The 285,546-nt window shown below is 42.5% G+C and overlaps 8 protein-coding genes across 19 annotated transcripts in view; 2 read left to right on the top strand and 6 right to left on the bottom strand.

The window, feature by feature from the left end:
• Window positions 1–45,800, bottom strand: part of OLA1 (Obg like ATPase 1) — an 84,469-nt gene extending 38,669 nt beyond the window's left edge. The window contains exons 1-5 of the mRNA XM_072341744.1: window positions 45,669–45,800; window positions 45,367–45,467; window positions 44,808–44,951; window positions 40,273–40,400; window positions 10,550–10,725 (exon numbers count right to left, since the gene is read on the bottom strand). Coding sequence (XP_072197845.1) covers window positions 10,550–10,725; window positions 40,273–40,400; window positions 44,808–44,951; window positions 45,367–45,467 — 549 coding nt within the window. The 5' untranslated portion in view covers window positions 45,669–45,800. The remainder of the gene's footprint in view (window positions 1–10,549; window positions 10,726–40,272; window positions 40,401–44,807; window positions 44,952–45,366; window positions 45,468–45,668) is intronic.
• Window positions 45,801–65,388: 19,588 nt separating this feature from the next.
• Window positions 65,389–67,956, top strand: SP9 (Sp9 transcription factor). The gene is made up of 2 exons (XM_072341960.1): window positions 65,389–65,522; window positions 66,008–67,956. Exons 1-2 carry the CDS (start codon window positions 65,502–65,504, stop codon window positions 67,361–67,363), a joined length of 1,377 nt encoding a protein of 458 aa, XP_072198061.1. The 5' UTR covers window positions 65,389–65,501; the 3' UTR covers window positions 67,364–67,956.
• A 3,704-nt stretch (window positions 67,957–71,660) lies between these two features.
• Window positions 71,661–92,068, bottom strand: CIR1 (corepressor interacting with RBPJ, CIR1). 2 transcript variants are annotated; one of them, XM_072341843.1, is made up of 10 exons: window positions 91,911–92,068; window positions 91,397–91,491; window positions 90,645–90,718; window positions 88,911–88,924; window positions 88,764–88,819; window positions 88,346–88,394; window positions 88,015–88,132; window positions 77,279–77,385; window positions 75,095–75,180; window positions 71,661–73,221 (listed from the first exon to the last, which is right to left on the bottom strand). In XM_072341843.1, exons 1-10 carry the CDS (start codon window positions 91,980–91,982, stop codon window positions 72,513–72,515), a joined length of 1,380 nt encoding a protein of 459 aa, XP_072197944.1. In that variant the 5' UTR covers window positions 91,983–92,068; the 3' UTR covers window positions 71,661–72,512. The 2 variants fall into 2 exon arrangements, with proteins under 2 accessions (XP_072197944.1, XP_072197945.1); XM_072341844.1 differs by lacking the exon at window positions 88,911–88,924 and having other exon boundaries at window positions 90,637–90,718.
• Window position 92,069: 1 nt separating this feature from the next.
• On the top strand, window positions 92,070–99,223 carry SCRN3 (secernin 3). The gene is made up of 7 exons (XM_072341845.1): window positions 92,070–92,275; window positions 92,453–92,634; window positions 93,118–93,317; window positions 93,711–93,923; window positions 96,136–96,298; window positions 96,645–96,825; window positions 97,968–99,223. Exons 1-7 carry the CDS (start codon window positions 92,108–92,110, stop codon window positions 98,121–98,123), a joined length of 1,263 nt encoding a protein of 420 aa, XP_072197946.1. The 5' UTR covers window positions 92,070–92,107; the 3' UTR covers window positions 98,124–99,223.
• A 1,546-nt stretch (window positions 99,224–100,769) lies between these two features.
• On the bottom strand, window positions 100,770–125,338 carry GPR155 (G protein-coupled receptor 155). Of its 2 annotated transcripts, none has more exons than XM_072342252.1 (16): window positions 125,176–125,338; window positions 120,572–121,077; window positions 118,411–118,810; window positions 117,471–117,636; window positions 116,167–116,322; window positions 115,209–115,292; window positions 113,780–113,900; window positions 112,642–112,726; window positions 112,470–112,560; window positions 110,872–111,112; window positions 110,123–110,224; window positions 107,633–107,766; window positions 106,313–106,408; window positions 105,290–105,354; window positions 104,456–104,593; window positions 100,770–102,738 (listed from the first exon to the last, which is right to left on the bottom strand). In XM_072342252.1, the coding sequence occupies exons 2-16, from the start codon at window positions 121,029–121,031 to the stop codon at window positions 102,516–102,518; spliced, it is 2,562 nt and encodes an 853-aa protein (XP_072198353.1). In that variant the 5' UTR covers window positions 121,032–121,077; window positions 125,176–125,338; the 3' UTR covers window positions 100,770–102,515. The 2 variants fall into 2 exon arrangements, with proteins under 2 accessions (XP_072198353.1, XP_072198354.1); XM_072342253.1 differs by having other exon boundaries at window positions 100,770–102,791.
• Window positions 125,339–134,187: 8,849 nt separating this feature from the next.
• WIPF1 (WAS/WASL interacting protein family member 1) lies at window positions 134,188–183,366 on the bottom strand. Of its 4 annotated transcripts, none has more exons than XM_072342302.1 (10): window positions 183,282–183,366; window positions 182,824–183,122; window positions 164,191–164,304; window positions 148,668–148,756; window positions 147,223–147,352; window positions 144,920–145,096; window positions 142,931–143,692; window positions 141,139–141,351; window positions 140,119–140,232; window positions 134,188–138,832 (listed from the first exon to the last, which is right to left on the bottom strand). In XM_072342302.1, the coding sequence occupies exons 4-10, from the start codon at window positions 148,716–148,718 to the stop codon at window positions 138,777–138,779; spliced, it is 1,503 nt and encodes a 500-aa protein (XP_072198403.1). In that variant the 5' UTR covers window positions 148,719–148,756; window positions 164,191–164,304; window positions 182,824–183,122; window positions 183,282–183,366; the 3' UTR covers window positions 134,188–138,776. The 4 variants fall into 4 exon arrangements, with proteins under 4 accessions (XP_072198403.1, XP_072198402.1, XP_072198401.1 ...); XM_072342301.1 differs by lacking the exon at window positions 182,824–183,122 and adding an exon at window positions 177,245–177,400 and having other exon boundaries at window positions 183,282–183,337; XM_072342300.1 differs by lacking the exons at window positions 182,824–183,122; window positions 183,282–183,366 and adding exons at window positions 177,245–177,400; window positions 183,204–183,224.
• A 5,894-nt stretch (window positions 183,367–189,260) lies between these two features.
• Window positions 189,261–195,856, bottom strand: CHRNA1 (cholinergic receptor nicotinic alpha 1 subunit). Its single transcript, XM_072341931.1, has 9 exons — window positions 195,815–195,856; window positions 195,009–195,154; window positions 194,842–194,886; window positions 194,349–194,458; window positions 194,035–194,230; window positions 193,177–193,414; window positions 191,913–192,136; window positions 190,784–191,023; window positions 189,261–189,392 (listed from the first exon to the last, which is right to left on the bottom strand). The coding sequence occupies exons 1-9, from the start codon at window positions 195,852–195,854 to the stop codon at window positions 189,261–189,263; spliced, it is 1,371 nt and encodes a 456-aa protein (XP_072198032.1). The 5' UTR covers window positions 195,855–195,856.
• A 4,453-nt stretch (window positions 195,857–200,309) lies between these two features.
• On the bottom strand, window positions 200,310–283,158 carry CHN1 (chimerin 1). 7 transcript variants are annotated; one of them, XM_072341210.1, is made up of 14 exons: window positions 283,030–283,158; window positions 282,030–282,172; window positions 264,590–264,628; window positions 262,392–262,451; window positions 256,731–256,758; window positions 255,652–255,765; window positions 241,339–241,627; window positions 224,011–224,088; window positions 214,887–214,971; window positions 205,528–205,701; window positions 204,758–204,835; window positions 203,505–203,642; window positions 202,441–202,546; window positions 200,310–201,242 (listed from the first exon to the last, which is right to left on the bottom strand). In XM_072341210.1, exons 2-14 carry the CDS (start codon window positions 282,052–282,054, stop codon window positions 201,071–201,073), a joined length of 1,386 nt encoding a protein of 461 aa, XP_072197311.1. In that variant the 5' UTR covers window positions 282,055–282,172; window positions 283,030–283,158; the 3' UTR covers window positions 200,310–201,070. The 7 variants fall into 7 exon arrangements, with proteins under 7 accessions (XP_072197311.1, XP_072197316.1, XP_072197313.1 ...); XM_072341215.1 differs by lacking the exons at window positions 282,030–282,172; window positions 283,030–283,158 and adding an exon at window positions 280,165–280,431; XM_072341212.1 differs by lacking the exons at window positions 282,030–282,172; window positions 283,030–283,158 and adding an exon at window positions 279,801–280,114.
• Between the last annotated feature and the right edge of the window lie 2,388 nt (window positions 283,159–285,546).

A 285,546-nucleotide genomic window follows, 5' to 3' on the forward strand; every position in this document is an offset into this window, starting at 1 on the left:
AATTAAAAAAAAAAAATAAAAAAAAATCAACACAATCTCAAAGACTCCTGGTCAGCAGTGAAGGAATTCTGACTGCACAACATTTCAGGTTTTACCATAATGCTATAGGTACCCACCATGTGGTTTTCAGCATTATAATTCCCCCCCAAACAGCAACACATTATTGCACATAAACTACAGTTGATAAAAGATTTACAGAAGAAAACATTATAGCAATAGTCGTTAAAGACAATCTTTTAAGCTCGAGCAGCAGTAAAATGTTTTCTTTTTAATTACACTGTAAGGGGTGCAATGCATTGTGGACCCTACAGAAAATTCAGGAATCAATGCAGCAAACAATATTTGCTCTTTCTAAAGCACATTTAAGCACAGAGATATAAATCAGAGCTTCCCTTCTACATTCTGCTTCCTACAGCAACATATCTAAGCCAATTTTGACACAAATTTAACTTAATCTAACTTTTCAGAGTTAAGCTAAAGGTACCCAACTTCACACGGTTTGCAGATGTTGTTCAAGAGGAACAATTCCATGGGTAACTTGAACAGAGAAGGCTGACCAGCCCAAGGTAATGCGCAGAGCCAGCAGCTGTCTGAGCGCAGGACTGCTTCAGTTTTACACAGAAACAAGCAAAGCATTAGAAAGGTCTATTTAGAGAAAGAACAGAAGTTTGAAGGAAACAGAAAATCTATGTTTGTAGCAAGAAGATGTAAAGAAGAAAATTAAGAATGAATCATTCCTAAAGGAATTTTTTCTGATGGAATATGTAGGCAGCTACAACAGGTAGAACATAAGCCAGAATCCACAGCTAAAATGAAATGAGTGATAGAGGAACTCAATTTCTCCTGCACCAATGGTGGTGTCACATTCAAATGAGATTTAATACAATCCCTTAACAACAAATCTGCTACATGCTTGTGACAATATGAAGAAAGGCAACCATTCCCATATACGTCTTGTTCACTTGGCTGCCCCAGTACACCAAACAAACACGCAAAAAGCACATTTTGAAGTTTTAATTCATTAAGCACCATTTTTAGTTTTATTAATTGCTTCTGTTTAGGCCCGATGAAAGAATATGAACTGACCTTTTTATCTTCACTATCATTGTAACAGTCATTTAGACACATTTAGTCATTACTCTAGTTAACACCAAGATGCTTAATAACAGAACATGGAACAATGATCTGCTTGGTTTCATTAGGGCTGGCCTCCCCAGTTGTGCACTTCGAGGTCAGCCTGCCACCAGCAGAACAATCCACTTCTCACTAGTGACAAGAGTACTCTCTTATTTTTCAGCTAGTAGCATTATAGTACACGTCACTTAAAACATCATCAAAAAAGCTCCCAAAACCCAACTTACTTTCAATTGTAAACATATGAAATACAGCAAACATCAAATGCCACAGTTTTAAACATCAATTCATTTCTGACTATTTCCTTGGCAATACATTTAGTGCACATGAATACTTGGTGTAATATGCAATACTGACTTTGTCCTGTCTCATTTTTCACAGATGATGAGCAGTCAACGCAGAAATGTTAAGCAGGACTTTCACAATACGTACTTATTTATAGTATTTTATAAAGTTGGGACATTCAAATTGCATCTAGGAGATTTATCAAGATGTGCTCAAGAGACACTACTGTGTAGAAAAATGTGCATACATTAACAAACTCTCTGGATGGATGATAGTAATAATGTGTGCCTATGCCAAATTCTTCTTGCAGCATGAGGGACTAAACTGAAGCTTGGAAAACTCACTTGCCTACTTGGCATCAGAGAATTGTGAGGCTTTTGTTGGAAATTAGCAGGGCATGTAATTAACTTCCGCAAATTTAATAAAGAAGTAAGCAGTCGTGAGGATTATCACTTCACACTTCAAAGTGCAAGTGAACTCTCCATGATTCTGCAGGCAGTGCAAAAGCCTCTGCTACTATGGAGAGTGACTGTGAATATGACGTTCTTCTCTTCCCCAGAGGAAGGTATTTCTGAGGGAAACGTGGAGTGCTTCCTAGTGCCTTATTTGTTTGCTTCAGGACTTCCAAGATACAGTAACTGACCGGCCACCTGCCAGCACTTGAAAAGCAGACAAACGTGTGTTATTAAAGTATTTCAGTTTAGGCAACACTATACCAAAGTAGCAACTTGGCAAATGAGGTGTAATTGTCCACGTTTTATCAACTTCACAGCTCTGTTCCTCTCACAAACTGTAAGAACTACCTAAAACATTTCCTGTATTTCATAGACCTTGCATTTCATACACAAGTCACAGCAAACCAGCAATGAAGGTAATAGTGTAAAGTGAACACATTTGGACTTCTCCCAAGAATCAGTCTGGGCCACATAGAAGTGTTTAACTAAAAAACAAACACTGCATATGCTAAATGGATTCAATACTACCTAAACCAGTAGTCCTAGAATGTAACTGTCGATCAACAACTCCTTGACTTTCTGATGACGCTCCAAATAAATTGTTTGCATATTGCTAGCTATCTCTTGTCAACACCCCAAAAAAGACCATTTTGTTGACAGATGATGAGCGTAAATGACTATGAGGAGCATGAATCATACAAATAGTGAGCAGAACTGTCAGAGAGATTTAGTGAAAGCAAACAATGCACTTCAGTACAATAACTTCAAGCTCATGAGAGTACTGGATGGAGGGTAAGTATGGGCATGGTATTTACCAAGCAGAGTACATGTTCTTTGCTAGAATAACTGAGAGTTGAATGTTACAAGCAAATGAAATGTACGCTAACTAAAAAGACTAACACAACACTTGAGTATATAAGTACTAATGTCAAATGCTTCTACATCTTTCTGATTAAATACTAAACAATAAAAGGTTAGAGAAAAGGCATAGAAGGTTTTGAACAAGTACTTATACATGAAGACCTAGTTGTGCTTAAATCTTACTTTCCTATATTCACTGCATTTTATATATATAAATAATTAACAAAAGCCTCAAAAAGCACCAACACTGAAAACATGTGGCTGAAAAGTTGAAGCTTGACAAATACAGAATAAAAGCATATTTTAAAACATGTTTTATTTATCAACATTAAAGACAAACCAGATCGTTACTATGATTCCATCTTTCAAAATAGCCAAGGTGTTTTTTCAGACACATAGACAAATTATACATGTCTGCAGAGAGTAAAGAGTATTCCTAGCTAGTTAAGCTGTGCTGCTCCAAAAACAATTTATTGCACCCACACCACTCAACATTTAACATTTCCTCATTAACACAATGATATAACCACAGTCAGGTAACCACAGTCCTTCTGTTCACGGCTTTCCTGGGGAAACCTCTTTCAGCTCTACCTGGCATAACCTTATCTCAGTACTTTCCTCAGAGTCTTTCCAGTAATGTACAAGAGAGACTAAAGTGATAAAATAAGAATTTATGATGAAAGCAGTTTTGAAACAGCTGTACTTCTAAAGGACAATTACAACAAAATTTCAAGTTTATAAGACAAGATCACATTTTCCAAGTGTGTTAAGCTGTTAAATAAGCTGTAGCAGCTGGGTGCAAGGAATAAAACAAGTCAGATACTGCATCAACTGGAGCTCCTCTGAGGTACAAAACAATGTCTAATCTCTTAGAATTCCCTTGCTCACTGACTTTAATAAAAACACAATGGGAGAAGTAATGGATTTAGGACAAGTGTATTATCCTTTCTTCTATTCAATATATCCTAACAGAGCCAGTACAAGCTGTACATGGTATAAGTTTTACTCAGAGCTAGGTGTCAGAAATGTTTGTGAACCACTGCAGGTACTTACACTAAAAACATTCTAAAAGCATTCCAGACAACATAACTCATGTTAATAAACCTCAAATTCTCCTGCGTTGGCCAGCTTTACAGGTTTAAATGCATAATACACTAACAAAAAAAACGAAACAACAAAAAGATATATTCAGTCCTAGATTCTAGAAGAAAATTAAGCATACATGAATACAAAAAATAGTTCATCTTCAAGTGATTATTTCTCTCAGTTTAGAAACTCAGAAAAGGAACGTGAACTGAAAATCAAAATGATACATCTTTGACACAAATTGACTAAGCATTTCTTAACTGCATTTGTCTACACATATCCTCATTTCCAAGGAATTCTGTGTGAGAATACTTGTCCAAGAAGTAAATAAAGCCAACTGAGAAAGGCATATTTTTCAGAATACGATTATTCAGATGAAGAGATGTTTTGCCATATGTACTGTCTATTTAAAGACTATAGCTGTAGCTTGATCTGGACATACCCAGAGAGACACTCTTTGCAAAAGTAATTATTCTATTCACTGTTCAAATCTACATAGGAAAGATCAGCCGTGATAGAAAGTAAGCGGTGACTTCCCTTTGTCTACTGATAATTCCCAAAGAAATCCAAACATGTATTTACACATTATGTGATTCTACCTCAGGCTTTACTACCAATTAATTCACAAACATCTGCCATGAATATATTCCTGTTACATTCATAATGTTCTTCAGAATGAACTTTAATTTCCTCTAAATACCACATTAAGCACAGCAAATGGTCCACTGAAGATTTTAGGCATAATTACATGCATTAAGAATATAAATATTTTCTCGATTCCCAATGATTTAACATTTAAGTTACTAATTGTAACAAGTCATTGGCAAAAAAGTGTGTCAATAATGTACAAGTACAATCTTCCTTTCCTTCTTTTTCCAGTGGAACAAACTGACCTCTCAAACTTCCCTCACAAAAGGAGACGAAAGCAACTGACAAAAAGAAATCCAATTCACCACTGTATTTATCTTCAACTTGGAATGAAAGAAAGGTGAAAATTCCCAACTGACATCATCAGTTAGATGAAATAAGAGTTCATCCATCCGTGAGAACTCTGGTAAGCGCTGGCAGTACGAGGTCAGCAAATTCTGCTCAGCACAATCCCATTCATCAGAACATTGAAGGAAGGGAAGACTTAAACCCTGTTTTCATCTAGTATATCGGTAATGAGAAGCAACAGAATCTACCATCCCTCTACTGTTTGTGATTCATCTCCCAGGTACTATTAGTAATTTTAAATGAACGAAACCGTCTTTGGAACTGCTCCTGTATTATAAGGACGAGACCAAGATATTAAATGGAAAGGAGGAGGGAAGGAAAGGTCATAGATTACATAGATACATATGTGCTTATGGATATTTCCACACTGTGGTTATGGTCATCGCACCAATTAATTCATCATCTACTGCAATAACAAAGCAAAGCTTGATGCAGTTCTTCTGCATTAAATGGTACTGATATAATGACATAGAAACCCATCTTTATTTTCATAACTGCAATTACTGGTCTTAAAAATTGCATTCAGTTTGGAAAACTAACCTGATTTTCAAGTTGACACACTTCAGCAACAGAATTCAGACGTCTTGCAGAACTTACAAAAGCATCCTTTGAACTGAAAACTGGAAGTTCAAATGCAGCAGACATTGATACTGACCTATTGTAAAAGCTGCCTTTCAACTGAAAATTGGAAGCTCAAACACTGCAGGCACTGATACTGACCTAAAGATTTTGCCTTCGTATCACTGAAGTCAACAGTCTGTGTGAACTGAACTATAAATAATATTCTTGTGGTCAGATATATAAATCACAATACCATTACCACTACAAATTATTCTGAGCTGGAATTCAAGATTTGGAGCACTAACAAAGGGATGAATGAATAGCTATCAATTGCAGTGGGTCAATCTCTAAGGACTAGAATTGAATCATGCAGGAAGGGTAATGGAAGAGAATCCTGTAATAATGTTCACTTAACTGTATTATATTGTATTAACTTAAAGATCTCCATCTCCAGGACTGAAAATCCCATAAATCATATATATACACATATATAAATATATATTTAAAATGAGATCTATAAATATAAAAGATACCTCAATTTTCCTTTGAAATCTCCTGATACCCAAAATGACAGATGAATAAGCTAACAACAATGAAGTTTAATTCAACTTTTCTCATCTCTCTGCAGATACCAGTACCAAAAAGATAAAATCAAAGCTACTCATTGCTTTCTGAAGTTATATTCATGCTACAGTAGTACACACATATCAGGGATATTTTTGTTCTACAACATCTTGTTAGAAGGTCATAGTCAAAATATTACATAAAGATACATTGAGTCTGAAAGAACAGTATTCTTAGTAAAAGCAGGCAATCATTTCTGAGTAGACTGAGAACACTTGCAAAACACAAAAAATGTGATACTTCCGTGACAGTGTAAAGGAAACTATTCCAAGCCCGTGTCAACAGTACATGTTGCTGATCTTGGACCATATTGTGTCATTGATTTTTAAGTAGAACTTGAAAATGATTTCATTGATGGCTCCTTAACAGCAGTTGGCTACTTTATTTCTGCTGACAGGGGATTGAGAAATCAATTCCGTGAGAGACAGCGCTAGCAGTTAACACTGTATTCAATAGCAAAGCCAGGTCATCGCACAAAGGTGAACTTACCAGCTGCATGTAACATGGGCTTACGTGAAGAAAAAATGATAATTAACAAGTCTGAGCACAGGTGTTAGAAAGCAGGTAATCAAACAAAAATCTGATATAAGAATTCCTGGCCGATACAGACAGACAAGTGCTTTGTGTTTTTGTTTTCCTCCCTGTAGCTTTTACAGATTTCAAACTATGGAGTTACAGCTGTGGAGGCTTACTGATAAAACAGACAATTCATATTTATGACATAAAAAGAACAACTTCTACTTCCAATTAAGTTTTACGAAGCATATACTGAAATCCCCTTCAATGGCAGCAATAAGTTTACATAGGTCACATGGAGATTACAGTCTCTAAAATCAGTAACATTTCCACAGCTTTCATATTATGCTTATTGTTACATTCAGCAAACAACTACAGGAAAAAAAAGCTCAACTAAGATCAATGCTATTTCTTTTCTTCCCTCACCTTCTTTCCCTAATTTTATACAGTGTTTTTTCCTCAATAGATCTCAGTGTGTTCTAAAAAAGCGAATAGAAATGAAAAATACAAATCAAGTGCTAGATGTTTCTGTTCAACTGGGGTAAGAAAGCAAGTAGAGGGTCTGAAAGCGATACAATTAAGAAAGCTTTCAGTGTTTTTATTTCAATGAAACAGAACTTTCAAAACACCCCTCAGTTAAAACTCTGAAGAAATTCTCATTTCCATTCTTTCCTAATTTAAGGAGGCAAACTGTTAGAAAAAAAGCCCTTAATCCACTCTACACTGCTGTCTCAATTACTTTTCTGCCCTAGAAAGAGGAAGCACAAAATACACAAGTTGGAAAAGACCTTCCAGATCATCAAGTCCAACCATAAACCTCAGCTACCAAGTTCTGCCACTAAAATCACGTCCCACAGTGCCATGTCTACACTTCTCTTCTACATCACCAGGGATAGGGACTCCACCACTACCATAGGCAGTCCTTGCCATAAATAAATTCTTCCTAATCTCAGAATCACACAGAATCACAGAATGACCCAGGTTGGAAGGGACCTCAAGGATCATGTAGTTCCAACCCTCCTGCCTAGCAGGGCCACTAAACATACACATTTACTAGATCAGGTTGCCCAGGGTCCCATCCAACCTGGCCTTGAACACCTCCAAGGACGGGGCATCCACAATATTCCAATCTAAATCTCCCCTGGCACAAATTCAGACCACTTCCTTGTGTCATATCCGCTGTCACCTGAGAAAAGTGACAGACACCTTTCCTTGCTGTAACCTCCTTTCTGATACTTGCAAAGACCTTACACTGGGTTATTTGCTGCAGAGAGGCGTAATCTTTAACTGTTTTGCCTGTTATAGGTGTTTTCTTTTTTTCCCCACCAATCACACAAATAGTGAGAAGAAACCACAAGGACGTCATTAACTGCAGTTAGTTCTTCAGGACAGTATATAAGCGTAAGCACAGGCCTTCTCTGCAGTGCAAAACAGTAAAGGAAAAAAAGACAAGAAAAGCTGTAGAAGAGCTAATCACAACCCAGTAACTGAAAATCTAAGTGAACTCATCCAGTAGATGCAAAAGTCAGAGACATGCTGTTATAATCTTACAACTGCACAAGTCTATTGGTGGAAAATGCATGATCAGGCCTAAGGATTGATCTATCAGAAAAAGAAAATCAACCAAGCAGATCTTTCACAGACTTTTACCCTAAAAACGTCCATTTTACTAAGGTCTACTGCCCACCTTACAATTCAAGAATCTAAGTCACAAAGGAAGCCGAAGGAGGAGATCCAAGATCAGCAGGACTCAAAAGACCTGATGCTCCATGGCACTTCCCTGGGAAGATTCTCTGGTGACTCTAGAGAGCAGAGTTCCTACTTGCAGCCTTTGTCTTCACAGAAGCATTTTATTTGCGCCTCTCCCTTCTGTTCAGCCACCCATTTCCATGAAACAAAAGAATTTAATACCTTTGAAACCTCTATTGTTGTTGACAAACTCAGCTGAAACTGGCCAAGTGTAACAGCTGTTACTGAGGTTAGAACTGGCAGAGCAATGCAACTTCAAAACCTTGCGTTTTCTGTGCTTGTGTTCACAAAGAAAGACTAAACCCCCCCAAGGAATGACAGGAAGTCTAAATTACAAACACAAGACGACAAAGTCACTTTGACAGCTGAACTACGAATTAAATAATGGTTAGGAGATTGAAGGGAGAGGCAAAGAAAAGGGTAAGAAACAAAAACTAAGTAGAGATCAACTAAATAATGGAGATGTTACAGTTCTAATTGATTTAAATTGCATTTCTAGATTTGAGATTTTCATTTACTGTCTATCTTCATTTTAGAAAAATCTGTTGTTTTCTGTTTTCAAGCACACGCCAACTTCCTGTAGCTATAAAATGAGTAAAAATAGGAGTCTGCTATGCAGCAGTAACTGTACCTATCCACTACGGTTACACGATAAAATTCTTAATGGTCAAATGCACTTTGATTACTTCTTCCTGCCATCAAAAAAAAAACAAAACCCGTTGAATTCTTCCTTAGCATAGAAAGAATTATTCAGAAAAGCACACTTAAAATCTAGACCAAAATGTTTCCATTGTGAGAAACAGGCTTTTTCCAGAGGTGACTGCACAAGGAAGTAAGCAAGGAGCTCACCGACTTGGACAGAACAGCATTATGCCTACCTTATTTTCATCTTCTCATCCTAAAGCAAAATACAGCCGCTGTTCAAACTTGGAATTTGCAGTGGACAAGATTTTTGCTTGTCTCTAAGATGAATTTAAAAACACAAGATGCTATTTGAAACTGTAGGCATAAGCTGCACTCTTCCTCTAAGCAGATGCAACCGTATATGAAAGACAAAAATCACTACCCATGCACTGGGTTGATGTGTCAGGTGACACAAAGGGATTCTCTCTCTGGGCTTTTATGCTAGATTTCAAATTGTCCAATGTTAGCTGTTCTTTCTCGCTTACACTAATCAAGGAGTAGAATACTTCTAAAGCCAGACAAAGACTAGTTTTTCCACCAACAGAAACTACCAAGGAAGTGCTTTTGATCGCTGCAACATAGAGAGGGATATTCGAGTTCAGATCCTACCCTATGCTCAACACTAGCTAGGGCAAAAATAAATAAATAAATAAAATATATATAATGCACTGCAATATTAATAAACTAAAATACCAACACAGTGATGTGACAATTTTTTTGTTGTTGTTAATTGCTATCTAAAAAGATACAGGATAAACCAGTATTTTTTATTTCATAATTACCAAGCATAAATAGCGTGTTCTCCTATTGATATGCTGTTGTAGTAATTAGAGAACATGCTTTACATGCCACCAGAAATATCTTTAGAAGATTCATGAAATAAAGTAAAATTAATAACTAGACTACTGACAAATTGTAGCTGACTAAAAAGTCAAGTGGCAGAAAAATAATCATTTGCAAAAATATACTTGAAGCTGATAATTATTATATATTCCTAACCTACAAAGAAAAAAACCACCACTGTTACCCTGTGATAATTGAGCTCATTTAAATAGCTTTCTGAAACTACATTCAAAAATGAACTTCAACTAGCAGTCTTCATTTAACACGCACAAAAAACACAAAACACAACCAGATCAAGAAGGTATATTCACTTGGTAGTGACACCAGAAATATTGGTACCAGCCATGTTACTTAATAGTAAGAGTAATTTGGAAGTGACTGCTGGACTTTGAATTATGACTGAACCCCTGATCTAAGTTTGATGAAGCACTGGCAACTCTAATATAATAAACCTGTCAGCAAGAAAATTACAGTTAATTTTTAAAATGACAAACCTTCCTTCCCCATGTCATCCCATCTTTGCAGGGGGCTTGCTTTAAGGTCCCTTCCAACCTTAGCCATTTTCTTCTATTCCAGTGACTTTTCTAATTGGAATCTTAAGCTTTCAAGAAAATTCAATACTTACTTACACTAAAAGACACAAAAATAGCAGTAGAGTTCTGTATTATGCATGTGGGAAATCATTAGCAAAATCCAACAACACAAAAATTTGAATTCAGTGCAGACAGTAATAAATTATCTACTTTTGTACTCACGTATTCGGGTTTCAACTTTTTGTCTCCTCCTCTCACAGCTACTTTTTCTAGCTTGTCTATACTCTGAGTGATCAGTTCTTCATCTTTAAGTCTAAGTTCCTCGTGTATTATTTCAATGTCTCGAACAGGATCTACACTTCCTTCCACATGAGTGATATCATCATCTTCAAATGCTCCTAAAACAGGAGAAAATATAAATACATACTAAGCCAACAAGAGACAATTTAAAATAGGCCATCAAGAATCACAAGAGTTTGCGACGTAAGTCAAGCCAGCAGTCTGTTTTAGTGACATTATAGGCAATATTTTATATCATACAGTTTTAGATTGCTGATTTATGCATAAACTCCCAAATGCAAAGATTTATACACATAGATACAAAGCACAGCATTTTGCCATTTCAGGAGAGCACTTATGGACTGGCTGGATGGGGCTCTGGGCAGCCTCATCTAGTGGCTGGCAATGCTGCCCACAGCAGGGGAGTTGGAACTACATTATCTTTAAGTTCCCTTTCAACCTAAGCCATTCTAGGAGTCTATGATTAAGCCATCTTTAAGATTTTTTTCTAATATGAACAGATTAAAGCACTTTTTTGAAAACTGGTATCACTGTATCTAATGGTATCTTACCTACCAGTAACAAACACAGAAGCCAAATTCAAAATTGTAGAACATTTTAGCATGTACAGTAAATGGCTGGTGGAGAGAAAACCTTACAAATCATCCTGGCAGCCCTCACTGGCTAACCAATTTAATGCATTAGGAAAAAAAGAAGTTCTAGACAAAGAATTCTGAAGTTCTGAATGACTCTTAGTGTTTCCAAGGGAAACGGGGTTTGGTGGAGGAAAAAAAAAAAAAAAAAAAAAAAGGCCTGAAATCATCTGGCAGACCTCTTCCCTGTTTCAATCTACTTTATCACTGTGGTTCTGACGGTGATTAGATAATGAACCACTCAGACACACAATTTACACAGCAGCTAATTTCATCGGCCTGATTTGAGGGTATGGTTTTTAGGGGGCCATCAAAGAAGCAGATGAAGGTGCATTTGTCATATATGAGTGACAACCATTCACACTATCTGAACAAAATGGTGCTGGCCCTTATTAGAAACACATGCTATTATCACATATTTAAAGTGCAGTTGAAGCCATAATTTCAAATTGCCAACTGGAAACATAAGGGTAAAACAACCAGATATTACTGAAGCATGTGTGCTGACTTCATGCCCTTCTGAAGACAACGTGGCAACATAATTCAACTAGGGTTTAAATTATCGGATAAAAAGCATGAAAAAACAGCAATAAATATTTTTAAAATAAAAATATGAACAGTTATTACTCATTCCTTGAACTATTTTCAGAGTATTTGTGCACCTAACCCATAACATTAAATATGTCTCAGAAATAAGTCATTACGAGAACTTTAAGTATTACCAAATGAAAATAAACAGTTTTTCTGAAAAGAAAAAAAAAAAGCAATTTTTGTACTAACTATAAGATAGGAAAAAAAGCTAAACTACAAACAACTTCTTAACTGACAGGCAGCTGAGATTCTTCATTGTCACACACATCTTAAACTTTGATTTTCTTTCCAACTTAGTGAAAGCAGTGGTTTTAGCAACAGCAAAACAGACGATACACAGGTTTAAAACGTTGCTGGCAGTCAAACATCAAAATCATTTTCAGACAAATACACAAAAAGCCTTTAAAACAGCAGTGAGGGGAAGCTCCCTCCTTGCCCATCAGCTGTCACTCTCCTAGAATGATCCCAGAGTACCCTGGTACAAAGAAAAGCACCTCTGCAACAGATGCAATCCTGAGGCTGGCTGTGATGGGAGAACAGGCTGCTCTGTCAAATGAAAGCCTGTCACACTAACTCATACCAGTACAAAGCAGCTAAGAAAAAAGCACATAATAGTCATCTTCCATAAACCCTATTTGTGCACAGAAGTCAGCAACAGGACATGGGATGTCTGGGTGCACAAACAGAAGAAAACATCATTCTACAGATCTGTTTAGATTTACAAGGAAATTACTGAATAAAAAAAGCTAAATAAGATGTAATCGTACAGATAAAGAGCTCTTCTACCAGCCCAGCTTTCTCAACAGATAAAGTGTATCTAGCTGGCTAAAAAAGGTAAAAGTTTACCTTTCATCCTTGTATTAAGAAAAAAGTCTACACTGCCATCTAAATAACACATTTTCAAGTTGTTCACATCTTCCTACTGCATTTAGTGGTTTAAAATAAATAAATAAATAAATAAATCCCACTCTGTTCAAGTTAGGAGAAAAGCTCTATGCCTCAAGATTCCATATTTTAAACATAAAAATAAAAGGCAGATGGATTATTTAGGTTTTATGGGAGCTGCTTTCCAAAGCAAAAAACAGCAGCTAGGAATATAAATCTGCTTCAAACAGTTTTATGCTCTCTGGGAAATGCCAGTACTGTCTTCCACAAAGAAAAGGAATCCATTTACCTTAGAGGTAGGAAAAAGTAAGTGCATAAAACAGGTTTGCTCAAGAAAGTTCCAAAAGAAACATCTCAGACAAAAACTAAAAGCCCTGATTGAAACCTTTGAGAGGAAGAAAACTAACAATCCCAAAATGACAATGATCTTGTTCTCCAGTGCATTCACAATGAGAAGGGCAGAGTGGGCAGCGTGGGAGGAAGCAATTCTGGAAAGTCTGAACTATGTGAGTAAGAACAGGGTATTGATTAAAGCTAAGCATACAGCCACATAGGAAGGTACATGGGAAACCATAATCAGTAATTTGTGGAACAGATTATGAGCTCTCCAGTGTCTAATGTGTACCACCAGAAGTGTATTTTTATTAAAGGTTTACCAGCCTTTCAAATAAAGTTGAAGATACTCGCCTCTTTCTCCAGTTATCCTAGCAAGCAGCCGTTTTGCAATTTATCCCCAGAAAATACCAATGGATTTGTGTTTGAGCTTGAAAGGCAGACCCCTTCCACTTCCTTTGGTGTGAAAGAACAAGGCCCATAGAGTTGAAAACATGAAGCTTGCTGTAAGCAAGTCTCCTGTGATAAATGCCCATAATATTTTAGCAGCACACAGAAACCGCTACCCAAACAATGCAAGGATTTTACACAGGACTATATTAAGCTTAACTACAAAGTTACTAGAAGTGGAGAGCTTGGAAATCCCCTCTGAGTAAAGGATTCCTCAGTTGCAGGGATTTATCCCCAGCTGTTTTATTTGGGCTGACTGGCCCACAATGCCATCAAGAAGTGCAAACCCTTTCCTAACAGCCAAGGAGCTTTGCATGGGCAGGCCTCTTTGGAGTATGCAGTTAGTGATGACACCTATTTACAGGTGTTCAGATGTACGACTATTTTTTCCCTCCTAGTATTAAAGACGTGTTAAAGAAGTAACGCAGTGACAGTTGATTTCGTGCTTTGGTTCCAAGTGACAAAGAACAATTAAGGCTGGGAAAACAGGATGACTGCCTGGAGATATGGAAGCCAGACTGGTTTTGTACTGGCAAGGCATAGGGTCCGACTATCTGCCAGGTACTGGCAGCAGTGAGGCCCCAGGCTGCACCATCTCTTCTTCACATGCAAAAGTAATAACAGATAAATATGTATACATCTCAGAAGTAATAACAGTCACATTTTCAACAGCATCATCTAATGGCATGCACGATTTTTTCCATTTCTTTCAAGAATCAGCTTCAAAATTCTTTGACAAAATTTACCTCTCAGCCTCCCAAGATTTTTGCATTGCTTATGTTATACCTGTCAAGATCTGATGACTGTATGTTATGTATTCATCTGAACAGAACCACTACACTTAGTTACAGGCTATCATCAACCAATTCATTCTCTTGCTAAAATCAAGTCATCCAATTACTCCTTGACTAATCAAGGCTGTTTTGGCTTTTTCTTTTTTCAAAAGGTACTCAACAGCATAAACAGCTCACTTACAAGAAATGGAAAGGGGCTAATCAGCAGAATTATTGTTTTGCTGCCACAATTTGCAGTATTTAAATGTAGTTGCTGATTGGACTGAAAGTTTTATGATATAGCATATATCAAACTAGTTTGACGCAAAAACGAAGCTGCCCATGGTCTGAACTTTGTTGTTCCTATCTGCCGCAAGCTGCTAAAGTGCAAATCAAAATGATACAAGACAGATCCGATTCCAGCCCTAATTGCAATTATGGAAATTAATTAATATCTCCAAGATTAATTTATACTTGATATGTCAGTTGCTTCATTTATTTAATTACTCTCATCCTTAAAACAAAATATTTGGCGAATATTAAGCTCCACATAACAGCATTTTGGTGTCTCCTATTCATCTGTGAAAGGCAGGTAACTGCATTGGTTTATGCTATGTTATAATTAAGAGGGATATTTATAACTTGGTCAGAATCTGAACTGCATCACAAGCTGAAACTCCCATCAGCATTTAGGGTAACAGCCAGCTTTTTTTTTTTTCCTCCAGTAAGCTATAAAAGAATGTTTAATAACACCACCAAAAACCAGATCGAGAGAATAATTGATACTTGCCCTTCCTTGCAAATATACATTCAATGACTATTATCAAAAAGAGTTGCTCATCACAGAGCATACATCACAATATGGATATGTACCCTGTTATAAGCCCTGAAATAAATGAGCAGTGATACCTATTGGCCATTCACTGGGGTAGGAATTGTGGAGCGAACAAAATGAAACAAAACAGAATACCTTGAGTGGAGGCTTAGAAGCAGAATATTTGTTTGAGCTATCAAACAAAACAAGATCACAAATGTCAAAAACAAAGTTGTAAACAACAACTCTACTTAATCTTGTCTGGCATTATCCTTGATGGTATGAAGATTTAAATGGTTAAAACAACAAAAAAAAAACAAAAACATTTCTAGCCAAGGTATATTTAACATTTTTAAATATTGTTGATGATACATTTTACCCTGCGTACTCACAATTACAAGGGCAAAAGAACACTGTCAGAGTCAACACAATTTACGGATTCTTAAATGCAACAAGCATTAATAAAGAACCAACAAATAAAGTAGGTTTAGCATGTTTTCCCTTGCAAGCTAATTTCAAGTAAAATTAATCACCTGTAACACAAACCCAATATTCCTTATGCAGGGCAATTTTCAGTTGAAGAAGATGCACCTGCCTACGTCGTCAACATAAGCAAAATCAACTACAAAAAAAAACATTAAATAAAAAGCTGTAGTAAACCTTGACTTCTGAAGAAAGAATTTTTTCAGACATCTTTTGTGGCTTTGTTTTGCACCACAGCGCTTTAAGTTTTGTCTTCATAAAGCCCTAACTAGTTGTAATCACTCACAGACTAATTGTGGACATTTATCTGCTTTTCTTATGCATAGAACATAGCTATTAAAGCTGAATGGTGATGGTGTGAAGTATAGGTTAAATTGGGTGAAATTAAAGCAAATTACTCTGGGATGTGGAACTCTGAAAATAGAAACCACCAATGATTTGCAACCCTCTTGATGATCAGCTTCACAGAACCCTAAATGACAAGAAAACTTACATATTTTAAAGTTAACTAGATTTTTGTAAAAAATAATATGTATAAATGTATTTAAAATGCAAGCAGTCACTGTAGCAATAATTATTTTGTTTTACCTGCATTGCAGAAAAACAAGAATAGGTTTTAATTCCCATTAAAAACACTTGTTTTTATTCTCAAGTTTAGATGATTTCCAGTAAGAGAAAAACAGTTCAGAATATTAGTCATAGCATTAATTACTTTGAACACGGGGTTATATTTTATGCACACCATATGTCTGTACAGACATGGGATGGTAAAAGCAGCTGCTTTGGACTCTCTCGGCTGGTGCAGTATTAGGACTTAAATTCACTACTTACCCTTACAAAAGACGAGTTGCTACATTTCCCCTGTTGAGCCCTAATACTACACCAGTCAAGGAGGTGCTAAGCTAGACGCCCTCCCCAAAAGTCTGAAAGCACAGTTGAATAGCAAACCTTTCAGTATCAAGTCTATCGGGAGTATCTAACAAAAAAAGGCAAGTCTATTCCTGCACAGACACACACACACACACACAATGAAAGCGTGTAGCAGCAACACAGGATTATAAATGACTGTAGTATCAACTTCTTGAGCACACAAAGCATTTATATTTGCATAAAAAGTACTTGTCAAGTAGGTACTTCACCAAATCATGGATGAGAATTACAACCTCCAGAGGAAAACCTGAAGCAAAGCAATTCACTTAAGAATATGTAAGTTAACAGAGGAAACCACAATTTGGTTCCTAGTGGAAGCAACTTTAACAGGGAAAAGTTGTTACCAAGAAAGTAGTTCCACTGAGCTTATCTATAAAAACTGTTCCAGAGGCCATATCCTTGGAAACCTGCAACAAATATTAGTGATTTATTTCTGATGTAAAATGTGTTTACCTGCCATTGCTCTTTCATCCTGGCACCACTGGGATGTAGTCAACACTCCACAGGCAAAACCTTCTACCTGCTGAGATTTGCTATCAACTTGGCCACACTGGGTAAAGAACATTATTTGAAAGCTGAAGGAATAATCTTTGAGCCCTTTGTGCCTCCATTTGCAGAGGGCTCGCTCTTATTGCCCTTGATCACATATTTGAAATACAATTCACTGCACTGTCCACCAAGTAGTGTTTGGGACAAACAACTTGCAAGATACTTTGTTCAGGATCGCATCAAGCAGTAATTTGCATGGATTCATTGCCATAAGATTCTACGAAGGGCAGCGCTCGAAGTAAAACTGTGAGATAGATGTTACACCACACAAATTTAGAGGATTCCATAGGAAAAAATAGACTCAGTTCACATTTTTTCAAAACACAACTGTGTTAATTGGAACAACAAGGGAAGCCTGGAATCCAGCCTGGATCACTGCAAAATTTCCAAAAACCAGAAAGACTGAAGAATGCTAATGTTTGCTGAGTGCTCTTGTCATCCTGAGTTCAGCAACATTTCATTTTTTACATTCTAATGATTGACAAATTTCTCTGTGAGTTAGTCTTGAAAAGAAATAAACAGCAACAAGGGAGAGTCTCCACAGCATTACCATCCCTACTCAGCATTCCCACAATACAAACCTTCGGACAGCTTCTTATACACCTCTGGGAGCCACATTTCCAGACATTTCACAGAAGACAATGTTTCTACTCTAGAACAGACTGCAATTCACATATTTGTGATTTGATGGCATCTACAGTGTACAGAAAATGGTTCCTAAGTGCACATTCATATTACCCTCACCACCATCACCTCCATGATACATTTTATGCACTTTTTCTGACTGAAGGTCAGCCTCTTAGGACTTCTCTGTATGAATGTGCCAATCTCTAGAGAGTCAGGCTGAACTGGAATTCCTGGGAGTCACCGTAACAAAATCTAATTACTAACAATTGCACATTTAAGACAACGTTATTTGGAAAGTCACTAACACCAACTAGCAACCATCAGCAGAAACCCACAGGACAACACTTTGTTACCCTCAAATGACCAGACATATATTCTGCTTACACACAGGCAGTTCATTTGGGTCACAGACTGTTTTTTTTTTTTCTTTTTTAACTAATCATGCAGATACCTAAAAACACTCAAGCCTTCAAGTTCCTCTTGTGTCTGGTACAGCACTGCATAGCTGTTACCACGACTCCTACTGAAGCACTTTGGATCCTTAACAGAGCAAAGTCCAGGCAGTTCTGCAGTCCTCAACATGTTGGAGTGTTATTACTTTTTGTAACATAATGAATAGAGAATTATCAGCTCAGTTCAGCACAGAACATGAAATTACAAACCTCCTGGAACCCACGGTGAAAAGTATAAAGAATTACTGAAAAATTATTTCAAATGAAGCAACTTCGCTTCTAAAATGTTTGAAGTAACCTTAAGTTACATAAATACCCAGACGAAACTCAGTAAGGCAAAATTTTCAGCCATGAGAGCTTAGTTATCTAAGCAGTTCCCAAACAATCCAAAACTTAAAATTATACTGTTGTTACATTAAAACAAGAGTACTACAAAAGCATCAAACTTTCATGCAGGGCCTTACAAAATGCTATCAAAAAATTACAGTTTAGCACAGTGAAACAGGCAACCTGTAGGCAAACAACGACTCGTCTATAAACAGAGTAGCTGTTTGTTTGTTTTTTAAGAACAGTATTCATAAGGAGTTACAATCTCAATTTATGACATGCTGACATAAAGCCTTGCTCTATGTATCTGGATCTTTATCCTTTGAGGATCTCTGTCTGTACACAGTGGAAGGAAAGACGAATAAACATAACCTGTGGAAAGGCCAATTAAATTATAACAAAAGTGACAGCTGATGAAGACTTAAGCAAGCAAAAATTGTTTGACCAGTGCCATTCAAAAAACAAAAAGTTTATCAGTAAGTTTACTATACAAAAATGTGCTTTATCATACAACCTCCCTTCTGGTCATTCCAGTCCACATTCAGAACATAATACACAACGTAACCTTCATTCAAATTTCTCTACTGTAAAGCAATTTAAATCTTCAGAGTTCTGCTCACCTACTTTGTATTAACAGAATTGAAAACAACAACAACAAAAAAAAATATGTATTAGCTGTTTCAGAGACTCTTTGTTCTTCATATAGTATTTTTCATGTGCAGTGATTACTTTTCACCAAAACTAAGCATGCTACTTGTATAGACTTAATCCATGGAAAGTGAAGAACTCACTTTTTTATACGTTATTTCTGAGAAGAAATCCTGAACACTCAAGGATTTGCTTTTCTTCCTAGCAAGCCTTTATTTCAATGACATCTACGTTGTGGAACATTTCAGTTGTTCTGTAACTATCTGGCACCATCTAGTAGCCAGTGGCATTGCCTTTACAGAATTCCATTAAGAGAACCTATGACAAGAGATGATACTGAACAGATCTGCAATGAACAAAATAGAAATTTCTCTTACTACCTGAATCTCATATAGTCAAACATATTTTACATAGAATGAGGTACTTATAACTCTAGACAGTAATTACTTGTACACTGAGCACATCCTTTTGCCTTTCTTGAAAAAGCACTTTAAATACTTGTGTACTTTTAAGTTGTTTGGTAATTTAAGAACCAGCTCACAGATTTTAGCAATGGTTCGCTATTACATTGCTCTATTCATGTATATGGCAAGTAGTTTATGTTCATTTCTTTATACTATCCTGAAGAGCCTCACGTAAGTTAAAAACTATGAAGGAAAACATATGCTTTGATTAATTTTAATTCTGGACATAGGGGGTGCCACTTCTTTTCTGCAGATGTTTAAGCAGAACTGTTGATAGGCCCGAAAACAGGACAGGAGAAATATCAGCATATTGAGGCTACTTCATTACGCTCCTGAGGTGCAAACTGGTAGAAATCTCCCCTTTCCAACAGTACTGTTTCTTTAATGTGCAAACAAACACAAGTACACAGCCCCACCATTCTGTTCCCTGCAAAATAAATATATAAACGTGGTACTTCTGCAACATCTAACTACCGCTTTTTAAGCTGAAATGCTTCTTCTCCTTTTACTTCAAATGTCAAACCCATCAGAGGAAAAAATGTTGTTTTTAAAAGACTTCCTCAACGAAGCAGTTCATTTCTCTGCCATTTAGCTCACTGTATTTTTACAAGCACCAGGCTGAGCAAACTATGATTGAGAGAAGCCATCTTATGCACATTGCTGTTGTCCCACATCATTCAGAACAAACCTTTTTAGATCGTTAACTACCACAGGAGTGCTGATTACACAGGCACCAGCAATTTCCTAACCAATGACCACCTGAACAATGATGTGTTCAGCTTCTCAGACCCTGAAGCCTTTCAGAGGTGAATCATTTCACAGTTTGGAACTAGATCTCCATAGCAACTTCCCTTTGAGGGTTTTAGAATCACCATCCCGTAATTCTATGATCATCAAGCTCAACCATTCCCAATGGTTCTTTTCACAGCAGATGGAAAAGGAAGCCTTGAAATTTTACAGTCTATTTCAAGCAATTCATCTGGCAGCCTATTAGAATTCAAAATATTTCGACCTTCAATCACAAAGCATGTTATCTGAAGCTGTGGTGATCTCAAGTCAAGACAAGCAGACGTTTTAGTCTAATCATCCATGATGAGAAGAGACTGACAAAAACTCTTAATTCAACCACCATCAAAATGCTTATTTTAACTGCATGAAAGTCTTTCAACAGGCAATGAAAACACACCATGTACCATTTTATCACAACCTTCCATTCAAGGGAAATATGAATTCTGAATATTGGCATGGATCTTTGCACTCCCCGACTGCTTTTGAACAAATATCTGCTTCCTAAAGTCACTATAACTCCAATCTTATCACATTATTTTCAACAGCTGTCACAAAAAATGATGGAAGCAAACTGCAATTAAACTTCTCACGACTGAGTACAATAACGCTGTAAGTTACTTATTGATGGATCCAGTTTGTTACAGACACCTTCTAACAAAATCAAATCAGCTAAGTCTGAGAAAATAAATATCAATTAAATTATGAAAGCATAGCTTCAGTTAAGATCTTGAAACAAAGCTCAGTTTGATAATCATAATCAGAGGATGATAGAAAGTTTATTTTTTCCCCTCCCTGTTCCCAATTCCCAAACCCAATTCCCTCTGTTCAAAGAAACATTTTCTGTCACTTAAATGTTTCAGTCGGTCACTGAAATAATCAAGTGCTATTAGGGATACAGCAGCTTTAAATCTTTTCACTTGAAGTCCGGTCTTATTCACTTATATTTTTTTAAATCAACCTTAGATCGGAAGCAAAACCAAATGTTTTAAAATCTCAGTTATACTCCATCATCTTAGTAACAGCAGTTTCTAAAATTTCTTTCTTTTCGTTATGATAAAAGATGCTCTGTCCCACCCCCTAAAGCAACCCTGTAAAGTTAACTCTAGAAATACCTTATTCTTGCAACTACATTGTCAGCAAAGTACACAGTATTAAAATGCTTAAAACTGAAAAAAAAAAATAAATAAAAATCACTAAATACCCAGACAGAAGATATCTAGTGGCTACAGAATTCAAGAGACTTACAGCTTTCCATATTAGAACTGTCACCAATAGTATTTAAAAAGATCTGCAGTAAGTTTAGTTGGTAAACAATAATATATAGATAGATTTTAATCACTATTTAATGGCTTGACAGTGAGACTTAAGACAACAACTATGGAAATGAGTGTCACTCTTAAAATAAGTAGCATAAGGACTCACTTATATAATAGACCACTAGAGCTTCGATAAACAGTAAAATAAAGTCTAACATAGTTGTTAATTTCCCTTACAGTATTTGTGGAGGTAAGAACACTTAATTCTATTATTTTCTAAGATCAAATAAGTGCAAATTCAGAGTTCCTAAGCAGTTAGTTAGCTGAGACAGCATCCACAACTCCTATCCTTTCTTACAGCACTAAAAATGCCACATTTTATTAGGCTGAAGGGATGTTAACATAAGCACAAAATCTGACTAGGAATAAAGTAAAATTTCAGATATAGAGAAGAAAATGAAGAAGTCAGACATCAGCTAAAACTGTAGGCTGCTTATTCTGTGTACAATTAATGGAAACAACTACTGATTCTATTCTTGCAATGTGAGAAAGAAATGAGGGGGGAAAAGCTCTGAGTATTTAAAACACCTCTGTCTGCAAAGAGCAGAGATTAAAGCACGCGAAAAATATTACACATGAACAACACTGAAATTCATAGTGGTTTTCAGAATTGGATGAGTTATAGAAATTAAATATAGAAATTAAATAACTTCCTACAGGAGATAAAGTAGTTATAGAACAAATTTAACAATACTAAAAATTCTGCTCAAAAACTGTTTTTCAGCTTCTTCATTTTAATATGTAAAAAACTCAAACGTACCTTATCAGAAGCTTTAACACATCTATAAAGTTTTGTTATTTTTAATAATAACTGTTGAACAAACATCCCAATATTTAAGTACAGGCTTCACTGTTCTATCAGAAACTGAATGTAAAACCGCCTAGGAACACAAAGTTGTTTAAAAATTTACGCATTAAAAAGTACAGCTATCACTGCAGTGCTACTCAGATGCACTGTCAGAAGTACACATCCGTAATTCATCCACTTGTAATGTACCTATTACTAAACATAATCTAACAGGAGCATTTTAACAAAATTCTTAAGTGATGGTAAATGATAAGTATCTTGGATTGTACAATTAGACTGTCAGAAAAGGATGCCTATTAGTAACACACGCGTAAATCAACCAAGAGTTACCTCTTTACAATCTTTCTTATGATTATGCACAATTATGATTCAAAGTATTTTACCAGATATTTCTTGTAAATAGTAATTTTAAAATTGAGGAGGCAATTCTTAAAATTGTCTACAAATACTCAAGAATGAGGCTGCATTTCTCCAGCTACTCCTCCTCCCAATATCCCTACCGCCATACCCAAAAAACCTCACCTTAAGCACAGTAGTTCCATATTAGCTCACCATTTAACAATCTAGGATAACCTTAAGTTTATTTCATAACATATAATCAAGCAACATACGGTAATTAAAGCACACCGAAAACAGCAGTTACTAGCTAATTAACATTACAGAAACACTTTTCTTAATGATAGAAAAAGACAAAGATGTTATAAAGTACAGCAGCATAAAAAACAGTTTGCTACAAACCTTTTTGTCGACAATGTTAAAAACCTCAACTAAGCATTCTGAAATTGCAGTATTTTGTCGATTAAAAATACCCAGCTAAGGGATGTATGGTTAGGTAAGTGGTTTAGGCACCTCCCTTTCACCACACGGTTCACGTAGGACAAGTACTGCTACTGCAGATAGTTGCACCCCTAAACAGGGCTCAGCATTTGCAAACATCTAACCTCTTACATTATATCCTCATTTATGCAGAGGTTCAGCAGGAACTTCTGCTATTATCATGGCATTGAGACATATTCAGCCACCACCAGCATGTGCTGGGCTCCTGGCAGGCCAAGCAGCAGAGCACAGGCCTAGCTGCAGCCGTGCCATCATGGGCTTCAGCAAGGAGACAGCTGCCAAGACACATGCCGTGTCCTCCTGAGTGCTCTGCTTGGCAGTGAGCATCACCTCAGCTGCACACTTTGTCAGATAATTGTTTTATGTTTTGCAGTTAAATCACAATTCAAAAACAGCAGAAATTCCCTTTCCTTGCTCTTTTTAAACCCAACTCCTATTTATTACATCCTATCTCATAGTACATGTTAACAGTAGCACTTAAAAAAAAAAAAAAACAACTAAAAATGCACGCATTGGTACTTTCACATGATAATCCCTTCTGATTTTTAACTTTCTATTTGCATCCTACCACTATTCAACTGTTTCTATGTATACTTGTCTCATTATTTTTCTTTTTTATTTAACATTAAAATCTTTCCAATTACAGGACATATAAAGGTGCATTAACTTCCACTGTAACTTCATGATTACTAAATGGATATACATTGAACCGTGAATTCGTTGATGGTTAGTAATAAAAGGGTCAGGCATTCCATAAAGTTTGGCACACAGCCACCGGCATTTGGGGGCTGCCAGACAGAAGCAGGACAGTGCATAGGCCCCAAGACATGGGCACCACCCGATAGACAGCAGAGCCCCCATCTCACCAGCATTCTTAATAGCTATAAGCCAGCCAACGGTATGCACATCCATCTACAGGTTTTAGTTTTGAAAGCCAAAAGCAGTACTTACATGAAGGATTGTTCAAAATCCTTAAGGCCTGCAGGTCTCTACATGCAGATGTCATGTCTGTATTGTGCAACAATAAAGTTAGGCAGTACAACAGAAACTGTCCTTTTGCACAAGGAAGCACATACCTGAAAACACTGCCTATCTGATTAAAAAAAGATGCACCTGAAATCTAAACATTTCAGAACGAGAAATAATCAATACCAGTATGTTCTTCTTCACCTGAACACTGCTAAAACATCACCCCTACCAACTTTTTTTTGTTTTTCTTCTTTTAAAAACAGGCTATGACATAAACTCCTAAAGTCCATCAGAAAAGGCACTGAAGAATACTGTGTTGGTTGCTAGCTCCAGCGTGCAGCATCTTTCGTTCGAGGTCTGGCTTGATACTAGTTTTATTCTCTTGATAAAATAAACCTAAAAATTACCTTGGGCAGAATGAAAATTCTCTGTCTCTAAACAATCTGGCTTTGTAATAAATTCTCCAAAAGTAAAGCTCCACACTGATCACCACACTCAAACTTCGAGCAGTCCTTTCTTATTCTGCAATTTCTAGGATGTCCTCTTTCATCAACACTTAAATCTACACTAAAATCTTCATCCAATTACTTTAACAAGGTTCCTTGCTTTTTCTTGTTTTTCCCCTTCACAAGCTAAATGCTATCATGTACAATTTAGTTTGGATGTGGGCAATATGTAGTCGAGCTTTAGGGTTTCTAACTCGTAGACTCTCTAAACAGAAACTGCTGAATTACAGCACTGATTTTTCTTTACATTAGATGAAAACAAGCTGACAAAAAAAGCAAACAAATGCCAGCCAAAAGATATGAGGAAGGCATACAGAACATTTAAGAACACGCACAACCACTTCTGACACTACTGCTACCGGCAGCCCCAGCACTGTTTCAAACACCACTGTCAGCTCATGGGTTTTGTGCCCCTTGTTGCCTGTGTTCTTAACTATGGCAAAGAGAGCCCTCTTTGGAGTAAGGAGCGAGCCACAGGGCAGGTAACTGTCCTGTCCTAGCAGACTACATCACCACGCCACTTCACTTGATAGATAGAAGAACCTGATGGAAAAGATCTCTTACATGTCCAATGTTTCAGCAACCTTACAACTTCTAACCAGTTTAACTTTGGCACAAAGATGAACCTCACTGCTTATTTTTTTCCATGATTTCCAATCCTGACAAAGAATACCATACCTACATTACATAATGAAACATTCTATCCTAAATTTGATGAGGAATAAAAAACATTTGGTATCACCTAATACAACGTAATACAGAAAGTAAATGTTACCCATCTTGGATTCTTTCACTTTTGCTTGGCAGGAAAACCCTGAAGTTCTTAGCTTACAAAAATCTCAGAGAAACTTCAAGGTTAGAAATCCACTATAAATCAACAGAAGACTTTCCCACATAAAAAAAAGGGAGGGGGGAAGTATAGCTGCTGCAATGGTATGAAAAGAGGCCACGTTTCATCACCAACAAGCTAGTGTTTACTCAACACTGATTTTTCAAGTACTTTGCTTCTATGAAATCATTTTCTGAAGCTTTAAGAGACATTCACTGCAAAAAACAGCAACTCCCAGAGTGCTGTAAGACTGTTAAGCTTCTATTCCATCATTTATTTACTAGTACATACAAATATAAACTCCTTTGCTTTACAGAATCTGATAGGCAGTACATTTAAGAAAAAGCAGGTTGAGTGAAGCAAAGATGGATTAGCTTTGACTGGGCTTTTGATTCTGATGAAAAAAAAAAAAAATCAGAACCCTATTAACAACATAATTTTCTTTGTCATTTGTCAATTATTAACCTTAAAGATGTTTTCTGAGTTACTAAAATTGTCTGTTTCTTCACAATGTGCTTTCAGTTACTGGTTTTCAGCTCTCAGCACTACTTGGCTGGTAATATTACGTACAATATCCCCTCCTAGGAGGGGCCTTTAGAGCCATTTACATTCCAGGGAAATGCTGCCTCGCTCCCCATCTGCATTCCTCCTCACGCTGACATGCACATGTCCTGCTTCCTTGTCTGCTCACTCCATCACGAAATCAAAACTAGGGGCATACTGTACATATGAGACTGATTTATGCATTCAAACTGCATCACGGGAGTAATTTTTCCCTTACCAAAGGCTTCCAAAAGGCTCTTTCTTTTTAAACATGCTGAATATTTCATTCTAGTTACATGGAAATATTTCCATGCAGCACTCGCATAATGCAGAAATAATGAACTTCTACATAATTACACTCATTCTAAAACAAAGAACAGCCATTTGTTCCAAAACCTAAGCTTAAAACAGAAATAAATAAATAAACCTGCACTGGTTTTCAAGTGAGATGAGAAGTTTTTCTGTGCTAAACTGGGGATCAAAGTATTAAATTCCACCAAATTTGACATTTCTGTTTCTCAAAGCAGCAGCAGTCAAAAAGAAACCTTTCCAGTAAAGAGGTCTTTACATCTCTAACCAAGTTTGCAAACAAACTGCCGCATTTTCCTTACTCTAGAATAAAATACTAACACCACCCTAGGAAATAACACTGCTGATATACAAAATCCTGTCCAGACCCCACTGACTGTCACCATGCTCCTGGACCAGGCTGGTTGCCCTCATTCAACACAGAGCACGAACATTTCCCACTACAGCAAGCCTACGAGTAGCTGTGAAATATTTCTGGCCGCACAGCCTGTCAGTCAGGAAGGTCAGAACAATGATGCACCTATCTTCTGAAGCGCCTGCCAGAAGGTTTCATTAAAACCATATTATAACATAACTTTGGATGTTCTTTCCTTGTGCTAATAACTAAAATCCTGCTGAGGATCAGCAAGCAAGATGCTTGACAAGCTGCCTGGCACACTGTGCTGGAGGGGCACCTGCACCCCACCACGCACTCACACAGTCCTTTCCAGCTCCTGTGAATAACAGTGAGATGTTAAAAGCTTCTGTATAAAAGAAAATATACACACGTAACAAACGTCTCCAATTATTTACTCACAGAACGCAATTGCATGCCATTAATACTCAAAACCACTCAAAGTGAAAACACAGAGAAGAAAAACAATTTGATTTAAGCAAGTATAGAGGTGTTATTTTGTTTCAGTACAGGACAAATCAACTACCAGGAAACATTCTCTCTTTTCACACAACAAGAATGTGTATTTGTAAATGATGAATTAAATTACTCCTTTTCTATGGCACAGGTATTGAAGTCATTCAGTAATCAATAAGGGAAAGGGGAGGTTGTCTGTTTTTTGTTTTTATAAACACAATACTGATCACTTTAGGCTCAGACCTAGCCATCTTTATTCCCAATGAGCAGAACTTGAATGCAATTCACTGAATTTCAATCACAAATATCATATGACAAAATAAAAGAATCACATCCTTGGAAAGGACATGACGGGACTTTAAAAAGAAAAAGTCACTTTTGTTCCCTCCTCATGCTTGCTTACACATATATTCCAAGAACAACAAGTGGAAAACATGAGAAAAGATCGGAGCATAAATCAGTTATCTAGCTAGCAGCTTAAAATGAAGATGCAAGAAATCTCACCTCAGTAAAATTATTGTTAAAGATTTATCAGTTTAAACATAATGATGAAATGCAAACATTGAAATAATCACATCCATTTCAGAGCCACCAATTGGGAAAAGAAAACCTATTACAGCATAGTTGCATTTCTTATGTGCTCAGCTAGGCTTCAGGTTGTGTATACAACTTTCTTGTGTCCCACCATGGGAGTTATTGCTGGAACAGTCCTGTAATTGTTACTCAGCTGTATGCTACTTTCATTTTTGTTTGTAGATTGAGAGATGATCTCAAAATACCATTGTGTCTCTTTCCCCAGTCTATCAGTAAGAGCTTTAATGAGTAAAACAGGAAGCCAGCCCAAATCACACTATCTCATTTTAAGAAACTCAACATCAAGTATCAGAGACTTTTTCCTATTTGTAACCAGTACAGACTCCTTGCACCAAGAACAAGACAGGCATATTAGAAAAACTAGCATATAAAAATCTACACTAACTTCACCCAACTATTAAATAACAAAAAATTTATTTGAAAATTAAAATATAGTTTTAAAAATTACTTCTTACTTGAGCCCACAGACTTCGAGGAGGACACAGTACCTTCCCATGTATTTCTACAGCACTGAATATCTGCTTCACAACACGGAAAACAGCTTAAAATGAGGAAATCATAAACCTAAGCACACACAAATTCTTCCTTTTCAGTTCTAGATACAAAGACATGTAAAAGAAAAAAAAATACAGAGGAATAGATGTCACAGATGAGGTATCTTCAGTGAAAGGTTGTTTAGTAATTATCTGTACAGTCATTAGTACAGTGGAGGCACAAGGGGAAAAAGGCATATTACCAAAATTGAGGTTTGATTTGGGATTTTATTTTAAAGCATGCAAACAATAACTACTCTAATAATGACAAAAAGCGTTCCTATGGAACTAAATATCTCCTGCAGTCCAGATCAGTCACAATATCACTACGTACCATTCATATGCTACCTATATATATATATAATATATATTTATACACACACACATACACTGAAGCCTAATACATATTGATATCTACTTGTTTAGAAAAAAATGCATGCGAAAAGCCTTCCAAAATGGAGAAGAGAAAGGGAATGGAGAGGGTGGCAGACAAGAACAGGACACAAAAAAAACACCTTTTCCAAAGATTGTTCAAGGCGAAAGGGACATGTCATGTTAAACAGTAGTCAATAGCTGCATACAATCAGTAAACAAATTCAGCTCTATGAAAAAAGAACTACATCACCATTTAGTGGTTGCAATTTAGATTATTCTAGCGTGTAATACTTTAATTGTATAAAACAAAGCTGATGTCACAAACACAAAAGAACTTCTTGCAAAGCAAGCACCACAAGTAATTTCTATGCTGCCACTGATGGCTGACAAGTGATGAGCACTTTGTTCGAATTTATGTACTTATGCATCTAAGGCAACAGGTGGCTTATAAAAAGAAAACAGAGCTCTTTTTAACTCTTCTCTAGCAAAATTTGTATTCCACTTTTTATCATAATGACTAAACGTAATCGCTACAAATAAAAGCTCAACATACTAACTACAAAGATGAATCATGTCTTGGGGAAAATTACTTATTATTTTGATAAAACCAAAAAGTGAGCTAAGGCTAGATCCCATCACTTGGGCATTCGGCATGTACTCAGTGTTTTCTAGCTGCACAAAGCACTCCATATTTAAGCACTACTTTGTTACATATAAATTACATCAATTTAATGTAAGACTACTTTTTTTTTCCCCCCATCTTTTATATTCCATCTCAAACAGGAATGAAATATTGCAAAGTAACTGAAGGAAATTCTTCACTTTCAAGTCTCTAACCAACTGACACAGCCACGTGCTTCAGCTCTTGCTGCCATTTTGGACCATGAGAAGCACTACAGAAACATGGGTGTGTTTTTTTCCCTTAAACATGGCACAGTCCAATAGAGTTTTATTATTATTTATAACACAAATTGATAATAAAAAAAATAATTACAACATCCACATTGAGTAATGCAAGATAAACTTCTCACTTGAACTTAAGCACAAAAGTATCCCAAGCAAAAAGACACTATAAGGACGCAGTTAATTCAGATTAAAATAGAGGTGGAGTGGTATTGACTGGCTCAGCTATGTTAGAACATCTTGAAAGACAAACTGAGAAGGCAAAAAATGCAATAAGCAGACTGAAACAATCTTTATAGTCTGCCTTGTAATTAAACTGTGAAATAACTGTCTGCTTATCATTAAAACACTTAAGCACTTGCTCTTGTGGGCAGATTAAATGCACATACCAAGATATTAGACTTTTCCTCTGCATGGCAATTTTGCCATACCATCCCTACCAATTAAAAAACATGACACATCAATATTTTTATCTTGCATACAAAATATATATATATACACGCAATTTCTATGGTGGTGCTCGCTCCATCTTTCTGTGCTACAACACTTCAGAGCTCAGCCTGCAGCCTCACACGGCCTATCTTCCCATATTTCCCCCAAAAGCAAGCAACCCCTCCCACGTAGTGCACATTCTTCTTGCTATGCACTTTCTCCTTGTTTGCAACTCTTTCACACACTTGACTTCTCGTTCCTACTGCTATTTAGTTTTCGAACATGAAATTTCACATCAAATTACCAAAGCTTGGTACATAAAGATATTCAGTAAGCCTAAAGTAACTGTTATCTCTTGAACAGCTATCTCAATAAGTACTGAAATGCAAACCTATGTTCAAACAAGTTTTATACTTTAACTAGAAAATTGAGTTTGAGGCACAGGAGCATATCTGCTATTGTCATAACTGGAAGAAAAACCTGCCTGACAGTACTTTGAGTCCTTTGGGGAAGAAGCGGGGGGTAAGAGAATAGGAGGAAGAGGGCTGGGAAAAAAAAAGGAACATTGATAGAAGATGGGCAGTGGTTGATTTCATCAAGTTTTTTAAACTACCTTTAGCAGGGATTAAATTAACCACATAATGCTTGAATTCTCTGAAAATAAATTCCATATCAAAGAGGTTCTGAAAATCTTGTACAAATACCAAAGCTTACCTTTAACTGCAAAGCCCAAACTAACAACCAAAAGTAGCATTTCTGACGTATTCCACAACAACAGATGGTCACTTGTGGGTTATTATTTTAATGTGTTTGCTAATTGCCTGCAAGCAACGAGACATCAGGGTGTTATCTGAGGCTAGAGAATCCCCTTGGCATCAATATGAAAACAACAGCTTTCAAAGCTGCTCAAGCAACTGCTGCTAACATGCAACACTTAAATCCAGCCCAATGCTTGTTGTGTTCTTCCACACAGGATTACAGGATAAAAATACATTCTGAAATAAAAATCTACTCAGAAATACACTAAGAAATAATTGCAGGAAACCTGACACTGCAAGACAGACAACTTCCAAAGCAGGAGAGGAGGAGGTAAAAATCAATTCACCAGAATCTCTGCTGATATACCATAGAGAATCATAGAATAATAGAATTACCCAGGTTGGAAAAGACCTTGAAGATCATCAAGTCCAACCGCAGCCTAAACAGTACCCCATCTCTAAAAAAACCTCTGCTAAATCATATCCCTGAGTACCACATCCAAACGGCTCTTAAACACATCCAGGGATGGGTGCCTGGTAATGGAGGACACTGAGAAAGCAGTTACTGAACTCCTTTGCTTCAGTCTTTACTGCTAGGACTGCCCCTTGGGAATCCCTACCCTGGATGTATGAGAGAGAGCCTGGAAAAAGCTTAATGCTTCAGGGAAGGAAAAAAAAAAATAAATCCCAGAAGTATGCAATTTGCATCAGGGATTTCCCATAGTTGACTTTTTAGGGGCATTTTTTCAACTCAACAAATGAGCTTAATGCTCCCTCAGCCAGAACAGAACGACAGTTCACTGAGTTACACTTTAAATCTGATTAGAAAAGTGATCTATGTTTAAAATAACCCACCAGAAACAATATGGTTATTTTTTAAGACCAAATTGTTTTTCAAAGCCATGTTACTGTGTGGTTCTGCAATCAGGTCCACCAGCACACAAGAAAGTGGCAGCATACAGATAAGAAAAGGTATTTGAATATGGAGCTGTTAACACTACCAAAAGACAGACTTATCAAGTTGTGTAAGTTAGGCACAAAGTAGGGCAGGCACTTGTTTTTCTGGAAGTGGCATTTTGGTCACTGTAGGAATCAGGACTGCTCCAATAAACAGAAATTCTGAAAGAAAACTTAGGCAAAGGTTTTTCTGTCAGCTTATTAAACAGCCTCAGACTGAAAATAAAAGGCTGCATACAAACTGGATTACCGTGGAGAGATTTTGTTTGGATACACCTCCTAAGGCTTTACCTTTGGTAAGAATAAATGTGTTGTTTGACTTTATAATGTGCAGTAACTGTTGTCAGTGACTTTCAAGCACTCACAGAAACAAAGGCAAAGAAAAAGGAAGCATTACATTGACATTACAGTTAGGCAAATCTGTCTGAGGTTTTGTGTACTTCAATTAAGACTTGCAATTACATATGCCAACTAAGACCGTAACCCCATTTTAGTTTGTCTAAGACATGCAACTTCTAGCCAGAACAATAAACACATCCAGTTATTTCCTGAGCTTCATTTAGAGGATTTTTTCCCCCACCATTCAGTTCAAAGCAATCTCACAGTTCTACACCAGGGAAATACTGCTTGACTTCACCTGCATAAAGATAAAATATCAGGAAGAAATTGAGGTGAGCAAGTTGGAGAAGTCTGAAAACAGTTATGCACACAGGTATAGCTGCAGACAACAGAACATGCATAAGATAGTAACATTGCAGGTAATATACCACATATTGGGTGTACCAGCAAGTACAGACAACTCAGAGAATTCACTTTTTGAGGACAAGATGATGTAGCAAAACATTAACTGTACTCACAGCATAACTTGTAAGCATAAATCTTATTCAAATGTAAATACAATGAACCTATGTCCAATGATGAACACATGTTTCAAGAATATGAACCAAACATGAGCCCATGACATGGCAAAGTTATTTTATGTAAAATACAACAGTTCAGCCCAAGAGAGTGTTCACAGTGCTTACCAATGCCCTTCTTCACAAATACTTCAAATATATTTTGTCTTCTTCAGCTAAACTACTGCCGTTCCAGGTGTTTTTTTCTGACTTAAAAATCTTACATTTTAGTGCTTATTTGAGTAGAGGAAGATAAAAGAGGCACCAAGGCACAAAAAAATCCACACACAGTGCGTGTAGATCTATCAGGAGCTAATACATTAGTTTCTCCCACCTAGAGGCCACTGCTCCCACAGATGATGCAGTATGGTCTCTTTCACAATTGCTCCTTGTCCGCTTACTGAAGACACCTAATTTCACAGCAGCCTCAGCAATAACTAAACCAACTCATTTGATACTGGCATACTTGCATACTCCCTTGCCATAGTGACAAGGTATAGTGATGAGCCATGTTCTGCTCTTTTCAGAACAAACACAGACCTACGTCCTCAGATGGGTTAGGGAACACGGCCATCCTTTCTTTCTGGGAAGGATGTACATTTCCACAAATGTATTAGGAAACAAGAAGTGCTTCCAAAAATTAAATGCAAAGTTCTAATGAAAACTTAACTTGTTTAAAAAGAGAAAAAAGAATCAGCTTGTGAGAAAGCAACTTATTGGATGTTAAACTACAACGTTCTCAGTATACCAACTACTTGCCTTTCTGACACAGCTGCTGTACCTAACAAAGTGATGCTTATCAACATCCAGCTAGTTATCTATTCCCAATTTTTTGCAAGGAATTCTTGATTTTATTTTTTCCATCATGTCATTCCTCCAACCAAAGAAAAACAGGTTTTCACATTTCATAGTATAGCAAGAACTTGCTACTTTCAAGCAAGTCCACAGCAAAGCAAAGAAATAATTTACAAAATGCTAAACCATACGTAAGGCCAAGATACCTTACTCCAACAATAACAACATCCAGTTAAGGAGATAAACATTTGAGTGTGTTTAGGTGACTGTTTTTGAACACACTGTCACATCCTGATAATTTCTTTAAGACATTACAGGGAAAAACATAAGTTCCACCTGTACTGCCTAAATAGCAATTATATACTGCCACATGACACACAGATCTATAACAAAAGTAGTTGTAGGTCAAATAATAGCAATGACTCAGTCAAGATAACCTGCCTGGTCTTTATTCTCAGGGGAGGGAAGGTTTACTGGTCAAGTACTTTATGACTCACAGTGCAGTATATTAGAAATTTTTCTATGTATTCTTTAGAATTGAGAGATTGCCCTTGTAGCTCAGTAGGTAGCTCTCCTGCTTCTGGCCTATAAGGTCATAGCTTTAAGTCCCTGCTGAGGAAATTTAACAGGTTCCATCTACAAATAGAACAGCATTAGATGCTACTACACCAACAAGGGTGGTGGCCTTTAGATAAGAAATTTTTACGTTTTCATCTGTTCTGATGAGAAAAAGACATTGGATGCAGAGAGGCACAATGTATTAGGCTAAAGATGAATGGCAAAACGGGCTCCAAAATCCTTTGTAACTTCAAGTACCAGACTTAGAATTCTAGCATTATCAAACTGTAATAAAGGCTAGAAAAGAACTCAAGCACAATACATTTCCTTCTCAATGAGCATATATAATTAACTAAATCTGCAAAATTTACCATACCTGAGACTGAAAAGTACTCCTCCCTAGGCACATTACAATCAAAACTTAACTTGGGACAGCAAGAGGCAACCTCAGTACAAAAGGAACTGTGGATTTTTTTGAAAAGTAATAAAAATATGTGAATGGTCACAGCTCCCATTCTATGTCTGAAGAAAGGAAGTCTCTCTGAGATTTGTTTAATCATCACGGTTTAAAAGCACGCTACTCAGCAATGCAAAATTTTTGCTCCCTAACCCAGGCTTATCCAGCTCTCAAAGAACAACTACTTGTGCCAAAATTTAAGAATAAAGACCTTACCTGAGTTTGTTTCTGTTTTGAACCACAGTTACCTGGGCTTAGAGCTTACAGCTCAGCTGTCACTTTCACTCAGCCTGGTGACACATTATTCACTAAAGACCAAGAATAAGTCATTATAGCACTGACAAAGTTGCAGTACCATTTCCACAGCCCTCACCCATGTGCCCAGAGGCTCATTCTTCTGTGGAAGACAAAGCAGTAGAGCATACAGCAAACAGTTCTAAGGTACAAATGTGAATTTTATACATACTTGATCACCAAAATGAAAGAAAGATAAGTCATAACACTGGAGATGAAGTTGACTTCCTTGACCCATGAGACTAGTACTGTTCTTAAAGTTAATGGTAGACAGGTCTTGAAAAATTCTTCTGCAATGGCTTCAGACATGTTACTCCTCTGCTGTCCATCTTTAACTTAAGAGATTGCAGACCTTCCAGTATTAATTTTATTCATCTAAGTGAAAAGTTTGGGAAGTTTAAGAAGTTTTCCACAGCTGGCCAAACTGCAGGATCAACAGGGTTACACAGGCCAGATGTGGTTGTTACCCACATACTCCAGTTCTGCTTGCAGATACAGAATCACAGTAAGGTAGAGAGAAGAAATCTAGCACACCCACTCATATCACCCATACAAAAAAAAAAAAAAAGTCTGGAATAAAATAAAAGTAATAATACTCTGGAAAAAATATCCTCCTCTCCAACATCACAAACAGTTTATTTTTATGTGAGAAAGAACCAATGATAAGCAAGCTTGTACATATCAGTAGGAAAGGAACCCTGAAAACATTAGGAGCTGTACAGGGCTGTATAACATCCAGAATAGTCAATAACTGAATGAGAATGGTGTAGCAGGGACGTAACTGACACCTGCTATTTCCTCAATGAAGTATAAGCTAAGGGCAATTCTTAAATTTGCACTTCTACTACAGCTGCCATTTTTAATCCACCATTCACAGAAAAGTCATTTTCTTTTCTACAAGTACCTGTGACAGATCTGCCATAAAAGTTTAAAGCAGTTAGGGCCATATAACTGGGGAAGAAACACCACGACAGCCCACCCCAGCCTGCCTCATGCCACCATGAAAACATTCCTGCCACAGTTAAAACTATAAATCCACCTGAAACTTCGACAACAGAACCAACAGAATGATTTCCAACCAAGCAACGAAACTCAACAAATGGAACAGGCCTTAACCAGTCCAGGGCACACACCAGGTTACTTTGGTAATAATGTTGTATGTGCTATTATCCAGGACAGGAAAAAGAGAAATTGAATTCCCCATTCATTCAGCCAATAATAAGTGAGTAAAGCAAGTATACCTGTTTGGACCAATGTTATCACACTTGGATTTGGCCAGAAATAAAATTTTCTCCTTTTTCTCCAGAGATAATCTCTGAAATCAGAATAAATGTATTGAGATCAACTCGTTTACCTCAAAGTAATTTAATTTCAGTTTGTGCTCTTAACCAGAAAAAAACAACTGTAAGAAATATTAAACAAAAATATATACAGCTCTCCTCTTGATGCCTCATTTGCTGAACTAAGAGAATCCCCTTCATACTGTTACTAATCACAGAAATACAGCCATGCTCTAACAGGTCAGCTTCTACTTATTCACTTACTCTACCACCCGTTTGTTGCTGTTTCATTGTAGATAAAGTGTAGCTAAAACATGGAAACATTGTTTTCCTTGATTTAAACAAACACTATGTTTCAGTGAAAGGTAACAGTGTATCTAGGATATGGACATTTGAAGACTGAAAACCCAGGACCATTCCAAGGCCCACAGCGTACTTGCCCGTATTAAAATGAAGTAAGGAAACTTAAGAATTAGAGAAATCTCATTTCACCCAACTTCACACTATGTAAGAAACAACACAGGTAAACACCATGCACAGCTTCCACAGTTTCAAGAGAAAGGTAATTGTAATTATTGCAGAGGGTATCACAGCTGCAGCTGTCAAGCCTGAATGCCTGGTGGTAGACAAACTGATACACAACAACTTTCTTTGAAAACCTCAGGGGAAACACCAGGGAATGCTGTTATGGGAGCTAACGGCTATGGACAAACCTCCTGTTTTAAGGAAGGCAAAAATATATTATAGATATATATTTGCAATATATTCCCAGTGAATAAAGAAAAACAGGACCCAAACCATTACGCTAGGACTTCAGTGAGATGCCTGAAGTTTGTCTCGTTACATCACCTATTATGCAAGTAAATTAAAAGGAAAAATAATTCAGTGCAAAGGACAATCCTCCTGAATGGGGTTCATCAATACAAAGATAAAATGAGCCTAGTAAGATCTGCATAAAAAGCTATTTATAAACATGGGATATCTGGTTTTTCTTTTCAGAATTAACACATTTTTCCAGGTAAAGAAAGCTACATTTGCTACAAATTCAAGGACACACAAAAAGTCATATCTCAAAATACCTGTGATGCTTAATCAAAGAAATATGGCAATCAAACAGGAACTTCAGCAATATAACTCCTAACATCTTTTCAAGTCTATTTGTCTAGAGTAAACCTATGCTGCCTGGGAAATGCAAAACACTACCTAAAGAAAACAATTATTTTTCCACCAATCCCGTTCCCATGGTGTCTGGTAATATAAATCCAGTCTTTTGAGAAGCTGATAAGCCTTTTTTTTTTCCCAGAATTTTTTTTTCTGCTTCTCCTCTCACTGTTCTCCACAACTGCATGGCTGGGTAAGGATATATTTCTGCAGCAAAGTCACACCCACCTACTTACTCTTGGAGAAATTAGATTATTATGCTGATAATGGCCAGTTAGTTTCCTAAAACCCAAACCCATCTGGGCTACCACATTTTTCAGTTGCAGGATGATGTTCCCACCAGTTTGCCTAACAAGCCTTTCCTCAAGATATGCATGCCTGAATATACTGAAGACCCCACAGTGACCCACTTTTGACCTTCTGCCTGCCATGCAAAGAGAAGAAAAGGCCAATTCTCTGACAGGCTCTGCTGCACATGCTAGCCATTAACACATGCAGCAGTGATGCGTGACACAACAGGATAAGGACTGGGAGCAATGGTTTCAGTGCTCCGAGGTGAAAATTTGTTCCAGATCAACTGAGAGCACAAGTGAAGGCAAACACTAAATTTTTCACGCTTTGAAAAGTGATGACCTAACAATCTCTTTCCATTTTTAAGTAATCTCCCTGTTGACGACTGGTTTGTTCTGATTTTTACCTGACAATGCCATGCAATAGCCCAGCAGCTTTTTAGTCATTCCTGCTTATTTCCCCAGATCACTTTTTAGTGCATCTCTCCCCAAAAGCATTTCTGTTACCATCATTTCTCCATCTTCAGTAACACCTACATCCCTTCCTCCCTTGACCAGTCCACAGCCTTCTCCCTGTAACAGAAGCAATCTGTTTGGATTGCTGTCAAGTCATCTTCTGTACCGCTACAGAAACCCAGTGCCTATGAGCTGGGCTCAGAACTGATAGCTGCTCCCAGGACACTGGTTCCTTACAGCAGATAGTCCATTAAGAATGTGGACTGAGCTCCAATAAAAGGCAACAAAGAAGCTTCCTTCTCTCAGGACCTGTAAAGTTTAAGGATTCACAAAAACAGTTTGTGTGGTTTCTAAACTCTGACAGAAATAGTGCATGTACCAGACGTGCCACAGACGCATAAGAAAGGATTTTAAAATTGGAAATAATTTTGAAAGCTGGGAAAGAGCAAAAAACATTCCAACATATAGAAAAGGTTTATATATTTTTATACTTTGGCATGGTATGTAAAAAAATTTGACTCAGTTAACAATTTTAACATGAGTTTGTGCTGTGTAAATAGTAGATACTTGTTTTTAATTTGCTAGAGAGGCTACTCATGGCTTTTACTGTCATATCTTTACTTTCACAGTTCTGTGGGAAAAGACAAGCAGAAATAATATGATTTTCAGGAAGAAGAAAAAAGGGGGGAAAGTGCCATTGTACACATCTTAATTAGACTACTTTGCATTATTTTGGTTGGTTTTTTGTTTGTTTGTTCTTACTAACTCTATTAACAACTCCAAATAACACTTAGCGAGACCTTCGTGCTTATTGGGCAATTAACAGAAATTTTACAATACCTCACAACTAGCTTGCATTTTAGCTACAACACATTTAGCAAGAGCAGAGAAAGACTAAGATTTCAAAAAGAGAGAAAGGAAAAAGCAGTATTTAACAAGCATTCCGGCATCTCTTTTGATCCCAATGACCAAAGAAGAATGATCATTTCACAACCAGTACATTTCAGAACCCATGAAATCCCTGAAACATATGACAAGTACATGAAAGACTAAATTAAGAGACAGATCTAAACTCAGAGAACAGAAAGCAAATACCTGAATGGTCTGAAACCCCACAAAAACAGTCTTGTTGCTTTTTCAAACCCCAAAAATGATGACAAATGACATTAACCTTTTTAATAGCTACCTGAAACAGACACATAGGATTATTCTATATGCATATATATATATAAGCATTTTCTGTATTGGATATTATATAGACTTGTTCCTTTGCAAGCATCAAATATGAAAGAGAGCAAGTCTAAACAGTTCATCACTTGGTCTCAACTTACATCAGACAAAACGGTAATTAAAAACCCAGTACGACAATTGAGATCCTGATTTCCCCTTTTTTCTAACAATACTGTAGTAACGGTTCTCAGATATCAGAACATGAACAACACACAAATGTATTAGTACAGCCTTCACATGTGGAACTACTTCCTAATGCAATACAGAAGATCAAAGGACTTGCTTCACTCTATCCAACTGAAGATCTGTCCTCACCTTCTCACAACATTTTAAATAACGTTAAGTGCATGGCTGCAATCAGTGTGCCATGATTTTCTATTCTATTCAAAGTATACGCTCACAGGAGCAACGGTTCTAACCATCTAAATCACTACCGTAATATTCCATGCCTTTATGTTTTGTGTTGGCCTAAATGAAAAGTACTCAGAAGTCACAGGGTTTCAGGAAAAGCCACAGAAAAATTAGCACAAGGACAGACGTGAGGCTTCACCTTAAGAACAAAATTCTAGAATTTGCTTCTAACCCAGTATTTTCTTTTTCTACCAACCATTTCTATGTATGTTGCTCCAAAAGCAGTGCCTCCTATTTATTTCCACAGAAGCCTTTATTAATTTTTCCAAAAATTCAGATTACTTTTAAGTCTTCAGCACAATGAGCATATACAAAGATATACTCACTATTTAGCAGAAGTTGATGTTCTTTAGTTATTTTCAGTTTGTTGTAGTGTTTTGGGGCTTTTTGGGGGGAGAGAGTGAGTAGGGAGAACCCCAAACTTGATGACTTCGGGTTGACAAGTAAAAACAGTTATATTTTATTGGCTATTTGTTCAACAGTTATTAGTTAAAGTACAGCAATGCTATCCTTAAGCTATAGAGTTGACTTAAAAAATGGAGTTTACGTACGCATCAGGTGAAAGATCCCATCACAGGCGTTAATATGAGACAAAAAGGAATTTCCTAAGCCTTGGCCGGTATGAGCTCCTTTCACAAGGCCAGCAATATCCACTACATTCAGAAAGGCTGGAATTTTGCTGGAAGATAAAAGTTGAAAGTCTCCTTATTGAAGTGCATTGGTCAAAACGTTCAACACAAATAAATACAAAGTATGAAAATAGTTTTTTTCCCCACGACAAGCTGAACATAATATCTTTATAACTCTATACCCATGTTATAAAGCACCAAGATTTCCCACCCCTTCTTTAAGTAAAGCTGGTTCTTTCAAACAACCTCAGAATGCTGAAATAATATACTTATCACCAAGAAGTTTTTAAAGCACCAAAGGGATGAAACACTCAAGTGTTCATCAGTGCTGTCTTCCCCTCTGCTGTCAGTTCAGTAAGTGAAGCAACTTTGTCAGAAGGGCATATTTTAGGCAGCACTGATTAAAACAGGTAGCATTAACTAGTAGTAGTGGTGGTCAGGGCTATGTAAACAATTGGAAAGAAAGCAGCAAACAAGTCTAGTTGAAGATGACATTTTAAAGGATACAAAGCAGTGATACTTAACACCAACTGCATTCAAACAAAAATTACTTCTCAAAAATCACTTCTCAAAAATCCATCTGAGGAAAAGCATCCACCAAAACTGTGATAAAACACCGACCAAGAGCACCTTCACATGATCTACACAGATGACCATACAACCCTTAACAGTGGCAGAGAGAATCCTGCTGAAATGGTGCCTATTCCCCATTGGAAAAACTACAAAAAGCAAGCCTTAGGCATCAGGACCTCCAACCCAGGGGCTTCAAAACACACATCAACAAAAGGTACAGTACTTAATTTTCATCAAACAACTTAAATTGTCACCCTTATATTTCATAAGTACCATGCTAAGATAAATACAATAGTTCACCGTCTTATCAACCACAGATGAAACAGAAGGTGTCCAAATCCACAGCCTTCATAATGCTGATGAAAAGGTGTGACTGAAGCTATGAAGCCTCTCATTTTTGCCTTCAACATTCCTCTAACACTCCACAAGAAAAATGATTTCTTCGGGTAATAAACTGACCTCATAGTACAGGATCTGGATAAAATCATAATCTTCACTAAGGTGAAGTTCAAAGCACCACTAAACCTGCCAGGTTAGGCAGGAACTTAATGATATGTTTTATACCATTCGTAACTTCGTGATGTGATTAGAAACCAGCAACAACACAGCGCAATACTCAAAACAGTGAGGTTAGAAAATACAGAAGAAAATATTTACAACATAGCTTACGAGAAAGAATTTAAATACCTTTTGAAGCAAATAAACTGTCCCACTACAGTTAGCAAATTCCATTTTGTTTTTTAATAAATTACCAGTACATAAGCTCAGATGGAAACAGCAATCAGTGACCATTAAAGTGCTACCAAAGGTAACACATGTTCTGAAGGCAGAAACCAATAACCCCATAAATGCATTAACACAGTAATTCCTTTCACCTGATAGAAATACAGAGCTAATAAAACCCTCACTACAAATAGCAGCAACTTCTCCATCAGAATTATCAGAATTCCTTGCTTTCTGGCATAACTTAACAGCAAGGTACAGAAACACCACTTTGTAGAGCACTTCTCCATCACAATTTTAAACTATTTTAAGAAAAACAAAGGTGATGTTAGGAATGTTTTCCTTCCTCTACCCATTCTGTAGGATTAGCTTCCTGGCCAGCCATGAGAAGAACTCACACTTTCACTACAAAGATGGTACATGAGAGCAAAACAGCCTTCTTCATACATAGATAGACCGCTATCACCAGAATCAACTGCATTTGTCAGACAATGGTAGCCAAACATCAGCACATTAATTTCACAACTGACTAATAGAAAAGAGACCTCTGAAGATAGAATATCCAGGTCCCCAGGGTGGTTTCTCCACCTCAAAACTAACACCCTAAGCAAAGCAAAACATCACCGCTCCCAGCAGCCCACTACCTAAACCTGAATCTCTATTTCATCACAGATAAACACAGAGAAAAAGGCAGGAACTATTCACACTTGCCTATGCTCTGAATGACAGCAAACATTGTGAAATTAAGCAAATAAATGCTACAAAAAAGGGGGAGAAAGTGCCACATGTATCAAGCACTTCAAGACTTTTCAAAGAAGAAAAACTTCTAGATTTTTTTTTTCCACCCTTCTCTAAACAGATTAATTTCCATTTCTTAAGATTTGTTAGCCAGCATTAGATGAATGTCGCTGAGCTTCACATGACCACCAGGAACAGGTGGCACCAACAGATCATTTGCACACATCAGTGCAACGCTGATCTACCACGAAGCATGTCACAGTGATTTGTAACATGAAACACCGCAGCATCCAGAAGTGCCTCTATATTTTAAGCACACACAATCTTGGAGCAAGGATTTTTATTTATTAACCTCACTCAGAAATCCAGCAACAGTGCCAGCACACCACCCTCACTGTACAAGGCACACTATAGCAAAGACTGCAACAGTCGCTGGGGCAAAGGAGGTGCAGCTTTGTAATTCGATGGTCATTGTATTACATCAAGAACAGAGTGATGCACCCAAAGGCTTATTCATTTTTTAAAAGAAAAAAGCATCTTGCTTACCAATTTGTTTCAAGTTTCTACTAAAAACTGAGTTATTTTAAAAGGCAATGTCTGTTTCTCAAGCAGTGGTGGTTTAAGAGTTTCTTGGATCTTAAGTGTGCTTTATTTTCCAGCCCAAGGTATAAGAAGATCCCAGGTAACAAACACCACTTTCTTCTCTTGCTTTTTTAGACAGACACATGCACACAGTCTGCAATGTTGTACAAACATATTTCTGCCAAAATGTGAGAGAATGGAAGGCATACATTTATTTCCTAAGCTTCCATGAGCAATCATTTGGTACGACTAGTTATGCAGTTGTGAGACTTTGCAGGCATCATGCACCTAAGGCTTTGACTTGACATTGAAGCATCACAGCCAAAAAGCTCTATTTTCATTTCTATTCTGTATTTCCAGCCTTTCTTCTCCAACACCACCCCAACGATTTCCCTGTAGTAAGTACAGCGTAATGAAACCTCACACACACCAGAAGACCCCAAAAAGACACGTGAAAGGTCCAACTAAGCTCATAATGCAGCACTTTTCCAACACGCCTGCTTGAAAATTCTCTTAGCTCTTGTTTTGTGCTCATTTCTCAAATAGCTCAATAAATTTATCTACCATTTCCAGTACTACCTGTTACACTCTGACACAGCAACAGAACAGACTAATCAGCATCAGGGTAAAAGGCCCAACTCTTTTCTCTTTGTTAAAAACAGATGTTACTCATCTCCTGGTTCCAGTACAGCCTCTTCTGCCTTTAAAAACTTTATGTCATATCTGTTTGAGAAAGAGCAACTTCCCAAGCATTTGTAAGCTCTAAGCAAGAGTCACCCTTTTAGGACTTGACAAGTCAAATACATAGAAGTAGCAACAGAAAATATCTACAACACGAGAACTTCTTAGAAAGCCAATTCTGGCTTGTTTCCTGACAGAGCAAAGCAGCACAACATCCATCCTGACTACTGGAGGCTATACTCACCATTACTGCTTCTGTAAGTAACTGAACCCAGAGAAACTACCCACTAACCCCCACGCTCATTTATTTTAAGTAACAAACACACTCTTTTTAAAATAAAAGCCTAAATACTATTCAAGTGAAAGTAGATTTACTTCTTGTATCCAACTTACTATCCAGTGACAACATTCAGTGATATTACAGATTGTTTTGTGGTGCTTACGTGTTTATTTTCTTTTACCCCCAGAGAGGGAGGCCATGAATTCCTTTAGGATGGCAACAGGAAGGAAGCAGGAATAGCTACTTATCTCTTGGTCACTTCACTGATTTATAAGTAGCTGATGACAGCTAAACAAGAAGAGTGTTCATCTAGCCAAGCAGTAATAATACCATAATTTATAACTCTGTCTTTAACAAACAAGCTTAATACTCACTTGGGACTGAAAACTAAGTTACAACAACTTGCTTAAGTAATCAGCTCCATGTCAATGTAATTTTTCAATAATAAAAAAGTACACAGGAATTATAGATGGAAGTAGTTTGCTTGAACCTGAAAATTAAGCTAACAAATGTACTCCTGGTCAATGATGGATCAATCATTTTTAGATATCCATGAGACCAGACTCAAAAAACTAAGGCCCAACTACTGAACTACAGCAGACACACATGCTAATTTGCACTACGATATACATACATTCGTTCTTATACATCTGCATGTTTGCACAAGGTGGAATTAGTAAGTAACAAGCATCTATCTTAGCTTCTGAGGTCCAATAGCAACTTACATTTTCATTTCCAAACAAGAATCCACTTTCCACACCTACTGAAGGAGATGCCAGTAAAAACAAAAGTGCTGTATATACATCTATGAAAAGTTTGTTTTCAGTAGCGCTACTTCCACTGCTTAAGCAAGAAAGAACAAACTTAGAACTCGAGTTACCTTGGAGGCTTGTGGTACTGGCACAGGAAGTCAAACCTGTCATCGGGCACAGGAACTCGACTCTCATTTGGGTCAATAGTGCAGAAAGGAAAATTCTCTGCTGCCGCTTGGCTCTTTGTTAACACATTGAAAAACGTGGATTTCCTGTAAGAAATTTTGTTCAACAAATTCAAATTAGCAGAATTTACAAGGGCCGGGTAGAAACACATCTTTCCTCAAAACACGCTCAGTCCTGAACTATAACTGTAGCCCCTCTACTTCAGCAGCAGGGCCCATTGCACCGCCCCTAGTAAAATACGCACGCTTACAACTCCGGAGCACAGCCCACGGCTGGCTGACCGGCAGCGAAGCCACGCACCGCGGCCCATCTTCCACCACGTCTCCCACACCCCCACTTCAAACACGAGTTTTGTCCTCACCAGCTCTCCGCAAGTTTCTAGAGGGGCAGCCCTCTTTGCTGCCGCTACCAGAGCCACTCACCCCTCCTCCCCATACGCAAACAACCCGGCGGGCACACGCGCACGGCGCGGCCGGCAGGAAGCGGCAGGCGGGCACCTACCCAACGTTGGGCAGCCCGACGATCCCGATCTTCAGGGACGTCCCGAACCTGCCGATAATCGGATGAGCCTTCACCCCATCGCCTGCCTTCTTCGGGGCCATCTGAGGACGCAGAGCAGCGCTCGGTGAGGGACCCGCACCTCCCCTGCCGACTCCCCCCCGAGGTTCCCGGCAGTCCCCGGCCGTGCGGCCTGCTGCTGCCGGGCCTGCCGCGCCGCGACGGGAGAGAAACGGAAGGGAGGGGAAAGAGAGGAGGGGGACCCGCCCCGCCGCGCCCCGCGAGAGGCAGGCGAGCGGGCTCACCTCGCGGGACGGGACGAGGGGGCGGCTGGGGCCCACCGGAGCGGAACGGCAATCCTGGCACGCGGAGGCGGACACGCCGGCCCTGCAGCTGCCGGCGGCGGAACAGGCGGGGCCGCTTCGCCCATTGGCCGGGCCCACGCGAGGGGAAAGGTCGGCGGCGGGAGGCGGGCGGAGCGGGGCGGCTTCCCAGCGCTGACAGGCCGGGCTGGTCGCAGCTCGTTGAGCTCTCACGCCCAGCTCCGCGCCCCGCAGCTTCTACAGCCGGCTGCCAGGCTGCCCGTGGTTCTCTGCCTAATGGTGCACCGCAATGAAAGGACGCTCCCGGAGCTTTGGGGTTTGACAGCTAGTTCCACGCCACATCCAGTAACTTCTCCGAAGCCGTGCACAGACATAGACATCCTTAGTCCAATGCAATGCCTAATGTTGATGAGCGCAGAAGTCCATCATTATCAAAGTGCATAATACTATTTAAATGCATTACAATCAAACGTAATTTCATTTGCTTAATAGTATACACATATGTAGCAGCAGCAACTCATTTACTATAAATCAACCCAGCCAAAGTACATATACCCATTCAATAAAAAGCAGATGTTGATGAGCCTTACCCATCTACAGACAGCTGTGTGCCACGAAACACCCCAAAATTCCATTGAGGAATGGTCCAGGGCTCCCTATATCACAGCACCAACCACCCAAGGGTTCCCCTCCTGGGAGAATGAAACAGTCATCCTCCTCCCAAAGAACTCAGCAAAGAGTCAAAGAAATGGGCTGGTTAACAAATAAAAATAAAAAACGACCTTGGTTTCACACAACAGGCAGCCCAAGCCTGAGGAATCAGAGGCTCAGTGGGAGGTGAGGGAAGAGCCTGCAGCCGGATGCAGCAGGTGTGCAGGCCACAGCCCTACCTTCCTGCAATGGAGCATTGAGCCCTGAGTGGTTCTGTACAGCACAGTCTGCCAAAATGAGCTGGGCAAGGCAGAAGGAAGCAAAAGGGATGTGCAAGACGTTACAGTTGTGCTAGAAAAATTACCTCCACGCGGGGGTCCCATTTAACCTGTAAACAGGAGTTTAGTCTATAATGAGTGATCATTAGTATAATAACCCGCATCTTTGCTGCTTCAGCAACGACTCTACAGAATCAGCTCCACTGTTCCTATGAAGGAGAATGCAGGAACACAGAGCCCCTTCAACCTCCAGATGCGGGACTGGATGCAACCCTCTGCTCAGTTCTGGGAAGAAGAGGATGGCTTTATAAGTCAGTACTTCTACAGGGTTTGAGGCAACACAGCCTGGATACTTCATTCTTACAACTGCCAGAGTAGCTCCAAAGAATTTTTCCATTTTCTCTTTCAAAGAAGCAAATATATAATTTTCATCTGAAAATGCACTGAAGGTGGTTAACTACCTACAAGAGACATTAAGACCACTAATTCCCCAATCAAATTACTTTGATTGCATCATTTTCTGAGCATAAAAAAAAAAAAAAAAATAATGAAGATTTGAAAATGATTCCATAATGATTAGACTCAGGCTGCATTATATGCCCAGATCGTTATTTTCTTGTGTCATACGTCTTTGTTCATGTTATCTTCAGACACTTAGAGGAATGCAAATATTTACCTTAGCTGCATGCATAGCTTGTTTTAGTGGGTTTTTAAAACTATTTTAACCAAAGAACAACTCATTTTTCATCTAACTTCATCTAATTTCTGTTAAAACAGCATGCCAAAAATAAATAAATCAGCAAGAAAACAACAGTTCTCTCAGCCTCAATTGGCTCTGTCAAAAGATGTCATGCTATTATTTAGAATATCCTCCCACAGAGGCTTCTTTGTCGAATGTGATCTCCGAAAGCTTTCTGGGGTGATTACTGCTTGTAAGCAAACGGTGAGCAAGACCCTTCTGGAAATAATGTAAGTGAAAGGGAAACATCGAGGAGCAAAGAGAAATCCTGTTCATTGCAAGTAGAGGCGGGGGTTCACATTTCCTGGTTGTCTTCTTCCTGACCCAACAATCCTGCACTGGAGAAGGCAATGGAAAGGTAGAACACCCAGCATCCAGGGATATGCAGCACACATGGACATTCCTTTTGGATGGAAGGAGCACTGGAAAACACGCATACTGATACAATTTTGTTTGTGCTTATTTACATTAAGAAAGGTGGCAAATGCTCAAGAGGAGCCCAACAAGAACACACGAGGATTTATTTAAAGCTATTCACATGGCAACTTAATAAATAAGATAACCCTCTTCAGAGTACTCATCTGGCAATGCAGCAGAGAATTCAAGGGGGAAAAAAAAATGAGGGTTCATTTAGAAACCATTAAAAATAAATAAATTAATTGTGGAAAGTCACAGAAGTCAGACCAAGGCTTTGAAATTAAAGACATTTTTCTTGAACTCAGACTCTCTGTTCCTCTGAACCATTACAGTCAGACACCATCAAGTGTTTGCCTGCTAAGAAAATTGAAGGAGAGAAGACAGTAAAAACTGTTCTTACAACACGTCCTATTTTAAGTCCACAAGATTAAATTCTCAGAACTTGGAAAACACCAGAGTGAAGGAGTCAAGGTGAGAGTATCATCAGATTATATATCATCTAGGTCACAATAAGAGGAACATGAGAAAGAACAGTAAGAAAGGAGACTGTTTCCCTGTTTTCATACATAATGTAGAATTACATACCAAAAATAAATTTTAAAAAGTTACAACTTATTTCCTTTCTGATTGACAAAAGATTTTGTTACACAGTGATTGACAAGAAGACTATTGCATCCATTCAGAGCTTTCCTATTAGTATAATGATAATCACCAATAGACTGTTCTTGCTGGTAACACGCCTTCACATCCACAAATAAAACTCTTTGGTAAGCAAAATTAGCATTTTTTTTTCAGCATGGAATAAATACATCTTGGTTTTCCACCCTTCTAAAGATCTAGATAGTGCTCTCTTCCCATACTACTCTGTGTCCTGAAAGTGGGGTCATGCAAAGCAATTTCATTGCAAAAAATAAGGATTGAATTCACCTAGCTTGAGTTAGGACCACAAACATCCTGAAAGGCTCCATTGGATAAACATTTCCATTAATTACATTTCCTCACCCTCCTAATGTTTTGTCAGTCAATTTTGCTGTCTATCCTTTTAATTTAGGCATATCTGTCAAAAGATAAACATTTTGACCATCTCCTTAAAAATAATTTACTTAGGTGAATATTTGTGTGTGACAAGAAAGTTGCTATTTACCTAGTAGCCAGTTAAGTTTAACTTTTATTCTTCTCACAAGCACAATACAGGTATCAGCAGTTTGCTATGTGAAGGAATGTATTTAGAATATGTAAATAATTTATATGTGTATATATATACACATATATAAAAATAGAGCCTGCAGCATGTGTAATTCTGATTTTAGATATCTGAGAAAACAGCTGAAATCTGGAAGAGGAAAACAATATTAAGATCTTGATCACTTCTGCTCCTCCTACTCCAGTGTGTTTAACACAGGACAAAAGTCAGTGCTGTGCACACAAGAGCTGTGCAAGATTTAATATAGTTTAACTTATTCTCTTCATACCTCATCATGCAATTAACTGTAACAATGCCTGCTATTCATCTCAGCTTCTGCAGCTAATTTACCATTAGGCATGGCCACTTCGCTACAGGTAAAGGATTTTAAAGCATTTTATTCCATCCACTAGAAACCTTCTCTTGGCAATGTAAAACTTCACCCTACATATCTTTATTTTTGAGTTGCACCTGGAGTCACGGTTTGCATTACTTGGTTGAATGTTTTTATCCAGATCTATCACAAAGGTGAAAAATCTCACTTCAAACTGGCCAACATAGCTTATACCATAATGACTCTAACTGATACTTGAAAGGTATTCTGTAAGTTTAACGGAAAAAAACACCTAGAATGCAATTATGTCAGCTTAACTCTCCAACACAAATGTACTGCCAAAATATAGCTTACTGTACAGCCTGAATGTGTGCAGAAGTCGAACAGCCCTAGAGCAACTCTACCCGATTAAAAACAATATTTAAGGCAGAGTAATAAAACAAACACCTTGTGGTTTGTGCCACCAACATACTCTTTGCTTTCTTCTTCCCAGAACATATATTTACTGCAAAGTCACCGTTAACTGCAAAAAATAAGTGGTTTTGGAGAACTGAAGGAATAAACACAGAGCCCTTGATCCTCGCTGTGCCTGGGCAATGTTCAGCGCAACCCAGGGGGTTAGAAGAACAAAGTTGCTTTTGCACATCAGCAACCCAGGGTTGCCTGGGTCCTTGCCACTGGGAGGCAACAGGACAGCCCTGAAAAGAAATGCTGCCCAAGGGCACAGTTAAACTAAACGCTGTTCTGCAGAATTTAAGGGCTCTCATCATCCACCTGAACAGTACTTTTATACAACATTTTAAAACACTAAGCTTGGTAGGATTCAATAGGTTGTTGTTGCTTTGTTTTTGTTTTTTTTAAACTGTAGATTCATCCGAGTCCATAGAGAATCTAGCCTTATACCATCTTTCATATTCACAAATTTATACTATACTTTGCAATTTATATTTATTCATTTTCACTCTTGCTTAAGAAATGGTAGAAGGTAGGAGATAGTCAGCAATGTTAGCATTGCTCCACAGCTGGTCACTGTGGTGGCAGAAAGTACCTCTTTCCACTTTCTGCAATGCCCCAGACTTAAATGTCTCAGAAGCATAAGTCTGATCCACCACATTAACATTTTAGTCCTAAACTATGAGTCTGGATATTTCAGCCAAATTTTGTAACTTCGGCATGGATGATGTGGCTAACAGGTATAAGTACTGAGATTTCCATGCTGAGAAGAGCAAAAGACAGATTTGATCCCAAACAGAGCCAAGAGAAGTACTGCGGTAGGAGAAATTACTGGGGAAATCTTGAAATTTTAGTTCAAAAAATGACTGGTCTGCTCAGGAATTTCCAGGAGCCTCACAAAGCAGCAGCGTAAAAGCAAGTACCAACCTAAAATAAAAACACTTCTGTGATTTCTACTACTAAAAACAGAGAAAGGTACTTTAAATTTGGACTGATCATGGAGTAGGCTCTAAGAGACTTTTTCCAGGCTTTACGGATTCTAGGACCATCCTAGCATAACCCTTTTTTTCCCCTCTTTTCTTTCTACAAATGAAACCCTAAGATGTGAAAAGACTGCTAGAAGGAAAGATATGGTAGTGACCTACAAGAAAGCTTAGACCTCATGTTACTTAGTGCTGGGGGTGGCAGCACTGAAAAGTGAACTGTACTCAAAAGTTGAACTATGGAACATATCACAAACATTCTTACGCCCTAGAACAGGAACAGAAAATGTCTTTGCAAACTGGCCTAACTCTGCTCTCATTGAATGGACTTAGCTGCAAGCAGTTAAGAAACCAGACTAAATGCCAAAGATGATATTGGCTTTGGTTACTATGCTGTGATGTCTGATTCATACCTCACCCAAAAAGTCAAGTTTAGAGACAAGTTGTAGAGAAAAAAGATAACATTCTCTACAGTACAAAAATGTTCTGACAGATCTGGATTATTGAACTCAATGTCTTATCACATTTAAGTGTGCATGCTTGCATACAGGTTTCACAAAGTATTTTATGCCTTAAAGACTGCAGAGAGATTTTCGGCTAGAGTTTAGCTATGGTCTGTTGCTTGCAGTGCCTTCACACCAAAGAAAAATAAGAGCACAGCCTTCCACAAAGCTCTGTTCTTTTGCCAAATCTGATCTATGTCTTTATATGCATTTATACCAATGTTTTACTCACCCATTTCATTTTAAAGGGAAACTTTGCCTTACAAAGTAGCTTTATTGCTTCACTCAGATAATCAATCAAGTCTTTACTACAGAGTAACAAAGGTCTGCATATTCACAGCCAGGGCAGTACAAGCCTTGGAGTGGAAGCCACAGCTGCTGTGGGGCTAAAGGAAGGCACCGAGATAACACCAATAACCTGCTATGAGAGGAAGGGAAAGTGTGCGGCCACTTCTGTGTCAGATGCAAAACCTTTAGCAGGTTGATTTGTTATATAAGTGAAACAGCCAAATTGACTGGGTCTCTGTGATGCTGAGAGTCGCCTCGGACATGGAGTGCCTCAGGAAGAACAGTGTTTGTCAGGAGAGGCACTCGCCTGCTCTGCTCCTAGCTAAGGGAGATCCTATGCTTGACATGTGGTTACAGTTTACAGAGATGGATACCTGGATATACATGAGATTCATTTAAGGCATAAATTGATAATTAGATATAAAAAACACTCATGTTCCTATTTTAAACATCTTGTCTATAAACTACGGATTAAACATATATATGCAGTTGTAATTAATCTCAGTACAGATCATCTGTAAGTTATATGCTGTGATTGTTTATTGCGTTTCTTGTAATAATGCCTTTTGTGAATTCCCTTCATATTTATGAAGGTCTTGTGATCCAATCTCCAACCTATTTAAAAGAAAATGCTTTCCGTGCCATTTTGCACTCATGGTCATTTGGAGTTCTATTTCAGCTTCATTAATATTGATGCAGCTTGTCTCTCTATTCGTTCTCGGCAGATTCTTCAAAATTAATCTTTAGCATTTGTTGTGATTTGTTTCTATTTTTCACTACATCCCTGAGTCCAGCTCTCCTCTAGTTAATTTTGTTTTCTTTATTTTTACCCACTTGCTATGACTGTTCTACTACTTGTGCCACTGTGGCACGTCAGTCCTTTATGGGATCCCCGTTTCGTCTCTGCCTTTCACTGTGATTTTCCATCATTATGGTCCTCTTGAATAAAAATGTAGCCCTTGTTTCTGACAAAGTCCATGTTCCTTTTCTTTTCTTTCTGTGTGATTTTCCATCATTACAGTTCTTAAATTTCTTGAATAATGATATATACTATGAACAAATGGATGGAGCAGTAATGGCTTCATCAGTGTTTTCTAAAATGTATCTGCAGCTTTTAGAGCATATGGTGCTACAGCAGAAGCTGTGCCATATTTGTAAAAGCACTATTTTTTAAAGTGTATTTTGTAGTCTATTGATGACTATGCCATGCTGCATTCATAATTTGCCTTCTTTCTAATATTAGCTGATTCTTAGGATAGCGGTTCCAAAATGATCTTGGAGTTGAGCAGCAAATATTAGCTCTGAACATCTTGAATAAAATGATGAAAACATAATCACTCGGTGATGTCTACAGTAATATCACCGCTTTACAGAAACAGCAGTATTCTTTCTAGACTTTTTTTTAACATGCATTAATAGACTTCAGACTTCTTGTTGAAATAAGTCAAGGTTCTAATTTGAAGCAGTGCAGCATCATAATGAACAAATGATCATAATAAATGCTCGAAAAATCTATCTGCAAAAATACAAGTGATAAATGAAGTGTTATACTGGGTACTTTGGTACTGATCAGCTTCATTTGAGTAACGGCAAATCTCTAATGGAAACTTTAAAAAAATTAAAAAAAAATAAAAATAAAAAGGTCAACAATAGAAATCTTTAATATGCCATGATGTAAATGGGGGTAAAAACAGGGATCTAAACATGAAAAAGTATTTTTTCCACTTTGATACAAGTGGCATGGTAACCTCGTCCACTGAGTTCCCCGGTGATTGTGAAGGGCTAAAGAGGTTACATACAAAATGCCAACCAAGTATGTTGGTGATATTGGTGCTCCATTTTTATTTATTTATTTATTTTTTACATCATCTGTTAAATGATACCCACTGGTGCTTTGCTTGGCATGACAGACCTAAGTCAAAGAACTAGGAAAGATTTGGAGTGGCTTGCAAGAAGAGCAAAGCAGGTTTGGTGACACTAACCAGGAGTTGCCAAAAGTCCAGAAATTGCCAGAAAACTCCATAGCTATAAAGCAGAACTGCAGTGCATGCCAGCAGACCCCAGAGCAGTTTAGCCCAAAACGTACAGCTAAGAACACTCATATGCCTCTCTCATCTTATCTGCCAAAGAATCTGCCCTAATTCCTCTTTGTTTCAGAGATGCACTGGCAAAACTAGTATTTGAAAAAACACAAAAGAAAAAGGCTCACAGTATACATTAAAAAAAAATGCAGCTAAAAAAATTAAGAAAATGAAAGTCTAAGAATTTTGCATCAGTGCCCATTATAGGCTCACACATTTGTTGCTTATTTCACTGGAAAAACCCATAGATACAGATGACTTCCAAGGAAAATCTTAGCTAATGTAAACCATCTCCACAACAGGTATCTGAGATTTTCTTCATGTTGACTCATGCCTTCTGCACTACCCCAGAAATAGTACAGGCTACTTTATAAAGGCATCCAACAATCAAGAAAGATGTCCAGCCACAGAAAGTCCACCCCAACACAATCAATCAACACTTACCCTCTCTTAGCATTTTCTTGTAGGACACCAGCAATGATATTCTGCACGTATCTTCTGCATATTTCTGAGTTGAAATTGTGAAACAACACAGGAAATCTCTCAGTTCACTTCTGATCTCATGGGCCATGTGTTCAAGGGAACCAAACTCGGGCCAGTGTTGACTCAGGCCAGGGGTGATCTTCAGTTCTGTCATTCTTTCATTTCTGTTTTTTTCATTTAGCACTTGGTATATTGCCAGCATCAGACAAGACTGAAACGCTGTTTGCCTCAGGGTTCATTGAGCTTAAGATTCACACTTCCCTTAAGAGGTATACCATCAAGCACAAAATGCCTAGGAAGAGCATTCAGCAAGGAAGGAATGACGGTCAGCAGTTCTAGCATTATCCTCACTGCTTCAATAACGAGGAGCTAGATAACCTCTGCAACACTGCAACTGAAGAACAGGTACGTGCCCTGCCAAAACACCAGCTGTACTACCCACAAAAATAATATCCTTAATGACCAGAGCTGGTAAAGCACTTGATAAGAAACACATTAAGCATCTGTATAGATAACTCTCAGCCATCTCCACAACCTGTACCTGTTAGGATGAATGACAGAGCAGTCAGTATAAAGCATTAGGTGCCCAAGCCTGGAAGAGGAATAAGGTAATTAAGGACATGACCTAACCTCTCATCTACACTTGTTATACTTAACACTTCCTTAAATGTCTTCTACCCAGCTGAGAAGCATCAAGCTGCTTTAGAAACACCCCTAGCAAGGGCTTCTGAGGAACAAATAATGCTTAAGGACTTTTTAGTACCTTCAGGCCTTGAAAAAGAAAGATCTGGGAAGCTTCTCTAGTGTTTCAGAAAGCTGCACAATGACTTAAAAGCATCTAATTGTATAATTAGAGGTGATGTTCTGTGGATGAATATAGTTTCTCAGGTGTCCTTATCAGATTTCTTCAGAAACAATCCAAAGACCCCAAAAGACTGTGAATCAAAACCACTGCCTCAGATCTCATGTGTAAGAGAGCAGAGCGAGCAAATGTAATCAATATGGAGACAAATTTACAAAGTAAACATTTTCTGGTCGTTTTCAAAGATCAATTTCATACCAGTATTACCTGGAACACCATGTGATATGAGATGTTATAAGCAGAGATTTCCTATAAGGCAATTCCAAAAGTGGAATCATAGAGTATCCTGAGTTGGAAGACACCCATAAGGATTATTGATTCCTGGTCCTGGCTCCAAACAGGACCACCCAAAAATCAGACTGTATGTCTGAGACCACTGCCCAGACACTACTTGAACTCTGGACAGCTTGATGCCACAACCACTTTCCTGGGGAGCTTGTCCCAGTGCCCAGCCACCCTCTGGAGAAGAAACTTCCTCCTGATATCCAACCTGAACCTTCCCTGTCACTATTTCTTTTATTCTTTCTGCTTGTGATCCATTAACTGTGTACGTACCCAATGTTCAACCACAATACTACTCAAAAATTCATGAGTCATGAATACAACTTGAAAATAAGAGCACATAGTATTTGGAAAGCATGAAGAAAAGTAAAACTTTCTGATTTTTGAATCCCCAAAGGATGCTGATAACTCCTCCTTAAGACTTTTGGCCTTAATCACATTTATAAAAAACATCTGGGTACAGTTCTGAGTGGGACAAGGAAGATGCATGATGCTAAAGTTGCACCCCTACCATGGAAACCAGGGCATACATAAATCATGCTGGGAGGATTGCAATAATCCCCTGCTATGGGATAGGCTTCTGGAAGCGTGAGCTACTCTCAGCAGAGAACTCCACTAACACTGCAAGCTTCCCAAAGCAGCCTGAGACATGCAAAATATTTAAATGTGGGGAGAACACAAACAACAGTGTCTCCAGAGCGCAAACGTGATCTGCTTTTGTTTTTAATTGCTAACTGTACAATCAACAAACATACAGTTAGAGAGGTATGGCATTTTACAGGCGCCATAGTTAGAAAGATTATCCTGACAGAAAGAGACAATCAAAAATAAATGAAATACTCATCTGTTTCCTAGGCTCGCAGTAAAAAACTCCAAATGGATGAATCTTCAACCAGAAACCATTCCCTAGTGACAGTCAGCCCTTAAATGAGGTCTAGGAGAGGTGCAGCCAGGCTCCACTCCTTCCCATCACACAGCAGAACTGCCTTCACCTGTGCTCCTGTGGCTGACTCAGCCTTTGCCTCAGGTGATCAATCAGTGGTTCAGGCTGTGATTCAACAGTACACATACACTAACAAAGCATCCAGGGTGACAAGCATACAAATCACTAAACCTGAACTTGCCTGGACCCAGCTGTGTGAGTCCCACACTGAAAGAAGGGTTTGGTTGGGAAGCCTTGCCGGTTCGGTCAATGAGCCATCAGAGGAAAAAATGATGCTGGAATGAGGCCATCTCAGGCTCTGATCCTCCTTCCTGCACCTGATCTGCCCACATGCACAAGTAAAAAGTTATCTGCACAACTTAAATATTGCACCTGAAATAAAATGTCCTGATTTAGAAATACTATTTCTTGTGGATATTCACTAAAATCATCTGTGATTAAGAAGCTTGAGGGACTCATGCTGAGATTAAAAATAGTGATCTGAAGTATCAAAACACGTAAAAGTCACATTTCTGCTCATAAAATCTTCTGTGAAATTCTTCATAAGATTATCTCTGTGATGGGGTGAATGACTTCTGAAAAGGAAGTTCTGTTACTAAGCCTGAAGTCAGACTCCAGTCGGTAGACAATAATTCCATTACACATCAGGACATTTGCTTACAAGGCCTTTATTTATCACATACCTTTTGTTTTCACATCATCCAGCTTCAGCTCTTCTGACAGAGACTAAATGCAGACTATTTTAAATTTTGTTACCAGCAACTGCAAAATAATCCTCACAATTCAGTAATACCAGCCCAGGAATACTCACAATTAAACAATTTGCAAATGTGGGCTAGATATAATTAGTGCGGCTTGATGAATGAGCTCTTCTCTTTGCATTTCTAACAGTCAGTGCTATTGCTATGTTGATCTGACAACAGAATTGTTTTAACATCAATGTCCATTTTAGACTGTACAGCACAGCTGAAAGCATGTTCATATTTTACCCAGTATGCCCTCTGTTAGATCTCGCATCACTAATACAGAACTGCGTTTGGAAGGGTTTTCTTTAAATTGATAGATCAAAGGTGAAAATACTCAGAAAGATCATCCTAGAGCTAACAGAAAAAGCTAGTCTATGATTACTACGAGACTAGATGTGATCCTAACACAATAGTAATCAGGGTGTAACGGAGGTGGGATTCTCAAACAAACCCCTAAGTGCAGGCCAGCTCACTATTTCTTCATGTCAGCAAAAGCCCTTTCATTACAAAGACACCAAGCACAGCAGTATTTTACTGCCTTACACAGTAAGTCTTCTTTTGACCACATAAAGCTTCTTTTGTCAATAAAGTTTCAACACTGAAGATTGTCAAACTGTAGGAACTTCTTGGTTCTGAGGCCCCGTGACTGATGTCCGTGTGAGCACTGCATTCCACGATGCTATATCCAACCAGTTTCCCCAGGTTTTGGTAGGATCACTCCCACAGCACTGCACTGGCGCATCGGGCTGATCCCTACAAACTGCTGTGTGCGGGGTACACTCATGAACCACAGGCAGGGCTCCACAACATGTGGATTCCTGCAGAATGAAGCACTGCTGAAGGAGCACCCGTACAGCCACAGCATCAGAGGAAAGGCTTTGGCACAAGCAAAGACAACAGCTGAACAGATTTCTGCAGGAGGGTTTAACTGACTTCGTATAACTCTTTCCCCGCAGCTCAGACACTGGTGTGCTTCCATTCCTGCCCTCCTAGCCATGTGGAACTCATACTCTTCTGCCACATGTTAGATTTCATACTTCATATTATTTAAATACCACAGCACTGTGTGTTATTAATCAAAATCTAAATATTTCGGAGCTGTTTGTTAAACAGTTTTCTAGCATCAAAACCTGACAAAATCACACTCTGAGACACAGAGCTGCCTTGAAGCTCTTCAGGGAGAACTTCAAAGAGTAACCCCTCCGCAGAGGTCACCTCACCAGAGTCAGCCCTATAAACACAACGGAACTCTTTTTTGTTTCAAAAGTTAGCAAGAACAAAATGCTACGTAATTGTTCTAAATTGTCAGACTATTTAATAAGTCACGTTAAGATAGTCAAGTTCTATGACGAGACTTGTCTTATAACTTTTGACATGCGTAAGCTATAAAGCATGTCTATTATTAATTTCAGAAATCGTTTTGGATACCTACACTGAATTAAACTGTCACATTTGAAGTAATTATTAAGCAAGATTATAGGCCCTGCTCTGGAGTTCAAATAATGCCCATTTTGAAAGTTCCCTGGGTAGTTAAGAACAACCTACAATGACTTTGTCATACTGGACCATGTTATGAAAGCTCTTTTTGTTTCAAGCTTGTCTTCTCAATCCCCCTTGCAGCAGGGGGGTGCGAAAGCAAGAGATGGCTGCTGTTGATGCATTTAATACATCTCATCAACATTTTTCACATGGACACGCAAACAACATGGGATGTAATAAAGGCACGTGTAGTACCTCACACCCCATTTACAAACTGCAGATGTGTTGTCTTCATGAAACAACATCAGACTGAACAACCTGGCTGTAGCAAAGGAAATCCAACAGGCAGCTGTGGGGATGAACATCATCCACATCACCCATCGCATTGCAAAAGGCTGTAGCACCGCTTCAGCCTTTTTGTGTGTAGGATCAAGGATCAATATATATATTTCCCAAACAGGAAAAAAGAAAAAAAAAAAAAAAAAAAAAAGAATATGTTATGTTGTTATGGCAACAGCTATTTGAAAAATACTGTAACAAAGGGCAACTGAGTACCAAACTACCAAGCTGCTAGTTTGACGTTTGACTATTTGGTTTTCCTCTCAAGCAGCTAATTTGTAGAGATTCCCTCCCTCTTCCTTTTGCAGCCACAAGCACACATGCACAGGTAAGAGCCCATCTGTAAACAGTTTGTATCCACAGCATTTCAGCCTTGGAGCTGCACAGCTCCAGGTTTGCCACATTCCTACATTTGACTGGAAGAACATCCAGCATTAAATGGGCTGAGTGACTCACTCACGTAGCAATAAAACCACATTTTGTAGCATTTCCAGCCTGTGTTTTTGGCACACAGCAGTATTCTGGGACTTCTGCTACTTTGCAGGACCCTGCTGGTCTCCCTGCAGGTGTCGCATCTCCTCCTTGGATCAGAGTGGTGTCACTTCCATGCCCTCTAGGAACCAGCACCTCCTCAGCTGCTGTCAAAACTGGGACCCAAAACACCCAGGGGCTTGGCCAAATTTCCTCCCAGCTGCATGATATACACTGTAAGTACCACACAGGTATTGTGAACATCACATTTCTTAACACAGAGGTGTGAACTCGCCTTTCATTTCACTGCTTTTAGTCATTCTGAAGTGCTCAACAGCCCGCCTTTGCACTGACTGCCATTCTAATGAGATTAGCCAAGACGTTTTATCTAACAGGATTACAAACCAGGGGGCAGGACAACAAAGATGTTGGCTTCCAGCTGTTTTGCTGTAACTGAGAATTTTGGAGATGCGGTCTTTTTAAAACAGACAACAGTTTGTCAGCATCAACACTGAAAAACAATCACGTTCATGTGCAATAAAAGCCCTGAGAAATATTAAAATTAGCAAAAAAAAAACCCAAAAACCCATGACTTACCTTGTGTCTGTTTCCTGCAACCATTCAAACTCACAAATAATGCACTATACAGCTCCTGCTGACACTCATACATCTCTAAGGGACTGAGTTTGGAAACGGAACACATTTTCAAACCCACCCAAATATCCCTTGAGTATTTCAGACATTCCAGTCAAAGCAGTTCTTTAATGTGGGACCTACTTACCACATTTGTTTTACATTAGAAGATGCTGTATAGGTTGTTTACATTTGGAAAAGTCAGTGGAGAGAAATTTCAGTAAGTGTTCTGAGAGAAAGATTGCACCGTTACTGTAGCGAGGACAATTATGGACAGACACAAGTAATAGCTGTTTTGAAAATGTTAGGAGCATTACTGTGAATAATAGACATCCTTTTCTTATCATTGCCCTTCCTGGAGTTTCATTTCCATTGGTGCTGTCTGCCTAGATTGCTTAAGACAGTGTAGTCTTCTCATTTACGTTACAGTAACAAAAAGTTGACTGCCAGGCTGTCCCAGACAGAGTTCATCCGTACAAAGGTCTGAAACTGTGAGAGATACCTAAAATATCAGATATGTCCAATAACTGGTGCTGTGGCAAATTATCGCCTCTTCCAGGTCAGAAAGGCCAAAATAATTTCCAGCTCTATTTTCCTAAAAGCCACTTTCATTTAATCTGTTCTTTACAAATGGTAAATTTAATGAGAACTTCAGGAATAACTCGAACTAAAATTAAGAAAACCCTTGATATATATGTATTCAATCCAAATGTATTTCAGTAAGCAACAACCTGGCCACTATTGAAATACTTCTCAAGGACTATTGAAATAATAGGCATGTTCGCAAAGGAAACCTGCTTCCTTTTAAAGTGACTGTATGCATTATTTCAGCTTCTTCTGATAATAGCGCATTTAATGCCGAGGCCAAGATGCAGTCAATCTTTTTCACTGGAAGAAAGTGTTGTATGGTACCCGCAGGCTTGTGTTCACCTGGCGGCTCCAATCTGTGCAGCACCCCAGGTCCAGCCTCTCCATTCTGTTCCTGTCTGCTCGGGGCTGCCAGCACAGGAGGTGGCAGTGGGGCAAGGGGACTCTGCAGCTCTGGCTCTGAAGAGACACAGAGCTGTGCTAGACTCAGTGGCTGATGTCCTCCACAATTACACGCACACTGTATCCTTCACAGTTGGCTTAAGTGACTGAGGAATGCATCTGTGTTGCCCTCTTTATTGATTAAAAAACAGCACCCAGCAACCCACTCCTAGAGGCCTTCCCCGGGTGCAGCTCGCTGCCTCCTGGTGGGTGGCACAGGTAGCCCTAAGGCCCACAGGTGCTCCAGTGATGCCGTTTGGGGTCATGGTCTCTGGATACCGAGGAGGCCATGCTGCTCCCTTAGCTCTGCACGTGGGTACGTCCCAGTTTAGCCCTGCACTTTGTCAAACAAATGGGTAACGTGCTGCTTTCCTCCCTGCATCACGGACTAGGGCTCATTCGGGCAGCAGAAGGAACGCCCTTACTGCCTTCATTCCCTCGGGTACGAGATGAATTCATCTCCCAGGAAAACAGACACCTCCCCCGCCCCCGTGCCCGAAACATCGAGACGCATCCCCCGGCCAGCTGAGAACACGGTGTGGGCACCTCTCAGGCCGGAGATGCTGAGGCTGTCTCCGTGAGCACAAGTTTTCTAAACAAATCGCTTTTGTTGCTCAAAGCAGTGATGAATGGACGCGCAGGGCCAGGTTGGTCGCCTGAGCAGTACAATGGATGTAAAAAGGTTTTTTTCTTTACCATATAAATCACTCACATTGTTTAAGGTACATTGATCAATCTAATGGCTTGTAATAGGCTCCTAATTGCCACTAGGAAAGTACCGCAAGCTCGCATCTGAACGTGAAATGGTTCGTGAGCAGCGCTGGATTCACCTAAAGTTGCAGCGCAGTGATTGCGGCCGGGACGGAGCACGACGAGAGCCTTCCCCGGCCGCATCCCGGGACAGGGACGGGAGCGCGGGGAGCCGCGCAGGGGGACCCGTCCCCAGCAGCCATTCATTAGCGAGCGAAGCCAGCGCCGGGATTTATTGGTCATCGCGGACCGAGGAGAACTTTGCAGCGTCAATCATCCTGTCTATTACGCGCCCGCATATCTCTATCTGCAGATAGACAGCTCGCTTAATCACCATCAACACTCTGAGTCACGCCTCGCTAAAAACGCCGCGGAAGGAAGCCGGGACGGAGCGAGGAGCAGGAGGGCGGCGGGGACGCGGGCAGGGGCCGCACCGCGGGGCGGGTGCCCGTCGCGCCGTGACCCAGCGGCGCAGCCCGCGGCGGGCGGCCCGAGAGGCGCGTTCCCGAGGCGCGCTCCCGGCGGGCAGGGCTCGCCCAGCAGCGGCCGCGGAGCCCTCGGAGCTGCTGCGGCGGGCGCGGGGGAAAAGGTGGTTCCGCGCTCCGGGAGCGCGGGGGCCGAGAGCGCACTAAGGACGCTCCAGCTACTTAGAAACGCATTCATTAAAAGGACGCTCCGTGAGCGCTGGCGCCGGCTGCGTTTCAAAGCCGCCGCAGCCCGAGCCCGTCGCGTCTAAACGACTTATCGCAACGGCACCGCGAAGCGTGAGGAGCGGGAGAGAGAATCCGCGCGGCTCTCCCCGTGCGGCGCTCCTCAGACTTCCCCACCAAGGCGGAAAAACAAACCCGTGATGCCGCTGAATAATCTGCCAGTAATTGCAGTAATTAAAATCATCCCACAGTCTGCAGTCACCTTCCCTCCCCTGACACAGCCTTCCCTTCAATTGTCACCGCGTCTCGGCGGAGACGAGCGGAGCGGGAGAGGCTCGGCACGCACGGCCCAAACGCGCCGAGCAGAGCGGCACGGGGCGGGCGGGCGTGGCCGTGGCAGCGCCGGGAGCACGCGGGGCTGCGGGCGGCGGTGCGGGAGGCAGCGCGGTGCGGGAGGCCCGTCCTGGGCTGCACGCCGCGTAACGAGCAGCGCCGGCAAGAATCGTGGCGGTGCCTTAATTTTCGTTTAATTGCCGTGATCCGTTCGATCCCGGCGCCCTTTCCCCTTTCATTAGCTAGGAAAGATTTCTTTCTGTCTATAAAGCCGCTCTTCATCTCTACCCACAAATGAAAAACTCAACGGAGGAAAGAATGCGGTGGGCTCAACAGGCGCCGGGTCCGTATTCCAGCACCGTCCCTACATCCCTTCGCTCTCCCCGCTCTGGCAGCCTCTCCCGAGCCCAAGTTATTAATTTGAGGCCGGGTCCCCCCGCGCGTGGCTCTGACAATGAGCGGCCGTGCCCGGCCCAAGGAACGCGGAGTGTCATTGAGGGAGGGGGAGAGAGGGAGGGGGAGAGGTGCTTAGAAAAGAGAAGAAGGGGGAAAAAAAAGGCAGGACTCAATTATGTGCCTGAGCGACGAGCACTTCGCCTTTCCCCTGCCCACGGCCCGGCACAGGTTAAGCAGCTCCCTTCCACCTGGGAGGGCTCAGCCCTCGCCCGACCTCTGCACCCCGCGTGAAGCCGCGGTTCCCTCCCGGGCACCCGTACGGCCGCAGAGCGCCCAGCCGCAGGGAAATCGATGCCTTTCGAACTATTTGGCGACCCTTTTCCGGGCGCTGCGTTTTGAGCCGCCGCATCTGACGCTTTCCGATGTGAGCCCGGATCCTTCCAATCAGCGCTACTCAACGAATTGTTCCCGGCCTCAGCCCGGCGCACGGAACCCGAGCGGGGAGACGAGGCAGCGGGCAGCGCCGGGCCGGGTACCGCCGTGTTCGGTGGGAGCTGCTCTATCAGCACGCACGGCCAGGGCTGCGGTTTGGTCGTTGCTTTCTTTTTTTTTTCCCCTTCTTTCTTTTTTCTTTCTTTCTTTTTCTTTTTTTAAGATTTCTGTTGATTCCAACACCATGTATTTATGATGTAAATATATTCCGAAATGGAAACGTCACGGATCAATTGTGAAGGACCCGGATACATCATTTGAAAAAATCAGTTCCAGTTTAGATGAGGTTCTCACCCCACTTTCGCTTCTTAGTCAGATTTGTTTATGCAGAATCGACATTTAATAGTGCTAATTGCACTCCAGTTAAATTGCCCTGATTGCAGAAAGGGAAGCAATTTTCGTGCTCTCCGTCTGGGTTTGGAAGAAATTGTTTTATATTCACCTCTTTATAAAGAAGTGGAGATAAGGCACGGAGCCTTCGCGCAAATTGCACTTAGGGGCTGACTGGCAGCATTCAGGCGCTATAATAGAGCATTATTTGGCCGTTTTGAATAATGTAAAGCGTTTGCTGAAAGCCATTCTCCTGAAAATTGCTTTAACTTTTCAAAGGGTGATGATTCACTCTGAACCGGGCCTTTGTTACGTTGTCATTATCCCCCCAAATGTTTTAACAGTCGGCTCGACACTCGAGCATAACACGCCGATCTTTGTTTAAAAACTCCATTTTTTGGAGCGCGGCACAAAACCCGTCGGAGCGCACTTGACCCCCGAAAGCCTTTTAGCGGCCTCCCCCCCCCGTTCCCCGGCCCTCCGTCCCGGCCGGGCGCGGAAGCGCGGGGCGTCCGCGGATGCCTTCAGTGCGGGCCGGCGGGGCCCCGCTCCACGGGTGAGCACCTGTTGGCCGCCCCCGGGGCCGCCCCCCCCCTCCTCCCGCGCCCCTCCGCGGCCCCGGGTTGAGCCCCGCCACGGCCGGGGAGACGGGCGGCCCCGGAGAGCGGAGAGCGGAAAGCGGCCTCGGGCGCCGGGGGCGAACCGCCCCCGGGGAGCCCTCGGTGCGGCGTGCGGTGCCGCAGCTGGGCTCCGCGAGGCACGGAAAGGAAACGACTGAAACCGAGTAGAGAAAAGCGAACCGCCTCGATCGGCCGCGTTCTCCGACTTGCCCTCGGAGCACCTGCTGCGGGGCTCGGCGCTAGGGCGGAATCGAGGAGACGATTAGCGGCCGTCGCGCGGGTACACGGCGGCACGGCCGCCACGGAAAGAAAAAGTTGCCCCCGTCCCTCCGGGAGCCCGCGGGTTCCGGGACGCCGTCGGCGGGACGCCCCGCAGCTCCGCCGTAACGCACGGCTCGGGGCTGCCCGCTCCCGCGGCGGCCGAGCTCAGCGGGGCTCACAGCGGGGCCGCCCGCCGGAGCGCCGAGCCCGGAGGGCCGTGGGAACGCGGCGCCCGCCCGGGGCTCGCGGGGTCTGACATAACGGAACGGCGTCCCTCGCTCCTCTCGCACCGACAGGAACGAACGCGCCGCGCCCGCCCGTCTCTCCCTCGCCAAAGCGGACGAACTCAGGCGATCCCGCGCAACGTCACCGAGCCGTCCCGCCGCCCGCACCGACGCGGACCCCGTCGCTCAAAGCGACGCGGCGGCGCTCCGCCGGCTCCCGCGCCCGGCCCCGCTCTTGCCGCCGCGTCCCGGGGAGGGCGGCGCGGCGCGGCGCTAATTGCGGAGCGTTCCCGCGGCCCGGTGCGCAGCGCTCTCCCCGCGCTCTGACTGGCACGCGCCCCGCGCCCCGGCGCCGGCACCTCCGCGCGCCTGATTGGCTGCGGGGCCGCTCCGGCCCGCTCCGCCCGCGCCCTCATTGGGCGAGCGCGGCAGCCAGCGGTACTTCAAAGCGGGCGCGCCCCGCACTTAGGCAGAGTTTAGCCCCGCCGAGCCGGAGTGTCCTTGGCGCTGCCGGGGCGGCGCGGGCGCGCACCGAACCCCGTTCCCCCTCCCGTTCCGCCGCAGCCCGCCCAGGGACGTGCTATGGCTACGTCGATCCTCGGGGTAAGTCGGGGCGGCGCGTTTCCTCGCGGCCGCTACCTCCGGAAACCTCTCCGCAGCCTCGGCCGCCGTCGTGCGGGGCCGCCGCCGAGTTACCCGTCGGGCCGCTCCGTCCGCAGCCTTGCGGGGCCGGACGGAAGCCGCGGCTCTTCCTCGCTTTACTTCTACGGCTCGTAACGGCACCGACCGAGCCGAGACGCGTCGCGCTCCGTTTCGGGACCGTTTTTGCCCCGCTCAACTCGGCGCCGTTCCCGCATCCCTGCCCCGCGCCTTCCTGCCGCCGCGTTTCCGCCCCACGTCGGGCGCTGCTTCGCCGTGCCGGCCCCGGCGGGTGCCCGACGTGCGCCGGCTCGGCCGGGCTGCGGCCTCCGGGTGCGCGTCGGCGAAGCGAGGCGGGGCGGGCGCCTTCCCCCCCCCCCCCCATCCTCTCCCGGGTCGACGGCCGGTGCGCGGGGTGGAGGCTGACGGCGGCTTTGTCTCTGTCCTAGGAGGAGCCGCGGTTCGGAACGACCCCCCTGGCCATGCTGGCCGCCACCTGCAACAAGATCGGCAACACCAGCCCGCTGACCACGCTGCCCGAGTCCAGCGCCTTCGCCAAGGGGGGCTTCCACCCCTGGAAACGCTCGGCGTCCAGCTGCAACCTGGGCTCCGGCCTGTCGGGCTTCGCGGTGGCCACGAGCAGGGGCTCCGGCGGACTGGGCGGCGGCACGGGCACGGCCAACAGCGCCTTCTGCTTGGCCTCCACCTCGCCCACCTCCTCGGCCTTCAGCAGCGACTACGGAGGGCTCTTCTCCAACTCGGCGGCGGCGGCGGCGGGCGTGTCCCCGCAGGAGCCGGCCGGGCAGTCGGCCTTCATCTCCAAGGTGCACGGCGCGGCGGCCGACGGGCTGTACCCGCGGGTGGGCATGGCGCACCCCTACGAATCCTGGTACAAGTCGGGCTTCCACTCCACGCTGTCGGCCGGCGAGGTGGCCAACGGCGCGGCCTCGCCGTGGTGGGACGTGCACGCCAACCCGGGCTCGTGGCTGGAGGTGCAGAACCCGGCGGGGGGGCTGCAGAGCTCGCTGCACTCGGGCGCCCCCCAGGCCTCGCTGCACTCCCAGCTGGGCACCTACAACCCCGACTTCAGCTCGCTCACCCACTCCGCCTTCAGTTCCACCGGCCTGGGCTCCACGGCCGCCTCGCACCTGCTCTCCACCGGCCAGCACCTGCTCGCTCAGGAGGGCTTCAAGCCCGTGCTGCCCTCCTACACGGACTCCAGCGCGGCGGTGGCGGCGGCCAGCGCCATGATCTCGGGGGCGGCCGCGGCGGCGGCGGGGGGCGGCTCGGCGCGCTCTGCCCGCCGCTACTCGGGCCGCGCCACCTGCGACTGCCCCAACTGCCAGGAGGCCGAGCGGCTGGGGCCGGCCGGGGCCAGCCTGCGGCGCAAGGGGCTGCACAGCTGCCACATCCCGGGCTGCGGCAAGGTGTACGGCAAGACCTCGCACCTGAAGGCGCACCTGCGCTGGCACACGGGCGAGCGGCCCTTCGTCTGCAACTGGCTCTTCTGCGGGAAGCGCTTCACGCGCTCCGACGAGCTGCAGCGGCACCTGCGGACTCACACGGGCGAGAAGCGCTTCGCCTGCCCCGTCTGCAACAAGCGCTTCATGCGCAGCGACCACCTGAGCAAACACATCAAAACGCACAACGGGGGCGGCGGGGGCAAAAAGGGCAGCGACAGCGACACGGACGCCAGCAACCTGGAGACGCCGCGCTCCGAGTCCCCCGACCTCCTCCTGCACGACGGGGCGGCCGCCGCCCGCGGCCCGGGCAAGGAACCCCCGGGCGGACCCGGCGACTCCTAGGGATCGCCGCCCGCAGCGCGGCCCGGCCCGGCCCGGGAGGGACGGCGGCCACCCGACCCCCCGCCCCGAGGGACGCTTCTGCGAGTTTTCGTTTCGTTTCTTTTTCCTGTTGCGGTTTTTCTTCCCCCCCGTTTCCTTTTTCCCTCTTCTTTCTGTTGAAAGGAAAGCATCCTGGGAGGCTGAAGGTGAGAGAAACTAAGGCGGCAGGCCGAGACGGTTCCTCTGTATCTCATAACCAGCTGTATAAATAGGGGTCGGAGACGAAACAAAACCCAACCCGAGTGTGGTCGCTTATTTTTTCCTGTAAATGTGGATCTGATAAGGGGGGTCGGGCGGTTCCTTTTAATTTTATCGGTGAATTCCTGAAATTCAGGGAGCTTTTGGGGGCTTCAGTTACTTTTTTTTTCTTTCTTTTTTTTAATATAAATATATATAATTATTTTATTTGAAATTTCTGATGCACTTTGTGGAAGTCAGTATATATGTAAAAGATATTTAAAACGTTGAGTTCACATTTCACTCCAACACACGTAAGTTAAGGTCGCTTAAAGAAATTAAATGCGTTTATCTGTATGGGAAACAAACAAAACAAGAATCAAATCTCGACATATTTTCATTTTGGTATTATTAAAGGACTCGGAACCATCCGCTCGCGGCTCTGTCCTTATTGGTGCCCAGGCCGGCGGTGGGGCAGGGGCCGGGGCGGCCCTGGGCTCGCTCGGGGCTGCGGGGCTGGGCTGGCGGCCGGCTCTCGGCGCCCGGCTGCGGGCTGCTGGGGAGAGCCGCCGTGCGGAGCGGGGCCGCTGCTCGGGTGGCGCTGCCGTTACTGCGGGGGGGAACCTCGGGGGAATCGAGCGCTCGAGTCAATACTCCGGAAAAGACATTTCATGCCTAAATGAAAATCTTGTTAAATGTTATTAATTTTGACTTAGAGCGCGCAGCAGCCCCCTGTGCCTTGTATTCCCTTATTAGGGATTCATGTCTTATCAAATATCTAATTAATCTCCCAGACATCATTTGTTCTGGCCAACTTTATCTCCGCCGGTCCGCGGGGAAAAGCCGGGATACGCTCGGTGACAAAGCTCCCTTGAAGCTCCTTTTAATTGTCCAAATTAACTGCGCCGAATTTGCATGTCAAACGGTAAAGGGCAACCTGAGATAAAATGTAAACGTTTTAAAAGCCCCAAACCGAGCACTCGATTTGATAACGAGGCTTTTTAATGTCCGGGAAGACAACTGCTCCTTTCCTTTTCAAAGCCGGTCGATCTATGCAAATAGCGAATTGGAAATGCTTATGTCCCCATGCAGTCAAATGGTCCTTGCGCGGTATTTGAATATCAGTGGCTCTGCTATTGAAAAGGTTCAAGGATGCTCTCTGACTTCTTTGTGATTACTCAGTGCAGCGTCTTATGCCGAAGAAAAAAAACTCGGGAATAATTAAAGGCCGGGCTAAGGCCTGGGAACACATTTGGGACAGGAATCTCATTTAGGCAGCCTCTTTCAAAATAAGGCACAGTTAAATTGACCAGAAGGCAATTATTGAAATGAAAATTATTTGCACTCCCTTTGTCTCCTGCCCACCAACCCAACAGCCGCGGGATTTCTTCTGCTGCTCTTTTTTGTTTCTCTTAAAGGCAAATTGTTAAATGAGATAATCGCGCGATTAGAAAGGAAAGAAAAAGAGGGGAGAGCAGAAAAAAAAAGAAAAAGGGGGGGGGAAGTTAATTTAATCCGCCCGCTACAGATCGGAGGGACGGCGATATTTTAACCCGCCATAAAATAGGGAACGCTGACAACACGGGGAAACGGATTCTGCTGTCGGCCACCGACCGGAATAAAGACGTCGCCTTAAAGAGAACACGGCGGAGCTGCCGGCTGAGCCCCGCTCCTCCGGACCGAGCGGTGCGGGAGGGCTGCGGGTCGGGGCGGCCGGACTGCCCGGGAATGCGGCGGGTGCGGGGCGGGAGGCGGTTTTGTTTTCTATTTATAATAAAACACATCAAAGGGAACCATCCGGGTCCGGTTTCTGACAGGCCGGGGTTACAATTCTCAGCTCACTGATCAAGGAGCTCTTCGCGTTGCCTTTTGCCCCTTCGGGTCAGAAAACGTCCATCACGGCCGGGCTGCCCCGAAACGAAAGAAGGGAAAAGCTCCGGGCCGCAGCGCCGGTTCGTTTAACCGGGAAAATAGAAAGCATGTCACCTTTCTCTGAATAAACGACGCCATTCTTTCGTACATGTCGGCGATAATTATATGGTCTGGGGAACTTTCACACAAAGAAAAACGAAACAAAACCAACTAAAGGTGCGAAGAGAGCGGAATAAATCTCGTTTCCCTTCTTCCAACCTCAGCTCCGAAGCACCCGGCGCCCGGAGGGGAGCGGAACGAAGGGAGGCGGCTCCGCGCAGCCCATCGCCGCGGGGTTGCTTGGGTTGGGGTGGCGGAAAGCAGAGAACGCGACGAGCCCCGTTCACCCTAACTGCGCCTTAAGCCGCTCGAACGGAAAGTTTCTCCTCGCTCCGCTCGCAGCCGCCTCCCCCGCCCCTCCGAGTGTTTATCGGTAGCACCGAAATCCCCCTCGAAGGATAACGTTCTTAACACGTCGGAAAGAGGGGAGAAGAAATAATAATAATAATACGAACGACAACCGAGGGGGGGGTGAAAACTCCCGGCTTCGCCTTCCCGACGGCGGCAGCCTAAACCCCGTTGCGGCGGCTCTCGGGCGCCACCTAGCGGCGAAAGTCGAGAGCTGCGGGGCGAGGTCGGGGGTCGCCTTGGGCGGCGCGGCTACGCCCGGTGCCCGCCGGCGGGGTCCCCCGCCGGCGGGCACCGGGCGTAACCGCGCCGCCCTCCCGCCTCTGCTTCGTTGTCTCAGCCGGCGTGAGAGCGTTACCGGTGAGATGGGCTAATTGCTACGTGGCTGGCGGGGAGCGGAGTCCCTGTCCGCTCGGGGAAGAGACAAAAGTAGAACATTTGAAACTGCCTTTCCGAGCCGAAAGCTGCCTTACCTGAACGTCATAATTACAGTAATTATGTACACCCAAATTACATGCTAATTCAATTAGAATCAAATCGTTCTAAATCGGAATCAAATGAGGGAGCGGGAATTAATCAATGACAACATAAATAGAGAGCTTCCTTCGGGGGGAACTCGAGGTGGCCCCGTCACCTCTGACCTCATCCCGTGTTTTTTTTAATAATAATAATAATGATGATAATAAAAAGACGCTCTTACCGTCATCCGTGAAGCGACAGCACCTCCTACAGGGCTCCGCTGAGAGGCCGCGCCACGCACCCGGCGCCCTGCGCGCTGTCCTCGCTGCGAGGGGTCCCGGTGGGGCTTCGCCCCGAGCCTGCGCACAGCGGCCGCTCTCCCACCGCCCCCGCTGCCCGCCCCGCTGGGACTGCTGTGGGCCGCCCGGACCTTCAGCGGGGAGAGCCGTCCGGCTGGCGGTCTCTGAGGGGATGCATCACCCAACACGGCACTCTCCGTGCTGTAACTTGCAGTCGCAGAGGCCTCACGTTGAACCCACGGCACTTCCCGGCATTCCCGTGGAAGGAGGCCAGGTGTGCCCAGCATGCACCTCAGTGCTCACACACGTGGCCGGGCCCAGCGAGGTGCCCACAGCTGCAGGCATCAGTTCCCCCTCCCAGGAGGGCACCAGAACCCTGCCACACGCAGCACCCTGCCTTGGGAACACACATCCCATTGCTTGTTACCCTTAAATTTTCCTGCTGCGTGTAACATGAAGTTTGCCACAAAACCAGCCCTTTTTCCCTAACACACTGGCCACCCCAGAGGGACAGACAGCACGTTCTTCACAAGGCAACATTCGGTTTCTTTGTATGGGCATTCTCAGCAGCCTCCCGTTCCTTCTCGCTCACAGCTCTCACACACACATTACCATAGGGCTTGACTGCCGGATTGTGCACATCTTTAATCCTGGCCACTTCATTATGAACACTCCCAGCAACCTCACGCCAAAGCATTCAGAAGAAGGTGACATCTCTTAATGGCTCACCCTTTCAAACTCATTCACACGTGCTTAAAAGATGAGCCAGGTCACTTCCACCATATATTATACTCTGCGGATACTGAAAAATGGCATGGCAGTTTGAAGAAGTAGAAGTGGACTGGTAATAAAGTGCTGTTTGCCCTGGCAGCGAGGAGGGGAAGAAAGCTCCCAGTCAGCTCAGCAGCACCTTCACCTGCCCACTGAGGTATCTCCACCTGAAACAGAAAGCAAAACGTCTGCCTTGTGCATTTGAAGGGACTCAGAACACACCGGAGAAGAAGGCAGTTCTCGCTGCTTTTAAATAATAAGGTATTTTATTACCGGAGTTCACAGTGGTGTGTGAACACACAACAGTCACCAAGAAAAAGAAGTCTGTTCCACAAAAAACAAGAGGATGGATATTTACATGAGCTTCCTACTACAAACAATGAAACACCCGCAGCAGTTGAGGCAGTAAATATTCTTTTCATGTCTTGAGAGCTTATCGAACAATAACTTGACATTGTACTGACACTTACCAACGGGGGCTCGAGATGTTTAGATAGCCCTGACCAAGCTGTACGCCGCAGGAGGTCAAAAAACGTTGGCTACACACTTATGTGAACTATGTCTCTCTGTTGTTTTAACTCATGAAATTGATCTCTTGCAGGGATCTTTAGGGAAAAAATGGTGCAGTATAAAACAGCAACAACAACAACAAGAAGCCCTCTACAACATCACGTTTTGAAGTTGGAAGCAGGGGTTTTACCCACAGCTATCTCAAACATCTGTGACCGTTTCACATACCCCAGGATTCTTCCCTATCGCTTCCCCTCACTGCTGCATCAAAACAGAAATCGCCACCGACAAAACTCAGGAGTATCAAACGCCGCTCTGGAATAGTTTAAAACTCAGGTGTAGGAATTACTGCATGTGCTCATAGGATACCTGCCAACGGGAATATTTATACAGTAAGAAAAATACCGCGACATTTGTCCTAATTTACAGATATTGTAACATCACAGACATGACGCTGTTGGCTTTGTTTAGGAAACGCTAGATACAAAGGTTGGAAAACAAAGAGCAACGTGGAACCCAGCCCTTATTAAAGGTATTCATCGAGGAGACATTTTTGTTTGCACCTGTCCCCCACACTATCTCTTTTTTTTCCTCTCTCGGCTTCTGCTTCTACTCCGTCTGCTCCTTTCTCTGTATTCCACTTTACTGCACTTGTCGCCATCGCTCTCCCTGTATTTCTTCTCCTTTTTGTCTGTGCTGGGGCTCCTGGTTTCATTCCTCCTGTGACGCTCTCCACCAGGGCTCTGACTCGGGCTTTTTCTTCTTTGCCTTTGCCTGTGACTGCTGTGACTTGCGCAGGGGCTTCTCCCTCTCCTCTCATCCGCGCTCCGGCTCCTGCTATCCCTCTCCTTTCTTTCAGTCTCTCTCTGGTATCTGCTTTTGGACTTTCTTTCCCCCTCACAGGAGCTCCATTTGCTGTTCTCCGCAGAACTATCTTGCTTTAAAAGTCTATACTTCTCCCTATCTTTGTCCTTGTTACCGTGACTACTGGAGAGATCTTCATAAAGTTTTTCCTTCCTAGTCTTCGCTTTTCCTTCTGAATCGCTGCTGCTGGCCTCTGAAAACTTGTCTTTTTTTCTTTTCTTAGAATACATCTTCTTTTGTGCCGCTTTATCTCTGCCGTCGGTCTCGCTGCCGCTGCTGCTTCCTGAAGTCTCACTGGAGGATGAGGAAGAAGAGGAGCTCATCTTATGTTTCTTGTGTTTACTTTTGCCTTTTTTCTTTTGCTGCTTTTTCTTCTTCCTGTCTTTCTTTTTCTTTTTCTTCTCCAGACGATCCAATTTCCTTTCATTTTCAAAACAAGAGAGTAGCGCAATCAGACTTGTTAACATGCTCTAAATTACAGTCATTGTCTTTTAAAGTTGACGACTTCACTCGTCCTACACAGCAAATACACTATTTTCCATAAAAGCGCATTAAATCCCAATCCTCATCCAGCAAAGCATGTTAAAGCATGTTAAGCTGCTAACCTTGAGCTAGGCGTACTCAGAAGATCGTTTCTCAATCCCTTCCTTTTAAGAAATAGAGAACTACAGTGTGGCCTTACCAGCAGGAACACAGGTAATTAATTGTAGTGCTTCCTTATTGTCAGCCTGCTGGAGACAGTTTGGAACATCACTGCTGCTTTTATTAGTGCATGCTTAGAAGAGATTTTGAAAAGGGAAAAAAAAGCAATTAGCCTTCACTGCCCGTTAATGATGGAAATTGAGATTTTAAAGCCTACGTCTCAGAGTTCCCCAGGCAAATAACGCTGGTATTTTCACTAGTGCCTTTTGTCACAAGCAGGAACATCGACACCCCAGCCACAATTACACCACCCTGTCACACACGCGCACTGGCTTCCATTTAACTGCTTCTGCAGAGGTTTCCATTACTAAATGCTTGCTGTGCTTACGTGTCTCAGAAAATCAGTGACTGAACGCTGACATTACCTGCAGCCTATTGAAAATATCCCTTCAGACTCTTAAAATCTAAAGGACCCAAACGTTTACTGAAAACATGAACTCCTGTGATCGGTTGTGTTGGGCCAGCAGAAGTTCAAACAAAACACTGTTTCAAATCACTCAAACTACAGACACATTCCTTACTTCAAATAAACATAGCATGTGCCCAATCTTTTCAGTGGATGGTTGGTTACATACGCAGGTACCATATGAACCTACCTACTCAGTTACCTGCTTTGCAATTTACCTTTCTCCCCTTCTGCTCTCCACGGTCACAGCATGTGGGGTTTTTAATTTAGCCCTGAAAGCTGACTGCAGTTTTAACCATCGATACCTGCATGGGATCCATCTGGCAGTAGCTCTTACACACTTTCATGTTACTTCAAGATAATGTTGCAAACGAACAGAGGAAAATACTGCGAGTCACCTGACTGATGAAATCAGTAGGATAGAAGCAAATAACGAAAACCCCGTTAACTTGCTATTAGAAGGACAAAAATACGAGGAGCTCCCTCTACTGGCTTAGCTGAAGCAGCAATCTATAAATGCTTGACCATAAGAGTCACCGTCCCTGGATGTGTCTAAGAGCTGTTTGGACTTGGTGCTCGGAGATATCATTTAGCAGAGGGTTGTTAGAGTTATGGTACTATGGTTAGGCCGAGGTTGGACTTGATGATCTTTGATGTCTTTTCCAATCTGAGTAATTCTATGATTCTATGACTCTATGATTCTAAAGCACATCAGCAAACCAACAACAGGGTGCAAGGTGAGGTCCACTTCAACTGCGTGGAATAAAACAGTAAACTTGGCCAAGTTGTAAACCAGTAAACAAACTTATATAATATTTAATTCTGGAAGAAGATACTGTCAGCAATGGAGTACAAAACAATATTTTAAAACAGGATTTGGAATCATCCTCAATGAGCAAATTATTATTTCAGAACCCCGGTTAGATGAGAAACAGGGCACAACGCAAAGGCACCCCAATCAGATTAGAACAGAGCGATTAAAGCAAAAAAAGCTGTACAAAACAAACAAGCTGCATAGTGATATTTGGGGCCAAGTGTATGTTAAACGAAATTCATGTTCTTCCATAGCAATGATGCTAAGCTCCTTGATGACGTGGAAGAGGTAGAGGGACAAGAGAGCACAAGGCAGCTATGGAATCAGATCTACTGCAGACACAGATCCCTTCCACATCGTATTGCACTTACCTTAGAAGTTTCTGTTTCTGTTTGGTTGACAGTGATTTTAAAAACTCAACTTCTGGATCATCATCTCCTTCACTTGCAACAAATTCCTACAAGAAAATAGTACGACACTGAGTCCCTGGATAAAGGTAACCTCCCCATTCAGATTGCTGCATTTAAAGTGATGCATCTGTGCATGCCTTCTTTTCGCACAGGCACAAATGTGCTTGCATCACCAAGTCAACTGAAGACTCTTTGGGAAAAGCAATGTACTTGCTGCAAGGAAAAAAACACCCACCCACATTCTGTCTCCAAGCTGAGTAGGTGCTGTAACGTGGGGTTATACAACAGAAGTTATTAGTAACATATGAAAAATCACCGCTAGGGAAAGAAACATTTCTGAAACAGTTAATAAAAATGAGCCTATTTTGGAGCCCACACGATTCCCTAGGATAAGTGACCTCATTTTTGTCATGCTTGGATGAATAGGTACGATGCCAGTCCTGCTCAAACCCGGAGTAATTTAAGCAAATTACTTTTCTGTCTCAGTTTTGTCATTAGGAAAATGGGTATTAACATATCTACCTTACTGTTGTGCTATTAGCGCTTAAATGCTCATACAGTGTTCTAGCAATGCAAAATACAGTAATCATACAATCTGCATACAGTATTGCAATCAACACAGCATAGCTACTTCATGACCCTCGGTTCTTCAAATTATGTACATCTGGTACACTACAGTGCTCCACCGCAATGGTTTTTATTTCAGCCACACTTAGGAGGGGAAATAAAGATTAAAAAGCTCTTCCAAAAAATAAAATAACATAAAGAAGAAGGGAAAAAAAACAACCAAAACCCAAGAGATATCACACCTAACGTAAGGCTAAAGTACTGGTATCACCGTGCTCCACGTAACAGTGCCCAGATGCTACATTTTTTTTCTACAGTACACAGCTGTTTAAAATGCAGTTACAAAGTCTGCTCCAGAAATACTGCCTTCTATTTTATTATGGTGGCCCATGATGTCAGAGGCAGATGTGGGTGGCGTGGCAGTAGAGGCTGAACCTTCCCACCAACAGCCCATCATATGTTGCCGCCGTGTGACAGATGGCAGCAGAGGGGCAGTATGACAGAATGGGGCCTGACATGGAAGTGTGCACTGAGCAAAGGTGTGTCACTGAACCCCACCATGCAGAAAAAAACCTGCATCTTGTAACATTCACCGACGCTTGCTCAATGTTTATGGAGATCAAACAGCAGATGTGAGCACAGTGAGCTGTTGGGTGGCGTGTTTCAGCAGTGATGACAGCAACATGAAAGACAAGTCATGTTCCAGATGGCCATGCACAGCTGTCACACCACAACATGAAGAGCATCTCACTCAGTTCATCTGTGTGAATCAGCTAATGGTGCTGACCACGTTGAAAAACAAGTGTTTTGTAGCTGAGAATTTGCTTTCTTAAATAGCGTTACCATGCTCTTTGTATTTGTTGTTGTTTCAATGGAAATAAATAGCAAGCATTACTTTTGGAGCAACCTACATACATCCAATTGTGGAGACAGAAGGAATTACTGATTGACTCTGGTGTTTCAAGACCAGCTGAGGGCTGTTGTCTTGTCTCTAGTTGAAACCTGGTGTCGTGGCATTTTGACTATCCTCCCATAGCAACAAAGGTTATTGCATAGCATCTCACTCAAGTAACGCGTGCAAATTTTTCACTTTACATTATTATCAAATTGCCTCTATTTTTAATATACCTTGTGCAGTCTAAGTGATGACAATTAAATATTTTCTCCCTCAGAAACAACGGACACAACAATATTCAGTTAACCAAGAACATCTTCAGCTATAGCAGTCCTGGCAACACTCGGGCATGCCTCCTCAAACATTCATGAGGAGGCCACCATTGCACCACCTCTAAGTGCCAAAACCCACAGCCACTCCTTTATGAAAAAATTAATTTCTAGTCACCCAAAGGAGGCATTTAATTTTTTACAGATAGATTTAAAAAAAAAAAGGCAACTTATGATTCATCGTTGTGACTAAAACAGAGCCGGAAAACACAGTAAGTTTCTGGAGATATTCCACTGGTGCAGCTATTCAGCTTTCCTATGGATATGCATATTGGAAAACATTAAGTAGCAATTCACAAGCAATCACATTTAGATTTATAGACATTTTCAGCTTACTGGTAAAAAGATCATTACCTGTGATGGATCATTTGCGGTCAAGTTTCTCCCCAGTACATTTTGTTTCAGTGCAAACCCACTGTTTCTCATCTCCGCTATTAGCTCCGAGGGGTGCATTGATGGCCCTGTTCACAAAAATCACAGTTTGAATGTATCATTTATATCTCTCTACCTTTTTTGGACTCCACAGTAGGAATTCAGCTGAAGCTTTGTTAAGTAAAATCACAGCTAAATCAACTCAATAATCTTCTGCTGAGCAAATAATCAGATATGATTTTCTAAAACAGCAGTCTGGAGATTCAGAATAGAAAATAATTGCATTTTTCTTTAAGTACAAGGGGATTCTCTTATGTAACTTTGTCATGTTGAAAACAATATATTTAGGTAAGTGTATTTCTGCTATAGCACAAAAAGCACAGAAAACCAAAAGAAAAAACATAAAACAAGACTTTTAAGAGCCTCTTCTCCCCTAACACAAGGGGAAAACACATTGCTACTATGCTACTAATAAGGTGTTTTTCATAATTCTTCACACATTTTTGAACTTAAACATAGAAAGTAACCATCATCAGAAACATGGTATGCAGACAGAAAATAAATACATGGAAAAATCATTTATGTCCTTCCTCATTCTAGGGCCCCCTAGACGTGCTGGCTCTCTGCGCCGTTACTCTAAGTCTACTCACAGCTTTCAGCTTCAAAAGCATGCAGTGCCTCACATTACTGTAGGTGCTTGGGATTAGGCTCAGCAGCTTTGTCTGCATCGTGCTGGCTTTGCTGTAACTTACATACCCCACACCTGGCTCTTTGGCTTTAACTGAATGCTACGATTATCGATATATCACATCATTCCCTGAACAGGCATTTTCTCTTCACCCTAAACACAGCTGCTTTCGGTAGATCCCCTTTGGTAAACCTCCACAGCACTTCATTCACCAGCCTTCCAGTCAATGACTGTAAGGCAAATGGAGAAGGCAAGCTAAGGTAAAATTCAGAGGCATATTATACAGCGTACGGAGCAACTTGTAGTACTTACTAAACTACGTGTAAATCATAAGATCTGTTTACTCTTATGGAACATATTGAACCTGCTTTGTGGTTTTAAGAGTTTCTGGGTTGTGGAGAACTCTTTTTTTTTTGTATACATGGGAAAGTACAGAAAGTGGCATTATTATGGAAAACATAAAATAGCACTTTCTCAAACAACAACAACAGCAACAACACAAGCCATCAGCTTTGACCTTTCCTGGCTTTTCCTGTACACAGGAACAAACAGGTCGATACATTAAGGAAGAATGAAGAAGAGAAAACTTCGGAAATGTTTTGGGATCCCTTGCACTTTTTCCACATCAAAAGCCAATCACGAAAGCACAACATTACTGGTTTTGGTGCAGCTGCCCAGCTGATTGCAGTTGCGCTGTAAAGCACTGACCAATGCAAGCAAAGAGGTGGCCTGCCAAAGTGCCTGCTCTCGCCAGGATCAGCACAGCCAAACACATAATAGATATGCTTAAAAGGAACACAAACAAGGCTAAAGCAAATGTACAGAAGCCTTGCACCCATATTAATGACATCAAGGAGATGCATTTGTAGCTCCAACTGCAATGCTTCAGATACAACATGGTACTATGTAACAAGGACAGCTGCCATCACTGTTACTCCTGTCTGGTGGACATGGAAAAGTTACACCAAACATACAACAAGACCTTCAGATTAAAGCTATTTATGAATTCAGATGTTTCTAATTTAGTTTCCCTTTAAAGCTGTACATTAAGGACTGATGGTAAGCTTGGGCCAAGAAGCTCTCAGTCAGCTATGATCTTGGGAATAGATGCTACCTAAGTATTCCACGGGTGGCATCCATCAATTTTCAATCACACCCTCATCAGAAAAGAAACATACTTTGTGCTGTACAAATGGATGGCCCCTGTCCTGGTTTTACCAGTAGTCCGTATCATGACACCACGTGGCAGGCTTTGGGTGCAGAGGCACAGTGTGCTGTGCAGCACTGTTATCTTGTTATCTCTCCTTATCTTAACTGAGAGGTTTTCCTTTCCTTCTCCTCAAAAGGGGCCCCATTTCCCTTCTGTACTTCAAAACCACAACATGCTCATACAAGCATTCCTTTGGGACTCGTGAGACTGCCCGTGAAGAAGCCAGCTTAGTCACCTCATGCAGGTGAAACGGACCAGAGAGGACATTTATCACAAGTTAATAGCAAGCTAGATGCAGGAATTCTGTACAACCAGCAGACTACTAGGAATCCTAACATTAGTCTCCCAGCATTCCTCCATCGGCTAACTAAAAATAAGCTCCAAGTTACACTGTCTCATCATCTGCTTCTTATTCTTCCTGAAACAAGTCAAATAGAGTACCTTGCTATTTTTAAGTAGCAATTTCTCAATCTGCCAAGCTTATTTTCTTGAATTTACATTTTCATTTTTCACAATTTTTATCTTTTTCACAGCCTTAAGAAATACTGTTTTCAAGCAAATATTTCTCCCTGCTTCTCAGAGTTTTCAATGCCTTCACCCTATTTTGTTTAAGGTAGGTTTTAAGGAAGGAAAACAAATATTTGGCTTGGTTACCTCCGGGTTGGGACATTAAACCTGAAAACTCAAACCGCTCAGTGAAGTGTGGAAAGAAAGATTTTAGTCTCCACAAAGTACAACCTGAGCGCAACCTTAGTTTAGACAGCTATTGGTGCACCTCCATCATGTTCACGCAATGAAATAAACAGAAGAGCTGTAAGTAGAATTTTTCTGAAGCCCACGTGAGCATCAATTATACTGGATTTCACAAGGATATCATGCGAAGACTTATACGACATATTGCCAGTTTGTTTCTATAACAAAGGGCTCTCCAATTTCTTACTGCACTTTACTGAGATCAATTTAACAGAATCAATTCTGCTTCTATTAAACAACCAGGGGGCAATATAATTCTGGATTTCAATTACTGACCGACTAGCTTACAGTAGGCTCTCCTATCCCACATTATTACCCCCGCTCTCAGCCCAGAAACAAGAGCTACCTATAGCCAAAACTGTCTTTTTCCATTCTGTCTGTACTTTTCACAAAGCCACAAACGCAAAGAGCGCGTGTAATGCTTTGTTGTTGCCAGAATGTTTCCTCTAATGAGCATGGGCAAAGGACTCCTCCTTGGGAGAACAATGCTAGCTGTAACACGCCATCCAGCAGACCTCCATTAAAATGTCTAAAGCACATTTTTCAAATTATCCAATATTAGCGAACAGGACGTTAAAACCTTTCTTCATAACAACTGTGATTAAATACCACTTTTTCTACGAGGGTTTCAGTGACAGTAAGGACAGACCATAATACTGTGATTGCCACTATCACCAAGATAGCACTTTTCAGTCTCTCTGCTTGTGTTACATACCTTCGACAGCGTCAGCTCAACTTCCTGATAAAAGCTTTCCCTACTGTCACCAGTACAGATAAACAAACCCATTTATCCTTTGCAATCGATGATGTTCCTATCTAGATTTTTATTACAGAATACATATGAAAAGCAAAGAGGCAAGAAGCAGTAACGTTATAACCATCATTCCAACCTATGGCGGGGGAAATCATCCTAGCCAGTACATAGCAGATGCAGTTACACATTGTTACAAACTGCAACATGCCAGTCCATATAACAACAAAAGAAACCAAACCCAAAAAAACACTGAAAAAAGCATTATGTCACAGTAAATCAATCACATTGGCAACTCCCACTCCTTATTAGTGATCTCTAAGCAAAACAAATGGGAATTTATTGAATCACCTACTGAAGATGAACAGTGCACCGTAAGCTCACAAGCAATACAACACTACTGTCTGAGGACAGCATAGCTGCATGCTACAGTTTCCATACAGGAATATAAAGGAAACAAACAATGCCCAGTTCCGTTGTGTCTGCAGGCGGAGTACCACAGACCTGCATACACCAGCAAGTTTGCAAACAGCTCTTTCACCTTAAATAACTGCTGTAAAACCACACTGCTGGTTGCCTTAGCAAATGATCTCAAGAAGGGTGAATATAGGCTGAAATTAGAATGCGACTTTGCACAGTGGCAGGGAGTACCATTTAGACACAAGGCTTTTTGGGTTTTTGCTTTTAAAAGACAGCCTAACTTCAAAATTATAAGAGACGGGTTTGTCAATAATATACCCATCTACTTTTTGTGCTCTCCACGCAGTTTTGTAGGTTCTTTTTTAGATGGCTTAAAAGGAAATTTAACAAAAATGGGAAAGAATTACAGGCTGAGCCTAATCACACCATATCTTCTGTCAAGTTTCACCGCAGTTGTGGCAGAGATGAGTAGACACTTCTCATTTATCTAAAGGACAAAGAGCTATTATCATAATTATGTGATCGTGACCCTGGTCGTGAAGAACCCAGCAAGTTTATGCAGCCTCCACTAATTCAGAACTGATCATTTTTCACTGATAATTTTTCCATCTCTTTTGGGGATGACTACATTCAGACCATATTTACACTTCAAAGCAACTGCTGCAGTTGGCATTGAGAGAAACCAACGAATACAAAACCTCTGGCTTTTAATTAGCTTTTCTTCAGAGCGTCTGCAGTTTAAGTGAATGTAACACATTGCCGTGCTTTTGTCGCAGGCTATTTCAGAGACTCTTGAATTTTTAAGAAGTAAAAAACATTTAAATCTGATATCAAACTGCTACAGGAATCCATATTTATTACTCAAATGCCATTCACACCAAATACAGAGGCTTCTGAAGCGTAAATGGAGGATTATTCTGAAATGAGATAGTTCTTGAACTACATGAAGGTTCTGTTAGGGCTCCTACTGCTCACTATCAAAGGTCTCAGCTGCAGACCGCAAAGGAAAGTTCCATACGCGCTGCATTTCTGCAGATGGCCATTTATACAAATGGTCGCAGTCAGCATATTCAAATACCTCTCTTTTGTTAATACAGATTCAAGAGAACACTTAAATCCATTCCTGCATTCCCAATACAATGCACTTCTTATCTGTGGGAAAACAAAATGGTACCATACCTGTTGCTGGAAAACTTGCAGGGAGATTCTACTCATAATACAGATATAGATCTCATTTTTCTTGTCTTAGCGTGGTTGACGATTTCAATGATCTCTAAGGCAAAGGATTTCACACCCCAAAGAAGTTGAAGATCAGTGAGTGACAGACAAGCACAGTGAGTGTGGGGACACTCAGGTAACACAAAGAGGTGGCACAAGCTTTAGGAGGTGCCGATGAACCTTTAGAAGGCTGCATTTACACTGACACACCAAGTGCTTTCTCATCTTGGTAGAAGGTCAGATACTAGGTACACGTGCATGTCACTCAGCCACGTTTTGACTTTTATTTGCATCAATTTTCTGTAAATACGTAAATTATTTTGCAGAATTGCTTCTTCACTGGAAAAAAAAATATATGAAGCCGGTTGACTGTAACATGTTGAAAGCAGTGCACAACAGAGAATGATGCCCAGCACTATCCAGCCTAGGTTTAACAAGCCAAGAGCATCAGATTGGATTGATTTATCTGACCACTGCACTTACAGGCAATGTCAAAGTGAATTAAAAAAATTACATCAAAAGTTTTTGCATGTAAAACCCATGAGCCTGTGTTCTAATAATGTCAAACAAACAAAAAGCATGGAAAAACACCAAAACCAACAGCTGTTGCTGGTTAACAATTAAAATACGGGATTATACAGGCAAACTTTTAGATGCTAGTGACGCTTTTCTGCTCCCTATATCACATACTCTGTATGTGCACATGCACACATATATGCGCGGCTGCATGTAGAGTCAGAACCACAAGAGATACTTTCATCTTGCCTGAACTTTGAAAGTTAGGATTTTACCAGTAAAAAAAAAAAAAAGGTAAAGCAGTTTAGCCCAAAGCAGCATTTTGATTGCCTAATTTAACTTTGTAAAGGAGAAGTAAATCTTATAAGTTGGTCTCTGTATGTGTCACAGCTGGAGCATTCTAACACTACTTCGCAGTTTCCAGTGATCAAAGTAAGTTACTTGATATCTAAAACTAAGAATTTCATAATGGAAATAATGCAACATCAGGGGGTGCAGTTATCATGAAATAATTACACTCCTGGGAGATTACAGACAAGGCTGTACCCCAGGGGTGTGATTATCCCATGCTATCCACATCCACTGAAATTGCCTTATTGCAGAAATAATCTCTATTCACCGGTGAGATATTATTCAAAAGGCGCTTTTTTAATGGTAAGATTATTATTTTTTTTTCTAGTATGAATTACCTGCTAGATTAGTAAAATAGTCCCAGAAGCAAAATAACCAAGCCTAAACTAAGGGACTGATTGTAATTATTTTGCTGTTTGCTGGTGCTCTGCAGTGTATTTTAGATCTTGAAAGATAGAGGTCTTCACTCAAACAGAATGGAGATCTGTGCCAAGCACGCTGCAGCCCTGCATTGGCTCCACCTGAGCGAAGCAGAGTCAGCAACTGGTCTCTGTGTGAGATACTCAACACTGAAACTGCTGTTCGGGATGACATGCAGAAAAGAAGATGACAATGCAGCCATCACATGAGATAAATGCAAAGGCCAGTACTTTTCTGCTGAATTAAGAGAACTGCTCCTCTCTCCTCAAAGAGAAACAGAGCAGAACTTCAGAGCAGAACTTCAGATAACACAACTAAATCCAACAAAGTTTTGTTTTCATTCATTTCAAATTAAACATTTCCCCTGAGGCTGAAAAGCTTGAGTCCAAATAAGGTACTTTACTCCACTCTCTTCCTGAAGGACAAAGTTAGAACAGAACACCTACTGCACCTGCACTAAGCGCTATTCAATGTTTTCTCTGTGTGTTGAAATGCATCATTTATAGTGTATCAAAGGAAATAATATAGGCAATTAAAAGTGAAATGTGCATTTTTCATACCTGTAGCAGAAGGTCTTCCTAAGAACAGTCCAGACTACTTTGAAAGACTTCAGGCAATAAAGCACCAAGAAACGCAAGAATGTCAGGACGAACTAACTGTGCATTTTAAGTTTTTGGAGGAGGAAAAGGCAAGACAGGGATGGGCTGCTCCACGACATCCTGCTTCCCGATGGCTCTCTGATTCAGTCACAGGACCTGCTGCAGGGGCTGGGACAGACCCAGAAGACCCCATTTTCTTCTTTTTGAGGGTACAGAATAGTGTTGAACAGTGTTTGACAGGCACAGGCCAGGCCCCAGCACAGTGCAGCGAGCTCTAACTCTTTCTTATTGCCAGGATCAGGGCACACCTTTTTAAAACATTCTGTCAGCTTTTTAGGCTTCTGCACTTGATAAGGGGTGAATTCCAAACCATTCAGAGATTGCGATAGATACCCACCCTTCTCCTCCCACACACCTTGCCACACACAGCTACCCTGCCTCAGGGCGCATCTCTGGCTGATGTTCTGCAATGGTTGTTTAACCACAGATAAAACCACGAAGAAGACACAGCAATAGGACTGTGCCAATTTGAACATCCCAACTGCATTCAAAAATTTCAAAACCTATTTTAACTTGCCTGAAGTGAAGAGCTTGTTAATAGCTTTCACAGTAAGGTTCCCAAATTGCTAGGATGATGGCAGTACTGAGTACAAATACCACATTAAGTTCATTGTTGATGTAATGTGAGTGTGTGCTATCTACAAACTGGAAAATCCATGTGCAACCTTAGGCCAGCCCCCAGCAATGATAAACAAGGAAGGAACTAAGAAACCATGAAAGCAAATAAAACCACACTGGGAGTGAAAGAATCAATACCACGACCAGCAACTCCTATGCTACTATGAAGCTTGTAACAATTTTAACATGCTCTGGTCAGATCCATCATTATCTCAACCCTTCAAGCCCAATGTTGGCCACCAAAAAGGACTGCTGTGGTCTAACCTGGCAGTCAGTTCAACACCACACAGCCATTCACTCTCTCCCTCCTCCCAGTGGGAAGGGAAAGAGAATCAGGAAAAAAAAAAGGGTTGAGAAGAAGACAATTTGCTAAGACAGAAAAGGAAACTGATGCACAATGCCATTGCTCACCACCCTCCAGCCAATGCCCAGCTGGTCCCCAAGCTGTGGCCGTCCCCAGCCAACTCCCCAAGTTTTACAGTTCTGCATGATGCCACACAGCATGGAACAGCCCTTTGGCCAGTTAAGGTCATCTGTGCCAGTTCTGTCCCCTCCCAGCTCCCTATACTCCCAACCCCTCACTGCCAGGGCGGAATGAAAAGCTGAGACATCCTTGGCTCTGTGCAGCAACAGCTACAACATTGGTGTGGGATCAACACATAATTAGTAATGAATATAATTGCTGATAAAGAGAAGCAGGAAGAAGCAGAGCTCAGAGAGCCGTGTTTTATAGAGGGAGACAAGAACATTCACAGAGGTGCAGTTTGGTTCAGCATTAAGGGTCATAAAAAGCATTGGGTAGATTTAATGAAAGGAAACGGCAATGAGGAGAAATGGTCAGAGAGATTATACTGTGTAAGTAAGGGGGAGAGGGATGTTGATCAGAACATGAAAGATTTTGGCTTTTTTACTGCAATGCCCTGTCAGGAAATGTAAAAACACTGTTCTGACAAACTGACTTAACCCTCAGCTATGGCTAAGTTTACAGAGCTGACTGCAGATCTGCACGTGGTAACACCTGGGCAGGGCTCTCAGCGGCACAAAGCCAAGGACTTAATCCCCCATCCCATACAACATAGGAGTGTTTCAGGGTTTAGTTAAAAAAAATTGTATGTATATGAGATGTAAGCTTCACCTAATGTATGCATGAATCATGAGTCTTAAGAGAATTACCGAATTAAGTAATCTGTGTTCTCACTTAACTGTATTCTTCATTCACAGTCATGGAAACTCCAGCAGTCCTCAAAGGAGCATAACTTAGCTGGTTATTAAATCAGATGAAGATTTAGAAAAGCTGATGAGAGGATTGCATGCCTGAGGTTAGAAAAAGCAGACAACCTTTTTACTGCTGATCTAATTAACCATATTACTGGTTCTTATAAACCTCTTATCTGCTATTAAATGAAGAACTTACAATTGTTTTAAATTTTACCACAGTTTTCTTGAAAGAAAGAATGAGAAGGCAGTAGTATCATTACAGCTGACTATTCAAACCCAAGATCACAGTGCCTTACAAATTATATATACAAACCCTGATCTGTCACCCGCCCCTACTTGCTGAACTCCTTCCTCTCAGCCTGCTAAAGACTGTGCTCAGCACAGCACACTGTCTTCCAACTTGAAAATGTGAGGTCATTTGCACAGTCTGAATACATATAAACAGTTCTACAGCTTTTTTCTAAGCACAAAATTCATCCTGTGCATTAAATCCCTCTCTTAGGCTTAGCATGACTGTTTGGAAAGCAGCCCGGAGAGAATCTCTCTCCATAGGAAACATGCAGCATTCCAACTTTCCTGCATCTAGATAATTAGTTCAGCTGGGTTGGAAGCAAGCAGTTAGCCTTACACTGACACTGCAAAGTGCCTGCATTAGAAATAACGTGTCCACTTTCAAGCTGGTGCAAGCATGCACCAAATATTTTCAGATTTCCCAGCCAAGCACTCCTAAAAATTACCCACATCATTTGAACTGGAAGAAAAAAAAAAGTTCTGCAGCATGAAAGCACATCTGACGTGTAACAGTTGCACCGTATAATTCTACCCCCACCACACGCTCCAAGCACAGTTTTGTCTAAGGTAGGAATGAGGTAAGGAAGTGATTTAATGTTATAACCTATTGAATGTAAAGGCTGAGAATGTCAACTGCGGGATTGCTAACACAATGGTGCAATCATCAGACAATGCCTAGAAGCAGAGGAGCACAAGAGGCATTGTTTCCTTCAACTTAAGTCTTCTATGCCTCATCCCAGAGAAATGAAGTATCTGCGTGGTATAATTCTGAAAGGCAAGACTGTCGGTAGGCCCAATGTGAAATAAAACTAAGAGCTACTACATAAAACAGGTATCCTGAGCAGAAACAGAAGAATAGGTGTTAAGAAGCGTGCAGTCATAGTGATATCCCTGCAAAACCAACCTTGAAGTGCAGCAGCAAGTCAGAAGACTCACCCACGTTACCAGGTGTCTCTTAGCAGACCAAGATTTTGAACATACTAAAAGCATTACAAACTTGAGGCAACATACAGCACTCTAGGCAAACAGCATTTAATCTGAACGCTTACATCCACTTCTTTACTATAACCTAATTTAAAATAAATAAATAAATAAAATAATTCACAAAGCAACCAGAAACCAGCTAAAAGGAAAGGAAACCAGGCCTTGAAAAGCTCGGTCTCAGTTACTCATCCATTATATATATATTTTAAAAAACCTCATTTTTTTCCAAATGATGAACAAAACCATATTGACACACTATAGATCTTCAGAGCAGTTTGCCTGAACCTGAACTGGGACAGTCTTTGACAATGCATTACATATTTATTTGCTAACGGGTATTCTCACCCTGATGTAAACAATTTCACTGCAGCTTCTGAACTTTTGTCACAGGAAGAATCAACAGCAACAGCCTTTACAGTTCCTTCTAACAATGAGTTACTAACCAGAAAATGAGATCCCTAGCATTTGAAATGATCTGAAACGTTGGATAGAGCATACGAAATAAGAAGCCTTCCCCCCATTTCATCAACCTTGTGAAAGAAGATAAAATTTGCAAAATTAAACCTGAGAAGTTTTCCCCACATTTTTATCCAGACCCTCAGAAAGGCTTTTGCTGCTTACCTGAACCATCACTGGACACTGAGCTCGCGTTGATTCCAGAAAGGCCAAATAAAGGACATTCTCGATCAGTGTTTACGTGGCCCCACTTGTGGCACTTAATGCATCTCACGTTTCGCACCTAGCAGGTAATAAAAGAAGGCAAACAACACTGGCTTAAGTCAGTTAACAATACAACTTATCATTACCAGAAACATTTGTGTTATTAGGCAGAAGAAATGCTTTTAGACTCACTGAGAAACACAACAAAATTAAGTCCATGTGGTTGCTCTGCAGTTAGATAATATTTGCAATACACCCAAGACCTCCACAGAGTGAAATGTACGTGACTTGCCTGGATGCCAAACGGCTGGTCTCTGATATTCATGTCATCCTTTGCGTACCTGTTACACAAAAACAAAAAGCAAACACACCATAAATTCACTTAGTTTTTTAAACCAGCACACACCAAACTACTTTGAGACTACTCACTGTTAAAGAGGACTCATTTCTCAGCTACACTTTTGCTAAGCACTCGTTTTAATAGTATACATTAGTTTTGATATATTTTCAAATCTGGATATGAAATTCAAACCAAAACTGAGCTGATCAAGGAAATGGTTCCAGGTTTACAGCTTTTACTAATTAACTGCATGGGCATGAATGAAAACACAAATGACACACTAAAAAATGAAACTGAAAGGAAACAAGAAAAGGTTATGGAAGGTAAACTAAAGAATATATCCTCTGTTGATAAAATCCAGACATCTTACTTTTCTCGAGGGGCAACTTTTTGCCATTCAAATTTGTATTCAGTCTCTCCTTCTTGCTACAAAACACAAAACACGGCAAGTTTGAGCTTTTTCAATACACTTCCACTTTCTGGGTAGAAAACACAATGAAATGACGTAATGAGATACCTCTTTAGCTTCCTCTTCCAATTTTCAGAAATCATGGAAAGAAAAGAAACAATAGATTAATTATACACATAAAATGCAGCCGATGCCCAATCTGGAAACAAAACATGTTGAAGTATATACTAATGCAACAGTACCTTAATTAAAATAGAGAACACAAATAACCAGCTTCTAGTATACGCTAACCTGTATATGCTTCTAGTATATAATAACCTGCTCATCTGTTAAAATTACATTGCTGTGATGTACAAGCACAAAAACTTGCAAATCCTAGCCACTGGAACTCTGCAATAGCTTGGGGTTGGACAGCAATGCTGCAAAGTTCTCTTTGGTTTCCAGAGAGAGAAATTCTGTTTCCTAGTCAGTGTGTCTATCATAGCAGTTATAGAGGGACTCGCCCTGCCAGATTGTTATTATTAACTTTATTAAGATGCAAATTCAGAATTAATGGAGGAAGTCCAGTTACATTTCCTATTCATATTTCTCAATATACGTGCTTCCTAGATTACAATACTGTTAAAATCTGTTCCTTTGCTACCTAATTCATAAAACATAAATTGCAATTTATGAATGGTTTTCCTCTCACAAGGTTTGAATGTAATTCCTAACAGGCACTGGTTTACTGCAGAGCAAGTTCCATTTATATTAAACTTAATGCTTTGGTTACCAGGAACTCAAAAAATACCCTAAAAGCGGAGATGAGATTTTTGGGCTTGCAAGAAGCAAACAGAGTCCGAGCCTCCTCCAGAGTGTCATTCAGCCTGAATCAGCCGTGGTGAGCCTCCTCAGGCCCACTGGCTGGGCAGCATGCCTGGACCACACGCTGGCTTTAGTGAGTCCTCCTGTCTCAGCAGGTCAGCACAACAGCTACAGGACAACCTGTTTTTCACCTTTTAACCAAACCAGTCAACCGTACTTTGTGGTAAAATCTGAACAAAAGATATTTTAGCAAAAGTCATCAGTTTAAAATTACATTTGCTCTGAGCCTAAGGGATTGCTTCAAGTATTCTTCAAGTTTAATAACTGCAAAATCTGCTCTACAATGAGCCCATGCAAGCATTGCCAAGGGTTTTAGTTAAAACAGGAAAAACGTATTCTTACAAATGATGTATTCTTACTCCTGCATCTATCAGTCACCAAAACTTAACAGTGTCAATGTGACCACCAGGCATTCAGGAACTCCTGCTCGTGAATGTATTAAATAGAGTCACAGCCAGATCCACCAGAGTTGGGTAATACGGCATTTATTATTCAGAAGACAGCAGCTAATTAACTTCTTGCTTTGCAGACTCCCATGCCTCAGGTGGATCAAGCTGAATTCCAAGCAGAAGTTTTAAGCAAAAGCCACCTCACTATTTCTAAAAAGGAGAGCTGGCCAAAACAGTTTGTGCTGCTGGAATCAATGTGCTGGCAAGGCCTGGTCTTCCTTGCCCAGTGCCTTATAATGCCTTAAAGAAACACATTTGGCCAAGCACAGAACCTTTGATGCTGCTGAATCTTCCTTTCACACTGAACTGTTGTTTAAATATTCCTCAGTTTGAGTGAAATCAAAGCACTGTACGATCAAAATTATTAAATATGATCCATCTCTGCATATTTCTAGTGGGAAAACAAAAACCAACACCTAGCATTACCCTCTATGACCATACTGCTGTAACATCTAAACCACTGTAGTTATTTGTTCAGAGCGACGTTAGCTCTGTAGCGCTGCCTGCCCACATGCAGACACCCCAGTACCTTTCTTGGCTCCAGGTGGGGCCTCGTACATGAAGTTAAGACCATTCTTCACACGCTCATCTCCCATAAGCAACCTAAAAGGAAAGGACAGAGTTCGGAGTGTGAAACACAAAGCATTCGCATAGGTTTTAGTTAATGAAAAAAACAGAAATTCTCCATCTGCTAATCAGCTGAATATCAAAAAATCCAAGGGTCCAGTCAATGCTTTTGCATGTTCCACTGTGTACCAACGATCACACATTTCAGTCACAGCTGAAATGCAGTTCAACATCACAGTGTCACAATACCAGGCCACCAACTGTCCTGTTCTTCGTAGCACCGACTGAGGGGGAACCTGATTAATGTTGATAAATATCTAAAGGGAAATGGGAGGCAAATGGATGAGTCCAGGCTCTTCTCAGTCACATGTACTGATGGGACAAGGAGCAATTGCCTAAAACTTGTGCATAGGAAGCTCCATACAAACATGCAGAAGAAATTCCCTATGACAAGGGTGATGAAGCACTGGAACAGGCTGCCCACAGAGGCTGCGGAGTCTCTTTCCATGGAGACATTCAAGACCCATGTGTAGCCTACCTGTGCAACCTATGTACCTGCTTTAGTGAGGGTTGGACTCAGTGACCTCTTGAGGTCCCTTCCAATCCCTGCAATTCTGTGGTTCTGAAAGCAGTTTGTCAGTTTTGCTCAATCAGACGCCAGCTTTCCAGTCACTGTCCTCATCTACTGCCACAGTGAGAAACAGCGGCTCTCACCTGTTATCATAGGACTCCTGCTCTTTAAGATACTGTTGCATTAATTCTTCTTGTTTCTTCTTATCATAGGATATCTTCTGTTCCGCCATCCATACCTAGTTAAAACAAGGAGGTTTCTGCTTCAAGCGGACAAGAACCTACTGTCAAACACACCCACGTGTGAACACTTCATTTATTTAGCGTGCTGAAACTCAGCTTTCATCAGAGTATAATTCTGATGATCTATAACTTTAACAACGTTAGAGCACAAGCACGGGTAAGCTCAGTAACGCAGAGGGAAAACGAAGCCCAGACAACAGGCAGGGCACGCCGCCCCGCTGCCCGCACCGACACTCGCCCTCCGCGGGTAACAGGAGCTGCGGGGAGCGCCCTGCGGGCAGGAACGGAAGGCAGCGACTGGCGGCGTGAGGCAACGCCGCGCCAGGTAGGGATGGCAGCAGGGCCGCTGGAGCCCGGGGGTCTGCGCTGCGGCGCCGTACAGCACGCGGCCGGGATACGCTGGAGAGCCGCTCACCTTTTTGATGTTGGACTTGGAGGCGGGATGGAAGTCCTTCTTGCACATGAAGTTGGCGAACGACTTCCCCATGGCTGCGGCGAGGAGCGACCCGCCGGCTGAGCGGATGGGCTGTACCGCTCGCTGCGGGCCTTCCGGGCCGGCGGGCGGGCCTTCCTGCGGGGCGCGGCGTCGTTCCGCTCCTCCCCGCCGCCAGCATGGCCGCCCGCGAGCCGCCCCGCTCCTGTGACACCTTCGTGGCGCTGCCGCCCGCCGCCGCCGGGGGCCGGGTGGTGTTCGGGAAGAACTCGGACCGGCCGTCGGACGAGGTGCAGGAGGTGCTGTACGTCCCGGCCGCCTCGCACCCGGCCGGCGCCCAGCTGCAGGTGAGCTGCGGCGGGACGGGCCGCGATCACGGAAGCGCCCCCGGGGGGTCGTCCCTGGGAGCGGCCCCGGCAGCCCGCCCGGGGCTCCGCGCAGCCAGTCGGGGGCGAGAACGGAGGGGGGGATGTCCTCGGGAACGGCGGTGTTAAAGGCGACGTCTTTGCCGCGGCTCGTTGCAGTGCACCTACATCACGATCGAGCAAGTGGAGCAAACCTACGCCGTGGTCCTGAGCCGCCCGTCCTGGCTGTGGGGCGCAGAGATGGGCGCCAACGAGCACGGGGTGTGCATCGGGAACGAGGCCGTGTGGGGCCGCGAGGAGGTGTGCGATGCCGAGGCGCTCCTGGGCATGGATCTCGTAAGGTCTGCACACGCTGCTTTGGTAAATGGGATTGGATTTAGAACTCGATTTCAAAACGTTTGCATTATATGGGTAAATAGATGCCTATGCACGCAGGAAGCACGTCTGCCTCTCCTGCCGTCCTTGCCGTGGTTAAAAATAAATATTTACTGGCACAGCAGTTAGCTGGTTCCTTTCTGCCAGGAGCTGGAGATGGGAGAGGTGTCACACACCGAAATAGAGTCTAACAAGGTCATCAAGCACGTTCATTCCCTACAAAACTGATCTGAAACAAGGCCCATAACAAGAGCACAGCTACACTTCAGGTCCCAGTGCACAAGCCTTTCCTAAGGTCTGGGTTCACTTCCTATTTTCCCCCTCTCATGCATACCTAGCCACACATCTCCACATAAATAATGACAACTACTTGTTCAATCCGAGTACTCATGCTGAATAGTTATGGTCAAGCTTGTAATTCCAAAGATAACACCTTCCTTCTGTTGTAGGCTTGGACTTGAGAGAGCGGACACAGCCGAAAAGGCTCTTACTGTCATAGTTGATTTGCTAGAAAAATATGGCCAGGGAGGAAACTGCATGGAGAGCCACATGGCCTTTACGTACCATAACAGCTTTCTGATAGCTGACAGAAAGGAAGCGTGGGTGCTGGAGACATCAGGAAAACATTGGGCAGCAGAAAAAGTAGAAGGTATGGCTGATGCTCTATGAAACTAACCTCGGGATATGGATGTGTGCTCGTAGGCACTGGGAGTCACGTCTTAGCGTAGCAGGTTCTCAGAAGGCCTTTTCAGAGTCAGAGATGACCACTTTGCCCTTGGAGAACAGAGAACAGCAAGCAGGTCAGGATGAGAACAGCAGTACATACAGTCTTAAGGATGGTAGTAATCAATTCAGTTTGGTAACAGATCAGTGTGCCCTGAAGTGTTGAGCTATACGTCTTTTGAGGTCTGAGAACGTAAAAATGGGAACAGTCAGGACAGAGCTTGAAACGTGATGGTAGCAGTGGAATTAAATGTAAACAGTGGGACAGAAACAAAGTATTCACTGTATTCAAATGACTTTTTCTTTACCTTCCAAATAGGAGGCGTGCGGAATATTTCCAACCAGCTCTCTATCACAACCAAGATTGACAGAGAACATCCAGAGCTGAAGGAATATGCCAAAAGCAAGGGCTGGTGGGATGGGGAAAAGGAGTTTGATTTTGCTGCCACTTATTCTTATGTAAATACTGCCAGAATGACTACATCCAGAAGCCGCTATTGTGAAGGCTACAAACTTCTAAACAAACACAAAGGTATCATTTGTTGTATTTTTTAAGATTGCATGGTGAGCTACTACATTAATTTAAATCATAAATGATTAAACCTCTGACATGGGCATTCTGTCACATGATCTGATGAACCAGATCTTCTCAGAAACGTTTTTCCTAAAGGAAAAATGCTGAACTTTGGAGGCTTTTGTCCATTTTTTGCCTATTTGGTGATGAGGAAGAAAATAAACCAAACGTCCTGTATCAAATGTCCAGCTACAGTAACAATACTGAGACCATACTGCTAAAGAGTCCATAGGACCTCACTCAGAGTCGTTCTGGTATCCTGTATATTACTACTGGACCTGGAACTAAAAGCAGGGGCTAAAACAGAGTCCCAAGGGTCGGCAACCATAAAGAATCCTATGCACATCTTGAATCTGACCCCATTCACCAGCACAGTGCTCACAGACATAATCTGGTGTTTATTTTTGAGATAGTTTTTTAACCTTCTGCAGCCTAATGAAACTCTGAAAGCAGAATAAAAGAATTTTCTGTACTCTAAGCAGGTGCTTCTAATCACCAACTTATTTATTTTCAGACCTCTCTGGAGAGAAGCTATTACTTCAAACTGCATCCGCCTGGCAGCTTTTTCATACATCTGCCTTCACTTTCTCACTTGAAGTAATTAATTTGAACTCCAATAACCCTGCACCCCAGCGTTTTTTACTTATTTGGCTGAGCTCCGTCAGACCAAGTTCAGCAGTTAGTTCAGTTCATGCATCAGAATGAATTACTTTTTGCTTTCCTGCTTTAGTAAATCCTGCATTCATTTTGGGAATTGCAGGTTCTGAATACTGAAAGCATTTTCATAATACCTGTATTTACCTGTATGATAACAATGCTGGGATTCTATCCGTGTCTTCATTCTAAATCCCCATTTTCAGGCATTACCTGAGCCATTTTAACAATCACACCAGGTGTTCGGGTTATCAGCTTCACGTGGCTTCAGTTCTGTTTAGATTTATTTTAAATAGATGTCCTAACTAGAAGCTATTTGGTTTAAATCACCAGTAAAACCACTGGTTTCTTAATCCATCCTTCCCAGCTTTTTCCTTCCATGGCATTACATCCTTTTTCTTCCCCATGCTTCCTACCACGTGAAGACCACTTTTAGATAAATGCTATTCACATTTCAAATAAGGAATGTATTTTAGGAATATAAGGTAATTGTAAAAAAAAAAAGTCTAGTGGAAAATAGACAACACTGTTTCTGCTCGACAGGTTGCCAGCTCACAAGCCGACTGCTGCTTAGTGTCTTTGATTTGTCTGGCTTGCTGATTGTTATTGTCCAACTTGCCCAGGTTGCTGAGGGAATACTAAGAAGAGATTATTTTCCTACAGACAATTTGTACTGCCTTTTGTTTTTACAGGCACATCTGACTTAGCAGTCATGTATTTTAAGAGCAAACAGTGAGACAGTTTAAAATACATATCTTTATGCAGCCAGAATTTCACTGAGGCAACCAGAAGGAGACTAAATATGGATGGTCCTTCCTCATTGAGAAGAAAGAACTATTGTCATAGAGACATTTAGTACCATACCTCTCAAAGGCCGCCAGCACTTCTTGAAAGATGGATTTACTATTGTAGGTTCTGTTGATTCTGTGTATAAAATCAGTTACTGAAATTCATCGTTCCAGTCGGCAACTTGAAGCTTTTGTGCTTTGGAAGGTCAGATGTTAGCACACCAAAAAAGTCTCAGGGCTTCCTTTCAAAGGCAAACAAAGTTCATGCACAGTTACTTTTTACATTTCAAAGCACCCTCATAGCATTATCTGTGTACAGACCACAACCACCAATATGACTGTTTGTCTTCTTGACTCAAGCACAGTACTTAGAAAGTTCAGCCTTTAATCCAAGCTACTAATTTTCACGTGAAAAGTTACCGTGTGGATGACCATTTGCAAGCCATATGCACCTCACCTCTCTGGGAAACATCATCCTCCCTCCTCCTTTTTGAAGTCATAAATATTGTAGCTCATTATCACTTCGCTCTTTGGAATAAATACTTGGGGGAAAACAGCCATATTTTGTAATGTTTCATATTAAAGTATGGTTTGGCTTTTTAAATTCTTTTTGCCAATACAGCCAAAGTAAGGCTGGCATTGCCTACTTTTCAGCCAGTTGCAGAAAACTTACCAGTTGGCAGTATAAATAGCACTGTGTGTAAATGACTGTTTTGTATCTGAAATAGGCGCTATCACTTCTGAAACAATGATGGAAATTCTTCGTGACAAAGAGAGTGGCATTAATATGGAAGGTGGTTTTATGACAACTGGAAGCATGGTGTCCGTGTTGCCTCAGGACCCTAATCTGCCATGCATTCACTTCTTTACGGGAACTCCAGACCCTGCAAGGTGATGCAGCAGCAAGTCATGACAATAAAAAGCTGTAAATACTTTAATGAAAAGTGTGTCAGTTTGTCTAACTATAGATTCCTTTTTGTTTCATTTTCCAAAGAACCCACAATCAAATAGCAGGGGGAATGTAATGCTTGTTATGTACATTAATACTCTCTACCAGCTTATTTAGTGAAACATGCTGCTGTCACATTGACTTAAAAACATGTTAGGAGAATTTTTTGCTTTAGTTTTTTAAACTTCTTCCTTGAGAGAAGGAAGTATGGGGAAAACACAGCAATCTATGACTCCTTTTAAACACAACTATATCAGTAAAAATCTATGTTCTCTTTTCTCTTCCTAGGTCTGTGTTCAAGCCTTTCATTTTTGTGCCTGGAATTACTGAGTTATTGAAAACTAGCTCCCCTACATTTGGTCCTGATGATCCAGTCAAGAAGCAACCACGTTTTCAGAGTAAGCCAGATCGAAGACATGAGCTCTATAAAAAACATGAAAGTGCTGCTGTAGTTATGGAAACTATGAAGGTATGTTGATTAAATTAGATTTCAGTCCAAGCAGGTGGTTTATATAAGCTTCTTGCTCACATTTTGTTAATGTGATATCATTAAATGCCCTTAGATGAATGGTGAAGAAGATAGTGCTCCAAAAGCCAGTCATCTTGGAATCTGGCATGCACATGTTTCTAACACTAAGAACTGAAACTAGCTATACCACTATACATAGCCCCAGAGAAGTGCTGCTTATCTTGCAAAGAAACAGGCCATACATATGCCTGTACTACTCAGACAACAGGGAGATGGTTGAGCAGCTGCAGGCAAATATACAGCTCCTGAGACAAGTACATAAAACTCTTCAGGGCCCCGGTCTCTACCAGCAAGGAAGTCATGCCTTCATACCTTTTACCATCGCTTGGTATGAACAGACTCTTCTTATGCATGTTATGTCAGCCTTAGGAACCAAAACTCAGTTTGAATAATTCAGCTTCGTTTTCCTCTTAACTCTCCTGCTTCCCCCAGAGCTCTTTTCTCCACAGAATTAGCATCTCACTGACAGTCATGGCAACACTGTTACTAGTACGTCTTCTCAGGATACTGGCAGTAACAAGTTGTACCAAACGCTGAAACCAGATAGATTTTAGCAGCATGTTCACAACAGGTAAATTGTAGGTAGCTCTGGACTCAGCAGTTACATGGAGCCTAATTTTGCTGATCTAAATGGCAGCATGGACGTAGCAAGCACTATAGAAATATCTGAAATACACAGAAGTTATTCTGAAGCAGCCAAAATAGCATAGCATTAAGCAGTATATATAGAGGAATTTTCCTGGACATCAGGGAAGAAAACAAGATCACAAAGATAGTTGGGCACAGAGGTAAAGCAGGAAGGCAGGTACTTCTAACAGTAGTAGTTCTCCTGTTTACACAGTTAATGTGCTCTAAAAAGTTTTGCTGGCTTCAATTCCTGGAGCAGCTCCCCTCCCAGGGACATTAGTCAAAGGATGGAAGGGAAGTGGGGAGAGTTCTAGGTATTAGAAAAGATCTAAGAAAATTTGCCACAGTGCTAACTTCTACCAACTGTAGGGTTAAATAAGGACAGTACAACAGCATTCTATGAACACTACTAAGTTGTATAGCTGCTAGTGAAACACAGATACTTCTTTTTGCAGGGCAAAGGTAAAGAAATGCTGGAAGAGATACAAACACTGGAGAAAAGGAAGATGAGTGAAATGGAATCAATCCTGCAAAATGGATGTCCTGACATTAACCAACTAGTTAACCTCTTTTCACAGTGTGTAGATGAAGAACTCAAAATATATAGTTAAAATTACTGTTTGAATGGATTGCTTTTATATTTACCTCTTCTCATGGAGTGGCTCTATAGATTACCTCCTATTTTCAATATACCAGTTATCTAGTACGGAAAGTTTTAAAGATGCAGATTTCTATTCAGGCCAAACAGCTTTTGGTTGTAGGAAGCAATGCAGAAAAGCCTCTCTAGAGCTAGACAGTACCTTTGTATCTCACAAAAAGCTGTCAAGATATGCCAACAAATGGATGCAATTAGAATCCAGTAGCTTGACTGAGTTGCAGAACAGCCCCATGTTATGCATATATAACTTTTACAGTCAAAATAACAATTGCAGCAGAATTTCTCCTTGCCTGAATTTAGATGGCTGGGCTGGAAGACTTGCTAAAGTGTAGGAAGTATTGCTTTCACTGAATAAAAAGGAAAGTGGAATGCAGGGTAAGAAAGATTGATGTTCAGCTCTTTGATAAATACTCTCTAAGGTGCATTTCCCGTGTTCCCGTCTACTCCTTTAACACAGGGTGAGGCTAAGAACTTAAAACTATACTGAATCTAGATCGTAACTTTATCATGATTTGTTGTGAAATCTGATTACTTGAAATTCAACATCTTGCAAGTTACCACACCACTTTCACTTCCCTATTTTTCCCACCGATACCAAAAAATAATTTATTTACACACAATAGAATTATTTTAAATTAATTTTGCTGGTCAAGCTGTGACACTACTTTTACTAACCATAGTGAGGGATAAAGAGAGGAAAAAAAGGAGGAAGGTTCTGCCTTTGCTAAATGATCAAGGAGGATGAGAATTACAAGCCAAAGGAAAAAAAGCTCAGTACTTCAGAAATTAACACATAAAATGAAATGGAGCTTTGAAACTACAATGGTAGTAGGTGACAAGATGCAGTATCCTCCAATGATCTCCTATTCTGGAGATCATATATTGACTGAGTGGCAGTAACAAGACTGTCGAAGAAAGTAAGCTTGAGTCAACTGTGAACCTTTTGTGCATGTTTTAACCATCATCATTTCTTAGAAATTCAATAGTACAGTAGACGCTTCTGAACTAGATGGTATATTCAATAAAAATATGCTGTATTTACCTGTTTTCCTCATGAATGTCTGTATCTGACAATTAATTTGTATCCGTGTCCTATTTGGGATCATCAGCTTTTCCACACTATCTCCATGATAACTTCAAAGAAGCAATAAGTGCCAGGTAAAACTGTGCAGGAAACCAAGGTAAGAGCCAAGTTCACCAGCAGCATAGCAACATGAGATATGCTACACTGCAAGCATAGGAAAGTTACAAAACAATTAAAGGAGCGAAGGTGGTTGCATAGGTCTTTAAGCAAATTTCTTGGCCGCTTAGTCTCAGGACAGCAGTTAACCAGGTTATCAAGGTAAATACACATTGGTCAGACTGTAATATATGCAGATACAGGACAGCTGTTCTTCTAGTTTCTGTGTTGTCTTTCAGTTATTTGTTTAGAGAATACTCAGTAAAAACGTTATGATGTGTTCAGATGAATCAAGTCATGGCCAGCAGAGTAGGAGATACTGTGACACCTTTCCTCCTGGGATCTCAGCTTCCTAGTAATCATGTGGTACAAAACACAAGTTGAGAGCAGAAAGAAAAAGTAGCACTCCCCCCTACAACTGTATTTAAACAATATATATACATCAGAATGTCCGCTAGAGGGCAATCTTAGCACGTATTTCACCTAGAAATGCCTTACAGGCTTTTTTTTTCTTTTTTTTTTTTTTTTAAATTTAGAACTTAATTAAGGATCATTAATTAAAAACTAATAATTAAAAAAATACATCTTCCAAGTTAACTGATATCTATCCTCAGCTAATCAACCTTCAAAACAAAAGAACTCATTGCATCACTGACCAAGTCTTAAAAGCAAAGCTGTTTACCAAACACACACATCAGTAGATAAACAACTGCTGTACGTTGAACTGCCAACTATTTTAAAGCCTACTGGTGCTCCCTTGTGGAATCAAATATTTGTCAGATATAGGAGTTGAATAACTTTCTAATGTCACTCTAAACCTGTTCTTTGCTTCCAAAAGTCTCCACTGATTTAGAAATATATGTTCCATGTTTGTTTTACACTTTCTTTAGCCAATTTGTTAATCATCATAGACTCTCATCAGACTAACTGTGATATCAGAAGTCACAGTGTTGTAACAGTTCATCTAACCGTATTTTTTAGTCGTTACCAAAAGATGTCCTCTTTCATTAGATTTTCAGAAGGGAGCCTTCCCTAAGCAAACATTTTGAGCAATTTCTTATTTAAAACAGATATGCTGGTTTCAAATCTACGAAGCATTAGAGCCATTACTAAGAGGCCAAGGCAAGGACATCATGATGAAATGAGAGAGCTGAGTGCAAGAAGTAAAAAGTACTTGGTAAGGGGATGATTCCAAAACATTCCTGAAGATCTGAATTAGCTCCTTGCTGGCATCAAGAGTAGACATGCAACGAGAAAAAAAAACTGGTGGACATCCATTCACAACCACTCTGCATACCCCACAAGGCACATCTGAAATCCAGAAGCCACCCGAACAAATCTCTCAAAAAGATGCGCTTCATGTAAAACTGATGTGCACCCGTCACCCTCGCACGCCCTGCATCACACCACAACCAGAACTCTGAAATCAATATCAGATTTATTAATAAGTTACATTATTTAGAAGCCAGACACATAGCTTCTGCTCTTTAGACATGTATATGTAGTCATTCCAAAACGTTTGATGTCATTGTCTTCAGCAGTTCTAATGGAAATAAAACTGTAGTTTTCCCTTGGGGCCACAGCCCAATACAAATGTCAATTACCATGTTGGAAACATTAAAATATGTCAGTTTGTGTAGCATACGTATACAGTTATGTTTCAGAGCACACTGCAGATATGCAATAAGACTGAAATATTTTGCAGAGTTATAGCTACCGTAAAATGACTGTTTCCTGAACAACAGTTTATACTGCTAAAATCATTTTCAGTACTTAATCCAAAGTAGACACGTAAGTGGCTGCAATAAAATCTGTATTTAAAAAATAAAAAAAATTACTTTAAATTAAAGGATGCTTTTTAAAAAAGTCATTTGCTTGACTATTCCAGATGAGTAAATACTTTTTTAGTATTTGCGTTCCTTTCCCCCATTATATAACATTTTATATAGACAAATAAATGCCATTCTTTCAGCATTAGAACTGCTTTTCCTAGTAGTGTAATGGCTATCAGATACTACAGTTTGTCTTTAACCTCTCCAAAATACTCTTGAAGTTTCTGCTGTCAGTGCACGAGAATCTGAATGACACTGGATTAACCACTTAACCTCATAGAGGGATACCTGAGGCCTATTTGGAAAGTCTGTTGTGTGCCCAATAATAACATTCTAATATCTCCAGCTTTTCTGAACCTTAACCTGGATACTCCATTAGGGTTGTTTATAGAATAGACTTGAAAGTCAATGCATGTTATTTAAAAGATCTCATGGTTTGGTAAAATGTTGGGTCTTGACTTGCACAAATGTCCTAGGCTTCCACAAGTTCTCTGTCTGAGGCTGGCACTTCTGAATTATAATGGAGGCTTACTCCAGAAACTAAAAATCCACTCTTGACAAAGCTGTTACCACCACTAAAAGGTAAAATTTCAGAACCAGCTGTTCACATAAGAGTACATCATATTGATTCCTAATTTGAGTAGGGATTATTTTTGTATGTTCCTGCAGTACCTTTGTAGAAAAACATTTTTTATTCCACTCCTTATTTCCTCATCTTAAATTCTATTACGTTGTAATCTCTTCACAAGTATTCTGCTTTTACAAATGGAGGGGTTTATATTTAAAAGGGAAACAAACTGCCTGGTCTAAGGTGTTCACAACCAGAATAAGTTTCTGGTGTTATACAAGAGTATACAGTAGTAAAAACTGAGGTACAATGGAAGAAGTCCTATTTCTATGAAGTTAGTGGGAGCTTGACCTTAAGAAGGGATCAAAATTGCATCACGGTGAAATATTATAAAACATACAGCAACATGAAATATTTCCCTCACGTATGTTTGTTTTTTTTCCCCATTGTGGCACCAGCCACTAAAGTTGCTGTTATAAGTGCATGTATAATATGCCATTGACACATACCATTTTACTGTTTGTTTTGCTGAAAATGGAAGAAATCCAGAGTATCTTCTTTCGATCTAGTTGCCTTCTGGTTTAAGAATGGCTTTCATTTGCTTCAGAATTGGCAGAAGTAGAACCACATTTCCTAACTTTACAAGAGAAGGTAACATGACCCTCCAGGAGACCTGAGAAAGAAACACTTCCAGTTTCAGCAGCAAACCCAGAAGAGATGTTCACATTTACCCCTACCTGCCTGTCCTCTGTCTACATGCTCAGGTCATTGGCTCTCCGCTGTAGTTGCTCTCTTTTGAACAAAGCGGTAATATAAATATTCATCCCGAAATTCAAATTCATTTGTAATATGCTGGATGACACCTCCTTTCATCAGTCTGTCTCCGTACATCACAGCTTCACCACGGTCAGAGGCGAGTCCAACTTGGATGAGCCAGTTCACCAGGTCACAGCCAAAGAAGATGCCAGTAGAGATCTTTGCACCACACCTGTATGTCAAAGGAATGATTCACCCACATGTTCTGTAAATCTGGTATCACCACTGCATGATGGGGAAAGGCAAGGAAAAATAGCAGGAAACAAGGAAAGACATCATGATAGTTAAGAGCACGTTAGAGGAGAATTTGCAAGTTTTTCATAATAGGGACATGCCACTGTTCACTACCTTTTCCTACAGACACTTCAGTGAAAAGAAAAATTTACATTTGAAGTTACTTTAGGCCTCTGTAAATAACAACAAACAGAAGCAGCAGTTTTCCTACTAGCACGCACAGTGCAAGCCTACTTAGTGAATACTTACTTCCCATGTACTCATTAGCATGACCATTTCTGCAACAAAATATGATTTGAGTGCAACGTGCCTGCAGCAGCAGGACCTCCATCTGCACTTCAATACCATTTTATAGTTTCTCTACAGCTTCAAGCAGAAAACAACTGCTTACATGTATCGTAAACAAAGACCATTTAAGATGAATATCTGGTTAAATATTTACTACAGCAAGCAGTACTAAGAATAAATGAAAGAAGACTAAACTAATTTACTAACTTATGCAACACATTTATGAAGTAATTCCACTAACATCTAGCCTAGCTGCAGTAAATTAGCATTCTGAAATTTACCTGCAGCAATGAATGTTTCTGCTCGTCTAAAATCTGCTCTACAGAATCCAAGCACAGGATTTCTGAAGATGATTAATAATTATACAGGATAGCAAAAAATAAACTTCTATTTTTTTTCCATCTTTTATTTTTTTATCTCAGTTAAAAGCAACAGCAACATATAGCAAGTTAATATTATAGAAGAGAAAAAAAAATCCAACAAATTAAAATCCATGATCAGAAGGTCTTAGTTATAGGATGTTTAAATCAATGAGGATACGATCAAGTTACACAAACATAAATGCTTTATTTTAATTCACAAGGAGGAAAAAAAGACATGAAGCTTGTTCTGCATGAACTTAACATGAAAACAATAAAGCAGTTAAAGTCAGATTTAATGTATTCTCAGATGATACATAATTAAAAAAAAAATATGAACAAACACAAAAAAATGTTAAAACTAAACCAAACCGCCCCAAACCCAGAAAGCCATAATAACAGTCGAAGTGCAAGAAACACAGAGCTTTAAAAACCTGTCTTATTTCAAAATAGTTTCTGATAATTCATTTCTGTGTGGCAAGTCTTTGCCCTGCCATAGTTCATAGTTTCAGCAAAACTTTCAGTTCACTGTATGAACTCAAAAGGTGTAAAGTCCTAAAGATGTTCTACTCTCACACAGCAAGTGGCTCTGTTACAATAGCTTTGCCTCTTGCAGTTGTTATTAGTAACATTTTCTACCATAAATACCAACACCTTATCAATCAGATGAAAGTGAAGCATCACACGTGCTATTACAGGTATTGACACATACACTTCTTCGGAAAGATTTTATACCTAAACTGCTAAATGCAAGAACTGGGGATAGGTCTTAATGAGGTGCTACCTAGCATCAAACCCAGATGAGATGACACGATAATTTGTACCTTGGTGTTTCAGTCCTAGACAAGAAATATTGTTACTGCAAAATTCTTAATCTTCACTTGAAGGTTTGAGTAAATACATCAGAACAGAAATCACCCACAGAATGATTGTACTGCATTTCATTATTTCCAGAAAGTGAGCTATGAGCTTTGTTAAAAGGTTAAATGTGAAGGGGGAAAAACTTACCTTCTGCCTTTGACGATGCTTTTGACACAGTGATCTCTATGATAATGAACAAACTGTTGACAGGTCATCCTGATTTCCTCAGGTAGAGTGGGATCTGCATGCCCTTCTGCTTCTCTGCCTCCCCAGAGAAATTCAAGCCTGGGGTGAAGGCGTGGGAGCAACAATAAAAAAAAAATAAAATCAAATCAAGCAAAGGCACTTTTAAGGAAACTGGAAATAAGAATGGAACTTACAGGGATTTTTTCCATAGCTTTTTACTGTTTTTCTGCAAATGTTTTTAATATAATCTTCTTAATATACTTGTAAGCCCTTTGAACAGTAAAAAGTTTTTCTCTGGGCTCAGGCAGAAGGAAGGACAGAGAGTAGCCAGGAGCCAGCCCTAGCTAGCTCTAATTTAAAGATGGCTTTGTACAACTTACTTCTCCAATGGTACCAATGAAAGTCTCAGTCCACACAGTGAACTTGTATGAGCTAATTAATAGTGGACTTTAAAACAGTGATGAAAGAATCTGGACCAGCACTGACAAATAAATTATTTTCTTCAGCTGAAACAGTTTCTGAAGATCCACTATTATGCACTTTACCGTTGTTAGACAAGGATTTTGTCTACGGTGAGTTTGTGAGATTTTTGTCAGCACAAGTGCATCAGGGCAGCAGTAAAAACTCCTGTATAATTGAACTGCAATTAACTCTCCATAGTTGGGAAAGAAAAGAAGTTTTAAAAATAAAACAAATAGGGAATTGAATGCCATGGCACAAAGCACTCAAAACCCTTTTAAAATTATTGTTGTTAATAATTAAGCTTATACCTACAAATGTAAACATTTTACTTACCTTCGCTTGAATGGCAAAATGATTAAATGCTTATCCAAGCCAAAAATACCAAAGGAAATGAAACCCTAAAGGAGAAACACAGAGAAAATAGAAGATTAAGCAAAAATTTTTGGCTTCTGAAGAAGAACAGAAATAAAGTGTCAATAACTAACTGCCAAAACCCAAATTAAGAGTATCTCTCCTTCCTAGACTCTACTTGGAATTGATTTTTTTTTTTTTTTTTGCTTTGTTTTTTTCACTTAGTCCTTAAAGAGACAGATTAGTATATAACAGTCTGTCAAAGAAATTCTCAAAGCAGCAATTCTGTAATTAAGATATCCAATGAACAAAATGTCAGTATCTTCACATAGCCAGTTACTTAAATCTGTCTTTGTTAAAGTCAAGAAAAGAACTGACTACAATTTACATGCTGTAATGTTCTCCTACTATTCTTCCATGCTGCTTTTATATCAAAGTCAGAGTATCATCACTTGATACTGCAATGCATCTCAGAGATGCACGTGTTCACAGACCTAAGAAATACTCCTCTGGTAAGTACTAACACTGTTTTGCTTTCATCTTCATAGACCACAAATCTAACGTGTCAGTTTGAATTGAAATAAGTGCAGCTGTAATATTTGTACATCTAATTGTGTCAGTTGTTACTTAATAGTGAAGGAACTGAAACTGCAGAGGTAGTAACTTAAAGCCCTATAGGCAAAGTATCTATGTAGCTATCTTGTCCCTATGCAGTTATTCTGAAATTTTCTGCTAAAAATAAAGCTGAAATCCTACTCTGTCTCAGTGGGTGCTCAGCTGCCACTTATACCTTTTAAAGTGCTCAAAGCAATCGCATTATGATAAGACAACTATCTTTTGACAAAAAGATAAAGAAAGGAAAAAAACTGGGGGGAAGAAAAATGGCAAAATAGCTTAAGGAACCAGTGTCTTCAGTATTATTCGAGGCCTTCATCTTACAGCACTTCTGACAGCATGAGCTGCAACATCTACAAAGCTATTTTCAAAATAAACATTTGTAAGTACCTGACCAAAATTAAACACAGCACAAAAGAACTGCAATTCCACATACAGTCTTCCAGGTTCTTGGTTGAACAGCCACCACAAACAACTGGAGAGATTCTGTTTAAAAACACAAAACAAACAAGAAAAATAAAATACAACAAACTCAAGGTTAAAATCAAAAGCGCTTTCTTGCTCTTCACCTGTCTTTATTCAACAAATAATTCACATAAAGACAGTAGGAGAAAATAAACACTTCAGAACATTATTCTAATTAGGCTTAATAGCTGGGAGTAAATGACTGAACTTGTTTGTTTTTAAAGAAAGTACTGGAAAGCATATCAGTGTAGAGGTCCTGCCTGTTCAAATGTTTATACAAGGAGCTTGCTTTAAGCATTCTCAGGTGTTCAAGCTAACACAGACAATATTAGCCCAGACACACTTGCAATACTTGTCTTGAGGCCTGTTGAGCTGACATCGTTGCTTTCTACATATTTTCTACATAGTTAAGATTGCTTTAAGCTGAAGCACATCACGCTTCAGCTATTTTGGATACCTGATTCAAGAAAATAAAGTGTCCAAAGTTAACCACTTTGGGTGAAAAGGATAATGAACTAATGCAATCGGCCTCATTTCATCGTATCTAAGTATTCATTTGGATTCAGTTGAAAATAGAGGGTCAAATTTGGGACACTGCTGTAACACAGAAAATGTATCAGATATTCTGTTCTAATATATATTTTTACTGCAGTTTTCAGAATACACTTCCTTTTTAATTTAATAGGCAATACCAATTTAGTTGTCTTGTCCCCAAATCAGCATGAAAAGCAATGAAAACACATTCTTCCATTTCAAATAATGTCTTACACTATCTTATTTACTAAAACACCTCTATGAAGTCCAAATTCCAAACTAAAGCACGATCAGTTGAAACAATTTTTGTACAGTCTCTTTCAGAAGTAGAATTCACTTCATACTTTTAACTGATAGCTAGAGAAGGCAATTAGCTCTTGAGAAAAAATAGGACAAGGAGTGGTAGTGATGAATTAATTACCCAATGATGTGATTCCAATTTTTTCCTGTCCTTTTGGGGTTCTCCAGTGAAGCTTGCTCACTGACACTGTTGGCCTTAACTTGCCTTTTATTTTTCTGTGCCACACAATAAATTAATCTTATGATACACCTCCTACAATAGGAGAAAAAAATAAAGCCTCTGATTTACTTAATATATAGCTATAAAAAGTAGGAATTGGAAGATTTTTTTTTTACTGGGCTGTCTACATAGCCTTCCTAAAAACGGTCCCACCTCAATGAGAGAAACAACAGGGAGAAAAAAGTATTTACAGCAAAAAGGCCAACAACAAGAAGCAAGCACAGCAGCACATGTCTGGCCAGCTGTTTGTCTCCAGTCTGTAGAAGCTGTTCTTCCTGAGCCAGTACGCAGGTCTGGGCGCTACAATGATTCACACACTGATCAGCTGAAAAACAAACAAGAAGTTTTCATTAGGCTAACTTACCATCTCTAAACTGATAAGTAACTTGCTAGCTACTAGTTGAGTTAAATCACTCTGTGTTTGTATTGAAGTCCTACACACAGTATTAACTTTGACAACAACCAGTTCAGACATCTATCCTCAAATGGAAGTTTGTGCGTGTTCCTAAAATGAAGAAACTTCACAACAGAACTCTTCCTTCAAAGGTTTAATAGAAATTGTGATTAAGAATTAGCTATAATGAAATATTAGCCATTTCCTCAAATCAGATTTCAAACATAGAAATAATATATGGAATAAATATTCTAAGTATACTGCAGCTGCAATATCTGTACTCCATATATCGGTGCTGCCACAGAAAAGCAACCATGTTCATTTCTGTTCTGCTACCCTATTTCTAAAATGGTATAACAAATAATTGCCATAACTCTATTAATCAAAAGAACCAAACACATAGAGAATAGATGCTTTTATTTCACCCAGAGTTCTCAGCAATACTGAGCATATTCCTCTAGATGGCAGTGAAAAACTGACAGTGAAGGACATAACTAAGACTTTATACCAAATACCTTTAGTAGTGCAACAGGATAACACAATGATTACTAATGGCTGCAGTCAGTTACACGAGTGTATCCATTACAATTTGCTTTTAGGGATTTATAGCTTTTTGTACTGTTCACATAGGCAGAAAAAAAAAAATCCCAGTTAATCATAAGATTCAAAATATCTTATCCCTTATGATAAGGAAATTTAATTGCCCTTTTCCTATCACTGGAAGACATTGTTATGATATTTGTCTGAACTACTTCATAGAAAAAATAGTTGGCAATAAGTAGAAAGCTACATACTGTGAAAGGAGATAAAACAAGGTACATTTCAGCATAAAATATTTAGTTTTGTTTGAAGTTATAATGCATTTAGGTAAAGCATATGGATATGGACTTCCTTGTTAAAGATGGAAAAAAACAGGGAAAAAAAAAGGCTGTCCTGTAGATAGTTTTCACTGTTGAAAGTGATGTATGATGAGAACAGGCTGAGCATTCAATTTTCCAACAGGTGCTGAACAGCCACTTTGATCCATTTCTCTATTTCACTGAGTGGGGTTAAGGACCCCCCAGACAATTTTCTCCATGTCTCTCCCCAGGATCTGGATACTACAGCAGCATGGACATTTGATCTAGCCTGCAGTAAGTATTTGCTCTTTTAGACCTAAAGTTTCTTATTCAAAACTTGTGCATGACTACAATAGAAGCTTTAAAAACCTTTTTGGGGTGGAGATAAGATGTGAATATTAGAATATAATAAATGTGCTTTAGTCCGACTTTGTCTCAATTTTAGAAGTTTAACATTTAGCAATCACACTCCTTCCAAAAATAAATAAATAAATAAATAAATAAATCTACCAAATGTATGCAAAACTGTCACTCTAGTAATTAAAGATTTCTATTGAACAACAAGAACAGAATAAATACCAATGCATATACCAACACTTGAACTTAATACGAAATATAAACTACTGAAGCAAAGTTGAGAGAACAACGGTTTTCAACATGACCTGGGAGAACAAATAGTTTTGCTGTGAGTGCAACACACACAAATGCGAGAAGAGAGTCAACCAGGAAATCCTAGAATGGTTTGAGTTGGAAGGGACCTTAAAGACCATCTCATTTTAATCCCCTGTACTGGGTCTGACTGATATGGAGTTCACTTTCCCCACAACAGCCTACACAGTGCTGTGCTCTGCACTTGTAGCTGGAACAGCCTTGATACCATCTCAGTGCTTGCCTATGGCTAAGCAACACAGGCACAGCATGGAGGCTCTCTCCAAGATCCCAAATCCAGCAAGCTCAGGTTGGACAGGAGCTGGGGAGAGGACATGGCCAGGGCTGCTCTTGTTCAGAATGACAGGCATTTTCATAACAACTGCCACACATACTTAGGTTCTGATTCCCAAGATGTGACAACATCACTTGATAATGGGAAGCAGAAAATAATTGTTTTTTTCTCTGTGATTGTTTTTTTTTTTCCCTTCTTATCTTTCTTTTCCCTTTAGTTAGTTATCTAACACTTAGAGACTTTTTCCCCCCCTTACATCATATTTTATTTCCCTCATCTTCTTTTGAGGAAGGGGGTTGAGGGAGAGTTGTGGTAGAGTTCAGTTGGCCATTGCTGTGAAACCATCATATCCTCCCACCACAGGCAGAGAGATCTTTTAGACCAGGTTTCCCAAAGCCCCATCCAACCTGGACTTAAACACTGCCAGGTAACAGGGTATCCAAAGCTTCTCTGAGCAACCCATTCCAGTTTGTCATATTAATACAAAGATACACTGCTGTTTTACCTGTCTCGATTGAAGGAACCTTGTTTTCAACAGCATTTGGCACTGCTTTGCCCTCCTTAGCACAGGATATTTCCCCATTCATTGTTTGACAAGAACAGCAATCTAATAAGCATAATAGGATAGTTAGTTTCTTTCACCGCAATAATTTATTTTCAAAAGTATAACACAATATGCTATACTCCAGTATGTTCACAAATAATCTAAAAGGGGAAAGCAGACAACTATTCCAGTTTACTGAGAGAGCATATGCATTATATTACAAATACATAAAAATATCTAATGTAGCACTACTGCCACAGAATCAACACGTGCTTTTAGCTAGAAAAAAAAAACACAAGGGAAATGAGTAAGAAAGCCAAAGTCAAACAAGGAGTAGCAATGTTGTAGGCCTTTAACTCATTCTCAGGGAGACAGTTTATTGGGTAAATAACCTATAACACCTACTGGACTGCATTTATCACATGCTTATGAAGACACTATCACTTACAGAAAACCCACATACGTGGTTTTGTTTTATTTTATTTTTCCCCTGTTCACTTCCCCCACTTTACATTAATAATAATCAAACCTTCCCTAGAAATATAAACCTAAGTCCTTGGACAGCTACATCTAGATTTTTCTTTCTCACTAACTTTACATTTGAAGTTGTAAACAACAATCCCTCCCAGGTCAGAATTAAATTTGGAACGGTTTTGTTTGGTTTTGTAACCCAGGTTGTTTATTTGTTTTTACAAAGCTACTTTCTATACCTCTTTCTGGAGACAGCTGCGCAGAGCAACCTGTAGAAGGTTGTGCAGGAGAAGGTGGTGCAGAAGACCCTGCAGAAGGTTGAGGCACAGTGGCTGAAACTTGATTCCCTTCTACTTGGCCATGAGGTGAATATGGGTTCAGTACCTCATAGTTTGACTCTTGTCTATTTCTGTTCATGCACATAAGTGAGATGCCTGACATCAAAATGCTGATGAACAGGACCACTGCTGTGGTGATTATCTGTTAAGTAAAAAGAGAGAAAAAAATGTACATACCTAAATACAAACTAAAGGAAAATTGTTGCACATATCTTTCCTTCTAACATTTGCAGCTTCCTAAATACACTGAGAAATGCATCCACAGGGAAAGCTTTCTGCTCTTCCATCTTGTGGCATTGAAAGTGAAGGAGCACTTAGTACATGAAATATGTTTTATTTTTCATGAGTAAGACAGCTACTTTTATTTTATTTTCCTCCCCTTTCCTCCACTATGCACTATGCACTACGTGAATAATCCTGAGCAACACATAATCTCTCTATCCATAATAAAGGCAGAGGGAGAACATAACAACTAGCTAACCTAGCACAGATCACATCCTCCAGTAAAGACAAACTACTTAATGGTAAAAACACAATTTCAGCCTTGGGAATTTCAAATCCTGACTGCACAGAGAACTCTCCCATAGCGCAAGCAGTCACTGCTACCAAGGTAATGTAGATCCTATCTACTACAGCTTAAAAAACATTAATTAGCTATTGGATGGTGTCAATTTTTGTCACGGTTTTGTAATTTTTGCTATTGGTATTCCACATCATAACATCATGTAGAGCACAGAGAAGAACTACACGTCCCAGAGGACCTCACAGTCAGAGAGGGAAACATGTCACGGAAGTGACTCTCACTCTCTCTCTCAGTGCCTGGCAGTGGGTGTGGGTGTGCTTCTAAGCTGTGTGCCTTCAATTTCGAAGTAGGTTTCTCAGTCTTCAGAAAACTCTCTCTCTCTCTCTTATTTTACATGATTTATTAGCCTCAGTTTCAATTAGATTGTATTATATTGTGTTACCTTGCATTCTGATATCACAGTTAGAAAAATAAGCTTTCTCCTTAGATTATTGCCATTGCTCTGTTTGTTTCCTTGAGTCCAGCTTCCATCTCCCTACTCCTTTTCCCTTCCCATTTTTGGGGTCAGGGGGCCTGCCCATGGGCCTACTGCCCCCTGTCACGGACATAGATTCATGTAGGTAACTCCATGACAATTTTAGATGATTGTCAAGCTAGACTACAAATTAGTCACTAAGAAGAGAGTCTGCAATTCATTACTACTATTTCCTTTTACTATTTCCTTTGAAAAGTCTAACTCCACCTTTTTCTTAGTCATATCTGTCTAAGCTTGAAGGTCATTGCTCAAACAAGTTTTTCTAATGTTCCATTACAGAAATATTTTTATAGCAATCTGCAAGCATTGTATAATGATACTGTTACAGTAGCACGTACTTTGACTGGAAGCTACTTACATAAGAATCAGAGAACACAATTTCTTAACGATATATTGGATATGGCAAAAGTCAGAAGAGACAAGAACAGAACATACTCATACCTGGTGTTTTCCATAGAAAAAGGCAGAGTCAATGCTAGTGCTGTTACGTTCACCCACTATTAACAAGATTCCCACCAGAAGTGTTGGGACTCTGAAAATGAAAAATATGAACAAAGTAACATATTTAGCTAGCTCTCATGAATCCTACGGGTAAACCTCTGTGCTGACTTACCCCCATCCAGCTATGATTATAAACCCAATGGGAATCTTTACTGTTTCTCTCTTCTTCAACAGAAACAAAGAGAAAGATAAAAAACCTACAAAGAACAAAATAAATGCCTTGTTTATTATTAAAAAGAGAACTGAAAATTACAGATTCTAGACACTCTAGTGTGTGACCTGCTTAGGAACCAAAGTGTTCCTCTCAGACCTCAAATATCCCAAAATATTCTTTTTCTAGTTACATTCTGAGAAAGTAGAAGAGAAACACCTACTTAAAAAATTAAATCATATGAATAATGAACTTTGAAGAACTACAGAACTATACATAGGAGTATCTTCTGCAAATGTCTATTCCATTCCCAAGCCCAATAATACTTTCCTTGCTGAAGCAAAGCTAGTGTTTACATGAGGCTACACTAATCATACGCTATCTTCTATCTCAGCCAAACAAACACAGCCTACTGCAAAAAAGCATCACACAAAATAAACCTTTCCACTTCTGGCCTCAGGAATGGTATAAGAAGTCTTTTTTAATTACACCTGAATAGTTCACCAAGTTCCTTCATATGTCTTTAAAATCTGCCTACTGCAACTAATCTCTTCATTAATCATCCACACCTGCAGAACACATACATTGTTTTTTGGAAATTGCAACTGCCACAGGGAAGAAATAATAAAGCTCCTTTGGTATCTCCATTCTGTTTTTCCTGTTTTTTGAGGCATAAGGTTTTAAGATCTCCTTAATGCTGAATAAATTAAAGTCTTACATTCTGCATTCATTAAAAACTGGCAGTAAGTTTTTGAGTAGCTGAAGGGCAACCCATCCCCATTTACTCTATTTGTAATTGCTTCTGCTTTGAGAACAGGTTCTTGAGTTGTTTTGTTTTGTTTTTTAAATAAGCCAGCAAGGCTTGTACTGTAACTGGCGAAGAGAAACCAGACATGTCTATCTATGAGCTTTGAATAGCAGAAGTGGCATCTGACATTTAGCTCTGCACTGCTAGGGCTTCAGCTTGGCACAGCTTTTTAGTGTTTCTTTGTGGAATTATATGCAAGTGAATGGAACAATTACCCTGAAGAATACAATCAAATTATGTTAGTACATCAGCCTTTTATACCATACTTAGTTCTGCCTAGAAAAATCATACCTGTCCACAGGTAGGTGCTATAAAGTGAACTGTAGAGAAATATAAATACTAGGATCTGCACAGTTACATCTTCCTGTTTAACAGTGAAATTCCATATCACCATTCCAATACAAGCAATAAGCTGAAAAGAAAGGGAAGATATTATTTAAATTTGGAAAGCAGGATGACAAAAACACACACAAAAAATCACTCAAGCCTGAACACATTGTAATATAGCTACAATCAGTCTCTAAATGCCACTGCAATATGATTTAATGAATTAGATAGTTAGCACAGCAATAAGCTCAATGGTATGGTTACATCACTGACTAGGGCATTCTCCCTCCACATTTTTTGTTTTGTTTTTGACAGTAGTTACAAAGCTCAGATAAACATGGAGTGAGAATAGTCAGGAAAGAAAGTATATATAATTATTGCAAAATATACAATTATTAAGTCAAGATGCAAAGCTTTTGTTAGGTACAACCCATTCATCTGAAATGATTTGAACATGAACCTGAGAGTTGAGGTCAACAGATCAGACAGAAATCATACGAGTTTTCAGCCTTACACGAGAGTTTTAGCACTGAAGTAATCTGAAAAAATAGGCTGAAATACTAAGGAAATACTAATAGAAAGGCTCAAAAAAATTTCTTTAGGAGAACTTTATGTTGTTATAGACAAGAACCACTTGCAACTCTCTCATGTTTGATTTTCTTCTCTGAAATGTGACTGCAATCAGATCTCAGAGTTCACTTAATTATTAAAAAACAAACAAAAACAACACTTTAGAAAGCATCTACTGCACAGGTGTATTACGCTCACTAATTCTAATAGCTGTGCAGTTGTCTTCAAGGAAAGAAGCAGCACATACTCTATAGTTTTCTCTCAGCTTAAATAATAATTACAGTTAATCCAAGTCAGAGCTATTTGGCTTTGCTGTCCCCTAGCCACCAGCCATGCATTCCCACGCCCCTTCCTTTCATCAGCACTGGCACCTGTATGATCCCTCAGTGAGTCACTTCAGGTAGCTAAACCAGCTAGTTTCCTACTTCACTCCCTGAATCAGGTCACCAAGAGTCAGACGCACGTTGCTGCCTATCATGGCATTGCTGACTTTGGATTGGCATAAACTGAACTGGAAGTGCACTCAGCACTGCTATTTGGCAGTAGTTTATAACACTAAAAATATACTGCAGAAGCCATTTGCCGTTCTGTTTGCAGTGCTGCTCTATGAGAGCTGTATGATCAAAACAAACTGTCACACCTTGCCATTTCCTTCAGGGCTATACCTCCTAAGTCACAGAAACTGTTCAGAAAAGTCACACATTAGATTACTCTGCTCACTTTATATGGCTACAAAGATATGCGGTAGAAACCAAACTGCAAAAGTGTTAAAAATAAGACACACATACAAAAGAAAGAAAGAAAATATTTTCTTATTACTCACCTGCGCAACAAGTAGATTTGTTGTAATCATATGAGGAAGCTGTTTGTATTTCTTACTCAGAAGAACAATAATAAGAGACCAAATCTGTAACAGACAAGATAAAATTGAATGTGAGACCAACACACACATATAAAACATTGACAATAGTAACAAAAGAGCAGGATGAATACCCTGGAAAACTTTGCTGCAATTAAATATGGAACAAATCTTGAGAAGTTACTTCACAACATGATTACCACAGTCAGCTTGACACCATCTTCTGCCAATCTGTATGCATTAGAAAAAGCAAAGTGTCATCGGGTTCTCACTATGGTGAAATATTTCCAGGGAGCACCAAGGCTTTGTCTGCCACGTGCAGAAGCCGGGTTGTTTCCCAAGACATAAACAGATGTAGAATAGCCTGGAAGTTTGGAATTCAACAGTCTTTTCACTGTCCTTTCTAAATAACCTGATATGATTAACAATGGCAAGAGGCAGCTTTTTCTTGCTGCTTCCCGTGAGAGATTGTTTTGTGACAAAATGTTCAGTGTGATACCATCTTCAGACACCAGCTTCCTCCAACACGGAAGCTTTTATTTAAAGTTAAAAGACTAAGCTCACTATCTATAGAGCCTGTGAAATCAAAACACAATTCACATCAAACTTCTGAGATTTCAGTATACTTTTTCAGGATTAAACACCCAGAACTACTAGGAAAGGAATCTGATAAAGCTGAATTAAAACTCCCAAGTTAAATGTTCTCTTTGCTACTTCATTATATCCAAGCACTTCAGGTTGTTTTTCCCTACAGTGCAGCTTTTCAGGTTTTTTAAACACAGCTCTTCCCCCATCCTTCTGCAACAGGATCCAATGATGAAATGTCCATCTCATCTTAAATCATGACTCGATTTGCTGCTTATGTACTAAAGCTTCCCTGACGTTACAGTGTGCAGTGGTAGTTCACTTTGCCAACACCTACCAGTGAAACAAGGCTGACAATACTTATATCAAAGCTAACATTCTGGAGTGCAGATGCCAGTGGATTGGGATCCATAGATGGAATGGTCAAAAGCCATGCAGAAACATACATGATAGGTGCAGACACAAAAGTGCTTATCACCATGCCTGAGGTAATCTGCAAAGAGTCAAACAGAATATGAACAGAGTTAAGCAAATCTCAAGTAAAAGAGTAGTCATTTATTTATTTTTTTAAAGACAACCACTGGCAAAACTGTTACTTCAACTTAAGCACAGAGCCTTAAGCAAATAATTGAGTTGTTTCCATGATAAATTAGTTAGCATTTGAGAGAGGAAGTATCCATTTTGTACATACGCATATTTCAACAAACTTCTGAAGCAGTGGGAATACAGAGTTCTCAACTGCAAATGCTTATAGAACGTTTTCAGGGGTGGAGATACTGATGACTCCAACCTGGAGGTGAACTTACAATGCTACAATATCCTTTTGGATGCAAAGATTCATGCCATAAAAAAATAAGTGAGCTAAGTTATGTTAACAGTAATATATATAAATTCATGAGAGGAAATCATATTTTCACATTTCAATTGTTTCTATTTTGGCTTCTCATCATCTTTCTGCCTTTTAGAATTCTGTAATTTGCAGTGATGGAAGCATCAATTTCTACTCACTCTTCAGATCACTAAAGAGATTTCCTCAGGTGGTTGGGCACAAATTCCTACCTTATAATGTTTTACTTTCAGAATCTTCAAGTGGGAAAAAAAAGTTATAAACTTCATATTTTTAAGTTGACCAGATATTTGATATTCTCATTTTAAAACGTGTTTCTACCACAAGATTTAATTGGAGTGCTATACAAAATAATCAGTTAAAGCACAGGTTCTTCTATAAGCTCTTAGCTTGAAGCTAATTCATCTCATTTTGTCAGTGAAACCAGTGACAACATTCCTGTTCTATTTCTGACTAAAACAATAGACCAAAAATAAGACCTCTGAAAAAAAAAAGATGCAAATTACTTTTTATTTAATATTATCCTAGTTCTTTCTACTGTTGTCATGAATAAGTGAATGTCATGAATAAGGACTTATTTTAAAATGTGCATTATCAAGAAACTTGAGACAGCAGGAAACGGTATTTTGGTTAATTATTAAATTGCAATACAGCTCAGACTTGAAATCTAAGGAGTTTGTTCTTCAGAAAGGTATTTATTAAATACCCTACCATAAGAATTTATGTAATACGAGTAGTTAACCAACAAATTCAAGCCCAAGGTTAGCAAAAGTTTGGAAAAATTGACTACATACAATTCCTACTTCCATATTAAATTGAGTTGCAAATATTGCAACACCAGGTGCTGCTGGGAAAACTCCATAAAGAAATGCATAGTTTGATAAACTGGTGTGGTTGACGGTGCTGCTGCTCTTGTCCAGGAGTTCCACCATTTCTCTACAAAGAAATGGCATCATAAGTCTGAAAAGAGAAGGGGAAATAAGTCATTTGTTTAAGTCAGAGCAATAGACTCTTCTGTACTCAGGAAAAAAATCATGACATATATAACCTGCTTCAAATTTTCTTGTCACACGTTAAATAAAACATACACAAGTGTTAGAAATTCCACTGATCCCTGAATTACCAACACATTTTACTACATATTTGTGCAGAAACATTCTTTCAATAACTTAATATTTAGAAAGGCAAAATATAAAAGCAAAACTTAATTTCCAACTGTTAAACAAACAGAAGCCGTACAGAAGTCAGCAACCTTGAAAGTCAGATCAACTTATGTGAACTGTCTGACATAGAACAAGGGTGTAATCCCAAGTATCCCATGTTAAAAGTTTTATCCTACAGAAAAAAACTTCCATTCATGCTCCTCTGTCCGCCCTTAGCAATATCCCAGATGTCACGTGGAATTACTCCCTAAGCCTTGCACATGCTTCCATAAGCAACAGTCATTCATTTTCCTCACACTCTTACAAAACTTATAATTGAGATGGTTTACAGTGTAGGTCTTGTAGTAAGTTTCCTACTTAGCTGTACTGATGATACTCAAGTGTGTCTCCAAATTTTACAGTCTTAATGCAATGACAAACTATTTCTATTATGCTAATTGTAGAATGGCAGCAATTAAAATATTTAGATGAAATATCGGAGAGAAAAGTCATATGACTAATATACTTGGAGGTTAAAACATCCAGCAGCAATTTACAAAGCAAAATTGTGAAGTACATAAATGGAACTTACAGTTTAGCTGTGATGAGAAGGATCAGTGCAACAAACATACCCTTTGTCAGTTTTTTTGTTTGTCCCACCATCGTTAGTCCAAGGTAAAAAAGTGCAGAGCCAGAAAATGAACTGCCCAGTCCATCGAGGAAATTTTCAAGGTAATCAGGAATTTTCTGGCCAAGAATGAAGTTTGAGGCAATTCCTATGAAGACCATGAATACAATTGGGTTCTGCAGAACTCGAAGGAGTGCCAGGCCCACTATTTTGATCTTGCTGTGGGACACAGTGCGATTGTCTCTCCACTTCTGGATTTCACAGAAGATAAACCCCAGGGGGTTTAGCATCATAAGAGATATTGGAGCCACTAGGTAAATGTACTGGAGATACTCTGGGTAAGTGGTTTGGTATAAAGCTTCAACTAGAAGACAGGAAATGAAGAGTGATGAGTGATAATATTTCAGTACAAAAATTCATTAATGCTGAAATTAATTTTTACTGCCTTGAAACTAGAGAAAAATTGTTTCACTACCCTTCAAAAGTAACAGAATTTACAATCAATATAAAGGGACATCACCATTAGGCCACAGATGTGTACTGAACACATGAACTTAACCAACGTTATTTAATGACTCTACAAAATACTCAACATTTATGTTAAAAAACACAACAGAAATAACAGTTATTGATTCACCCCAAATGCTGAATGACACTTTTTTTGCTGCACTGCCTTTCTGGACCAGTCTTTTCTGTAAAAAATGTTCTTCCAAGTATTTGTCACTAATCTTAAGTTTCACAAAGCAGTAACTGAGTGAATGCAAAGAAACAAACAAGGCACTCTATGTGCTCAGCCCTGCACGCACTTCAGAAGCAACACACTAATGACAAATAGTTTACGTATGCAACAGAGTGCTGAGAACTGGTACAAGTTTGGGGTGAGAAAACTGAAAGGGGAAGAAAGGAAATAAATGGCTCTATTAAACAAGGAACCCTCAAGTGCCTACAGTGCCACTGTTGTGTTAGATGTGCCAGCAAAGCTCCTAATGAACCACATGTGAACTTGGATAGATTGCACATAGAACAGGCATGAATCATGTGTTAGAAATTGAGGAATATTTAATGAAAATGTAATCTGACAAGAAGGCCATTCAAAGTAGAAAGAATGTTTTAAGTAGAGGGAGGCAATGGAAATATGTTCAGAGTGGCTCAGAGAAATCCTAGGTGGCATTTTAATCCAGTGCCAAGAAACAAAGAGGTAATCCTCATAGCCTTGTTTGGGACATACTTCACATTTCCCACAAGAGAAATAAGTCTCAGGAGATGTAACTGAGGGAAAATATATTTTCATCTAGGGAGGAAAAAGGTTGCAATTACATTTGTCTGTATTTTATACACATCCAGCAAGTTTAAAACAAATAAAGGTTCAAGATTCCCTACAGCATGCTTCCTGAAACTGGGTGAACAAAACTGTTAGCTCTTCACGTTCCCTAAAATACAGAGCTACTTGTCACTTTCAGCGTGGAATGTTTGAGCTTTTCTTCTGTATCTTTATTTTCCCACTCTGTAATCAAGAGAACTTAAGTAGCACAGATCACCCCTCTTCAGGAAGGAGCAAACAAATGCCACTGAACCCAGCCATCCTCCCCACACACCATGCACTCAAGGTGTATTTGGAAACTCCTGCCACTTGCAGCATGCTTTTGGCACCAAGTATTAATGCCAAATTAGTACCAGACCCCACTACAGCTATTTCAGAGGATACAGGTAGATTCCTACTTTGCAGTCCAACTAATTTTGTCCTGGAGGGCAACTGACAATTATCCATTAGGGTAAATTAACCCACACAACATATAGGGTAATTTACACCAATTTTGAAATATTTTAATATATATTTTTTAAAGACAAGCAGTGCTAGACAACAGGAGTTGGAATGTTTTAAATTGTTTCGTTCACACTAGCTGACAGCTTTGCTCCACCCAGCCCAACACACACACCTTTACACGGCCTGAGGATTACTTTTTCTTTTTTCAAATGAGCTCCATCAAGAAATGTAAATTGAGAGATAGTTCAGGTAGCTCCTAAATTCAGTTCTAAAGTTAAATTCAAATACTGGAAAATAAAAGCAAAAACATCTACAGGTCTATAAATACTTTTGAAAAGGAAAGCGTAAGGAAGTACTTACCTATTGGATATCCCAGTGCAAAGTCATTGCTTTGTGTAGCAAAAATAGGGAACAAGCCTGCTTTGCTAAATCGATTCTCAGGACTGGCTACCAACAACGTTAGAACGCAGACTAAGAAAAACACGGCAGCCTTGGCAACTAAGATACTGTACAGAAAGGACCAATTTACATCAGAGAAGTTAAGTACCACCATGTTTTTGAACAGTAAAGCTGGGAGTGCAAAACGGGAGACAAAATTTCCTAGTCCTTTAGCTTGAGTTGATGTGATAATGTTGGCTCTTCCGGCTATATAGCCACAAAGAATTATTCCAAAGCATTCTAATAGGGCTGGAAAAAGCCTGCTTATTGACATAGAAGGAGGACCACCGGTAGCATTGAGTCCAACTTGTTCCCGCAAAGAAATAGACATATTAGCTGATAGTGAGAGGTTCTTTGCACTGAAGTCTGAATAGCTATCCATTTTCTTTTACCACCTCTGGCAGAAAAAAAGCATTCAGTGATCTCATCTGCAAAACAAAAGAAGATATTTATTAACTTCTGAAACCCTGTAGGTGAAAGTTAATGATATCTAGCTCTCTGACAGGAGAGTTCACACTTATAAATGTAACAATGAGACTAACAAGTGGATAAATAAAAGTGAGAAATAAGAAAGCTGAAAAATCATTCTGTCCTCACATATTCTTGCTAGTTCACACAACTCAATGAGACAATTGACACAGGCTAAAATTCTCTCAAGAACTCAGCTTGAAATTTAAGGGTAGTACTGAAATATTAAAACTGAACACAGTTTGGGAATTCAAAAAGAAAAACATCTGTTGGAAGGACTTTTTTGGTTTACCTCTTTTAGGAGGTAAACAACATTTAGATTAAATCATAGCCCTTCAGCCCTCTCCATCAGAAAACAACAACGGCCACGTTCTCAGTGTATATTCCTTATCTTGACAGACCAAAATTAGAAGACTAGTCAAATCTCAATCAGGACAGCACACAACTCTTCATGTGTTCATTAGCTTACTTATAACTTGTAATATTACTTACCTCCTCAACTCAGTTCCCAAATACAGTCTCACATTCTTTTTGCTTCCAATTACCAAATTGTTAATTTTCCTTTCTAATTCCCCATGCCTGCCCTATGACATCTTAAGTGAATCATGTCTTTCTTGGTTCTTTTTCCTTTGCAATAAAAATACACATTACACTTCCAATTTTGAAACCCTACCCCGATTACCCTTTACCTACTGGTATTTCATCTTTGCTTCCATACACACAGCTCCAAGCATGGCCTGAAGTCCTCCTTTGCCTCCCTCTTTAGATTTCATTTAACCCAAGTTCTCCCCTTTAAACAGTTCTTACCAAAAGCTTAAGCACCCAAAATCTTAAACTTCCAGAAATGCTGCTCGAAGTTCTACCTTTGTGACCGTCATACATTCTAATCAACCTCTTCTTGATCTTGCCCTTCCCATACCTTTTGCAATTAGAGCTCCTCCTAATTCTCCTCCCATCTCCACTTGTTCTTATAGCATTTCCATGGGAGGATCCCTCAAAGCCCTGTGGTGCTGATAGGGTTCCTTCCTCGTTCCTCTTTTGTTCACTACATCCTCTGCCTCTGTACTTTCATAAGCATTTATTCAGTTTTAAACAGATGACTCAAAGAGCTCTTGCTCCAATCCAGACCTATTATTGCAGTCTGTCTCCAAGACTTCTGAGAATACTCTGCTGTAAATCTAAGTCCAGTGAGCCCAAAACAGATTTACTACTCTCCTAAAAAGAATTACCTACTAGAAATCAATGAAAAGATAGCATTAATTAAAGCAGACAACAAACCACTTCTACTAACAACATTTAAGAAAGTATTTAGGTCTTGCAGATTTTTCAAAAGAGAACCAAACTTTGTTTTGGCACATCAAAAGATTTCCAGGGCAGAGTTCCTCAAAGAAGCTGGCCACATTCTCCCCTAGCTTCAGGATGAAAAGTGGTTGCTTTGGCACAGCCCTACCTCAGATTCCTCCAGCTTGCAGCACTGCACAGTAGCGAGACTCTCTGCAACACAGTGTGTTCAACATGCTCCCTTCAGGAGCCATAGACTCACACAGCTATCAAGAATCTAATTATGGTTAGAACTTTTTCCCCTCTCTCCCTTCTGAGAAGTGGTATAAGCCACACAGGCTATTTCCTCGCAGAACCAGGCCTTCGCAAGCAAGTCTACCAATACATAAGCAAATACTTTTGAACGAAAATTGTGCCAGAATTGTTTAAATGCCTTTCTTCCCTCCCTATTTGAATTATTTATGGAGTTGCTCCTGTTTCATAACCCACGACTCAGTCAAATGAGCATGCAGCAGGCTGACTCTAGTTGTACCAGTCAGCAGCACGTGCTCGATCCCTATCTCCAACACTAACATGGATAAACACCCACATAGCCTACAACCATCTTTTATAGAGTGCCACAAACATTCCTGTACTCCCCTCCAGGCTATCCTCACCTTGAAATTCATCCCAAGGGCCCCTGTAAAAGTCAGCCAGACACAATTTTTGGTGAACCACATGAGTTTCAAAGAGAGAAATAGCACACTGTGGCAAAGCTGCTACTGGTGCTCCTCGGAGGGCTAAGGTGTGAATCACCCCTTCAGCTCCAGAGCCGTGTACAGCCCCAAACACTCACATGTGCCACAGATTATCTATAACAGAGCAACGGGTATTTTCCAGAAATGCAGACTCTCACATGGGGTACTGCATATCACAGTGAATTTTTCCCTCAGTCCCATCTGCAATGAGATGCATGCATTACATAATTGCAGCGGGATTACCTAACCAATCACAGATTTGGCATACAGCCTTATCCTACCTAGGGCTGAATTCAGACTGACCTCTCACATAAGCAGAAATGCCTTCATTTCACAGATTTTAATGCAATCAACAATGATGAACATATGCAAAAATAAACCCTTGTATAGTCTATGCAGAATTCTGTTCTCAGAGTACGTGTAAGAAATTAACTAGTCAAACAACACAGAAATGAGTACATAAATCTGAAAAGCAAGAGCTTGGCTTTGACTTCCTGTTCAGTGACTGAAGATTAAGATTTGGGTCCTTGAAATCTCAGTCAGCTGCATTGCTGGGAACTGCAGACCAATAGATATGGAGCTTTTAAGAACAGTGCTGCCTCATCAGCTATTAGCTGTGCCAGGAGGAGCTGCCTGCAGCCCACCACCAGCCTGCATTCATAAGGAGAGACGGTCCTGGCATCACCAGTGGAAATTTGGCACAAGGATTGACGACAGACAAAGATCAAGGAACTAGTGCAGCTTACAAGTCCCTTGAAATAACCTGGAGCACTGATGTTTGCCTGTGTCTCCTGTAGGTTGTCAATATTTGTAAAGTGTTAAAATTCACCAGACCAGAAACTCAGTTCTGCAGTTGCTGTGAGTTGAGCAACATCATCAAGCTACTCTTGGAATACCAAAGCAGAGAAACTCCTTTTCCAGCAAGAAAATCCCCTTTAAAAATAAAATGAAATAAAATAAAAATAATTATTATTTTTAAATCAAAGACCATGCAAGACACTGTAGGAGACACCTCAGTGCACATCATCTTGCAGGGTCTCACTTAGCACGCCCTTCCAGGATAATCTTGGTGACGCTGGCCAGTCTGCACAGACTGCTCATAAATAACATCCTTCACTGTGATCTTACTACCTGAGTGTGATGAAGGAACATCCCAAGGGTGACAACTTATTCAGGAGGCTGAAAGTCAGAGAGTAGGGCAGGAAAAATGACCATTCATCTCCCCCTTCACTGGGATAAGTGTTTTTTAATAACATCTTTTACTGTAAGGCAAAGAGGAAGCAACTTTAGAGAGTTACAATGATAAAATGAAGTGGAAAGGAGTGGCTACCACAGTTTCTATTCTTGCAAGTTAACCACAAGTTGAATTTCACTTCACCGAGCCAAGAAAGCAGACAGAGAATAACCCCAACAGCAACTAATCCAAGAAACAGCCTTCCACTGCCACAAGAGGTGTGTGGCTGCAAGCATCTCTGGGCACCTGAGCAAGGTCATGCTCCTTTCCCAGTGCTCTCTTCTGCTGTGGTTACACGGCAGTGCTGGGACACGTGAAACCCTGGGGAACCGTGGCTGCCATGGGGCTCACAGCGCCTATCATTGCCCCGGGCTCTGCCTAGGCAGCTAGTCAGGCTCATCAGTATGAAGCAACAGATGCCTACAGCACAAAATACCACGCCGTCCCAAAATGTTCAATCAGGCTCAACTTAGGGCTTGTTACACGACGCACGTTTGTGAAGCAAAGAGCAAAACATTTCTCAGAACGCAGACTACACGTTGCTATCAGCGGCCCTAAAGAAGCACCTCGCTGCCACGCTGCCCGGCAGAGATGCAGCATCCCCGTCCTCCTGCGAAAAGCCGCAGCGACCGAACCTCCCCGCAGCCCTCCTTCTCTCAACCACCGCAGGCACCAGCAAGCAGCGTTTCCACTGAGAAACTCGAGACGCAACAAAGTAGCGGCACTATCCCTAGTGACAGCTGTCCCGAGCAAAAACAAACAAACGAACAGGGAAGCTGGAGATGGGATAGGCGCGGGCCGCTTACCTACTTGGCGCGTGGTAGGCACGGGTGTGTTGACAGAGGGCCGAGCTGAGAACCTCTCCGAGGCGCGGTACAAAGGCCCAGGAGGGGAGGGGAAAGCAGCGCTGACCCGGCCCGGACAAACTCGGTCCGCCCCACCCCAAGGCCCCGGGCCCCCTCCCGCCGCAGGGGAGGCCCGGCCCGGCCGCCTTGCGAGGCAGTGACACGGCGGATGGGAGGGACCGGCCCGACAGCCGCGGGGGGAGCGCGGCCCGCAATATGGCGGCCGGGAGAAGCCCTCTGCAGCAGCAGGAGGCGGCCGGAGCTCTCCTCGACCGCTCTCCGAGAGCACCTCTCGCCCTCGGGGCCGGGCCTAACACGCTGCCTCCGCCTACAGCTTCTCTCCCGGGCACAGCATCTCCTCTCCGCAGGCCTCCTGCTCCCAGGGCCGCATGCTCCTCAGCCGCCGGGGCGATGGCTTCTGCGGCTTTATCTGCCCTTGCAAGGCCGTCACCCCGGGCTTGGCCTTGCCGGATAGCGGGCCCGGCTCCCCGCCCGGGGATGCAGTGGGGGCTGCCGCCTCCCGATACCTCGCACCACCTGGTGCCGGGCCTCAGCGCTGCGCACCGGGGGAGGCGGAGGGCCGTACCCCTGCGGGCACCTGTAGCAGTTGGGTTCTTTTTGTTTCTAGGTACGTTGTAATAAGGCAGAACAAAAAGCTACAGAGATAGGTCTGCCATACATCAACATGGAAACCAGTCACAACTGATTTCCCCTTTGCTATTCTCAGAAGTTTGTGTCAATGAGCTGAGTTTCCTGCAGTAATTTCAATTTATTTATTTATTTTAAGCAATTGTAAAACTCAGAAACAAAAGTTGCCTCATTTTCCACACAACAGTAGTTGCCCAACACTGCTTAGACTGTTAACTGCTTCCTCACTAAATCTGAAACGCTGGCAATAGCCAGGGGTCTTCATGATGAAAAAGAGGATGCAGCTTTCTCATGGTTTCCCATTTTTGATGTGGTTGAGGAGACGGCACTTGGAGCTGCCCATTTTCTAGGAACTCAGCCAGGAACTGCTACCACTAAGGAGGCAAATGCACACTTCTGCATCTCACCTACCTTCTTCCATTGTTCATGTGGCCCAAACCACCTTGTCTTGTTACACGCAGCAGATGGCTGGCAACAGGTGTCCAAACAGGAAGACATCAACTTGTCCAGCAGCTGCAGCACCCACGGACAGCAGACTGGATAGTTTCAACAGCACACTGGAAACTCTGACCAAAAAAGAACTGTTCTTCTTCCCCTTTTAAGTAACATTCAGAGGAGACAAAACAAAGGGGAAGGGGCAACTACCTTAACCCAGAAGTACTGACAACTGATACGAGTGATGTGTTGGAATGCTTAATAAATTTACCCATAATGGGTTCAATTTCCAAGATCTGCTGTAAAAATACTTACAGGAATACTTACAGGAATCTTACCAGAAACAAATCAGTATATATAAGCAGTATCAGCAGCAGCAGCAACTATTTATACAGTTGTGTTAAAGGAAAATAAAAATATCAGAAAAGGGTTAAAAAAATTCCCCACATACAATACAGACAGGTATTTAAGTGTGTAGAGATTTCTCTTTCCTTTTAAATTAAAAATAAATAAAATATTTGATCCTGTCAGCTTTCCCATACCACACATTACATAGCCATGAAGTTCTTTTCCCTTGATTTTTGTCATCTTCACTCCAACCAGATGTTTCCATCCACTTACAGGCCACCAAAGCAGTGAACTCATCTTGTATGGAAAAGGTAGTGCCTGCTTTTGGATCTGGGCAGCAGCCCCAGCAGCCAGGAGCAGCTGCTGTGTGTGTCTCCCTGCTGACATGAAGCCTTCATCACAGGCATTGCCCTCAGACAATAACATGTCTGGCCCCACACTGCTCTGCTGGAAGTTTAGCCCTCTCAGTGACAGCAGGCTTAAGGTAATTTAGTTTTAAGGTCTTGCAGTGATCACATGCAGACATACTTTCTAAGACAAACAACTGAGACAATTTAGGCAGATTTTCAGGGGACCACAAATGTATCTTTGTACTTGATGCAAAGGCTACTTGGGTAAATCCCAAGCACTTGCTTCAAAGCTGAAAAGGCTGCTGGAGTATTTTAAAGAAAAGCCCTCAAGAATTTGTTGTAAGTAATTGCATTTTGCCAGTTTATTCCTGAAAACACTAAAGTCTTCCCCCCCCCCCCCCCCCCTTCCTTTCTAGAAAGAGAGTGCACACACTGAACTTGGACCCAAATTGCTGGGGGGTGGTGGTAAGTAAAAGAAAATCCCATCTTACGTGAGCAAGCGTCACGTGAGATTCAAAGCAGCACTCTCATACCAGCACCTCTAAATAACTGTTAAGCAACTACTGCTCAAAAAGAGACTTTACTAAAAGTAGATGTAATTATGGAAGGTGGAAAACAGCAAGAATGCTGGTAAATGCAAATGAATCAGGATGCAGTGTATCTACAAATCTATGATTACAATCTCTGTGTCATTTCCAGGCAGCTGTGCACAGAAACATCTGAGCTTCTTAATAACAAAGCAATTACAACAACAGGTGGAGAGGCAAGCACTTCTTATGTAACCTTCCTATGCTGAATTACAGGAAAAGTACTTACCCAATACTCTTTGGATACTGAGGACAAGCCAAATTTTATGTGAAAATTGGCAGTATGCCCACAAGATGGTGCATTAGTTTGGGTCTCAAAGTTGGCTGTTTTCAAGCACCTGTCCTCTTGCAGTTGTGCTTAGGGCATTCAGAAACAACTCAAAGCACTTATCTGTATCTAGATCGTCTGATCACTTACACTGACTCACATGGTTACTGCAAAATAAACCATAGCTTACAACATACTTTTGTTCACAGAAGGAGTTAAGCAGCAAAGGAAACCTGAGAAAAATCTACTCATGGAAAGTCAACAGGACCCCAGAATTCTTCTCCAGGGAGGGAGTCAGGAAAACTTGTTAACAGCCTTCTGGAGAAGAACTTCCCTGACTTTTATGGCTTGACAGTCCCTGCCTCTGTGGTCCTGGGAACATTCTGATGCTGAGCATTGCTGCCTGTAAGCCTGAAGCTGGTCACCACATAAGAGAGGATGGGGATGGGATGCTGACAGTCACATGTGGATATCATGGAATCCTTTCATAAAATTCTTCCTTCTTCAGAAACTTATTTATTCACTCATCTATGGCTGTGCAACAGTACCCTTCCTTGTCTGTACTGGTTAAGAAAGTGTATATAATTGGTATTTTTGACACAGTACCCTTTGTGTTGTGATGCGTGCACTGCACTTGGTGCTGCAAAGCCCACCTCCGCTGCACCTTGCCCACATCCCATGGTTCTGCATCTGAGATGTGGGCACTTGTTACTGGTACTTCAAGAGCATATAGGTGCAACTGTACCCTTCTCAACACTGCATCTGGTAGAAGGCAATAAACAAAGCTAACACAGACAGCTTGCAGAATATCAAACCAAAGCTTCAACATTGTGTATGCATGTTCAAGCCTGGTGAAAGGAACTGACCTTGTCAGCAAGCAAAATAAATGCTGCAAACAGTGAAATTCACCTAATTAAAGCAAAAAGTGGGAAATAAAAGTTCAAATGACATTGCATTTAATTCAGTGGAATTCTGAATAACTCTAGCTGATTTCTTCTGAAACAGCAGCATCGCTGTGTTTCCTCTGAAAGCAGGGAGATCCTACATGCATACACTTAGTCTCTGGTATATCAGCTTAGGGACTGACTCAGTCACAGAGGAATTTACAAGTTAACCACCCAGGCTAAAGAACAATAATAACAAGAATATCACATAGCAAACAAACAAACAAACCACTATTTTAACACAGTGTTCTTGATTGCTTTACCTGAAAGATAATTATCAAGTCTTGTTCATTTATCCCATATACTAGTTAGAAGTGTGCCTGCCATACACAGAATCTTTTTATATTCATTTTATATTTCCATATATTCACAATGTTAACAGTAGGTGGTGAAATAATAAAAATAGGATACAAGAGCTATGGTTCTATTCAACCTGAGAATACTCACACACTCCTTTAGACCTGTGCAGCCTGTTATACATTCTCAGTCACTATAACACCATACAGGTTCATCATCTGGTTCCAGTAAAGAACAACAACAAAAAACAACCAACCCCAAATAGTTCTCCACATACAAACAAACGTAAATGCTACTTTGCTCAGAAAACTGTTAAAGCAGGCTGCCCTGAACAAATAAGCTCTTTCTGATATGCTATCTGATGCACCTGTTGGTTATTCAGTGAATAATTGGTTTGGCAGGTGAGAGGAATGCAAAACTGATTGCTACAACACAAAGGGGGAGCTCTGCATATATGTTATGAATATGACCCAATTTTCTGTAAAATGTTCTGCACTTACTGAGTTCCTGTTTGTGATCATACCATATCCCACTCATACAAGCATCTCTACAAGCATAGTTTAAACATTATCCAAAAATATGTATTGAATGTGGTGCATTCTCTCCTACGGTAGAAACCCAGCAGTTTATTTGTTCTCTAATTTCTTCTCTATTTCATCTCTGCCATAGCATTTTCCCTTTCCTGGTCCCCTGTCACAGGCTGTGACAGGTAAGCCCATTCCTTACCGAGCTCTTTAGCTACTGCAGATATTTTTTTCCCTGCTCTGTTTTCATACTTTTCTCTCTGTGATTTCTAGATTCTTCCCTATATCTTTTCCAGACTGCATTCAGCAGTTCATCATTTCTTTTAGCTGTGTCCAGCATTTCATTCCTATGCTTGTGGGGATCTCGGTCTGACTGTGTTTTCTATTTCTCTGGTTCACAATGAGAAGGTATTTCTTCTCCTTAATATTTGAACAAATTCTTATTTTAAGACTGGAATATTGCCAGTGGTTTCCATTAAACTATGTGCTATTGCAATTAGACTTTATTAACAAACAAATGGTATCTGGTGCTAATTCTTAACACCGGCTGCAGGCGAAGACTTAGTTCAGCCCGAATAGCATGCCATTTTCAGGATGAACTGAAACAGGGCAGAGTCACCCATGTTGTTCTCTTGCATCATTTTTATGCCAATGCTGGCATTTTACTTGCCTAAGAGTTGTGTAATCACACAGGGGAACGAGGCTGTATACATCCCGAGTAAACAAGCTCCTGCCCAGCAGTCACAAAGCACACAGTGCTCCTGAAGAGATGGACCACAGCACAGAGCACGCAATCGCATTCCCAACAGCAACACAACAGGAGCACAGACTGTGAGCTGGGAACTTCTCGTCCTCCCAGCAGCATGGCGGAGGCAAAACAACTCTCACTGACACAAAACTCGTGTTCTGGCATCGATGTTAAAGCCGCTCTCTGCAAAAAGTGAAATTTTGGCCGAGCGCAAAGTGCCACCTAGTGCCGGCCTGGCCACCGGCTGGGAGGCACAGGAAAGGGAGAAGCTGACAAGAAGGTGAAAAGCCCTGGTAAGGATGGCAGGGAACATCTTGGCTGTCACCTTGGTGTGCAGCATGCCCTTCTGTGAGACACATAGCCCGGGGTGCCTGGGGCACAGCACAAAGCTGGCTGCATGGCTCCTGCACCGAGATGAGCAGTTCTCAGTATGGAGAAACTGCTCGCCTGGCCCACCTGTCTGGTGCCAAACCAAACACTCATGGAGAACGTTGCTCACTGTATCATGTGCTTGCACTTGCATCAACAGTCTTTTGCAGCTTGGAAGAAACATGTCTGCAGTTTTCACCACTGCTACAGCAGTACCCAGCAGTGTGTGGGGAGAATGAGCCTGCAGACAGCTGTGTGGGCATCTCCTCATAGCACACACCTTGACTTCTACCTGTAAAATCAATGATAACACAACAAAAAACAAGAACCCATTTGGAAAGTACATAGATGAAGGTGCAGCAGCAACCCTGCAGCTCAGCTGAGGAGAATACACTGTGTATCCAAAGGACACCAGCAGCAGGAGCTCTGAACCTGTTCACACAAATGTCCCCAGCTTTCAGGAGCCCAAGCTACTGGTGAGGGGAAGTGAAAGCTGCTATTTTAATGGGGGAGAATGATAGAAATGAACACTCGTCCTCGTGTGACCACAACGCCCCATCAAGAGGTCTGTGGTCCCACAGACAGAACACTTTTGCTTCATGGTGATGAGCTGCAGCCCAGCTGCAGGGAGCAGCAGTGGTTCCTGTTGCAGCGAGGGGACCAGCAGCAAGGAGCCCTGTTAGCACAGCCTCTGCCTCTGTCCTGATCTCAGGGGCTGCTGGCAGATGATTCTCTGCTAATCTGCTGCACTCTGATGAAAAAGAAAAGAAGAGAAAAAAGGAACAGTTCCGTATTCCAAATGAGGAAGGCATTTAGGCAGCTTGTAACTCAGCAAGCCTGAAAAATAACTGTTATTTGAGGAAGAAAAATAAAAGAATGGTATAAACAGGGAGGAAAACATACAAAAATTAAAAAGTGACATGTTGTAATGGACTACAAGGTGTGACTGTTGCATAGACAGCATTTGTGATAGGCCTTTGATTTAGCTTTGTTACATAGCTTCTGTAGAAGCTGTATCTTAAGTCACAGATGTGTTTTAAGATTGAGTAGCAGTTACCTACTGCTTACCTGAAGTATCACTGTCTGTCTCTCTGCTGTGATGTTTTTGTTCAGTAGACACTGATACTGGAAATGGACAGCATTGGCAGCAGCCACAGAACATGTTTGCTGACCAAATCCAACTGTCTTCATGGCAGTCATCCTTTCCTCAATATCACCTCTGCTCCCGGGCTGCTGCTGAAATGTGGTACTTTATAAGCTTCGCTGTGAATGCAGGAAGAAAAGATTACAGGACCAAAACTGTTTCAAACAACTGTGCTGTAGCTCTGTTGAAATAAATAGCCTTAGGTGTTAAAAAATAACATTTAAATATGTTATCATCAGCTATGAAAGAACAGAATAAACTTTTTTAATTTGAAAAATTCAGATCAATTTCTCCATCCATTAGGAAGGAACTCACACTGTGTCAGAGCTGACGGATTCACACTGCTGCTACATTTCCTTTCCCATCAAGCTGCTGCCTCTTGAGCTATAAGGCAGACAAGAAGCATTTGGCCTCACTGGGTGAAGTCATGAGAGTTGCATAGCATGGGACTGCTGGAGATGCCCACAGAATGAGCTGCACAGATACCATAAAGGTGTAATACGCAACAAGTTACAGGAGGCCCCTATTTGCTCTGTAAAATGTTTCTTGTGACATCTCCGCAAGAGGGAGTGGAGCACGGGCACAGCTGTTTGCTGACAACAGATAAGGTGCACAGGGAGAAACAGCTTGGTTTATAACAAAGTAACTTCTTTGACTTTAAAGCTGGCAAGGGTGTGTATGCACCAGCCTCTCTCAGTTCTGCAGAGGTAGCAGAACTTCTCTGGAGGGTTACAGTGTCCTATCTGACAAGTTAAAGGGTAAGCTCACTTCTTAAATGTGTAAAACACAGTTTGTTTAGGTATGAAATAACATCTTCAGGTGCTCTAAGAGCACAACTGAAAATGAAACATCCTGGTATGAAGCTCACAAAATGTTACATATTAAGTTGCTTTTCAGAGAACTGTACCATAGCTGGAGCAGCTGTTTGGAATCACTTGTTACAATTGCTATCAGACTGAGAAAACCCAACCCTGAAGGGTTCTGTTTCATTAGCTCACCATAATTAAAAATAAATACATAATTGTTGTATAGGCATATATGGAACAACATTTAGCACCTAAACTGATAATGGAATATCCACGACCATTTTCTAATAGCAATGCACAACACAGCCAGACTAGAAGGGCAGAATGGCTGCAAGAGCTCCTGAGCCACTTAGAAGAGCCTGTTGCTGGATCCTTCCTGCAACTGGAGAGCATTTACAAGTGTTACAAAGCATCCCAGTTTTTGTTTTGTTTTCTTTTTAAAGTAACTTTTTTGTTTGTTTGTTTGTTTTGTTTGTTAGTTTTTGAGTTAAATGGAGGAGGAACTATGCTGTGGTTACGGCTCAGTTCAGTTCCTTCTTCCCAAAGTAAAGCAAAACCCAGAAAGAGGCATATTTCCTTTGACTGAACCCAGAAAAGGTGGTCCTGCTAGCTGACCCTTGGATTCATTCCCCTGGGTCCTGGTTCAGGGTTGCTGCAGACAAGCTCAGCCCGCAGAACTGGCTCTTCCACAGCCCATGTGCCCACAGCCTACACCCCCTTCACCGTCCTGCTACCCACAGAGCCCAGGCACTGGTGGGACTCTGAATACTGATGAACCAGAGCTGTGTGTGGCCTCTGGAGAATGCAGAAGCCTCTGTCCCAGCCAGTCTGTAAACTGGAACACCAACAAGTGGTCCTCATGGCTGCCAAAATACCCACAGCTGCATAAGAACGAACCTGCAGCTTACAGCTGACAAGGTCAATGAGTTTCTGCATAGAGCTGTTTAGATCAGGGTTTTAAATGACCTTTCTAATTCTGGAGGAGACACCAGAACTGTGTCCTGAATTGGAGCCTTCTACTGAAGAATCTTCCTGGGTTGAATCTGGTTCAAATCTCCTGAAAAATCTGAAATCCAAAACCAAGAACAGGGCTCACAATCAAAAGAAAGGTTTAATTTGTTTGTAAAAACATGATATACTCTGGAGTGGAGATAACAAAACTGCGGTTAACACCAAGCGCTCCATTTTCCACATTGCCTCATCATGGCAAGCGTTATGTTTGCCTAGATGAGAAACAGCACCTAGAGATTTTATCCAGCAAACAATGACTAAAGCAAGGTGACTAATGAACAATACAAGCACAGCATCACCAGCCACACTTCTTTTCTAATATTCTTTATGCCAAACTAAACTCTGGCTTCTCTTTCCATGCAAACATCCAACCTTGACCATATAGAAGCCCAAAGCCCCAAGGGTTTGCAAGCAGGTGAGGAGCTGTGCTGCTGCTGCGCACCCATCCAGGCTCACACCGCGCTCTCAATGCAACAGGCCGCACCAGTGAGTAAATAAAAGTAAAATTTATTTGGCATAGGATAGAAAAATAAGGAGAAAAAAAAAATCACATACAAGATAAATGTTAAGCAGAAAAACATTCACAGAACTTGATTAATATTTTATAAAAGTTCCAACTGTAAGCGCCTAGAAAAACCGCGTTACTTTCTGCTCAGCCTGTGCTGTAAGTTATGTTTCTTTTCATAGTCCTGTGTGCCTTTGACTCCAAACTTAGATTGCCTTCTTATCACGTACGAGTTTATGCTACAGAACCTTTATCACAAATGACGAAAAGTCAGCATGCCAACATGCCGCTCCCTTGCCCAGGATGTGCAGCCCTGCCAGTTTCCCTCAGCACTCCCTGCACTGCCAGTGCCCTGTTCATAACTGGTAGCAGTGCCACCAGGCAGGCTGAGCAACCCCACATTCCCTTAGGGACATACAGAGCTTTCCCGTTGTGTGTTACCGAGCACCTCTGGTAAGAGATTCTCCTTGTTTTCTGGTGAGTACGATCTGAAAGGTTAAAGTTCATCCAAGATGAACTGTACAGACTCAAAGTACCACAGTAACAGGCTGTGTGCACCAACTGACAGCGTTCACAACCTCACACTCGCACAGCTTACACCTGGCTCTGTGCTTTCATATGAGTGCCCAAATTCAGCCAATTGGGTTATCCTCCATGGGCACAGCCAGCTCCCCCAATCCTGGCAGCCACCACTCTGCTTGAAACTGCAATCATCCAGCTCCACTTTTTGCATCCAAGGGTAAATGTACCCTTTCTATTTTCATATTTCTGCACAGAAAAATGTTGCCTTGCAAACTATGTGAACCATGACAGTAGGTCTGTTCTCCAGCAGAGACCTACTTGTACTAATGACATGTAAGCAGTCACTGCTGCAAGGACAAACTGATACTGTCTTCTTAAAATGACAACAGAAGGAGCTTCTCTAATAGCTCAGTCTTGCAGAAAAGAACAATTTTTATGACTCTTACAGTGATGGGAAATGGTGGCTTCTAAACGAGAACCTTGCAACCTTATTCAAGAAGTGGTTCATTTACAGAAATACATGATTCCTGTGCTGCAAGCTGAGCTTCCTTCAACAACCCTGAGCACAAATCACTAGGGCCTTTTCTCCCTGCAGCTTCTGTACAAAGCCAGAGCAGACAGCATGTGTTTCCACACAGAAATACTCAGCTGAAATTACCACAAAAGTTATTCCCATTTTATTTACTTTGTCAAATTAAACAAAAATAAACATTCATGGCCATTGTCACACAATACAAGTGTTGATGCAAAACAAAACAAAACAAAAAAACAAAAAACAAAAAAAGCTTTGAGGTGTGAATGTTATTCAGACAATGCCATTAAAATCATTAACTGTCAGATGCAAGCAGTGAACCCAGATTATTCCTTCAATAATCTGCAAGCACGCTGAAGGCAGCTGGGCTGTCTGGAGAAGGGGAGGCTTCCAGAGCAATGCCAGCAATGGCACCACTGTCACCACATCTCACCTGGAGGCTGACCCGCACTGCTCCTCACATTCAGCTCACTTGAGTTAGCAGACTGAGCACAGGACAGAAGCAGGACTTGGCGCAGCACTGTGTAACACTGCTATCAGCGCTATTTATGGTGGGACGTGCAAGAACGACAACTTGTGAAACACAGAAAAGTTGACTAAAAAAGTCATAAGGCACCACTGAATCAACCTGTTTTGTATCCTTCTTTTTCTTTTTAAGACTTCTTAGTGAAATAAATACCTTAATACTGATCATACTGTAAAAAGCTACTGCTACATGAAGTGATATATGGAAGATAAAATGCTGCACTGTTCTGGATTATACTAGGGAATTTTATCACAAAAGATATAAATAGTCAAACTGTTGTTAGGTGAAAAAATATCTTTTTCTGCATTTTTAAGGTACTTTACACATACACCAAACAGCCGTTCTGAGGAGGTTTCTAAAGTACAAGGAAGCGCTGAAACCAACAGGTAGCTTGGGTTCCTCGGCTCATTGACTGAGGGCCTTTTAAACAACACATTTTTGGGGAGACTGAAGCTGACTTGCCAAGTCACTGGTTAAGGTCCAGACTTTATGCTCAGTGAGCCTTACCAAAACGATCAAATACAGGCTATTCTGAACGATGCAGAGCGGTGGCAGAACAATATGCAGCATTTTACTTGAAGTAGAACAGTCATACTGGAAGCAGGTAAGGTACAAGACACAGTACAGCTCTTGGATTTTATTTTTTCTAGGTTTTTTGGCTGCATAGCTGTTTGGATATTAAGGATTTGGAAGGTCATCATATCGAAAATATTGTATTCTTAAATTCAGAATGTTGCTCCTCAAAGTTGTAAGTGCTTCATTTCAACAACATGAATACAATAATTTATCCTTTAAGTTATTATCCTAAAAATCTTATTTGGACTTCTATTCACATAACAAAATGCCAAAGAGACAGGTACTTTGCATAGTGCATACTTTTAAATGACATCCATAAAATACATAGAAATTCAGTACTGAGCTAGGCTTGATCTCAAGGTGCACCTGTCACACGGAGGTCCCATTAATATTTCTTTAAGAAGCTCTTACAGCCATGACCCTGCAACTTGATGTCGATACATCTCTGCGCCTGCGCACTCAATTGCAGGTTCAAGACCATAGACAGTAACTGAAAACAAGTCATTAGATACAAAAATGTAAAAACCTGTATGTAATCAAATGCTATCACAGCTAACAAGATTTTGTAAACATATACCAAAAAGGCCAAGAAGCTATCTTGATGTGGCTGCACCCAGCTCTGCCTTGTGCTCCTCATGCTGACTGCCCCAGTGGTGGGACAAAGGCGGTCTGCCCCTCCAAGCCCACCAATGGGAAAGATGCCCCACATGCAGACATTGCAGTGGGATTCAAACTCTCTTCAGCTACATTCCCTGGATCTTCTAGGGCTAACCTCATTCTAGCCTCAACTTAGGATCACATATCTCACACTAGAGAAACACTTTCTTAACCAACATGACCTATTTTTCTTTTTTCACCCAGTGAAACATGGCTGCTGGTACAGGCTTTGTAGGGGTCCCAAGAAGCATGCTGTAGAAATGCTGTTGAGGAGACAGAGGAGAAATTTTTCAGGGTTAAACGTCAGAAGTCCAATTCACAAAGAGCTATTATTTGGCAAGATTCAAAATTTCAGAATTAAAACCTTTCTCTAATTTTCAAAGGCATTTTACATGCATTTGGATCCTTTTACAAAAGGCAAATTCAATTAACTCTTTTCTCAAACAAAAAATTCAAAAGCCATTAAACATATAAGTCAATTGTCACAACATGAGAATACTCTTCTCTTTCTTCTATTAGCATAAGCCTCACGGTTCTCTGCTGAGGCTCCCTTCAGTGGAGGCTGAAAAAAGAGGCTTCATGGTAAACTCTGAAGGCCAAATCTTCCCATCCTCTTGAACCAGTGCAGATAGCGATTTTGGAGTTTGTGCTTCCACTTGAACACATAAACTCCAGACCTTCTTCATGACATCAAAGAGCTTCCACCTATGCACATTTTTGACCCCAGCTGCTCTGCTGTTATGAGTCAACTACAGTCTCTCTGAGACCGTCACCTAAGCCTCAGGAAGCTTTTTAAATTAAAACCCCATCATTTAATTGTACCAAAGAAACAAATGGAAAGCAGTCTGTGGAGCACTGGTGTGTGGAAATGTTTTACAGAAAGAAAAATGATAAGAACTGCTGTTCATTTCCACTAAAACTACCTTTGGAGAACTCTTTGCAGGTAGTCTCAGGAAGAGTGCATTGCAATAGTCCAGGACACAGATGGCTGTAGGATGGTCCACATCAAAGTAGAAAAGCATTAAGTGATTAAAACTGTAAAGTTATTACAAAACAAGGAAAAAAAGTTGTAAAAAAAGATTTTCTTATGCTGCCGAATTCTTCACTTGTGCTCTTCTTTGGAAGATTCTCTGCAGATAAAAATAAGGCCAGACACACTCCATCCTCAGGACAGGATGTGCTATCTACAGTATAAAAGAAAACTACTTGGCTAAGCTGAGGTGAAAAGATTTAAGATAAACTTTCAGTCCCCATGTTGTATGACTATAGCTCACAGAAGCAGATGGACCAGGTCAGGCAAGCAAAGAAGGCTCTAGGGGATTCTCAGCTATACAGTATTCCCTGGCAGTTGGTTTATAAACAGCAAACAGATTGTACTTGATTGTTCAAATAATACAGCCACTGTACCCCACATGAATGAAACAGCTTTGTTCCAGCTCTCGTTAAATTCAAAGCCAGACCTCTGCGGAACTCTCAAGAGGACAGGGCTGAAACCAGTAAGCATGATGCACAAATGTCGGGCATGGTCCATAAAATGCCTTTTAGGACAGCCTGCAGTATAAGCAAACAAAATTTATAGCTTTGAGCAACTATAGTTCATAAGCTTTGTCTATTACTTTTGTAATAGACCAAAGTTTATTCCAGCTGACAAGCCAAAAGTGGAAGTAGAGCGAAACAGACAACTTTCCAACAACGTGGGCAGGAGAGCTGACTTGAAGGAAACCTTGTAAAACATAGGTTGCCCAAAAATGGGCCAGAACCCACTTCACCTTGGTATAGGTGGAAGCGGAGGGACACCTCTTTCTTTTCGACCAGAGCTTCCTGAAAAAAGAAGAAAGTTTTCCATTACTCTTGGGTTCTTTTTTATAGTGGGAGTTTACATTCAAGCCAGAAGATCTATTCATTACCTTGTCTAGCCGCCTAGAAAAGATCTTTCTAGAGTTTCTGGTTAGTTTACTAAACGATGCAAGAACTTCAAACAATGTAAAATTAAGTTTGAAACTACCATTATCTACAAATGCCTAAAAACTGTTAGCATTTCAGTCCTTTACTCCCTTTTCAAAGCAGATCAGTCACTCTTACTATATAAACACATATGGTCTCAGTGCTACTTGCAACACGTGTACATTTCAATGAAAGCAGCAAGCTGTAGTAGTAATGTTTCAAAGCTCGTCCTGTATTTCCCAAAATGAAGACTGTCATTCAAAACTGATTTTTTTGACTCTCTTTGTGGGGTAATAGGAATGAGAAGAAAGGTAAGAGCCAAAGAGAAGGGTCAGAGACTAACAGGAATTTTTGCTCCACACCAAAACCTCATAATTTGGAAACAGGACAGACAGAGAAACACGTGAGTGTACAGATGATTACAGGATAACTATGAGGACTGATGTGACCTATTGTGAAAGAACTGAATTAATCCTTGGGTGTACCAGGCCAAATGGTGCTAACTAATGGAATGCCTGAGACCTCAACTGGAACAGCATGTAACACTGATCAGAAAAGATGAAATCAAGCTGAAATGTATACAGCAGCAACATCAATGATCAGAGAAACAGAATTTAGCTCGGAAGAAGAGTGTAATACTTCCTGATTTAATGAGCTCAGCAAACCAAAGCTGAGAGGAGAGTGTGACTTGTCTTAAAAAAAATATAGCAGGGGCTCAACACACCAACAAGGAAGAAAACTAAAACTCAAGGATGATTTTGGCACACAAATAAATGAGTCATGCATAGATTTAGATGGGGAATGAGAAAGAAGTTCTGGAAGAGTGTTCCAAGAGGAGTAACAGGGACAAAACCAGACAAACAAAAATCAAAGATGAAAGCTGGGATTTTGCAGATCTGGCTGCTTGTAGCAGAATGGGGCTGAATATTATGGCCAAAGCAGTATCTTACAATACAGGTTACAACTTAAGAACAAAACAATCCTCCTTCCATCCCACTCTGTAGTACAAGTTCAAAAGGGCTTGAGCCTGTATTTTCTATATGGTGGAGGGAAAAAACGCACTTGGAGAAGTTCTGAAACCTCAGGAGCCAATCTCTTCCCCATCTACACTGTTTCTAGAAAGATAAACTTAAATTTCAGAACCAGAGGCGGAACAAACTTACCTCGGTTTTCATTTCTTGCTAGTTTACTGGGGTAACTTCTATTCACAGGTACATATGGCTCTGGAGGTGGCAAATCAGATATAGGATGGAAAGAAAATCTGCTTTCCCACTCATCTGAAAGAACAACAAAAACACATAAAACAAAACAGAACAAGATGCGTTTTACTTGTTGGTTGTGTGATACAGCTTCAGAAAAAATCAACTGATACTAATATCAAATTTCTTGCATGTTTTCTAATGCAAAATGCTGAGATAGCTGAATACTGAATCAGCATCCTACTAGGTAATTTGTTGGGATTCAGTTTTAATATGTTCATTCCCAGTGGTTACAACTAGAAACCAGCATGTAAAGGCACTGAAGGTTCTGAACCCTGCAAGCCATTTCGGGAAAAAAAAATGCACTTGAAACCCACTTGCCTTATCTGAAGTGCAAAGATGATTCAAAAGCGTGAGTTACAGTTTAATTTTCTGCTTTCTTTTTCTAACTTCATTAATGTCAGAAATACCAAATTCAGCCATCCATAATGAGCCAAAAGATTTATCTATCCTTTGCAAAGAGACAACAACCCAAAAGAAAAGCATAATGAATCTTTAAAACTCAGCTATCTTGAATCTCACCTTTTCAATAACACCAGCAAGAAGAGTGAAACTTGACATCTTTGCATTCTGACAACCTCTTCCCTCCTCTGTCTTTCAGCTTACAGTTTTTGAGTCATCCTCTAACTTGTTCTGACTTACAGTCTTAGTGTAGCTATGGCTTGAATTCGCATTGCAGCTAGAACAATCCCCTTAGGACTTCTTCATGTGCTGTAGCAAAGCTAAGTATGGAGAAGTGTTTCTTTTTCCTTTTTTTTTTTTGGTTTTCTTCCTTTTCAGGCTATATTTCAAAGGAAAATTTTAAAGCCTATATTAACAGTTTTGCAGTCCTGTTCTATCCTCTGCCCCACCCTTTTTGCCACAATAAGACCAAGAGCAGCTGCAAAATCTCTATGAGGACAAGTAGCTGGGAGCATAGCTTACCATCACCCGAGTCCTGGAAGCCGTTCCGGAGCGCTGATGAAGGTGGTGGTGGCGGTGGTGGTGCACCTGTTCCCGGTCGGTCTGGGGGAAGTGGTGGCCGAGGCCCACCCCTCTGGTTCTCCAGCCCAGCCCGGGAAGGCAGCTGAGGAGCAGCAGGTAAAGCCCTTGAAGTGCTTCCATTCCTGCTGAGGGGAGGTGGTGGTGGCAGGGGGCCTGGAGAGAGAGTAGACACAAGCACAAAAATGCTGTTTGCACCAAATTGCGCTGTGGTGGTACACTGCTGCCCATGTCCCATGGCCTCCCACTAATAGAGTGTGGACCATTTCGGGCCCAGGGAAGAACAGACTCCAGTTCCACCTCCTGCTCCCAGGGCTTGATGGGGAGCCTACAACCTGCAGAGGTCAGAGGAGCAGGAATAACCAAACACAAACACACCTCAGCACCTGTATTCCTGCCTCCCTCAGCTGCAGCAGCTCTGTAGAGGTGCTGGCCCTTGAAGCCAATTTCAAACCATTCTAAATCACACTGGCCTCAGTGAGCAGTTACAGCAGGAACTTTGTGAACTGAGGATCCAGGCTGCATCCCACCAACTCCCAGCTTCACAGTGAAGCAGAAAAGCTCTGCAAGGCAACGTGAAGGCAGAGCCCACACGGGCTGGGAAAGTGACACTCACTGAGCAGCAGTAAACTGGGACAGGAGATAAATCCACATCTTGGACAGGAGGAGGCCATGCAGAGGGTGTGGAGGGCTGCACATGGCCAAAGGTCTCAGCACCTCTGCTTAGTGTAGTTGGGCAATTGACAATTATGTTCATTTTCTTAAATGCTTCCTTGTTCTGATGAAATCTCGTTACAGACACATACTGGAAAGCTTCCAGAGTGGTTTCTCTCCCTAAACCTTACTAAAACCCATCATCTACTTCAAACCATTGCAGAACAGTATTTACATTTATAATTTATATCTCCAGCTTCTTTCTGCTCACTGAGTCAGCAGGAAGGTAGTGTGCATTTACTAAACTCTGCATCAGAGAAGAGCTGACCAGGAACCTCCTGTGGGAGCAGAGGCTGTCACAGAAGTTCCTGCGGTGTCCAAACAGTCTCAGCAGTACTCTGTAGCGCTGCTCTGTGCTCCCCAACAAATGTGAGACAATTCCTGCAGCCAGGCAGCCATGTGCTAGATTCTGTGAGTACACTGAGGTGCAACTTCCTTGAGTTATGGGGCTCATTTGTGCTTCAGCTCCTCCAGCTCCACAAGGAAAGCCATCAGGCAATGAGAGTCATGAGGTGCAACTCTTAAAAGTTACAAACAGCGATTGTCAGAGGACAAAACATGTGATGAAACAACCTGATGGAGGCAACGCTATTTTCAGTCTCATTTGGAGTCTGTGTCTAGCAGGTAATGATGGTTAGTCACGCTGCAGCAACTGCCTCCTGTATAACAACTGTCAGATCAGCCTTCTATTAAACTAATTACTATTTTGCTGTGTTTGTGCCTTCCAACACGTAGAAGGCCGGGCTTTCCACTCATGACAACACTGCCATTAACTCACGCTGGCTGACTCAGGAAGGTGAATGTTGTCACCGGACGGGAGCTGGGTAGAACAGGTCCCTGTCAGTACAGAACCTGGTGGGCAGCCCTGTTTTTGTTACAGCAACTACACAAAACCTGCCCAGATCTGTGAGTGAGCTGGGAATGCACAGTAACATTCCTTGAGTCACAGTGATGCCCACAAGCCCTCATTTTTCAACTGCAGGATCCCTTGTGCCCAACAGCCCCATGCCCCAGCCCCTACCTGCTCGGCTGGGAGGATCCCTGATGGGTGGTGGGGGCCTCTCGCTGGGTGGCGGTGGCAGGGGGCCGGAGCGGCCACCCCCAGAGCTGGGTGCAGCAGGGGGCACCAGGGACAGGTTCCTCTGGGGAAGTCGTGGCATTTCATCATTGCTGGCAGGACCGGGGGGCACAGGGGGTGGCCCTGGCCTGCTGGGGGGTGGCGGTGGAGCAGGGACACCAAGGGGTGGCCGCGGTGAAGCAGGCACAGGTGGCTTGTTGTTCTGCGGTGGCGGTGGTGGCAGGGCCATGTCCCGGCTGGCAGGTGGTCGGTGCCCGGAGGGAGGTGGTGGTGGTGGTGGTTTCTCATCCACCGGTGAGCGACCAGGTGTGGGTGGCAGTGGTGGTCTGCCCGAGTAGGGCGCTGCTGGGCCTGGGCCAGACTGCCGCAGGGAGCCAGCTGACCCTGCGCCCCGGCTGCCTGGGAACGGTGGTGGCGTTGGCCCCAGACTGGGCTGACGGTTGAGAACTGGTCCTGAACCCCTTCCATGCAGACTGGAGGCAATGGGCCGGGGTGTGCTGGGCACTGGTGGTGGTGTGGCATCAGGCTTAGAGCCCACATCAGGCCTGGGTGGTGGCAGGCGGCTCCTCTGAGGGTCAGCAGCTGGGCTCCGCTGCCCCAGTGGCGGCCCTGGGAAGCGAGGCAGGCCACTCGGTGCCGAGAACGGCTTGGCAGCAGCAGAGCGGGCTCCAGGTGGCAGTGCAGGTGGGCGGGATGCCCCAGCATCTGTGCAGGAAGATGAGAGACAGAGAGAGGGCATCAGCACCCATGGAGAGGGCCTTCCTCACATACCAACACTGTGCGCTATGACACAGCTGCCCAAGTGTTTGAGAATGCTTCACTGGAACAGTCAGCAGCAATCTCAGTGTTATTTGGGATCTGCATCACAGCACTTAGGCCTTTCTAGCTCATGAGGAATGGCCTGTGGGGGACCCAAGTGACTGCAAGGCAACATGAGCATACAGTCCTCACAGAGCAAGCAGTAATTTCGGGAAGGAAAAGAAGAACTGGTGAAGAACAAGTATTTGATACCAGCAACCCAAAAGCAAAAAGAGCTGTAGCTCTGAAATGGCATTTAACAACTTAACAACAGCTGTCCAGCAAAAGGGCTTTGCAGCCCTTTCTAGTATCTGTGAACTACTTGTGTACTTGTGTATGTCAGCAAGAAGGCAGCCAGCCTTGCAGTTGAAGAAACACTGTCCCGTTGTGCCAGGAACTTTTGCATTAATACAAGTTCCCAAAATAGACCATGACACAATAGAAAATACCAGCTCCAAGAGACTGTTTTGTACAAATGTGCTGAAAAATTACGTTAGTCCATAAAATATGCAGGATTTGTAATATTTTATGACCCCTGTTGTCCAGTCCTCCTTCAACAAGTGTGAAATGCTACATCCTTAGCTTTAGGAAACTCACAAGTCCCAGATCTCCTTTGTCTGAAGGGGCAGCTGTTTGGCCAGCTAGAAGAACGCAGTGTGTGCCCTCCAACTGCAGCACGCGCAGCAGCCAGCTGGGATGCCTCATGCACTCCCTAAGTGGTAAATCACACTCTTGAGGAGCTGACGCAGATGTACTTTCCAAATGGAAAGCTGATCTTTTTTCCTGGTACAGAAGGGAGAAATAATCCAGAATCTTCTTGTGCTCCCCTCTGGTCCTGCACACCCACAGCTAAGGCAGGACCTCATCCTACTTTGCAGGCAGCCACTCAACACTGCCAAGATCTTTAGTTTTCATCAGTAATTAGGAGGAGTAGAAAGAGGGGTCTCACTTCCCCTTCATAACACCCAGTACTAAGAATGAAAAAAGATTCAAGATGAAAATTTCATTTTGTGATAGCCTAAGATATCTGAAGGCATTCTCAATCCCAGCAGGTAATTTATTGCTGTGGTATGTAATTAATGTAAGTAATGTGTCATTTATTTGTTTGCACTGAAATTCCAAGATTTTTCTTACCAGCATCTCGACTTGCAGCAGATCTGAGCTTTGGCATTCCTGCTTGAAAAAGTCCTCCGAGACCAGGTGGTCCACCACCACTGAAGCCACCACCACCGCTACCAGCGCCAAAACCCCCACCGCTGCCACCGCCACCTCCTCCAAAGCCACCGCCACTTCCACTGCTTCCTTTGGGTTCTGTTGGAAAAGAAAAGTCCCCCATGTTATGCAGAGAACTGAGGCTGATCCTACAAAGTATTCTCTTTCATTACAACAACTCTTGGAAGTGGGGAAAAAAGGTCACAGCCACCACTATCACTATTGTGCCATGGAAGAGGTGGAGCAATAAACACAGCTAGTGAGTTTTATTAAGCCATCACTTTCCTTTTGGCTGCTCTGGACTGGAAAGCAGAGAAACAGTCACTCTGGAGAATTTGGAACTGAAAAATGGATGGAACCTCTGAGAATATCGTGTCGTCTTTGTTAACATCTGTGTAGCTGCTTTCCATTTCTTCATACTATTGCTCTCTTATCCTTCACCTTCATTATTCCATAAGCCAAGTGGAGGACAGTAAATGAGGAAAATGAAGAATGAGGGAGGAAGATAGAGGTGTTCTTCCCCTTGGGGGCACCTTTGATGAGTGCATGGAAGAGATTTAATTTCTGATGACTTTCCTCTATGCCCAGAAATGCAGTGAGATGATCATTAGCTGCCATTTTTTTTTTTTTTCCAACATAAAGGAACTATTTTTATCAGTCCCCATTTCCTCTCCAGTTTTTGTCTAACATTTCCCACCACTGGTGCTTCTCCTCAACATTTCTGCTGTGACAGCATCAAGGCACTAGAAGTACAATGAAATCATTTTTAGTGATAAATACAGGGAAGAACCCTACTTATAACATCACTGCAAAATGAGCAGGCCCACAGGTTGGGATATCTGTGAAGATCAGCTCCCTGATGACAGGCTACATGGCTGAGGACCAATTGCTTAATTTCTTGGCCTCTTGATTTCCACAACTTTGGGTGGGTAAAAGTTTCATTGATTATAAAGTAATTAAAACCTGTAGATGAAAAGCACTTCTAATAATCCCACACAGAAAAAAGGAGGAAGAATGTCTTCATGGGGGAATGTTTCACATCATCCCTCTGTTCTTAAGCATGTTAGCTCAGTTCAGCTCTGACTCACACAGGGTGTGAACCTCTGGAGAAATGCTTCTAACTATGTTTTAGTCTTTCTTCATGATTTGTTAATTCAAGTAAGCAAGATAATAAACCATATCATTTGAATCTTACTGTTCAGCTTTCCTTTAAGCCCCTTGACTTCTTTTCTCCTGCTCATTAGAATAACTAGAACATGTAACTTGGCATTCAGAGATAATACTCAAGTGTTTAAAGTTAAGGTATCTGGCTGATGATACACTGTACCTATTTCTTTTCCTAAATTCCTATTTGGTCACATGCCTGTTGGTGTTTCCTTCTTTCCTCATCACCTTCCCATCACAGTCCAGCCTTTAATTGCATGGCCAGACCCAGACTGAGTTGTATCACATCTGTTAATCTGTCTGTAGAAATCTCTCCCTAGGCAACAAATGCTATGCCACCACCACAGCAGGCCTTGCCTACCTCCTGTTTCTGCTGTTCTCTCTCCCTGATTTTTGCTACAGGGGCTTTTCCATCTTTCTCTCAGCACATGCCGTAGTGCATAGCGAGAGCCAGCAGCAGCTGGAGACCTTTCCTCCTCACAGGCAAGCTAAGCTACTGCACTGTGCCAGAGTACTGCCTAGCAGGCTGAACAATGAGGCTCAGTCAAAAAGATAACATCCCTGAGTTGCTCTGGCTGCACTCAGGCTACGTGCAACGCAGCAGCAACCTGCTGGGGCTAGGGCTCTGACCGCTTCCACTGCTATGGCTCCATTAATAAGCCAGTGGTGCCATGCCACGGCTGCCCTTATTTTTGTGCACTTTATTCTCCCCGCTGTCTTCAGTACTGAAGGGAGTTTCTCTGCCTGAGCCACTGCAGCTTCTCAGTAGGTCTCCTAGTAGGGTTTCCATGGTGTTCTGGTTTAAGCAAATGAGAACTGCTTTATGAGAGTAAGCAAACAAACCGATGCCCACATTTCATAAACAGTACTTGATTTCTCATCTTACTTAATCCTCAAAGAACAGAATTTGTATTATTTTTTTTAATATACCAGCTCTGGGCATTTTGTTTTACCTGCATTTCCCATGGCAGTTCAAATCGATGCGAGAGAAATAATTTTCTGCATTCTGATATATAGAACCAATCAAGTACACAAGCTCAACCATGCAGAATCATACTTACTGTCTAGAATTGGAGCACTTCTATCATTAGTAACAGTCTTCTTTAGCTTTTTTCCTTTGGTGATATCAGACAATAGAGCATTTCGCCCTGCCTGTTCTGACCTGCTCAGAGTTGGTTTTTCAGTATTTGCCTGCAAAAAACAAAATTAAAAATGAGGAGGTAAAATAAACTTCAAATTTTAGATATACGGTTCTGATCAAGTATGGTAGTTACCTTAGACCTTGATTTCTATTCTAACAATCCACTATGGTAGCATACCATATCTGGTTTTGTGAATTATGCTAGAAGTAGCTGTGCTTGTTACTGACTCCAGGCCCCAGACACTGCTGCTACTCACAGTTTACTGGAAACAAAATGCTTTTTTTTAAATTCATCTATCTTTATTTTTTTTTAATTAAAGAGTCTCTGAGTTCTCAAAGCCAAAGCACATCTGTGGAAAATACCGTTCTGAAGACTGAGCCTGGGCAGACTACTAACACAATGTGATTACAGAAAAAGATGGACATTTCTGAAAGTTGTAGTGAAACTGGAAATATACAAATTCTGGATAAATCAGAAGAAAGATGGAGTTCTGGCTACACACCCATCTATATATGGTTACTTCTTCAAGAAAATCGTGGTTCCTGAAAAGATTTCTAACCTATCAGATCAGTGTTACAGAAGTTTCATGAATGTTGATGAGAGCTGCCATGCAGGGTCTGAGCACAGAGCCTGTATTTTGCTTGCGGTGGGCAGTGAGGGAAAGACTATGGCATGATGTCAATCTGGGTAATCAGCTAGGCCTTTGGTATGAAAACATTTGAGTGCTCTACAGCAGCACTTCCAGAAACTTTTTCGTTCTCGTCTGCCTGACAGAGAGCAAACATGGCCCAGGGCAGGCTCTGTTCCATCTTAGGCTGATTGAAACCAGGTCCAGTGTAGTTTCACCCACTGTACTGTGCCAGCAGTGGTTCTCATACCTTCATACCACAGACTGGCTGAGGGAGCTTAGCTGGCTAAGAACTATCCTTATAAAAGGTAAAAAATAAAATTGATTTTTGCCTCAGGTGCTCAAAATCAGTTCACTATCAGGTCATGTATGTGTTAGAGAGGGACAAAGGAGAAAGCGAAAGTGTGTGGCTGGGGAAAGGCAAGGAGAGAGAAAGATTTCAGTCCCTCCAAGTTAGATAAGCTGTGCCTCTCCACCTAGGATCCTTGATCCAAGGCAAACAACCAGTATGGGAGGAAGAAGAAGCGAATGTGGCTAGTGACACCCACAAGGGCACTGAAAGGGAATGGAAGCAATGGACCCTCTTGCAGGAATCAATAAACCATAAACAAAATGCAGGAAAAAATGCAGACACCAACACGCCATCATCCATCAGTATATCTGCATATCCTTTTCAACATGACAAGCAGCAGGACAGGACAGCATATACAGTGCATCCACCTCCCGCAAGACTTACCAAGGCCAGTGTTGGGGGCGGTGGTGGCGCAGGAGGGGGAGGCACAGGCATGGTGGAAGGCTGAGCTTCAGCTGATCTTGTTAAGAAATCTGCACAGCAAAACATAAAATGCAAAGAACCAGAGATTAATAAATCTGTAACTTTTGGGAGGTACTGTCTTCAAACCCATCCTGCATCTAGCAGGCTTATCTATTAATTTTTTTTTAAGATTAAGTAGTCTGTTAAAAGCACTTCATGTTTAATTGTATGAATAACAGCTGTGTCCTTAAATAGGTGCTCTGCTCCCTGCATGACCTCCATAGCCACGCAAACTCTCAGACACACATATCTAGTTGTGTGCATACACACATAAACACTTCATACTCTTTGCTATGGCAACACACAATAATGTAACGTGGTCACATGCAACAATAAATTACAAAACTGAAACCTGTTTAATCCAACAATCTTGTTCCTGTGTAATTATGACAGGACAACCCCCTTGATAAACTACCAGCCCCTATTTCAACAAGGTGCCATCCCTTTAGGATCATACTTAAAAAGAGATGTTGACCTTTTGAAATCCTTCAGCTGCTGGAAGACAACACCCCTTCACTGTCCTGGGTAGGGTGAAAAGGCAGACCTCTAGGAAAGACTCATGCATCTCCTCCTGCTTGCTCTGAAGTAGCCAGGCTCCACCACCACCTCTGAATATACCCTCCTCCTTCTCAGAAGCAGCAAATGCAGCCATGCTCTGTGCATGTTCCTTGAGGAGGAAGAACAAGCAAGCTGCCGTGCAGGGGAAAGCCTGGCAGCCAGAAACTACTTCTCCAGCTCCGCTGCCTGAAACCAGGCTCCTGCTTTTTCCTCATGCATAACTCCAGTAATTCCAGGACAGGCAATGCAGGAGGTAGAAACTCACTGAAACTGAAAAGCACTGTGGACTTCTTTTTTTTTTTTTTTTTTTTTTTTTTTCCAAGTCACAAGGGCTTTTAGTGACATTTTAGCACACCGCTAGAGGGAATTGTGCCTACTGGAAGCTCAGGGGTTTTCCTGATGGTGCTGTGACATTTCAGTAGTTTACTGTGCTGCCTGTCCCTAAAAATACTTTTGCTTTGAGGGACCTGTTGACAGGCTCAGCCCTGTCAAGCTCCTGAGCTTGTGCAGGAGATGTGCAGAGCATCCTATGTCAAAAACAAAGAGCCTGATGCAATTGGCCATTATGTATCTTGTATTTGTGCATGACAGGTCAACATGAAGAAAAATGTCCCTAGTGCAGTTACTTACAAGAATATGCATCTCTCACTTTCTGAAGTCAAATGGTTTTGATAAAACCATTTAAATAACACATTCCCCGCCAAATCAGCTTCATGCTAGTTACAGCACACTTAAGAACTAGAATGAATGCTAGAAAAATGTTCTGAATGAAACACAATGGCATATGCAACTCTCATTTGAGGTGTGTCACCACCTGCAAGGTCTGCAGTGCCTCTGACATGCTCCACGATACAGAAAAATGAAAGGTTTGAAGGACAGCTGTATCCTATCAAATGCTCATGCTTTGACAGAATTAGAATACCGACATAAACCCATCCAAAAAAATGGCTGAGCTGCCTTCCTAGAAAAGAGCTTGTCTAAAAGGAGACATTGATGGATTTTGCCTAAAATCTTCAGGGAGAAAGGGGCCTGGAAAGGAAATGAGCACATCACCCCTAACTCTAGCTGACAAGGTGTTCCGAGCAGCGCGGTGTGGGGCAGGCGCAAGGCATTACCATTATCTCTGGTGTGGGGTGGTTTTATTTTCCCCTGCTTCAGATGCTGTTGCTCTTTCCTGTTACTGAGAAAGTGCAAGCAGAGCAGAGAGGAAGCTGATGGACGGACAGACTGACAAAGAGGAAACTGCGAAGCCAAGTCTGTGCAGCGCTGTGCAAACACCACACTCAAAAACCCTGCAAACTGACCCAAGTTTCCCACCCACTCACCCTGCAGGAGTTACCTCTCCTATGGAAATGTCGCCAGAGAGGCACAGCTTTCAGGTTCCCAGGATCTGCCTGAATCTGCTTGTATTTCAGACTTCCGTGTTCCCAGCAATCAGTTCCTACATAAAACTCTGCTGAGCCCTATCCTTTCCTCATCTTATTATCCTAAATTCAGTACTTAAAATCTGAACTCTATTAAAAGAACTAAGACTAATGCTGCTTTGTTCAACTTCCTGTTTAAAAAAATAGTCAACAGGAAAATTATTTCTTGCAGCAGACCACAACCATCCTGTTTCTTAACACAGCCTTTTCACAGCTGCAGTTGTCTCTAGCGTAACTGTGCCAGTAAGCTACTTCACCAAGCTTTTAACTCCTTCAACTGATCAAAATGAGAAGCTGCTCTCTGCACTGCTGTGGTAAGAACCTGAAGCAGTCCACAGAATGCCCCCTGAATCTTCTGGTGCTCCATGTGCCGAGGGAAGGCTCCTTAAGAAGGGAGGATAAAGTTTATTTTTTATCAGACTTCTAATTTCTTAAGGCAGCTCAAACCTGCATGCAGCAAACCAAATAGCTCATCTACATGGTGTCCTTTCCAAAAAACAGCATTTTTGCAAACATATAGCTTGCCTACCTCCCTGTCTGTTAAATTATTGCTTTCCACATGGTTATACTGTTCTTTTCTCCTTCCTTTACTTCACTGGATTGTTTTGGGTCCGTTTGTAAAGAAATTGGGGGTTGATAGAGGGTGAGTAGGGTAGCACTCAAAGCCTGAGCTCTCTACGGAGAAGTGACTGCCCATGGAAGCATCCTACCATTCTAAGACACATTGCTTGAAAGGAGGCAAGGAGGGGAAAAGCACCAGTGCCTCCTGCTTTCCCATCTCTGCAGGGAAATATCATTATCTATCTAGTATAGACATACATATATCTTTCTATATTTAGTTGTATAGATTTGTATGTGTATAGATACATGTACATACATTCACATGCAGTCAATCTGAAAGTAATGCCTCCTATTTATATCCACGGAAACTGCAACAGATACAAAGAGCACAATAACACTCTCTGATAGAGCAAATTCTCTGCTCCAAAATACTATTTTTCAATACAGTCACCACCATCAATGATGCATTTTTGCCAGTAATGAACAAGTGCCTGCATGCTGTGCTTGTAAAAATGTGCATGGCACATTCAGAACATGGCTCATCTTTCACACTGCTGTCACCATTGCTGAAACACACCACCCACTGCCTCACTGTGCTCACATCTACTGGCTGGTCACCATAAGTGTTCAGCAAGTGTCAATGAATGTCAGTGGGTGCCATTTTTTTCTGTATGGAGGAATTCAGTTCCACACCTTTGCTCCATACGCATTTCCATGTCAGACGCCTTTCTGTCAGGCTGCCCTTCCGCTGCCATCTGTCACATAGCAACAATGTGTAATGGGATAGTGGTGGGAAGGTTCAAACTCTACAGCCATATTATCGACATTTGCCTCTGACATAATGGGCCAACATAATAAAAGAGGAGGCATTACTTTCAGAGCAGCCCTTGTATCTATAGATCTACCTTAATGTGTATCTAGTTTCCACTTCTGGCCTGTTGAGAAGGATGCCTCTCACTGTGCCTGCAGTTCCAGCTGCCCACCAGTTAGCACTTCTGGTACCAAAGGGCTTTATCGGCAGCATGGGTGGAAGCCAGACACGCAGCTGCACACTGGTCAGCTGCTGAACAAGCCCTATAGCCCATGATGCAGCTGCTAGCAGGGCTAGCTAAAATCATTTTGTAGGCATAAGGCAAGTTCCTGAGACAGGTCAAACTTTGGCAGCACTGGCCTCAGATTGTTTACACATAGTGCTCTTGCTTTGAAGCTGTATTATTTTCAGTGATATTTTCTTGGAAAAGATCTGCTGCAACGTATGTGACAATTTAGAGTAATTTTCAGTGTATATATCAAACTAAAAGCAGTAATTAAATTTAAGATATTAATTTTATCATCCTGAAATATGCCTTTTAGGTGACTCCACTGGGTCACCCATTGAGCACACATGGTATTCCTACCTGCTTATTTAGGAGTGCAGTGTGTAACATGGAAATACTGGACTTTCGAAACATTCCTGAGTCTACTGAAAAGACAGCTTTCCTGTACACAAGTAGGAAACATGATTCCTAGGCTTCTGTTACATCCTAGAGCATGTACTTCCCTAAGGAGACACCAGAAAACAAGGCATTAGTCAGAAACCCACATGCTCATACTCAAGTATAACGCATCCATCACACAGTAAGACACACCAGCCTGACAAATTTTAGTTTAAACCTCGATGATCCTTATAGGTCCCTTACAACTTGGGATATCTTATGCTTCTATGTACACTCAGTACAACCCCGCCTCACTCCTACTTTTGCCCCTCCCCAACTCTGCTCCTGCCGCTGAGAAAAAAAAAACCAAGAGCATCAGAAACTCAAAATGCAGCAAAAAATAGCACCTGCTGCTTTTGAAGCTCTAACTCATCTATGCAAAGCACAGCATTAGATACAAGTCCTGCTGCTGCTTCATTCACCACTGCTTTGCACAAAGCACAGAGTCCCAGGATGCTAAGCACAACTCTGCAGCTAGAGGGAAGCTTTGGCTTTTGTCTTATGTGTCAGCAATAGACTCCGAGTTCATTATTTGCACTCAGTAAGTAGGAAAGAGCCTATTCTAAGGAACAGACATTAACTCCAATTGCTAACTGCTGATACCATAAAATACATGCAATAGGAGCTGATAAATTTTACCTACTGAGTCTGCTAATAACAGAGCTGTTTGTAACAACCAGTGCCACAGGGTATTGAAAAAGAACTCACTTCAAAAGAAAGTTAGAAGGAGCATCAAACTTTGAAACCTAGTATGCACGTTCTTGTGCATTTTTTAGTCAGTAGTGTCCATTTTCATCACTGTATGTAAACATTAGGCTTAAATGATGGTACTGCAGCAGCAAGAATTAAGGTAGCTATGGCCAAAATGCCAGCCTCTGGGCTCCAAAGATGGAGAACATTATAATATGCAACCTATCTTGATAAGAACCAACTGCATCCAAAAAAAAGCCAACCCAACACAAAGCTCAGGAGAGAAACAGTGTGTCACATTTGGCAAACAGCCCTTACCCTACCAAGCAACCCACATGTAAACGAGGCACTATACCAAAACACAAGTTCTGGGCATTTCATGTTCAATTTAGTACCTCAGAGATCTCTTCAGGAGCATGGCAAGTGACAAAGAGAGACATTTTACATGGGATGCACAGAGCGAACAACTGGGCTGCAGCTGCAGGGCTTGCCTGCAGTCAGCCATTTCAAGGCAGTCCAGGCACCCCTCGCACGCACTGAGTCACAGGCAGACAGACAGCTCGCTGCGGTTAATCGCTTCCTGCATGATTAATTTCCAAGCAGAAAAAGAGGAAGGAACAAACAACTGCAGAAATAAAACAGAAACGATAGAACTTGAGGGGGAAAAATATGCAGTCACCAATTAAATGCTGATTGTCTCTCCGTGCAAAAGGGTTCAAAATCCAAATAAGCGTTGATGTGGTTCTTTCAAAATGTATTGCTTTCACTCATGGAAGAAAAAAATAAATAAATGTGAATTTGAGAAAAATTAGGCTTGATCACCGAGCACTTTGCTAAGGTAGCTCTAAGCACAAAAAGGACAGCAAACCAACCACATGACAAAACAGTTAGGAAATGGTACAAAAACAGCTGTTTTTCCATGGGGGGGGGAGGGAAAACAGCTCCACACAGACAAAAATATTTTGTCATGAACCATTGTCTAAAGGAATACACAACTATTGAATTGTTTTGATTCACCCACATCCCGTGCTGCCTCCCTTTGCCCTCAGTGGGCCCGACACCAAGAACACACACATCCCACTGCAGTCCTGTGCAGCAGGAGTTCAAGAGTGGGAATTGGTATAAGGAGAGCTCCAGAGGATGCCAAAGGTATCCACCATGCACAACACTGTGCCAGTAACTGCCACCTGAAAAACATGGCATGATTTTCTCTCCTTTTTAATAAAGCAAGAACTCAGGCTCCATACAAATAGAAGCTTGTAGATACATATAAATAGATAGATGGTTTTAACCTCCCTAAAGGGTTCAGCATGGACAACAAACACATTGCAGTGTGAAGCTACCTGACCGCAGAGGAATTCCCCTAGATGGTGGAGGAAGAGTATTTAGAGCCTCCCTGGCCTGTCACTCACACACACAAAAATTTGGCAAAGCCTCCAACAGGCTTTGTGACCCCATATAGATGCAACTGAAACACTGCTGGGATGCTTTGTACCCACTCCCCACTCAGCTCTATAGAAGAACTGTTTCTTCCTCCTCTTAACTGGGATAAAGGAGGCAAGTGACACCTGAAATGCTTCTTTCTCTCAGCGTTTCTGCTCTTTTAGGGGTAGTTTCCACCGAAACTGCAGTGCTTATGGTACAGGGGTTACAGGCCCACAGGGTGTGAGAAGGTCGGTTTTCTCACTTTGCCCAGAGGAAGCTGAGGTAGGAGAGGGGGCACCAACATTTCACCCTCACAACCGCTTGCAGAGAACTGGATGGTCCAAAGAGAAGCTGACAGGAGAAATTACTCAAGATGCACGAGACCCAGGGAAATTCTGTAGAGATTCCATCTCCAGAAAGTCCATTTTACCAGGGACAAATGTCAGGGCGCATCTGTAGGATGCCAAGAGCAGCCCTGTGTGCTTGTTGCCCATGGCAAGTAGTACACAGCAGGCCTCCTCTGTCACCCAAGAGTTCTGCTGCAAAGAGCCAGCAGGGCTGCATCCATGGAAAATTACAGCTAAGAACTAGGCCACTGCGGTGTCAGAATGTTGTTTTAATCCAAGTATTTTAAGAAGTTATTTTCCTTCTCAATGACATATTTTTCAAGATATGTGGAAGATGGCTGGCAGTGGAGAGCTGTGGAGGACTGCCCCAGTCACCACTACAGTTGCTACTTGAAAAAAAAAAAAAAAAAAAAAAAAAAAAAAAAAGCAAAGCTTTTGATCATTTCAAGTGTTGGGATGTTGACTTGAGAAAATTTAAAAGCAAATACACTATAGCAGAAAATACCTCTCTCAAAATAGCAGTCACTTCCATCTAGCCCATGCTGCTGGAACTTCCTTCAGCCGGTACTTACAAAAATATTTCTGCTTGCTGGGACTCTGGGAGATGGTTTCTACCATCAGCTCATGGTTCATCCACAACCCAGATGCTATCCCCAGCAGGAGGTGGGGCTGACACAGCCAGGACATTTCCAGTTATGGGACATACCCCAGCCCTTGTGCCTGTGGGATGCCACCTGTGACCTTGCAGCTCACTCCCTCCCAATAAAAGACTTTCCCCCCAGGCCCTCAATAAAGAAATGCACAGCAGCAAACAACTTCTCTCCTGGGCAAAAGTGATGCTTACGGATCAAGCTTCTGGTATCTGAACTCTTACTTCAGCTGTCCACAGCATTCAAGCATCTATCATCCAAAACAGCTTTTGGCCAGCACATATGTTTGAAACAATGCAAAAGACTGTATTGCCCTAGGCATGCTGCCCAACACAGCAAATGTGGGATTCACCCAGGCTTGAGGTAAGTAAGCCTCAGCCCACAGACTTAAAGACAGAGTCGCTTGTTTCGGTGCTCTACAGAGGCCATACGGATACACTGTCCACCTGGGCACAAGATAACAGAGGGGAACAAGGATCTGATGTCTTTCTCCATTCTACTTCCTCATCTGTTCCTCCTTGTACACACTGTGTTCATAAAACACTGTTCCTAATAAACAGTCAAATAACTTCTCTTTGCTGGGGCTGCTTTTTCCAATGCCTCATTACTATAGAAGTGATCACTTGGCGTCAGAGGATGCTCACACTGTAGCACACAGCTTTCTCCCAGAAACGTTAGTGGCTTTAGGCACAAGGAGCTCTTGGTAGGGTAGACAGTCTGGCTCAGAAGTTAAGGCTTTTCAGAATTGCCTCCCAATTCAATTAACTCTGACTCGTAAAAAAGAGCACTACGCTAAGTTATCCACTTGAAGAATAGGATGACTTCTGCCAGCACCAGACTTGTGGACATATCCTCACCAAACAGTGTTGTAATGATGGGCAGCAATGGTAAAAAGGATTTCACTATAACAAAGGGGCACAGGAAAAGATCAAGGATCTCACACTGTCAAATTATATTATTACTCCTTCATAGGCCTAAGTCTAGAATTAAATTGGCTTTAGTTTTCCAGTAGGGTTTTTTAATATAAAGTGTTTTCATTATCACGATCAGCTAATTCTTACTAAACCTGCAGTGAACTGTGACTGGTCTACTAAAGCCAGCATCTATAAAATAATATTAAAGTGGTGACTCCCTCTAAAGGGGAAATATCTGAGGCACGTCAGGGCCAGACACATGGAATGAATTTAAAACACTGTTTTCCAATCCCACTCTACTGTAAATACTGCAACATTCCTATAAGAATGTTGAAAAACTACAGTGTGATTAGTTCAGATTTCACATCAAAAGCCCAAACAAAACACTAAGTGGCCAAGACAGTCAGCAGGGAAAGACAACCACACAAGCCAGGCTGCATTAGAGTTTTTACAATCCAGGTGTCGACATGAATTAGAAGGTAACTCGAATACCTGTCCTTAGAGGAGCAATCAAAGACTTATCTGTCCAGAGTGTGGGAAAAACAAAACAAAACACAGCCCCAGATCTGCATAATGTAAGGCAGCCCAGTCAGCCACAGACAGCTCAGAAAAACGAGTACCGCCTCAGAGCCAGATTACCGTCAGTAAAAGCCTCTGTTCAGTGTAGCCAGCCCCATAAATCAGTTTTGTGAGAAACAGGCAACTAGGTCTGGGAGAGATTTTAATTAAAAAGAAAAAAAATATATTTTCCATTCCGAGAGTTAAATTTGAGTGATTCGAAGCTGCAAAGCCCTGAGACTTCAAATCTTCTCTAAAATGGGTGGAGATGGAGAGTCTGATTTTAGACTCATGAGTTAATGGAAAGACTCAGGCCAGTTTTCAGAGGGGGCAGGATGAGACCTATTGTGCCTTACAATTTTGCTGAAAGTGTTTGAACTGTTTGGGATGAACAGACTTAACAGTTAAGAATACACCCCAGCTTGGGATCATTTGTGAGATCATGAATCATATTTGCACATAAGGAATGCACTTGAGGAATGCTGTACTCAGCAGTCAAGGTTGGTGGTGCTGGCTCCCACAACACCATCTTGTGGATGCTTATGGCTAAGGGGGAAGGACCACAGCCACAACCTACACAGAAATGCCATCACTTGTGTTCAGCATTGCTGGCCTCCTGCTTCACAAACCTGGAGATAGCAAACTGCAAGGCACATTTGTCACCTGCCTCAATGGACCAAGACCTACCAAAAAACAGACCACAAACCAAAAAGAAAGTCACATCAGGCCTTACTGACTGACTTGATTCTAAATGAGGACTCGTTCTGCATATGACTTCCATCCCTCTGACCTGCAAAAGGCTGCAAAATAGCAACTGATCTACCATTAAAATGCTTACTTTAATAATGTGACTGTGAAAAATTTAGCTTTCTTTTTTTGTAGACTCTTGTTACAAAGCAATTCTTCTCTAATTCCCAAAGGGACTGCTGAATGTTTGAAAATAAAGTTAAAAGCAGAGTTTTTCAGCTTATTAAGGTATAAATGAATATATACAAAATAATACCATTTCTTTGAATACTTAAGTGTTTTAAGTATTTACCATTATTGATATTTTATAATAGATCCTCCTCTGACAACAGCTATGAAAGGAAACTTTTTTCTTATATGATGTACGTAATAACTAACATCCAGTTATTAAAAACAAATATCACTTTTAAAGCCTGAAGCATTCTGAAGCTGTGCAGTGTACACTGGGTATGTGCACATGCAGGGAGTTGGATGACAAAGTGTCCATTTGCACAAGCCATCAAAGGAGCTCTCAGCATCCGTTCTTGCTGGCTTGGAAGAGGGCCTGTGCCCTCTGAGGTTTGGCCTGCTGTGTATTTTGTGTTAAGTCTCAGAAAGCTTTCAGATGGGCTGCTATGGTTTCAGTAATTATTTTAAAAGGTTCTCGGCAATATAAAAACAAATCTGTGGAAGGGATTTTAAAACCAGGATGGAAATACTAAGACAAGGGAAAAGTAGAAGCAAAAAGTAATTTGAAACAAACAGAGTCTGCTTTTGCAAGCAGCCCCCCGTGCCCCTCCCAGTCACCTCTTCTGCATGCTGGAGCCAGCCATAGCTCGGCCCAACCTACCCAGATACCGTGGCCAAAAGGTGATCATCTTTCCAGAAGGATCTACCGAGCTTTAAAAGCTCTGCCCAACAAAAACAAAACAAAACAAACCCCAAAGTCCAAGGTGAATTGAGGATAAGAGACTCATTATTCCAGTTCTTAATATACTACCCTACCTGTTTTTTGTTTGAAATGGATACATTTGAAAAACAAAAAGAAAAGCAACAGTGTTATTGAAAACATACTATTTCAGGTGTGAATTTACATGATCATCTAATATCTTGCCAGTGCCGGCAAGTGATGTCTCATTTTAACCCATTTAAAAACAAGTTCAAAATGTTATGTCTCTGCACTATCTGATTATTTGCCTGGTTGGAAGCCAGTAAGAAACTTCTCCTATGACTAGAGGAATATCCTATCCTGCAGATAGAGGAAGCAATAAATTATTGCTATTAAAATATTGTACAGTAAGAAGACTCAAAAACTACATTTATATGGCCTGTACAAAATGAATAGACCAAATAACCACTAAATAAAGTAGATTTAAGGTTGCCATTATCTCTATATTGCTTGATTCTTTGTATTATGCATAAATGCTACTAAATCAGACCATCTTTTTCTCTATTAAAAAGCAGCAGATTTTATAACACACCCATATTAACTGTGTTAATCCACTACTTTCATTGCTACATCAAGAAACGATTGATTTTAAAAACCTAACTTCTTATAAAGATCTATCAGCTCTCCTCAGCTGATGAGAACGACTGTGGTTTCACTGCAGACTTACACAGGCTTTTTCCAGAGAAAGACAGGGTCCAAAAGGAGTGAAGTCAATACATATGATAAATTACATGGACTGCTGGCTCATGCTCCGAGAATAAAGCAGCCTACTGGCAGAGAAGATGAAGAACTCCCTTCCCCTGCAATGCTGAGTCCATCACATGGCTTGCTCTGAGCTGGCCAGCACTTCCCTGCCTCCGAGACTGGTTAAAGGACAAAATGAACTGCTACCAAATGGAAATACATACAGAATGCCTGCAAAGGATCTCCTGCTCTACGTAGGTATCTTGCAAAAAGCAGCTCCAAAGAAAATTAGGGGTTGGGTGGCCACCCTGCAGATCACCACCAGCACGTGGGCCATCCTGGATAGAGGAGCAAAGGCAAGAGGTGTGCACGAAACGCTGGCTGCTTGGCCAGTACAGGGGTGAGCCCTAGATCAGCATCATGGACTGAAACCACACAAGGGAGCTGGAATGGGAGGAGTGGTGCTAATGGGGATCACCAGGCAAGGAGCCTGCAGCCCTGGGCTACTCTTTCAGATTCCCATTTAGGGAGGGACTGGTGGAAAGGCAGATCTCTGGTTTTGGTTTGGGTCTGTGTAAAGCAATAAAAACCAACCCATGGTGCACTGAATGCTATTACATGAGTCATGAGAGACTCTAGCCTTCAGTGTCTAAGCCTATATGAATGCTACACACTTAAGTAGGCGTGCTACTCCTGTTCCTATCACCAACAATTTCCATTTGGTCAAAACTGGAAAACATACTGAGTAACACAGGGATGAATTTTTCTGTTAAATATTTCCAATGCTGCCTTTTGGCAAAAAAAAAAAAAAAAAAAAAAAAAGACATTGAGAGTTACTTGGAAAAGGAAGGAACAGCAAAGAGACGTTTCAGTTATTTTACAAACAAGCTGCCAAAATGCAAAGAGCAAAATCCAAGCAATACAAGTAATTCTTCGCATTTAACCACCATAAGCTAAGTGAAGACTGGAGCACCGACCAACCACAACTACCTTTTAATTCACTTTCTAGAGTACAGCTATAACAAATTTCAACTCAAAACAGCCTTGCAAAGCTGTTTTTATGCACATCTTGGAGCCTGGTCTACTCTTGCAGCAGGACTTGACTGCATGAAATAAAGCCCCATGAGGTGCGATAACACTCAAACAGCAGATTCAGTGTTTACCCCTGGCACTTCAACTGAAGACTCAGCCTTGATGTCAGGGTTATGAAATTTGCACATATGCACCTGGGTACTCACAGGACACATCTGCAGTGGATCATGCCAATTCAAACACCCACAGCCAGGGCGCACAGTTAAGCTGTCCATACTTATTCAAACATTTTCATTGTCCAATTAAAAGCTCCATAATTAAGTACGGTTTCTGAAGACTTTATTTATGACATATGCTTCTTTACTTATTTTGGCAATTACCTAATAGACGACGAAGTATAAGTTCTGTTTTGTATCAGTCTGTGGTTCTTTTAAGCTCAGAGCAATTCTAACATCATATTAAAGACTTCTCAGCCTATGACTTTAGGTTCCCTGTTCTACCTAGAGAGGGATTAAATCCTCTATTTTTGTGTTGGTATACTGCAGCATTCAATAATGTGTACTTGGAAAATGGAAGTAATAGAGACAAATGGGAAGTTACCACGCTGTTCCCAGCACAAAACTCTTACACTGACTGCCCAAATCTATCACTGCCCGGTACTGGGAGGGACTTCATATGAGCTAGTGCCACTAGAACTGGCAGCAGGAGGACACAGATGGGGACAAGTAAGGGGTCCCAGGGTCTTGTAGAGGGGACTTGTTTAAAGTCTGGCACGAGTCAAACCCAAACCAACCAAGGACAACGAAGTAAAAAATACCCTTCTGCTTTCCTCCACAGCCCTGATTATAGAAGTCTTTGCTCCATTTTATTTCACTTTGAAAACAATTTTTTACAGCTGCAGATGGCAAGTACTTAGCTAGTGAGCAAAGAGAAGTTGGAAAGGGTGAATACTAATGGAATGGGTTCTGAAGTCTGATGAGAAAAAGAAAAAAAAGGCAGGGCAATGTCTATCATGGATTAACAACAACCACTAGCCAATATTCCCCCAAACAAAGAGGGAGCACGTTCTACAGTGCCCTTCTCAGAAAGAAACCATGCAACCAGACCATAGGGGTTGCTGTAGCAACCCTGGCTGTCCTGAAGCCAGTGTCATCACTCAAGCCACACTCCAAAGCTGGTAGATCCCACACATTAAAGCAGTATCTCTGCCCAAGTCACTAACAGTTAAACAAAAGCAACTTCATTCTGCTATCTTCATTTTATTTTACTTATTTATACTTCATCCATTTTCCAGGACTTTCAACAACCAAGTTTTCTCATATAGCAAGGTGCCCCAAGGCAATGAGTCACACTACAGGAACACCACTGGCTGGGTCATATCTAAGTGACCGCACATATATCCTCCCCATGCAGGATGCCCAAGGAGCATCTGATTTTTGAGATAATTTGCCTCCACATAAGAGAGCAGATCCAACCAAGCTCCTGATGGTATTCAGAATACAGTTGTTTTTTTGTTTTTTGTATAAAGGGTAGTAGTTTGGTGCTAGAAAAGGTATATATGACTTATCACCCCTGTGAAAAAAACATCGCCACAAAACCAAGAGCAGCCACATACTATCCATTCAATACTTGCATTTCCTTTTTTTTAGCATATACTTAATTGGCAGGTCCTCTTACTCTTTGTGACTGTTCAAATTCATCTTCATTTATGCCAATCCACCAGACGCTCAGAGGAAAAGGCTTCAAGCTGGTCTGCACAGGGCAGCTGCCCTGACACAGCTGGTATTTGGGGTTGGCAGCCAATTTCCCCTTTAATTTCTTTTAGCAAGAGTGGCTGTCCCAGTTGTTAAACCCAAGCTAAAGTCAGCATCACACTTGCTGAATCCTTTAAAACATAACTGAAACTCTGTTCAATCTGTCTGAATGGTTTGGTCAGCTATGTGGGGCAAAACTAAACCAGGTCGTTAACATCTCTTGTTTCCAAGACCAGAATTAGCAATTAGATGTAGAGGTAGGAATCACTTCAAACGTGAGGCAGTAAGCTTCTAGCAAAAAGAACTCTTTTTCAGAACTCATGTAGAAACTCTGCAAGCTTTTGTATCTGGATCAAATCCACAGCTGGAAGGAAGCTTTGTGTTGGTTTTATCAGGTCATAAGACATTATTACCATCATAAAGTCTACATTCTCTCTTCAACTGCAGTCCTGATGACTGGCAATCCTCAAACAAATGATTTTGCATCAATCACCATTTTCCTCTGTATCTGTCAAGGCGCCTGTTATGTGAGCCAAGCCTGCAACCAAATGCTGCTTCAGATGAGCCCTGATCCATCAAAACTTGCCATGAGAAAATTTTGATCAATACAAAGCAAACTGGTTTTACACATCCAGTGTGAAAGTGAAGTTCACCATGATAAAAATGAGCTGTTCTCTGGCTTTCACTCAAGAAAGCAGCACAGCCTAGCTTTCCAGGTATCCCTTTCACACCAGGAGCAGACCTTGTCAGCTACCAGTGATAATTCTATACTATCCCACAGTACACAACAAACTCACTTTAGCTAGTATTGCTACAGTGAAAAGCAGAAAATCTCAAGAAGCTCAGGAGTAGCATGACACCTGCTTTCCCTAGAAAGCAAAGCATGGGATATGATATCATGCATATGATTCAGCGTTCATTGTCTTTAAAAAAACTAACCAGCTTTCATCAATAACCAGCAAAATATAAAGTTAGCCAATGAGGAGACTGGAATACAGGTTGGAAGAGGGCGCATATCATTCCTCTTCCTCTGAGCCACTCCTGGCAGGTATTTGTTTCTCTTCTTCTTAAAAATCTCCAGTGATAGAAATTCTGCAATATTCTTCAGTCATCTATTCTAGCACTTCATTAGCTGTGGGGTTAATGAAGTTTTTCCCAGTATCCCACCCCAGCCTTCACTGTGCAGATTTCAAACGTAATGCTACTTTCTCTAGATGAGGACAACTACAGATTCACGGTGCCTGATTAAACCGTATCACCCATCAGCAGCCCCACCTGTGAAGCCTTAAAACCTTCCACTGCTAACCCTGTGTGACTGAATGAATAAAAAGCACCAGATATGTTAAAAGCTTGTGGGTTTGGTAGAAAATTGGAATAACCTAAGGCGCTTAAATCTGACATTAGGATTAGTGTGCCACATGGGATCACATCAAACTGGCACCGCCATTAATTCCACCATGCAACAACAACAACAACAACAACAACAAAAGGCTTTTGCTAAGAATGAGATTTTGCAACCAACTCAATATAAACAGACACTTTTAATTTAATAGTACTTAAGAATGGTTCTATGCCTTCTGACTGTGATAGGCATTTCACAGCCTGGAGATTACAGACGCTAGAGACCTGTTTCCCGCACTGCTACTCATGAAGTAACACTTCCCCACTCCTCCCCATGCAGACCCCAGGGCTCTGTACCTCCTCAGCAGCTGGAGAGATGCTTGGGCAGAACACGAGGCCTGACAAATTCACTCCAGAATGCACCTGCTGAAGCTAATTAGATCGCAGCAACATTTCCCAGGCTGTACATTCCTGCAAGGAAGAAAGAAACCACCCATAACATTATTAATTGCAAATGGCAGGGACCATGAAGCTTAGGTACATTTTTGCTATGCATTTCTCTGTGTAGGTATAAACTCTGTGTGAGAGCTGGCAGTGTCTAGAGTAAAACTGACTCCATCTAAAGAGGAAAATAAAAGGAAAATACATTGACTGTGCTCTCAATATCAGTTCCTGAGGCAAAAAAGCCCTATTTGTTTACAAACAAATTTGAGATAATTGTCTTGACTTCAACAGAGAGTTGTAAAAGCCACTATAAATGGCAGAAAGGAAGCAGAAAATCCTAAAAACATATGTGGATGGATATGGTGGGAAGACTGGAGTTATCTAATGTTCCTCTTAAAATAGTCATGGTTTGCCAACAAACATTGTAAGGAAAAGGTTTCTACAGTTTAAGCTACAAAAAAAAATGGATGCAAAAGCTGAAACAAATCAGCAAAATAAAAGTAAAAGCAACCTCCTTCAACCTCAGGATGGTTTTAACAGCTAACTACAGAAATGATTCACAGAACTTCCATTCAAGTGAGGGGGGGAAGAGGGGATGGCTGGCAAGATGTCTGTGGGATGCACTGCAAACTGTGTTATAGCAAAAAGACACTCTTGTCCACCTAAGGTACTTAATAATAAACAGCAAAACACCTTTAACAAGCCAGTCAATTTAAAGGAAAGTATAAGAACAGTAACTGCTCAGCATTTTACTTACATTTAGAGATCAAAGTCTCCAGACTTCAAATCCTCACCGGTATGAAACTCATGCCTACACTGTGCGGTGAAATAAAACCCACACGGGGAGCCTGCTAAAAGCTGCCATTACAGTTTGGGTTTGCATGAGCTGGAGTTGCACACCTTAACTCATACTTTCCCTTCTGCAGAAAAGGACAACGCAGTGCTGTGGGCCCACGTGCACTGTGGACACAAAGCCAACTGTACACTGCAGCCCAGCAGCTGAAGGGGAGCAAAGCTGGCTGGTGATTAAAGTGGCATCGTGAGTGTTGTTTGTTCTGTTTATTTGCAGATCTAAGGGAGCTTTAAAGCTTCAGTTAGATGAAATCAACTATCTCAGAATTACCAAGTTTTACACTAATATCTCCCAAGGGAAAGAAACCAAAATAAATCATTAAAAGAAACAAAACATACAGAAAAAGGAATGTTTCTTCCATAGATGTTGTGAACAAGTGCACACACACATTCAGTGAAAGAACAATTTTATTTTCTCGAGCACAGAACATGTCCCCATCTGGTTCCATTTTTTACTACTTTCTTCTTTTGGTTTCCTTCTCTCCTATTCCAACCCATATTTACTTCCTTTTGTTTAGTCTGTACTCTTTATTCCCTCTTCTCTTTTTGCAGATTTCCTTTTTAATTTGTTTGGGAAAGAAACATTCTTGTCCTGACTTTCCTAACACAAGCTGGTGCAGGGGGCCCATCAGGAACCTCCTCTCCCCCTTCCCTCCTGCTGTCCTGGCTGGGCTTGCTCTTGGTACAAGGGGAGAAGCTGGGGGCTTTCTTTATTTAGAAAAGTGTACCAGTCTACTTTTGAATTCAGTTTCAAATACCTAGTATAAACCACCGTGTGGAAGGTCAAATGTATTATTTACAAGCCATTGTACATAGCTTAAAACAACCCCTAATCTGTATGAGATGAACCACTATAAAGCAGGATTAGGTTGAAATTAGAATGACTGCAGTGGGATTTTAGTAAATTGGTTTTAAATTACATTCTTAGTAATACAGAGCTGAAGATTAGAAATCTTAATAGAGCAGAAAGACTGCTTTGGGACAGAACTGTGGCACTTCTTACCAATCACGTTAGATTCGCAGAAGCAGAGGGGCCCAGCAAAGGCCAGAGACTGCTGCTTGCAAAAGTCTAAAGCTCAAAAATTAGCAGCAAGCTCCACAATGCTGCCCAGACACCGGGCCCTGCAATTTCCGAGTAAGAGCATCTTTGTCCCTGATGTGGGCTACATGCACATCCTGTGCCACTTCCTCTACCCCCATACTCTGCCAGGAGCATGTGCATCTGCAACGGGCTGGGAGGTGGTTCTCACCTCTGGGATTCATCTCCACAGGGTTCATCCCATATTATGATCGCTGCTATAGGGCCCATGAAAGCCAGGCTGCAGCCAGTTTAACCAGACTCATGGGATGAAGAACCATGTTTTTGCTGAAGTTCATACACACAAGAGAAAAGATTTCCTTCTTTCATTCATTTCTAGGGATCTCTCCCATTAGAACGAAGGGAGGTTAGAGATGGAGAGCTACACAGTGACTAAACCAAACCTCCACTGCAAGATTTATTTCAGATCCTGTAAAGTACTACTAAAATACTCCATATTCTGTCATCCTGAAGTTGATCTTTTAACTTTCACTTCAACTTCATGTTCAGCAATTTTAATTAATCACAACTTTTTAGTAACATTTCACAATAATGAATGTGTTTTTGCATAGGGATACGTACATCCCTCTGAACGTGCTCGCTGTGAGAGCTCAGAGTGCTGCAGCACCAAACCAGGGTATTTCCTGCCCAACACAGGACACTCCCAGGCCAAAAAGCTTCCAGCACAGCAGGGCTGAGATGGAACTCCTCAACAGATGTCGCAAAGAGTGAGAAAAAGCTTTAAAAAGAGACTACATCAGTAAAATCAAATAGAACAGCTTTAAACTCAGTACCAGCCAAAATGAACAAAGTTCCTGCTGTAATGAAAAGTATTAACTTGTTTAAAAAAAAAAATAATAATAAAAGAATCAACCAGTCATCCAATGATCATATCAGTATCTTTGAAAAGTCAGAGATATTCTTTGTGTTTCTACTAGGATTCAGCTCCACGCCACCATCAAATAGCAAGGCAGGCTCCCAGCTTCTCACAAACTCACAGAAAACCTTCTTCCTATTTTTGCCTTTGTAAGACCCTGCTGCAAAGCTCACCTTGCCCGCTAGCTGCTTACACAAGTGCCATGTTTACGGCTTCTTAGCTCCCCACCCCACCAAAACAGAGAAAATCTACACGTGGAACTTCCCACTTAGGATGGTTAAAAGGCATTTTAGAAAGACTAACCTGTGCTGTTTGAATTTGGTGGAGGTCATGGAGCTCTGAACTTCCCCAGTCGCTTCAATCTCATTTCCTGCAGAGCAGCACATGACCCTACACTTCCTCACTGCACCTTGCTACACTTGCTTCATTTACTTTTTAAAACCCAATGAAGAAGCTGTCTCATACAGCATGTTTAAGAGACCTCTGCTCCCATGACATGTCATTGTTCAACCACTGATATTTCTGCATATGCAGAAAGAGCCCTCCTCCATTTCCTTCTGAGTCACTACACAATTCAATGGCCCTTTTTGTACTACTTTTGTGTATTAATACCAAATCCTAAATGTGATTCTATTACAGTATGTTCAACTCCCACCTCCTTCTTACAGAGGAAAAAAACTCAACAGTGGAGAATGTAATTACGCTGCACTCATGGGAAATTGTAGTCCAAGGTATTCATTGACCACGCTGTCAAAGGGGTAAAGTATTGACATATCTACTTTGAATAGTTGTAGTTAGTGTCAATTTCTAGAAATATTTTTCATTAGAACATGGCAAACAATTTTCACAGGAGTTCCAGTCCTAAGGGAAAGGGCTTATGGCAAAGATTCTCTTCTCAGTAGTATGTATCCACATACTGTCATTTAAGGAGGGGACACACGGGTCTGAACATAGATCATGAAAAGATAGATGGTAAAGCCATGGATCAGATGACTGCGTTTACAAAGTTAGTCTATAACTGGAATCAAGGAACTGATCTAGCCTTCAGAAATTAAGACTTTTTGATTTTTCTTTTTTAATCCCTGCTATCATCACTGTCAGTCAGTCAGCAGGGAACAGCTGCTTGCACAAACCCAGCCTCAGTGCTACCAGGCTGCAAAGCAAACCCACAGCTAACACAGAGAAGCCCAAAGTGAACCAATACAGGATACTTCTGTGCATGTTGTTTGATGCATTTTACACAACTTCAAAGTATATTACGAGATCTCCACTAAAAATGTCATCTTCTAAATTGAACTGTGCCAGATGAAGATCTGGTTGTTGTGAACTGCCTCCAGTTACCACCACCCAGAGGACACCTCCTGGCCTGCTCCCCACAGGCTTCTTGCTTCAACCAAACAAGTCAAATGAGCTCCAGTTCCTTCTATTTGTGGTTAATCTGACCAGTTCTGACGGAAAATGAGAGGAAACAGCTTGCAGGAATCCTCCTCCCCACAGAGAGGTAGAAGGAGATAGCTGTGGCAAAGAGGCAGCAACAAGCAGTGGGCCTTCATGGGCTGCCAAGTTCTGCACTTCTGCTACAATGACCATGGAAGGACAATTCCAACTTCCCTGCAAGCTGACAGAAACCATAGAAGATACAGATGCATGTGAAGGGACAACCTCCAGAAAGGAAGCATAACAAGTTAAGACCAGTAAAAGCCTCTCAAATTTAAGGAACTACTGCAGCTACATATTGCACAAATCACATCTGCCTAATAAATGACATATGCATTTTAAATGCAAATATGCAGAGGAGACCCACACAAAAAGAAATACGCAAATGAAAGAAGGACTACTCCACGAGATGGGTGGAGAGAGACTTTTTGGGTGCACAGAAGCCTACTTGTGCATGCATCTCTGAGCTCCTGTGGTTGCAGACCGAGTGCACGTTCAAATGTGTCCACAGATGCACCTGCTCTGCCCTGATTTACAACTTTGGGCAAACTGGCCAAAGAGAGATCAGGGCATTATTTACACTGGAAGACACTTGAGAGCACCGTGAGATGCATGCTGCTTAAGCACTTTCTGGCGCTGAGCACGCAGAGCCATAATATGCTGGACCCTAGGCTTCAGAGGCACAGAAGGGAAGTTGAAGAGTTCAGGAAGTCACTGTGTTTGTTCATAACACACTGCTTCATTGTACTCATCTTCAGCTGCTCGCCCAGCAGCTCCTGGGCTAACAGTTGTCACTGACAAGAGACAGTTTATTGCTCCTTCTTTCAAGGGGCTATGTTTACAAAAATCACTTTTAACATGTTAACGCTGCATGAAGATCGTGACACATACTGCACCATCCCAGAGCAGTGCTTGGAGCCTCTGATGGGGCAAATGTAGTTCTTTACTCCCCTGAGTACTCCTCAACACATTGTTTAAGATGCAGGGAATGCATTTGCTCAGCAAGCAACTCCTAGCCATCTCCTTTTTAAGCCATACCCAAGCAAAGTGTCTTCTGAGGGTTTCACTCCAGCCAGAGCACCTCATTGTGGCTCCATGGTCTTCACTGTGGCTGCACATGGCAGGTCTGTGATACCTGGGGGATTCACTGAGCCCACACAGCCCCCACAGAACCTGCTCCGGTAAAGTTCTCAGTGCCTGAGCCACCAGGAACACCAAGGGATCTGTCAGCTCTGACCACAGAACACTGCAACAGGAAGGAAGGCAAATAAAGTCCTCTGTCCATCGGCCATTTACTTCCCTGTCCTTGTCACAGATGAGAAATCTGTAGACTGGCACCTTTTGGAGGACTGTATCCCCTCTGGGATTTCTGTTAGCTCTATTAAGTGCTAAGCCAACTGCTCGAAGTTGATGCTGCATCGCACTTCATGTTCACACGAGACAAAACCACTAAATCTTCTGAGTGGAAAGCCCACCTGAACCTCTTCCTTTTGCACACCTGGGTTACTAATGAAGATACACACATAACACTGTAAATGGAAAAAGTTGTTTTTAAGATTCTAAATTGACTCCTCATCACTTGTGACTGACTGAATCCAGCAGTGACTGATTTACCAAAGAGGACCACCCCAGCAGCAATAGTAAGTTGCACAGTGACCTGACCGATTAACTACACCAGGATGCTGATGGTTGTGCCTGTAGGGCCTTTTACACAGATAATTTGCTGTCCTGTGCCAGCACTGGGGTTTAGAAAGCATCCATGGGCTCTGAGGTTTAGGGCTTAGATTATAAACTTGCACAGCTATATCTCAACACATTTGACGATTCGTGTCCAGGTGATACAGGCTAATAGAGTATGCTGAATGCCACGATTCAAACCCATGCACATCACTGGCCTTACAAAAAATGGGCACTATCTGTTATATGGAATCTCGCTTCCCTCACTGATATGGCCATATCTGTATACACACACAACAGTGGGTACTGTGAAGAATGTTTTCCATCTGGTACCTGTCACCAACAAATACAAGCTATTAACATCCCAGTGACTGGGCAATATAATCTGTACTGCTCCTGACCTCGAACGGGCCTAACACCTGTGAGCACAACAGTATATAGTCATATGGAGCTGCTAAAACAACTACAAAAATCCCAAATCTGCTTGCCAAATCACAAGAGCTCAGCAGTAACGCAGAGGTGTTCAAACTTCAAAGCAGGAGCACAGTCAGCAAGAGTTTGTTGAAAGAATTACAACGAGGCATGGAAACTGGGACTTCTCAGTAGCATGTAATCCCTGCTGTTTCCATTTCCTCTTCCTCATTATCAGCACAGACGGGGGCTGAAGATTAGTAAACAGTGGGTGTTTAGGGTGAATTAGAGCATGTGTGATATAGAGCTCGCTATCCTGGTGGCATCAGCGTGACTTCGCAAAGAGGCATAAATATTTAATGGTGCCCACTATGTCTCCTCAGAACCACAGAATATTAGCATGTTCCTTAGGGTAACAATGATGGAAGAATCTTATCAGATTAAAAAAAAGAGAGAGAAAAGGGACTCTATCTTGGCCTTCCTTTAAGACATGAACAAAATCTTACGGCCAAAACTTCCCTCTCCATAGCCATCTGTGGGGAAGATGAAGGCTTCTCACACTGCTCCCGTCCTGTCTAATACCAGAAACAAACTCTGGGACAAAATCCTTAATGCAAAGAAACTCCCTACTTCTGAATACAGGAAAAAATAGTTCCAACCAGCTAGGGTATTGGGTTTTTACAATCATTACATCTAGATGACAGATGCAAGGGCAAGCAAACCAGTAGCACAATTAGAAATGATTCTACATTTCTTTAAGCATTTACTTTTGAAGTGGATTCTCTTCTTTGCCCACAGCTATAAGGAACAGTCTTAGAAAAGATTTTCTCCCTTCTCACACCCCAAAACTTATTCCAGCTGTCATTTTAGGTATTAAAATGCCATTACCATGTGACTAACTCTGACAAAGAACAATACTTTCCTATGTTGACCTATTAGCAATTTTGAAGAGGAATCTGGAAAAAGTAGGAAAATTCAAAATTATTTTCTTTTCTGCTCTTGTTCTCAAGTCCACGCAAAACTAACTGCTGTGTGTGAGAGATGTTACATATTCAGCTACTGCCCTTGTTTGTCACAGGTTATCCTTTCATAAGACATCCATGTAAATAAAAGCCATCACTAAGAAAACACAAAATGCCTAGAAATGCCTACAGATTTCTTGACTTGACTGAGAACTACTAAACTGACAAACCATGCTCTCAAGGTGATTTGCTTGTCCGACCCCCACTGCCCCTGGCAGTACTGATATTAAGAAACTCCTGAGGAAGAGTCCTACACTGCTTCCTTAATTAGGATAAAGCACAAGATAAATCTGTAAGAAGTTAAGTATTTTGTAGAAGTTTCTTCACATTGCTACAGAGAATTCAAATAACTACTTTGTCCAGAGGAACAAAAACAAACAAGCAAACTCCTAATAAAAGGAATGTTACTGCTGGCTGCTAATAATACTCAATTTCACTTAATACCTCATTTCTCAGTTCGTGGCCTTTTCACACAATAACCTTGAGACTTGGCTTCCCTTAGACTTGATCAAAGAATATGAGATTACACAACAGACACACAAACAGAAAACATTTGCTGTCTTTCCAAAGGGTATTTTCAACAATTTTTGCCCAGTAAAAGCTGCCTAGCCATTTTTCCAGAACAACGTATTACACCTCACCAGAGGCATGCCTACTGTCTAATTATCTTTCTCAATATATGAACACTCCTATGACAGTGATATTATAAGATATTTATTATTAAGCAATTTGTCTTCAGCTATTAGCATGAATGTCAAAGTTTATGAAGCTTCAGGTATGAACCATATGATGAAGAGTTTTTATATACGTGGTTATTTCATTAGAAAATACTGTTTCAAAAACCACAGTTAAATTGAGTAATACTTCATACTCAGTTTCCCGTCAGCATTTGTGCACATGCACACACACACAGGGGAACAAAGCAAAATAAATCTGCACCACCTTAGAAATCATGATCTGCTACAGCAGCCACACATTTTAAAGCCACAGAAAGAGCATTTTCTGATGAGACCAGGTTTCCATCTGACACGGCCATGCAGTATCAAAGTTTCACTCCTGTACCAGGCCTACATTTTCTCTCAAAATAGGGAACCTCCCTATGGAAAGCACCTAATGTCTGTAGCTAAAGGTGCTTGCGTGAATTGGAGCTTAAGCTATAAGTTTCAGATTATTAAAATGCATGACAAACTATTATTTTGAAAAATAAATAAATAATAATAATAACAAAATCTGTGAAAATTGCTCTTAATTTCTGAATTTTTAACATTTGATTTCTTAGGGAGATTTTGCCTAATATTTTTAATTGTAAGTCAAGACCCCTTTTTCTCTTGATCATCTGTTCAACGCGTGCAGTTGTGAATCAGAGCAACCAGCTTCATTTTTGAAAGAGGCTTACTGCTTTCATCTAATTTATTTCCTCCTTTATGTTCTGAATGCTCATAATAGAAGCACTGAAACTTTGTCATTGCCTACAAAATAGAAAGGGAGCTAACAAGTAGCAGGCTAATACAGGAGTATTTACTGGCATTATTACAGTGGAGTAAAGACCTACATACAATGTTACAGGAGCAGCATCCTTCCCGAAGCTCATGTCTGTTTCTTTGTTTTGTTGTTTGTTTTTTAAGTAAGTCCTCATGAGCAGGAACTTCAGTCCAGTTCTTACATTTTTCCCATGGGCAGTATTTTCCACATCAGGAGCCTCTAGATGCCAAATATAGACACAGATCAGAGTCTGTACATACTTTCTGGGTGATTATAAAACAGTACCAGCTCCTCTGCTGTGTAGCGGACGAGACTTGTCACTCTTTGCATAGGTCCAAGTGCCAGCAGCTCCTTACTGACCAGAGCTGCGCCCAAGGAGAACAAGATCACATCATATACAAGATGGGATCATGGATTTTTCTTCCATTAATATTTAATCAAAATAGAATGCTCACCCAAGAATTAACAGGAGAAAGGTAGGCTCAGTTTACGAATATGTATACCCACTGCTTGCCATACTCTCATTTAACTATCATCCGTGCTATAACTAGGAATTAATGGAGTTTATCACTATGAATGAGGAGAGCATCAGCCAAGCTAACAGGGAATTTCAGGCTCTATGAGAGGCACATAAATATGAGCCTTGAGCCTGAAGCTCCCTGCTTGCTCAGGAAGGTCAGTGCTGCTGCTCACTTACATGCAATGGGCAGTGCAGGGACCGCATTCAGGAGAGCTCACTGTGCCTAGTGATCCTGGAACCATCAGGGTGCAGCACCAACCCACGTCCATCACCCGGCTGCTCCACAGTGCATTCCAGCCTGAAGTTGCTTAATGTTGTTTTGGGCAGGAACCATTGTAGACCTAGGACTATCAACTTATTGCAATTACAATACACAAAAACTGATAGAAAACAGTCATGTTTATTTCCAACTCACCAGGCTTAGAGATAGATCGCTGACCTAAAAGCTCCCAGTACTGCTACAACCCAGCTGCTGTCAGGAGGCTGCACCAACCAGATACAAAGTAGCCCCTCTGCCTTACATGGAAGTCAGGATAAGCCCCCGGGTTCAATAGCTGAGCGTACAAGTGGGGGCAGCAGTTTAGTGCTCTAGCTTCAAACAGCAGAAATCCTACAGAAGGCTATATAGAAGGCCATAACTGCACTTTTAATCACTTCTAGTCATTTTGGTGAAGCCACCTGCCTGTGGGCCATGTCCCAGCAGAGCCAGCCTGTCATAGAGCAGGACCATCAGGCAGTGCAGGGAGGTGATGCTGTGCACCACAGCACACTGCACGAGCCCGAAGGTGCTGATGCAGCCACCTCCTGTGCTGCCAGCAGGGGCTTGGCTATGGCAGCTGTTACACAGGCTGTTTGTTCCTGCTTCAGGTTCCACTGTTAGCAGTTTGGAGCTAGGTAAACTTTGTGACATATTATCTTCAGGCCTTTTGCTGCTAACTGGGACAGTTCTCACAACTTTTAATGAGAAAGTTAGCGCACTGCGGTGCTCTTGGGAATGCTGGTTTTGGAGACCTTTGAACACAACAAATCAACTACTTCCATAATTATATTCTTAAGAACAATTTTAAAAGCCCCTAATTTTACATCAAGCACAATTCCCTAGTGACAGGTCAGAGATCCTGCACTGGTGTGCATCACAGAAAACTCCAGTGCTACCAGAAGCACACAATCTGTTGAGAAACAAAGGAACCAGGACACACCAGAACTAAACACAGAGAAATGAAACCATAATCAGTGAGAATTTTACTATATAGAGCTGAGGTGCATTGCAACAAATGTGCCTGCGGACAGTAGTTCCCCCTGCTCCAAACAGTCACACATGACAGTGATAGCCCAAGCCTTTAGAAGATGTTGAGGCTGTGGAAGCCTTGCAGCAGGAAGAAAGCTATCCTGATTTCCAGAAATAAGCATCCAGCCCTGCCTGAGGGAGCAATGCCACACACGTGTCAAAGGGACAACAGCCTGTGGAGCCAGGGAAGAGGTGCCCTGATGCTATTCAGGACAGTCCTGTCCCAGCACTGCCATCCTGCAGTGACCTTACATCATACCAAGGGCACGATGGGACTGAGGAGTGCAACTGCCTGCCATTTCACAAGCTCACTGGTAGGGTTTTTTAGTCTCTTCTCACTTCCTAGGGCACGGAGTCATGCTTAGCTATGAAATGGCAGTGGGACACTTCCTTATCTCTTCTAGATAAAAGGAAGAAGGTAAAAATAAGCTATGTTCTTTTTACTTTCCCTTCTTGCAGGGTTTTTCCGTTGTGTTTTTATCTGCTTCTCTGCATAGCTGACAGTGGAAGGCCTTGGGAGCTGTTATAACACCATAGTATACAACCACTAGTTCTTTAATGCCCAATCAGCCTCACTGATTAGCAAACAGACAGCGGACAAACACTCTTGCAAGAGGAATAAAAGCTCCTAGCCTAAGCAAAGAGCGGTGTTATACCACTTTTACTGTAAGCAACTGTAAACTCTGTTACTGCTCCTAAGAGGAAACTTTCCTGGCAAACTTTTGAAGTAACAAAAAGCAGAAGACAACAATGACAGTTCTTTCCCCTGGAAGCACAATGTCCCTCAGTGTTCTCATTTAAGTACTGTGCATGATGACATCCAACTGGCTTTTACCCTGCAATTCACTCGCATTACCAGGGGTGTTCTGCCAAACAACTGGCACATTTTAGAAGACTGAAGGAGGAACTTTGCCAGTTCATCAGTTATGGAATATCCCATTTTCTAGTTCCCTATAGCAGCTAATGTCTTCCTCCAACTCCAATCAGCATGCACAAACGTGTGTACAAAAGGAAAAGAGAAAGTTACAGTAAGTGCTGGAGATACCAAGCCTGTAAAGATCTGCTAGGAAAAGCAAAAACAAACGATGAGGAATTAAGTATTGCTCTGGATTCTCTTAAGGGAGCAAGTAAGAGTAAGTATGCAATAACTTTTCAGAATAAGATTCTTCACTTTGAAGAGCACTTAGAGAATTGAAATTTAAATTCCAAAATCCTGCATTATTTACTTCAATGAAGTTACCCATTCAGAATATTTCTAAAACAACCTTGGGACTAAAGAATGCCCTAAACAGCATAAAAGCAGAACTTGTACCTGAAAAATCCAGTAGGAAAGTCAACAGGAGGATTATTTCCTTGTAGCTTGCCGCTTGCTCTCTAGTATGAAACAAAACTTTAGGACTGCCTCTATTTAAGATTTTCTGGTTCCAATACAACACCACAGCTGCTGTCAAACAAAGCTGTATGCTTAATACCTTACTCTCAGTTTCAAAGTAGCAACAGTCTGGGGTGGCTGGAAAGTGTATTCTGGTAGGCGCTGCCTTGATGGCCTCAGATGAACTATATTGTCTAACACTGACATACTTGTACATATTCCTTCCCAGTATATTGCTATCATCTGAATATCATTTCATCCTACTGGGATAGAAAATGCATTTTACAGAACATTAAGAAAATGCAACTCTATCTCAGAAGTCCTGAATCTAAAGCAAGATGTACGACTATAAAAAAAACAAACAAGGAGCATGTACCTGAATGGAGATTCAGATTAAAAGGTCAATACATTGAGTCACGCAAACTCACTATGTGCACGACCAAGGGCTTTGTTTACTTGCAACATAAACAGAACACCCCTTATGGTTTACATTTGATACTTCCTTTAAAAACAGCCTCAAGTAACTTCAAATGTGAAAGTAAGGAAGAAAATCCCCTATTTCTGTTTTTCGCTGCATGGAAATACAAAACAAACAAACATTTGGAAATATCCTGGGCCTCTTGCTTTGTCCAGAGGAGGCTCTCAGCAGCAAAGTGCTTTGTAAAAACAATCTGCCCCCGTCTGGAACACTTTTGATGAGAACAGGCTGACATGAAGTTCAGCTTGTAACCAGCATGCTTGATCTTCTGCAGGGACTGTGCAGGAACTCCCCTGCTCTTGCAGGGACTGCTGGAGATGTGGGACAACCCAGAACAGAACAGGAGACACTCCACTGAAAAAAGCCAAAGCTTGGATGAGGCACGAGTTAGAGAAAGCCTGATAAGGGCAATCTCAGTTGGCACCAGTGTCCTTGGGCCCTACAGTGCTGCCCCAACACCTCCCAGCACTCACCTGTCCCCAGGCTGCTGGGGGACCAGAGGGCTGTGCAGAATACCTGGTGTACTTCAGAGGCCATCAGACAGCGAGCTAGCGGGGCTTCAGCCACTGTTCTCACACCAGAGGTCACCGATTTAAGGCACTGAATCTCAGACTTCACTGTTCACATTGCTGCTTTAAAAAAATAAATAGATAAACAGAAGAAAGAAGAGACTGGAAGCTCAGGAAAACTCTTATTTTGCCTTCTTGCGTCAGGGAACAGATCTGAGCCACTAACAGAGACTATAATCCAGAAGGACACCCTATTTCCTGTAACTCATTTTATCATTTTAATTCCAGAGAACAAGTATGTCACAGATTGCATTTTTTACAGATTTAATAACACTGCATTCACCATTTTATGGATTCTCACTCACAGAGATCTTTCAACCAGCAAAGCAGAGAACAAGACCAGAGCAATCTGAAAACAAAATCAAAGCCTGGATCAGAGAGCTCATTACGCAGTCTGTGACTTAATACCCAGAACTGCAGGGGATTAAGTCTGCTGTATTCCTTGAAGGTTCTGTGGGAAGGAACTCGTGCTGCTAACCAAATCCCACTGTGTGCTGACAGCGTTACATACCCGTTACACAGAACCCAGCTCTGGGCTACCCACACCAGCACGCTCTCCTTCACGGGGACGGTTCCATGGCTGAGAAACCTCGAATTCCCAGCTGCTCACTCTCTGGATTTAAAGAAGCTGTCCCTAACACAGAGGACAGCTTGCTGCATACAGCCATATCAGAGAGCGTGGCTAACCTGTGACATGTCCCAAAGCCCCCACACCTGCTCTGCTCTTTCTGCCCATCTCTGGGCCCAGACAATCCTGCTCTGTGTGGCTGGCAGCTCAGCTGTCAGGGATCAACCTGACACAGCCCTCCCCACAGCCTGCCAACAACACACGTGCTAGCTGCACAGCACGCTGCTGTGACAACACAACACATTATTGTGCCTCATTTCTATGACTTAAAGGATTTCCTGACCTCCCATGCCTGCTGATGCTCTCTTGAATAGCTTGATACCTGTGTCAAGCAAGTTAGAAAACCTATCTGTTGTTGCAGTGAACAAGCAATGGACAGATCTGCAGAATGATGCAAGGCTCTGCTGACTGCTAGCTATACTTATGTAACTCAATAGCTTCACAGCTGCAAATAATTAACAGATGACCTGTGTAAGTGCTAGACAAATACAGGGAGATGGAAAAGGAGAACCCTGCTTCATCTCTTCAAAAAACGAGCTAGCAAAACAGGAATAGGGATTTTAAACAGATCTCCTATGATTCTCTTTTTCTTCTCCCAGCAGAATTCAAACTCAGCATAATGAATTCAGCATAAATCTTATAACTGAAGATCTGAATGGAGCCTTGTTCGTAGCATTTGGACTTGGAACACAGATGCAGTTAACTCACTGCTTAACATCTTCTATCGTAGTCTCTAAAGTACCGATCTGTTTCCTCAGCTTCCACGTTAGAAAAACAAAACCAGCAACCTTTCTTCAAGCGATTTGTTTTTTTAAACAATGAGAGATTCAAACCTGAATTCAGCACACGACTTTCTCTGCTCTTGTCCTCTCTTAAAAAGAAGACCTTAATTGTTACGCAGCAAACTGGGAATAACATCACACGCAAAAAATTTCCTTTACAGCTCTTTATTTCACAAATTCTTCTCCAGATCTCAGTGCTGCCTGAGAAAATGTAATTAACTGTTTGTATAAAAATCCCTCTAAGTGGCAGATTATATACCTATATGTACACACACACATTATGTTTTGGGGGGAGAGGAGGGGTTGCTATTCTGTTGTTCAGCAATTTGAAAGCAGCTGCATAGGGCAAGAAGTTTTTCTGTTTAACCGTAAAGTCTTTTAGCTGCAATGGCACCAGCCCACTAGTCAGGAGATTTATGATCCTTTCCCAGCACTATTACTGACACACTGCTATGAGACTTCAGGCAAAGCCATTTCCCCACACTGTGCTTCTCTACTCACACTGCTTTTAGAACCCTTTATTCACACTTTAAGGCCATTTTCAGATATTCTGAGATCACTTAGTCCCATATATTCTAGAGGACAGCAGTCTGCTCCACTCTGCCCATTCCTCACAGCAACAGATCTCAGTATTGAAGCACAGCATTCACCAAAAACACTAATGAGGAGTAGGAAGAGGGAATCACCCCACTTCCTGACATTATCACAAGGGAAACATGCACAAGCTATTTGGGGCCTGCTGAAGCTGCTAGGAGCCTCTATATTACTTCCCATTAAAGAGTTCCCTTTAGTTTCCGTAGCAGAAGAGATGCTGCAGTTCAGAGGAGGTCCCTCTGGGAACACATGCGCAGAAGCCAGGAGTGCTGCTCACCCGGCCTCAGCCCTAGGAGGGAAGTAGCAGCAGCTACACATGCAGGGTCAGAGCAAAGACCACGGGTACCACAGAAGCAGTTTAAATGTTGAGAACGGCAGTAGTTTAAGAAGGTACAAAGAGAAACATTTTAACTTCAAACCATACTAATGTGCAATTGGATCCAAACCTAGATGATTCCTAAAGGGGTTACAGCAGAGTTTAGAGTTACAGAACAGATTCTCAAAGTGCTCCTTGTGCTTCCCGTCCATCTCCTTCCAGGAACAAGGAAGCTTTCTATTCTGAACGCCTTTGATCTCAGATTTCGATGAAACTGCTCCCCTGCTGCCCATGCCACAGCTTACCGGCACTGCACTGCAGTGACCTGTGCTGGAGGGGACCCAAGCACAGCTGCTCTGTGAGGCCTGCACAGCTGAGCAGCACCAGCCTGAAAGAGCCCTCATCTCCAGGGTTAATTCTGCTAGAAAAATGTTCATCTTTTCCCCATGCAGACTTCACCCACAACACAGCAGCAGCTGCATACTACTTGCAAGGAGTCACAATAGAACATTAAGAGTTTATTAACTTCCTAGACAGAACTACACAGAGAGCTGACACTACACAAAAGCACACCACCACCACACGGATCACTGACAGCATCCAAAATATTTTAAACAAATCCTGATAAAATGTTTTGGTTTTGTTTGTTTTTAACTAAATTTAGTTTTTAATAATCCCTTTTTTGGGGGGGAGGGGAGGATTTGCTGCCCAACAGTTCTGCAGTCATTACTCAGCAACTGATGGATTTCCATGTATACACCTGTGAGGCCAGAAGCTAACTAGCACACAGGTAGTTACACAGTCAGCAGCACCAAAAGCAAACGGCTCTCATGAAGATTTCTGGCCACCTCCAACATCCTCACCTTTCTCCCCATATAAGGAATGCTGCCTCCACCCTCCCCAGCTCAAACACAGCTGGATCCATGGGTTCCAAACCAGGAGACCTGCCCATCCCTCACAGTGGTGGATGCCATTGGCCAAGTGTCAGAATGCACCACATGAAGAAAAAACATTTGCATTAGAGCCAAGAATAAGAGAAGTCTGCAGAAAGAACACAGAAGCATTTCACTAGATCTGAACTTTCACAAGGTTTCGTTCTGTTCTGAACTTGCCACAATTAAGACATTCATGTTGGCAAGAGCATAAACCGTCAAGAAATACCCGCTACCCTTGCAATTGTTTCCTTATTTCTCAGAGTTCCCAAGCATAAGTCAATTATACAGATGGAGATTCAGTGTAGTAAGAGCACAGAACATTTCTAAAGGCTATTCAGAGACAATTTACAAACGTCATGCCTATATACACACATACATCCCAAGAACATCAAGTGTGCTGTGAAAGAAAACCTATGAATTTCTGCCCTCATTTATCAGACAACACCAACATGCCATCTTTTCCTCCTCCAAGAAAAGCCTGGTGTTCATATTAGTGAAGCAGAAAGCAAATGGCTGTAAGAACTCATTGCAGTCAGTAATAGAGAGAAATACTGAAAAGCATTTCCTTTACAAAGCTATCAGCATTGCCACTCAGCAACCTTCACTGACAAGGCTGGAGGGAACCTGATATGAGGGCTGCAGATAGGAAAATGTTCTTTTCACTCCTCTAAAGTAAAACTTCAATTTCCGCCTCTGCTGCATGAGACAAAGCATTAATATCCTGATGCAATGTTGTAATAACTCTGGTTTTCTCAAAAATATAAGAAAACACAAACAACAGCTACAGCAGTCTTGTAGCAGCACAACCCCACAGCCAACATCTTGCTGCCTGACACCACCCAGAGAGCAATGCAATTTCAGTAGAGATAGAAGGCAGCAGCATCAGCCAGAGAGACACAGGTGCTATCAGAGCAAGAGGCAGCCCAGGCTAGGAGAGCCACTCCTCTTCCCCTCTCCTTTCAAGGCAGCATTACCCTGGACTGCTGAACCCATCAGCACACCCTACAGATAACTGTGGCACAGAACAAGGGCAGGTGAGCAGCAGAAGGAGATAAAGGAGGGCAGGAACAGCAGCCACTCAGCTCTGCTGTGAGCTTCCTAAGTACACCCAGTCAAATCCAGAGACCAGCTAGGGACAGCACACCCCCCATCATTCCCAAGGAAGCAGCCGCGGGAACATTGGTCTCTATGTGAGGAGCTGCAGGGCCATCCCATGCACAGGGATGGGCTAAGGGCAATGTACTACTGGAGGTCAGAGGGTACTGAGAAGCCCAGGACACACACAGCACCAGAGGAGCTAAAAGCAGCATTTCTGGAGGAGCAGTAACAAGGGCTCAGAGACACAACCTCCCGGTCTTATGCTTGTTGCTATCACCCTTGCTAAACAACCCTTCAACGATCTGCATGTAAGCGTGTTCTCCCCACTCACTGCCTTCTTGTACTCTTCCTGGACCGCCCTGTCCCTCCCTCCCCTCACGTGCTCCAGCAGCACAGCAGTAGCTGCATTTCCTTCTCACGCGCTCCAGGCCCCGCTCTAGTGGAGAGGAGCGCACAGCAGAGGGTCCTCTGAGCTCCAGCAGGAGCAGCACCACCATACACACCTTTGCCCAGTGCATGAGATGGGGACAACTTTCTCCACAGCCACGCTGCCAGCACAGCCACCTCTCACACCCTTCCTTAAGCCAGGGCTGCTCAGCTTGGTGCCTTCAAGTGGTGAGAGCAGGATACTTCCACAAAAACTCCAAGCCTTGCCCGTGGACAGGGAGAGATGGAGGTGGAAGAGGGCAGCACACAGGGCGTGAGTGAAGAGCAGAGATTGCTGCCCACACTCTGGAGGCCAGGAAGGCTGAGAGCAGCCCCCAGTAACGGCCCTTTCTTTAAGGGAACACCACAGAAAGAAAAAAAACACAAAACAATTTGATGCTACCTCACTGCAAATTCCTGGATAGGCATTGAGCTCTGTGCCGTTTATCAGTGCCGAGGCCCAGGAAGAGCATGTGGTAGCAACGAGCAGCACATGCAGAGGAGGAACAGCCCTGCCCTGCAGGAGGGGCTTTCCTGAAGAACCAGGAACCACAGGGCAGCAGGGCCATACAACCTGGAGGAAGGCTACCTTAACACCTTAGGGCTGCTTACGTAGGTCTGCAAGCCAGACTTCTCAACAACGCCCGCTCAGAGGACAAGACCCTCGGGCGCTGCCCCCTTCGCCACCCCGAGCTCCGAATTACCGCTGCACCCGCCGGGCTGGCGGCCGCGACGTAACGCGGTGGGTGCCGCAGTTTGGGGGCACGTGCTAGGAGCAGTCCCCAGCCGTCCCGACAACCCGCCGCTCCCCGGGCTGTGCAGGGGACACGGCCCGGAGGGACCGGGGTGCTCCCGGAGGCCGGGCCTCGTCCCACGCCATCCTCCAACCCGGGGAGCACAGGAAAGCCAGAGGAAAGTGGGGAGGGATGCCAGCCGGGAGCACAGAGGAAGAGCAGGAACAGCTTCAGAAGGCAGAGCGCGTCCCAGCCCGAGACAGAGCAGTCTGGAAGAAAAGAGAGAGACAGAGAGGGAGAGAGCAGGCACGAAGCGAGCTTCAGCTCCCGGCTCGCCGCGCCTTGTTTACCTCGGGGCACGGCGGGGCCGCCGTCGGAAAGCCCCTGCCCTGCCCAGCCCAACCCGCTCCGCTCCCCGCGCCCCTTACCGCGCTCCGTCGGGCGAGGCGGCGGCTGCCGGCGGCACTCCAGCCGCGGCGCGGCCGGGGCATGTTGGGCCGGGCGCTATTTATAGCGGCAGGAAGCGCCGCGCAGCGGCTCTGGGGCGCCGCTCCCCGTAGCCCCGCGAGCTGCACATGGCCATGGACCCAGCCGCGGACGGAGAGCGGGAGGGCGGGGGGCCGCGGGCAGAGGGCAGGCCGGAGTCGGATGCGTGGGGACGGGGAAAGGGCTGCGGGACAGCTGGCGCTGCGGGCTGCCCGGGGTCGCGGCCGAGCACCGGTCCCGGCTGCCCCGTCACGTTCCTCGGTGCCCTAAAGCCCTGATGGCAACCGGCGGGGCTGGGGAGCGGCCGTGGCACGGCAGGGATGCAGGCAGAGGAGTGCAGGCGTCATTAAACAGTGGGAACAGAGGTACTCGCTGCATCCCTATTGAGATCCGAACTATGCAGAGGTGTGGGAAGGTCAATTACCTCTCTCCACATGATGCCCCCAAAGGGATGTGTGCTTCTTATCTCAATTAACTCGCACAGAAATGGCTTTGCCAGGCAAGTGATAGAAGCTGCTTCCTATTCCTTATAAGTGTGTCTGAACTAGAAAGAAAACTTCTGTTAAATGTCTTTGGCTGCAATGGTGAACTCTGGAATGGAAAAATGCCTGAAGCATAAGCGATGGAGCAGCTTTGGGGCTAGGGCTGTATTCTGTGGGGCAGCAGGGCTGTAGCTGTGTAACTGTGGGTGCCTGTTGGAGCTGGTACTCATCCTGTGTGCCTTCCATATCTTGGAGGCATTTCACTGTTTTTATTTAGCCTGTGCACAACCACGGTTCGGCTCAACAGCTGCGTAACAGCACTATCTAAAACATGGATGTTATGGACAGGTGTCCTGAAGAACTGGGGTTTGTTCTTCATTCCTCTGTTACAGTATGTCCCAGCAAGGTCAAAGCCTGAGCGATCTGCGTGCTGAGCCAACCTCTTACAATTTGCTTTTTGTTTTTGACCAAGAGATTACAAGGTGCAAAGACAACATTACGATGCGATATGCTCACCAGATCATTGCTGATTTGCTTACGGTGTAAGGCTTCAAATATTGCCAGCCTTTTATGTAGGTCACGTCTTAGTTTTTGTGTCATCGTATGCTTGGGGCACTACAAAACAGAAAAAACAGGTACCATGGTTTTATCTTTTTCCTCTACCCTCTTCTGCCCTAGGAACGTGACCTAGATTAGTTTGTGAGCAAAAATTATGGAGCTCACAAACAGGAAAACTGCAGGTATTCTATGCTTACTGCCTTTATGGACCCGCAGACCTAAAGCTCTCTAATGGGGCTCACAAATCCACATGGGGTTCCTAAATGCTGCTTCCTGCATGTAGGTCATTGGTTAGCTGAAAACAGTCCTGAAGTCACATACAGGCAAACAGCTTCCTTTTTGGCTAGGTAGTAGAGAAATAGCATTGATGTGTTTATTCCAAGCTTTGTATGGGATATAGAAGAAGACCTCACCCAGCGGTGTTTGTTTGCTAGAAGCCAGCTGTGGAGGAGATCTGCACAGAAGTGAGGGATGTAGTAACAGCCCTTGCAAGGACAGTGTCCTCCCCTTCTGGGGAGTCCACCAAGTGATCTGTCACCACAGTGCTACCATTAACAATGAGCTCTCCTGCAGTCTTGATCCCTGGTCAGCCTCTCATGCACTATGGTAACATGTGAGCCTGCCCCATTCTTGCTTAGCTCCATCACATGCACTGCAGGTAGCCCCTGTGGGGCCCTGAGTGAGTTGGAGAATGATTCCATGCAGGTTGGTTGTTCTCCATAGCCCTGCCTGCCCTTTATTCTTTAGCAGGAACTGAAGGGCGATTGTTTTAGAGAGACTTTTGCAAAGCAGGGTGTGATTGCCTGTAGCTGAGTCTTGATTTCCAGAAAGGGGAAGGTGCTCCAGAGCTCTTACAAGCCCATATCTACACCTCATTCACAAGAGAAGTCTGGGAGACTTTGCTCCAATTTCACAACAAGGGCAAAACACAGAGCTACCATTTTTCAGGAAGGGAACAAAATAAAATGGTGAGGAATTTGCAGCCCAGGAACCTGGAGTTTGTGCTAGAATTTATCCAACCCTAGACAGTGTATAGAAACGCAAAGACCGTGTACAGCACGGAGACCGTGTACAGCAACCTTTTAAAAGTGGCTGCTGTCACAAACATTTCTGATGTGCCAAACTACCAGTGACTTCAAAGGCAACATCTCACATGACACCATGCGAGAAAACAGACTTTCTAGAGGTGTAGGATACATCCTTCACCCAACAGCAGCACAACGTTCTACGTTTTGCAGGCCTGCCTTATGCTCTCACCCTGCTGTCCTCTGCCCCTGTGGTTTGCTACAGCTGTGGAAACAGGAACTGCTGAGTCAGCAGGCTGGTGAAACTCACACTGCTCTCATGGGGAGAGGGCTGCAGCGAGGGGGCTGGCAGCAGCTCACAGCCTGCAGGAAAACAAGTACTTACATTCTCTTACAGTGGCCTGAAAAAATAAACAATCTCTTTGCTTAAAAACTCTCAGACTGCAAAGAGGTAGCAGAACCCAAAGTGTAAGTGTGAGGGGAATGATCAGATCTGGCAGATGCGTGCTCACGATCAAGCATTTAGAGTTTGCTGAGCGACATTTTTCTGTTTGCACTGTTAACAGCTCAGTTATGCTTTAGAAAGCCAAGATGCAGCTGGCTGAGCAGACAGAACAAGGCCATCACATTTGGCTCATCTGCCTGGTGCCGATAGAGAGCAGCAGCCTGTTCTGATTACAGACTCACGCAGAGGTGAAATTGCTCCCTTGGAACTGGTACAAGGTAATGGAGTTTTAAAAATTCAAGTAACCCCCTCAGAAGAGTCAGGTCTCCTGTGCTGTGCAAGTACAAAAGGGGAAAGAAATTTGGGATGACTGCATCTCAGAGGGCAAATTGACCACGGTACAGTAGAGAGTAGCTGAAGGTCAGCTGAAGGGATGCGAAGGGGAAAGTTAATTGCCAAACTGTTAAGAAATTGGAAAGAGAATCAGAGTTAAGATGGAGATGTTCCAGAGGGCCGTTCTATTAAGGCTATAAATAGGGTGTTATCCACAAGATCAAAGTGAACAAAACCACCTCTAGCAGCAGGAAGCTGGCAGCTATAAGAGGGAGAAGGGAACTGCTGGGATCACTGTCGCTGTCAGGATGACATCTCACCCAGCATGCCAGCCTTTAGCTAAACAGGTTGCTCAGTGCAGTGCCACAGTGCTTGGATGGCATTACTTCTTGCACTTACTAGAGAGACGTCACAGTCAGTGAAGCTGCAAATCAGTAGAATTGCTAGTTGAAGCTCAGATCTGAAATTCGCTTGTTGGGCCATGGGGCAGTAGAGCAGCACATGTGATTGCCCAGAAGGTGCCCAGGGCTCCCTCCCTGGAGCTCTGCTGAGACACAAGAGGGAGAGCCCACAGCTCAGTGCTACAGGGGCAGGGAGAGGCTATGGTGCTGCAAATGAGAAGTTGTCAGCCAACACGTACTTATGCATAAATGGCAAATTAGCTTTGACAGCAGCTGAGACAGCCCATCTACAAGCTCCAAAGGTACTATTCTAACAGCTACATAGACATGCTGACACTTTAAAAGGACAGTAGCAGGTAAGACAGACTGCATGCAGGTAAGAGTGTTCTGTTTCTGTAGGTGGACATTAGTAACAGAGGCTATCAGTGATACCTAAGAGAGATGTTGTCATAAAGGTGAAACAGAACAGAAATGAAAGGTGGCCTGCACAGTCTGAGTATTCAAAGCAAATAATAATAATAAAATAAAAGGTGCCCTATTGATGTTTGGAGGACCAGCTGCCCAGAGAGTCAGCGGACAGACTCTGCAGCCCAGGAAGAGAAAACATTTGCTGTTTCCCTCCAGTGCCACACCTTTGAAACATGCCCAGTTCATCGAGACTGCGTGATGGGAAGGCAGGAGGTTTGCTGTGCCTGTAAGACAGGACAAACTATCACAAAGAAAAAAATTCAAGTAAATAATTTCTGAGGAAGGGAAAGGAAATGACTACAACGTGGCAGCTAGCTGTGCATGGAGGGAGCCAGGGCTGGAGGGGTGAGCACACACACACACACACAGATGGAATTTGGAGACCGCTACCCAGAAGGGTGCCTTGTGGAAGATGAACAGAGGTAATGCAGCTACTCACCCACAAATCTTGCTACCTGTTTGCTTTTAACTCCAAGATTCAACCCATGGGTTCCCCTAAAAGGATTGTCCTGCCACTTCAGTGCCAATCACCATCTTCCAACGTAAGCATTGCAGGCACTGCTACACTGCAGCTCAGCTCCAGACAAGCTGGTGAGCTGCATGGCTCCATCCAAGGTCTGGAAGCTCCTCTGAAGTTAAGCAGAGCTGCAGCAAGCACTCCATCTGTCAGCAGAGGTTTACCTCAGCATACATCTCCAGCCATTGTTTACAAGGTTAATGATCATCCAGGGAGGCAAAGATTACCAACGTCAAAACCCAAAGAGCTGAGCAGAGTGCTACAAGTGAGCAGAGTGCTACAAGTGGCTGACCGACCTGAACAAAGTGTTTTGGTGAGGACTGCAGCTCATCAAAACATTCCCAAGCAGCCCTGTGCACGAACAGAAGTATTACACAACCGCCTGATTTCCCCCACAGAGCGCTTCAGATACCCCGTCCTCTGCAGACATGTCATATTCTTGTAGAACACGGACATAAAACACGTTATTTTATTAAACTCACAGCAATTGTTTTTACTGATGTTAGCAAAGTGGTCCTGCTGGTTTGGACAGCCGGCTTGGAAAGATGAGTGATTTGTATCATTTGCTTCACTTTTGCTTATCTGCTTCTGAGAATAATAGGCAGAACCACTCGAACTTCCACACTATACTACTGAAACAAACACAGGCTTGTTCCTTGGGTTGAATATGTACTAAAAAATATCCAACCACCATTGCGGGATCAGTTGTTCTCGGACGAAAGCAACTACCCTCTTTTGTCACTAGAGTGAGCTGCTGCTCAACGTTTGAAGGAAGCTCTGTTGAATCGGCCGCTGCGAGGGGGAAGGTCCGATCCTTTCGTCATGCACGCTGCCATCGGAACGGTCGTTGCTGCGCTGTGCCCGCCTGCTGCTCGCGATGCATTCCAGCAGGGCAGGAGGTGCTTTCCAGGGAACAGAGGTGTGGTTAAGATATCGTACCCAGCACCCCCAAAGGAGAAGCTGCCCTCGCGTTACTCATCACTAAGTGTGAAAGGGGCACCGAGGTATGCTTGCTCTCCGTCTGCATTCCAGTTACGTGGCCACAGAGCAGAGCTCGGGGATAAAGAAGGGTGAAAAATCTTCAGCGTGTCCTTTACTTTGGGCCAGCATAGCGAGAAACGACAGTGGATCCATTTAAGAACGAGGAACGTCCCCTCTTTGCTGGATCAAGATTTCTGCAGGTAGAGTCACACACGAGTCAATCACTTCTGATCTGTATGCATAAATCAGATGCTCTAACCAAGGAGCCTGAGAAACTTCTGCTGGTTACAGCCAGTGTTACAAGAAAAGGCATTTGTGGCGCTGCCAATACAAAAACCACAGAGCAGATATTGAAACCAACTTGAAAGCTGCTCTGAAGTTGAATACAGATTTACAGCTCAGATATTATTACTGCTATTGATGTCACTAGGATCATATTTGTGGATAACAAAGTCAGACAGTCTTAGTGACACGTTAACATTTCTAATAAATGGTTAAATGGACCCAAATCTGGCTGACAGCCATTCAGCCTAGCGGTAGAGCAACCATGTCATTTTAGCAGTGAAATGGCACCCAGCAGCAGCTCTGAGGTGCTAAGCACATCTTAGTATCCCTGCTCGGTCCCAGGGGAACTTCCAGGGCTGGCCAGGTTTTAACAGTTAAGATGCTTTCCAGTCCCAGCCCAGGCAGTGAATAGTTTCCATTTGATGTTCACCCTTGCTGATTTAATTCAATAAGGCGACCAGCAAATACAGCTAATGTTCCAATAATACAGACTAGCATAAATATTACAAGGAGAAGATGATCGAGCACCATCGCAACAAACTTCCACTCGTCAGCCGCCTGAAGAAGAAAGAAAGGAGACAGTAAGATTTCTGCAGAGCTGAGTTTGTAACGGGTACAATTGGGCCTGAGCATATTTCCACCCCGTAACTCTGCCCTAAGGACCAACATGTTCCATCCCTAATCTCCCCCTCCTTTTGCCTTAGGTGCACCACAAGTGGAAGAAGCTGCTGGAATCCATCTAGAGAACACCGCTAATCGGGACTGCTTTGAGGTGGTTTGTAAGCAAAGGCAATGAGGTGACAGCCTGCAGAAGCCATGGCCTTTGGTATATTTTGGGAATGCAACTTTTGAAATTCTCTGGAAGTGATATCAGTGGAGTCTAGATGACACAAACAGCTGGCTCCACTTCCGAAGGGAGCACTTGCCAGTAGCTGAAGACCCTCCTTGTATGCACAGAAGGAAGCAGAGCCCAGAGGCACTGAAACCATGCCAGCCCTGCTGAAGGTAGCATTTGATCTGCAGAGGAGCCACAGGGAACATGAGACTCCAACCGGAGCCATTTCACACGCTGCTGGAACGTGGCCACAGGAACAAACACCGTGGTGTAAATTCTGCCTGGGTGAAGGAGAGGCCAGATTATTGTCCCACAGAGGCCCCTCCCCAACTGCAGGCTGTCACCATGGGGCATCCACTGCTAAACAGCAATAAGAAGGGTGAAGTGCTGGTCCTGAATTATCCATTTAAAAGCTGTGTGAGCTGCAAAAATTGAAATGAAAGAGGGGGTTAATTGCACTGAACGAGCTCAGAGGAGGCAGAGCTAAGTTTTCCTGTGGAAAACTGCCATATGTGACTCTGCACGCATTTATCCTTCCTTTGGCTTGAAATGTGGAAAAAGCCAGTAATCACAGCAGCTCGTGATGTGTCTCACTTGCAGGGGCTGCTTGTAGCATACACGGATTGACACAAATCCTTATCAAAACTGGGATTATCATCTGCATGTCACACTTCAGGCTTCTGAAATACAACAAGTACTGAATTCTGCAGCTGTGCTACCTTCTGGCTTTGCAAAAGCAAGGAAGGCCATTTATCCCTGTAGGAAGGTGCCCAAGCAAGGGACAGGAGGAACGTGTTATGGAATTGCTTACAGTTCTGGGAACTGCTTTGCTACTCATGCACCATCTCTGTGGCTTCACACACCCTGTTAAGAAAACCTTAACACTGTCATTTTTCTCTCTTCTCTTATTCAAGCTGAGATTCATTTACCGCCTGTGACAATTATCTGCTATTCCTTAATAACCACGCCACAGGTAGGAGACTGCTCCCCAGCTAAAGCCAAAACAGGGTTTGGAGTGTTTTTGTGAGGCCTGGGTAACTGAAGATTAAAAAAAAAGTAAAAAGATGTAGCAGTACGAAGGCAAGAAGTGAATCATGCACAAAGAATGCCTTACATTACTGGATTCTTGGTCTGACTTCATCGTTTCCGCAATGTATTTGATTCCCTCTATAGCGTTTTTCACATCTGGATTTTTGGTAAGCGGGGAGTAGAAATTGACAGGCACAGGACCTTGCTTCCCGGAAATTTCTGAAATATCAATATCTTCTGCAAAAATTTTCTTGTCTGGTTTATCCCTGGATGGTCGTTTCATTGTAGAGAAGAACATGATGTTTGGGATTGTGTCAATAAAGATCTGGGGGAAAAAAAAAGAGGCAGAAGAGAAATGCTCCTGTTTGGAGGGGCTGCTGTGCAGATGCAGCTCTGCAATAAACAGAGGGGAGCTGCGCCAGTCTCAGATAACTTCCTCCCCTGGACTGGCTAGAAATTCCGCTTTGGGGTACGTCATGCCACATGCCACATTCACACCGTGCTTCTTGTCTGCCTCGTGTCCTGGGGCAGGCAGGGTCACCCCCATGGCCTGCCATGTGCTCTCCAAAAGCAGCTTTGCCTATCCGTGTATCCTATACATACAAATGAGGGCTGTGCCACCACTGGTCAGGCTCACACTGCTGCCAGGTGACTGACCCCATCCAGATTGAGACACACACTCTAGGGGCCTGGTTTGGGGAATGCACTCTGAGGGGTGTCTTCTGGCTGCCTGTGCTTTACTTTGCTATTAAAATGCAATTTGCTTGACCTGAAGGCCCTGTCCACTGGCAGGCAGAAGTGTTCTGCAGCCATACAGATAATTAGACCAGTAAGATCACTTTAGCCCAAATGACCTGCTTTCCTCTCCCTATACCGTCAGCTGTCCCTGTTTTACCACATCCATTCCCTGCAGGGCTCTACCCAGTGGGCAGTTTTATCACATAAAGGAGCAGCCAGGCTGTGGGTGTCCCAATCCCTGGTGTGTTCAAGGCCAGGTTGGATGGGGCCCTGGGCAGCCTGATCTGGTGAGTGGCAGCCCCATCCATGGCAGGGGATTGGAGCTCAATGATCTTTAAAGTCCCATCCAACCTAAGCCATTCTATGACGGAATTCTATGATTCCTCAATTCTTGCTGACTTTTAAGAGAAAAATCAGCCAACAAAACACACTCTGCTCTGTGGAAAAGAGGAAACACACAAAGCCCTGGAGCTTACCTTCCTGACCCAGGGTGGCATGGTGTGAGTGCTGGGGGAGCGGTGGTGGGTATTGATGACAATGACTGTGATGATGATGGAAGCGATGACAAACACCATGGTAAACAACATGTATTTGCCTATCAGAGGCACTGCACTGGAGGTGGAGGGAATCAGCTCCACAATGACCAGCAGGAACACAGTCAGTGACAGCAAGACAGAGATGCTGAGTGTCATCTTCTCACCTGCAGTGCAAAAAGAAGACAGTACCACTGAGTATGTTGATATCATTCAGCACTTAGTCAGTGTGAGAAGCCTGCATGTGGACGATGGCTATTCACACACATACTTTTTCATGAATCTGGAGTGCTACTGTCTCTCTAGCTACTTAAACATTACTGAACCTGGCCAGACCGGAGCCCTTCACAAAGCAGCAACACCAGCACTGGGGTGGAAATCACCAGGTATGACTGGGCTGAGGTACAGGTGGCGTGTGCAGAAAGCTTCTTTGCCAAGAGCACCCCGTGGACTGTGGGATTTGATTGATGAGGTGCAAGCTCCTGGTTAATGGCTCTGTAGCCTCTCAGGGCTGGCTGCCTCAGTCCAGCATGAGCTGACAAAAAGTGCATCTGGCACCAGGGATCAGCTTTCAATAGGTAGGATGTCAGAACCAAACCACAAGGCATGACTCGCACAGCCTTTTTCTATCTGATTCTACTTCATGTAAAGTTCTCCACCAAAAAACTGTGCATCAGAGGTATTCCACAGATGGGTCTCAATGCAATTAAGCAGGCTGAAAAGCTGATGCCACGTAAAATGAATAAAGCATGGGAAATGGTTGCAGGGAGCACCATCTTTCTGCAACAAAGCTGCTCAGCAGAGAAGAAGCAGGCCAGAGGAGGCCAGAATTATTCTCTATCAATGAGCCCACAAGTGTGCGCAGACCACAAGGTCTCTGCTCCAACACAGTGTGCTCAGGTACTGTTTGCCATATGAACATGTTGGCCTGAGGGACAAAATCAGAACATCAGCTAGCTAAATCTTGGCTTTGCAGAAGTCAACTGGATAGTTAACCAGTGTTTTCCATGGGAAATCCACCCAATTTGTCTATATGAATAGTTTCAGCTTAATTTGCAGAATGTTTAGAGCCATTGTTTTTGAGCTGAAGGACCAGCCTAGCATATGCCTCCCTTCAAGTTGGCCACCAACTTCAAGCCCTCAGAATTTCTCCAGAACTTGTTAGAAGAGCAATTTCTCTGGCAGGAGAACAACTAAACTCACATACCTGAGTCTGTGGGTAGATAAAAAACAAACCCGGTCAGAAAGGAGAAGAGCAGGCAGGGGATGATGACGTTGACAATGAAGTAGAGCGGCAGGCGCTGCATGAGGAAGTGGTACGTGATGTCCAGGTAGGGGGTGTCAGGGCAGCAGGCATAGTAAACCCAGTGCTTCCAGCCACGGTAGTCCTTCATCACCCACTCACCGCTCTCCATGAAGTTACTCAGGTCGGGGCGATCGCTCTCCTGACAGCAAATAAACCCACAACACCACAGACCAACACATTATTAATATGAGACATTCTAAACAAACTCACATGATGTGGTCTCTCAGGAACAGAATTTCCAATAACTCAGGTGCTTTGTGCATTTTTGTGACTCCAACATCCATTCTTATTATGTGATTTAGCCTTACAGCATCATCCTCTGCTCAGTGTTCAGCTAAAGATTTTACAGGAATTAAGGGTGGTCTGCTAACGGGAAAGACTACTTAAATATTTACAGATAGGAGACGTACCTGAGTAGGCAGAACATAAATAAAGTCATGAGCAGAGTAAAATCACCCCCACAAAATGAGGAAAACAAAAGCAGAATGGGCAGCACCAGAAACAGTGGCACGAGGCTGTAATGAGGGTAGGCAGGCAGAAGGTTTGGGGAAGCAGGAGCACGGGAAGAAAGCATATGAGGAATTTCACATGTCAAACTGGGCAATTTTGTATGACATCTACAAATGAGCTTTTATATTATGCTGGTAGTGCCTTCTTTTTCAGTCCAACCAAGGTTATATTCTCTTTTTAAACCAGAGGAGTCCCTGAAAACATACCCAAGTCTCTGCTGCTTTTCCCAATTACCAAACCATTGCTTACCGGGTTGATAACCACCACTGTACCATCATATGTCCACGTTCCCAGCTTCATGCTACAGTTCTGCTGATCGAATGGGAAGTACGTGACTATAATTTCACAGTAACTTTTGAAGATAGCAGGAGGTGTCCAGGTGATCTTTCCTGTGTGTTCCAGAAGGACCTTGGTGTATTTAACAATGGCAAAATCACCATCAGCACTGTGGAAGGAAGAAGGATGGTTGCAGCTGCCCAGTGGCCTGAGGGCAGCCAGGCTGAGCAGGCAAAGCAGCCGCTGCCCAGGCTCTGGTCCCACCAGCTCTGATCTCTGCTGCTTACTTGTTATACAGGACAAGATCTGGACGCCAGATGTCATCTGATGGGATGCGTATTTGTTTCACGCCACCGTAGTCATCTGGGTTCCACTTCAGGTTGATGTCTGTCCATTGCTGCAAAGGAAGGATTGCAGCTGGTGAGAACCTATTTCAGTGCTACTTGACACTTCCTAGAGACACTTGCCTCCTTGCTTTGGGCAGGGAAGTGTCAACACATCCTATTTGGCCCTCTAGCTCATTTTTGTTTTTACACAAAATCAAATATCAGTTTAAGACACTCAACCCAAAGTTAATATATCCAAAGCCAGCTGTTTCAAATGCTATCAGAGAAGGAACAATCAGCTGCAAAGTGCTTTTTTGTTCTCGAGGCCACAAAACTAAGAAATACCCTACTAGCCAACACATTGGTCCAGGGTGCACCAAAAGTAGCACACACCTGGCTGTCTCTGGTCTATTTATTTGAGTGGGAAGGAATGGTTAGCATTATTTAGGGTTACCTGCTTCAGGCGTACGTTGGTTGTTACAATCTGATTTACTTCATCCTTGAAAGGAAAAAAAAAAAAGAGAAAGGAGACACAAGTGTCAAGCATTGGGATTAAAGGAGGAGAGCGAAGCCCTTTGGCAATAGCACACGAAGTGATGGTTCTGCCTGCCCACTGCCTACCACATTGATGAGCTGAATGAGCTGCAGCCCAACGGTGACGACGACGACATCACGGTGATTCTCCACGGGGCGCACCACCTTGTTGTAGTCCCGGAACAGGTCGTCCACCAGGCGCGTCTCGTGCTCATAGCACAGGGCCGGCCCGACTGTGAGCAACAAAATGGCATCAGTGGGAGGGGTGGGATGCACCACAGGGCTGTCCCAGGGATATGCTGCCCACTGGCAGACCTGCGGCCAGACAGACCCCGCTCTCTGCACAGCGCCCTTCTAATTCATGTTTCCCTCCCCATGCTGTGAGCGCAGAGTGGTGGCCAGGTCAGGTGTTGTGCTGCACTTCGTTAGCCCAACCAAAGCCCCTCACCCTGCTGTTTTCTGATGGCTGGGCAGGAGTTCAGTTCACTTCTGGGATTTAATGAAAAGGGTTTATCATCAGAAAGTCATTCTTCTTTTACAGGACAATTAACAGAGGATCATCCTGGTACAACACAACCAGCTACAACACAATCCTGTGTCCTTGTCAGCAGCCCCACAGCTGATGAAATTTTGCACATCAAGCCACGTTTGTTAGAGCCTCTCACACGCCTTGAAATAACTTTTGCACAAGCATAAAATGGGAGCACGGCAGAAAGATGGCAGACAAAGATGAAAACAAAGTCCTCACTGCAAAGTATCTGATGGCTGAAATTAGGAATACTGTAGCTGTGCCCAGATCACACCTTCATACTAACGCACATGCAAAGCCATACTCCCACACCCACAGGGAGGACCCAGCGTGCCCAAGGCGGTTGCTGAAGCGCACCATTTACCTGCGGAGAAGATCAGGAGCAGCACCCGGCAGAGCTCCATCACCTGAGCCAGCTCCTCTCAGCACCACGGAGCCGGGGCACACTCAGCGCCTTTAAGGTCGGCCCGGGGGGGCGGGAAGCACTGCTGCCCAGGGATTGCCTTACACCACCTGTTCCAGGCATGACAGCTGAGGGCTGTTGTAACCGGCTGTGGAATGGGAGCACAATGCATTGCACCGCTCAGATGGCTCCTAGTGTTCACCAAAGGCTGTTTTTTTTCTGAGAGGCTCTGTGAGTAGTGGTTAAAAAAAGCCCCACACAACAGACATCCCAAGCTGGAATCAAGGCTACACAACCCTGACACTGAAGCACGAGCCAAGGGGGCTGGGATCGTGTCCTGGGGAGCACTGCATGGCCCATCCTCCTGTGCTTCCCTCATACCTTCTCTGGAGATGGGCTGCTGTCTGGCTGCCTGGCCATACCCACCACACACAGTGCACTGTGCACCCCTATCCAGAAAGCATTCCCACATAAAGCTTTCCCAGCTTCGCCTCTGGGTGACACCAGCTGTATTTGTATTTCTCAGGGCTGTCCTCTGTGCTGCCTGCCAGCTGCTCCGTGATGGATGCCTTAATTTGATCTTTTTATGTGTATATTGCTCTTAAATCCCTCCCCCTCGCACACTCTCTGCCACTAACCCAACACCCAGCCTCCGCACTTACATTTACCCTCACATCAAACCTCCCCCTTGGCCACAGCCTTGCGTTCAGCTGGCGGCTCCCATTGTCCCCGATCCCATTGCAGAGGGCAGCGTGCAGCTGCTGCAGGCACGGCAGCACTGCCAGCAATGCACCGACCCACGGGCACCCTGCCACAGCCCTGCAGGCTGCACGGGGGATGTGAGGCTGAGGTTAATCCGATGAATACCAGTCACCTCCTATAACGCCATCAGCACCAGTGGCCCGGCTTCTTGTATCACCTTACCCTCATCCCACATCATACAGCAGTTATCCCAAGTGGGACCGCAGGCAGCACTTACCCTGAGGGACATCTCCAGGTGTTCACACTTCCAGGTTTAAATACACTATTTAAGGAATGGTTTGTCTCTCTGCTGGACTGACTGCAGTGCAGACTGTTACTTGCAGCTCTACACAAAGCAAGCTGCTTGCCCAGCTCCTGTAAGGGGCGTTGTGTTTTGGCCATGTGCTGGACTTCAGAGCTCTCCTTCAGACGTTTTGGGGACACCCCACCACACAGCCGGGAGAAAGGGGAGCTGTCAGGGTGGGCTGCGTGTTTCACTGCTTACGTTCACCTACCCAGGCCAGAAGGAATAGTCACATTCCCTCAGCTCTTTTAGGGCACGAGCTCCTTGGACTGCTGGCCCACCAGGAGACCACTGGCACAGCCTCTGCACACTGTCACAGCTGGCACGGCCCACAAACACTCCCCACACAGCCAGGATAAGATCTGCCACTTGCAAATGCCTTCAAGACCCCATGGGAGCCCCACGGCACCTAGAATGGCAGCGAGTCTTTCACGGCCAGCAGTAACTGAGCAAACATGCAGAAGTGAGTTTATTTTTCTTCTAGCTCTGCAACTACAGAATGGCGGGGCACACACAGCAGTGCTCTGCAAACCATCCATCTCACCTCAGGAAGCACTGCTGACTGCCCAGAGGCCCCAGTGAGCTCAGCTCAGTCCCGCTGCCCTGTCAGTGTGCCCCAGCAGCTGCTGACTGCATGCCAGAACGTGCACTTCTATCGCTCGCCTTGCAAGCCCTGCCAGTGCATGCACTGTGTTTTCTTGGTAATTAATGGAAAATACTGACTTCTGCGGTCCCTGTTGTGCACCTCTCACCTGCCACACTTCGGGTTGATTTTGCCCCCTTGCAGGCTGGAAGCTCTCTGCCACGTTTATCTGCTGCACTGGCCAACAACGAGCCTACAGGCTCATGCTTGTAACCGAGGAAGCAGAAAAACAGACACCATGCCCTCACCTGAGGAAACACTCTCAAATCCACAACTGAAGCATTAAAATAACAACAGCAAGGTGCTGGATTACAGCTGCAGCCAGTGCAGCTCTGTGGCCCAGCAGCCCGTTCAGGTGGAGTGGAGTGCCGAGGTTGTACAGGCTGTGATGTGGCACTTGGGAACATGGGTTAGTGGGCACGGTGGGGTGTGCTGCTGGTTGGACTAGATGATCTCAGTGGTCTTTTCCAACCATCATGATTCTGTGATTCTACAAGCAACGCAGGAGCAAATGCAGCCCAAGAAAAACTGGAACTGAAATAAAGAGCTCCAGCTGAATCAGTCCAAACAACAGCTATTTCTCAAATTAGCCTCATTTTGAAGTTCATCTCCCTGGCAGACCACAGCCACATCCATGCAGAGGTGTCACGGAGCACTGTGTTTTAAAGGCCTCAGCCCGTGCTCACACCTACCTGAACAGAGCCTGGGCAATGCCTGCAGCACCTACAGAGCCTGCCAGCCCACACTGCCTTCACCAAGACAGGGGAGCACCCTGCAGGGCTGCATGCTGCCCTTCCAGCAAACCACAGCAGGCTGCTCTCAGCCAGGACAAGGCTGGATGTTGAAGTTGCTCAGGACTGAAGGAGACTCAGGTGCAGGTGTCACAGCAGAACAGCTTTGTTCTTAATTAACACTATTAGCAAACCAACGTGACAGCTTAGGAGCAAGGCCAGATCCACTGCCAGCTCTGCAGATGGAATGAGAGACAGTGTGGCGGGGGGTTTCCTCCTGCCAGAAGGGGAGCATGAGGCCCCAGCACCCTACAGGCCCCCGGCTGCTTCCCCTGGCTGTGCTAAGCCCTGGGCTCAGTGAGCAATCCTTCCAGCAGGCCTTGCAGTACACCACCAAATGAATATTCATCCAAAAAATGCACCATGTTAATAGTTGGGGCAATCCTGTTTGCCTTACCGACACGGTTAGCAGGAAAGCATGGAAAAAGAGGCAACAGCTCTACGTTCTAATTGTAAAATTCATAGCAAGGAAGGGGGAAAAAAAAAATATCACAGACAACACAGGGCTTGGAAATGAATCCTGGCTGGCTGCCAAGCTCTTTTCTTTTTTTCCAAGTAATGTCTAATTGCCTCAGGAAACACATTCATCAAAGGGTCCCAGAAGCCCCAGAATCATTTTCCACAATCCACCGAGGCGGAGCAATACAGACCCGGGCAATACAAGGAGCTGCGTGCGTCCTTGAGACACAACGCTTACAGGAGGAATAGGAAAGGATACCAACCAAAAGCTCTTAAACTCCTTGAGCAGCTTACTGACATCACACTTGAGACAGCTCCACCAAGAACAAACAGCCCTCTGACCACAGAGCCAGTGATAGGAATTACAGCAGCTCGTGGATCCTGCTGTCAAACTGAAGCACAGGAGGTGGCATGAGGAGCGCTGTGCAGGAAGCAGGCCAGGCCAGCACACCAAGGCTCTGCAGCAGGTACCAGCACTCCTGGCCCCAGCTGCAGCAGCCAAGAGCCCAATGTCCCCACAGGAGCTGCTGCTGGCACATCCCTGCTCTCAGCATGGGCCAGAGCATGAGGAGCTCTTTCCTCACATGGCTTGCTCAGCAATCATTTTTACCCACAACGCATTTCCTAAACCTCCATGTTCATACATTACATAAGCTTTCCAGGTCTGATCTGCAGTTGCTAAGCAGTAATTTTGCATGACCAAAAAAGCAATCCAGGATTGCTAGGTTCGCTTAATGTTTTTTTTTTTTTTCCCTTGTCCCAGTGTAATTGTAGCTGTAACACAAACACCGCAGAATGCCCATCTGCAGGGAAAACCAGGCTGAGGACAGAGCAAGTACACCAGAACTGCTTTCTAGGAGCCTTTACTTCCCCCTTTGGCACTGCAGGGAGCAGAAGCTTGGTATGGCACAAACCCATATGCAGTACACTTTCCATCCTGCCAGGCAATGTTCCCCAACAATTCCAGTATTTAATTTTTCTGACACAGCAATCCCCTGCCTCGATCACTTTGTAAGAATTAACTTCATCTTGCTTTATCTTCTCTGAAAGACTTGCTTTCCCCCAGGCACCACTCAGGTCCCCTGACCACCCCTTCTCCATCATAACTCCATCCCCTGCTCACTGCTGCTCCCAGCTGTCCTCTCTGCCTTGCTCAGTGCCACTGGGGCAGCTCCAACATGGCTGCACAGATGTCAGCCATAGGCACGTCCTGCAGCAGTGGGAACCCTCAGGTTAACTCAACAGCAACAGAGAACTCTGTAGGAGCCTCTGTCAAACCCCTCCACCAGCACTCCCAATGCACTTACCTGTGTGCACGCCAGCTTCACCTTCTTCATTCCAGGAGAGCAGCTTCCTGCCCTCCCCTCCCTTTCTGCCTGGGCACAGAGGTGTGTGTGATGCAGGAAGGCAGCTGAAAGCTCACAGAAGTGAGCAGCTGGTTGAAGTCCCAAGTAGCCTCACCTGGCTGCTCTCCTTTGGAGCAGGTAGCAGAGGTAAGTAAAGAGAAATAACTTGGCGTTAGAGTTCTAAAGGCAAAATTTAATAAATTAATATATGCATGCCAGATAAAAATACAAAATGACAATTGAAATAGCAATAATAATAAAGGAACACTGCTCAGCATTGCAGATTTTGCTGCAACCACCATAAACATCATGGAGAATTACTTAAAAAAGTACACGCTTTGTTTCTGTTAAAAACAAATTACTATATGATGAAAAAACCTGAAGGAAACCCAAGAAGAAATCAGCCAGAACAGTGGCAGAGAATGATATGAAATGCCAATAAGCTGCCAGAGGCTCCATTTCACGTAAGTCGGCCTTCTTTTTAGTATCGGAAACCAATTACATAGAACATAAAAGCAAATTCACAACAGGTTTACACTGAGAAACATGCTGAATTACAACCACAAACTATCCAGAACAAAGATGCCGCACCAGGTCCGTTGTTTTCTTCATGGAATGATTCTCACCAGAGCAGGGAGAACAGGGAGCAGATCATGCAATAGCTGCAGGCTTCTCGTGTTTTATTTTCACATGATAAACAGCCAGGATTACTAGTACTGGAAAGTATGTGTTAACCTTTTTCAACATCAGCTGAATGGCACTACAGAAATGACAAAGAGTTCCTTCATTTTTATCCTGAATACATCGAAAGCTCTAGCAAATATGGAATTCAGCGACAAGAGCCATTAAATTACTTTAAAATATTCCTTCATCCATAGAACGCCGTCGCTTCCTATTTTTTTTTTAAATTTTATTACAAAACCCCCAAAATATTCAAAATAAAATGTCTTCATTTTTTATAAGCATCTCCACCACAAGTCTCTGATAACGGATGTCGTTCAACGCAGCCATCGCATCCAGTTCTGGTGCTCTCATAAGGGTTGGTCCGAACACGATGCCCAGGTTCTCTGCACTCATGAGGTTTTCCTTTTCATGAAGCGTTACTCTGTAAGACAGGACAGGGATTTTCACCCACGGTGCAAATAATGACCACACAGCCTTAAAAAGCACCAGGAATGGCTTCTCGGATCTGATGCATTAAGTGCAACTTTAAAAGTAAGTGCATTTCGTCACCCTGCTACTTTATCTTTCACCTATGCCACAAATACAACGTGCTACATCAACCAGCTAACTGGAGCAGCAACTGCAACTCCTGAGCGAGGTAAGGAAAAAACCATCTTCACACGTCACAAGCAGGTGGGTCTTTTATTTTGGTTCATGCCTCTGTTCTAAAACTTCCACTTGAAATGTCACTGGAATAAATGAATAAATGGGCAAGTCAGGCAGAAGCCCTGTAGCTGCACCCTGCCTGAGGCCCTCTGCAGAGTCAATGTACTTCTACTTGTTCAAGAACTATAAAATGAAAACAAAAGAGCTTAAAATCAAGTCATATTTTTCCTTAAGAAAGGGAATAATTCTTATACATCGACAAAGTTCATGTTATTAATGAAACCAAAATGCCGCATTCATTTTTTCTCCCCTACTTTCCAGAAACAAACGGGACCTGTTCTGTTGTATTGCACTGTCAGTCTCTCTCAGGCAATTTTGAAGCCTACTGACCAGATTCCACCTGAGGGCTGCGGAGGAACCTCACACAGAATTGATGTTCCCATAGTTTTGAGAAGGTGGCACCTGGCATGAGGTCTATGCTGGCAAACCTCACCAGGCCAAGTAACTCTGTGCCTAACGGGTGTCAGCTCAAGCCCTGTACGTGCCCCCTTTTTAGCATGTCAAGGATGATCAGGATAGATGAGACTTTGCAGAAAAAGACTCCAATCCATAAGCACTGAAGTGTATTAGTTTCTTGCCCTGGCAGTAACTTACTACTTTAAGAGATACTAAAGGCTTCTTTTTCAACCATAAATATTCGCTGCAACTTTTAACAATTGCACAGATTTGTCAGGCAGGTGACTTACCTGCTTCAAAGCAACAGCCTTCTTTTGACTTACATCCTTCAAATACTTTGTGACTGCTTTAAGTGGGGGTAAAAAACCAGCGCTTGGGAGATAGACTGCACAGCAATGAATACTCTCCACCACAGCCAGCCTCAAGGAACAACTTCAAATTCACAGAACTTGGTGTGCTTTGCCCAGACTTTCCTAAATGTCCTGATGTGGACTCTGCTTTGCAAACAGTCTACCTACCTCTTCAAATGTGCCATGAGATACCTCAGTGTTTCACAGTGTGCAGGCGGCAGCAGTTTCAGCGCCTCGTGGAGAATTTCCAGCTGTTCATCTGGATCGGTGGTTTCTGAAACACAGATGTTCACGATCACCACACGCATGGCCAGAACTTACGCACAGCAGGATAGGAATGGTGGCCCGCAGGAGAACAGGACCTCACAGCTCTCTTGGCCTATTCATTTACGGGACCTATCCAACCTTCAGCGTGGAAGATTTGCTCGTCCGAAGCTCAGAGCACAGTCAGGATCTGATTGTTTTGGACAAAGAAAGCTACCCCCAAATTGTGCTCCACTAAAGGATTCCACGTAGCCTACTAAAAAGAATTCCCCTTGCAGACCTTGATGACTGGACTAGTTTTTCACAAATAATCCACAGGTGCAGCCCTGGAACAGCAGGAGCTACTGGGAACTTTGCCATCAGCTTCTCTGGCTGCCTCCATTCTGCTTGGAAAGAGTCTTCTCCAGAGTGGTGGCAAGCCCAGCATCCGGCCCTTCCCTTCTTCCCACAGCAATCTCACGCCTCCCCAAGTGGGCCTACTAAATGCCAGAGATGGCTCACACAGCTGGGATGCAGGCAGTGATGCTCCGGCTGGGCTTAGCGCCCTGCTTGCAGACTCATCACCTGCGAAACTAGCCTTGATGGTGGCCTTATGGTGAGCACTCATCAGCCTGTAGAAACAAATGGCTTCTTATTTTTAAGCATTTTCATAAATCAATCTTTCTAGCAAGACAAAAGAAGACTTTAAATATCCCTGTCAAGTACTGGGAACTCACATAACACATGCAAAGTGATGGAATCCATGATGCTTAAGGGAAGGGAAGCATAGCTGGTAACAAAGGGGAAGACAAATGTGCCCATGATCATGTAACACCACACAATTGTGTTGTAATGTGCAGCACACACCTACTCCTGCAATCCTTCCTAAATAGGGCATGCAGAGGAAGTTTCACAGGGACAGCCATTAAATCAATGGGCAAGTCATGCACAGAAAGGAGAAGAAAAGGAGGAGAATACATTATACATACTTGCGGACTCTATAAACTTTGGGTAGGCATCATATGTGATGAGTGGAATTGGCAAATCCCTGAAGTACAGTTTAAGTGCACCAGTGATAATATTGATATCTTCATACATATTCACAGAAATATCAGCCTTCTCCCCATCTGCGTGGAGAAGGCAAAGAAATTAAACCTCGGAAATATAAACAGATGTAAAACAGCGTTCAAAAGGAAACCAGCATCTTGCTTAAGTGAATATTATTAAACCGGACAAAACTACAGCATTTGGATTCATAAGCAAAACCTCGTGTTACTGGGCTGTGAAGTTCGTCATTTCACAGTTGAGACTTTTACACAGAAACTTATTGTTTCTTCACTTAAAATGACCAAAAAAAAAAAAAAAAGAAGCCACTTTGAGCACAATGTTGTGGAAACGTGTGGAAGCGGAGCTATTTCTGTACACACTGCACTGCCAAACAACACGTTTGTCAGCACTGCATGAGAAAGTAGGGGAAAGTCTGAGAAAAAAAAGCAAATGAAGCCATCTTTATCCACAGACTCCCTGTTTCCTATGAAAAACATGTGTTCACCATTTAGCTACAGCACACTACCTACTCCTGACCGCAGCGGACATGGATCCAAAACTTGGCTTCTGCAGCACATCCCCACCCTGCTAAGGCTGCAGAGGAGGCAGATGCTGTGCAAATAGGTCCAGCTCTCCACTGAAGTAAGAGGGAGAGTTTACAGAATGGATTTTGGCCTTGATTTTACTGGGACAGAGGTACTGCAGCTGGAAAGCCTTTCACTGTCCTACTGCCTTTTGTCAGAGATAAGAGTTTGCTCTCGCTGACTTCCTTTTGAGTGTAATAATTCAAACTAAGTTTGCATGATTGTATTTATCTTATTATTTTGGAGCTTTCATCCAGAAAGACGCATTTAAATTGCACAGCCCTCTTAAGGGTTCATCACGTGCCTTGTCCCTCCACCCTCACCCTGCTGAACACAGTTTTACTTGCAAACCAGGGCACTAGTTTAGAAAGCTTTATCATTTCTTATATAGGTGGTCAGTGAAGCACAGATACTGATGGAAGAAGAGCAGATTCAGTAATAAAGACTGAAGAGAATCTGATGTGCTTTTCTGACGGAGCAGACCCCGCTGCCCTTCTGCCAGCACAGCCCCCCACTCCCTCTGACTGCTGGCACAGCAGAGCATGAGGCAGGAGAGGGCTACACAGAAAGGCTGTGTCTATTTAATACGGCAGCACAAGGGAAGAACATACCTCTGTCAAATGCCATTTTGACATCTTCAATAAGATCACTAAATCCTGAAACTCTGTACAGTCCTTCGGAATTAAGACCTGCAGGGAACATTTCAACAAGATTAAAATCAGTATTAATTTCACAGCTTCCTTCCACCCACTCCTTTCTTTGCCAGGTTCTTCATTTAAGGAAAGAAAAGCAGACCAGTTAACGGCCTGATCAGGCTTTTCTTTCAGAATGAAATCTTAGCAGGCTAAGATTTTAACCCTGCCCTTTTAACCCTGACCCTTGCTTCAGCTGCTTCCTTATATCAGCACTTAAAGAAACATATTAAGCCAATTACAGCAGATTTAAAAGTAACCAAGATAAACATATGAGATGTTCTATCATCATTTCAGAGTGAAAATAAATATTCTAATTGTAGAAAAGGGTATCTGTGGACTGTGGGAACTAGCAAGAGGAATCACGTCCTCTCTAACTGGCTTTGATTCTGGCACATTCACTTGATTTTTTATTAAAAATATTACTGGAAAGACAGGTGCCAATATGTAACAACCAAGTAGTAGTTGTCCATTAAGCAGGTTCTAGCAAAATCTATAGAATTATAAATGTGTATGAACCATGAAATAATACGAAGTATAATATTAACAGTGTAGGGTAAGTGGCAGTCATAAAACGTCTTGTGCAAATCTGTTTTGAGCAATCATACGCTCAGCAGAAACCCAGATGACCCAGATCAATCTAAACGGATTATCAGTAAAGCAATGAGAGCCCATTAACTACGCCTTACCTCGGGATTCAATCTCCCTAATGCACATGTCTACCACCATGGGTCTTTTAGTGAAGTGCGCTTTGACTAGCGTGGTAAGGTCACAGCTGTACACTTTTTTGACGTGCTTCAGGTCTGGCTTGCAGTCATTTGGGACCATCTTGGAACACTGCTTGTGCACATTTAAACCACAATCTGAGGGAAAAAACAAAGGACAATTAGGCTGGTGTTTGGTGAAGATGGATCCTGAGGTCAGGGCTGCCGAGCACACGAGGACCCTGACCAGATCCTGCAGCTACAGCTTCTGCAAAGCCACAGGCTGGGTGTGCAGCTGTGCTGGCAGTCACCAGAACAGTTCTATTCACTTTAGAAGTTACTTTGGGAGGATGTTCCATTTACCTACTTATTCATTTGTTCTTTAATTCCTTTATTTTTAAGCATAAACAAACTGCTGCACAGCAGAAGGGAGACTTAGCCTAAGTGAAGTTCAGCTGAAATCAGACTATGGAAAAGTGTTTGTTCTGCTCAAAACCACACAGAACATACTAACCAGGGTTTGGGAAAAAACCACAATCATACAGGAAACCAACACTGATTATATAGCACAGTCACTTTCCAGCTAAGCACAGGCCGCTACTTCTACCAGCGGCGGTGCCCAGCCAGCAGCCAGTGCCCTGAGATCACTGCAAGTTCTCCAGTTCTGCAATGGAGACTTGCAGGCATTTGGGAGGGAGCAGCAGCCAGCAAGAAATGTGGCACTGTGCAGTCAGGGCCACATGCAAGCTGCAGCTGGTATTCACTGAGCTCCAAGCCCTGCCCATGTCTCCGTGTGGTTCTGCTGCTGTGCCCAGCTCACTGTGCTTCCACAGCAGTGGAATGAAGGGATGTGGACACCTGAAACATCAACAGCTTTCTGCATAGACTCCCCTTGGATTCTGCCAGCAGTTTATTCACATTACTGCAAAGAACCTTGAAGCACATCAGCCAGTGGGCTGAGGGAGGCTCTGCCAGGGCTTTAAATACCACTCCAATACTCCATTTCAACGAAGCTCTGACAAATCAGGCCCCTCAAGGCTATAAATAGGGAGCCCAAACTCCTTGGAAACATGTGACCCGAATCCTGCAGTGTAATCCTCAGTGCTTCAGCTCTATAATGGAAAGGGGATGTTCCAGCTTTTTCTGGCATTGACATTTGTTGTCTGATTTTGGGAGTGCACCTCACCTTTTGGTGCAGGGTTTGAATGCTGTAATGTCAGGGTAAGCAATGGCTCCACTTTCAACAGCAAGGAGAAAACAAAATTCTGAGTAGTGCTAGCAAGACAGAACCATCCGCTCTGCTTCCAGAGCAAGGATCAGCAGTGGAGGCAAAACAACATGCAGCCAAGGAATGAGAGGCAATGCCTCTAATGCACACACGGAAGGGAAACATCCTGACATCCCACAGGAAATCTTAATTCTTGATTTCTCTCGTTTTGAAACCCCAAATTTGCAGTAGAAATAGTATTTATGACTGCAAATATCATGATCGTACGCAAATTGCTACGGCTGCCCCAAGGATCGCCTGTTCCAACAGGGTGAAAAGGTTGGAATATTAAAACATTTATCAGAAATGTCTGTCAAAACTGCTGTCTACAAGACTGGAATGGTTCCCTCTTACTCGTGAGGACTCACCAGTCATTTCCTGAGTGCAAATTAGCCACTTCACATAAACAGCAATACAGCTTAGAGTTATGTTTCTGGGAATCCAAGGCTAATTAAGTCTAAAATATATAAAAATAGAAAAACATGCTTCCAAGCATCTTATACTTGACTTAAAGCAATTATTGCATTCACTGAGCTCATCCTAATTGTATTTACATACAAGAAAGTTTTATTTCATTAACATATCTAATTTACAGAGATGTTTCCTATGTGAGAACCTCGCTTCTAAAAATAATTGTGTTATTGCTAATCCCACAGACTCAAATAGGCTTTGGATCTGACCTAATTAATGCCAGAATTACAACAGAAAAAGTCAACTTTCCTTCTATCTTTTGTTCTCCCTTTACACTTGACTGGATTTTACGTGCTGACCCACTGCTCAAGGGCTTACGAACACTCCTGAGAAACATTTAAGCCTAGAAATACTTCAGATACTGAATGCTTACAAAGCACACGAGCACTGCTTTCAGTAACACCATTGGGCTGTTCAGTATCTTTCTAACAGTCAAGGCTCTTTAGCTCTTACAATGAATGTAGGGGACTCACTCCCTTATTGACAGCAATGTCTACTTGGAAGAGACTTCAGTGTATTTGCAACAGAAAAAAATAATACCTGTTTCAACAGATGAGCTGAAACTCCCCGGTGTTCTATCGGGTGGATCCCCCTCCTGAGTTAATGGTCATGTCTCAGTCACTGGTCTCTGACCAAGCAGACAGCCAGAGTCACGCACGGCTGAAGGATGACCGTCTGTCTGTCTCGCTAACTCAGACAAGGTAGAAAGCACACAGCCAGAAGGTCAACCCTCTGCTCCACAGAGCTGTGTGCAACGTGCCAACCTTCTGCTCTAATGATATCCAGCTTACTTGTTAGTACTAAAAGACAGCACTTACACTGCAAATTGTGCATTATTAAATACATCTGCCCTCTGCTCTCACTGCAGATGCTTCACCAAGGCTTTGAAACCCATTATTTGAGAATCAACTAGAAAGAAACAGGAAAGCCTAAATCTGATTCTCTCTGTGCGCTTCTGCATGGTGAAACCTCAGGTGTGCCTGCCTTGTCTGCATGTATCTGCATCATCTGTTTGCGTTTGTTGAGTAAGACCAAGATTCTATTGATTTCACTCTTAAGGTCTATTTACTTCTACTAAAATAAATCCAGGGTAGCTAAGTTGGCAATAGCAGCTTTACTCCTGATCTGCTGCAAAACAACAAAGAATCTTATCTGTTTCTTACAAAGTTCATCAGTGCCTACCCACTGACCAGCAGCATGAATTGGAGAGGAGAGAAAGAAAAAGCCCCATAAGCATAATAAATGCCAATAAATCCTATAATAACACATGGCAGATATAAAATATGCACTCATGACCCCTGGCAGGTCAACTGGGAAACTTCCACTGTCTTCAGTTAATCAGAATTCCACCTTTACAGAGATCATTTCTCCCAACCCAAACCGTAAGTCATGCATGCCATTCCTTTTTATACTGCTAGCAAACTGTGACCACCTTTCAAATATACAGAACATGACCAAAAAAATGCTGCCATAAATTCAAGAGCACATAGGAAGTATGGGAACTTAGGAAAAAATGAAAGAGTCAGCTTTAGAAGTCAGCGATAAGCTACCCTGACTTTAATAGCATATTGATCTAGGAGCTCAGGTGGGCTGTGACATTGCTTCTGCAAGAGCTATTAAATCTAAAACCAGCCTGACAATACTTTCCCATGATGCCCAGAAAAAGGTTTTGTATTGTTCAAGAAACAGCTTATAATGATGTTAGTCCACTGGGCTGAATGGACAAATAAGATGTTCAGATTAACGCATGAGCACAACCAAAAGATATACTTACTGTAATACTGCCCCATGAGCACACATCACACATATTTGCAGAGCCTAAAATATACTGAGCTGTCACTTTTTGTTATTGAGCTGATTTGATTTTAGTCAGTTTTAGACTTCCTTTGGTTTGATATACTGGGTAACATGGCTGCTGATAGTGCTCCTCTGGAATATACCATATGCTACATACATCATTCTAATTACATTTTTGAATTACCCCTAAGAAAAATTCACGTATTTGGTCACTCTGACAAGCAGCTTTACAAGCCCAAGGGTAGATGTATCTTACCTGCAAAAAGCCTGCAAGACTCACTAGAGATGGACAGTAAGGGTGGGAGAGGTGGCACAGCACGATGCCTTGCACAGGTCCACTCACTGCAGTACCCGATGGCCGTGGCCGCACCACCAGCTGCAGGAAGCTACCTGAGTGCAAGTGATGGGTTCTACTCATGCACAAATCATTGGTGTCGTTACTCTTGCAAGGGTGAAAAGGCTGGAAAGGAATTTGCCCTCATCAATCAGTCATGAGCTAGTAGCTTTCCTTTAATATTTTAGAGCTCTTTTTGGAGTAAGAAAACAATGTTTTCTATTCCCTCAGACCCAGTGTGTGTGAACAAGCATGTAAGAGGCCTAGAGGCACTACGAGCTGCACTCTGTGCTTCCAAGCACAGTGCACATGGAACAGGGCTGCGCTACAAAGCTCTGCCCTCCGCAGCAGGGCTGCCTCAACCAGCAGTCAACCTGTCCGCTGTGTTGCACTGCCTCACACATGCCATTTGTCAACCTGCAACACACATCTGGGGACAGCCTTTCTCCCACCAGAGTCTGAAGCAACGTCACTGCAAAATTGCTTTCAGACATACATATCAGATCCCTGAAACATGCTAGCAGTCATACCACTATATGGTGCATGATAGGGTACATTATTCTTTAGGAAGCAAGTTCGAGAGGGCAACTGGTTACTTGGCAACACATTTTCCTAATACTACAGAAAAAGCTTGGCTGATGAAATAGAATAAGAAAAAAAGTCTCTCAAACTAAGCCAATCTCCCCTCACCCCAATCAAACAAACACGGATGCCTGTGCTGCAAAAACTGATCACAAAACAGAGGTGAGATGTTCCTTCTAGAGAATACATTTGGTGGAGGAGGTTGGATTTTTATGGAAGTTCTGAAAGATCACAGGCAATTTGGTCAAAAACTTCCCTGGCTGTGGGCCACGACACCTGCCTACCTCCTCGACAGCTTCCCTGCTGGGCCACTGGCTTGCTCAAGGCTCCTGGGTCTGCGTGGGCTTGGAGATAAAGCCATTTTTAGGACTTAAAGAGTTTCAGCTTCCCCATGGGAACAGCTTCCCCATGGGAACGGCTCTGAGGCTAGGCTCTGCTGCCTGATTAGCATTTCAAAACGTTACAGCTAGCTCCTCAAAGGAACACCACCAGATCCTGTGCATCTCCTCCAGCAGCACCACCACCTGCATGAGGTGGGCAGAGGCTGCACTCCAAAGAGCCTCCTTCCCACAGCCCCTGGCCCCGAACTCTGCCTCTTGGAGCTCCACTTTGCTCTTGGTTCTGGTTTTGGCCTCTGCGCAGTCAAGGAATCCAGCAGAACCCGGATGCACATCTCAACTCTGGATGTGCTTTCAAGGAACAAGTGTGGGCAGAGTGGGAGTTTATCATGCCTAAGGCACGCCAGCTACCCTGAGAGTAGGCAATATGAAGGACATAACAGGGCAGCTTCCCTGCCCTTCCCTTTGCTGAGTTACACTGCAAGTGAATCAACTGTTTTTCTAGCCACAAAAAGCACGATCACTGTGCCTGCACAACTGCTGCCTGAGGACGGGCAGCCTCCTTTGGGGTCTCCTTCATTGTCCACACCAGTGGGGTAAAGGAGGATTGTCCACCAAAAGGGATTTAGCAGCAAGGCAAAACAATTGCTCAGCCTGCATCAGCTGCTTGTCCCTGCAGTGATGGGCCAGTTGCAAGTTTACTTCAGTCAGCTCTTCAGAAAGACGCCACCTACTCCAAGGAAAGCAGAAGACAGGTAGCTGCTCCACGGGTGGCAGGCTAAGACAGCCCAGAGAAAGCCTAGCTAATTGATGATCTTATACCAGCTTGTTTTAAAAAAACTGCTGATTAAATCACTTATTAAGAACAATAAGCAAAAGGGTATGGAGGAAGGAGCTGATTACACAGTGCCTTGAACACTTCTGATGGGACAGCACACATGCAGCCCTTGACAAGTCTGCTGGTCTACGAACGTGCTTGGAAGTACACCAATACAGCAGTAATGCCTTTCTTTAGGCTCTGACAACACACCAGCCTCCACCAATACTTCTGGGTTTTACATGTTTATACCATTCACAAAATAAACTCCCTACTGCTTATCTGAAAATTTTCTTTAGATATTGTTCCAGGTTCTCTTTTGAACACATTCCGGGCAACAGGATGAGCACAGTAACCACAAGGAGGCTTACACAGGAGAAATATAATTAAGAACACATTTTTAAAGCTTTTGTACTGGGTTTGGAGCTGAAGATAATCTCAAGCCTTCATTAGCTTCTGCTGAGCTTCGATGTTTACACAAACTGCTGGCATTATAATTTCAAACACTTCTTCAGTTATTTCTACTTATGGCAAAAGCCCAAAGGAAAGCATGCTGGAGATGGAGCGCGACATCAGAAAACGCAGACTCCTTGCATACAGATGAGCCTTCAGCTCAATAGAACTTTAAGGGCCTGTGGCTAGGATGCAAAAATTGAAATCATGACCCTCTGAGACAGTAGGGTTGATGCCCGTGGTAAGGATTCACTCTAAACAAGCAAACCTTTCTTTCAAGAAGCTGAGGAAATAAAGATAACATTTTAGAGAATAAAGTTTAAGGAAAAAGGATACGTCTGCAGCAGAAGTCAGACTAAGTCCACCAATTCATTTTCTACAGGATCCAAAACCTGGACATGACCCTGACTCTTAATTTTGGAACATAAAATCTTCCTGTGTTTTGTTATATGCATTAATCCCAAAACATTCATAGTCGAGACAGGAACCAGCACCTTACTTCAGCTGATAACCACAGCTCATGGCAGGGATGGTTACCTCTGCTCTTACCGGAAGGGAAAAGACATCTGCAATAAAGCATGACCTTGGATGAGCCATGCAGAGCCACCTCCCAGAGGCTAAGAATACCAAGCAGTGCCTGAAAAGGCACAGAATGCACTCAAGGTTGTATTTTGGCTGAGGAGGACACAGTCATGCTGGCCTGAAACAAAGCCTGAGCCAGGGCAGTTCAGGTTGCTAAGGCATCCTCACTGGTTGCTATGGCACGTGTACAGTTGCAAGTGTTTGGTTCTGGTCTATTATTTTTCAAAGGATTGGCTTGTTTGCGTAACAAAAGCTAATCCATCAGCCATTACAAATAAGCTCCGCTTTTTCCTCCGGCTCCTCCTCTTCTCAAATGGATGACATTTATCTCTGTTGTCTGGTCTTGGACTGTCCCACATGCCTACTGCAGCATGTTTTTGTGCAGGAATGGTTGAGTGTAGCCCATGCAGTAATCCCTTTATATTTGTTAAACTTATCACTTCTGTACAGCCAACAGATTCCTCTTGAGATGTGCAACTGTCTGCTATAAAAAGCAAATGCTTTAAAAATATAGAATTACATATGATCAATGCAGTTTTGCTCATAGGTATTTCCAATACATACACCACAAAATTACATACACCACAAAACACATTTTGTGGATTTCCCTGGAGTGGCATCAAAACCCATCTGAATGCAAGTGGGCTGCCTCCTGCTATAAGCTGTAATTTTTCTCTGAAGCCCAAACCTATTCTGGAAAGTAATGGCCTTGTGTAGTTCCCCATGTATGTGCCTCATTGTTTCCACATTAAAACAGCTCAGTTCAGAACAAAACAATTACTTTGTTGTCATTTTTTTTTTTTAAACTGATACTCATGCACACACTGCCAAAGCAGCGGCACTTTGGCCCGGGCTATGCTGGCAGTGTTGGCTCTCCAGGCCATTTGAATTCAAAGGCATCTCCACACAGGAGATTCAGCCTGTGCTCAAAGTGTGTTTGCCCCTCAGTGGCTGTAGGGCTGGCTGAGCGGTACCAGGACCACCTCTCCCACATCAGCCACCCCCAGCCAGAGAGCGTGGTTGTACAACGTGAGATTTTAAACTACGGAAAAGGTCGTCAAAGGTGCTGAAAGATACCAACACCAGCATGAAATCTTACACAAGACAGAAAGCCCTAATTATAGTTTCTGAAACGATGAAATCATCTAATACACATATGTTCCTCTAGAATGTCATGGAGGAAAAAAGAAGGCAAGCAGTACTTATTACCATCCCCATAAGGAGGAAAGAACACCACTCCTCAGAACTTTTTAGTGTGTAAAACCAGAGAACCAGCTCCATCGTACTTACACTTCAAAAATCATCACAAACACTTCAGGTTTAATTATAACAACCATATTGTTAATTTCACACTGCCATGGAGCACTGTGAGCCTTCAGCTTGAAAAGCCTAGTGTGTTTCTCCTCCAAACCAAAACTTTGCACTCTACCTTGGATGCGAAAGGAAGATGGCACACTGACAGGCTCATACGAGGGCAAAAAATAAACACCTTATTCAGAAAATGACTCAAGAACAAAATGATGTTCCCTCTTTCTCTTCTAGCACTGCGCATACATCCTGTGTGACATGAGAAACACTGAGAAGCTGTAAGAGTCTTAACGCAATATTGAAGGATGCGACTGTAAATAAATACTCAGAAGGGGGGAATACCAAGAAAGGAAAACATTTTTGCCCAACCACTTCTTAAGTCAGCACTGTTCTCCGGACAGCACTGATCTGCTGCTAATGACAGAACATTGGCTTTCAAATAAATCTGGGGGAAGGATTTTAAAATATTTCAATCCCATTTGTCCATTAATTAATTTAGATTTTATTTTTGGAGTTCTGTGCTAAAGAGCTCTGTTATTTGCTTTAGACAGGATTTCAGAAAGCTTTAAAAAAGCAGCTTTCTTAAATTAGCTCGAAAATTCAGTTTCCAGGGCAACATATGCAGGTCTTTATACATCAACATTTCTTTGCACCACTCATATAAATGTGGCTGCTAGAATGTCATAAGACACTTTTAAATTCAGTAAACTATTCTGATCACTTTGATCCTTTTTTGCCTTTGATAAAAGCTGACTGTCCTTTCTTTTCAGAAGAGTCACATCCATAAAATTGCTAAAGCGTTTTACTTTGGAGAGGCTTAGCCCCAGAAATGCCTGCAGTGACAGCCACGTGTGTAACACATTTATATCAGCACCTGCACGCTTATGCAACGTGTTTGTTCGCATCCCTTATTCACCATCTTCTTTCTTACTATTGCATTCAGTTTGCAGGCCCAGGACATGACTTAGGGCACTCTGGGAGTCCACTGCACTAGACAGAAAACAAACACAAATGTCCATTTCACAACTGGAATGTGAAATTTGCTGCTTGCCCACCCTGCATACAAAGATTCTCAGAGTCTCTGACACCTATCGGTAAATGTAATGCATTATTAAAGGAGATAAGGTAAAGAACACGTCTACCTATTTTCTGCCCCATTCTGAAAGGAAAATTAATCAAAAAACCCCAATAACTAGTGACATTTCCCCCACAAGCACTTAAGAGGTGCTCTGCTGTTACCAACACGAGGACTCCAACATTAGGAGTGCGTCTCCTTGGATTTCAGCAGGGGTCACATCTCACCCTTGCCACATGGGTGTACGGTGAAACATGCTGCAAATAAAACAGTGACAGCAATGGGGGTGACTCAGGCAAAGGAAGGGGAATGAGCATTACCTGCACACTTGACTCCCTGAGCAATGAGGCCCCACATAAAGTTGGCGCAGTACTCACACCAGTGCGGACCCCTGAACGTGTGCACCTGGAAGACAGCAGCAGAAAGGAAAATTACAGAGAGTAACTCACCTGTTTCACAGACATCAAAAGCAGTGTCTCTCAACAAGGCAGAACTCCTCTTCTTAGAAGGCACTGCTTGCATTCACTAGAAGTTTCTCTTTACCACTGCAGGAGAGGAAGAAAGAAACATCCAAACGACTGAACAGCCGAGGGGCCTGCAGTGCTGTGGGAAGGTGTTGCCCATCCTGAACCACCTGGAGCAGCATGACCGGGGTTGGGGTCTGCTCTCACTCTGTGCTGCTGCAGGACAAGCAATGGTGGTGCTCCTATCCTGCCTGCTGGCACCTCTCGATCAGTGCAGAATGGCATTGAGTGCACCTCCACGAGGGATGTACAGGGTGATGAGTGCTGCAGCAGCCCTGGGTGGAAAGCATCCCGCCTGGCAAAGCACCAATGCTGCACAGACATCCCGGGAACATCCTTTCCAGTTCAAAACAGCTCTGAAAGGAAATTAGTTCTCTTCACGCTAATGCTACATATTGGTAATCTCAATGAGTCTACTAGGTGAAAACAAGACCCAGGAAGAAATTCAAAGCCAGGGAAGAAAAAGCCAATGCTGTTTTCAGTCCTGGCTCACGCGTGAGCTGCAAATCCTGCAGACACCACAAATTGGCTTGGGTTTTATTCTGATAAAGCAACTGCTATAGGAGACCATGGGATGCTTTGCAGAGACAACCATGGCTTCCTTAGCCAGTGTGCAAGAGAGTGCATATCTTGCAAGAAAACTGTGATTATAAAGTGATTAAATACAGTGAAATACAACAAACATTCTTGAGGCTGAACTCAGTCAGTTCTCCAGAGCCACTTGGCACAGAGCACACCCTGCACCAGGTGCACCCAGCAGCTGGACCCCAAGTGTAAGGTCGTGTTTTAGCTGCAGACCTCCCTGCACTTGTTGCCTGCCAAGCTGTGGCAGCAAGCAGGTTGGTGCAGTGCTCTGGAGAGCTGCTCTCCTAATCCCCAGGGCACATGGTGGCTCCCAGCCCTGCTCACCCTGAGCATCTCCAGAAGCAGTGCAGAGTGTGGGGTGTTGGGGGGCCCCAGCCCAGCAGCTCAGTGCCACCCTCACCAACTCTGGAGGTACAACTGTTCCCTTCTCACAGCTCCGACTGACCCCAGTGAAGCACATGATGACAAGACAGCAGCTGCAATCTCTATTTTCTTGTTCCCTCCCCACACAAAGAGATTTTTCACACCTTCTCCATGAGAAACCTGTGCTACCCACGCCCTCTTGGCTTTCCTCCTCAGCTCCCTACTTTTTTGCAGGTCTTTGGCAGCCTTCCCTTCTCAGAATAAGCACATTCTAATCTTAAGCAAAATGCTGTGCTTTAACATCTGCAGGGCTAACAACTTGTGTGGGAAACAAAACCTGCCTTGCAGTCACCAGCAAGGGCTGGGCTCAGATGGCCTGTCCCTTTGACAGCAGCTGCTGTGACGCAGAAGCAACTCAAAACAGTAGGGATATGGCAGGCTCCCCTGCTCCCCTCTTTCCTACCAGCACAGTGTGCCATCATTCCCTTCATGAGTTTGGATGGAGACCGGCATTTGCCCTTCAGGATCATTGTCCTGGGATCACTGTTCTCGCCCCACACAGCCAGGCTCCATCCAAACTCCGTAATGCCTTGCTGCAACATTTCCTTAGGAAATTACCTTCTCAGGTGAACATTTGTCCCAAGCCTGCTTAGCTTTACCTTGTCCCATTCAAATTACTTCCTTATTCATTATTCTGAATTCAAAATTAGAACAAATTAAAAGCTACAGGTGGGTTTTTCTATTTTCTGTAATGCTGTCTCTTGCCTTGACCTTCCTCTTACACGTCAGGGGAGGTTCCCTGGCAACATTAACTAGGGGCCCTCTGGCCCACAATACCCTTCAACCCCGGTGTATGTGACCCTGCAGGACCAGCCCTGACACCTCTTTGGGGGTCTGTAAGCACTACAGCCTTTGCACAGAGCCCAGTGGTGCCAGAATGTTCACCTCCTGCTGCCACAGAGTGGAAGTGGAGGTCCAGCCTTGCACAGGCTGAATGCACAGACTGCTGGAAAGGAAATCAGAGGCAGTAAACAATGCCAGAAAACAATGAGAAGTGGTCTTCCGAGGCCAGAATGGCCCTCCAACTGCTTCACACTGCAGAGCAGGGCCAGGCAGCACACTTGAGAGGAACGTTTGCATCCTGTTAGTTACTAGCAAGAGGGCCAGCACCTGCAAACAATATCGAGTCTATTGCATGACCCTTTAATATAGCATTCTGACTTTTACGTTCAATTCCCCATTCTAAAAACCTGCCAAGTGACTTGCTTATTTCAAAACTAAAACACGTCTGTCCAGAAAACTTTGTGACAACACACCCAGCAGAATCCCAGAGATCCTGACTTAAATTATAAGGTGTGTCTTTCCCCTTATAAAAACAGCACGTGCCGTAAGCAGATGTTTTATAGAATATGAAAGTACAAAACTATCAAGTTGGGCTTTGTACATCCAAAATCTTTCATTCGCACTCCCATCCCAAAAATCCTCTTCTCTCCCTCTTTCCACAAGATTTCAAATGCGAGTTTAAAAGAAAAATCTAATTCTAGATCATTTTAAAGGAAAATACCTACTTCTAAACTGTGCTGAAACCCAATTATTAGGCTGCCCTGCAAGTCTAAAGGTAACAGGGGAACCGCACATTGGCATTTCTATTTTGAACTCTCCTACAGCAGCAGCAAGGTATTAAAAAAAAAAAAAGGACTGTGATCTTCAGTGCCTTTTTGGGTTTGAAAGACAGTTCCTTACACGCCGGGAAAAATATCTTACCTCTGGTGATTAGTGACTGTGTATGTTATAGAATAACAGTTGGGGTGCTATTGGCATTTAATTAAAACACTGCTTATGAAAAGAGGCAAACTTAAGCAAATGAAAAAATTATCTGGTGACTGACAACAGCCTATACCGCAAGCTGGGAGCTCCTCAAGCAGATCTCTGATAATTCTCAAGCTCTACAAAAGTCACTGCTGAAGTTACCTATGTACTGCATCAACCCACTTACTTCTAATGCTTCTTGCTTTTACTGGGCACTTCTTTGGCTATTATCTGAGAACCAGGAATGAGCCAGCAGATAATTAGCATTCAAAACTGGGGGACTTGCATTATATAACTTGTCAAGGCAGCGAGAGAATATCAGCAAAGTGCTTTGGAAATGTGACATGCAAGAACATGATGGATCTGTGCAGCTTTAGCAGGGCAGAAAGCAAGGCTGGATCTGACAAACTACATATACATAAAATAAACACCGAATTCAGAAAACAGTCTCTCTGACAGCACACAACAAACTCATCCCTGTTACAGGCTACTACGGTCTCCCTGGATTACAGCTCCATCAGGACCCATGCTCCAAATAGAGCAGCGTAGCCTCATCCATAGCCTTCCATATCGAGCAGTTGGCAAGAAGAATGGGATTTGGAAAATCCAGGTAAGACTGTCTGTGTTGGGATGAAAGATAGAGACTAGAGAAAGGATGAAAAAAATGTTGCATCTTTACCTTCTTCCAGAGCCCTCTGTTTTGGATGGCCCTGTTGGTTCTTGGGGGAGACCGAGCTGGCTGGCTGGGGGTTGAGTGATGACACACTCTAGGGACCTGTGCTGCATGGTGCTCCCAAGGTGCAGTTCTGCTGGCTATAGCAATGTCTTTCAGACAAACGCCTAAGGATGATGGGACGCTGCTGATGAAGCCTGTCAGCTCAGTAGTCCTTGCTGATTTGCAGTTCCATCAACTGAATTCTGCCTGTTGGGACTCTACCAAGCTTTTAATTGGATACAGGAGACATTGTAAGTCTCAATTAAAACAATAATTCAGCCTGTATTATTAATGTCTGAGTCCTCAGTCACAGCTGACTTCATCAGGCACTGGACGTACCCACACTGGCACCAAGTAGGCATGCCCTCTGTATGCACCCCAGGTACAGACAGAGGATGCCTGGACATGAAGGGCATGGAAAAGAGATCAGTGAGAAAAAAAAATGACCTCAACTATTGGTTTGGCCAATGCTTCAAGTCAGTGTCTGCATACACTAACAATTGGCAGGCCCTCTGAAATGAGGGTCTCAGTCATTCCAAATATTACAGAACATGACTTTCCTACTGTGAGGCAAACGTTGCTGCTGCTTAGTAATCTCAGAAACAAGAAGACTGCCATGACAACACACACAGCGCAGCTGTAAGATAACTCACTATCACGTGAAGGTATAGCAGAAATGAGCGTAATGAGAACACTGCAGCAAACCACCAAAAGCAGAGCTGACTGCCTAACCCAGCTGTGGTGCTACACACATGGAGCCTGCATGGGATCAGGCCAACAGCTTCATCCAGCAGCTCCAGAGAAGGGGGCCTTGGTTCAGAGCATCAAGTATAAATAGCATGGCTATGGGCAGTGGGCACAGACATCAAAGCTGAGCAGGCAGCCCTTCCTCCCAGTCCTCGCTCACCCAGAGCCTGAAGCACTGTCATGTCGTGTTGACTTCCTGGTTTGTGCAGATCGTGTCAGCATAAATGAGAACAACTGGAAAATGGGGTTAGGTTCTGCTCTAAGAGAGACAAGGCAACAAATGGCAGAGAGAATGGTAGGTTGTGTGCCGTTTGCCTTGTAAATGCAATGAAACTGATCACCTTCCTTACAGAATGGAACAGCACATGGGTTTTTTTTAAATCGATATCTAGAGACTGGAACGCTACCCATTTCATTCCAGGCCTATGTTACTTAACACCCATGTCTATACACAAGATTCAGAAACCATAGGTGAAAACTGAATAAAATCTTCATAGTTGAAACAGTAGGTATATACACATGCCATATACACTCCATATAATGACATAAACGTTAATACAAAACCTCAACAGATCCCTAAAGAAGTGATTTTGCACGGATGCTACATTTAATTTAGAGGCAAAAACGTTGATGAGAGCAGAAGCAGTGCTCCCTGCCCTGGAGGCCCCAGTCCCTGCAGAGTGTTTCTGAGCCCTGCCATTCATGGGCTGCTTTGCTCCTGTGGTCGTGCATATGGGAGACCCACAAGATCTACAGCTAATGACTTAGAAAGCTACCAGCAAGGTGGGATGGAACTACAGCTGAAATACAGATATAGAAAAAGAAAAAAAGAGCCAACCCAAAACAGAGGCAGATCTTGAATTCAGGGATTAGCATTCGGAAAGCAGAGAGGGTTAAATAATACTGCACTATTGGGCATCTGCTTTAGAAAAGACAAGGCTTTAAACAAAACAAAACAAAAAAGTTAAAAAGAAATATGAAATAAATACCATAAGAGGAAAAAACTAAATTCATCCATGCCTAAAAGCTTTTCTGGCTTGAACTGCTGTATAATACACCACGGGTTTCAGAAGCAGCTACATACAACTGACAAGATCTCCTCAGATGTTTTGTGGAGGATTTTCTCCAGTTTTGCTCTCCAGATATTGTCACTGCCTTTGAACATGTTTTTCCCAAGTTCCAGGAGCCCAAAAGAAACCTCGCATTTCCAGAGGCTTTCTTATCTCTGAGTACGCGCAGAGGCTCTCTCCAGGGACTGTGCTATAGCAGCGCCCAGCTCTCCTTCTGAATATTCATTTGAGCACAGTGACTCATCTGAAGATGTTTTGAAAAATCTTCTCATTGCCAGGGCTGGACTCCATCAAAAGCAGCACTCTCTTTTTGGTGGGGACCAACCGACGCACCCCAAATCGGCATCTGCCCCACTTTTTGGAAGATCAGAAATAGAAATGAGTTCATGTCAGAAGACACATAAAAATGGCTTTGCTCAATGCAGTACAGGTTTGTTACGGTTTCAGGTCTTCTTGCAGCATTTCTTCTGCATTTTCCACCTGCTGGCTGCCAGCGTTTAGGCACGGCCCCAGGAGCAGCTCACTAGAACAATGCGATTTGGCACAGAAGTGATTTGTTATGGCTTTTTACACCAGCAAACACCTAGCACAGATGCAATTACACAGGTAAAATCTGGGCCAGGGCAGCGCATTTGTTTCAAACAAATGACTCTTGTTAGTACCAGCAGTCTGTCTATTAAAGCGATGTTTGAGTCCCTCCATATTGGCAAGGTCCCTCCAGCAGACACCAGTCCTCACTGAGCCCACTTCTCACACGTGTATGGGCTGCTCTGCCTCCATTCCAAAGGGGTCTCCCTCAGGAGGCTGCTTCAGCATGGAGTGATGAACTGTAACAAGACTGACCTAGCAGCGTGGCTTAAGCAACAGTGGAAAAAAACCTCTGTTCTCTGGAAAGTTGGTTGAAAGGGAGTTGTGTTCTGAATGCACACTGATCTAACATGCAGCCTTAAAAGTGTTATTTACTGTAATTAATTTGAATGTGCTGCCTTGGGCACTAGTGACTAAGGAACAGTGCGGCAGTATCAATACTGCACAGAAAACAGTCTTCTGGAGACATACGTATTTTAATGAAGAGCAAAAAAAGAATGAAGACAACATGCTAGGGAACATGGTGCATGGAAATGTGGTGCTCGGCCCGGCTCTGATGGGCACAGATGCCTTCTAGCTTCTGCAGATCATGAGACATCTGAGCCTGGGGCTGTCAGCAGGTACAAAACTCCTGCAAGTGCCATCACAGTCAGAGGTGACTGAAGGAATACGCACAGGCAGCCAAGGGAGCACAACGCCCTAATCCCAGATCTGCTCCTGGGTGCCTGCTGCCATCTCCTCTGCTCTATGAAACCAGCACTAGCTGCTGCACATTCACCATTCCCCATTCCTCCTCCCTCCACTGAGATGCCATAGCACCTCCAGCGTAAGAGGATCTCTAAGAGTTCATCCTTTCTTTGATTGATCAACGTGACTGGTCCAAGCAGCAGCTGGACAAAGGGTCAGGTCTTGTACTGCCTCGTGCCTGCAATGCCAAGAGAACGTGGGCTGTGGGGGTGCAGAGCAGTGTCCTTCTTGCTGCAGGGCCTTGGGGACAGCAGTTGCTTCTGGTCAGCTGAGCCCTACGCCTTCATTTTGTTTCTTGTTTCAAATGCCTACCAGCAAGGAGAGGCCCAGAAAGAATTTTGGGCTGATATTTTCCTTCCTTCTGCACATATTCTGCTCGACAGGCAACCTTGGGCACTCACTGAGGCTCTATAGAGGGTGACATCTTTACATACCGAAATAAAATTTGGACAGATGTGAAGAACAATAAAGCAAAGAAGCACACAAGCCACTCATTTGAAATCCAAAACACAATCATCATGAAGGGCTTGCAGTTATTCCTTACAGAAAGAAGAGGAGCCATGCTTAGCAGCATACCCTCAGTGCGCTGCTGCACACCCCTCCAGGTGAGCGCATTTTGTTCTGCTCTTCTATAGCAAAGTTACCTGTGCAAGCTGACTGCATCTCACTGACCTGAGAAACCAGCTGCTGTTAAAGGTAAATTCTCCAACCAGCTGTACACATAAAAGGAACTACAGCACGACTGTTATGAAGAAAGCAACCTGTGTGGGCAGCCTGTGCTCTGCCTGTGACACTGGATCAGACATGCAGCTTGTTTCAGAACAAGAGCTGGAAAATTCACAGCTACACAACCATTCAAAAACAGCTTCAGGGTAAAACCAAACAAACACAAAAAAACACAAAATAACTAAACCCAAATGAATGAAAAATCAAATTATCAGGTTATTTTCAAAGCAGCTGTGTTTCAGACTGTTAAAGAAAAGCAGCTGAGGAACAGAGACGTCTACAAAACTAAATACGTATTACCCTACATAGGCTGTGGTATATGGGAAACCACTGCCTGCTGGCTTCTGCAGGAACCATCTTTAGACTCTAAGGAACAAATGAAAGTTGCACGATGCCTCAGATCTCTAGGACAACTCAGGGTCTTGCAGGGAAAAAAAACCAACAAACCAAAGGCTCTGCATTTAACTGACTGGCAGCAGGGTTAGACCATACCGAGAGCTCATATTAAATGCTGTTTTCATATAGCGTTTTGTTTTCAAATTTGTGCTTCAGTGAATAAGTCCAACTAAACATCCTGATTGTGCACAGCTTCCAATTCTTGTCATCATCTGAAGTGAAAAGCCAGAAGGAAGTAGATAAAATCCAATGGCCTGGAGATAAATATGCATACATGCACATGTGCACATCATACATGCACACGTGTGTGATGGGAATTAAAACTGAGAATCTGAGATAATGAAAAGATTCCTGATTAATTAAATCATCAGACACCTATGTGACATTAATGGCTTTCCCTTCTCCTAAAGTTGATAAAAGCAAAAGTTATAGAGGGTAAAAATTCATTAAGATGACAATATGGGCTCCATGTCCTGTCTGTAAGTTCATACTGACTGCTGCAGGTATTTGGAACGACACCAATTCACTCAGCCTTACAAACCAGGACCGCACATGATCTGACTGCCAAAGGTTGAGGAACTGAACCTTTATCGGACACTTATTACAGGCAGGCACAAAACATGCATGTGCTGCAGTAACAAGTCTTAATATAAGTACATAAGGCATTTGTTGTTTGCTTTTTTAAAGCACAACAGCAAGAAGTGATATCGAAGGCCAGACAGATTTGGTTACGCCACAAGGTAGTTGCCCATGTCAGCAGCCCCCATGTAAGCCACGCTCCTCTTGTTGTGCTCAGTTCGTTAACATGAAGAGAAACAGAGACCATCTGCTCCGTCCAGATGCAGCAGAACATGGTTCTTACCTCCAAAGCTATTTACCAGCGACAAACTGAGATCTGATTAATCCTCTAATCAGATGTAAACGACTTTTTAGCATCACATCACCATAAGTAAAACTGAACTACAGTGATATGAATGGAAAGAAAAGTTGGCAGGTTTCAACACTGCTATCATCTCCCAGTACTGAACAAGCGTAAATGGAACAGATAACCTGGATGTGATACACAGTATCAAACACACACACACACACTTGCGCGCTGCAACACTGCAGCAATTCCAAGTGAAACACAACCCCCACGGTACCTGTAAAAGGAATAAGCAGCGGAATTTCTTACCTTGAAGTTATGAATCTTCTCATATTTGGGAACATGCTCGTTTTCTTTCAGCGTCGCTCTTCTGACAAGCGATGTCAGCTGCGAATAAGCAAAGAGTTTCAGAGGTTGCCAGATCGTCACCGAGGACTTCTGCGCGCCCAGCTTCATCCCCAGGGCCGCTATCAGCAGATCGGGCTGGCGGCCCTCTCGCTTGGAGTTGCGCACCGCCGATCTATTAGCTCTGTGCCCCGGCCACGACTCTTTGGACGGCATTTTGGAACTGACGGGAGGAGAGCCGGCCGCGCCGCCGCCTGTCAGGCTCGCTCTGACGGCGCCGGGAGGGGCATGGCAGCGGCGGCCCGCTGTGGGCACGGCTAGCTCTGCGGGACGCGGCGCTGCGGGGGGCTCCGCGCCGGCATAGCGACACCGGCCCGCAGCTCTCCCTCCGCCGGCGGCCGCGGCTGCGGGGCGCTCCCGTCGCCCCGCGTAGGGCAGAGCCGTGCGGCCGGCACCGCCCCGCGCCCCCGCCCCGTAGCCAATGGGGCCCGGCGGGGCGCGGCTGTACCGGCGGGACGGGGCTGAGCCGGTACCGCTGCGTGGGCGCTGGGGGCACGGGAGCTCGGTGGTGCTCGGCCCTATTCTTCTACAGTCACTTTTGTCAATGATATTGACGTAAGCGGGTGCTCGTCAAACTCACGTCAGGTAACGACCTCTGCTTCCAGCGGGTCGCGAGCACAGCTGCCACCTGAAGCTCAGCCCGTGCCCCCTCCCACCGCAGGCCTACGACCCCATTTACACTCCTGCAGGACTTCCAGAACACCGACGGAGTCCCACCGCACTGGCACCCACAGCTGGACCTGCTGTGCATTCCTGAACAGCTCTCATCCAGGCAGCAGGACCACACTGCTGGTCTTACAGCAGCGACCCAAACCACGGGGTGTCCGTGACCACCGTGTCCCCTACACATGCAGGCACCACACAGACCCTTCCGTATGACAGCCTGCCTGGGGAAGACAGCCCTTACTGCTCTGCACGGGGTGCAGCACTGCAGCCACTCTCCCTCCTGCAGCAGAGGTATTTTTATCTCTCATGACTCAGTAACAACCAAAGACAAGCGCAGTTTGTCGCAGGCTTCTGGATGGAAATGGTGTGTTGCAGCTGGATCGCTGTGTCACCGTGCAGCTCAGTTCTGCAGGTATTACTGGCCATGAGCCCTCAGCAATCTCATGCACAGCAACCGCTACCCTGCCCCTGGGCTTTAATTACCCGCAGAGGGGCAAGCTGCAGAGACCGAAGTTCAACATACCACAGAATCACTTGATCTTTAAGGATCCCTCCCCATCTAGTCCAACTCCCCTGCAATGAACAGGGACATCTGCAGCTCGATCAGGTTGCTCAGAGCCTAGTCCTTATCTGCTTCACCAACCACTAATCTGCATTGCAAGTAAGCTGCTAATAATCCAGACCCTGGCCAAACATAGAACAAAACTGCTCATACACAGCGCCTTGGGAGCACCTCAACATGAGCAGGAGGCTGCATAATCTCCCTACCAAGTGGCAATCTTTCAGTAGCTACCTCAGTCTGCATAGCTTGCTTTTAACCACTCACGCCCACTGCAGGTAGATAGATGTGCTTCTCTCACATTCTTCCACACATCCTTCTGATATGTGTCATATAGCAGTAGCAGACAAAGAAAAATGAAAAGAGCACTCAGAGGTGCCAAAAACTGACCTCCTCATCTTCACACACACGTGAGAACAGCACGGTCACAGGAGGAAGAAGCGGGCCTTTGAGCTCCTTCAGCCCTTTCTCCAAGATCAAGTCACTCCAAGGTTTCATTCCCAAAGACCACATTGGCTGAAAGTCCATGTGGAACAAGGTTGGTCTAAACCTGACCCAGGGGAGACACCTGCTCCAAATCCCAAATTCCTCTACTTTAATTTTGCAAAAGGAAAGAAATACTTCATGGTAGGAGATGGATAAACCACTCGAAAATTGAATTTGTTGGCATAACCCAGCTGTTTTGTTCCAGAGCACATCTGCTATCAGAACTGACCTGTACTAACACCTGCATCATTTCACTCCAGAAGCAAGACAAAGCATTCTGAATTTTCCTTCCAGTCAGTGGTAGAGGGCATGGTTGTGGAGGCTTTTTGTTTGTTTGTTTGTTTATTTGACACACTAATTCCTTAATTACCAGCTTTCTTCTTTCTAAAGCTGAAAAACTGATTTATTTTCAATTGCACTTTAGAGTCATGTTAGTAGAAACCGATCTCTGGATCCTGGAAAATTAAATCTTAAGATTGCCAATAAAAGGGTAAGCACAACTACCCAACAGGGAAAGGTCATATCTCATGGCTCTAATTAGGAAAACACATTATAATCTAAAAAGCAGTTATAAGATTATGAATTTTAATTCTAACATTGCTTTGTGTTACAATAATCTAAGACCGCTGATTGGTTTTACATAAATCTGTTTCCTACTGTTCAGTGCAAAGCATTTTCTGCTGCTTACAGATATAAGAATGCTGCACGCATGTACCACAAACAGCCCCTTACATGCACTGCTTGCTCCGTATCTGTGCATACCATAAACCTAGATTGAAATAAAGAGAAAATCATAAAATAAGCCACTAAAAAAAAAAAAAAAAAAAAAAAAAAAAAAAAAAAAAGAGAAAAACAATATTATCAATTTCTTACATATATTTCCCTAACAGAAACCAGGGCTGCAGTTAAAGTTCATCTCCAGAAAACAGCATTTAGATGATATCATCATATATCATTATTCTTCTGCCATTCCCTAACTCTGGAGTTTTGCCATTGCAAGACAGCACTCTTTGCACAGCCCTCTTCCTTCGCTTCAAAAACTGAACTGCAATACAAAATTTCTGTTGTTCACATCTAACTGTTCACCCTGTGGGCCTCAGGGCAGGTCCAGATCCGTGGCTAATCTGTACATGAGCTAATACAATGCAGGAAGCAGCTCCTGAGTTCCTGCTGCCCCAGCCCCTACAGGTGAGCCACCACCACTGAGCACACAGGCACAGCCCAGCTCAAGTCATGCAGGACATGATTTCTGTCCTGACACTCTCTTCTGCTCTGGTCAGCCTGTGCTGCTCCACCTACACCCTTGGCAGGTTCTTGACTCACTGCTCCACTGTGACTCCTGCATGCCCACCCACAGGCCTCCCACAATGCTTCAACTGTTCAGAGATAGAAACGTGAGGAGCAAAATCTTCTGCATCCAGCTTCTCAAAGTCAAGTCCCATTGCTACCTTATTTTTTATTAGTTTGTGGCAGCACAATTGTTACGTGCTTAGAGAGCAATACGCTGGGTGCACTGCAGGAAGGAGACTGGAGGACTTTTGAAGTGAAGGACACGACTTCACAGGATAGGGGTGAACTGAAAACAGAATGACTGGGAATAATAGGCAGGCCAATCTCAGCAGAGCAGCCTGTCAGCCCTTATCATTTTAGCAACTAAAACAAGCACAAAAAACAAAAAAGAAGGAAAGCCCAGAAACAACAACCATTAAACAAGACATCTGTTCAGAGGCTGCACGTTGTACACATGGACCAAAGGAATAAAAAAGAAAAGAAAACCAAAGACCATAACCTGCTATTTCAAGCATTCTCATTTGTCCTGAAGCCTCAGCCATAACAGGGCCTCAGTCTGGGGGTCCTACCGAGACACCGCTTCCCTTACTTCTCCCTGAAGCATTCCTTCACAGTGCCGTGGAAGCAGCTATTTTCTTGAGCACTATTTGTTCTCTCTGTTATTTGGATAATATATGCATATTTGCTGGTGCTAATCTCACAATTAGTAAGTCTTATTATGAAGACTCTACAGAATTGATTTTAAAGTCATCCACGGCTTGCAGTAAATTCCAATTAGTCACTCTCTGAAAGTCACATTATGCAAGTTTAATCCAGTCATACAATTCAGTCAGCATCAGACAAATTATCTTTCTAGAAAGGCAAATCAATGCCTTTCCCATTTGTTGAGGATAAACTGAAATCACTCTAGAGAAAAAAAAAAACCAACAAAAACAGAAGATGGAAACATCAGGTTAATCTCACAAGCTCTAAAAAAGGCTGGGCTTACTCAGACATCCTGAACCCCACATGCATTCCCAGCGCAAAAGTGTTTCTTTTCATGACCACCTGGCTCCTCTCTCAAACACAGCATCATGTTTTCTTCAGTCTTGGGAATGTGTGTGCAGCACACAGCAGGTTTTTCATTCTCATATGGTATTTCCATGTTGCAATGACTAAATATGCCTTTATTGTTTCAGACTTTATATGTAATACAATCTCTTCCCCCTAAGGAATGCAATTTAACAATAATATAGACCAGCAGTTATACTGCATGCATTTTTTCGAGAATCACAGCCTATTGTACACATATTTGAAAGCCAAACCTTCAACTGAACTTGTGGACAAGGAATGCTAGGCAAAGCCTCCATCCCCAGGTAAACTGTGTGAGCAGAGGGGAGGAATGCTATTGAAAAGTTCAGCCCAGCACTGATATTTCAGAAAGGCAATGAGAAGGGCCAGCATGCCCCTTGGCCACCAGACAGACACACAAGGCCTGCAGACAGCATCAGGCTCACACAACAACAAAATAAGCACAGATCCCTGTGCAACAAGCAACCCACATGCCAGGCAGCAGTACCCACTGCTGAGTTTGGTTGGAAGATGTAAGAGACCTGAGGAAAATTCTGTTTTTCATAACAAAATTCTCCAAGTGGACTGGCTCCAAAGTAAACAGCATCTTTTCCCCCAGAATACTATTTCTGAAGCTAAATAAATGGCTACTTCTGAAATGTTTATGGTTTCACAAATTACTTTTGATGACAAGACCATATACTATTTCCACAGCAGGTAACGTTAAACATTTTTATACCTAGAAATTAAAAGAAGTTTAAAATAAAAGTTTTAATTGATGCTACATCTGTTTTTATTTTAAAAAAAAAATAAAAAATGTTTTTTAGTTAAAATCTTAGCAAGGTTTAGCCTGCATGAACCTCTGGCTTGTTTTAAAGTATGACAGTTTAAAAAACAACATTTGTTTCTGTGGATTGTGATAGAGAAGCAAGACATTTTCCAGTGGCAAGCAATTTCTCTTCCAGTGGACAGGGCTATTTTGGTACATGACCATGGCTCCAGCAATGGTATAAACAAAATAAAACACTCAGATTTTCACCAGATACAAGTTCAGGGCTCTGGAGGATGTTGTAAACATCAAAACATGGCAAGGCGATGAGGAGGGTTTCAGCCCACCATTACACCTACAGGCACTGCTAGATCAGGGCTGCAGAGTGATGTGTTATCACTGCTGGGACCTGCAGGATGAGCAGCTGGTGGAGCAAGGAGGCTGCCTGTAGGCCCTGCTGGCCTTGAGGGAGCTGTGCCTTCCTGAGTGTGGCCTGACTTGTGCTTGCTGCAGCGAGGCATTGCTCCAGCAAAAAATCCCTTGAGTTGTGACACTTCAAGGCAAATCTTATTCCAAAAATAAATTCAAAGTAATTTAAAAATGCCCCAAGACAACGTGCTGTATAGGAGCAATAATAGTAAAAATGTAATGCAAAACAGCAGTTGCGTGAGGATTACTCTAACGGCAAATGCTTTTTGTTACTAATGTGCTACACAGAAGTATCACAAGGCAAAACAAACCATTGGGCTAATACTTGGAAACTACAGGTAACTGATGATAATTTATTTCTTATCTGATCCACACTGTTGGAAGTTTTTCCTAAGAGAGAGAAGGCGAATAAGAACCTTAATCATACCCACTGATATGGGACCTGACCTGTCTCCTAGCAAGGGAATGCTGATGGTGGCTAAAAACTTCTTTATCACACCCATTTAAGAAACACACTGTTAAAAGCTGATTTATAATAAACTCCTGCAACTTTATGTAACTGACAAATCATAGACTCAGGAATAGCGGTACTCACATAATCCACAACTTCTTTCCATTATTACATTTACTTGGTTTTCTTTATTTATTCCTTGTGGAATGAGAGCCCTGAATACTGCTATAGCATAGGCAAGCAGTATGGAAATTTCTTTTTATATCTCATTAACGTTCTCTACCTGATGCACAATATTTGTTTCACATTAGTCTTCTCTTGCAGTCTGATGCTTCTCACATTACTTTTTTTTGTTCTACATAATAATTCAATTTAGAATGATTCATTTTATGTTATAATTGAAAACCGCAGCTCATTAATTCCTAAACACTCTGTATTTCAGACCACACCTGTTCTTTTGGCACATCCTCTATTTTGAATTCATCCACTTCTTCCTGAACAGGCTATGTTGCTATGATACACGTGCTGTCAGAGTTTCTTCCTTCAACGTACTTCCAGACCATAATCATACATACCTAGCAAAAATAAGGAAGCACAAAGCCTTCTAATCTTTCTTTAAATAACACTTAATTCAACTCCACAAATCAAGGTGAAAACATTTCTTACTCTGAAAGAATACTAGAGCTGTGACATAGATAGGAAACAACCACACACAATTTATAACAGTAAAAATTAGCTTATGGTCCACCTCCCTGCAGAAAAACGGCAAAGCGTGGTAATCCCATGTGTCCATCAGCACTTCTGGCAGACCATGACTAACAGTTATCTAGGTTCAGCTGTGTCCATGGGCAGAGCTGCACCACTGCAGTGGGTCAAGGTCTATGCTCGTTTTACACGGTATAATTAAGCAGACTGCAAAAATGAGGAAGGCTGATCACCCTTCAGATGAGCCACTTGTGCTGGCCCTTTGTCTCCTTGCTATTTCCATCTCTATTTAAATCACGATTGATTTGAAACTTGCAATGAAAGAAACCAGAGCGGAATTACCCTCTGAAAAGCCCCAAAGTCAAATTATCAGCTTATTGCCACCCATAAAATCTAATCCCTGATTAGAGAATCAGAAAAAAAAAAAACAACAAACAAACATTGTTTTACATTCTGTTGAACAATTTCCAATTGCTCCAATTTTCTCATTCTCCTTTCTCACATATGGTTCATCTTTCCTATTTACTCCCTTTAAGTTTCCTAATTAACATTTTTAAATGCTTCTGTCATGAAAGTTCTTGTGCAGAGGCAGGAAGCATCCCATTTCCCTAGAGGAAGCTATAGCTGTTAGAATTTCTTACTTGCGATGAGCACTCAAGTAACCACTGTATCAAATGGCCAAAATAAGCATACTGGAAGCAAACTTAATACCTTGATTTGAAAATTGAATCATTTTGAATGATTCAAAATGGAGAGTGCAAGTCTCCATCATAAATGCAGATTATTTATCTTTTGGGAGAGAAGCAGGGATCAGCATGTGTACAAGTGGTATGACTTCTGTTACAGATGAAGACCTTTGCTTTAGTTTGGTTTATTTTTTTTTTGTTCAGCAAGTCCTTTTTGCTAATCAGTTTTCAGGTGATGCCTATTTTCAGCTGCAATACTCTAGTCTCAGGTCCCACTCAGTAAGTCAAAGACCTGAGAGTTGGGATATCAAAGGCATATGATCTTTGAACAGAAGCTCTTCTCTTGAGCACAGGGCACATTAAACAAGAAAAACGAAGAGTGGGGTATAGTTTTACTTCTAAAATTATATATATATTATATATATATATATATATTATATTATATAGTTATTGACAATGCCAATTAAACATTTATCCAGCATCACTGTTTTCCTCTTACTTTGTCAATTTTTCATCCTAAGTATCAGGTTTTTATTTATAGCTCAATTAGTACTGAACTAGTGGTTCTGCTTTGAAGATTTCTAACGCTGTTTGAATTATCAGCAAGAGCAGCCCAAGAGAAGGCCCACAAAGTTTCCCAGTGAGCTCTCAGCCCTGTTGCCCTACTGAGCAGTGAGCCTGCCCTTACAACCAGCCTATGATGAAGGTGACTGTTTCCAAGCACAGGCTGCAGCTTTGTTTGGAGGCTGGAGTGAACGGGAAGCTGTCACTTAAGAGACCAAAGACTTTTAGACTCAGTGAAAGATAAAAACACCTGATACTTTCCTAAGGTTTTGTTCATTTGTTTTAAACACATTGTTACTTCCACCACCAGGCAATTCCCAGAAATGCCTGAACGCAAACCCAATCCGTTATCATATTAAGTAAATGCTACAAGGCTTTTCCAGCAATGCAAAATCACCAGAAATCTTTAAGCAATATGTCATGTATCCAAGAGCTTAATGCATAGAGCTGTTCAAGTATTTCACCACTACATGCAAAACTGAGAATATGGACTTCCACATCTTCACAGTATTCAGCCTCTGCTCTCTCAGTTAGGAAGGGGGAAAAATCACTTGCCTAAATCAGCTAATCCAATTCACAAATTGGAAGCTGTAAGAAAATGTACTAATTCAGATACACATATGAATAAAGTTTACTATATGACTTTAAGCTTTGTGACATGAACTCTAACATCCCTCATGCACACTATTTTCAACTGCTTTAGTTCTGTACAAAGGTAATAATAATCTCCACTAGAAAGAATATGGCTTATGTGCATTATAATGTGTTCTTCACTGTAAGAAACACCATCCAATAGTTATCTTTGAAGTTGTATGGGGGTGAGGAATACTAACACTAAGATAACAAAGGACAGAGCAACATCCATTCATCAACAGGCAGATTTTTCAGCTTGATGGTTCTCATGCTGCTTAAACATTAGGACTGTAGTAACAACGAATGCCAGAAACAACACTATTTGTAACTGCTGATGCCATGCACAAAAAACATTAAATATGGAAAAGTTGAACATTCTCAAAGTTAATGATATAAGGAAGACTTTACGAGACTGTCAAAAGTTGCTGTCTTTGCCGCTAACTAGCATGACAGGTTTGAAGCAATAAGAGCAAGTAGTTTTTTGAGCTTAGCAACAAAACTGCTCTCCCTACTTTGTTAAAATTCTGAAGAGAAAAATATTCAGCTAGAGGCTAAAACCAGGCATGAGGAATTTATATGAAAATATATTTTCTGCCTGTGAAAGATCAGAAGGAGAGAAGCAAAGTTTTGAACAGATCTAACTCTGCAGCATTAACCACAGAATAAAGGATTGATCCTTTTTTGTTTCATAGTCCAATGCTTCCAAATACTTCATTTAGGCACCCTAACTACTTCTCTTTCTGCTAGGACTTAAACATTTCACTCTTCACGGGTCTTATGTGTTTGGTAACCACTTATGAATGGGCAATTATTATCGGAGCAGATGTGTCCGCCTGTCATGGGACTATCCAAATGAATGGATAACGACAGACGAGACCTTCACAGGTCCTCATCCTTTCTGTCTTCGTACAGAAGCCAACTGATACCTATTTATACTTGCAAGCAGGTAAATAGTGACCAATATAAAATGTTTTCCCCTGCTCCCATCTACATAAAAATCAACCGCACACTACAAAAATTAAGCTTAAGTGAACAGAGGTAGAGGTAAGTAGAGAAAATCCCTGGTTTTCTGACTTGCAGTGCTGAATTATGCAGGGTACAGAGAGTCTCAGAGGGTATAAAACACAAGACATCCTGGTTATTAGTTCACAACAAAAGGTGCTACTCATACCACTTCCCACTGCCTTGGGAAGTCTCATATTCAATGAGTGACCAGACCCGTCCCTGCCTAGTTTATGAGATTAGACACAACCACAGCCCAAGGTGATTATCACCAGCTACAGAATGTTACATTATAAAGTCTAAGTGAGGTAAGAAACCTGTAAATAATAAAATTATCCTTTTATAGGTCACTTTATTCAATAGTCCAGCCTGTTTCCTGGAGGAGTGATTAGTAATGAAAATAATTAGGAGATGCCAGATGGGAGGAGGAGTTTTAAAAAAAAAGAAAAAAGAAAGAAGAAAAAAGAAAGACCCAACACACAGCTATGGAAACAGAACAACAAATGACAGAGCTGCCAGCTAGCAACCCACTGCAGTCCCTCACTGCCCAGGAAACTTGTGGCACGAGTGAGAAGTGGCAATCACATGCCTGCTCTGAGAGAGATCTGCCAGATCATGTCTGGGACCACTGGAAGGACTATGGAGTTATGAGAACAGAAAAACAGTCAAGGAAAACTAGTTTTAAAGAAAAGGCCTTCGTTTCTATATATACAGATGTGGGGCTTCCTCACTATACATCTCATCAGCCTTTCTGGAAGCCATAAGTATACAGCCCCTGCAGATGGGAAGCAACGGGCTTCTTCTAAGGCTGAAGCCACAATCTTTATCTTGAGCCAGACCTCTCTATTTCCATGTCCCATCTCTTAAGATCCATGAGAAAATCTCTTTCCACCAGAAGGCAGCCAATCTCTCTGGCTTCTTGTGAGCTTCCTTCCTCTCTCCTTCCCCGTGCTAGTCTATGCCAAGGGAAAAGGAAGGAAATGCCCACCAGACAACAACAGAGAAGCTTTGGTCAGGTAAGAAAGGCAGTAAAAATGTAACCAGACCAAAACTACCAAACGTCAGAAACCCCGGAACTGCATTTTACTAGTTTCACACAGATTTACCTCTATCAACACTGAAGGCACAGGAAAAGAAAAGCACCTCATTCATCGCTAATGGCTTCATTTTATCAGCAACAACACAACCAGTATTCTTCAGACTTAATTGCACAGATATCATACTGCTTTACAGCCTTCTTAACAGTTTTGTTCAGCATTCATTTTACAAAGGCTTGAGCAGGCACAGGAATACACCGAGGGCAATTACTCCCCGTGCTTTTGTGGAGAGCCTGGTTGTGAGCCTGAGGGACTGCCCCTAATTTCATATGGCAGTTAGCCTCTTGGTATAATTAAACACTGGACTTTACAAAAACTCCACCTCTGTGTATAGACCTCACGTGCCAGATCACAAAAAAGCTACACTTACGTGACAACGCAGAAGGTAACTCTTCTCAGTGAGCAACTAAGCGACAGGCACCTACGAAGCAATGCTGAAGTGAAATGCTGATCCTCAGCTATGCATACCCACAGCACAGCTCTGAGATGGGAGGCTGTGCATTTGAAATGCAACATGACCCAAGCCACTCTTCACTTCAAAGTTTGTATGGCCTAAATTGCTTTTAACTTTGCAATACTAGACCAGCAGTATCCAGTCAAGCTACCAACACAGACATGCAGCCTTCATTCCATGGTAATTCTCCATATCATTGCATCGCCATTACATTAATGTGCTTTAAAGGCACAGGTGGGTGAGGTTCTGGAAGGTTAAATGGAATCAGCTGGGATGCCATTTGCAAAACACAGGAACTAATAGAGCACAGCTGAGTGCCAAAAGGACTAGCAAGGAAAGAAGATGACAGTTTGCCTGGGACAATCAGTTGAGCCAAGAAACTGTTTTTAGCACTGGAGCAGAGACACTGGTCCAGCCTGAGACCCTTGAAAAGAGTCTGGCTTGGTAGTATACCTTCTGCAAGCGCAAAGCACCAGTGAGAGTAGAACAAGATATTCTTGTGACCTAAGGATTCAATTAGCAAAGTTTACGCTTCATTTGGAAGCCCTGAATCTTAAAACAATATCAGTTTATATAATCTTTTTAGTGTATCAATTTTACTGCCACGCTGAACATGATAAGGGCATAGATTACTCTCAGTGACTGTGAGCAGAAAAAGCACCCTGCAGAAACAAACCTTCTTGTGCTGATGCCTGCATGCTGAACAGCACGTGCAATTAGCTCATCTTTCTCAGGTCTTAATAAATATACAGTTAAGTTGAAAACATATGTGCTTATAAAAACATAATGCAGCCATTTACAGTCTTATTTTGAACTGCATAGGCCATATGTAATGGCATATACGTAGTACTAGGTCACTACCACCAGAAATGCCAAGGACCCCTGAAGGGAAGATGAGGAAGACTGAGGTAACCTCCGTGGACTATAACGTTGCTGACGCACTGCAGCAGCTACCTAAAAAGCAGACTCATCCTTCGTTCCATTAGGAACTTTCTTGCTATTGACAAAATTGTCTGTGCTTTGAAGCCTCTGCAGAAAGACAGGCTAAGCCCAGAAGAAATAAATAGAAGTTTTTGCCTTCCACAGGGCTATGTTTTATTTATAAATTACATTAAACTTACAGAATGATTGTCACAGACACCCGCACGGGGACTAGGAAAGAACATTTGTGAGAAAAGAGTTGACAATCTCCTCTGGTTAACCCGTGGGATTCTTCAGTGCTCAGCCTCGTGTGTCTTTAAGCGAACTTCACGGTAAACGTTTATAAGCTGTACATTTAAGAGCATTACTGCTTTGATGCTACCCTTGATCTAGCTACAGCTTGTCTACAGCGTCAGACCTTACACATCCATCTTCTCTGATAAAATCTTTAATTTGATTAAGTGGAAATATTTCAAACAGCTTCCAGCATCAAGATTTCCTCACTCCTAAAGCACATCTTCTACGACCATTAAGACCTTGTCTTCTTTCCAGCCCCCACTACTCCCAGCCTTGGCATCACTGGGTGCCAAGTAACACTCAAAAGTTGCCTTCCTCCATTACAGACTTCCCTGAGGGGGATTATGCTTCCACAACAGAATACTGTATCTTTTTCAGATACATTTCCTGATACATTTCCTGGAGTTCTTTCCCTGAAAATGAAATGAGCCTGGTGGAGGGAGGTTTCGAGCAGATCTTACTAACAGATTTGAGCGAGAACAAGAGCAGATAAGCAGTCGTGGTCTTAATGAAAATACCAGTACTGGCTCAAAGCTGGGAAATGAGACTAGTCCTCTGGGAGCAACTGTAACGGTGACCCTCCATTTTCGATGTGGAGGCTGGCATGAATCGATTAGAAATGTACACAGATACTGCAATTGACTTCATGCTCTGGATTATCTTTGGAGGCAGGCTTAAAAGCATGTTTCTTACTAAAATGACAAAGGTTTACATTTCCAAATCTCCCTGAACAGAGTTGCAGTCAGCCTTGGTCACTACAGAGCAAAATAAACAGTATCACCTCTCGGACCATAAAAAATAGAACAAAAGGGTGATTTTGTTGGATGACTGCTGCACAAACCTTCTATCAGTTCTTTCTGTCTTCAGGAATTGAACTGAATGTAACACAGTCTAGAAATGGGTTTCATCTGATTTGCTATTACGGCAGCTTCTTGAAGAAACAGCACTTGTCACCAGCGTAAACAAGAATAGACACGGTTCAGTTGCTATCCTAACATTAGCCTCAGTATTTCATTCTGAAAGACAGGAGAGATCATAACTGATTATTTTGTTTTCTTGTAACAAATGTTAAATTTTGGATAAATCATACACCTTACACTAATATTTCAAAGCATGTCAAAATGAAAAAAAATAATTCCATGTTTTGCAGGGCTTTTGAGAAGGACTTTGATGTATATATCTAGGTATTTATTAATTTTGTAGAGCTACCATTTTTGTAAGGTATTTAACTCGATCAAGTCATCTCTTTCAAGGCCGTAATTACCTCTGAGAGTGGAAAACGTTCAGAAATCCATCAGTATTCAAGGCACATGAGAACAGTAAATCTTACGATAGTGGGTATTATTTCCATCCCCACATTAGGCCATACTGACTGAATCCACATGGGAAGCTCCTTTCAAATGAATCCCAGGCCTCTCTCTTAACAGACAGACCACGATGGCTGCACAATTGAGCCCTGAACAATCTGCAGACTGTTTTGGGAACCAACAATACCCTTATAGCATGGCAGCTAGAATACCTATTCAGGGCACTGGAGCACATCAAGCCCTCTCCCGTTTTCAATCTCCACTCCTCCAGTTATCTATTTAATTTTTTCACAGGTTATGAAAATCATAAATCAGTACCCAGTAATTCTATTTTCAACTTGTACAAAGTAAACAGTAAAAATCCTTCTCATAACCATGGAGGCAGGATAGTGCATTCTCATGCTTTTTCTATTAAGAACTGCATCTTAAATCGCTCCACAATGCAGTCTGTTGCAGGACTCAGTACTTAGGAGTATTGTGACTTGTGTCCCACAGTTCTCATCTACTGACTGTAATTTTTTGCCTTTTCAACTCTTACTGTCTTTAAATACTTCCCCATTACTAAAACTCATTTTTAACGCATTGAATATATCAGGTCACCCAGCATACAACGAGTTCTTCTAATACAGATTAATAGCTGAAAAGTGTGGAGAACAAACGAAGGAGTATTAGTGTACAGCAGGAGGGATCTAATATACATCAGTGGCATTCTCTGCCAAAGCCCCATACCAAATTCCCAGCTAGGCAAAGTGCTCTTTAATATTTCATTCTCAAGTTAGAGGTGTGTTCTCTGGCTGCCCAATTTCCTCCACTTGATTTTATGTCAGGAAGTGAAATTACACTCCCACCAGCTGTTCCCCAGCCAGAGCACGTCTCCTTCCTTTCCTTCTTCTGAAGGATTTATCTTTTGTACAGTGCTCACACAGGACTGCGAGACAGTCACAAAGCTTGGAGCTGGATCTGAACATCTCCTGAATCTGCAAATCTAGGAGCATATTTAGTCTCAGTACTCAAGACCTGGACTTTTTTCTCTGTTTACAGAAAGGGAACGTACAGTGACAATTGAGGGAGAAGCTCCCTGATGACAGTGTAAAGTTGATAAAGGTGCATTAGATGCCAAATACTGCACTGTGCAGAAATCTTTATCATCATGTCAGTGTCACAGTACACAGCATTTACTTTTCAGATGATAAGTTTTGTTTGTTTTTTTTTTTAATATTGTTAGATTTTGGACAATTTTCTTTGCATTCTCTGCTAGAATTGTCAATGTTGATTCAGTGATATACCCTTCATATTGAATAATTCCTCCTGCCAAACATACATAGAAAATACTTGACCTATTTATCAGTGTCCTGCAAGGCTTCCTTCTGCCATGGCTAAATTATTCAAACGATTGCTCATAATAAGGCCAGGAGTATGTGATTATAAATTGAAGTTTTCAAGTAAATATCAATAAGAAGCAGGAGCCCGCACAAAAAGGGTACAGTGACCTTCTAAGCAATTTAGTAGAGGACATACATCAACAAAAAGCTCATAATCTAGCAGGTCTCCTTTCCCCGCCACTCCTGCAGCACATACATATCCCTTGCAGGGACACCGGGCAAGGCCACTGCTGCATTTCTCTCCTTCCCCACATCCTACAACTTACAGAGGACAGATCTGGCAAGCCTCAGCTGGGCCCAAGGGCTCACTGCAAATGCTGAGGTTGCTGCTGGGACCAGTCACACGGCTGAGTGTCTCATTCCCCTTGGAGATCTGCTGGGTGAGGTGACACTTGGGAGTCCAGCAAAGGCACTAAGAGGTGGACACAGGCAGCAAAGGTGTGACCTTTCTGCCACTCTGCAGTAAAAGGACCATGCTGTGCCTTTCCTGCAAAGCCAAGAGTAGTGATCCCAACTAGCAGTGACTTTAAATTAAACTGGAATCTTCACATTTAACTGCACTGAGATGACTGTGTGCCCCACTGTGTCCATGCCAACATTGTTCCAATGCACATACAGTAAAGAAATTCAAAAGCTGGGCTTTAGGCTGGCAACAGTCACTGCAGTTCAGCCACGTGGCAGACAAAGCAACCTGAGTTGCTTGTAACTTCCAAACTGTGTGGGATGCTGCCATTACAAAACTGACCTCTCTAAATGTTTTTCACCTAAAATCTCTACATGTGAGAAATGCTTCATAAGTACTGAACTATCTAATGAAAAATATTCAAAACAATATTCACATTTTGTCGGTGAGTCTGACATAACACCATGAATTGTACAAAACCCAGCATCTTTCAGTAATGGTAATCAAAATCCCCTTTGCATCAGTCTAAAAAAATGTTGTGACAGAACAGAGTTGTCTGTCACTTGAAAGCTGCTAAATGCAGTAAGAGTCAATTTTACCCAAGCAAGCCAAAATGGTGACTTCCAGAACTCATACAGAACTCAAGATTTTTACCCAGGCTTTGCATTACAATGAACCCTCTGTGATAACACAAGAAGAAATTCTTTTGAAACACGCTGCAAGTCAATGGCTGTCAGGAGCTGTCACACCCCTACCACTAGTGCTTCACAGGAAATAAATCCAATATTTAATACGGTCAACTAGTATCAATATGCCCATAGGTATTTCTTTCATTACAATGATCTGATTGGAGTAGGGCAAACTGAGATTCATTCTCAAACCAAGTTGGGAGCTTCATCTCTCCACAAATTCAGCACGGGTCTGGTCCACCAGACTGCTGAAGAAGGATCTGAAGGACCAAAACTACGAGCCTCCCTATGGACTCTGAACACAACTTAGTCTCATTATGATGCTCGTGTATGTTGGAAATCATTAGTGAGAACACTCCTTGCCCGCAAGACAACCTGAGATCACAGACATATTTCTGATTGGAAAAACAAACACATGTTCCAAACTAAGGTTAGTATTTCTTCCAAGCATTAAAAGCATGTTAGATACTCCTGATGTCATTGTGAAGTCAGCGAAGTAGGGGAGCATATCAGATTATTATACATGCATTCACACATAAACATATGTAAGAATACACTTTAAAAAGACTTTAACATGCTGGCTTTTCAATAAACCAAGTAATTAGTTTAACATGATGGAATCTATATTTTGCTTTCTTTAAAAAAGTCTCAATAAAGTGAATAATGTCTCAGGCAGCTGCTTTGTCTGCCTGATACATTCCCATCTCCTTTAATATTTGTTTTCTCTGCTTCTAAGATTTCTTTGTTGTTCGTTTTTCTTTTTAATCCACAATGCAGTCAGTTCTCAGCTGATAATGCAACTCTTTGAAGAGAGCAATCTTTCTTCATAAGTCTGGCTGAGGCCAAAAATAGCACTGTCAGCTTCTGACAGGCTGAACTTAGCCGAGCGAAATGTTTTAACTTTTTATCATCTTAATGAACAGGCTTATTTATAACGCGGACAACTTTACTGTCACTGTACACAGACTGCAGAAGAGATTATGGAATGCATTTTGTTTAGGGAATGCTGGAAGGAATGCAAGGAATACTTTTTTTTTTTTTATCAATGGGCAATTGTTTTAGACACTGTTAACAATCTCTAGATGAAATATTTTTAGCCTACTTGAAATAAAAGAATGACTTAATGGTAACATCTGTAATGGTGAAAAAAACCTGAAGAAAGGAACCTTACAAGGAAAAGTAACACACTTCTGAAATTTGCAATACGCACAAGTACACCATTAAAAAACAACACAAACAATATGAAATATCACTTCTAATGCAATACTAGAAATAACTGTGTTGACTAAATATCTACAGATACCTTCAGTACTTTATAGTGGGATGGGAAGTTTAGAAGTATAAAGTAAAAAAATCTAACAGAAAGAAGAGTGTGGGTTAACAATTGCTTACCCTCTTTTCTGCTACCTCATCCTCTCCTGTAGAGTCTTTGCCATCATGTGCATCTCTCAGGGCTGGCATATGTTTTTTGTGTGCTGGCTCTCTGTTTAAAGTTGTATATCCTATGTGTTCATAAATTGGATTTATTGTCATCTTGGCAATGTATTCTGCTGCCTTGGTTTCAATATAAAGAGTAATCAATCCATCTGTCACCAGGTCATGGATGGACTCAAAACGTTTCTCCCCAACAAAGTGCTTTCCATCGTAGTAGAGTCTGAAGTTTCTGGTTTGACTTCCAAATCTGCCTCAATGAAATGGGAAAGTATTTTTTTGAAATAACAGTAAGCAAGAATAAAGAAGAGCAATCAAGCCTTTGCAAACAATAAAAAAATACTTTATCACTTAAAGCTGCGACTAAGCTAAGTTCAGACATGACTAAAAAACTCAACTACTACTTAAGACAGATAGGGAGGAGAGATTAACAGCTGCAGATAAATAGCCAAAACAGTAATTTTCCCAAAAGAGGCTGTTTGTTCTTATGTTCTTTTAGCCTCTTCATTATCCTGTGAAAAAACTGAGAATTACTTCATGTTCTTTATGGCCTTTTTTTTTAGTACTTCACTACTGCACTACTGCTGTAGTCAATTTGCGTGGCTCTAATGTGAAGGGTTCTCATAATAGCGTCCTCTATTACAGTTGATCAATATGGAGTTTTGATGCAGTCTCAGACCTCTGCACCCCTGCTTTCTTGCTGCAAGAGGCCATTCAGGACTCAGCTTGGCTTCGGTGCCAACAATTACACTGAAGCAGAACTGCTGCCAGAAGTGGAGCAGCACAGGACAAAATGGCACAAGGGTAAGCACTCTTTATTCCTGGCCAAAGGCCAAGGACTAACTCTTCAAGCTTTGTACAAACCTCCTTCTGTGTTATGACTGCTAAGTCCTGAGCTTCAAGCAAATCTTTATAACATGCATAACGTGTCAGCTATCTGATACTAACAATTCTGCAGTATGGATACAATCAGACTTGACACAGTCTTTAGGCAACCACAAACAGGAACACTGATCTTACCTGAATATCAGCACCTTCTCAAAATCTATACTTTGAACCTGCAACAATTTGCTGCCTAAAAGTAATCTCAACTTGTGAAAACACACCAGTGTTTGTGCTTGGAAACAGCCAATGCATTTCATGCAGAGAAGATGGAGGCAAGGAGATGCTTTTATAGTTCACTTCAATGCTATTCCTTGGTCAGACCGCAGCAAGGGTACTGCTTGGGGTACTGGGCCCCTTTGTGAAGTCAGATCAGCCAAATGAATATTAGAAACTAAATTTGAAAGAATAAATTGCTTTCATTTCACAATCACAAGTTCCACAGAAGATGTTAAGGAATAAAGAAAGCACTGGTGATTTGCTGAAGTGATTTCTTTTCAAAGCGGCCTTGCCCAGCAACAGAAGGCATATTAGACCTTGCCACGGATGAAATATATAAGCAATCTTCCTTCAAGTATGGGCAAAATCATTTGTTCTTCAATGTGTAATTCTTCCTCTTGTTTTCTGAATCAAAATGCCAAACTTGACAATGACTGTAATTTCAGGAGCTACTACATCTGAAGTACACTTAATTGTGAAGCAACACACTCCTGGGGAGCTCTCAGGAATCCACATCTGGCTCACTAATAATAGAGGACATGTTGCGTAGAAACTACATGGCATTTTACTGGAAATTAATTGGCACATATATGCAGGTTTTTATGCCACACAAATAAAATGTTCAGTGCATCAAACTGAAAAGCAAGATATTACAAAACAACAGGAAAAAAAGCATTTTTAACCAACAATAATTTGATCACAAACACAATTTGGAGTGAAAACAAGACATTGAGAAAGTAGAAAGATAACATCCCAAGATAGAGCAGAAAGGGTAGGAACGTGTTCAGGCTCACTCTTTAAAGCATCTTCTTTCCAGGCCACATTTTTGGGAATATTGGGCATAAATCAGTTTTAATTGGACGGTTAACTCACTAATGATTTTCTCCTTTCCTCTCACACATTATTTTTACTGGTTATGCCCAGTAGTTAGATTCAACCAGTATCATCCCAACATCTTCTCAAGCTCCCTATCTCTACTTCCACCAATTTTACTTCTTTCCCTGCCAACAGTAAGCTTTCTAAGGCATGCACTGTCTACAAGTTGTGTATTCACACAGTGCTAGTCTGCAATGAGGGAGTAGTGGCACAGCAGCACAAATACTTTACTGTATAAAGCGGCAAAACTGACTCAGCTTAGCATGTGGCAGAGAAGTTTTGCCCACGAGACATATCCTTTGCATTCCCTCAGCCATTCGTAAGGTTAATATGAGCTCAGAGTGCTCAGCACTGTACAGTGCCAAGCAACCTTCACTACCTCCTGCTCAAGTCAGCAGGACCAATGCACTGTCTTTAAAGCTCCACGAGCTTTAAAGAAGCAGAAGGTCACTTATGGCTCTTAGCTTTCTAGAAGAGAAAGTATTATGCTAATCTTATCAAGAAAAGATAAGGCACAGAAAAGCTTCTCAGGGCTGATTACTACCCATGATGGCCTGGCTTTAATAACATACTTCAGAGTCTAAAACAAAGTTCTAAAGAAAAGATGGCCCAATGCAGAGAACAATCAGAAGTTTTTGAAATATTTATGCTCTTCACATAGGGGCCAGCAGGTGCATGGTTGTACCCCAGATGTTTTACTGAACAGCCCTTATGCTGTACATGTGCTCACACTGCTGCCCATAAAGCATGAAAGATACTACAAGGAATTGGATTCCGTGAAGGGCATCATCTTTATCCCAGTACTGACCCACATGTCAGCACACAAGTACAAAGTTTTAGTTCTTTAGCAGCACTCTTACTTAAACTCATCTTCTAAACCTCACAACAGGCTTTCGCCTCTTCTCATATGGATCTGGGGAGCAGAACATCCATTTTTTTCTGTATGCATGGCCTTCTGAAGGTGCTCTCAAGTTTCTCAGTTCAAAATACCTTAAGATAATTTAACAATTAGCTCTGAAGGGAGGTATTTAAATAAACAAGTTACTCTCTGTCAGTGCTGTAATCACTGCTGCAAGGGGTGAAAATCGAACAGTTTGCCTTTATCTGCTTTTCCATTTGTTCCACATTGAACTGTTTTCTCTCTATTCATTTCTTATTGGAAACACTGTGGGGAAATACAATGTTTTTGAAATTGAATGGTATTAGCAACAAGGAAGAAAAAATCCACAGAAATCAATACACCAAGAATCTCTATCAATATGATGTCTGATAACTCTTCATTTTACCTCTCTCAAACTCATTTAAGTTTCTCACCACACAATGGTACTATTTTGATGAGATATAAATGCAAAGTACACGTCCACTTGCACATGATCAATCCAAATTTGAACTTCACTCTTATTTAATGTTATGGCTTAAATTTTTCCATTAGCAAGAATATTTCCTTATGTTTACCTTCTACAACATTACTGCAGCCTACTTTATACATCACCGTGGAAACTAAGCAGAGCCAAGATTTGATTTTTCAACTTCCTGATGGTCTCTTCCTAAAGGCAAGCATTAGTACCAGCTGTTTTTTGTTTTAGAAACAGAAAACAGGACACAAATAATGTATGTTCTCTTTTGGTTTAAACAAGGGAACATTAGATGTTTTTCCAAGAAAAAGAAATAGACCTCTGACACCTCTAACGGTCTTACTGTATCTATTGTGCATTTGTTTGCAAGCAGCAGGACTACAGATAAAAGACTTTTCTTATTCCAAGTTGTCTGAAAAGCAATCACTCCGTCTAGTCCCCTTGGTTTCCAGTGGGACAGAGCGGACACAACGTGGGAAAAAGGATTAAATGGTAGAGTAAATGTAGCCAGTAATAAAGGACTAAAGAACTGAATTGGGTACCCATAGCATGAGAAAGGCAGGCTTCAGACTCCACCAACCACTCCGTAAGCAGCATTCATTGATCAAACAAAAGGAAGAAGTGAAGGACTGAGAGCCCATCTGTGCGTTCTTACCATTTAACATGATGGATTTTACAGTCTAAACACAGAACAGTACATTAGCTGTTCATCTCTTTCACAGGCTATTTTATGATGAGAAGAATATCTAGCCTCTACCTACAGACAAAAGCACCGTTTAACGCTTAGCTGCCACCATACCATAAAGTCAGCACCCCACAGTGATTCCTACATCCTCATTAGTTCTGACATTGCCATCTTCATACTTGGAGCTGGGAAATCTTAAGTTCTGTGCATGTGACAGAAGGTCAGTTGGACTTATTCTTCCCTTGGAGAAAAGTATCTTTAATGCACTTTGTGGCAAGAAGGTAGAAAAGTAGAAAAGTCTTGCTTAAAATTACATGTCATAATCTCAGCTCTAACTTCAGAAAACTCACATTCAATACTTAAGAGTCTTGATACTCCAAGAAAAAAAAAAAAAAAGCTACAGAAATGTAAGCAGTGTTGAATATCTCCTGATCATGCTGTGTTCATGTGAAGGGAAACAAATTATTCCACAGATCCTTTTTTGGCCAATTCCCTGGTCAAAGAATGCAGATCTTGAATGCTGCCAAAACCTACACAGTTAATCCAGAAGGTCTCTGACTCCTGAGACCAGCTAAACTTTTGTTTTTATTTGTTAATGTTTTATTGTTTATTGGCAATATTTCTGAGGTTGGCTGAGGAACTGTGGAATGTGCCTTCTTCCCAGGGTATCAGAGGAGGACGGCTCCAAAACCCAACATAAATGCATAACAGAAATCAAATGCATTAGAAGTTGAAAGTAAAGGTGCTCTTAATAAAAGCAGAGACAAAAAATCCCTACTGTCTGATGAGGCTGGGAAAAGTGGCAGAATACAGTCATCCGAGACAATTTTCCTGTGCCATCTGGAAGGGCAGTACTTGCTGGCTGACTACAATAGCTTGATTATCATTAATTAGTTCTAAAGTTATCCCTGAAATCTCATCAGACCCAAGGGCTGGATGAACATATGAAAATGTAGATTAACATGGAAAAAAAACACGTGGCATCCTTCAAAAGAGAAAACAAATCCCAGAGCTACAAACGAAACGTGGCTACCTCATGCCAATGTAGACAAAACCTTCAACTCACTTAGGACCAGGTAAAATAATTCCAAGCTGCTGCTGTGTCCTTGATGGCAGCCTCTCAGCAGTCCCTATGAAATGAGGCTGAAGATTATTTCACTGTTCTGTCCCCCACACTTCCTTGTCCAAAAAGGGACCAGCACTGTGCAAGCAGCATGGCAGGGAGGACTAGAGCAATGGCAATGCCCTGTGGATCCCGAGCTGTGCCACAGACAGAACAAGTGAGAGACAACTGCTCCAGGGCATCAGTAGGAGATAACAACTGCTGAAAACAGAGAACTCAAACTGCTACCAGCCCTAGGTACTGTAATAACGTGTTTCATAAATAAATCCAAGAAAATTAAGAGGAAAAATTTTCTTCTGTCTCAAGGTCTTATTTTTAATAGCTTTAACAGCTGATCCTCACCATCTCAAATTCAGAACAAAGGCCAGCTGATCTATCAATAACCATGTATGCTATTAACGTGCAGTAAGATCACTTAATATGTAGAACCACTCTCAGTGTTCCTGAACAGTGATAGGTTGCTTGAAAATAAGTTTTGGTTCTGACATAAAACTGTTGTACAGGAGTATTACCTTTTCTTAGTACTGCAGCTGCCCTATTCCATTTGAACTTGATAGGACATCTCTGAGATTGCTCTGACGATTCAATCAGAATCAGTACCAATGTTTGGGCAATGTTTTACAGCTTTCTCTACCTGGCAAGACTTTGGTGCTTCTTAGGAAAAGAATCACTATGGTTAGTGATTAAGACACATTTGAAACCTATATATACAAAAGGGAAAGCAGCAAAAGCCTGCTGTTTTCTCTTCAAATGAAAGCAAGAATATTTTTAAAATCTGTGCTGATATGCCTTGAAAAAAACATCTTTTGGAACTGTTACTAGCAGGAACATTAGTAACTTTCACAGCTTCACATTAAGCAGATATAGCTATCTTCTAGAAAAAAGAAAAACAACACCACCTCCCTCTGAGTGTTAACTTTACAGTGCAACTCCATGGTTGCTGTATTCCTTTAAAGCAGAACTGTGCTTTAATTTTTCTAAGCTTAAGTATCAATTCTCCTCAGTGCCTGCTCTGCAAATTTCAAAACGCATGTACAGATTTTATTCGGCTTGTGCATAACATTCTCATTTTAGGTCATATCAGATGGTCTTTGCCTGGTAAATTTAGAACAACGTCAGGTCTGTAATGGAAATTCCACTGTAATCATTCAAACAGAGAGAACTGCCACAGCATAATGCTCAAACATGTTCATTTTTGTTTCATTTATGGCACTTTCTTCCCAAGAAGCTCATGACCACCTTAACTCAAACGCTTCCACAGATATTCTCATCCAAACAGTATATTGCTTTTAACTGATCTTACTAAGACAGCATGCATATTTAAATTCAGTAGATCAAGAAAACACAAGAGGAAGTCTTAAAGTGAAAAGTGAAAGTCTTAAAGTGAAAGAAATGTCCTTATCATTAAATAGCTTTGCAAGTGCAATGAACTTAACGATTCTGTCCCTCTCCGTTATCTACTAGGATGGCCGACTATGGAGAAGGGAGTGGAGAAATGCTGTTCTTTTGTTTCTATGTTGTTTGTTTTCTTTACAGATACTTTACAGGATATTACTCAATGTCTCAAGGGCTATATTAAAAACAAAATAGGATTATTTTTTAAAGTTTTATTTAGATTAAAAATTACCACAGTAAGATTTCTGTTCCAGAGAGATTTTGTCAAATCTGATTTGCCTAAAACCACTTTTAATCCCAACCTTCCAAGTAGGTTTACTCAACTTAATTAAAGCTACTACATTATTTGCTGCTTACTTAAAAGCTGTTTTCTCAATGCACTGTATGGAAAATAAAAGACGTGCAAGACTAAATAGCATTTTTTCCATCTACAGCTTTGAGCGCTTCCTGCCACTGTGCTCAAATGAAGAAAAAGGGTGGTTACATGAACTGCAAAGACAGTGGGCCACCAATATATCAGAGCAGGACCCTCATTTGCAATTTGCAATATAGACATGCCCAGCCTGCAGCATCAGGGTGGTATAGAGATATGGGCAGAGCCAGAGACCTGTTCTCTGATTTGTCAGGTCACAACAGCACACAGAAGAAACTGATGGCATTCTGTGATTTGTGACATGACATCTGCACGTAGAACTCTTTGTATATACTTGGATATCTTTTCAGATGAAGTTTCATTTCAATACATTAGACTAAAATCCCTAAGCTATACAGGGGAATATATTCAACATTTCTGTATTTTCAAAACAGCGTTGTGCTGCTAATGACAAAAATAACTGCTCAATGTGGGGAACTCCCCATGATGTCTCTTGACCATGACTACATAAATAACTGATAGAATAGTTTAATTACTATATTGCTACATTTTGCCATCTCTAAGTATTTAATTACCCTTTGGTTGATGCCCAATCTGCCATTAAAGCGTTTTGTGAATTAGCAGTGGGAGAAAATAGATGACAAAAAACTTTGTAAAATAATTTGCACTGTAATTATTTTTAAATTTTAAAGGGACTCTGTGAAACAGAACAACTTCTTCTCTATAATACGATTTCTTCCTTGGCACAATTGCAGCAGTAGGTAGGCCAGGTTACTATTTATTCCTGAACAAAATCTACAATAAAAATTAGCTAGATGCTCTTTCCTAGCATCTATGAAATTAGGCCAAACTATACTAAACTCAGAGAAGTTACATCAAAGTATGTAAGAGGGAGAAGGAAAAGTGGGCCAGATAACAGTTATTCCTGCCGGTTCTTTTGGTGTTTGAATAATTCATAAATGTTTTGATAAAAACAATTATGAGATTAAACGGAAATGTGAAGCTATTGAGTGTTATTTTGAAAACATATTTATAAAGCACCCATAGTATCTACAGCTGAAGGACTGTTTATGCTTACTGATGAGGAATAGAAAATGAGGACAAACTTGAGGATGTTCCTGTCACTTTCCAAGGACAATGGAGCAAGAAGGCACTTCAGCAGAACTTGCTGATGACAGAAAGGTGTGCATCTCTGAAAGGGAAGGGAAAGGGAGGAAGAACAAAGCGATGTATGCTACATATATTCAACTGACCATGTTATACTTGGATTTTTTTAATGCTTCAACTCTGATAAAGCTCAGAAGCTTCAGTCCAGGCAGACATTAAGAACAGCACAATACAGTATGGATCGCTGCTCAAGAGACCTAATGGAGTCACCCTGACAGCTGGGCCACAACTTTCCAATTCTTGGCCTAAGCACGGCATAAAATGCACATGAGCTACATGCACCAAACACAGACAGCTTTTGGACAAGTAACAAAGTTTATACTGCTACCAAAGTGGTGAATACTCCTCCGAGAACTTACACGAGCAGGAGAAAGTCTGCAGCAAACCAAATTGCCAAAGATAAATTAGACACGAGTCAAAAGAAAACGGAGCTGACAACAACAACAGATGGGAAGAGGAGGGATGGAGAACAGGAACACAGCAAGAAGACATGAACCATAAGGAAAAAAGCATTCTAGCCTGTGGGAGGGCCTAGGTAGCCAGTTAATTACTCATTAAGGTTAGTAGCTATTTATTATTGTTCTAAATGCTTCAGTGAAGGCATTTTAGTAGTGCCCAGCTGCACTTTACATAAGACAGACAACGTGCAGGACAGCTATGTTATTTACTGGGAGCTGAACATCTCACTTTATTGACAGAGTAATAGAGTATATTATTCAGTACAAAATTTTATATAGAAAAATAAACTTCTTTTACAGGGAAGATCATTCAAATAGAGGTCCAATTGTTTTATTTCAGAGCATAAAAGTGAAATCCAAAATTTATCAGCATGCTGCTTTCCCTGGGGCTAGCTCTAGCTCTTGCTATGCATGCAGCCAACAAGATGACAGCTTTAGTTTCAGTAGAATTTAAACCTTCATAAAAGAAATATTTGGCTGTTCACAAGGAAGAGAGTAAAGCCCGGCATATCAGCTGGCATACCTGTTATGTTAGCCTATTAAAATAGCTTTAAGCATGAACTGTTGCTTTCATCTTGAAAGAAGCTTCAGATACCTTAGTGGCCAATTTCTGAAACACTCACATGAATTCTGCACCAATGGAAGCGTGAAAGGCTAAGCCTAAGGGAAAAACAAGACTTTTTCCCTGAGAGCTTCAGCTCACCACCAAGGAAGGAGCACCCTTTTACCATTTCACGCAGAACAAAGAAAACTGACCAAAATGGGCCAGGCTGAAACATGCATACTCCATAGGTAAGTTCAGTCATGTCTTGGAGCAATTCTATTTAACCCCGTTAAACTTAGGGCTGCATGCTTATGTGTGTTCATACACAGACATACAGATATACAGTTACCCAGGTATCTCAGCTGGGAATCAAGGAATATTGTGTAATATTGTGTAACCTTGACTAGAAAGGTTTCTACAAAATGAATTCAGCTCTTACTACTGCCGATCAGTGCCTGATGTAGAGCTGCACATTGGTTAAAAACATACTGAAAGTAGGAAGACGTGCAAAGTTTCGTCTTGAAAAATGTCTTTATGACGTTTTTTCCCCCTACCAACTAAAATGATGTCAGAACGTTGTCACTAAGGTTAAGTGAAAGGATGCAGTCAGTTGTGCCGTTCCCTCCCTCAAACAGCTTTGGATTCAGGATGAAGCATGGCCAAATTGTGCCACATTTGTGATGAAAAAAAAATAAAAATGTAATTCAGCCATTACACAGGAAGTTGTTTCAAAGCATTCTCTTTTCTCACTTCCATACCTGTGCCCCTGCCTCCATAAGCTGTCTTTCTAGCAGAACACAGACACACAGTTCTAACCTCTGCTTTCAAGAAACCTTTTGCAAATGTTCAGTTTTAGATGTACGAGGAATCCAAGGACTATCAACACATCTTCTGGAAGAGCATGGCATGAGTACCCCAAAAGAGGCTGCTGAAAATGAGCGCCATTCAGCTACTGAAGTAATAGTCTGCTGAAATTAATAAGGTTCATCTGCAGCATTATAATCCAATAGCCTGCCAGTTATGCTGCCTTTTAAAATATCAGTGGCTACTTTCTTAATGCAGTTTCATAGTAAAGGAGAGAGGATATACAGATCAATTTCTTGCACAATACATGTAGCTGGTTGACTAAGCTAAGCATTACTAATTTTTGACATTTATTTTGCCTTAAGAATTCTCTCCTGATGCCACATAATCTTGAGTACGCCCTAGCCCCCAAACACAAAGAAAACATGACTCATAATCACGGCTAACATTATTACCTTTTTTAAAAATCCTGCTGCAGAACCTTATTTCAATTCATTCTCAGTATCACAACAATAGAATTTGCAGGAAGGGAAACCATGGTAACCAACTAAATGTGCTACAGCAGATATCTGCTCAAAAGAACATGCAGTACCATCACACTTCAACGCCTACCGCTAGTACAATCTCTACCCATTTCCTCTTTATCCTCACCCTAATTATTAAACAAGCTCTCAACCACAAAAGACTACATTGCAAACCGTGTCTTATTGTTACTGTCATTTGCTATAGGTCCTAGCATTAAGCACTATACTACTGTTTTGCCAATTTTAAAAGCAGATCTAATACCTCCAGGAGTTAATTAGGAATTTTCATTTCCTTTCATCCATTTGGAACATTTAATTAACAACAAAACGTGTCGCATTGTTATAGACACCCCGATACGTATGGACACACAGCCATACCTACAATAATCTACTTATGTTAGTCGTTCTTCTTAAACCTCAGGGATGCAAAAAAATTTCAGTGGCATTCTCTGACTAATTAATTAGTAAACACTGGCGGTTTCTGTTGTGCTTTAAAAACACAAACCAAAAACAGCTATGAAAAAATGTATTCATGATTAAGTACAGGCATTAAAGATACCAGGGTGCTGATTTGATGCTCCCATGTGTGTTTATTTTTCATTCTATTTCATCCGGTGTCTGAACTGATACAATTTCACAGGCCTACTCGGGCGCTGAACATTGATTTTATTTGAAGGATGGCTTTGGATATTTAACCAAACTCACACGCTTAGAAAATGATAATTCCAATGTAGGTTTTTTTCCTTAACAAGCTCCTATTCTGTTATAAATTCTGAAAAAAAAAAATTGTTTTCTGAAAACAAAAGCTCATTTGTTTCAAATTTAAACATAAAAGACACTCCTATCTTAATGAAGTCATGAAGCAAACTAATTGCATGATAATGGATGAAAGTAGACAAAAATAGCCCATTAGAAGGTGATCGAAATGCAGTTTCTTATGTAAGCGACAAACAGGTTCTATGGTAACTCACAGACAGCATAACTAACTGAGAAGTTCTCGGGAGTGACAATCACTTGTTCTACCTCATTAAAGAAGAAATATTCCAAACTTTGATTTTGACTTCAGTTAACTGTTCGACAGCATCACACTAAGAATCTGACTGACCTGGTTATGCCTGTAAAAGCAATTGGTTGCCCTGTTCTACACGTGATCATTTCACCTGTGCTAGGCTGTGTCTATAGCTCTTGCAGCTCAAGAGCTGCAAGGCCTTTAGATTTACTGAAGCTAGTTTATAAAAGCATGAGAACCTAATGCTCCACAGTAAAAAAAATAAAAATAAAAAATCATTTGGATGGGCAGCAAGAACAAAGAAAGAAAACTTCATGGCCTACATCATTCTGAACAGGATGTGCAGTTCTGGTCTCCTTGCCTCCAAAAATCACCACAAAGAAAGGCACACAGAAAAGATGACAGAAATGGTGAGATGTATGGAACAACTTCCTTACAAAACCTGAATGTATAGCCTTGGGCTCATTGACCTGTCAAACAAAGAATAATGGGGATGTGACTGGCTTAGGAAAAGTAAATGAAGATCAGTTGTTATTTCTTATATTTCTTATACTGCAAAAACTAAGGAACATCAAGTGTAATTCTGAGATGAATCTTTAACTTGTTGACATAATAATAAAGCTACACAACTGAGGAGGATAAACTCCTTGCAAACAACTAACCAGACCTCTTCTCAGATCTGCCCCTTTCATGATGACAAAGGTACGCCCTAAAATAAGCTAAAAAAAATAATACTGAAATGCAAAAGACCTGTATCAGGAATGGGGTAACACCAATAAGAATCTTCATGCATCAACTGCACGTGGATTCTGTGCACTTAAGCTTAGTTGAAACTACAAGCTTCATGCAATAGTCCAATCTGTTCCAGATTTCACTAAAAAACATGTTTTTCTATCTGTGAATTCTGACTGCCTATAAATGAGTTATGATTTATGGAGTTAATAGTTTATTCATTATCTTCTAGGAAGATTAAGCTGTTTAACAAGTGGAAACCTTCAACGCAGAGCAGCCAATGACTATCTCTGGAAGGTGTACACTCTAAGTACAGTCTAGAAGAGAATGAGCCGTAAGGATACAGAGAGAGAAAACGAGAGAAAGTGGGTGTTTTTCCCATGAGATATAGCTCTCCGTGAGCTCTTCTGTAGTAATCACAGCACAAAGATGAGCTAGGATTCATTAATCTCTATCAGATTAGCAGCATAGAGAATGATACATTCAAAATTATGCTTGGGTAGTGATAATAGGTTTTACCCCTATCTCTTGATCTATCTTGCTTTGTAGTCAAGATTTTGTTTTTTCTTTCGATTTAACTGTGCTAGAAACCTTAACAATACAGCATAGACCAAATGATGAAGGGCATTAAATAGGATTAAGTAGATTTAAAAAGTAGTGTAAAATAAATATATCAAATAAAGGATATTTTCCTTTCAAATTCTGGAAGAGCATGTAACACCTTCACTTCATTTAGTAACACTAAGCTGAAATATTTAAATGAACTTGAAAATGTTTCACGGTTGGAACTAAGTTGTTACTGCAGGATTGGATCACCTCTCTGGCACTGCTGGGTAAACTTATTAAATAAAGTGAAACCTGTTCTGTGGATGTTTCTTTCAGCTTTTTCTAACAGCTGACCAAGTTTTCTTTCCTCCCACCTCAAGGGTTAAAAAACAAACAAACAAGGCAGACAGAGAAAAGAAAGTAATAATCATATAGAAGTGATCTTAAAATTAATATGACTCTAGGAAAGGCAGAGAGGAATTAAAGCTCTGTCTGAAAAGATCACATTGATTCACACAGCTTGAAAAGAGGAAATGAAGCTGGAGACCCTAAAGTCAAAGTCTTCTCTCAAACTTGAAAGGTTTTGCCTATTCATGCTACCCTACTGACTGATTTCCTTTCTGGCCATGGAAACTACATTCCCGTATTTTTACTGCAGTTAACTAAGTCGCAACTATCTCTTCTTTTGGGCAGTATAGTGACTCACACACAAATGATGGCCTCTGTCTGTAATATTATTACTCAAACAAGTATCTCAGTACAACATAACTTTTCCTGAGAAAGAAAACTAACTCCTGACAATCTATTATTTCAGGATATTCTTATTTGAATCATAATAAGATTTCAGTAATTACCTTCTCTTTCAATGCTTTTCAGCAGAAAAACTTTGATTTAAAACTGTGCTACTAACACTGTTTCCCATTTGACTGTTTACGTATGCAGCTCACAGCAGAATAAACACAATTACTTTAAAAGTAATTAAACTATATACATTTACAACTATTTAAGTTATTTTTTGTTTCATTGAGAGTATTATCTGATCTACTTGCTGGGATTTTTCAGAGCAAGTAAACAGATTTGCAAACACAGTCAGTTAAGAGATGATCATACAAAAAGACACCTGATTTATAGGCTGTCCCACAGAGGGCCTAGAGAGAATGAACTGCTCTTCAGCAACAGCTAACTAGCTAGTAAGTAACCCACGGATTAGACTGCTCATGAGACCTCATGAGATGAGATGCCTTCTGTTTCTTGACTGCTCTCCTAGTATCTAAATGGGGTCACATCTGTGAGGGTGGGGGAGAATTGCAAAATGAATGAAAATCAGCAGAAACACAAGTGCCATGATCTTGGAGGTGCAAACAGAAAAGGGCCATTAGCACTTCAGAAGCAGCTAAGGGACTTCAGAAGGCTAAAGATACCAAATCAGTAATTAGAGTAAAAAAGCGCAAGTTCCTTAAATACTTACCGTGATTCCTAAAAAATTAAAAGAATCACAAGGCAATTTAAGCATTAAGGTCAACAACACAGCACAACCCTTTGAATATTTCATACATTTTAAAATGAAATATTAATTACCAACCTTAATGCCAAAGTGTAGGTTCCAGGTTGCCTTTGGCTTTCACGAATGAGATAGCTTCCCTCTGCAACACTTAATAACTGGTCAGCTTCTTCCCTTGAGATCATGCCATGAAATCTAAGAAACAAAAGCATTTTGAAACACATGTTTTTTTCACTTATAAATCACCTCCTCCTCAAAAAACACCAGCCATAGTTTTTGAAAATGAAAGTAACATAAAAATGACTGTTTTGCAGGAGCCTACATATTAAATTAATCTCTTTTTGGCTCTATTTCAAATCATTTTAAATGGTTCAGGAAGGCTTCTCTTTATCTATGAAACAAGCATACTATTTTACAATTGGCAGCCATTAATTTCATATGTAGAAAAGAGTCCATTTTATCCTCTTGGCTTCAGATGCTCTGTGTCAGATGCATGTGATCCAATATTTTGCAACATTCAGGGATACTGCAGCAACTTGCTAAAATCCTGGGGATGGCACAGTCTTAGTGACTACTGGTTAAAGTACCAAGCTAAGCATTTTTTACCAAAATATACACAAATCAGATCTGTTTTCCTTCCCCCACACTAGATCTTGCCACCTTTGCCTTATCAGTCTGAAAACAAATACACGTATAAGATATCCGTTTATATTACATTTGTGTTTCTAATCTTTTTCCTGCATGCAAACATCTTTCACAAAGGCCAGTTGGAGAGTGGAGTGAAAAAAAGAGACAACTCCCTGGAAGTGCAGAAATTTTCTCAAGTAAGTTATCACTCAATAACATCCAGAGCCATCAGAGATAGCAGCTGTAAATTTTGGTAGAAAAAAAAATGGCGGTGCTGCAATAATGTGATGGCAAGCATGACATGCTGCAAGGAAATGGAGCAAAAGCTCTCGCTGCAAAAGCAAAATGAGCAGCCTGGCAGAAACAACGGGGCTCCCCTTTGAAGGGTGCAGTGGCACGTCCAAGCCTCTATGCTTCTGTGCAAACCATGCTGAAAAACAGGGTGCCCACTGCAAACACTTTCAGGCTTTCCTGTAAATGGCATAAATCAACACATCACGGAGATAAAGCACATTGAGATGCATATTACTTACTCTCTTCCATAATATTTTGGACGGTTCTCTACCTAGAAAAAAACAAAAACCAAACAGATAGAAACTGCAATGTTTCACATTTACAAGTGCATCAACATAACGTCCTTAGTAGAATATTATTAATAGATAGGTACATGACAATGAAATACGTATCAAAATCATTGAGCATCCCCAGATTTTCCCTGTGAGCAGAATACAGGAAGACAAAGGCAGAATTTCAAGAGCACACTACTTCTGAAAGGCTCAAGACAGAGTGAGAAGGAATGAGCTGCTTGGGTCACGTCCTCAAGGGTCTCCAGTAACACAAACTGATGGCATTAAGTGTTGCTCATGCAAATTGTCAACAAATGAAATAAAATATTCATTTCACAGAAATGTACTGTACTAAGTGCATTAGTGCCGTGAAACATCTGCAAAACTCTTAAATGTTAGTAGTATCTTCCATCACACAGCTGTTGATGTCACTGGCAGGGAAAATGAAGCCACTGTCACACTCAGGGAGGGCACATGGCAGATTAAAGGATCATTAGCGAGTGTCCAACTCGTGTACTAATCCACTGAACTGTGATCTTCAGCATCACCTACAAGACCTCAGCATCACATGTGAAAGCATCCTACTGGGTAACACAAGGCAGCCCAATCTCTAGAGACCCTACAGTATGAGCGGACACACCAGGCAAGGGGTGGTAGCAGTCAATTTTCCTGCTAAGTATTTATGGATGACGCAACTCATTTGCAATTGTGTGGGAAGCTTTTGACAAGACAGGGACTGAAGACCTCCTCCAAGTAAGCTCAATAATCTAACCTACCAGGTTATCCTTCTTTGCTAAATTTAAGAGGGGAAATCTTTGGAAAATAAAATTCTACACTTAGTTATACAACCTGAACTATGGGAGTCTAAAACGACCCAGCTACAATAAAATAAAAAGTACTCGCAGTAAACTGCCACTCAATTTTCCTTTTCCCATCTTTCAGAGACTGCCTATTAAAATTAGTACTCCTCTCCAGTTACCTCAGTGGAGTATAGATAAATACTTCTGTTGTCCAAAGCATCAAAAAAACACAACTTGATATACAGTCCAGTGACAACTCTTCCATGCTCCCAGCAAATAAAAAGCTGTTGTGATAGTTTATCATTTCTGTGAAAACATTCAGTCACTGGAAAGATTAAAATGTTCTATAAATATTTTCTTTTTCCCCATAAAACCAAACAGGAGTTGACCAGTGTGATAACTTCATTGAAAGGTACAGAAGAGACTGGATCAATTAAAAAAAAAAAGGGGGGGGGGGAGGATGGGAAACAATCTTTTGTTTTGCTTTGTTAAAATTAGGCCATTTTATTAAAAGGAAGACAGTATGGAGTCAGAAAAAAAAGTGAAACTATTTTGCAGTTACTGTAGAAACCTGCAACAGCTCCTGGCTTTGTGCAGCTAACTTTAAAACCTAAGAAGAGACACTGGTCTCAGGTAGTTTGCAGAAAAGAATGCTGTTGTTAGATCTGGTTTTCTCTGTGTTGCAGTTTCACCTCAGCAAACACAGTGAATTTGTATGACAGAACTGGAAAGTTTATACAAGCAAAAGCATTCCATTTCAGCAGTGGATTAGTAAGGTGACAGGTCACCCTCAGAACAACCGCAAATCTAAGAGAAACTGTAACACTGCATTCTGTGAAATTACTTGAAAACACCAATCGGCAGATGACAGGAGCTCACTGGGCCTCTAGGCCATCTGAGCCAGGTTTGCAGTTCACCTTGGTGGACTGTGAGCTAGAGAGCAAAATAACCATTCTGGTTGACATTGAGTCCCTACTGATCGATTTTACAAACTGCATAAAAACGTCAGTGTAAATGTTGATGTGCAACACAGCCTGCTTTTATAAGACCCTGTGCAACAGGAACCCACTTGGTTCCTGGCCTACTTTTCGGTGCATGTCTGTGTGCTTTCTCAGTAACTTTTTTTACTTATCATAATATTAGCTTTTTGTCACCTACACTGAATGTGTACATTTAGATTATAAGGCAACTCCACCTGAGCTCAGCGGGGGCCTTCTTCACACCACACTAGCTGGGCTACACATCCAGTGCAGTCCACGTAAATGTATGAAAACAAAGTTCTTGTAAACCACATTTACCACGTCTGACAATTAGCACCGTGCTTCAGCTTTCTACAACACTTGCTATGAGTACCATTGCACCAACTTTACTCTAGTAAATTAGCCCTAAAAGAATACATGGCATTTGCTCTTACTTCAGCTGGAAGCAAGATGCAGCTTTCCTGGGTTTTTGTGTCTGTTTGGACATTTCAAAGTTCCCACCACACTGTATTTCTGCATCCTCCAGCTACGTGTGAGCACTGAGAGCCAACTGGGTCAGCACAAAGCCTCACAGGGCTGACTTAAACTGGGTCAACAGCAAGCTTAGGGCACAAGACAGAAATGTTCAGTGGGACTGGAACTGAAACCTATGTGAGAAAGGGAATTTGTTCTGAAATAAAACCAAAGCAGCTGCATTAATTGTCAATTTGCTTACTTGTATTGTACATGCACTTGGGGACACAGGAAAGTTCTGTGCCTTGCTGCAACATCTACAAGAAACACAAGGATGATGTAATTATCCACCGCTGCTCTGTTTCTGACTTTTATTTTCCTTTCACGAACTGAGGTGAAGCCAATATAACCAAGTTTAGGAAGAGATAATGGGGCAGACCTGGTAAGTACCTTACAGAAACCACTCCTTTGGAGAAAAGCCTACATACCACAGAGGCTGGGACATCCTTCTGGGTGAGTATGACACAGACAAAGCCACCTCTGTGAACAGCTCTAATGTGGATGCACATTAGGTATGCCCATCTGATGGTGTGCAAAGGCCATTTCCACAAGGTTACGCAGAGATGCTGTTTAACAGCTTGCTTACTACTAGCACCAAATCAGGATGAAGCCTTGTTTTAGGGCAGGAAAGGGCAGCGATCTTAAGTATCTCCCCCATCTGTTAGATAGCTTTCTATTCCTAATTATTTAAAATGCATCATGGAATGCCTTCAGATGGCAGTCAAGGATGCCCTACATATGCATATAGAAGATGATATGCACAATAAACAGAAATTCCAGAGAGATAAATATAATACTAACTGGACAAACAGCATTATAATATTGATGCAAATCTTGTAATATTGATGCAGAAATCCAACACCCTTACCATATTACGGAATCACCAACTTTGAAGTTTACAAATTAACATCACACAGAGTTAAAAGGCTTGGCTCTATGGCACATTCACAACAAAAATGCCCAGAGGAAGCACTGCTCTTTCTAGCTCAGCGTAACTTCACTCATCTGCGTGTTGCACTGATATAAAATCGGTGCAACAGCTTAAACTCTCCATATTTGAGAAGCATTTCACGTTAAGTAGGTCATTCCGTTGAATGCACCTCTCAGTATCAGCGCTTGCATACTACGTGCCTTCACACCTCAAATAAGAGTGGGATTTCTTTATTTTAAAGTGCGACATCCAATTATTCATTAACAAATTCCTCTAACCATCAATCTTGCTTTTTTTTTTTTTCAACAAGTGGAATACAGTAACACAAGGGGAGCAATTTAGGCGCTAATACCTTACCAAATTACACGTTGTTCCCTCCTACTGACCTCTCTGATGTTCACTGGACCAAAATTCTCTTCCTAGTATTTATGAATTTGTTTATACAGCTGAATAATTCAACCACTTAGGAAAAGACTCCGCTCCCCACTGGCTCGTGCATGGCTGCTAATAGTAACCCAGCTGAGAAAGAGCAGATCACAAAGCTCAACTCTAGCAGGAGAGGCTGAGACCACAGAGAAAGTTTAAACATGTTAGTGCTCAATGAATACATTTCCACATCTAATCTGAAGCAGCTGCAAAAACTGTTCAATGTTTATAATGAAAAACACTTACCTGTGTTGTAATGCATTATTTCAATTTTACCTTCATTAGGTAAAAATAACCTTCAAAGACATTTGTTGGTTTTTTATGTTTTTTTGTTTTGTTTTTGTTTTTTTTTTTTCCAGATGAATGGATACCATAACAGGAAAAAAAAAAAAAAAAAATTTAATATGTACTGCTCTGCAGCTAAATGTCTGCAACTGACTCATTCTTCCATAGCTTTTTTACTTAGCTCAATTCTTACTGATTTCTAAATCCTGCAGATTTTACTTCTCGGTTTCCTCAGCAGTGCTCATGGTGCAGACATGGGTTTGCTCAGCAGTTCAAGGGCTAGGATGAAGCTATTTTACAGCACAGAACGTCTCCTTTTCTGTTGCACAGGGAAAATTTTACACTATGTTCAAGTCCAGCTGGTTCAGTTTCTCAGTTTGCTGCCTCTATAGTACCTGATCAATTTTTATAATTAATGGTATCAACAGTAACACAAAAGAATTACAGTGGTCACTATGACTTGTATTTGAATAAACTTTATCCAGATACTTTTATATTTGCCCTGCATGAAAAAGTCTTGCTTGATCCCGCAAAGTGACCAAACTGGATCTGAAGAATTTCCATCACTCCAGAGGGAGAAAACATTTTGTATGCGCAAACATACACGTTTGTATCTCTGCTTATTTGCCTGAGTTCACCCAGCTGAAGCCTATTAGCATTCTAAGAACACTGTGATGGAGAATGCTGTGTAAAATTTGCTTGTGACTTCTCATCACCCAGGGCTACAATGCTTCTTGTAAAATTAATTCATTCTTTCCTTGAGCTAAGTCTTGCTTAAGTGCAATCAGCTTTTGTTACGTTGCTCATAAAAATACAAATCCATCAAATTAACAGAAGTCAGGAGTGCTTCCACTACATGAAATATTTTGTTTCTGTTAAATCTCTACCTTTTATCTTAAAAACTGACAGGCTATTTCATGGAATCACAATTGGGCATTTGAAAAGATGACAGCGAAACGCCTGTTTAATTGTGTAAAGTAATCCTCTTTCTGATCTAAACCGCAAGCTATTAGTGTTCCTGACAGCGCTGTGTCCCTCTGTATTTAATACTACGTCAAAATGACTAACATATTGCAAGGATTAATTTCCTTTTTCTTGGCACATGATAAAAATGCTTAAGTTTTATTGCAGCAATGTAATAACTTTCAGTGGTTATGCAGTTATGCTCTGTAACAATGTTCACATGTCAAGCCTAACATTTTGGTATTTCTGTAACTGAAATTAATGCTTCCCAGGTTCCTAACTGAAGCTTCAGGAGAGATGCAGACACAAGCAGACCCTTGCTGGCAGGAGTAATTATACCAGCCACAGCTGCCAGCACCACAGCTCTGAGGAGGTGTGAGTCTGCCACAACACCATGCAGGATGTGATAGCAATTCAGGGTCTGTCACAACACCCAGCCTCAGGGGCAGGTGCTTCTGTATCACTGCATCTCAGCAGGGCCCTGCTGAGAGGGTTTCTGTTTGGATCCTTAAAAGCTGTGGCCCTGCATAGTTTACCAACTAGTATTGAAAAGCAGTAAAGTACTGAGATTCAAAAAACAAAATGCAAGGAGGTATTACACTTCTGCTTGTTGATTACCACTCACACCGATCGTACCACGTCTCCCATGAAGCGCTGTTTGGGTTGCACAACATTATGTACAGACTCAGAATTACTGGACTCCACAAAACAATAATAATGATGATGATACCTACCTCACAAGTGCAGGTTATCCTTCTAGGATGGGGAGCTTCCTGCTGTAACTGATACACTGAGAAAAGGAAGAAATTACAATTTGGTTAATACTGATCACTGTACCCGTTAGGCTTTTTCATATATATTTTCCATTTGAAATGGATTTAATAAGAATACACAGGTATTAAGGTGACAAAATCACTTGCAAGATGTCAGAAAAGAGAGTATTTCCAGCCAAACCAGGATCACTGATTATTTTTACAATTAGTTATTCAAGCACTAGAGAGTCTCTGGCCAAGCAGATCAGAGAAGCAATTAGGATAAATGCAAATTAAAGTTTATTATACGTGAAATCAGGCAACTAAAACACTTTTTGCAAGGAGTGAAACCCTGTTTGCCCACTGGAAATACGGTGACAGTACAGGAGTCATTCAGAACTTTGCAGAATCAAACCTGATGCTTTTACCACTACTCAGTGGTGACATTTCTGAACAAGGTAAGGACATCGGGAGTCAAATAACAGGGTAAAGCAGTTAATGCCTAAATTTTGACATACACTTACTAGTATCTTCTAAATCTATTTTTATTTGTCATATGAGACTCATTAAACCAAACTAAATCATAGGAGCCAGTAGCAACTGTAATACCATGATACTTTTACCATGAAACCAGTTTGGCTTGGTAAGTCACCTGCAAAACAAGGCTACCAACACCAGATTATTATTTGAACAGGACCAGAACCAATAAAATGGGCATTTGGAATTGTAATGTTTTAAAATCAAATTATCTTTCAATCATTGGTACTAACACAGAGGGCTGACAACACGTGCTGTCACTTTCTTCAGGTAACAAAACCATAAATTACTTCATCTTGTAAGAGTTGAGGCTGTTACTCTTTACATTTGATGATTAGGCTCTTCCACTGACAAATAGCATATTAATGTGCAAAATTACATGAGAATGGAAAAAATGGCAAACTGCCCAACAATTTGGCAATCATAAGATCAACTGGAAAAAGTGACTCCCTTTGTTCCAAATAAAAAAGGCCAATGTTTTTTTTTCCTGATGCTACTAAAAATCAATCCTAACCCTTCTGTATCAGTATTACAAAAGGGATTTATGCAACTGATGAAAACCAGCACACACACGTGAAAAACAGCAATCTTCATCTCAGGCACAGAACGATCCTTTATTTGCCTACCATCCAGATCCTCGAATGTCCATTGTAAAAGCCATTTCTAATGACACTGACCCTCGTCTACATTCAATTTTAAGAACCACAGAGTAAGGTTCAACATGTTTTGCAGAAATAGACCAGAAGTTGTGAATTGTTTCCTTCCTTACTTCAAGCAGGATTGAAAAGGTTTTCTGGAAAGAAAATCTTCATCCCAGAAGACAATACCTTTTCTCATCTTCCAGCCAGAAACACAGCAGGTAGACTAGTTAAGTGACAAAACAGGATGCGCATTTCTCCTCTAATTGATGTATGCACTTCAAACTTCAACATCAGTTTCCTTGCTGCAATTATCACTAGGGAAGTCAAACAAGCCATTTCCCCTCATCCATCAGGAGAGAGAAATACAAGCAAACCCCGTGACTGTGCATTTAATTCTGAGCTATGGGAAAGGTTTGCTGTGGCAAACCAAGACAGTGTAGGAGAGGGTAGGAACACATTTATTTGAGCCTCCAGCTCCTGTTTACCAGCTACGCTCTGGCATTAAGAAAGGTTGGATGCTCCTATTCCTGACTGCAGCCCGGAATGAGGTGCCCAAACAGGCAGCGCTGCTCAGGTTCATAGAAGATACAGAAGCTTTTGTGCTTCTTAAACTTATATTCAGATGTTACAGCTGAAAGATTAGTGCAGTGAAATGGCAAAAGAGACAAACAGGAAAAGAATGCTCACCCATATCCAAAGACCTAGGCTCGCAGGGAAAAACTCCACAAGGGAGAGATCTTGAGAGAGAGACCCTTTGTCATGGTTGCAGTCAACCCTTAAATGGGGTCTAGGAGAGGTGCAGCCAGGTTCTACCCCTCCCAGTCACACAGCTGAATTGCCTTCACCTGTGCTCCCAGGACTGACCAGGTCCTTTCCCCAGGTGCTCAATCAGTGGTTCCCATACACTCAGATGAAAACAAAATGAGTCTTTTTCCAAGGCACCTGGCTGAAACTTTTTTAGTTCTGACTTGTAAAAAACAAAAAGTTGAGAAACTTACAATAAGATTTCCAAACAGGTGGTCTGTATTCATCAGTATCTGAAAGAAAAATGACAGTTTTTAATGTTGTGTTAGAAACACTTTGACACAGAAGAAATGTCACAAAAGTGCTTGCAGTATAAATATAAATATTGCACCTGGATTCTGTAACTATTTTTAGTAATGTAGAACAGAGCAGCCTAACAGAAGTTCATCCTCTTTACTTACAGAATATATGAAAAAGTATTATCCTTAGCCAGAAATAAAACCATTTACAAAAAGACAAACATGCAGATCAGGAGCCAAAACCTCCGATAGGACAGTTAAGTGTTTCATTATGTACACAGAATCATTGAATGGTTTGGTTTGGGAGGGACCTATAAGACCACCTAGTGACCTCCCTCAAAGCTGCTTCCAGCATGGCCTTGAACGCTTTCAGGGAAAGGGCATCCACAACCTGTTCCAGTGTCTCACCACCCTCACAGTAAGGAATTTCTTCCTGTTTTAAGTTCCCTTTTTAAACTACAAGAGAAAAGATTTTTTCAATCTCAGATAATACCCTGAAAAATCACCCTCCACCCAATGCACTCCTCCCAATAGCTTCTTTTCTTCTGGACATCAATTAAATACTCCTAGAATAAAATCCAACATGGAAGTCCCCGCTTGCAAAAAAGAGACTTTTCCACTCTCTCTAAACCAGAGTTAAGCAGGAAATATTTTCCATTCTCAGTGTAAGCAAGGTTTTCAAACTCTATTCACCGCTCCTTTATCGCTAAGGCAGAAGGTGTCAAACAGCCACTGCCCAGAGCAATGTGACCTAAGGAGGGCCCTGGAGATGAGCCACCATGCCCGACCACGTACCCACAAGCACAGAGATCCCCAGCATCAAAGACGGATCAGCAGCAACAGATGCAGCAGTGGTCACCCACTCCTACTCTGGTATTTTTAATTAAGGCAATGCAAATCGATTCATTCCAGAAGGATTGTAATGAGATCCCTTTGCGCTGCAATGCCACGTGGAAAAAGGGCAAAACATGAAAGTGAAAATAATGGGTTTAGTCCCAGGAGAGGACTCTTATCCCCCTAGCTGCATTCCCTTCTGCTATAGCTTATTTTTGGCAGCATCAGCACCAGTTGCGTTGACAAATAAATAACATCAGTGAAGGACAACACTCTTTATTTGTAAAATATGAGCTGACTGTTATGAAAATACAAACATTTTGGCAGCCTAACCTGGACTTGCTCGCACTCAGGCCATGTAATGTTAGGGTATGGGAAGCACGATCATAAAACTGAAAAGCAGCGTTATTTGTGCCAAACTAAAAACCCCAAACCTTGTTAAAGTCAAACAAGAACAGCAGTAACTTTCATATAACAAACATGTAATGTTCAGAAATTGAAAGGAATGATTTATGTTATGCAGCTGTGCACAAGTATTTTGTCAGAAAATCCCTCTGTAAGCTTTACTGCCTTACCAGTGTAAGAATACCTCGGGGCCATCCTACATGAAAAACAAAAGGTCGTTCCTACTGTGATTCAAAAGGAAAAAAAAAAAGATCTGATACAAATACTGTAGCAGCAAGAATAGTGCAGCACCAACAGTAAAGGAGAGGGCCTGCAGTGTTCCCTTCTATGTAAGAATGTTTCTAGTTCTAAAATAACTCTGTTACACAGCAAGTAATTGCGTACATGCATTGGATTGGCTGTCAGCTTCCCGTTTTTAAAGAGCAGCTGAGGTGGTCCCATCTACCAAGGGCTTGATTTTCAGACAGTGAAGGCCTCTGCGTACAGTAGCTCCAATTAGGCGTCCAAAGCACCCAAAAAGCACTTTAAGAAACGATGTGTAAAACGCAGAAGACGCTGAGCCCAAAATACATTTTCTCACTAACACTGCATCACCCTCCAATTAACACAACAAACTCCACGCTGGCAGTTCCCAGATCTTTGTACAGCTCCCATCATCAGTACGGTATGTCAGCACTGCTAAACATCTCCATGATAAAATCAAATCATTTTCTATGAGATACACTGCCCAGGTACAGAAACTGCGGTTTTAGACTTGGTCTGTTGAAGCTGGCAGGTGCTGGAGCTGAACAGTTGAGCTGAACTAACTTCCCACTATGTCAAGCAACGAGACATCTTGAACTCTTTGGGACTTCCCTTTGATTGGAAGGGTGTGAGATTTTGTTTTTATATGATTTATCAGAACTTCTTCCAGTTCTACGCCATGAATCCATGCTGATCTTTAATCATTTTCTACCCTAGACTAGATCAGAAAAGAAACATCTGACTGCTTAAAACCTGCACTTTCAAGCTCCTAAATAGACTTATATTATCAATACATATGCATATATTAAGAAAAGAGTAAAAGTATCTCAAACTCATTCAGATCTTAAACTGTGATTCTATGATAAACCCCTTTAAATCTCAAAGCTCAGGGAAGTTATAAGGATAAGGGGAAATAATGCTGCAGGACACATGAAAATTAATGTACAGTCAGTCCTCTACCCTGCAGGTCAGTTCTTACTCTTGAACCCACAGCAAAACAAAACCAGTCTGCAAAGCAAGTTCTTTACTGCAGACCTGTAAGGCTGCAGTGCCTCTGGTTTGGGATCCCTGACTCTTAATGCTGTTCTACCAGCACTCACGGTGCAGCAGACCCCTCCTGGGCAGAAATGCCACGGTGGGACAAGAGCTCTGCCTTCTGCGCCCAGCCTGACCTCCTACAAGTGCATAGATTAATGAAAGAAAAAGGAAACTATGCAAACTTGTGCAAGAACTACCTGCAATTCAGAAGTGAAAAGCACAAGACGACCATGAGAAATCCATGCTTGCACCAGAAAAGGCTTTCTGCCAATAGAAAAATCACACAGCCATTGAGAAGTTTGCATACAGACACAAATACTGTGAGAGCATCTCAGATCTTTCCATAAATTTGACTGTGACATTACAACATAGCATTTCCCACCATTATTTTCTTCATACCAGCTGCCATTTTGTCCATTAGACAAATCTGCACAACTTTAGAACTTTCTGAGTGAACGTTTTAACTGCAGATATGAAAACCGTTACTATCGCCTCAATCTGTTTAGACTGCTTGTCTCTGTGTATTCCTTTTATAGAAAGAATAAAAATATTTACCTCTGCTTGAAATGGTTCTTTCTATCTCCCCACTGAAGACCAGCCAGCCCTAGGGTGAAGTAGCAGCAGCGTAGCCATGCATGGTAACCCTATCAAGTAATTTAGGGCTTGCTGTGAGACTTGCTACAGAGAATTCAGTTTTGTTTTTCTTTTACTGTATGTCATCTCCTGCAGCATGGTGATCTGTAACCCCACGGCAGAGATTAGTTTAATGCTGTCTGGAAGGAACAACCAGCTATCTGCTGGCACAGCAGCTCTTGCCCCGGATCTGGGTTGTGTTTGGCAATATCCCTGTCAAACAGAGGTGAGGCCTCAAATGGCAAACCCTGAGGAAGAAGCTGACTCTCAGCCACGTGCACAAAACCTCAGTGTGATTAGGAAAAGTAAATCTAATTTCATGTTTTCTGAACAGCTCTAAGCCCAAGGAATGGTATGTCACAAGTATAAAAAGACGCAAGTATAAAACCTTCTTCTGTATGCTATAGTCCAATAAGCATTAGCATGTGTTTTAAGATACTAGATCATGCTTTTCTTGGCAGCAGCGTGGGTCAGATTTTAACTCCTGGAGAGGTAGATGACAAGCAGCCACGGCCGTTTGCTGACCCTTTAAACAGACTCCTCCTTGTGCCCCTGAAAAAACTTCTAGAAAATTCCTCCTCGGCCTCAAAACGTTGCTTATTAGCAACTTCTATATGCCCAAAGGGTTTACTCGACTTACAGAAATAAAGCTATAAACGTATATTGCTGGTGAGATTCTCAAGCCACAAAAACATCAGAGCTGAACAGAGAATGTCATTTCATCCCTGTTCTCAGAGTGCAAGTGCCAACAGCCTTTCAGAAACTAAAATCAAGCCGTCACAAAATGCTTTACGCAGTAAACAGGCCGTAGCTGTTTGGGCTTTTTTGCGCTCCAGCCAAAATAAAACTCAAACCGCATCAAAGTAATTAAAGGATAAGTACAGCCACTGCCGTAGGCAGCAGTAGTAAAACAGATGGATGCAGCACCACAGCTTCAGAGCAGATAGGAGATGCTGGTCTCTGTCCATGCCGGCACCGGGCAGTGCAGAGCTTTTTGCAGAAGCTCTCATATGTGTGCTACAGTAAGAATGGAACATGCCATGGTTCCTTTGTCACTGACAGATGAGACCAAAGCTTTATCCACAAAGCCTTCGTCCCTCTACTACCTGTGCCACTAGCAGTCAGTGAACAAAATGGGCCGTGGGCAGAGCAAGTTGCATGGCATGGTGATGGCTGTGGCAGTGAGTCCTGCAGAGCAGCCAGCCCCTCTGGCAGGCAAGGGGCACCAAAGGCTGCAAAGAGGTTTGCTTCAGCCCAAGCTCAGTGAGCAGCAGAGACAGCTGTAGCCTGCTTTCCTGCTTTGCGTTAAACGTGCTCCTAAGAATGAAGACTTCTTTAGCATGTAGCTTCTGAAGCTCTCCACGAAGAGAGAAATGACCAGGAACCTCGGGATACAGATGGCCTGCACAAAACTGGAACACACAAGGTTTCACAAGCCTCAGCAGGACATCACAGGGCCTGTCAGGGGACAGGATGATTCCTGTAGGGCAGCATCTATTCTTGGCCTTTTCTCATCACTCCAGAACATACGATATGCTGTTTGACACTCAGCCACGATGACTGACACTTCTAGACTGCTATTGAGTCTTTGATGCTATTTTAATGTTATCCTTGGCAGGATAATTCCTTTGAATTTGGAAAAAAAGAAAAGCTTTGAAAACTTTCAGACACGTCAGTGCTGTTCTTCAGGCAAGGCACTGCTATGTACTGAAGGAGCTGCAGTGCAAATGCTCCCAAATCAATCACCGCTGGTTTCCTCCCTGTCCTCACTGGAATAAAGCATCCCTTCCTAGCGTCAGAAAGATGGAAGATCTAAGCTAAGATCACCTAGTCCACACAATAATCCACCCCCAGTGTGCCCACCAACTCATATCCCCCAGTGCCATACCCACCCTTTTGGGGAAAGCCTCCACAGGCGGTGACTCCACCATCTCCCTGGCAGCCCAGCACCCTGAGTGGCTATGGCACAGCACTAAGCCACACTACTACTCTGACCTAGGAATGTTGTACTGGGACAAAATTTAGTTATTTTCCTCCACCCTTTCGTTCTCGCATGTTTTTGCTTATATCTCCAAACAAGTATAATTAGGTTTCTAACTTTAGCATAAATAAAAATAATTAAGAGAAAGCAACTATAAATTATAACCAAGAAAACTAGATGGGCTACTTCCAGTCCTCTGATGCAACCAAGCACTGGCCTTGCTTGCGGGAGAAAATGAAGCACTTTCAGTAAAAGTGAAGGGGCCTAAAGAAGGCCATGCTCCGATACCAGCATGAAGGGGAGAGAAAAATAAATCACACTGCCATCCCCACATCTACAAATGTCTTTCCTGAAGATGATAAATTCAGTGGAAATGCTTTTAATGGGTTAGAATGAGGCATCCCCTGAAAACAGCCAGAGTTCAGCGTCTTTTCTCATCAGGTATGCTATTACTGCCTCCATATGAATAATGGGAAAACTTTAATGGGAAATATTTTACCTATCACAGGCACTGCTGCTGCTAAATGGACTTGTCTGCTACACGATTAGACCAGGCTGCAGCTGATGCGTTGCTACATTTCCTCTGAACTGAAGCAAGGGAAGCAAGTTCTTGTTTCCCCTCCTCTTTGCCACACAAACGCAGTGGCATCCAATCACAAAAAAAGATGATGAAGAAAAACTAAGAACACAAACAAAAAAAATACCGATTAAAAAAGTTCACTTTGAGGTTTGTAACAACTGCAGTTTTCATGTCTGCAATAGCAAGCAAAGTAAGCAGCTGTTGCTGCCCCTTTTTTTGACTACAGTTAAAATGGGGAAAAATGCAGTTCCACAAAGGCTGAGTATTTAGGAGAAGTTTCGACATCTCTAAAATTATTTCTCAGTATTACAATATGCATAACAAACAGGATTCGGAGAGGGAAAAAAGATGCCAAGTGCCACCTTGTGGACATTTAACAAACAGAATTTAATTGTATTTTCTGTTTATAGCAGCCTGCCTTCAGACAACAGGCTGCAGGGGATTTCCAGCACCACTACCCCACACAAAGTGGGCTAGCTGGGGCTGCTGACAAGGGAGCCCAACTGGCAACCGCCTCTGACCCTGTGATGCAGACCACGGTAAGGCTGATGACAGCTCTTTCAACTACCTGTCAAAATAATGCCGTCAAAAACAAATTTACCACTTTCATTTCTCCATTTCAGCGAAAAAGAGCCTGTCAATTATTTATTTAACCCACTCTGCTAAAGCAGAATGCACTGTCAGCTACCCTGAGATGCTGGAACAATGAGATGGGCAGCTCCCTACCATTGCCTATGGGTATGTGAATGCTCTTTTGCTAACAAATCCTGCAAGACCAGACTTAACAGAAATACACTTTCACTGGATGAATCACATCTCCTAGATCCGACAGATGATTTGTCCAAGTAACTTCTACATGAGGACAGTGAAGTCTCAGAGCAATTCAAAGTAATGTCAAGTAACATGAACTTGAACACTGTAATCAAGTTTCCCTAGTGTAAATCCAGACTGGCTCTCATTAGAGATGCTGCTCACTGCTTTGATGGTGGCCATGAGTTTGCTTGGAAGTAGGTAGCAACTGCCCTTACACAAGTCTCAGTCTAGCCAGAAGAAGCCATAACATGGGATAAAATATTAACCTTTCTATATTTCCCTTCTGATTATTCATTTCTACAGTTCCTTCTTTGTCTCCTGTTTTAAAAATCTCCCTGCACAGGGACCAAGCTCACTTCCCATCGCTTGTTTTAGCTGTTCCAAACATTAGCACCTACAACGGCACCAACACTTCCACCTGAACTTCCAGCTAGGGACAACCTCCTGTACTACAGCCTAAAGGCATTCACAAAAATAATTTCTTGACTCCATTTCTTTAACATATCCTCCAAAGGGTAATTTTGAGTGTCTGATTACACAAATACTCTGACCAGTCACCCCAAGAGCAAAAAATCCCAAAAGGATGTTACAGAAGTGTCTTCTAGCTGTAAATTAATCTCTTCCCCTGAATAAGAAATCTGTCCAGTCAAGGTTGCGTAGAGGAGACCCTAAATAAAGGAAGAGCTTTCAAGCACTTCTGAAATACAATCCCTCCATCAATTGCATAATGCCCTAATTTACTGAATCAAGAAGGCATGTTTTATCACTATTATCAAAGCTTGGTTGCTTTGAATGTTTTTCACAACCGGCATTGAAATCATGAACATACATTCACTTTCCTGCCCTAAACTATTTTTTAAATACAGCGTTGTGGTTTTATTAAAAGCTGAACCTCAACAAAAGAGCACAATGCTGACCCTGCCTCCCCATGCATTGGTAAAAATCTGCTGAGAACTTGTCCTCCCTTCCATTTCAGACCAAGATAGCTGCTGTGCATTCATTAGCCTCCTGTGGAAAAACACAAACACAACAAAACCACCCATTAGCAGCCCAAGCAAAAACAGAGAAAATTAAGAGCAGATCTGATTTCTGACTGCTGTTATAAGCAGTCTGAGGATGGACTCATACTCCAAAGCCTGTCTCTCTGTCATGGTGTAATAGACGCTGTTGCCTCTCCTTTCCCAGACTTGACCTGTTTATGTTCTTCGACCATCACAGTTATAACAAACCTATTATGATTCTTATTACAAACAGATTTTTCATTTTCTAAAACAGTTGTCAATAACACAAGCCATTGCTCATGCAAAAATATGGCTTGTGTTTGCATTCTTATTTCCAGAACAGATGCAACACATCAGCGCTCATGGCTGGAAGGAGAAGGGCAGACTACCAAAGTCCTCTTGCCTGAAACTAGGATCACTTTACAGTATTATAAAAGAAACTCCTAAAACACTTTATTGGCAGGGTCAGAGGAAGGGAAATGGACACAATGTGGTGGAATGCCTTTTCTTGAGTTAGAACGAGGTTTTTTCCTCCAAACGTCATTCTCCAGATGCTGTGAGCTTTTGCCCAATCCAAAAGCTGCAAGTATCATTTCTTACATCTTTCTGTACTCATACAAAACCTTCAAGAGGCCTCCAAAATAGGATATCCCATGTAGAGGAGATGAAAGCCTCACCTTCCTTTTTGGCAATTTCATGGCTCACCAATATAACTACAGCAAAAAATATCTACCAGCCTCTCCCTGTTTATAGCATTAAATACATCTTTTCTATAAATCTCCTTCTCTGCAGATTCACCTGTGGCCCTGGAAGCACCAGGGGGCGTGAGAGATGTCCTTCATTTGTCCTCAGCTCTTGCTACACTTTGAGGATGAAGGCTGAGCTCTGCAGATGAGGATGAGCAGCTCAATGCAGAGCTTGGCCACTGCCCAATGGGGAACAGGAGAGCTGCCTGCAAAGCCATATATGATCAGAGCTCGAAGGTAGACCCCAAGTCTTTTTTTGGGGGGTAATCCCACTTTTTTCTTCCCCTCCTCCTCCGTGTGCTTAATTTGGATGGCTTCTTACCTCTGTTTTGAACTTTTTTCTGGGCTACTGACTCATCCTTACTGGAAGCAAAAGCCCATGGCAACACCCACAAGCAAAGAGAAGACTTTGTGCTATGGAACATGACGTCTAAATAGAAAACAAGAACAGCTGCTGGCAAGAGCAGCAGAGGCTCACAAAGACGAAGCTATTCTATAGATGAAAAATTGGTAAACCTCTTCTTGAGTCCCAGCAATCCAACAATGCCCCAGGCAGCACTGCCTCTCTGCATAACCTCCTCTGGTGTACTTGCTCTACTTCATAGAAAAAGCTTCACTGTGGCAGAACACAAGAACAAGCACGTGGAAAGCCGTAGGATGTGACAGATTACACTACAGATTCCAGTTTAAAAATGGTTCTGGCCAACCTACGTGGCTAGATGGGGACAGCTGCACAGCAGAATGCTGCACACAATTGGCACAGACTGCAACCTAGAGGATTTCTGCACAGAAACAGGGCAGATGCTAACAGAGTTTTGAGACACAGTGAGACACAAGCACTCTGTTAGAGCAGCCTGTCACCCATTACCCCAGACACATCCAACCACGCCATCTCCCAGCAGCACCACATTCTCTGATCCTGCTTCAACACAGCTGGGCCACCAGGGCCACAAGTCACCTGCTGCCAAGGCTGAGCCTGCAAGGAGCAAGCTGGGGCAGAACCACCACCCTGGGCTGGTGTGGGGTCAGAGCTGGCCTAGGGTGGGTGGAGGGGTCGTTTGCCACTGAAATAACATTCAGCACAAAGTTCCCAAGTATCTTCCCGATAGAAAGAACAATCATTTCACCTCATTGTTACGTTTTGAAATATTTCTCCACTCCTGTTGAAACTCTGAAGATTGTTTCAATGCCTTCAAAGTCACATTTGTAAACATACTCCTTGGAAATCCTGAAAAGGAAATCAGTAAAATCAATAGCTGTGTCAAAAGCGTGCTTCCTTTATTGGGTGTACATTCAGACAGCAAGGCAGAGGTGAAGAAGAGCTATATCCTGTTGGGTTTTTTGTTTTGTTCTCCAGTGAAAAGCAATCCAACTCTGCACTGAAGCACCGTGTCCAGATTCATATGGAAGCCATAACGTGCAGATGAATATGTATGGAAGACTGCCCCTACCAAATAATTATCAGCAGCTTTTATAGTCTGCTCTGGCTTGTATACTTACCAGATACTAACAGCACTGAGGAGATCCTGCCACGTGAGAGCCAGGAATTATTAGGAACTGCACTAACAATGGGTTTGCTTTTTCTGCCCATGCTATTACTCCATATTTCAGTCCCCCATCTACTCTGCAGGCAGCATAACTTGGTAGCTCTTTTCCCATTGCTGCAGCAGTGCTCAAGACTTCGTTACCTGGTGCCCCATTGTATCTGCTACATAATTTAAATGGTTGCAGTTGTGGCTCTGCAGGCTACTGTAGCACAATGCCATGCAGTGAGCAACCAAACAACTCCTGTACTTAGGAAACAGTGCTTGACCTTTACTTCTGGAGTGGGAATTTCTGCTAAGCTGCCCCAGGAACAAACAACATTTGGTGAGCACGTTTTCCAGAAATTCTGAAGTGACTTCAGAAATTTCCTTCTTTTTCTCACTCAGATACAGGAGGAACAAATATTTTGAATGCTGGAAAAGCCAAATGCCCATCAGCTCTTCCATGCTGGCAGAGGTTGTGGCACATCACACTGCAGGCTGCCCAGCTGGAGGCAATCAGCCCTCCTCACAAGGACTAGCATTTAGATTTAGCAGACCAAATATTTCAGTGACTTTGAATTACACTCTTCCTTGTTTCAAGACAGATCTGGAAAGGCAAAATCTAGAAGGCTTTCAATTTTCTGCCATCACTTATAAAGATGTGCAAGATGGATACAATCCACTGCACTGAAATTACAAATCCTGAGCGTCTGCAAAACCCTCATCCAGGAGCCTTTATGCCAGTTAATGATTACATTGTTTAAATGCTTGCAAAGCACTCTGGGCAGCTCTTGGGTTTGTCTAGCTATGCTTTAGCCGAAGCCTGCTTCTGTGGAACTGCACGATCTGTCCACAAGGTGGAGCAGCTAAATAGCTCAAGATGTGAGCACTAAACCTCGAGTTCAGCAAGAAAAGAAAATCATCTGTCAGGGAAGGCGCGTACAGAGAAATTAACTGTGCTCCTGAAGGATTACGATACATGCATTTTCATGTGGCACAAGTAACATGACCTTCCAAAGAGTCTGTATGAGGCTTATGTTCCGAGTTTACTGATTAAAACGGTACTTAAGTATAGTATTCTATATGCAAACACATTCTGGACACTGAGATATGCTTTCTATCACATAAAAATCTGCATCAGCAGAAGCTGGGAACTCCTCCTTGATCTGACAACTCAGAGGACCATCTTCCTAGACAGTGCCAGGTGAGATTCCATGCTGTGCAGATTGCCTCCCTGCATGAGCAGCTCATAGGCAAGGAGGAATGGGATGTGAGATGATTGCTATGGGATAAAAGGGTGACTGCAGGAGGGGACAAATTCAGAGGGCTTGTGCTGTAGCTGGCAGGAATTAAAATCTTTCCTTTTTCCATTTTATTTATCTGCATAGTCTTTCCTCTCTTCCTCAGTTTACTTTGGTTTACTTAAAAGAAGGCAAAGGGATTATTAAACACAATTCTTGACCTAATTCTACCCTCTGGTTCCTGGGCAGATGCTTTGATATATTCTAATAACAACAGATATATTCCTGGAGAGCACAAGGCACAGCATAACATTTTCTGAATCAATCTTTATCACTCTGACAACATTCCACAACCCTTTATTAATTACACATGGGCACAACCAGATCTGACCTTTACAGCTTCAGCACTTATCTCTATAATATTTCCTACAATATTCACAGTTATAGAAAGCAAAGTTTTACACTAGCCGCTGCCTGAAGCACAATTTCAAGCACTAAGCTGGGAAGCCACGGGTGAAATTTTTCTACCTCATTTGTAAGCATCAGTGTCGTTTTTCTAATACTTTGATCAATAGGTACCCATGTGCCAGTTAACAGATCCATCTTCTTTTCCCTGCTCCTAAGTAGGTTTTTGTTTCCATTTTTCCCCAAGACTGCATTGCCAGCAGAAGCTTTTCAAGGTTGCTGTCCTTACTCGCTTCATTAGGTCTTACACATTAGGTAGGGTTAGCACAGCACCTAGGAGAAAATAATCTTCTGATTCTCAGCACTTGGACAGTCTCCTTCCCACCTACATGAATGGGATTTGGAAGATCAATCAAATTCACCTCTAACACAGTTTCCATCCACGTTTAATGAATCATCTTCACTTCTAAATCTTGCTTAAAAATAAGAAAAACAGAAAAGACAGACAAAAAACACTGCTCTTACCTATAGTTTTGTCTAAATGAATACTTCTAAGTTCCTCTCATAACTGAATGTTGACATGCTTAAATCTCTCTTAAAATCAGTTGGCCTGAGACTACTGTTCACCTCACCGCTCGTATAATCCCTGTAGTGATAAAAACCCTATCAAAAACGCACCGATTCCATGAGAAAACTTCCACCACCTCTTTCTATGCAGGAACAGACTGAAGGTACATTCTTCTGGTACAAACTGTTTCTTTAGTTACCTTACTGTTGGTAAACGCTCGCCATGACAGCTCGCCATAAGTTTTAAGAGCAGTTCAGGGCTACACGGGAGAGAACAAGTTGAGTTGTGCACCACCCGTTTACCCCATTCTTAGTGGCTCTTCACAGGCAGCAATAAATAAACACATCAATTTCTGAGCACTTCCCACCCTGCGGTGAGAACCCACGGGCATAACCTGTAGGTAAGCCATCTTGAGAGGAACTTTGGCTTTCCACGTTCCTCTCACTAAGCCAACCAAGCAGGAGAACTAGAAGTCTTTCCCACGCAGGCAAAACGCTCATTTAGAGAACAATGAATTGATTTCACTTCCATACAGTACCTTAACTTTAAGACTGTGACAATGGAAAAGACGTGTTTTGCCAGCAGAATCACAGCCCACCTTTCAGGGCAGCAGCGATGAGACAGTGTGGTTTGCATGGAGAGCAGTAATCACAAACACACAGAACTGAAAACGGTCACTTGTTCATGAGCACCTCAGCTACGGAACCATCTATTTCCAAAGGTTTGCCCCACACTCACAGCAACAGACAGATTCATAGAGGGTCACTTCTGCACAGTTTCACATCTCCTTTCTTACCACCAAGGTACAGGAGAGGAGTTCTCATCCACTTGTGTGCTCTGAGCAGAAAGGCAGTGACATAAACAACTAACAATAAACGTGGTCAGGAAGAGCTCCCCTAGCCATTTGGAGACATCTTCCTCAGTCCACACAAGGCAGTTTCTGAGCAAACAAACAGAAAGTGAACAGACAAGCAGAAATGCACAACAAAAAATTCTTCCAAACAACGCTGGCTTGCTTTGAACACTTCTTGGGACACCCAGAGAGAAAGCACTCTCAGCAAACAGCTGTAGCAATAGCAAAACTTCCCATTTCCTTTTTTTCCTCCACATGTTACCTCTCCCACACTTCAACTGTCCAAGCAGAGTGACAGTACACACCTCAGCTTTGCCTCCACAGCATCCCATAGGTCCAGCTATTAGCAAATGGGCAATGGGGATTCCAGCCACAGAAACACATCTGTGTGCTCTTCCTCTCTCCAAGAGAAGCCACAGTCAGGCAGCAGAGCAGAACCTGTGGGTCTTTTCCACTGCCTCCAGGCTAAGCCAGGCACGCAGCCTCTGCACACGAAGCCATGGGCTCTGTGCTGAAACAGAAGGGATGGACGCAGCTTAAACTCCATTCAGCTGCTGCAGCAGGCAGGAAGAAATGGATGCAGAAAGGGAAAAAAGGCTGCTGACAAGGCTGTGGTGACTGAATGCACAGCCAGCCTTCTGAGAGCCCCCAAGTGCCACACTGAAGGCCCCACCTGCAGCTACCATTCCAGAGGCTACACAGAGCAGCTTGACATTCTGCAGCAAAGGGCAATCTCTACCAGGAGCAGAGAACTCTCAGCCACGGAGATAAAACACAACATATTCACCCTTCCAACTGCCTGATAACCACAGGTTTGTCTCAAGCTAGAACCTATGATGTCACTCTGCTCTCTAGCCCCGTCCTCTTTTAGAATATGCTTTCACCTACGCACTGCAATCACCATAGATCAGCGTAAAGGGCATGAAAAAGGCACGTTGTAATACTTCCATCCCTCTCCTTGCACTCGCTGTGCTGACACATACACACATTAATTGAACCCACCAAACTGGGTGGATTTTCCTCCCAAGCTGACACGATAACTTATCTCAAGTTTTATAGTCTTTGTGGCACCACCCTATTAGAAGCAGCCCTAGAATGTATGAAATTTGATTCAGATATACCACTGTAAGTTAGAAAAAATTGCACAGTATTGAGCCTAGAATTAACACTTCTCACAGGCAGCCACAACCAAAACAAAAGCTGAAGGTGTTCGTTCACTTTAAAGCCAACAACTTTGGGTCTGTTGTTGTTGCATGTGGAGACAGCATGCAGCAAGTCACAGCAGCTCAGAGGACACAGCAACACACAACACTGTGATAACTCAGTTGTAAGCAAATCACAGCTCTATCTGCATACATTCCTGCTTTAACCCAACTCCCCCTGATGCTCCTGCACTCATAGTTTAAGACATTCTCCTCTGCTTTTACACTTACAAAGGATTTCACATCCATTTATTAACGTATATTAATCTCCTTTGCCACATCCTTCTATTGTCCCATTGTGGATCCTTAGGAGAGTGCAATCATCACATTATTACTCTTTTTTTTTTACCCTTAACAAGATTTTAAGACCTCGGCACAGCGGAACCCCCCGCTCCATCTCCTGTTTGCTCATTAGCTTTAACACGAATCAACGTCACTAACAGCAGATGTGAGAGCACGCGCAAACCCCTGGTTCAATTTCCTTTGTAACGCAAATTTATTGATAGCAGAACGTCGTTATTTCTATAAAATGCACAGAAGCAAAGAAAAATAACCCAGTAAGTGTAAAAAAAAAACAACAGGTGCTTGAGTTACAAAGGTCACAGAATCATCATAGAACCGCTTGAGCCAAAAGGGGACTCTTACCCAGCCCAACTCCCCCGTTAAGAACTTCGTTTAAAAGCTCCAGTTAAAACACTCGTAACTTCACAGCCTTAGACCGCACGGACACATCAGCTACTCACCGCGGCAAACGCGTGTTGCCTTCAGCAGGCGGTGAGCTCGGCCCCTGCAGGGCCTGCCCCGCCCGACACGGCCGCCATCCGCAGCCGGGCCGGCAACGCGCGGATCCGCACGGCGCTGCAGCAAACCCCGCGCCACGGACACCTCCCCGGCCGACAACTGTTCTGCAACACGTGCCGAACTTGTTGTCGGGTAGGGCTGGCGTGCCGGAACAACATAACAGGTGCCAGCTCTTCGGGAAGAGGAACGAAATCACGCTCGTTCTTACGCGGAGCTGCATCAACCCGGACACCTCGGGTCGCTCGCTGCCATAGAAGCGACGCCCGGCCGTGCCGCCCCCCGCGCAGCTCCCGTACCGCCTAGAGGCGCTGCCGCCGCCACACCGCTTTGCTCGCCTTGTGGCTTTCAGCAGCACTCGGTGCGCGCGTTTGGGCAGTGCGTTAACTGCGAAATTAAGACCACGCTTAATTACAGAAGCCCCGCACTCAGCAGCCAAATCACGGCTCTTCCGTTTTCTCTCCAGACCCCCTCGAGCACACGGAACGGAACCGAGCCGAGCCCCACATGGCTCCGCACACACCCAGCCCGCCGCTCGGCGCAGCGCGGCCCCCCGTTTCCTCCCGGCTCAACTTTTACCGCCGCCGTGCCCTCCCCGCGGCCCCCGCCCCTCCCGGCCCCGCCCCGCCGCGCCGCAGACAATGGGCGCGGGCCGCTACTCACCGAACAAGGTCAGAGCCATGGCACACGCGGGGGCTGGCCGGCCGCGACGGGGCTGGCATTGGCGCGGCGGCGCTTCACGGCGGCGGCAGGGCGCGACCGCAACGCCCGCGGCCGCGGAGCTGCCGGCTGCGGCCGAGGAGAAGGGGATGAGGGCCGCGAGGGGCCGCCTGGGCCGGGCGCAGCCCCGCTCCCGCTCCTCCCGCCCTCCCTGCCGCCCGCCCGCGCTCTCAGTGCGGCCCGCCGCCTCGGGGAGCCATCTTGCGCCGACACACGACCCGCCTCCCGCCCTCCTGCCGCAGCCGGCGGGGCCGTTCCCATGGCAACGCGGCCGCCCCGCCGCCGAGGCACAAAGGAGCGCCGGGGCCGGGCGGCAGGTGCGGAGCCCCGGGCAGCCGCCGCCCCGAGGGGCGAACCGCCGGCCCTTGTCCTCCGCCCGCCGTGCTGCAGCGGGCTGCGAGCTCCTGGGACAAAGCGCTGCGCTGGAGCAGAGCGGGAGCTCGCTGTACCGCAGAGCGTTCTCCTCGCGGTCCCAGCGGAACCCCCCTGAGGACAGCGGCCGACAGCGGTCACCCTAAACTGCAGTAAAATCCATCAGGTGAAAGGAGGGCATTACATTCTTACCCTGAGAACAAACGCTTACAGCAGGGGTTAGTTAGCACACACGGCTGGGTGACCTGATGGCTTCGCACGGGACCGTCTGTGTGAGGAAAACACGTGTTGCTTGAGCTCAGCAGGGCCACGGGATACACTCCACGAGGAAAAACACTTTAAAAGGTAGTTGGAGAGCTATCAATATATCAAAACATGTTTTTATATGTTTTTATGGCCAAGCCATAAAAAATAACATCAACTTCCCCTCAAGTTTCCTTGAATTGCACGCAGCTTTTTCTCTGCCACTATTCCAGCATCTTTTTCTAATGACTACTTGCATATACTAGAAACGTTTCCTTGTCCAGAGACAGTTTGACACGTCAGGAAGAAATCAGAGGCACAAATCAAGAGGAAAAAGCACCCAAACAGTCCAGAGTTCTCTAAAGCGAAGGTCTCTTCTCCCACACCTTGCTTTTTGCACAGGCCTAAAATCATCACGGCTATTCCCACATAACAACAGTATCTTACAATTGCATAATACCTTATGGAGCCAGCACACCTCAGAGCACTGGCAATAGGCAAAAATGTCTTAGCAACAATCCTGGGAATTTCCTCAGCGAGCACTACTGAGGCACCTTGCCATTGCTTCACAGGGAAGCAGGGATGATCTCCTACATAGGAGAAATTTCTCCTATCGTTACATTTGCCTCCTGGTAGGAACAGTCAGGGTGTAGTATGGAGGCTGTACTCCCTGGAAGAGCCATACAGACACAAGATGCTATTCTCCGCTCCACTCCTTGACCTTCAGCTGCTTTCTCACCTCCTCCCCTGAGCCTCACAGCTCTTTACATTCCAGAGGCAATTACTACTGCTTCATTCTCTGCTTTCAGTCCCCTTACTGGGATTTAAGGCTGGCTGCCAGTGTCTACCTCTCCACTGTGGCCCCTGCCCCTTGCTTCTGATGTGGGCACAGGGTGCAGCTCGCTACTACCCACTGTTGTCCTGCCTTGATACATCGGCTTGTCTGAGGGTCTGCTACAAACAGTGCCTAATTAGCAGACATTTATTCTTCAAACCTGAACTAATTCACTCATCATATATTGATAAATGAGATTTTAAAATTAATTACGGACATTTATAAAGATATATACCCAACCGTAAAGAAAGGTTTCCAAGCTTGCAAATCCAATATTACGTGAAGGAAAATAAACATAAATTAAAGCCGTCCCATATTAGTGGGGAACAGTAAAAGCAAAGGCGTGTTGAAATGTTACCTGATGAATAGGGGCAGCATCTCATGGCAGCTGCCCCTTGGCTGCAGGAGGGCAGTTCAGCAGAAGCCTAATGCGTAACTGCTGGTGACCACGTTACCCAGCACCTCCACGGCTCCTCTCCTTTGCAGCGCAGCATTTCCCCCCTGGAAAAGGCAAGGCAGGTTTCTACCAGTTGCTCAGTGAGATAACTCAGTCGTTCTACCTAAATTACAAGTCATCAGTAAAAAGTTGGAAGACTGACTGCTAAGCTTTCTTAAGCTTCCTAGTTAAAATTAACGTTCAGTAAGCACTGCCACTTCAACGTAACAGCAAGTCTACCACAAATACAGAGGTGTTACTGCATGCTACCAGTATCTTGAATGCTTCTTGCTTTGAGGAGAGAATTGACATTTGAACTTATCTTTCCAGTGCTCTTCATCACCAGTGGCCAAGTCATTTAAACAGAACATTACCTGACTCTGCACAGCACAGAGAGAGACAGGAGGCCGGCATCAAGTACAGCAGCGATCGGCAACCTTTGCAAAGCAGGCATAGTCAGCATCATGCTTACATCAGTGCTAGTCTGGGGATTTCTATGGCAGTAAAATCTTTTGTTTTATTATTATTCTTTCCTTAACTGTCAAGATAAACGAATCGCATCTAAGCAATTTGCTCCCTTTAGATTGATGTTGTGAGACATAATGTCATTTTGGACTTTGATGGCATCAAAGAGAAAAGTTTATTCTCCTCTATGCTGCAGGAGCAGAGCCCTTTCCAAGACACTTCTTTAGGACTTTCACATTATGGCTCCCACTTAATGGGATTTCCAAGGTGTCTGCATAAATGTGATGAGAATTGCATCATGAGCTACAGGTGGCACACAGTAAATACTACCTACGGCTCTTGAAGAAATTATCTTAAGCTTTGATGTAATTTCCATTAAAAATGTGCACCCAAATTACATTTCACAGCCAGCTTTCCCATGCAACAGATGACAACAGCAGCAAGTTACAGTGCTCACCTTTGTCCCCTCTTCACTTCAACACCAGTGATGCACACAGCACTTAAGATGCAGGGCTGGCTGTAATGGAACAATTCCTTTTGCTTCCCAGGTAAGTGATTCTTCTCTGTCTTCCAGTTCAGAGGTCACCTGCATACCAAGAACCACCTCATACCCATCTTTTCCAGGCTTTCACCTTTAGTCCTTTTTGACTTTAAAAGCAGCCTACTAGTATTCAGAAGAGGATTACAGAAAGGAGGAGAATCAAGTTTTTACAAAAGTAAACAGCGATAGGACAGAGGGGGACAGTTTTCAGCTCAAGGAGAGGAAGTTTAGATTGAATGTCTGAGGGAAGTTTTTCACAGAGAGTGGTGAGGTGCTGCAATAGGCTGCCTGAGATGCCTCCACCCCTGGAGGTGTAAAAGGCCAGGCTGGATGGGGCCCTGGGCAGCCTGCTCTGGTGCCAGATCTGGAGGTTGGTGGTCCCTCCTGTGGTGGGGGGGATTGGAACCTGATGTGATCCTTGAGAACCCTTCCAACCCAAGCCATTCTATGATTCTCTGCGAGCTTTCTTATTGCTCATATGTAAGCTCACTAGCGAGTCTTATCAGCAGATATATATAATGCAAAACCAGCTATTCATTATGTTAATAAAATCCTAGAAAATTCCAGAATTGCTTGTGCTTGCTCAGATGTATGTAAAATGGTATGTTCTCTTATTTTTTAAGAGTCCTGCATATGAAACACATAATATGTTTTTGATTGCTTGTTTTATTAAGTGAAACGAACAAGCTAATTAAAGAAACTCCAGGAAGTGTCTGCTTTCTGTCTCCTAGGGACAAGCCTCAGGCATCAAAGGAGATAATACCGATGGCTGTAAAACACCCAAGTGTGTTTATATTACCTCTAAAACGCAGCTTATAGCTTCTATTTAACTTTCATATTTCCTTTTTATATCACATTTAGAAAGATTCAGGCATTAGTTGAAAGAGTGCTTGTATGCATTAGAAAAAAAAAGGTAATTACGATTTAAAAAACAGAAGGTAAGCCATTTGCAAGGTAGTCTTGGGAATAAACCATTACAATTTTATCCATAAACACCACAGACCAAGAAAAAGCTGGATTCAAACATCTGCAAGATATTTCTAGTCCTGACTTTGGGTCTTCAACCCTCAGCAGATGAGCTCCGATGTGAAGCCATACATTACGCTACAGAATTGACAGTGGTTCTTCATGCAATTGTAGCTTCCAGATCTACTTCTAGATCTACTGGATGGCTTTGAGGAATTGCCACAGGTTTTAAACATTCTCATTAGCAACTGAGAACTGCAGTTGCGAAGTGCCATGTAGAACATCCGCTAGAGAGAAGTATTTTGTACTAAATCTTCAACTAGAAGGTTTTATTCCCAGGAAATGCTGGAAAGCTCTGGTTAACTGCTTTCGGGCAACATTTGTACTTCTCTCTTAGTGCAATTACTTGATTTTCTAATACCAGTGCCCTCAAAATTATTTCTTAGATAATCTGGTGCTGCTGAAGCCATTTGATAACAAAATGCTTTCATTGAAAGCAGCATGGCCAGCAGGCTGAGAGGTGATCCCGCCCCTCTGCTCTGTGCTGGTGAGGCCTCACCTGGAGTACTGCGTCCAGATGTGGAGTCCTCAGCACTGGAGAGATGTGGACCTGTTGGAGCGTGTCTGAAGAGAGCCACAAAAATGATCCCAGGAGTGGAACATCTCTCCTTTGAGGACAGGCTGAGATCTGTTCAGCCTGGAGAAGGGAAGGCTCTGGGGAGATCTGATAATGGTCTTCCAGTACCTAAATGGGGGGTATAATAAGGAAGGAGACAGACTCTTCACCAGGTGAGTTGCTCAAATGGTTTCAAACTAAAAGAGGGGATATTTAGATTGCACATAAGGGAAAAGTTGAATTTGTTTTCACAGTAATGGTGGTGAGGAACTGGAACAGGTTGCCCAAGGAGGTGGGGGAGGCCTCGTCAGACTGGACAGGACTCTGAGCAATCTGACCGAGCTGTACATGTCCCTGTTCACAGCAGGGGAGTCGGACTGGATGGCCTTCAAAGGTTTCTTCCAACTCAAAAGACTTTCAAAGGAGAACATAAAATCTTTCAAACTGAGCAAAAAAAGCAAACACACCATCGGCAGCTTTCAGCTTTGCTGCACATAGCACAGGCAGCTCCGCAAGAAGTCAGGCTAACAGCAGCAGAGCACAACAAGCACAGAGTAACACTGGAAATCAACTTTCAAGTCCCGCGTTAGCTCTTCTGGCTCACAGGGAGATGGCATTAACTAAAACAACTTCAAAGAGCTGGGACCGAGTGAAGTTCTTCTCATAATGATCTTAAGGAGTTACTGAAGGGATCAATAGCTTCTCCCGTTAAACAAACAAGCTGCTTAAAATGAGTATTATTCCTAAATAGGAGACAAACCGCTCTTGGAAGTAATAGCGGGACTTAATTAGGATTTGAGATTTTCGCTATTTGTTAATTGATCTCCCAGTCTCAAAATAGTTACAGCGAA

Source organism: Excalfactoria chinensis, chromosome 7 (genome assembly GCF_039878825.1).
Source record: "Excalfactoria chinensis isolate bCotChi1 chromosome 7, bCotChi1.hap2, whole genome shotgun sequence".
NCBI lineage: Eukaryota > Metazoa > Chordata > Aves > Galliformes > Phasianidae > Excalfactoria > Excalfactoria chinensis.

Bases quoted from the DNA above. Each gene is read 5' to 3' on its own strand.
- SP9 (XM_072341960.1), top strand. From the start codon at position 65,502: ATGGCTACGTCGATCCTCGGG. The intron at 65,523-66,007 runs GTAAGTCGGGGC...TCTCTGTCCTAG, and splicing joins TGGCTACGTCGATCCTCGGG to GAGGAGCCGCGGTTCGGAAC.
- CIR1 (XM_072341843.1), bottom strand. From the start codon at position 91,982: ATGGGGAAGTCGTTCGCCAACTTCATGTGCAAGAAGGACTTCCATCCC. The intron at 90,719-91,396 runs GTGAGAGCCGCT...CTTTCCTTTTAG, and splicing joins CAGGAGTCCTATGATAACAG to GTTGCTTATGGGAGATGAGC. The intron at 73,222-75,094 runs GTAAGTGCAATA...TGAAAATGAAAG, and splicing joins CAGAAACAGAAACTTCTAAG to GAAATTGGATCGTCTGGAGA.
- SCRN3 (XM_072341845.1), top strand. From the start codon at position 92,108: ATGGCCGCCCGCGAGCCGCCCCGCTCCTGTGACACCTTCGTGGCGCTG. The intron at 92,635-93,117 runs GTCTGCACACGC...CTTCTGTTGTAG, and splicing joins CTGGGCATGGATCTCGTAAG to GCTTGGACTTGAGAGAGCGG. The intron at 93,924-96,135 runs GTATCATTTGTT...TATCTGAAATAG, and splicing joins ACTTCTAAACAAACACAAAG to GCGCTATCACTTCTGAAACA.
- GPR155 (XM_072342252.1), bottom strand. From the start codon at position 121,031: ATGGATAGCTATTCAGACTTCAGTGCAAAGAACCTCTCACTATCAGCT. The intron at 115,293-116,166 runs GTAGGTGTTGGC...TGTCTGTTACAG, and splicing joins TTGTCAGCCTTGTTTCACTG to ATTTGGTCTCTTATTATTGT. The intron at 110,225-110,871 runs GTATAGAAAGTA...TATGCTTATTAG, and splicing joins GCAGCTGTCTCCAGAAAGAG to ATTGCTGTTCTTGTCAAACA.
- WIPF1 (XM_072342302.1), bottom strand. From the start codon at position 148,718: ATGCCTGTGCCTCCCCCTCCTGCGCCACCACCGCCCCCAACACTGGCC. The intron at 147,353-148,667 runs GTAAGTCTTGCG...TGTTTTTTGCAG, and splicing joins CGCCCCCAACACTGGCCTTG to GCAAATACTGAAAAACCAAC. The intron at 141,352-142,930 runs GTAGGGGCTGGG...CTCTCTCTCCAG, and splicing joins GGATCCTCCCAGCCGAGCAG to GCCCCCTGCCACCACCACCT.
- CHRNA1 (XM_072341931.1), bottom strand. From the start codon at position 195,854: ATGGAGCTCTGCCGGGTGCTGCTCCTGATCTTCTCCGCAG. The intron at 194,459-194,841 runs GTAACCCTAAAT...CTTCCTTTGCAG, and splicing joins CCAACGTACGCCTGAAGCAG to CAATGGACAGACATCAACCT. The intron at 193,415-194,034 runs GTAAGCAATGGT...ATTTGCTGTCAG, and splicing joins CAGTGGTGGTTATCAACCCG to GAGAGCGATCGCCCCGACCT.
- CHN1 (XM_072341210.1), bottom strand. From the start codon at position 282,054: ATGAGATGCTGCCCCTATTCATCAG. The intron at 241,628-255,651 runs GTTGGTAATTAA...TCATTGAGGCAG, and splicing joins ACCTACACTTTGGCATTAAG to ATTTGGAAGTCAAACCAGAA. The intron at 204,836-205,527 runs GTAAGGCGTAGT...TGTTCCCTGCAG, and splicing joins TAGGGAGATTGAATCCCGAG to GTCTTAATTCCGAAGGACTG.